Source organism: Vombatus ursinus, unplaced genomic scaffold, assembly GCF_900497805.2.
Source record: "Vombatus ursinus unplaced genomic scaffold, bare-nosed wombat genome assembly UNPS02014807.1, whole genome shotgun sequence".
Classification (NCBI taxonomy): Eukaryota; Metazoa; Chordata; class Mammalia; order Diprotodontia; family Vombatidae; genus Vombatus; species Vombatus ursinus.
Genome location: NW_020954585.1, coordinates 35,510,303 through 35,747,865, shown reverse-complemented (window position 1 = coordinate 35,747,865; position 237,563 = coordinate 35,510,303). Strand labels below are relative to the sequence as shown.

Sequence of the window (237,563 nt, the reverse complement as noted above, 5' to 3'; positions counted from 1 at the left end):
CTGATGGAGCCACATTGATGAGTGATAATGACATGATCCTGGAGAGATGGACTGAATACTTCCATAGTGTTCACAGTAGACTGTCATCAACCAATGCTGAAGCCATTGACCATATACCTCAGGTTGAATTAATCCCTCTCTAGCTGAATTTCCAACTAAAGAATAGGCTTTGAATGCCATTAGGCTTCTCTCATGTGGTGAAGTGTCTAGTGCTGCTTCCATCTCAGCAGAGATTTATAAGGCAGGGGATTCATTGCTCATACAAAAGCTGACTGAAATTTTCCAGGTTATATGGCAAGTGGAGTTTATCCCCTTGGAGTTCAATGATGTCTCTATTGTCCATCTATACAAAGGAAAAGGAAATAGGTTGCCCTGTGACAACTACAGTGAGTGGTCTTAGTCATTGCTGTCAAGGTTCTTGCCATGCTCCTCCTTAATAGGCTGATCCTTCATCTGGAAGATGGTCATCTACCTGAGAGCCAGTGCAGCTTCAGAGGGGGCTGAGGAATAGTTAATATGGTGTTTGCTACCCGACAACTACAGGAGAAATGCCAGGAGTGGAGCAGGAGACTGTACATAACATTCATTTATCTGACCAAGGCGTTTGATACTCTCAGTCATGAAGACTTGTGGAAGATCATGGCAAAATTTGGTTGCCTGGAGAAGTTCATCAGTATTGTATGCAAATTCCATGATGACATGCTTGCATGGGTTCTGGATAATGGATGATTGGCATCAAGATCAGCTAACCACACTGACAGTAAATTATTTTACTTGAAAAGGGTACAAGCCAAGACTAAAGTGGAGGGAGAATTGGTGCATGACTTTTTATTCACAGATGATTGCGCTCAATGCAGTCTCTGAGCTGAGATGCAACAGAGTACAGATCAATTCTCTGCTTCTTGTGCTAATTTTGGCCTGACAATTAATACCAAGAAAATGCGGATTCTCTACCAGGCAGCACCACACCATCCATATGTGGAACCATTGGTTGAAACAAATGGAGAAAATTTGAATACTAAGAATAAGTTCACTTATCTTAGTAGTATCCTTTCCAGGGATATGCACATAGATGATGAAATTGATGCACACATTGCCAGAGCTAGCTCAATGTTTAGGAGTTTCTGAAGGAAAGTGTGGGAGAGAAGTGGTATTAGGCTGCCTACCAAACTGAAGGTCTACAGAGCAGTTGTGCTGACCTTATTGTTGTATACCTGTGAAACCTGGACAGTCTACTAGTGCCTTGCCAGGAAATTGAATCACTTCTGTTTGAATGTCTTAGGAAGATTCTGAAGGTTATCTGGCAAGATAAGTTACTGGACACTGATGTCTTTTCTTGAGCTGAACTGCTAAGCATTCAAATTCCATTGCAGAGAGCATAACTCTGATGGTTTGGCCACATTATTCTAAAGCCAAAAGTACATTTACCTAAAGGACTATTTTATGGAGAACTCACAAGGCAAGAAGCAATACAAGGGCACTCTCAAGGTTTCTCTGAAGAACTTTGGAATCTATTGTAAGACATGAAAGATACTGCTACAAGATTGTCCAACAAGGTGTACCTACATCAATGAAAGCACTGTGCTCTGAGCAAAGTAAATTGTGGTAGCTCAAAAGATGCACACGTTTAGAGACATCTCCCTCTCAAATGGTCATATAGAATATTTGTGTCTGACCTGTGGTGGAGCCTTCTGAGCTCCTATTGATATGATTAGCCACAGCCAGTCATGCAGTATATTGACCATGACATTGTGATGTCATTCTCCTAGTTGCTTCAGAATTTGTTGTTTGTTATTTGAATTGTTAAATTTAACCATCTTGAAGTATGCAGCATAGTCCCAGCATATTAAAAAACCGTTTTTAATTAATTAATTTTTTTATGGAAGTGATCTGTGAATTGTTTCAATTGACACTTTGTTTTTAGTGTTCAGAAATTCTGAGCAGTTTTTTTTTCATTATGGTATTCAGGCTTTTGATTTGCAATGTTCTGGGAGATCTATAACTTAAAGATGTCTCTATGCACCCTGTCTTTCAGATCAATATGTTTTGCTTGTATAGTCGTTATGTTTTCTATGAATGTTACTGCTTTTTGCTTCTCTTCTTCCAGATTACCACTCCTGTGTATTGGAATTTCTAATCAGCTGTTCTCTCTTATTTCTTGAGGAAGATTTGCCACCATGGATTTAAATATTTCCATTCTGCCAATTATTTCTACTATGCAAGGCATAAACTTTGCTTTCATGATTCTTATGGCTCCCAATACCTGAAGACCAGGTATGTTACATTTTACACCTCCTCCAGAGTTTTCTGGTACCATTAAAAGGGTTGAGGGGTATCTAGTCTCTCTGTGATTGATTCAAGCCCCAACCAATGGTGTTACCACAATTTTAGGGATTTCCTGCATCCAGTTTCATTTAACCATTAGTCAGATTATCTTTCACAAAGGGATATTTACTCTAAAAGTATAAGAGCAAATATATAAAAATCCTTCCCTCCTTCCCCACCCAATATGTGAAGGGGACTGAAGTGAGACTACCTCAGTCCCTGGAGAGGGCAGAGGAATCAGGTTCATAGCTTAACTCAGTTCTTATACAATGTGGTTCCACCAAGTTCCAAGTCTAATACCCCACTGGTAGGCTTGAGTCCTGACACCCTGGCTTCTCAAGACTTCCCAGTTGAATTGATAGTAACATGTGGCTTGGTAGTAATGTGAGCTCCATGAGGGCAGAGACTATTTTTTTGCCTCTTCTCATATCCCTGGTACATAGTACAGTGCCTGGCACATGTTAGGAACTTAATAGATGTTTATTGACTAACTGATTGACTGAATCCTGCCTCCAAGATCACCATGGCTCAAGTTCCCACATCAAAGGATTCTGCCATCTGTACCTACCACTGAAAAGAAAAAGACAAAAGAAACAGACCAAAACCCCAAGTCTGAATCTTGGGGCCACAGAGACTAAACAGAAGAGGGAGAGGTAGTTCTTCTCCCTACTCAGCTCAGTTCATGGTGTGAGTGAACGGTTCACCCCGCTGTATGCTGAGTATGGGATGGGGATAGAGCAAAACTGTTCCAGGCTAGTAGTTTTAAAGACAAATATTGTTTAGGTTACACAGCCAATAGAAAGAGACTGCTTCCACCAATATGGTAGCAGAATGCTGAATATCCTTTTGCTGAAACAAATTCTTCCCTCTTAGGTGTTCTAGGCTTGTGCAAGGCCAAGAATTCTTACACTTATTTCTCTCTTGATCCAATCAAGAACATCATATTGTTTTTGGAAATTAACTGCGTTGTCTGCCTCATCAGGTGTTAATTCATTTTCCTTTGTCTAGCAATATTTACTCTGAAATGCTTAGACTATTTTTAAAAATCTATGTTGAATTGAATTTTTATTTATTTTTCTTAAGCATTCCAATTACATTTTCTTTTAGAAATTTTAAAATTTATTTTTAACATTTAAAAAAATTTGAGTTCCAAATTCTCTCTCTCTAGCCCTTCGCCCACCCATTGAGAAAGCAAACAATATATTGATTTTATATGTGGAGTCATACAAAACATATATCCGTATTAACCATGTTACCAAAAAAGCAAGAAAAATAAAGTGAAAAAAGATAGCTTCAATCTGCACTCAGAGTTCATCAGTCGTCTCTCTGGAAGTGGATAGCCTTTTTTCATCATGGATCCTTTGAAATTGTCTTAGATCATTGTAATAATTAGAGTAGCTAAATCTTTCACAGTTGATCATCATTATGATATGGCTATTACTGTGTGCAGTGTTTTGATTCTGCTAACTTCACTTTGCATTGGTTCATATAAGTCTCCCCAGGTTTTCCTGAAAGCATCCTGTTTGTAATTTCTTATAGCACAATAATATTTCATCATAATCATACAGTACAACTTGTTCAGCCAATACCCAATTGATGAACATCTTTTCAATATCCAATTCTTTGCCACCACAAAAAGACATGGTATAAATATTTTTGTACAGTCTTTTTCCTTTTTTAAAAAAATCTCTTTGGGATACAGACCTACTGGTGATGTTTCTGGGTCAAAGGATATGCAATTTTATAGCCCTTTGGACATAGTTCCAAGTTATTCTCCAGAATGGTAAGTTTATGATTCCACCAACAGTGCATTAGAGTATCTATCTTAGCCAATCTGATAGGTGTGAGGGAGTACCTCAGAGTTGTTTTAATTTGCCTTTCTCTCATCAATAGTGATTTAGAGCATCTTTTGTGTGTGATTCTTGATAGTTTTGATCTCTTCTTCTGAAAACTGCCTGTTTATATCCTTTGACCTTTTATCAATTGAAGAATGGCTCTTATTTTTTATAAATTTGTCTCACTTCTTTATATATTTGAGAAATAAGGTCTTGGAGAGACCATCTTCCCTTCTGTTATTAATATCATTCTCACAGGATTATTTGCTTATGTTCTAAGTTTTTAACTGAGTTTTCTTTCTTCTGAGATCTTTAGTTATTCTGGTCTTTTCCCCTGGCTTTCTGATTCTTTACCCTTTAATGGTGGATCATCAAAGGACGGACATCTTCTCATTTTGGGAAATTCACTTTTCATCAGCCTGTTTCTGCCTCAAGAGACGTTTGGCAGGGAGGGGGGGTTTGGGGGAAGGGACAGCATTGGTGTTATCCAGATATCAGTTTCCTTTCCTTCAGGTCTATTGTAGCTCCATTCAAATGTGAGCAACCTGCTGTAGTATCTGCTGTTCCTTAATTCTCAGGCTGAACACTGATGCAGTGCAGTAGGCTGTTGCCCAAGGCAGAGCATTTCTATTTTCTTGTACCTTATTTTAATTAAGGTAGGCTAGGCACTCAGATAATAATATTGGTTGAAACGATGTCTCAAATAAAAGTAGGATTATTGCTCTAGAGCAAGAGTTCTTATGTCTATAGATAGCTTTGATTTCCTCATCTGAAAACAGCCTGTTCATATCTTTTGACCAAATATCAATTGTGGAATGACTCGTATTCTTATAAATTTGACTCAATTCTTTATATATTTAAGAAATGAGACCTTTATCAGAGAAACTTGATGTAAATTTTTTCCCTCAGTATCCTGCTTTCCTTTTAATCTTAGCTGCATTGATTTTGTTTGTGCAAAGCCTTTTTAATTTAATGTAATCAAAATTATTCATTTTATATCCTGTAATGCTCTCTCTCTCGTTTGGTCATATATTCTTCTCTTAACCAAAGATTTGGTGGGTAAACTAATACATATAGAGCAGGAGTTCTTAACCTTTTTTTGTATCATGGACCCCTTTGGCAGCCTGGTGAAGTCTGTGGACCTCTTTTCAGAATAATGATTTTAAAATGTAAAAAGTAAAATACAGAGGATTACAAAAAGTTCAGTTTTATTTTATTTGCAGTTTTTAATTCTCTCTCTCCCTCTTCTTCCATTCCTTTATCCATTAAGAAGGCAAGAAAAATAAAATCTGTTATAGATTTATATAATTATGCAAAAGATATTCCCACAATTTAAAAAAAATCAGTTTTCTTTTATCAATTATGTAAGATTACAAGGGATAGAAAAAAACAGTTCAAGGAACCCTGATAGGACTTGAAGAGTTCTTTCAGGCTATGTACTACAGCCTGCATGTTATACATATGAAGAAATTGAGGCCCAGGAAAGCTAATCAACTTTCCCACTGTTGCACAGACAGTGAACATTAAGTCTAGAATTTAAGCTCCTAGTACCCTGCCTCCAGAACCAGTGGTCTTTCCACTATAGCATGTTATTTCTCTAATCAAGAGCCTGGAGAAGGAAGGCAGGTTTCCTTTGAATATTAGTACACGAGTTTTAATGTCTTATCTTTGTTACATCAATTTGGACTATTTAAAAGCCTTTTCTACCTACTTTATGGTTCTGTTATGTTCTTCATTGTTGTGGTTGTCATGTTAGAGACCTCTAGACAAAAGGAGGATTTTCATAATAGTATTTTCAGACTATAGCAATCCTCACTAATAATTTCTTTCAAATATATTTCTTTCATCATATAACAGTTGTAATTAAATAGCAGTTTACAGATACAATTCACAATTTGCTTCAAGTTTTATTAATTTAAAAAAAATCACCTGTTTGGCCAAGAGTTAACTGTATCACTTTCTTTTTTTTTTTTTTTTTGGGTAGAACCAATAAACCTGAACCCATGCTACATTTTTCTTATATAAAATAGAATTTACCGAAAACTATATTAATTACATTTTTTGGATCTATATATGTGCATATTCATGATATACATTTAACCAAATGAACAGTCTTGTTTGTCTCTTTGATGTAAATGAATCAGCTGAATGAAAGTGTGAGGGCAGAGCACACCTTGGGTAAAATGATTTTCCTTATATTCACCTTATACATGACTTTGAATTTGCCTGTGAAATGATTTCCCATAAAATGCTGCAATATTAATCTGTGGATCCTTTAAATTGGTCTGTTTTTTTTTTTTTTATTGTTGTTGCTGTTGGAGAGCAGATTCTGCCTTTGATTGAAATGGAATCTTCCACTATTTATCAAGTCTTTGTTGAATGAGTCATCCAAGCTGCCTCTTATTGGCTGAGGTGGTTAGTTCCCAAGGGATTGCCTGGCAGAGGCTGCAAGACCCTGCTTCATTCACAGAAATATTGGCTTGCTAGCTAGCCCTTTCATTCATAGAAACAGAATTTCATTCACATTTTGTTGTTTTTATCTGCTTCTAATGAAGAGAACTGTTTGGGAATGACAGGGAATTTTGTTTTCCCTTTGGATAACAGTAGAAATAATCTATCGTGTGTGTGTATTTGCTGTTGCTATGATAGCAAGGGGAAGGAAAAAATGAATTCTGTGCCTATGCTGTAGGAGGTTTGCGACATGATGATGAAAGGTGATTCTGCAGCTCACTAGAAACTTGCTTTTAGGTTGAATAGGACATTTCTATTATTCATCAATCCTGGAATCAGACTTGTTGGCTTCCTTTACTGTGCTACAAATTACTCTAATTAAATACAATTATTTAAAACTGTTTAAATGGCTTATATACTGCAGCTTTTTGCTCACAGTTATTGAGGAGACCCTCAAAATGACTTAATAACATGCTGTGGTGAGTCTCACTTATTTTAAAAGGAAATTGCTCATTTTTAAGACTATTTTTATTTTTTTGCCTGTACTCTGCATGCTCAAAATTAGTAAAGCTAATTCCACGTTAGAAATTACTGGGGAATTTTTTGAATCTGCACTGGACCTTTCTAGTAGAGGGAATTTCCCATTTGTTTTTATCAGATGGGAGAAGGAATGCAAATTTTTATCTCAAACCTGACATCTGACTTTTCAAGAGAAAGGATTTTCCTGTGGATTATATGCATAATGAAAGCAAGAACATTTTTCCTCCTTACTGACTACAGGACATCAAGATACAACTGAAAGAAATTTGATTTTTAAAAATTCTGTTTCCTAGTAATTTTTATGGTCTAAACAACAGAAACATTCAAGTGGTATTGAGCTCCACATAAAGTTCTTTCTTTGGGATGAATTTCTGTGGAGAAAAGGCATATTATTTCTGAAGCTTGTTGCCATGTTTAGGAAATGTTTTTCTTTCGATATATGTACTTAATTTACTGGATAAGGAAAAAGGGACTATTATAGCTTATTGAGAGAGATAAGTGCTGTGCAAAGGTCAGATGCAGACATTTTCTTAAGAAACTGCATTGCCACAAGACACTTGTTATGGCTGCTCTGCTGTTTTGGGGTGTGGTATGGTGGGGAGAAGGAAATTAGTATTTTCTTTTTACCTAGAGGAGCATTTTTCCTTACTTTTATTTTAAAACTGTGATTCTAAATCATCAGGGCTTGAGGAAGGTCTTTTTTCTTAAAAGTACTTTTCATATTCTGAAGTATACTGTTGAATACGTCAAAGACTTATAAAGATGAGTTGAGTGGGATAGTTTTAACTCCCGAGGCAGAATTACAGATTTTTAGGAAGTTAATTCAACAAATTTAATTGTTCTAATATGATATGATCTCTGGGTGGGCATGTTTCACTGAGGTACTGGCTTTACTTCTGTTATCAAAACAATCAGGGTTCAAGGAAGGTGAGAAATAAAAAAAAGGAAGGAAATATCTTTTGAGAAAAATAGGAAAAAGGAAATTGGAGAATTTTGAGAATTGATTGGTTCTGGTGTGCTGTAAGTGGGTGGATATGCTTTTTTTTTTTTTTTTTGCTACAGGAAGTTGTAAGTGATTTGCTGTGTTCACTGAGCCTTTGTTGAAGAGGGTCTCCTCATTTGTGTGAGTCATGCTTTTACTGTGAGAGACTTGGCAGCTAAGCAGGATTGGAATCTCTATCAGAAAACTATTACTTTTGCTAGTCTATGGAACCATAGGCAGTTTTGCTTTTGTTTTATTTTTGAAGGAGTGTGGAACAATTTTCTTCTCCTTTTCTTCCTTCCTTTAAAGACTTTTGCGGGGGGGAAGCATCCCAATTTTATTGTCCTTACTCAATTATTATGTATTGTCTGCTATGAGAGAACAGGTGTTTTCTGGGTTGGCATCAGCTCTGCCAAAACATATACAGGAAACCAGATAGAAGGGCATGCGTCAACATACCAAGTATAACCGCTTCAGGAATGATTCAGTGACATCAGTTGATGAACTTATCCTCAATTTGTCCACGAACACCAGCAAGGTCTCAACAATTGCCACAACCTCAGCAATATCATCCTCATATGTGGTTTCAACCAAGGTTCTCCATAAAGACCAGGAGGATGGACCCACCACGCTTTGTACTCTCAAACATAAAGTATCTCACTTGAAATTCTCCAGCTCCAGCAACCTTTTGGGCATCAAAAGCCTGCCTTCTGCAGTGAAGGACCTTGCTGTTTCCAAGTTGCCAGGCAGCTTGAGTGTTTCTAGCTCAGCATCAGGCGCTTCAGACAACACATGTAACCTTGTCTCTGCCACTCTGTGTTCTCAGCAGAACACAAGCAAGATGAGCACAGGGAAAAAATTTCAGTCAGAGGAGATGCAACTAGGAGGTGAAGTCTGCAATTCAAATAGCATTTTTGTCAATAAGCCTTCTGGAGGGTGGCTGCATTCAAATGAAAAGATCCTGGGACCTGGTGTGACGTTTGAAGTGAAGGTTGGTTTGCTTTCTTTCCATTCTCCCTTTTTATCAATGAAAATGTCCATGCTAGTTTCCAGGATAGATTGGTGAGGCTGCAATAGTCAGTCTTTACCTATTATTTTCCCATATGTGCTGCACAGGTTAGAAGTAAAAAAAAGCAGACTTAGGAAAATTACCATTAATTGTCACATTAAGGAAGGAGAAACATGTACTTTAACTCTTAGCAGTCAGCATGTTTTTGCAGCGGTGTTGGGAGAAATGCAGAGGTGTCTTCTCAAATACACAGACGCACATATGTTGTATATGCATATATTTACATATATAGCTGTTTCATTAAATCCAAGCTTTTAATTTAATGTAGTTTATTTTTATATCTCATTGTCACATAGTTATTCAGTATGTCTGCTAAAATTTCTCATCAAGGAGCAGACCTACCTTTGCATATAAAGAGAACTTATTTGTTATCTAGCAGGTTTTAAAATAAAAAATATCTATAAAGAAATAATTATGGTAATCATTTTGAATGAAATGGAATAAAACATATTGTCACTGTAATCAGTTATGGTTTGCCAAGTCAGTTGGTGCTTTTATTTTTTTCCTCATAAAGAGAATTATTATCTTTGCTTAGTGGAGCAAAATGCTTTAAATGAGAGATTGAGTTTCTCAAATAGCAGGATTTTTCGTAGCGTGTGTGTGTATTTCATTTGAGCACTTATGTTTTGTGTTCAGAACAGCTAAACTTGAATGTGGGATGAATTTTTGCAGCTATTATCTTCAGAAAGCATTTAAAAGCCTGGTTTAAATAGATTGGAAGGAGTGAGGCTTAGGAAAGCTGGCAGAAGAGTCTAGTTTTCATTTTCCAGTGGAATAGCTATAAGAGCACAATCTAATTCTTAACAGTTTAGCCATTCCAGCAAAATTTCCTAAAATGCATTCTAAATAAATCTTGATTAAAAATCCAGGTTGAAAAAAATACTAAAGTGTTGTTATTCCAAGGTACTGATTTTTATTTGAAAGGGAATGAAAATAATTTGTCTCTCTACTATATATGACATTGAGAAACCAGTAGGATATTTGTTCCTAAGTGATGGCTGAATATAGTTTAGAATAGGCTACTTCAAATTTCAGTTTGCATGACTTCTTTATTACAAAACAGGGTCTTTGTTATGATTATTTTTGAGGGCCAAAAATATTGAAGGAATTACTTTTTGAATCAGGTATGGACAAAACAGTTTTCTCTAAAACCCAACTGTTTGGGTATTGCAAATATATTTTTTCTTACTATTTTGAGTTTTATATTAAAATGTATTATTATTATATCTGAAAATGAATCACTCTGTTTTGGTACCAATGGCATTTCATCATAAAACAGGCAGATGATAACTTTTGAAATTAAATATTTTTGATTAAATTTATTTTATATAGAATAATTATATAACTTGAATAATAAAATAGGCATACATTTTGACCTTAGTTTAAAAGTTAATACCAGAGTGGATTATTCTAAGAATACTAATATAATTATAATTTTAAATAAATCACACTATGTTTAAATTATACATTGGAAAAGATTTCTAGATATGCATCGTTGTGGAGTAGTGGAAAATCTCCTAAAGAGTTCAGAATAACTAGGTTCAAGCTGACTCTGATACTTGCTACTTTAGTCAAAGCATTTAGTCTTATATTATTTTCTTCATATGTAAAACACACAAATGGGACTAGATGATCTCCAAAATCCCTTCCAGTTTTAAATCTTATGATCTTATGATTTAATTAACATATGATTAAAAACAGTTGAATTTATGGCATTTCTGGTTCAGTTGTCCTTTACTTTTGAGAACATAGAAAACTATACTTTCAATATTTTTCCCTTTAAAACAATGTTAACTTTTTCTTTTATTCTTGTTTCATACAATGCTGAGCCATACCAATAGTATTAACAGCCAAAGTACTAAAAACAAGATAGCTACAAATAGTAAATCAATAATTAGTGTATAGGGTTTTTTTTTTTTAAAGGCTATCCTTGCTAGGAAGCCAGCTACACTAGATACCTCCACTTTCTTCTCACTTGCTTCTAAATTCTTCATAATCTAGTTTCTGACCTCATCATTAAAGTGAAACTGCTCTCTCCAAAGTCACTAAAGATCTCTTATTTGACAAATCTCCATTTTTCTTAACTTTTCTGCAGCCTTTGACACTGCTGATCTCTCCTTTCTGCAGGATACTCTCTCTTTTCTAGATTTTCATGACACTGCTGTCTCCTAGTTTTCTTCCTACCTGTATGACAGTTTCTCAGTCTGTATTGCTGTATCTTCATCCAGGTAGCATCCAGTAATTATGAGTACCCTAAAGGCTCTGTCTTGGGCTTTCTTTTCTTCTCCTAATACTATCTTACTTAGAAATCTCATCAGCACCCATGAATTCAAATATTTTCTTTCTGCAGGTGATTCCAAAAGCTATTTATCTACCAAAAGTTCTTCTCATGATCTACTTTTTTGCATCTTTGAAGTATGTGCTTTGGACACCTTTTGGACATCTCAAATTTTCCTATACTTATTATGTCAATTTCTTTTTCTTTCTTTTTTTTAGGCAATTGGGGTTAAGTGACTTGCCCAGGGTCACACAGCTAGTAAGTGTTTGGTCCGAGGCCAGATTGTCAATTTCTTTTTCTTGTCTTATTGCTATAGAATGCATTTTTAGCCTATGTTGAATGGTGATGATGAATAGACATCTTTACTTTGCTTTACCCCTGATCTTATTGGAAAGGTGTCTAGTTTATTTCTATTACAGCTATTGTTGTCTTTTAGTTATAGATAGATACTACTTATCAAATTAAGGCAAGATAAGTTTATTTTTATGTTTTCTAGTGTTTTTTTTTCTTAACAAGAATAGTTCCTTCATCTTATAAAGAGCCTTTTTGCATCTTTTAATACAGCCATATTTTTTTGTTCTTGTGATTTATATATTCAGTTATTTTTAATAGTTTTCCTAATGTTGAACCAGTCCTCTACTTTCGGTATAAGTCTGCTTGATCATGGTGTATAATCTGTGTGATATATTGACATAGACTTCTTGTTATTGTTTTATTAAAAATTTTTACATCAACATTCATTAGGGATATGAGACTATAGTTTTCTTTCTTTGTTTTGATTTTCTGGTTTAAGTATCAGAATCATATTTGTCATAAAAGATAGTATTAGAACCTTTTCTTTTCCTAATTTTTCACAATTTTCATCGTGGGGGATTAATCATTCTTTAAATGTTTGATAAAATTTACTTGTAAACGCATCTATCCTGTTTTTTTTTCCCTTCATGAGTTTCTTTATGGCTTATTCAATTTCTTTTCCTAATGTTGGGTTATTTAAGTACTCTACTTTCAATTCTATTAACATGAACATTTTATATTTTTGTAAGTTTGCATCCGTTTCATTTAGATTGTCAGTTTTATTGGCACATAATAAGGGAAGTAGTTTCAAATAATTTCTTTTGTTTCTTCATTGGTTGGAATTCACTCCTTTTATTTTATTCTTCCCCATTACATGTAAAAACAATTTTAAACATTTTTTAAAGTTTTGAGTTCCAAATCTTTTCTCTCCTTCATTTCTCCCCTCCCTGAGACAGTAAGCAATCTTATGTAGGTTATACATGTGCAATCATGTAAAACATTTCCATATTAGTAATTTTGTGCCAAGAAGACTCACTCTTCCTGCCCTTTCCATTCTTCTCTTAAGATAATCAAAATATAACAGAGTCACTCTCAAGCCCTCTGTCTAATAAGACTCCTTTTGTGACCACTGATACTGATAGAGTTCTGAGGAACTATATGTTTCACCTCCCCATATTAAAATGTAAACTGTTCAGTCCCTTATGATTGCTTTTCATGTTTATCTTTTTGTATTTCTCCTGACTCCTGAGTTTGTATTTTAAAGTGCAACTCTGATCTTTTCATCAGGAATGTGTGTAAGTTCTCTATTTTATTAAAGCTACATTTTTCCCCTTGTAGGATTGTCCTATATTTTGCCAGGTAAGTTATTCTTGGTTATAGGCATAGATCATTTGCTTCTTGGAATATCATCTAAGCTCTTCTCTCTTTTGGAATTGTGACTCTCAAATCTTTTGTAATCCTTAATGTATCTTCTACATGCTTGACTTCTTTCTTTCTGGCTATTTATAATATTTTTCTTTGACCTGGAAGCTCTAGATTTTGGCTGTAATATTCCTGGGAATTTTTATTTGGGGGTTTCTTTCAGGAGGTTACCAGTGAATTTTTTCTGTTTTGCTTTTTGCTTCTGAGAAATCTTGGCAGTTTCCTTTTATGATTTGTTGAAATATGATGTCTAGGATGGTTTTTTTTTTTAAGCCATAGCTTTTAGGTAATCCTCAAATTAGGTAATTAAATTAAATTAGGTAATTCTTAAATTGTCTCCCTTTGATCTATTTTCCAGGTCAGTTTATTTTTTGCTCTGAGATACCTTACATTCCTCTCTGCATCTCTATTTTTCAGTCTTTTGTCTTCAACATTTCTTGTTTTATCATGGAGTCATTACCTTCTATTTGGTCAATTTTAGTTTTCAGGGAGTTTTTTTCTTTGGGTAAAGTTTTAGACATCTTTTTCATAATTGTTCATTTTTTACCCAAATCTTTTCCCATAGTTCTTATTTCTTTTCCCATTTTTATCCTCTAAGGCTCTAATTTGATTTTAAAAATTGTTTTTAACTCATTTTTTTAAATAATTTAAATTTGCTTTATATATATGTGTGTGTATATATATATATATATATATTAGGCAATTGGGGTTAAGTGACTTGCCCAGGGTCAGACAGCTAAGTAAGTGTCAAGTGTTTGGTCTGAGGTCGGATTTGAACTCAGGTCCTCCTGACTTCAGGGCCGGTGTTCTATCCACTGCTCCACCTAGCTGCCCTTGCTTTATATTTTTGCTAAATTACTTCATCTCCCAGGAATTCTGGATGGCTTTGTATATAAGGTGTATTTTTTTTTTGAAACTTTTCTAGGTTTGTGTCTTGAGTGTCCCTGATATCATAATAGCTCTTTATGATAGTATTCTTTTTATTTCCTTTTCTTTTCATTCTTTCAACCTACTTCTTGATTTCAGACTTTATGTGCACTAGGTTCTGGACACTTCTGGGGGAAATTTCTGGATTTGACTTTTTTCTCTAAGGTTTTTCTGCTGCTTTTTGGGGAGATACTGATTTTTGTTTTATTCCAAGATCACAGGAACAGCTCGTGCTAAAGACTTGCAAGTGTTCAGTGCACCCAAAGATCCAGGGCAAAGTCTGATCACAGCCCTTCTTGAATAGATTCTACAATTTCCTGACCTGGTTTTAGATTTACACAGCACTTTTGTGTGCTTACCACTGGTTGAAAGTTCCACTAGGCTGCTGTTGGACTCAGGTATTATTAGCTATTGGGAAACTCTGCATGTTCAGAATGACAAAACTACATGTACCTCTTTGGTCTTGGATTCCTGCTCGGATTATTTTTCTGCAGGCTTCAGACTGGGTTGGAGATTGGAATTTTTAGTTCCTGGGGCCAGAACCACATACCTATTGTTTGCTTCTGAACTTAATCCTGTCATTACACAGCCCAGGACCTGTGACTGCCCCTCTTATTAGGACTCTAGCCCTAGGCATAGGTCCCTACCTCAGTTTGTGCTGTACCTGTGACCTTGAACTAAGTGGTGAATGATAAATTTGTCACTTGACACCTTTTCTTTCCTCCTGAACAAGGTCAAGGTCCTTCTGGTGGCATCTGGGACCATTCTTTCCCCGGTGCACAATCACAGTCAGTTATCTTTCAGTTGCTTTTGTGCTGGAATGCTCTGTGCTCGTGTACCCTGGGCTAAACTGTGTCAGTATCCATAGACCTCTCAAGCTCTCTATGCACATCTGCACTAGAAATATGATTCTGTATGGTTTTTTCCCCTTGGATTTCCTGATCATGACTCAGTCTGGCTTGTTTTGTAGATCTTTGTTTGTTGGAGAACCAAATTGTACTTCTTCCTGCTAATCCACAATCTTTGCTCCACCCATTCTCCTTCTTTGTTGAGGTACCTCAGAGTTGCTTTCATGTGCATACACATTCCTCTAATTAATAGCTTGTATTTCTTCTTTTAAAAACTGACTTCATATCCTTTGACCATCTATTGAAGAGTGGTTCTTATTCTTATAAATTTGAATCAGTTTCTCATATATCTTGGATGTGATAACTTTATCAGACAATTATTGCAAGGGTTTTTTCTCCCTAGTTAATTGCTTCCCTTCAAATTTTAATTGAGTTTATTTTATTTGAACAAAACTTTAATTTTATGTAACTGAAATTGTCCATTTGGTCTTCTGTGATTTCTGTCTTTCTCTCTATCCTTAATTTATCGTGAACTCTTTTCTTCTTCATGTATACAAAAGGTATTTTCTCCCTTGCTCCGTTAATTTCTTTATGATGTGATCTTTTATATATCTAAGTCATGTTTCTATTTGGAGCTCATTTTTTTTTTGTATATGGTGGTAAATATTAGACTATATCTGGTTTCTATCAAGGTGTTTTCCAGTTTTCCCAAGCAGGTTTTGTTAAATAGCAAATTCTTATTCCAGTAGTTGGGAGTCTTTGGGTAACACTGATCACCTTGCTGCTATGTTTATTTACTTCTGCCTATTTTATACCTAATTTATTTCACTAACAAAATTTGCTATTTTTAAAGCAATTTAAAATTATGTTGATGATTATTGCTTTGTAGATTTGGTACTGCTAGGTCCTCTTCCTTCCCATTTTCCCACCATTATTTCCTTTGAGAGTCTTAACCTTTTGTTCATTCAAAAGAATTCTGCCATTTGGTTTCACTTAGATTCATATCTAATTGTAGATTTTAAAAGTTTGTCTATTCACAAACTCATTTAAGAAGCTGCCAAAAATAATTATTCATGATTTAATCCACTTACTTGAAATCAGCTCCTTTTAAACTATACATTTGAAAGATTTTTTTATAATTTATCAATTATGCTGATCGTTAGTTTTGAAAATCTAGTGCAACATAAGATGAAACAAAAAAGGGAATTTTTTTCAACTGATAGAAATTCTTGATAAAGTAAATGCTCTTTCCATTTAATTTTTTAAAAGTACAGTGATTTTTTATAAAGCATGGTCACAAAATTAGCTTTATCAACAACGTGATGCAGTATGAAGTACAGTGATTCTGATGTCACTTTGATTTACATTGGATGGTTTATATTGGATGAAGTTTCCGAGGTATGATATTAATTTGCCATCCCTTACCTAAGGCATATGTATGCTTTTTGTTGTGTGCTAAAGAGATAGGTACTCAACTTATGATTTCATTGGTACAGGGACCAGTGAGTAAACTCACACTGTTGATGCTTGTTGAAAGCTTTTCTGCAACATACAGTCTTAGAGAGTTGCCTAGAGCACTAAGAGGTTGTGACTTACCCAGAGTTACACAACACAAGGTTTTCCTAGATTTAGTCACTTCACCAACATTACCTCTTGGTGTAAAGAGAAAGAGCTGGAAAACATAGTCTCGTTTTTCATAAAGAGGGGATGAAAATCCAGCAACTTTGTACTAATGATTAAAATCCCCTTTAAATTCTTTAAAAAAAGATATGTAATGCTTTTATTAAATAATAATAATAATAATAATAATTATAACTGGCATTTATATAAAATTTTATGATTTGCAAACCGCTTTACAAATCTTATCTCATCTTAGCCTCACCACAACCCTGGGAGGTAAGTGCTACTTTTACCCCCATTTTACAGATGAGGAAACTGAGGAAGAAACTGTGTGACATGCCCAGGGTCACACAGCTAGTAAGTATATGAGGCTAGATTTGTGTCTTTCTGACTCAAAGTCCAATGCTCTATCCACTGTGCCATCTTGCTGCTTCTGTGCTAACTAATGAGATGGAAACAGTAATTACACTTAGACTTCTCAGTGTATTACAATTAAACTTTATTAATCAAAGTGTGCAAAAAATACCTTCCTCTAAGAACGAACTGATTTTTAGAGGTTCTGATAAGTTTCTTTCATACTGGATTTTGATAAAGTTCCTTCAATGCCAACTGGAGGCCAAACACTTCTCTCCAAGGTTGTCATCTGCCAAGTTTCCATCAATCAGCACTGTCCTTAAGACATTACAGGCTGCTTCAGTCTCAAATGTGGACTCTAGTCACTGTTATATCAGATAATGGCTATGGCATCCAGTTTTTTTTAACTTCTAGCTGTGAGTGTTCCTAAGTTGTTTGCCACATAATTTGATTGATAGTTAACTACATTAATTAATGATAAAGTTATTTAGTTTTCATTGGTGGTGTGTCTTATCAGAGCATCCACATATGTTTATCAGTTCCTTAATAGTGCACACATTGTTTAATATATCATACCACACAAATGCTTATCTTATTATTGAAAAACAATTTATAGAAAAGCTACTTACTCAAAACAATTCAATCACAAAATGTAGGCTTAAGACAAAATGGAATCAGTTATGCTAAGTTGATAAACTTATTACTGTTATCTTAAGGTGCTAAAACTTGTTCTCACTACATATGCTCTCATTCTATTTTAAAATACCTTATAAATTCTTAACACTATACCCTTTTGGTAGCTACTAAATACAGGGTGTCCCAAAAGCCTCAGTGTAGTTTTAAAACTTAAGACTGCACTAAATCTTTTGGGACACCTTATATAAGGACTTTGAGTGGGAATTTTGCAAAGTAGTCAACAGTGAAGTTATTTTTAAGTTCATCTATGATTCATTGTTTATTATGAAATAAATAACTTTTGATCTTACTATTTATTAAATAGGTGTAAATTATGTAATCCTTTTTTTGAGCATGAAAAATTGAGCTTATAAAAATAGAATATAAAAATATACAATGATGTGGGTACTTTACAACTTATCTAACCTAGAAAGATAGATTGAAAGATTATAATTCAATTTGTTATGAAAAGTATATAGTCAGATTTTTTTTGACCCAGTCATAGAATGTATGAGGAGTGCACTGGATTAGGAATCAGGATACTTGGATTCTAGTTCTAGCTCTGCCATTAACTCACTTCATGACCTCAGGCAAGTCACCTCACCTCTTTGGGCCTCTGTTTTTTCATCTATAAAAGAAATGGGAGAGTTGGGTAAGATAATTTCTATGAGCATTTTCAACTGTACCGAAATTCTTATTCCAAGATAGGTAAAGATATATAGATACTTACATAAGTTGTTTATTTTTCTTGTTCCCTTCCAACTTTCAAATTCTGTGATCAATAAAATAATTGTCATTAATCCTTTTAATATTCACATAAACAAAGAGGTAATTAAGAAAAACAAAATTCATTTATTAGAAACTAATAAAAAAAGCTTCCTTGATTCCCTTCCCTACAAAAATGAATTATTCACTTTGCACAGTTATGCCATCTTTCATTTGTTTGTCAAAGTGGTATCCCTAATACATAGTTACGAACATGTAACTTCCCTCCTCAAGAAGCTCTAGTGGCTTCCTTGTTGCCTATAATGTCAAATACCCACTCCTCTGTTTGGCATTTAACACCTTTCACAGTATGGCTCCAACTTGCCTTTCTAGACTTAAAACACATTTTTTGCCTTCTGCACTCTAGTCAAACTGGCTTATGTGCTGCCACTTACCCTCAATATTCATCACCCATCTTCATGTCTTTAGATAGCCACAGGCAACCCACTATGCCTGAAATGAGCTCTTTCACCTTTGCCTCTTAGTATTTCTAATGTCCTTCAAAGTTCTCTTCATCTGTACCCCTGCAAGAAGCTTTTCCTGATTCCTCCTGGTGTTAGTAATGTCTTCCAAAATTATCTTGTATTTTACTTTTTATATATTTTGTATCTACTTATATGTGTACAGATTGTTTACCCTAACAAAATATGAATTTATTCAGGGTCAGCACTGTTTTGCTTTTATGGATTTGTATGCCCAGTGCTTAGCACAGAACCTGGAACAAAGACATTTAGACACTGCTTGATTCGTTAATATTGACTCATTAATATTGATTCATTAATATCATGAATGATAGTGTCCCAAAGAAGAGAGAAATCTGGGAGAATGTATTGCAGTGAGCAAGCACCTAAGAATGCAACAAACTTGAAAAAATCTCAAGTTCTTAGATTTAGTCTTAAGACTTAAATTTAATTAATTCATTATTCATTTAATTTGACTTAATTTAGTCTTAAGATTAAATCTAAGAACTTAAAATTTTTTTTTCAAGATAGTTGCTTTCTTTAGTGCTAGTTTTAGTGCAACATAGCAGAGAGAACACTGGTTTGGGGATTCAGGAGATGTGGGCTTTCATCTTAGCTCCACCATTAACTAGCTGTGTAACCTTGGGAAAATTACTTCACCCCTCTATATCTGTTTCCTTACTTATAAAGTGAAGAGACAAGGCAAGATGATCAATAAAGTCCCTCTCAGCACTGAAATCCTATGATTCTTGAGAAGTACAGAAATAAGGGAAAATAATGAAATAAACAACAGTCTATTGCTTTTATTATGTTTAGGACTGGCCCCACAGAAAGGAAACGTAGCATTACTTCAGATTCCATTATCTGGTAAGATCCTTGTTGGATTCTGATTCTCGTTTTCATAGTTGTGCTAGGACCAATGTTTTCCTGACATTTTTCCTCTTCCCCATTGGCTCCAGCTCCCCTACCAAAGCTTCCTGGTTTGAGAGCATAAAAAGTCCCAGTTGTGTATAATTGGGGTTTCTCAGACTTGGGGTATAAGAGACAGAGGGACTGTGGCCAGAGAAGCGATGTACCACTGTATCCTTTCTGCATATTCTTGCTTTATTAGGTCAAAGCAAACCTCCTGTTTAAATGTTTAGTGACTTTCCAGTGTCTCATTTCAGTCCCATTATTGACCTTGAACTAAGAGGATGCTGGGCTCACAACAGTAGTGCATGGAAAGTTTGAGGAGGTTCAGAGGTTAGCCACAAAATGATCAAGTGGTTAGAAATAAGTAGGTAAAAGGTTAAGTAGAAGAGATTATTTAGAACAGAAAAGTGGAGGTGTTGGAGGTGAATTATAATTCTTCAGATTTAAACCCGGACCACAACTAGTTCTTCAAGTTGCCTAAGGACAAGGCAAGAAGAAAAGGCCTTTATTGAAAGCATAAGAGATTTAGGTTATATAGTATGTGAAAAATTTTATAATAGTGAAGGCTGATAAACACTGCAACTGGTTGCTGGGGAAAGTCTTTAAAAATAGAATATTATGTCTATTCAAAGAACCTCACAAATTTTCTTATAATCTCTGTGATTACTCCTTGTTGGGCCTCAATTTGAGATGAAAAATGAGCATGATGTCTCAACTGTTTCTATGACCCTTCAGTTCTGCCCAAATAAAACAAAATAACAATAATAACTGATATTTAAACAGTGCTTTAAGATTTTGAAACTATTTTACATGCGTTATCTCATTTGATCCACATAACCACCTTGTGAAGAAGCTACTACAGATGTCATTTTCATTTTACAGATAAGGAAACTGAAGTCATAAAGCTAGAAGTGCCAGTGATGGAATTTAAACACCAATATATTGCATTTTTAAAAAATATTGCATTTTTTAAAAAAACACCTTTTATTGATGCTTTTTATTTATGTCCCTGACATTTCCTAATATCCATCCCTTCCCAACAGCAACCTTTCTTCTAACACAGTACAGTTGGGTCAAATAAACTAAAATTTTGACCATGTCTGACAGTATATACCTCATTTTTAAACTACAGTTTACTACCTCTCTATCAAGAGGAGGGAGGTATGCCTCACTGTCATAGTCATAGTCATAGTCCTGTGGTGTTAAGATAGGTTAATGCATTTCTCTGAGTTTTGATGTATTTTTGTGTTATTTTGTTTTACATTAACGTGTAAATTGTATGCTTTGTTCTCTTGGTTCTGTTTATTTCATTCTGTATTACTTCATACAGTTCTTCCCAAGTTCCCCTGTATTCTTTTTATTTTTTTTATATTTATTAATATTCTTTTCTATCCATATGCCACAATTTGTTCGGCCATTTTTCAAAAGATTGGTATCTACTTTATTTCCAATTTCTTTCTATTACATATGCTGCCATATATACATATATATATATATTTTTTTAACTCATATGGGACATTTTCCTTTATCTTTAACCTTCCTGGGGGTAGATGATTAGGAATGTTATCACTGTAACAGTGGGCATAAAAAGTTTAGTTTCTTTCCTAGCATACTTCCAAATTGTTGTTCAGAATAGTTGGACTGACTTATAACTCAACTCAAGCATGTGCTAATACACATATCTTTATGTAGTCCTACCAACATTATTACCCTCTATTATCTTTTCTAATTAGGTAAGTATCAGAGAAAACTTTATGATTAATTCCATTAATTTATGTTCCTCTCATATGGTCCCCTTTGTGATTTAGAGCAATATTTCATGTGGTTGTTAATTATTTATATTTCACCTTTTGAAAAATGCTCATTTATTGGAGAATGGATCTTAAGCTTGCATATTTGTATCAATGTTCTCTCTATATGTTGAATATCAGACTTTTACCAGAGAGATTTGATGTAATGGTGTTTTCCCCTTCAATTGACAGTTTATTTTTTCATTTATTACATTGATTTTGTTCATATAATCAAATAAAATTGCTTATTTTTGCTTTCATAATCTCTCTTATCCTTTGGTTATGAATTTTCTGCAAACCATAGGTCTAAAAGGTACCCACTTTCATACTCAGTTTTATTTGTTTTTAATGAAGCTTTTCCCATAAAAGGCACTCACACAGTTACACCTGTTCTAACTACATATATGAAATTAATAGAATTTTTTTAAAAAAGGATTTATGATAAATCTATGGCCTCAGAATTTTTTACACAAATATATAAAGTAAAGGTAACTAGCATGATGAACTATATATAGTAGAATATGGCTTTTGAAAGATATACCCTCAAAGGAACAGAATAGGTAAAAAATGTGTATGTGTGTGTGTGTGTGTGTGTGTGTGTGTGTGTGCGTGTGCGCGCACGCACATTGCATGTGTGGGTGAAGATGTATTGTGAGAAAATCCAGTAACTAGATGGAGGGAAAATGATAGAGAACATTTAGATAAAGATTGATGGAGGCAGAAACAGAAGCTATTTATAAAGGCATACATAAGCATCAGTGATTGCACTGCAGTTGTCTTGATTTGTGTTGTTTTTGTTCAATTGTCTGATTCTTTGTTGACCCTATTTGGGTTTTTTCTTGGCAAAGATACTGAAGTAGTTTGCCATTTCCTTCTTCAGCTCATTTTACAGATGAGGAAACTGAGGCAAATAGAGTTAAGTGACTTGCTCAGGGTCACACAGCTAATAAGTGTCTGAGGCTGTATTTGAACTCAGGCCTTCCTAACCCCAGACCCAGCACTCTAGCTACTGCATCGTGTACCTGGCCGGTACTGACTTATAAGTTTTTTTAAATTGTTATTACGGGGGCTAGATAGATATTATAGAAGCTAGACACCTATTTAATTAAGATGGCATGGCCATGTAATTTTTGCTTTTCTGCTATAGTTCTTACCTGGTAAAGTATGTATTCTACTGTATGCAAACTCCAAGCTTATCACTACTGTTTCTCACATTACCTCCCCAAAGGAAAAAGAATAGAGTCAGATTCACTTAACAGTCTATTCTTTCTCAGCTTCACGCTTCCATTCCCCTCTATTTCTAGACTCTACTTTTGGTTTGTTGGAGTGCCTTGGGTCATGCGAAGAAGGTTGTGGCTTTTCAGATAGTCCTGGAATCAGACTGTGGTGTAGTGAGTCTAGTACTGGAATTGAAATCAGGATCTGTGTTCAAATCTAGTCTCTGTTCTAACTACCTTCATGTGGTAAATTAGAGGTTTTAAAAAAATGAATGAGTAATAAATCTATGGTCCCATAATTTTACCTGAAAATATATAAAGTCTGGGTAATGAACAGTTTGCCATGATTAGGCCACATCTGGAGCACTTGTTCAGTTGTGGGTGCCATAATTAAAGGACGTTAGCAAGCTGGAGAGCATTTGTGTTTAAGAGGTTTGGTTAAAAGAACTGGTGGTGTTTAGCCTGGAGAAGACTCAGGGGAGACATGATAACTATTTTCAAGTATCTGAAGAATTGTCATGAGGAAGAGGTGTCATACTTGTTTCATTTGTCCCAGAGGATAGAGCCAGGAGCAATGGGAAGAAGTTGCAAAAGAGGCAAATTTAAGCTTGATGTCAGGAAAAATTTCCTAACAGAGCAATTTAAAAATGGAATGGACTAGCTGAGGAGAGGATGTATCCTCTACTCCCTCCCCATTTGAGGTCTTTAATGGAGGCTAGATACTAGTTGGCAGATATGTTATGGTGGAGACTCCTTTCTCTGAATGAATTGGACTAGATGACAGCTGAAATATGTCACCAACATAAAATTCTGTGGTTTTTGTAATTTTGTAATTCCTTTTCCACGTGACAACCTTAAAGGGCATTCTTGAGAAATAATAGCATAGGGCAGTCAAATTCCTTATACTTACCCAAACTTCCTTAGTTTCACAATTGGTCTTTCAAACCCTGTCTATACACAACTCCTTGGCTGGCTAGGGAGGGACCTGATTCAGCCTGGTTGGTGCCCTATTAATTCAAGTTTGATGATGAGATGAAATAAGGCATTTGTAGGTCATCCAATAGTTTTCTAAATAAGATTTACTTGCCAATAGCATAGAAAAGATATTCAACAAAGATTCTCTAGCAATTAGCTTTGGTAGACACCCCACTCCCTCCACCCCCACTCATCTCTATATGGAAATGCTTCCAGTCAGCAAGGCATAGTGTAATGATTTGCGAACCTTTGGGATATTTGCCAAGTCAGAAGAGTCTTGAACTCCACACGTGTGGGATTTTTTTTATGACCTTTAGTGACCAAGAAGTCATGTTGATGTGACCAGAAGCTACCCTCATCAAGGGAGCCTTGACCCTGGGGTCAATCAAGGCTTTGTTGCCTTCTAGAGAAAAAACACGAAACAACCTGCTCCCCTCCCCAGCCTAACTCATGTTCTGGGGGGAAGGATAGATATTTGTCAACCCTGGTAGATATTTGTCCTTTCATACAGTTCAATGGAAACCTAGAATGCAGGAATGAAATGAATGCTCTGATAAACCCTAAGAAATAACAAAATCTTCTCACCTTGAGAATTATAGCCTCTAAATTAGTTGCTACTTTTGTTTTCACCAGTTATTTAGCTGAGTGAAGCCCACTCAAACCTAGGCTTTCTGATCAATTTATCATGCCACCCCAGTGCTGTTGTCTTTTTATGGTTATCAATCCTAGATTAGAAACACATTGAGAAGGTATTTTTCTTATTCAAAAATGTGGAAAAAGAAATGTAAGTTTATCCTAAATTGTACAAATTTAAACTTGTATACATACTTAACAACTGTGTGAGATTTAAACTTCACCATTGCTCAGAACTGAATCATTCTGGCATATTTCACTTTATCATATTTAATTAAGTATAGTTATTTGGCAGACTCCATGGATCTACTGATAATAAATTTACTGCTAATGTTTTATGTTTCCATGGTGCACTTCTGAAGATATCAGAGTCTTCTGCAAATGTTAATTAAAACTTTCTAAAGTCATCTACCCAAATAGAACCTTTATGAAAAAAAAAAACTCAACGAACAAATCTATAACTCTGCTGACTTACTTAGTATTGATCTCACATTGTGATTAAGAGAGACATTTCAGCTTCTTCTTACACAGTCTTGGGAAAGTCATTTTATTCCTTTGGGCCCAGTTATTTTATGAAATATGGGGTTTGGACTAGGTGATGTCAAGGTTCTTACCTCTAAAATATCATGATGTTCTAATCTGGTGTCATTCTAACTTTGCAAACTTATTTTACTCCTGATCCAATCCAATTCAATGACCATTTATTAAATATCTGCATTAAATATACAAGAGGCAGTATAGCATGGTAGATAGCTGGCCATGAAGGTAGGAAGATATAAGTTGAAGTCATAACTTATATTGGCTATAGGATCCTGGACCAGTCACTTAACCTCTCAGAGGTCTAGGCCTGAGGTGTCAAATTCATGGCCTGTGTGGGTCAAGGATTCATTTCTATTTGAGTTTGACACTGCTGTTCTAGGCAGTTCTCTAAGAGTATAAATTGCTGAGAAGATACTGAACTATATTGGAAGAAAGACTTTCCTCAGCTGAGAATTTCTGCTATCCAACCCCCTTTCTTATATTCAAGGTATTGTGCTAAGGACATAAAAACAAAGTGATGAATAGTTCCTGTCTTCTTCTTCTTCTTCTTCTTCTTCTTCTTTTGTTAAGGCAATTGGGGTTAAGTGACTTGCCTAGGGTCACACAGCTAGTAAGTATCTGAGGCCAGATTTGAATTTGGGTTCTCCTAACTCCAGGGCTGGTGCTCTATACACTATGCCATCTAGCTGCCCCTAGTTCCTGTCTTCAAAGAGCTTCCATAGTCCTGGGGGTGGGTTGGGAGGGGGTGAGGAGACTTAAGCACAAGAACAAATAAGAAATCCATGATGAGAGAGCATAAACTGGCACAGGGATGAGGAAAGGAATCTCATAGAGGTTGCACATAAACTGACCCTTGAAGGAAGCCAAGGACAGAGGCAATGAGGCAATCCATTCTAGGAAGAAGGGTTAGATTTTGCTAAGGCAGGGAGGGAGGAATATAACATAAGGGTAATGTTTCCAAATCCCAGAGATCTGTGTGCGCCAGGCCATTCTTTCTTCCTTCAGAAGAGGCATTATAGAAGTGTGGAAAGGTAAAGTAGAGTCAGATTATAAAGGACTTTAAGTGGCAACCTGAATAGTTTGTATTTCATCCTATAGATGTTAGGGAGCCATTGAACACTTTTGATTAGGGGACTGACAAAGTAAACTTCTATTTTTGGAAGATTATTTTGGCAAATATATGGAGGATAGATTAGAGATGGCAGAGACTTAGTAGCAGGGAAGCAAATTAGGCCATTTCAGTGACTAGGGAAGATGTTCTGAGGGCCTGACCTGGGGTGGTGCCACAGGGGTAGAGAAAGAAATGAATTTGAGAGTTATTGTGGAGGCCGAATTGAGTCAAGAGACAGTTCCTGCCCTGGAGAAACTCGCAGTCCAATGGGGGAGGAAATTTGTATACAACCATGTACAAACCAACTATATACAGAATAAACGGAAATAATTAACAGAGAGAAAGCACTAGAACTGAGGCCTGGGCTTCTTACAGAGGATGCGGTTTTAGCTGGGACTTGAAGGAAGGCAGGTCCACCGCCCCTGGAAAACTCTCCCTCCTCATGGTTTCTTCCAAGTGTCCCCAGCAAGAAGCCTTTCCCAGTGCTTCTTAATCTTAGTGCCTCCAGTTTATCTGGTATATATCTTGTTGGTCATGTGGAAGTGGAGCTTAGGGAAGAGAATAAGACATCACCTACATAGAGGTGATAAATAGAGGCAGTGGATAGAGCACTGGGCCTGAAGTCAGAAAGATTTGAGTTCAAATCCAGCCTCAGATGGATTACCAGCTGTGTAACCCTGGACAAATCCTTTAACTTCTTTCTGCCTCAGTTTCTTCATCTGCGAAATGGAGATAAAAATAGCACCTAACTCCCAGAGTTGTGAGGATCAAATGAGAAAATGAGTGCTTTGCTAACCTTAAAGTGCTGTACAAATGCTTTATTATTGTTGTTGTTAGTGATAATAATAGTATGAATCTGTGAAAGATAACAAGAGCACCAAGAGAAGGTGTATTAAGAGAAGGGCAGCTCTCCCAAATATACCCACTAGCTCTGTGACTTATTCATACTTCTTATGCCTCTTCTTTTCTACTCATCCTTTAGAGCTCATTGAAATGCCACTTCTTCCATGATTCCCCCTTTTAGTAATGGCCTCATCCTTTTGACTTCACATCTAGCTTTGTGTTTTTGACTGTTGTTTTTGTTGATTCTTTTGGGTCTTTGAAATAAATCATAGGTATCATCTGCAAGAGAAATATTTAACTCCTGGTATGCATTTGCTTTTTTAGTGGGGCCAGGAGACCTGCCTGATCCATTTTTCTAATGTTGGTTTATTTCTGTTGTCTGTTTCTTATTCTATCAATTTGGATGTTATATGTTTTTAAAAGAATTCATTGTGCTAGGTGCCGGGAACACAAAAGCAAAACAAAAACCATTTCCTGCTTTTAAGGAGATTACATAGTAATGGAGGTATAGTGGGAGCAGGAATAGGACATGTAAACAAATACATTAATCGTTTCTTTTCCAGTATCAGTTTTGTTGGCATATATTTGTGTGGATTATTCTTTATTAATTTCCTTTATTCTTTTACCATTTATTTTCAATTCCTTTCTCAGTTTGATTTTGTTAATTTGGTTCTCCTCAGTATTCTTGTTAATTTAGCTAATAGTGTATAATTCAGTTGATTTAAAAAAAAACTTTGTTTTATTCATTAATTCAATTGTTTTTAACTGTGTTAATTTCTCTTTTGCTCTTAGTGATTTCTCTTTTATGCTTATTTTTTGTATTAATTTGTTGATTTTCTATTTTTATGCTAAATTCAGCTCATTAATCTTCATTTTTATATTTTGTAAGTATTCAGAGAAATAAATTTGCCTCTAAGAACTGCTTCAATAAATTTTAGTATGTTATGTTATATTTTGTCATATCTTTGATGTAATTTTTGTTGTTTCTATATTATGGTTTTTGGTCCAATCCTTTTAAAAGAAGTTTTTTTAATACCTTTTTAAATCTTTTGATTATATTTCTTTTATTAATTACTATTCTAATTGTATGATGTGCTACAAAAGTAGTATTTAAAATATCATATTTTCTGAATTTATAAATATTTTATGCCCTTGTAGGTAACAACACAATTTCTTCTTAAAATAATCTGTATTTCAAATTTGCCTTCCCCCAAATGAGGGAGATTTTATTGTATTTACAAGTAGTAAATATAAGGTGGAAAGATCACCTGCTTAATCCTGCCATTTAAATATGCATTGAATGTAGGATATCAGACATACTTAAAATTTATCTTATTACTATCAGTGAATCAGTTGTTTTCTCCATATTTCAGTCTATAGGCATGATTCTAGCCTCCAACAAGCATGCTCTGAAAACATTAGGTAAAATAATATTAGAGTGTGAAGCTTACTATTGTACAGTGGTCAATCAGCTGAACAATATGGTTTCATGACATTACAATGACATTTGATTATAATTTAATTGTTTTATTTTGAAACAACATTGGAATAACTTAGTACTGGGTATTCTTGTATTCTCTAAGTCATAGAATTCTAAAAAGAGCTCAAAGATCACTGTTTATTCTTTAATATATCTTTATTAAGGCATCTATCCATAGGTAGGAAAATTGATGTAAATATTTTTATTTTCTGTGAACACTTACAGTGTATAATCAGTGAGACCCAAACTTGGTTCTTTCTTATTGGTGATGATGGCTTACTTTGTAGTACAGACTTAACCATGATCCTTTACCTTATAGTCAAATAGAAGAGATAATCTAGGGGAACATAACTAAAATAGAAATTCAAATGTAAGTACAAAGGAGATGCACAGATTAATTTCCATCAGAGTGGTGGTTTAGGGATGGCACCTTAACCAAGTTATCATATAATGTGGACCTTGAAGTGTGGGGCATTCTAGAAATATTTTCAATGAATAGATAGTGGTGTTTTTTTTTTGTTTGTTTTTTTTGTGGGGTAGAGGGTGGTAGAATAGGAATGGGTCTATATTCAGGCAAAGAACTACAAGGACACTGACATGGGAAAATATGTTAAATAAAGAAAAAAGGATTTACAGAATTGAAAAAAATGCTGGAAAAAGATAATAACTAATAAATTTCTTCTCTTAAGTAAATCAAGTTTTATACTTGTTTACACTATTTATTTTTCTAACTCTCTCTTTGTATTCTAAAGATAACAATTTAGTCTAATACAGGTCAAATTATGACAAATTCTGAAATAGTGGAACCCACATTTGTGAGCAATTAATTATAATTGGCATAGCAACTAGAACAGTTATGAGAATAAATTACATGCTAAATTTGGCTTTATTTATATATGAGTTTATGAAAATCTGAAACTCAGACTGTCTCTGAATGCTAAATTAATTTGTGGATTATTATTTTATGAATGCATTCTTATGCTGGACATTGGAAATCTGTAACACAGGGGAGTAAGTTTATATTTCTTTCACAGCATTTCTTCCCTGCTTGTCTAAACCTGGATATTTTCATCTTTTCCTTTTGTCCTCTCATCTCTCTCTGTCTCTTTGTCTATCTCTCTTTCTGTCTCTGACACATACTCTTGTATCTGGAATTTTAAAGACATAGATTACAATTTAGAATTTAAGATATAAAAGATATAAAAAACTGGTACTTGTACCAGTGAGGATAAAATAGATACATAGCTTAACAAGTGAACAACAAATCATTAACTAAAGATAAAACAAATAATTGTTGTTTTTAACTACACGTTTATTTATTTTGTCTCGAATCCACTAAGGATATAAAACTGGCAAATTTAAGTAGTAAAAGAATATGTATAAAAGAATATAGGAAAGTAGTAAAGGCAGTAGAAAATCTGAATGTATTCAGTTGACCATAGAGCTTCATGGCCAGCTAAATTTATGTCCCCAAAAGACACTTTTGTATCCCCAAAATAACACTTGTCCTTATATTATTCTCATGACCCCCCATACCCTTTATGCTCTTATTTTATGTGATGTTAATTAGGTCTAGACTTGTAATTTTATTGGCATAAGGAAGTGTTGTCAAACTCATGGAAACTGGGCCACTAAAGTGTACACCAGGGTCCCAGCAGGCTGCATATTGACTTATAAAAATATATATTAACATTATTTAAGTTCTATTGCATTTTTATTGATTTTTGTTAGATATTTTCCAATTATATTTTATTCTAGTGTGGGTTGTACTTGGGAGTGTCGTTCATGTCATGCTCATGCTGGCTGTGTGTTTGACATCTCTGGTAAGGAAACCCCGGTGTGAAACTCTCTCTATTGATGCAGATTGGCAACTTACTTTTATTGTGACACAGCAAATACATGTTAGAAGTAGGACTTGAATCGAGGTCTTCCTAATTAAGGACAGTTTACTACCTTTATTGCCACATTAATTGTTTCTCCTTCATACTTAAGTACATTTAAATCATCCTTATATCACTAATGGACCACATTTTATCCAAGTAACTTCCTGCATGAAAGCATACATAAATGCAAATTTTTCTTATTATGCTTGTATTTCCTTTAGTACTTAATTTACTATTTTATACATAAGATACCAGATATGGTGACACACATCTGAGATGTATATATAGATAGAGCTGTTTCAAGTATCCTGTGTTGTTCAATTTAGATATTGCTTTATTTAATTAGCTTGATTTGAATTAAAAGTTGTATCAGGAGGCAAAAGCTCAGACTTTTCTAAAATGAATGAACATTTATAATTATTTTGATTTAGATATCTATCTGCTTGTGGCTGTCATTTTAGGTCAGAAGATGTTGATTTTAATTATATCCAAGTGCAACATGTTAACTAGAGGTTATTAATATGAAAATCACACAATACTTGCATGTGATTTTAAAAGGTCATTTCAATTTAGACATAAATGATGCTGAAGTGCTAGAAGAATACTGGGTTTTAGGTGTTTCTGAATCCCTCTTTGAATTAAAATCTCCATAGTAATTTTAAATCACTCCTTAGAAATTGAAGACAATTAATTTATCTAACAAACATTTGTAAAATGCCTACTTCATACAAGGAACTTTCCTGGGTCCTGATAATCATCTACTCTGAAGAAATAATGAAAATGTTAATCAATTACAGTTTGTCAAATGTTTTGACAAAAGTGATGAGTGTTATGTTGCAAAATGCAGTAATACTTTGAGCAAATGTAGATGTTAAATATTGAGCTAGAGTATAGTAGTCCAAAATAACTATAGTTATAGTTATTTAGATTTAAAGTTGATTGGATCTGATATATAAGTATTTCAGTGATCCCAGTAGACTAAAGACAAAGCAGCAAGAAATTGTTCAAAGGATTTAATGGCAAACTTAAAAAAATTTGTATGCATTGGTACTTTCATTAATGTTGCAATATATTAAAATTATGCATGCCACTGTTAATAGCTCTTAGTGTTACTAATTAAAACCTATATTTCCAGCTGTTGAAAAAAATCAAGGTTCTGACTGAGATAAAATTTAAGAATGGTCTCATTTCTTTCATTATAAAGTCCTATGTAAAAGCATATTTTCTCAGAGTAATTCAATCTATAGTATTTTTTCTTATAAGACCTTAACAATATTCATCTGACAAAAGATAGCATTGAAAAATTTATTAAATTAAGTCAATTAAGACTTTCAGAACATTATAATAGCAATGTCATTCTGGGAAAATTGTAACATAAATTCGGTTCACAGTGGATAATTTGGAGTGATTGATTTTTTTTAAAGTGGATTCAGGTTTTTATACATACAGATTTCTGGTTCACTTGCTAAAAACATTGAGAGGCAACTTGGTTGTGCTTTTTAAAATCATGCTGACAGTACAGCAGACATTAAAACACAACTTTCTCCAATAAAACTCAGACTCTCTATATGACATTCATTTTGTATTTCATAGAACGTCTAGAAGCAGCAGGATACTTTTCAAATGTTCAGTGTCAAAGATCAAACTGATATGTATTGGTCCAAAAGCGTGCATAGAGAACAGAAAACTCAACTGTACCCCTTTTAAATCTCTCCCCACCGCAAACAAACAAAACTGCTGAAAGCTTAGAAAGGTATGTTTGGTTTTATCACACTTGAAACCTCAGGGAAAACATGTAAATTTCTGCAATAATGATGCATTTAACACTTCTGTTTTCTTTATTATTTGATCATATTAGATTGCATTACTATCTGGTAATTGATTTTTGGCTATAACAATTAAAGTCTGACTGTGAAATATTTGAATTATAGAATTTTTAAAAAGTAAACACAGTTTCATTACTTTCAAGTACAGCACCCAAGCTAAGAATTGAACAATTTTTACTTCAATACTTCAAAGATCCATGATTACAACAGTGTTATTCCAGGAGTGGCGGTCTTAAGTAGATGGTTTTCATGAATAGCTATGGGCAAAAACAAAAATAGCTTGGTGATCAACACTCTCTTGATGAGTATTTTTTTGCTTTTTTTTGTGTGTGTGAGGCAATCAGGGTTAAGTGACTTACCCAGGGTCACACAGCTAGTAAGTGTCAAGTGTCTGAGGCTGGATTTGAACTTAGGTCTTCCTGACTCCAAGGCTAGTGCTCTATCCCCTGTGCCACCTAGCTGCCCCTTTGATGAGTATTTTTGCACATAGCTAAGCTGGTTCCTGGAGACCAGACATACAACCTGTCACTAGGACAGAAACCTTTCCAGCTTGGTAAAACCTTCCAGAGCTTGTGTGCTTTTGACATAGCCTTTGACAATTTAGGATCACCTCCACACAAGCATTAGGAATTCTCACTGGACTTCAGCAAAAGAAAAAATTTAAAAGAACTAATTATAAAACAAGTAAAAACAAAAACAAAAAACCCCCAACCCCAAATATAATACTAATTATTGGAACAAATAGGTCCATGCTTAATTTTTTTTTACTTGATCTTGGTTTAGAAAAGCTGCATTTTTTGGAATCGATTTCCACTACTAATGAATAAAACTATGAAAGTTTGGTGAGAAAAACAACTTTTAGTATTTTATTTCAATTCATTGAACAAATGCAGTAAAAATTCTTTGTGAGTATAAAATTTAGAACTGAGAAATTTTAGAATTCTAAGGGAACTTATAAACCCATTAAATACAAACCCTGTCAAATAAAAAAAATTCACGCCTATAATGTACTGTGTATTAGGTTGGTGAAAATATGATCTCTTAACATTCCTAGAGAAACTGAAAAGAAGTTTCATTTTGTTTTTTAAAATATGCTTTCACATGGGTTAAGGATACTGAAAAAATCTCACAGAGGTTAAGTGACTTGCCTAGGGACAAAAAACTAGCTAGAACCAATGCTAGAACCCAAGTCTTTTGCCTTTAGGTTCAGTGTTCTTTTCACTGTCTCTCTCTCTCTCTCTCTCTCTCTCTCTCTCTCTCTCTCTCTCTCTGTCTCTCTCTGTGTCTCTCTGTGTCTCTCTCTGTCTCAGAGAAAATATTTTTAATTATGTAGAAGTTGGAAGCCATATTACAAGTTTTTGAGAAGGGACTGAGAGCAAAGGAAGTAGAAGAAATGAGTATAGATGGATTTTTCTAGGGATTTGATTGAAAAAAGAAGGAGAGACATATGGCCAATAGATTTTAATTTTTTTTTTCAGTTGTGTCTGAATCTTTGTGACCCCATTTGAGGTTTTCTTGGCAAAGATACAGGAGTAATTTGCTATTTCCTTCTCCAGCTTATTTTACAGATGAGGAAATTTAGGCAAACAGGGTCAAGTGATTTGTCTAGTCACACAACTAGTAAGTGTTTGAGGTCATATTTGAACTCAGGAAGATAAGTCTTCCTGACTCCAGGCACAGCACTTTATCCACTGCGCCACCTAGCGGCCTGGTACAGTATTTACCATGGTATAACTTTGGGTTATTGGGTTTTAAATTAGATTTTATGTATAGAACATACTGAAAACTAATTTGGACTTTGTTAGCTCTGAACTCTGATAGAATTTTGACTAAAGATTACCTGTGTGTAATAAATATATATTTTAACAACCAAGTGGAGGATGTTGCCAAGAAAATTAGTGGTAATCTCATAATTTTAAGGGGACATTTAGAGCCTATTTAAGGGACATTTTCAATTATTATTTATTTACAAAAATGAGCTAATTTATTTACTATTTATTAAGGTAAGTACCAGAGGCAATACTGTTAACTATGTGACAACATATTTTAAATTCTGTATATGTATATATATATACATATATATGTATGTATATACACATATAAGTATATATATATACAAAATGTCACTTTCTATTAAATATGGGTAATGAAATCTTTGATTAATTGAGTACTCTAGTTAGCTGGATACTATCATATCTACCAGGTATGGATTACCAATTTTTATATAGGAGAGGGAAGGAAAACCTGTGAATATTTGAACTAAATTCTAATTTCTAAGCCAGTTGGCTTAGAAATCACTATCCTAGTTTGATAATCAATAGGTTATCTGGAGACTGAAAATTTTATTAAATTGATTTGTAATTTATATTTTCAGATTTATTTTCTTTTATTTATTCTATTTTTTAGCTTTGCAGAGAAAGGAAGCCACAGGGAACTGGGATCTTCATTCTAGACTAAAATTCTCACAAGCTAAATTCATTTTCTCTAAGCAGACAAGTCACTTCATATCAGGGAACTGATATAAAGTTTTTTTCTCCACCCACTACAGCAGTGGTACTCAAATGTAATCCAGGGACCCTTAAGGGTTCCTTACACTCTTTTGGGGGTTGGCAAGAATACTATTTTCATGATAATATTAAGATGTTATTTATCTTTTTCACTCCATTCTCATGACTGTACAATGGAATTTTTCATAGGCAACATGACCTATGGATTAAAGATTTAACTTCAGAGATGAAGACTGAGTTAATCTCATTTGCAGAATTCTACTTTTATCTTAAAAATGGATGAATCTACAGACATGGCTAGACTCGCTGTTTTGCTTGTATTTGTTTGGTATCCACATCAACTGATGATTGGAGATCTTTTATGTGAATACTTGGCAGCAAACACAATGGTGCTATAAGATTCAAAGTGTTGAATAACTGTTCTGAATCTCATAGTTTATTCTGGAACAACTGTGTTGACATTTACACTGATAGTACAAAAGCAATTTGCAATTTACATTGGCAGAAATATACAGCAATGTTATTTTTCTTATAAAGATCTTTTAAAATTTATTTTGGAAAATACAGTTATTTTTCCTAAAAATATTTTTATGTTAACATGTAATGGACTTATAGTTTTGGGGATGAATTAATAAATTAAAAATATCACTTTTTATTTCTCATGACAAATATTTAAAGATATAACCCACATAAACAAAAGCTCTTTGGGGTCCTCGATGATTTTTAAGATTCTAAAGGAGTCCTGAGACCAAAATGTTTCCCAACTGCTGTACTAGAGAAAGAGGGGGAGGGTCAGAGTGACCTCTGCTGGGCAAAAATTATATTTGGATTCAGTTTTCTGAATTTGAAAACAATAAAACTGTATTCGAAATAATATATTTAAAATTTTAACCATAGTGATTTTTGAATTAATGAAGTTATTTCAAAATCTCATACAGAATTACAGCTTTCATATAATAGGGAGGCTTCCCACAAGTAAAGTTTTAAAGAAATTATATTTCCCTTCAAGGAGTGCTTTCACCCATAACACAGAGAGGGGTGGACAAGCAGGAGCAGGGTTGGTCACTGGATGTTCTGCTTTAGACTTAAGCCCTCTTTATTTGTAGAGCTTGTAAGGGAATGTGAGAAATTTAAGCAGAAGCATGTAGGTGAATGTTTAATGACCAACTTTCTAGGGGAAAAAATGTACCCACAACATAGTTTTAAGTTTAATCTACATTATTAACATTTTCTTCATCACTTTCTTGTCTAGACAATCAAGAAAACAACAAATTAAGCCCTGATTTGTAGAGCTTGCCAATTTCTGAAGTGTAAATGTTCTCACAAAAAATTTAAAAACTGGCTCTTTTGAGCTGGTTAGAGCTATCTCCAAGGGTGTCTCTGAACTTAAGAAATGTTTTTTCTTGCTGGAGATTTAAAAGTTGAAACTCAAAGTGTAGCATGATCATCCCCTTCCTGGGCTTGCTTTATCCTCAAGGGATTGTCTCTACTAGGTAGGGGTATGCATAGACATGTAAATGAACTTTTTTCTCTACATTGGCCTTTTTTATGAAATTTTATACTTGCCTAGAGATGTAAAATGGGAATCATTATCTGTTCTTCTTGTTGTTGAATAACTTAGCTCTGTGAGAGATGACCATGTATGTCTTGTCTCTATACAGAGATTCAAACCTTTCCCCAAAACTCTGCTGTCTGCTGTCATTAATCACACCAGACAAAGGATTTATCAGCCAATGTGTTTTCTTTTCATGTGGAAGGGGGAAACATTCATAATAACACTAATTATAAGCACTTAGGGAGTAAACCATTTATAAGTAAATAGTTGTCTATCATGGGAAATATGGTTGGCTTCTTCCCCTGAGCTCAACTCTCTCCCAAAAGGAAAATTAGTTATCTGCTAGCTTAAGAGAGAGATGCATTTTGAGCTAATTCTTCTTAAATAGGAAAGTGAGGGAAAAAGCAAAACTCCCTTCAAATACTCTGCAATTTCACCAGCATGCTCTAATCAGTTCTCAGCTGGAAGAATGGGTTGCTCCTTAGTTTCTCAGGGTCACGTAAAAAAGGGCTGGGGAGGTGCATGATGTGGTGATTGTCCATATACCACTTGATCCTGCCTCTGTACTTCCTCTTGTAGCAACAAGATGGATGGTGAACTCTTTACTTTTCTCTTCCAGGAGCCACCAAAACAGTTCCAGAAAGTTAAGGTCAAAGGCGTCAGTGGGGGGGGAGTGGGGGGGGGGGGCAGGAGAGAGACACAGAGACAGAGAAACACAGAGACAGGGAGCTGATATGATATATGAAGGAAAATTACATCTCTAGCAGGCCTCAGTGGAAGAAGATAAGTGTGATTTGGAGGATTTCATTATAACTTTTTTGTGGATGGAATGGGGAGTGAGGAGTTGAGGAGCAAGAGTCAGCCATCTAACTTTAGTCTCCACCTAAATACCTGCAGGTTGCACCATTCATTCAGTTATTTCATAAATTTTAATGAATGTTAATGTTTCTTTCTTAAAAATTTTTATGAGGATTAAATTCAATATAGCCAATTTCTATTAAATATCTACTATGTGTGAGTACATAAGGATACAAAATCAAAAATGAAACAATCTCTGCCTGTCATGTACTTACCCATTACTTGGGGGCTATAGACAGGACAAAATAGGGAAGGTTTTGCTTCCTCCATTATTGGGTGGTGTCCTCTGCCTTGAAGGAAGCTAAGAAATCTAAGGTGCAGAGGCACATTACAGACTTGGGTATGACGTGTGCATGCATGGAGGTGGGAAGATGAGATGCTCATTTTGGGGAACAGCTAGGAGCTACTTTGTCTAGAATAAGGCATACATGAAGGGAATACATCTTATATAACTACATGAAATAAGACTACAAATGTAGGTAGGAGACTGTGCATGTTTATGGAGGAGGAGTGGAATGGGGCTAAATATGGTGCTGAATTTATTCTAGGCATTCCCATTTTACAAACAAGAAAACAAAACAGTCAAGTGACTTTTACGAATCTAGCTGGTTGGTGAAAGAACTAGGATAGAAAACAAGTCCCCTATTCCCAGGCTAATGCTTTATCCTTCTTGACCAAAAAAATGAATGAAGTAGGAGTGTATTGTGTTATTCATTTAATGGAGGATCATATCTGGCATCATATTGTGGGTATTCCTTTTGTGTTTAGGTTGTACTAGAAGGTCATTGACATTCCTTTCAACTCTCAAATTCTATAATTTGAGGATGCTACAAAATAAGCCTTCTTGCCAATTTTATCAAGCAAACATTTTGAATGAGGAAAGTGTAAGAAGCCTTAGTGATAAATTTGATAGTCACACTGCCTCTTTATAGCATATTTATTTTTAGAAACAGATTTTTATTGATATCTTTTTACTGATATTTTTTGTTTCTACCTTACCTAGATTTCCCCCTGTATCTCCCTCCTATCAGAGAGACATCCTTTGTAACAGAGATCTTTTTTAAAAGAGGAAGAAGAGAAAAAAATCAGCAAAATTGATCAATGCATCAAAAAAATTCTGATGTCACATGTAATGCTTCATATTCATTGATGCTAATCTCTGCAAAAAAAACTAGAAGGAAGAATAGTTATATATGTATTCTTTCCATTTATATTGTTAGAGTCATTGTGCATATAGTTTTCCTGGCTATGTTTATTTCTCAATTTATTAAAGTCTTTAAGTAGTTTTGTTTAGCCATTCCCCTATCAAATGGCATCAACTCTGCTTCTGGTACTTTGCTACCACAAAAAATTCTGCAGTAAATATTTTGTTCTATATAGAATCTTTCTTTTTGTCAATGACCTCCTTTGGGTATATACCTAGTAGTGGAATCTCTGGGTCAAAGGGTATATCACTTTAATCACTGTTTACATAAGTCCAAATTGCTTTCCAGAATGGTTATAACAACAATGTAATAGTATGCCTTTTTTCCCACAATACCTCCAACATTGAAAATTCATACCTTTTGTTATCTTGGCCAATTTTCTGGATGTGAAGTAAAACTATAGGATTGTTTTAATTCACAGTCCTCTCGTTACTACTGATTTAGAACTTTCTTTCATATGACTGTCAATAGTTTACAATTCTTTCGAGAACTCTTCCTATCCTTTGACTATTTTTCTATTGACTTTTGGTTTTATATATTTGTTAGTTATCTACATATTCTGGATACCAAATCCTAATCAGAGATTTTTCCTAGTTGATTGCTTACTCTTGTCCTAGATATATGAATTTTATTGTACACATGCTTTCTAATTTCATGTAATCAAAATTATCTATTTTATCTTTTGTATTTGATTCTATCACTTGCTTGGTTAAGAATTTATCCCCTAGGTGTCATCCTAATAGGGAATGGTTAAGCAAAATAAAGTATATGAATATAATGCAATATTTTTGTGTTACAAGTAATGATGAAATGGCCAAATTCAGAGGAACCTCAGAAGACATTCATAAATAGATATGGAATCAAGTGAACAGAGCTAAAGCAATTTATACAATAATAACATTATAAGAGAAAAACAACTTTGAAAGACTTTAGAATTTTAATCAGCGCAATGAGAAGTCAAATTAACAAGCCTTTTAAAAGCAATTACTATTTGCTAAGTACTGTGCTAAATTCTGGGAATACCACTACAAGCAGAAAGAAAGATAGTTCCTGCCCTCAGGGAACTTACAATCTAATGGGAGAGGGGAGAAAAAGAACATAGAAAAGGTAGCTGAAAAGGGAGAGTACAAGTACAGGGGCATGGTAGAAAAAGTCTACATAGTCAAGTGGAGCCCAGAGAGGAATGAATGCATTCCTTAAAATGGAAGTTCTAGGAGGAACCAGACAATGAGAGAAAGGGACTTCAGGGTAGCATGTACTTCCAGTATGAGATGCTGAGATGGAGTGAACTTTCAGGGTGAGGAGGCTGCTGTGGCATAATAGAGAAAGTCTAGATCAGGGGTGGGCCTCAAGGCCACATGTGGCCCTCTAGGTCCTCAAGTGTAGCCCTTTGACTGAATCCAAACTTTACAGAACAAACAAAATATATTCATAGCCAGATAGTAAATATTTAAGGCTTTATGAGCCAAGAGGCAAAATCAAGGATATTATTTAGGTACTTATACAATAAGAGAGAAAACAACTTTACACAATTTTTTATTGATGAAATTCAAATATATTAATAGCAATAATAGTAACTTTTTTTGGTAATACAGGTCTATTACTAATTAGAAGAATGGAATTTGGGGGATTGATGTTTTACTTAATTGGAGTTCAAAATTTTCTCTAACATCAAAATGATGGCAAATGTTTATGTGTTAATGCTGATTTGTTGTGTTTTTTTTTAAACATTTCATCTTTAAAAATGTCTTTTCACATGGATAGGCATTGCCAAATACTGATATCACTCTATAAGAATATGATTTTAATTGTGCACATTCATTGCTTGGAAGGCATCTATACAATTATATTAGATTCTGTTCTTGCTATTTGTCTTTTAGCATGTCTTTACATTGAAGATTAATTACTTCTAACTGGAGGAAGGTTAGCACCTCAATTTAATATGAAAATTTCTTTTCACTTCCATAGAGGTCTGAAAATGTAACAGTAGTTTGGAGCTTGGAAAAGATATCTTCTGCAAATTTGTATGGAAATGGAGATCTCTTTTTTTAAACTTTTGACAGAATGAGGGGAGGGTGTCATATAAAGCAGCTTGACATTACTTGAGATTCAAAGTTAGTTGTCATTTAATTGATTTATGTTTCCTGCATAAGTGATGTTTTGCCTTGTAATTTTAGGTTGAATTATTTGAGAAACATTATCAAGTCTGCAGCAAAAGTTAATTTCTAAAGCCATTCATGTTTGATAATAGTGGTTGAGGGTGCTTTGTCTTCAGAAAAATTGTAATCTTGGCCATGAGCTTAAAACATCATAATAAATTGTTTTTTACTTCTTTTCTTATTTTGACATGATGAACATGCAGTGGTAATTAAAAAACTACTGTAGTCTGGCAATACATGTGGCATTGGAAACTCTGGCATGCTATAACTACGTCACTGTAATGTGGTGCACCAAGCATCAGTGTGAATTTATGAGAGAGCCACATATGGTCTCTTGCACAACTATTCAACTCTGCCTTTGCAATATGAAAGCAGTGATAGCCAATATGTAAATGAATCAGTGTAGCTGTGTTCCAATAAAAATTTATTTGTGGACATAGAAATTTGAATTTCATATAATTTTCTCATGTCACAAAATATTCCGTGTTTGATTTTTTCAACCATTTAAAAATGTAAAAATCATTTTATCTTGTAGGTTGTACAAAAAAAGGCAGCAGACAGATTTGACCCAAAAGCTGTAATTTGCTAACCCCTGATCTATGACTATACTTTGTAGGTTTTTTTAAAGCATAAATCCAGTTTTTTATTATGCATTGACATAAATGTGTTGTACTTTTTCAATATATGCTTTTATGCATCTATTGAGATAATCATGTGGTGTTGGATTTTAAAAAATGTGATTACATTGTTTTTCTAATGTTGCACCATCTTTTCATTCTGATTCAAATTCAACTTGTATATAATTAATGATTTTTTTTTGGATAAATTGCTATAGTATTTTGCCGGTATTTTACTCAAAATGTTTAATTGCTATTTACTAATTATATTATATTTACTAATTATATTGGTTTATGATTCTCTTGTTTTATCATTCCCTGGTTTAGATATTAAAACCATATTTTTCTTATAAAAGATGTTTAGTCTATTGCTTTCTTTCTCAATTTGGTTCACTATTCTTCTTTTCTCCCTATTTTATTAATGTATATTTTAGGGAATATAACTTTTTTCTCTTGAGGATTGCTTTAGTTGTATTTTAGAAATGCTGGTATCTTGTTTTATCAGTATAATTATTTTTCACATAATTGTTAGTTGTTTCTACAATTTATCTTTTCACCCATTCATTATTTAGGATTTCATTATTAAGTCTTTTAAGTTGATGTCTTTTTTTCCTTCCTGAGATATTATTTTTCTTGCCATATAAGAAATACTAAACATACCCATTAAACGTGTTTAGTATTTCTATCCTTTTGCGTTTATTTGCAATTTTTGATGTCTTAATACATGATCAATTTCTGTAAAAGTATAATGTGGTCTTATTTAAATTGGGATTTTTTTGAGTTCCTTTCCTCTTTTAATAAGTCAGTACCTTCTTCCTAAGATTTTGCTTAATCTACTTTGACACAACCTTTTTCTCATAGGCGCTTGTCTTCTTCTCTAATTTTTGCCCTTTTCCTAGTTCTGGAGTTTTACTTAACTTATTCATGTATTCTTCTTTCTTTTATTTAGCTATCTAATTCTTCTCTTTTTCTCTTCTCATTTAATCAGTTAATTCAGACTCCATTCTCTTCTTCCTCCAGCTTCTTTTATTATTGTTCTGTACCATTTTCTAAGGATTTTTGTACCTCATTCTTTACATTAATTCCCTTCCTTTTTGTTTATTTTGAACTTTTGTTCTTTCATTCATGTATATGTTGTATGTATGTATAAGTATATATACATAAATGCACTTATATTTTGTTATATATAATATATACACATACATATAATATACATAATACATGTGTATTATATGTATATCTATACATATATATATACACACACACATTTATTTATTCCCTTTTAAATTTCTCTGTTCCTTGTGGAATGGAATTAAAACATCTAATATACCAAGTTTGAGTCCCCTTTTCTAACCAGTTTATTTTATTGCACTTGTGCATCTTGCTACCTTATTCCTTTTTTTTTTCCTTGTACCTCCCTCTTAGAAGTATCAATTAATGAAGGCAGCAGAGGATAGAAATGTTGCATTTTGGTGGAAATTTCCCTGGGTCTCAAATTATACTCTCTGGTCTATTTCTATCCCCTACCCTTTTCATGATCATTCTCCTTCCCATTTGCCATGCAATATTCTTCCTGGATCCATGTCCTCCACCATTCCTGGTGCCAGTTGTTCTAGGAGCTCTTATTTCCTTTATCCTGAGGGAAAAAATTGTCCATAGATTAATAAAATTCTCTTAGAAGAAGTGGTCCCACTCTGCAACAACTTGCCCCAGATTTGACCCATTCTAAGGTCTCTATTTCTTTTCAAACACATATCTTGTTCCCCAAGGGAGTGCTTTTCAGTGGGATCTCCCATAACCAAATTGGGTTGAGGCTTTCCTTTTTCATTCACATTTTTAAAATTCTTTCATCCTTCATCTCTTCCTCTCTCCTGGAGCCCCCCTTTTTTTGCTGCGAGACTACCGGTGTTACCTACCATTCATTGTTCACCTATAGACTTGCTTAGGGTACATCATGTATTTTCCTTAACAAAAATCTCCTTTGTCTCACTTTCTGACTCCTACCCCATGAATGAGTGAATTAAAGCTTGACATTCTCCAGTGTTAATTCTTAAGGCTGTAACCTTATTGTGCTTGTTTAGCTTTACCAAAAAATATAACTCACAGCACTCCCTTCGTCTGCTATTTTAGTAATCCTGTCAAAAAGGGAAATATAATCTGGTATGACCTGTTCTTCATGAAATCATGCTGGCTCTTTGTAATTTCTCCTTCCCTTTAGAGATGATTGTCAATCATTTCTTTAATAATCTATTGTAAATTTTTTTCTTGAGGAATCAGAGTCAAGGTCTCTGGCTTAGAGTTTCAGTCTGTTCCCTTCTCTTTTTTGAAAATCAAGACAAAATTTGTTCTCCAATCTCATGGTATGTATTCTGCTTTTTATGATCTTTCAAATTTCATTGACCATTAGTTCAGCAATAAAAGTTATTAGTGGTTTTTGGACCCCAAAGATAGACTTCATCTGACCAGTTGACTAGAATTTATCAGCAGCAGCTAGGTGTTCTCTTTCTCTCACATGCTTACATGGGTGTTGACTCCCTGTTAGTTATTTTTGTTCAGTTATTCACAATGTAAAAGTCATTCTTTTGCAGAGAAAACAAACAAAAAAAAAGAGTTGAGAATCTCTGCTTTACACTTTTGTCAGTTATCATCCAATTTACCTGAAGCAAATGTCTTACACCTTCTTTGGCCCTTCTTTTTGTCTCAACATAGCCAAATATGCCTCTTTTGTTGTCTTTAGCTTCCCTTACCAACTTTGACTAACTCAGAGCTTTAGCACTCCTGACACTTTTTATAGGACTGTGCCATGTTCCTATATTTTCTCATATCACCAGGCCTTTATCCTGTTTTAAAAAATCCATTTAAAAATAATTTTAAACATCCTCTACCTCTGAGATCCCCTTCTCTTTTTGGTTAGTTCTTCCTGGAACATCCATTTTGAGAACAGGCCCAAACTATGCCTTACTCTCTAAACTTTGCCATCATGCCTCATCTGCTTTCTCCTCACCCCCCCTCCTTCTTCTACCATTTGTGAGGTTTTTTCTGCAGCTTCCATCGTGTAGAAGGGCCTAGACCAGCCATCTTTCATTCTCCAGACTTTGCCATGATACCCCCATGTGGATACATTTTTTCCTCCCTCACTTTAGCTTTCTTTAATGTGTTGTCTTCCCCCATCAGAAAGTAAACTTTGCCTTATGTTTGTATCCACAGCACTTAGCATAGTACCTGGCACATAATTAGCATTTAATCAATGTTCGTTGATGTGACTTTAAATCAAATTTGGGTGGTGAGTTCTTTGTTCATCCTCATTGGCCTTTTCAGACCAATCTCAGTTTTCCTCCTTACTGGAACTGTTTCCCTTTAAATCTTCAGAATTTATTTTTACATGTTTCCTATTCCTCCTGGCCTGACTTCCCCTAAAACATTTTTTGTCTATGTGCTCCTACCTGTTTATCCTCAGATTTTGAAATCTGCTTTCTCAAAATCTAGAGTGCATGTCAGATGATGCCTGGAATTTTTCTCCTTTCCCACAAACTCTTAAGATGGAGTGGTCTTTTCCCTATAAGCTTCCCATCATTCCTACCCCAGAAACATTTTCTTTGTTAGTGAGCATCAAAACCTGGATAGAATTTCTCATTGTTGGTTACTCCACATTTTAATGGATGGAATTATCACAAAGGCAAATAAAATAAGTTATGGAATAATTGAAGCTGCCCATCAATATTATATAATGCCTCTCTTGTGCTGGGCTTGTAATTTGTTCTCCCAACTTCTTACCTATTTCTTCTTTCTATCCAGGTGGCCTGTGGCATAACTCCAATGAAAAAATCACTTGTGTTTTTCTTCTTGGACCTAAAACCAAATATTCTCTATTATGCTTCCCTTCTCTGGATTTCCTCATATTAGTATACCTTCTTAATATTCCTATCCTTTTTCTTTTGAACAAAGTATGCCTGTCCAGATCCACAGTTCAGTCATGTGTTTCAACTGATAATAAATTTTATTCTTTGATTTCCTTTTATTAATTTTTATTATGAAGGGGGCAAATCAGGGCCATTTCTGTTGGTTAGGAGATTACTGAGTTGGTTGAAACCTGTTCTATGGGATGTGAAAATTTACTTAAGACCTTAGACATTCCTCAAATAAGAAGTCAGAGGAAGTATCCCAATTGTTTCTGACTCTTTGGGTATCTTGGTGACATGTAAATCTTCCCTTTCAATCAGTCCGTTGTGAACCCTCTAAATGTAGTTTAATCTGTAACCTGACTTAGTTTACCTATAAAGTCTGTTTAATTAGGTTTGTTTCCTTAAGGAGTGTATGAGATTATGATTCTGTTTGACTAAATTTGTTCAACTTTTATTAAATAAAAAAGCATGGAATTAGGAATCTACCTATTATAACTTTTATAGTCTAAAAGAATGTATAAGACTGTAATATGTAAAATAATTTTTTTCTTTTTACTTTGACATAATTTTCTCTATGAAAGCTTTTCAGAAACTCCAATCAAAGCTCAGGGTTATTTTTTTCCTAACTCCTGAACCTGTACTTAAGCACGATAAAACCTAGGATTTTAATCTCCTTTGTGGTAGATTTATTTTAGCAGCAGTAACTTGCCACATGAACTAAAAAAAGGATATTTCTCCCATAAAACAACCCACTAATCTCAAAGATACACATTGTCTTCTTCTGTTAAGACTACTAGTTCTTTCTGTTTGTTGCCTACACTTTGGGCTTTTGTGTATAGACATTTGAAGCCCTGAGTTTTTTCTACTTGCCTCATTCTTGGATCCTGTATCCTGTAAGATAGATTTCTCAGCTGTCATTCTTCATCCTTCTTTATGGCTGCTCTCTATAGTATCTAATTTAGGGGATATACATAAGCAGTTTTCTATCTCCCTCATCCTTTAAAGCCTATTTGATTTAGATTTGTAAGACACCTGGCAAATAAATTCTTAACAGTCTTGTTAGACATGGTATATCTCTGGCTAGGAATATATCATTTTAGGTTGTGACCTAGAAATCCAAATTCTATTGATTATATTAGCACAACAAATGTTAGTACAATCAGTCTCTGGGAGTAGGAAGGAAGAAACTGTAGGCATTATCTTTAAGGAAGACACAAGTTTCTCCTATGATGGGGTTGCCTACAGTAGAAGTGCTGCAGGCTGAGTGCTGCCTGAACCAGATTAAAACATAATTGGGAAATATTTGACAAAATAAATAAAAACAAAATAAAACATACATAATATTACATTTTAAAACTAAAACAATATGTATGCACAGGGATTCTTGGTATGGATTAGTGGCCCAAATTATATTTGAATTTGATAGTACTGGCCTATAGAACATAAAAGATTGGGAAAGGATGGCTTTAATTGCTTATATTTACATTTAGTCTAGTCCTCATTACTCTGACGTGAAATAAGACAGTGCCATCATGGTGGATTTAGATTTCAGGTGCCATTTTTCCCTATCAGTAAAGATTCCCATACTAAAACACTTCTCTTCTCATTTCTACCCTGCTACCTGAAAGGGTAATCAGTAAGGTTTGTCCCACTTATATTTCTTGGGTATGGTGTGTCTGAAACTCTGCTGATCATTTAGTTACCCAGATGTTCTGTAATACAGAAAAATGGAAAAATGGTCTTTTATGTTCCAATCTACCCTTAGGTGTCCCCCTCCACTTCCTATCTTGCATCCTTGTGTCACCTTTCTGTGACCATCTTCTTATTGTCAGAAGATCTGCAAATAAAAGAAGGAACACAGTAATAAAAGCAAAGACTTTGGAAGGAATCCTCACCAAAAACAGAAGAACAGGATAGGTACAAGTGAAGCTAAAGGGTAAACACTTCTCAATCAGTTTTTAAAAAGCTGGGATAAGAGATTAGAGGTTGAGGGCAAGTATGTTCACCAGGCTAGCCATTTTCAGTAGATGGACAGTGAAGAGGGTAATGTTTTATGTTATAGGTCAGTATAGGAAATAGGGTTTATGTCTCTCATGAAGATGAAAACACAGATGGCTATGGGTGTGTGGTTTGGACTTCTGAGGTTCACTAGGTCGAGATTCCTTGCTTGGGGATGTGGCTATTTTCTAACCCTCCCTCCTCATCTCTGCCTCCTGACTCTATTCAAGTCCCAGCTAAAATCCTACTTCTACAATAAGTCTTTCTTGATCTCCCTTAATGCTGGTACCTTCACCCTGCTGATTATCTTCAAGTTATCCTATATAAATCCTATTTGTACATAGTTGTTTCCATCTAGTGTCCCTCATTTGAACATGAGCTCTTTGAAAGTTGAGACTGTCTTTTAGTTTTCTTTGTATGCCCAGAACTTAGCACAATGCCTGACATAGAGCAGGTATTTAATACATGTTTATTGACTTACTGAAGCTGAGAGAGATTAGGCAACTTGCTGAGAATCACAACTCTCATAAGTGTCTGAGACAATATTAGTCCTATATCCCTAAATAGGGCCAGGAAGAGTCAGACATGACTGACATTGCTTCAACAACAATCGAAAAATATTTAAAAAATAAATGTTATAAGCTTTATAAGGAAAATATGTCATTAAATCATATTTAAGAAATGTATGTAATCACTTAAATTACTATGATTTTATTCATGCATTTTTCTTCTTTAAAAAATTTCAGTGCTCGCCATTTACATTTTATTTTTTCCTTCTTCAGTATTTGGGATGCTTAGAAGTTTTACGCTCAATGAGGTCTCTTGACTTTAGTACAAGAACTCAGATTACAAGGTAAGACTTCTTAAAAATTGCCTTCTTTGGTTTTTTATTTTAGAACATAATTATTTTTGTGCCTAGAAATTTCCAATACTGCCCATTGCCATCTGATCTATAGCATTATAGGAGACACTGAAGGTATTACTGTAGCATTGCCATTTTCATTTATACATGTATATTTCAGTTAGTGAAAAAGAAGGCAAATTGTTCATTTTCAACTTTTTCCTTTTTTTTCTTTCTCTCCCTTTGTTTTATTCCCCTCATTTTTTTAGGAGGATAACACTCCAGGTAATAAAGTTTAAACATTTTCAGTTTACAAATCAGGGCTGAGTATATGTAAGGAAAAGTAGTGAAAAGACAATAAATACATGATTACAATTTCCTAACACCCCCCACCCCTCCACATATGCATACATACATACATAGATACATATTTTATATATATATATATAATATATATAATATATATATATATATATATATATATCTATATCCTTGTAATGGGTACTCCCTCCATCAGTACAGATCACCAGGCGTCCATGCTTTCTGATACTTTACAGTTCTTATCAATGTCCTTTCTTGGGTTTTCAGAGAGGATTTATCCAGCCTTCCTCTAGGTCTTTTCTAATATCATGTATGGTCAATAAAACACAAAGAACAGTAAATAGAATTTTTGTTGGAAATAGTTAATTTTTCAAGTAACCTAATTCTATAAATAGCAAAAAAATTGTTCATTCAAAATATTGTTTCTCAAATTTTATATGGTAAATTTCCCCAAGAAAGGGTATTGTTTATTCAGCATTTTGCAATCCCGAAAAGTCAAATGATGTCACATATCTGTATGAATAATGACATAGCTGATAAACTAAGAAGAATGAAGCTAGGAAAAGGTCTGTGATATTTCCATTTTGATGGGTAAAGATCTAAATTAATTTTTTTCCTCCTTTGTTTAATTGTGTCTGATGATGTAAGTTATAGGAAAACATGCCTCTCATTGTTTACACTCTATTGGAAGAATCCACTTTTGACATTTGCATTGTCCAAGGGAGAACATTCTGTTGATATCCATGGCTAAAGAATGATAGATATGGATTTAAAGCTTTTAAGAAGAGAATAAGATCGAATATTTAACACTGAATTATCTGTGTAATTTCTAGAGTTTCTAAAAAGATCATATCATTTCAAATGTCTTTACAAAAATCTCTTGATGTATAGCTTTTCATATTGCCCACAGATAGACTTAAAATGGACAGAATTGCTACTATGTTAGAGAACAAAATACGTGAAGAAACTGTGCATAGCTAGTAAGTGATAGAGGTAGGATTTGAATCTAGGTATGTCTGAATTCAAGACTAGCAAAACAAGAAGACAATGCTTTAAAATTTACAAAGCAGTTACTTTCATTTAATGCAAAATCCTTTCAACCTCTCAGCAACTTTGTGAGATAGGTACTTTTCTGGGGTCCTAATTTATGATGTCATTAGTGTAGAGAGCTCTCAGTGAGGGAATTCCTTGTACCAATACAGATAGTCAATGTATAGTCTTAATGAGTTGCCTGGGGGCACTGAGGGGTTGAGCGATTTGTCGAGGGGCACATGACCAGTATGTATTAGAGAAAGGACTTGAACCCAGATTGTCTTTACTACCCTCCATGCCATACTGTTTCTCATGAGATAGTTACTGCAAGCATTATTAGCCCCATTTTTCTGAGGCAAAACTTGAGGCTCAGACAGGTTAAGTGATAGGCTTACAGCCATACTACCAGCTATACCAGATGAGAGATTTGAACCCATGTCTTTCATTACAATGTTTTTTAAAAAAGAGTCGCTAAGATCTCTTTGGTTTTAGTGAGATGCTTGCTTTTAAAAAATGCATGTATGTCTAAAGTTTCTTGTTGCTTTGCATTGATTATGAAGTATATTTCTTATGTTGGCTATATCTAGAAATCATTTATAGGAAATAATTTGGCAAAGAGAATGTTAAAGGCAATTTTTTTTACATACAAAGAACAGGTGGGAGGATGGTAGTGTGTAAGGTCATAAAATATCTCAGATCCTCCCCACCACCACCAGTACTCTATTAGAGCTTGCAGATGTGCCACTCTTCTAAAAGATAGAGAGGATCATGACTAGTCTCTCCCACTCCACCCAGCAATCCACAGAGGAATTCCCAGAGTCCTACAATGATCCTGGAATGGAAAAGCTGGGATTGGTAAAGAATGAAATGCAGAGTGGTGTATAGGGGGCCCCTGGAGTCTTCAGGATAGTTCTTGTACTCTTTGACTGAGTTCTGCTGTACCTAAACCCAGTCTACGTGGAGTCTTCCATGTAGGAAATCAACTTTGTTGCATTCTAGGTGGGTCTAGTGCTATATTCCCGGTTTAACCAAATAGCAGCCATCATGTCTAGCTGTCTGAGCCTAGCTGCGAGAGAAATCTTGGGGCATCCTAGGTGGTCCAGCCTTGTACTCCCAGCTTGAGCAAAACAGAGTCTGAATCTCAATTGTGTTGTAACTCAGTCATAGCATAACAGAGACCAATCTCTAGTAGTTTCAGGCTGAGTTCAGCATGGCCCCAGTAGCCCCAACTGGTTGGTTGGTTGCTGTACTTCATTCTCAAAGAGGACGAAAATGACATCACTATGTTGGAGTCAAGGTACAGTGTGTCTTATATGGTTGATCAGACCAATATGAGCTTGGAATGCTCTACCACAGGTTGGGAACAAATAGTCCATTTGAACACTTGGAGTGGAGATGTCTCTAAATTTGCACATTTCATTTCTTTTGAGTTATTATAGTTCTGTTTCACTCATAGAGCATAGCACCTTCTTTGATTCAGGAATGCCATACTGAGTGGTTCTTTGCTAGCATCTCCCATGTCACACAATTGATTTCAAAGTTCTTTAGACAGACCTTAAGAGTGTCTTTGTATCGCTTCTTATGACTACCATGTGAGTGTCTGCCTTGTGTTTGTTCTCCATAAAATAGTCTTTTAGGCAAACAACATTTCATTTATACAACATGGTTAGCCCATCATAGTCAAGCTCTCTGCGGTACAGTTTAAATGCGTGGCAGTTTAGCTTGAAAAAGGACCTCAGTGTTCAGTACTTTATCTTTCCAGATGGTTTTCAAACTCTTTCTAAGACAATTCAAAGGGATATAATTCCATTTCCTGGCATGGCAGTGGTGTACTGTCCAGGTTTCACAGATGTAAAACAGTGAGGTTAGCAAAAGGGCTCTGTAGACCATCAGTTTGGTAGGCAGTCTAATGCCTCTTCTTTCCCACACTTTCCTTCAGAGCATCCTAAACACTGAGCTAGCTCTGATAATGTGTGCATCAACTTCATCTATGTGTATATTCCTGGGAAGTATACTGGCCAAGGTAAGCGAACTTATCCACAGTATACAAAACTTGTCCATTTGTTGTAACTAATGGTTCCACATATATATAGTGTGGTGCTGGCTGGAGGAGAATCTACATTTTCTTGGTGTAATTTTAGGCCAAAATTAGCACAAGCAGCAGAGAATCAATTCACACTTTGTTGCATCTCAACCTCAGAGGCTGCATTGATTGTACAATCATTTGTGAATAAAAAGTCATGCATCAACTCTCCCTCTACTTTATTCTTGGCTTCCTTTTTCAAGTTAAATAGTTTACCATCAGTGTGGTAGCTCACTTTGATACCATTTTTGTCTTCAGTGAAGGCATCTCATACTAAAAAGCATGGGAGCAAGCACACAGTCCTGCTTTAGTTGGTGACTGGGAAAGCATGAGAACATTATCCATTATCCAGAACTCATGCAAACATGCCATTGTGGAAGTGGCATATGATACTGATGAACTTCTCCAGGCAACCAAATTTTGCCATGATCTTCCACAAGCCTTCATGATTGAAAGTATCAAAGGCCTTGGTCAGATCAATAAATGTTGTGTATAGACCTCTCTTCTGCTCTTGGCATTTCTTCTGCAGTTGTTGGGTAGCAAATACCGTATTGACCATTTCTTAGCCCTTTCTGAAACCACACTGGCTCTCAGGTAGATGACCATCTTCCAAGTGAAGGATCAGATATTAAGGAAGAGTCTGGCAAGAATCTTGCCAGCAATGACTAAGAGAGAGATTCCTCCCTGTGGTTGTCACAGGACAGTCCATTTCCTTTACCTTTATATAGATGGACAATAAAGGCATCCTTGAACTCCTGGGGGACAAACTCCTTTTGCCATATAACCTGAAAAATTTCAGTCAGCTTTTGTATGAGCAATGAAACTTTTGCCATTTAAATCTCTGCTGAGATGGAAGCAGCACCAGGCACTTTGCCACATGAAAGGAGCCTAATGACATTCAAAATCTCTTCTTTAGTTGGAAATTCAGCTAGAGAGGTATTGACTTCAACCTGAGGTATATCGTGAATGGCTTCAGCATTGGTTGATTGATGATGGTCTGTTGATAACATTATGAAAGTATTTAGCCCATCTCTCCAGGATCATGTCCCTGTCACTAATCAATGTGGCTCCATCAGCACTGAGTAGTTGAGATGCACCAAAGGTCTTTGACCTATAAATAGCCTTCAGAGCATCATAAAAGTGCTTTCAGTTGTTACTATCAGTGTAAAACTGAATTTCATCTGCATTCTTACTGAACCAAGAATCTTGCATCTCTCTGAGCTTTGTTTGTACTTTATTTTTGATGGAGTTAAATGCTGCACTCGTAGAGATGAATGAACTATCCTGCTGGTAAACCCTGTGAAATTCTTGTTTGTCATTTAGCAGCTTCTGAATTTTCCCATCATTTTCATCAGACCAATCTTGATGCTTGCAAGTATTCTGACCCAGATGAGTAAATGCAGTTTTATACACCAAGTCTCTGAAAACTGCCCACTCCTTTTCTGCTCTACTGTTGCCAAATGTGTATTGGCTCAGCTTTCCATCTAAGTTAGCAACAAACTGTTCCTGCTTGGAGAAGCACTCTGATTTGTTTACATTGTCTTCTGGTAGTTTTCTTGCATTTGGGTCATTGCTTTTGTTGAATGAGAATATTTAGTTGGGAGAGGATAAGTCTATGATCAGTCCAGCACTCTGTGCCACTCATTGCCTTCATCACTCTCACATCCAGATTGTCTCTTTTTAAAATGACATAGTCTGTGAAATGCTAGTGTTTGTTACTAGGGTGCATTCACAAAATTTTATTGCATTAAGGTAAACAGAAGACAGTTTTGGTGGTGAGAAGGTCATGAGATGCACAGTTCTTCAGTAGTAAGTGATCATTGCTGTTGCTGTTTGTGACTCCATTCCTCCTAAGGTCTCCCTGCCATGTCTGGTAGTCTGTGCCTATTCTTGCATTAAAGTCACCCAGAACTATAAACTTGTCCTCTTTTGGCATATTGATGATGAGGGTCTCCAAGTCTTCATAAAAATTTTTTTCACCTCATCAGGGTTCATCATGGTGGGAGCATACACACTAATGATGGTGGTGTGTCATTTTCCTGCAAATGGTAATCACATTGTCATGATTGTGTCATTCACTCTTTTTGGTAGGCATACTAGCTTTTTAACTAGGTTAGTTTTGATTGCAAAACCTGGGCTAGCTTCATGGCATCGTTCTTCTCTGTGGCCACTTCAGAAAACCGTGTATTCAGCTCTGACTTTGGTAAGTTAGCCTTCATTTGCCAGCCTTGTTTCACTTAGGGCTGCTATGTGGATGTGATATACCTTCTGAGTTCTCTTGCAACAAGAGCTATTCATCTTTCTGGTCTACTGGTTTCATGTGGTCCATAAGTGTGCACACATTCCAAGTACAAATGGTGAGTGGAATCATCTTTGCAGAAGCTTTTGTACATTTTTTTTTTGTTTCAAGTGCAGGGTGGGATCTCAACCTGCTGTGGTAAGCAGGCCAGGGTTGAATAAAGCAATTTCAGTACACCATTTCTAGCCTCTTCTTCACATCAGGAGGTGAGCAGTGTGGTTGCTCAGTTACCCAGGGAATTGCCAAATCTGACTACTGCTTCCAATGAGAAGAAAACCTTATGGCCTGGGCTGCCTTTGTGCAGGATACAGCTACCAGTATATCTGCACCTGCTGCTTCATCACTTGCCTGTCACCATAGGACTTTGGTGTTAAAATGCTAAAATGGTAAGGGTGATTTCTTTTGATTCACTTATAAATTAGGTTTAAGTGAGGCAGAGTTGCTGGAATTTGTTGATCTCACTCTCTCTTCTAGAATCATCAAAATCTAGTGGCAATACAAAGTCAAGATGACTGGTGATAGCTCAGGATGCAGTGGATGACCCTGATATCTCTGATGTCTGATCAAGTTCTAAGCACTCCACAGAACCTGCTTTAGCTGCCTTTATGGCTGTTGGAACAAATTGTTCTCATCTGCCCATTTCACTGGGGGAAGTCTTCACATGCTTGGGGTACACATCCCCCCATCCCCAGCCCCATCTGACTGACAGATTTGAGATCCTTGATTACCCTCAACATGATTTAACCCACCTGCCAAAATGGTTTACTGGAGGGGCAGCTAAGTGGCGCAGTGGATAGAGCACTGGCCCTGAAGTCAGGAGGACCTGAGTTCAAATCTGGCCTCAGACCAAACACTTGATACTTACTAGCTGTGTGACCCTGGGCAAGTCACTTAACCCCAATTGCCTAAAAAAAACCCCAAAACAAACAAACAAACAAACAAAATAGTTTACTGGGCTGTGGCCACTGTGCATGCTACAGTTTCTTGGAGCCACAGGTGAGGGTTGGGTGGATCAGGTGGACATCAAAGGTGGGAAGCAGCCCTGAAAAGGGCTGAGAGCAGTGCTCATACCAGAGGAACTAGTCTTCCCTGAACACACCCTACACACTGTATACTACAACTAAACTATGGGAGAAGGACTCTAGGCAAAATCTATCCCCAGCAATCTCTATATCCTGTAGGAGGAACCCAGTACAGAAGTAGCCCCTGAGCCCAGAAGTAAGAAGAAAGGAACCTAGAAAGACCATATAGGAGGAAGCTGAACTGGAGCCCTATGACAAGGGAAAGCCCCCAGGCAGAGTCCAACCTTTGGAACAGCCCTGATTCCCCTGAAGAAGGGGCCAAGTTTTGACTATAACATTTAGGACAATACATAAAGCCTGTCCGTGCCACTATGAAGTTCAAAAATGGAGCTTGATCCAAGAACAGGACCTCCATCCTAGATACTGAGGCTTCTGAGAGGAGAAAACCAATGAATGAGTAAACACTAAGTACTATACAGAAATACATTGGGCTGAGAGATGTTCAGGGGCTAAATGTGGAGAAAGAGATTGACCCTATTTGAAGCACAAATAAAGCCTCATGAAAATGTATAATCAAAAGGATTATAAGAGTTCCTAGAAGAAATGAAACAAGATCTGCAAAATGGAATAGCTAGGAAAGAAAGAATGACAAAAATTGATGTCTTAGATCATATGGTAGAAAACCGTAGCCAAGAGCTGAATTTCCTGAAAATTAGAAATGAGTCAGATAGAAAAAAAATGACACTTGTAAGACAACAAGAAATATTAACACAAAATTTTTAAAAGAAAAATCAGAAAAAAATGTCCCTGAATGGAGGGAAGGGGCTCCCTTCAGAACCTCCATTTTTTTTTTGTTTTCTCATTCTTGGTCTCAGTCCACTTTGAGACACTCCTTCACTCCTGTGAGATGAGACTCCACTTAGATCCTGCTTCTCACCTCAGAGTTCAAATCCCAGATTCATTCTCCTCTAGGAATCAGGATTAAAGTGAGGTTCTGCTCCTTGCTTGAAGATAAGTCAGAGATCTCTCCTTCTCTGTGACTGGGATCAGAATTCACTGATAACTACTTAGGCCTAGCTTTCCTCCAGAGATGTTTATCAAGTTAGAGCTATCACAATGCCTTCTGGAGGGACATAGATCAGAATCATACTATATAGGCCCTGCTTCTTGCCTATGAGAGAGGTGAACTCAAAATTATCCCCTTCTCCAAGGACTAGGATCACTCACCTACTCACCCCCAAGTTCCTGCCTCTTGCCTTGAAGTGATTACAGACTTCCCACCCTGCAGTGATTGGGATAGGAATAATGACAACCTGACTTTCTTCTGGAGTTCTGGGATTGGATATACAAGCCCCCAAGTCACCACTTCTCAATTGGGTGGTCCTCAGCCATAATTGGAGCCTTTTCTGCTTCCTGGAGGCTAAGTGCAAGGTATCTCCTCTCAAGGGATAAGGGACAGAGTTATGAACCTTGTGCCCAGGGACTGAGGCAAGTAGTAGCTATCTCAGCAACTGTACTGAACAACATAGCATCTCAATACTTATAGGAAAAGCTAAATGAGTTACAGGGAGGAATAGACAATAAAACTCTAATAGTGGAGAAGTCTCAATATAGCCCTTTCAGAACTAGACAAATCTAACCCAAAGATGAACAAAAAATTAAGTACCTCAGTAGAATTTTAGAAAAAAGTTAGATATGATAAGACCTCTGATAACTATTGAATGGTAATAGGAAGTACCCCACATATGTCTAATCGATGTAAGATACTGCTACCAAAAACTGACCATGTATCAATAAATGCCAAAAAGCAATGAGATTAAATATGTCATTTACTGAATACAATGCAATAAAATTAAATCCAAGAAAGAATTATTGAAGAAAGAATGAAAAATATACCAGAGATTAAATTTTATCCTAAAGAATTGATGTATCACAGTGGTCTTAGAATGGACCAGTGTATATTCCTTATAATAGGATGGCTGGTGAGAGAGAAGAACCACCTAACCCTAATTTTCATGTGGTAGTTTTATAGCAAATAAAGCATTGTAAGATTTTTGTATCGAAAGATTGGTGACAGTAAGACAAGTTGCCTTGTAAAGTAAGATTTTCAAAAGAACATTAAAAACATTTAAAATTAATAAAAAGAATTGATGGGTCAAAGAATAAATCTTAAAAATAAGAAGTAGTTTCATTTAAGATAATGACAACAATAAGGCTGCATAATCATATTTTGGGAGGCTGCAACAGCAATCCTTTGGGGAAAATGTATATCTTTAAACAGTCAACAAACATTTATTAAGCATCTACTGTGTGCTAGGCACTGTGCTAAGCACTGAGGATACAAAGAAAGGCAAAGAGAGTTCCTGCCTTCAAGCTCACAATCTAATGGGGCTGAGAAAATTCAAATAACTATGTACAAACTAGCTATGTGCAAGATAAATTGGTAGTAAATAATAGAGAGAGGTCACTAGAAGTAAGGATTGGAAAAGACTTCTGGTTGAAGGTGGTATTTTAGCTGGGACTTGAAGGAAGCCAGAGAAACCAGGAGGCAGAGATGAGGAGTGAGAGCATTCCAGGCATGAGGGGCAGCTAGTAAAAATGTCTGGAGTCAAGAGATAGAATGTTTTATTCTAGGAATAACAAAGAGAGCAGTGTCACTGGATTGAAGAGAACATGGAGGGAGGTGAGTTATAGCTTTCAGAAGACTAGAAAGATAGGGGAGATATTAATTATGAAGAACTTAACAGAGGATTTTGTATTTAATACTAGTGGTGATAGATAGCCACTGGAAGTTATTGTGTATGTGGGTAACATGGTCAGACCTATGCTTTAGAAAGATTGCTTTGGGGGCTCAATGGAAGATGGAATGTAGTGGGGAGAAACTTATGGCAATCAGACTCACCAGCAGGCTCTTACAATAGTCCAGGTGTAAAGTGATGAAGGCCTGTACCAAGGTGGTCATAGTATCAAAGGAGAGAAGGAGTCATAATAAAGAGATGTTGCAAAGGTGAAATCAACTGGTCTTGGCAACAGGTTGGTTATGGGGGATGAGAGAGAATGTGGAGTTGAGGATGACACCTAGGTTTCAACCCTGGGGGCCTGTGTGTATAGTGGTGTCCTTATCAGTAATAGAGAAGTTTAGAAGGAGAGCAGAGTTTTGGAGGAAGGCAATGAATTCAGTTTTGGACATCTTGAGTTTAAGATGTCTATTGGTGATATAGTTTGAGATGTCTAATGACAGTTGGAGATGCAAGACTGGAGGTCATTAGAGAGATTAGGGCTTGATAAGTAGATTTGAGAATCATCAGTATAGATGTAATTCAATCCATAGAGGCTGGTGAAATCAACATGTGAAATAATATAAAGGGAGAAAAGAAAAAGGCCAAGGGCAGAGTCTTGTGGTATATCCATGTATTTAATTAACAAAAGAGAGAAAGAACAGATCAATGAATTTGGCATGTAATGTAAAAAAAAGGAAAAAAGAAAACCAGCAATTAAAAACCCTAAAAATCTCCCACCAAAATAGAAATCCTGAATGTAAAAAAAGAACTCAACAAAACTGAAAGCAAAAACACATTGAAATGACAAATAGGGGTAGCTAGGTGGCCCACTGGATAGAGCACTGGCCCTGGAATCAGGAGGACCTGAGTTCAAATCCAGCCTCAGAGATTTGACACTTACTAGCTGTGTGACCCTGGGCAAGTCACTTAACCCAGATTGCCTTGCAGAAAACAAACAAACAAACAAACAAAAACAACAACAACAAAAGAAATAATAAATAAAACTAGGAGCTAGTTTTTTGAAAACAAAACATAATTAGACCAAAAAAAAGAAAGTGGAAAGCCAATTTACCAGTATCAAAATGAAAAAAAGAAAAATTAAAACAAAAGAAGAAATAAAGAATATTACTAGTAATTATTAGAAATAAAGAACATTATTATTTAATCTTTGGTACATTTTTCATTCTTTCTTCAATTATATGACAATAAAACCAATTTAAATGAAATGCATGAATAATTGCAAGAAGTAAAATATTCAGATTAGCAGAACAAGAAATTCCCATTATGTTGTTTAAAAGGAATATTAAAAGGGAACATAACAAATATTAGAGTGGCTATGGGAAAAAAGACACAGTGATGCACTTTTAGGGGAATTGTAGATTGCTCCAGTCACTGTGGAAAGGAATTTGTAACTATGCCCAAAAAAGTACTAACCTATACATAATCTTTGACCTATTACTAGGCTTATATCCTAGAAAGATCAAAGAGGGAGAACACACACACACACATACACACAATATTTATATCAGCTCTTTCTGTAATGGCAAAGAACTGGAAAACAAAGGTGAATCAATTGGGGAAAGACAGAAAAATTATGGTATGTTAATGTAATAGAATATTATTTTGCTGTAAAAAAAATGAAGAGACAGTTCCAGAGAAGTCCTGGGAAAACTTATATGAGGTTGATGCTGAGATGAATGAGGAGAATTTATACCATAACATCAATGTTGTAATAAATGAGCAAATCAGAAGAATTTAAAACTCACTTAACACAGAGATCATCCCTGATTCCAGAACATCAATGAGGAAGAATGGTGCTTACCTCACAAGAAAGGTGATGGACTAATAAAAAGGATGAGACGTGCATTTTTGAATGTGTTTAATATGGGAATTTGTTTTGATTGACTATGCTTATTTGTTATAAGAATTTTGTGTTTCTTTTCTTTTTTTCCCAGCAGTATATATGTGTGAGGGAGGCAGGAGAGAATCAAGTGCTTTATAATTAAAAAAATATAACTTTAGAATTAAAAAAATGATTCAGTAAATCTTTTTGTAAATCAAACAGTTCATCATCTTCTGCTTACTTAGGTATATGATTTTGGGTTTTGTGAGTCAATTTCACTTAAAGTAAGATATTGTTAAAATTTATGTTTTCCTAGCTATTGTGGGCAGATTTGCAAATTGTACCATATAAGAGTTTAGATTTATGTTGGTATTTTTAATATAATCCCTAGGTACAAATGACCATTTAAAAAATAATATATTTAAATGACATGAAATTTATATTGTATTATATTTAGTTACCTTGGTGGATGTTAAAACGTATAAATTACTGAGCACTATTAACAGATATAGCTAGTTTCTTTTGTAACGTGAATTTTATTTATCTTTTCTTTTTTATATACGACCAACATTTTCTTTCATATCTCTCCCTTCCCCCTGCCAGAGATCTATCTCAGGTAACAGTTTATTTTTAAAGAAAAAAATGAGTAAAACTGATCAATATTTGCACATCTATGGACATCTAACAAAGTGTTGCTCTAAATATTTTAATGTATGTGGGATTTTTTTTTTCTTATAAATAACCCTCCTTGAGGTATAAACCTAGTAGTGGAGTCTCTACATCAAAGGGTATGGACATTTTAGTAACTTTATTCACATAATTTTAAATTGCTTTAAAAATGGTTGTATTGATTCACAGCTCTACCACCAATGTGCTAGTATTTCCTCTTTCCCCCAAACCCCTTCAATATTGACTTTTCCCATCTTTTGTCATGTTTTCCGATCTCCTGGGTATCAGGCAAAACCTCAGGGTTGTTTCAATTTGTATTTCTACTATTATTTGGGCTATGGAATATTCTTTCATGTAGTTGTTAATAGTTTGCGATTCTTCTTTTGACAACTATTTGTTCATGTCCTTTGACGCTTTATTTATTAGACTGTTAAATTTTTGGGACACTCTGTGTATGTGTTTGTTAATTGTTCTTTACATCTCCCATACATCTACTTATCTTTTAATTTTGCTTGTGCAGAAGCTTTTCAATTTTATGTAATCAGTTTTATCTTTTTTATGCAGAGTTCTATCTTTTCATCATCATTTCATCTTTTGTAATTGCCTCTATCCCTTTTTTGGTTAGGGATACATCTCCACTCATAGCTGTGAAAGGCATGTGATCTGCTTTTATTATGACATTATGTTTAATATTAAGTCCTGTACCTATTTAGAATTTATTGTGGGATATGGTTTGAGGTGTTGGTATAAGCCTAATTTCAGTCAGATGACTTTCCAGTCTTCCCGGTAGTTTGTATCAAATAGTCAGTTCCTTTCTAAATAATTTGTTTTCTGCTTTATCAAATACTAGGTTATTAAGTTCCACTGTTTCTGGTTCTCCCTTGTCTCATCTCTTCTAATGATTTACCTCTGTATCTTTTAACTAATACCAAATAGTTTTGGTGGCTGCTGCTTTATGTTATAGTTTAAAGTCTGCAAGTGCTATTCCCCCTTTAATTCTATTTCTTTTCATTATTTCCCATTATATTGCCAAATTTTTATTTCTCCATATTAATTTTATCAAGTTCTACAAAGTATTCCTTTGACAGTTTGATTGGTACAGCATTAACCTATGTAGTTCTGTCATTTTTATTATGTTGGCATGCCCATTCATGAGTACTAACTATTCTCCATCAAGGAAATAATCAATAAACATTTATTAAACATCTACTATGTGCCAGTCACTGTGCTAAGTGTTGGGAATACAAATGCAAATGAAAACGAAGATAGTACCTGCCCTCAAAAAGCTTACAGTCTAATGGAAAAATAAGACAATACACAAAGGGAAGTTGAAAAGTTGGGACAGAGAAAGTACTTGGTGTGGGGACATGAAATCCAAAAGCAGAGTGGCTTCCAGCAAGTTTTTATTTCTTCAAGGAGAACTTTGAAATTGAATCTATGCAAGTATTTTGTGTGCTTTGGTAGATTGTTCCCCAGATACATATATTGCATTTTGTAGTTATTTGGATTTTATAGCCTGTAACTTTGCTAAATTAATTAATTTGCTCAATTAGTATCCTTGCTAATTCCTTATGATTTTCTAAGAAAATCATTATGTTATCAGGAAATAGGGATAGATTTAATCTTTTCTTTACCTGTCTCTATACCTTTAATTTATTTCTCTTGTCTTATAGTGGGGAGAGCAGGAATAATTTCTTTACACCTGTATTTATTAAGAAATGTTCTAGTATGTCTCCATTGTATGTGATACTTTTTTTTTGTTTTAGATAAATGCTTTTCATGATATCAAGAGAAGGTCCCTCCATGCCTATAGTTTATAAGGTTAATTTTCTTTCATAAGTGAATTTTGTACTTTGTCAAAGGATTTTTCTGCATCTATTGAGATAATCTTGCATTTTTGGATGTTTTTGTTTTTAATATGGTTATGTAAGTTATTTTCCTAATGCTGAACCATTCTTGCATCCCTGGTATATATCTAACTTTATCAGAACAAATGATTTCTTGGATGAATTACTATAATCCTTTTGACAGGATTTTATTTAAAATATTTGAATTGATATTCATTGAGGATATTGGTTTATAGTCTTCCTTCTTTCCTTTATCTTTCCGTGATTTAGATATTAGGATTATATTAGTTTCATGAAAGGATTCTGGTAGAGTGATTTATTTCTCAACTTTTGGGATAATTTGTGTAGTATTTCCAATAATTGCTCTCTAAAAGTTTGTGAATCTAGTAGGACCAGGAGTTTCTTTTTCTTTTGGTAGTACCATTACAGCTAGTTCTATTTCTTCCCTCCCACCCCCAAAACTGAATTGTTTAAAATTTCTATTTGACCTTCTGTTAACTTGGGGATTTTATATATTTGAAGATACTTATTTCCTTTGAATTATCAGTTTTGGTGGTATATAACTACTTAGCAGTTTCCAATAATTTTTTTGAAATTTCTTTTGGTTTTATTATGATTTTACCTTGCTCATTTGTTATTTTGTTGATTTAATTTTCTGCTCCATTCTTTTTAATCATGTTGGATTAAGGTTTATCAATTTTGTTAGTCTGGTCAAAAACCAGCTTTTAGGTTAATTGATTGTGTCTGTAATTTTTATTTCTAATTTATTTCTCCTTTACTTTTAAGGTCCTTTTTTCGGTTGCTAATTTTGGGTTTATTTGTTGGTTTTCTAATTTAAAAAATGCATATCAAAATCATTAATCCTCTCCTTTTCTATTTTATTAATATATGTTTTTAGGGATAGGATTTTTCCCCTGAGGACTGCTTTAGCTGCATCTCAGGAATTTTGGTATGTTATTTCATCATTATAATTTTCTTTCATAAAATTATTGTTTCTGTAATTTATTCTTTGATCCACTCATTTTTCAGAATTTCATTAATAAGTCTCCATTTTCTGTGTCTTTTATTTGTGTTGCCTGAACTGACTATTTTTACTGCATTATAATCTATAAAGAATGTTCATTATTTATACTTTTTAGAAAACATTTATTTGTAATATCTCTTTGCTCTAGTACAGAGAGAATTTTTGTAAAAGTTCCTTGTGGTGCTGGTAAATATGCATATTCTTTAGGTGTCTCATTTAGAATGTGCCACAGATCTTTTATCTTTTTTTCCTCCAGCAATTTAAAAAAATTGTATATTTTCTCTTTGGTTAGCCTTCTCTTAGATTTGTCCAAAACTGAAAGAGGGACATTAAAATCTCCTGCCACTATTATTTTATTTTCAATGTCTTCTGGCAAATCAGCTAGTTTTTCCTTTATGAATTTAGATTCTAAGACATTTGGACCATATATGCTTAATATTGACATTGCTTTTTCTTTTTTTTTTTTCTTTGGTCTATGGATCCTTTTAGCATTTTGCTATTTCTTTGTTTATCTCTCGTTAGATTGTGAATTTTTTTTTTTTTGCTTTGCCTGACTTGATTGCAACTCTTGCTTTTTTGGATTCACCTGATACACTATAGATTTTCCCTCCCTAGCCCTTAATTTTCATCCTATGTATGTCTTTTATTTTTAGGTATACTTTCCATAAGCAACAAATTGTAAAGTGTTGTTTTTTATCTGGCCTGTCATTCTAAATTGTGTTGGATTGTTTAATCCATTCATAGTTAAAGATATGAGAGTTAATTTTACATTTTTCTCCATTTGTCTCTAATTTTTAAAAATAAAATGATAATTTTCTTATTAGTTATTTTTGATTAATCTATTTTAAGGCAACCCTATTCTCATTGGTTCCTCACCCTCAAGTCACCACTACCCCTTGGTTATCACCTCTTTTCCTAGTTTTATAATTTTGCTTAATTTATTAATTCATTTTTCTTCCATTTGTCTAATTATCTCATTCTTCTTCTCTTTCCTCTCTTTAAATAGTCAAGTAAAATTCCCCTTTCTCTCTTATCTTTCAACATGTTTAATTTTTAGTTTTAGTTTTCTTGTCTTTAAAAAATCCTTTCCCTCATTCTCTTCATTATTTATCTTACCTTTCTGTCTATTGGATACTTTTATTTTTTGGTTAATGGTCTTTATGTTTATTTATTCCTTTTAAAATTTCTGCATTCCTCTTGGAATTTAAGCTTCTAATGTATCTATTTTGAGTTGTATGTCTGAACAGTTTATATGTTATTGTGTTATAAAGTTTTTCCCTGCCCTCCCCCATCTTTTCTGTTGTGTGTCACTCTTAGAAATATCAATTCCTGTAGAAAATAGAGAACTGGTAGGAATTTTTCTATCCCTTTTTCTTGTGCATTTTGTTGCAACACTTTGCCTTCTCCATGATAATTTTCTTTTGCCATTTGTCATGAAATTTTCTCTCTAGGTCCATTTCCACTCATACTTCTGTATGTTAATTTCTTCCCAGGAGTTGTGATTCCCCTTCTCCATGCTATCCATGGTGGCACAATACTCTTTCAGTAGTTGTCTTTCTAAGCACCAAACTGCTAAAGATCAAATCCATCATAAAGTATCTGTTTTCCATAATAAAACATCTCTCTTTCACCATTGGAGGATTCTTAAGCAGCTACCCTGCTGCCATTGAACTGTGATTTCCTTTTTTTTCCTCTCTGTTTTAGTCTCTTCCTCTACCCTACCATTCTTCTGTAGGTAGTTTTCTTTCTGAGATACTACAGTTTTTCTCTCTCTTCATTGTTCATCATTGATTTTATTTGAGTTCATTGCATGCTCCCCTCTTTCTTCTCTCTTTTCTCTTCCCTTTTATATATCTTTCCATCCTGCAGGTTAGTACCCACCCTGTCCCCCTCTCTGCACAAACATTGATTCACTGGTAGTTGGGGTGTTGTGAGGTTTAGTTCATTGTGTTTCAGGCTTGTTCCTCCACAATCAATTATTTCATTTAAGATCTGTTTTCACCCTTGTCTCCTGTATTTTTAGAAAGAAATCTTTCAGTTGCCCCTCTGTTCTTATTTGTTGTTGTTGTTACCCAATAGATGTCTTTCTCTAGGTTTTCCCCCTTTTGGGGTAATTTAATTTGTTCCCTGTGCCTTCCCTTGGTTGCTCCATTTGTTTACCTTTATTGTATTTCTGCTTTCTGGGGTGTTTGCAAAATCTGCTTGTGTGTGATTTCTTTCCTAGGAATGCTTCAATTTTTTGGTGAAAGTCCATCTTTTTTAGTAAAAGTCCACCTTTTCTGTTGATGATTAGGCCCTGATTTGCAACTTGTGTCACTTTGGGTTACATCTTCAGCTTCTTTGCTCTTCAGAATACATTATTCCATTGCCTCTTGTGATTTTTAGTGGGTACAGAATAGTTTTGTGTTATTAAAAGTTCCTTTCTTTTATATTTAAAGGTATTTCTTCTGATCACTTATAAATTTTATTGTTTATCTTTGGAATTATTCAGTTTAACCACTATGTGTTTTGGAGTTTACAGCTTAGGACTTTTTTTTACCCCTCTGGAGGTGATTTGTGAATTTTTTTGATTGGCATTTTATTTTCTGTGTTCAGATGTTCTGGCCAGTTTTCTTATATTATTTCTTGCATTATGTTGTACAGGTTTTTTGATTTTCTGTGTTTTTTTCTCATAGACCTGTGGACCTTAAATTTCCTCTATATAGCCTCTCTTCTTGATTTTTTGTTCATAAAGAGATATTACTGCTTTCTATTACTCTTTTTCCATATTATCTTTCACTTTTGTATATTTGTGTTCCCAATAAGTTGTTCTCTCTTTTGTTTTTTGGTGGGATTTGCCACCATGTATTCATTTTTTCTTATTCTTCTGATTATTTCTGCTGTAAAAGCCATGCATTTGTTTTTCACTATTCTTATTTTTCCGTTGAGGCATTCAGGATATCTTGCTGTTGTTTCATTCTCTCTTCAGCATCCATAAGATCCTCTGCATCATCTAATCTTGATTTATTTTCCACTGACTTGCAATATTCATTCAGAGATATTTGGATTCATTTAGATTCCTGGAGGCCATATTCCTTTCTGCTATTAATGTCTTCCCCGTTGGTTTACATACTTGTGCTCAAGGTTTTTAACTGAGTTTTCTTGTTCCTGAGATTTTTGATAATTTCAGTATTTTTCCCCTTATGTTTCCTTTTTGGTCACTTCCTGACTCCTTCTTCATTGATGGTAGTTTCCCCAGGGCTTCAAAGCTGTTTTAACCTCTTTCCATGCCAGGCAATTCAGTTTTCACCACCCTCAGTGTCTGCCCCAAGTGATTTCTGGGAGGGCAGAACTGGCTTCAGCTGTATGCCAGTCCTCTTTCCCTCAGTTATTGTGGAGCCTCACACATGTGGTCACTCTGCCTCATTTTCCAGTTTACTGGAGCATAGAGCACTGCCACACTTCCATCACAGGGAGATCAAGCTTCCTCCTTTTCTGTTCCTCTATCTCTGTGGTACAGGGTGTTATGGAAGCAAAGTTGTTTTTTTTTTGTAAGCTGATCATTCAGGTTGTGTTCCCTTGACTGAGTATGGTAGCTTGTGAGGGAGACGTGCTTAGTGAACATGTTAGAGATTAGCTTCTCTGTTGTTAGTTTAAACAGTTGTTACCTTCATAGGGTCTTGGTGTCTTAAACTGTGGAGGCAGCTGAAATACTTTTCTCTTGTTCATAATTCTAATTTTGGAAAGGTTTGAGAGGTCATGAGGTAGAGAAAATGTCTAATTCTTCCTCCTGTGGGTGAAGTGACCCCAAAATAATTGATTTCTTGATCAAACCAGCCTTTAAGTTGAGTAATCACTAAATAATTCATCATATGGATCATAGTAGCACCATCTATCTAGTTCCACAGAGAACAAAAATTTAGTATAGAGTTGGTAGATTCAATTGTAGTCAGTGAACCTTAGGTAACTTGTTTGTTTCCGTTCTTTGATTACCTTTCACATTTATTGCTAAGAACGCATCATCTGATATTTACTTAGCTTCAAATTGAAGTGATGCTTTCCTGGGAATAAGTAGGAAGGGATAAATTCTGTTTCTTTTTTTGGAATTATTCAGATTGAGTTCCTGGACACCCTGGATTTGTTGGTTATCATCTCTCCTCATCAGTCTGTGTGAATATGAATCAATAGTCAGTCGTACTGACTGCATTGCTGCGGTGTTGAAGTTGCAGTGGTATTTGTTCATTGAGCACAGATGGCATGGAGTAGAGAGTGAACAATAATAGTACCTCTATATGGATTTTTGTCTTGCCTTCACACAAAAGATCCCTCTCTAGCCTTTTGAGTACCTCTAAATTTAGTTTCCTTTTAGGTTAAAGTCAGCTTACTGCTAGAAACCAAAGCAATCACTAGATATTTTGAGCGTAATTTATTATAAAAATGAATCAGGACAAAAATAGGACTCAGATCCCAGTCTTGTAGCAAAGAGCAAACTCACAACACAAAATAGGGAGGTTCTTGCAATGTGGATAGTGTTGGAACTTCTTCCAGACACCTAGCCTACCCACTTATTCAACCTCGCTAGTTTCCCCCAACTCCTACGAATATTACTAACTAAAAAAAGTCCCAGTAGCCAGTGAGCCAGTGACTTGGCAGCCTGTGCCCCTCATGATTTATCCCCTGAAATCTTCTCTTAGCTGCATGCGTAGAGACATATCTGGAGCATTCAGCAGGAAACCAATGCCTATGAATCTAACACTTTTCCTGCCCCCTTCCCATAAATCTTGGCAGAACACAGCATCTTCAGTCCTCACTGTCTCTGCTGCACAGTCTTATGAATTCAGGGAGCAAGCGGTTAGAAAAGTCTGCTGGGTCAGGGGCTAATTCTTTGGGGCTTGATATAACTTCTTCTAAATAGGTTCCCCAGGACTAGATTTCAGCTTTCCAAATACCAATAAGTGATCTTCCTCTGGAGGACACCGAGATTTCACATAGTTGTAAAAACACTGCCAGACTTCATTGGTCTAAAACTGATGACCTTGATCTCCAGCTCTAAACCTTTTGGTCCTTCTGAGTGAGTGACTCTTCATACCTCTCTTGCTTTGTGTAGCCTGGCTCAAGCTTCTTTAGTGATAGCAGACTGGCCTCTGATTTGACTTCAGTGGTTCTCATCTGAGTGGTGTCACTGGATTTTCAGTGAATTGTCATCTCTAAGTACTCCAACTGTCTGTAAGTTCTGCCTCTACCTCCCTTGTTGAGGACCCACTTTGAGTATGAGGACCCACTCCCACTAATGAAATAACATGGTCCTTGAAAGCTTAAATGTTCAAGCCTGGCACACATTTCAGTCACTGCCTTTGATCACTGACCTCTGAAACAGCATGAAAGAAACTCCATGAGCAAAGGGTTTTATTTCAGCCTTAGAACAAAACCAGAGCATTCCCCTACCTCCTCCTGAGAGGTGCTTAGGAATTTCATATTGGTGTCTTCTTGCACTGAAATAACCACAAACATTTCATGCTTTGACCTCAGAGCATCTTCAAATTACGCATGTCAAAAGTAGGTCCTCTGAAGTTCTTTAATAATCCCTTCATTTCTCTGTCTCAGTCTCCTGTGACTTCTGTATCATACATGTGACATATTCTAGACAGGTACCTCAATAGAGAGGCACATACACCCTTCTGAAAAGAACTGTAACTGTCCAGAGTATGTCATCTTGGATTGTGAGTGTTTGTCTTATGCATCAAGCCTTTGGCTCTACTAATTCTAGACTGCTGGAAGGGGATCTCACTTCCCAAATAGTCTCCTCCTCCACTGTCTGCCTTGCTTTTTCTATGAAGGATTTTATATCATTCATCATCTCATAATCAGAAAGAGAGTTTAGTGTGATTGAGATTTCTGAAAATGTACTCCCACAAATTCCTAAATACTGTTCCCCTCTCCCCTTTTCATATATCTCTTGGGGAATAAGTTTCAGGAAACTTATACAATAAATTGTTCTCTTTCCCTAGTATTTTACACTCCCATTCCAGGAAAGAGTACACACTATTGTGTAAATGCTTTTAATGTTGCTGTTATAATCCAAAGACATCTCCCCAATGTCTCAGTTGTAGCTATTCCAGGATATATAGTCTTTGATCTTTTATAATCAATGCATATACCCTCATGAAGTGAAGAGGTATAGCAGTTGGGGAACAGAGAAGGGAGAGTTGTGAAAACCCTTACTTATACCTTTTACATTTCTAATAATATGTATAGAGGATGAACAAAAAAGATCTGTCAAATTAATATGTGGTAAAAGTTGGAATCAATTAAAGCATATTTTAACTTTTGTTTTCAAAATGACCTTAGTTTTAATAGTGATTAAATAATGATATGTTTTAGAAATGACTGGATCCCTATTCATATCCAGATTATTTTCAGTTGTACATAACCAGATGTCACACTTAGATCAGCAACAATTCCTTCTGAATAAACATTAACAGAATTATAGTTGGAAAATAAGAGCAGTTGAGAATTTCAGTGAATATGTTTGGGGTCATTTTAGAAATCTAGTCTTTTCTTTCACAGAAAAAACAAAAACAAAAATGCCTATATAAGGAAATTAAAGCATCATCTTTTCAGTAGAATGTTTCTTTTTGTCCACATTCAACATTAGAGGAAACATAATATCAACTGCTAGGATGATGATATCATTGAAAGGTTTTCATTTAGTGATTTTTTGGTGAGGTTAGGGAGCTAGAAGCTGGTAAGTATTATGTGATTTTTTTCTCAATCAGTGTAATTGTACAGCTAGGATTTCCAGGGCTGTATTCTTCACTAGGGCTTTTGTTACAAGATAAATATGCTATTGTTGATTGATGTATCACCACTATGGTATATTGCTTTAAAAAAGGCAGAACAGTCTGTGGTTACTCTGCCTATTTGAACTTTTTAAATGAGTAGTAACTATCATGGATAATTATAAAGTAGAAAATGGCTGAACCTACAAATTACATGGTATACAGATTATGCCAGTCCTTTGCCTCCATGAGAATTAAATTTCAGTTTGTTTTTTTGGGGGGGCAGGGAATGCCACCTGATATTTGGATTGTTTTATTTTCTATGCAAGGGAGGAACAGGCTAGACAAGAAGAGTGACTACTGCTGGTTAGTAGGAATTTTTGCATTAGCACCAAGGAAACAGTGTGTGGGTGTAGAGAGGTTGTCTAATGACAGAAAATGCATTAATAAAGCATCGTCTTTGACTATGTGTAAAAGAGGTCATTTAGATGCAACAGTACTAATCCCCTACATCTCTCTTCATTTTCTCATTTCCTCATTTATTCTCTTTCCAGGCTTAAATGGGCAGTCTAATCTGAGGAGTCAGATTCATCATTCTTGGGCTAGCCAGTCTAGCAACTAGATTAAAATGTAGTTGAAAAATGTTTAATAAAAAAAAAATAAAATATAACATAGATGATGTTAATTTGTGGTTTTCTAAGTCAATGGTAGGCTCCATTTTAAAACATTTCTTAATTGCATTTTAATCTCTTTCTGGCTACACTCAGGAGTTTTGTAGGCTCAAGGGTCTCTGACATTTCTAGTCTACTGTATGCTTGGGAATATTATTAAAATTGCAGAAACTTGCTTTAAAATCTTTATCACTTTCACAGAAGCCTGAAGTGGGAAAATCTCCTCTTCCTTTAGGCTAGTTTTCCTCTCTTAATCTCTGACTACATACTGATAGGCTTAGATAAAAGTCATTATAATGTCTATGTTCTTTAGTAGCAGTTTCAAATAGCATGAGTGCAAAGATTAAGTATTGAAAATGAACAAGGTTTCCCATTGCAGACTGCTGCAGTTGAGGAGGTGAATCTCTTTTCTTCCTCTCTCCCCTCCTCCCTGCCAGTTGGAGAGGGAACAGAAAATGACAGGATTGAACAGGTAAAGGGAACAGGATTTTCTCCCAAAAATACTACAAGGAAAATAGGGGAAGGAAGGGGTGGTGTGGACTGTGGACTCCAGACTTCGTGCTAACTTCATGTCTGATATTTTGGCCTTCTCAGAGCCCTAGAGGAGTTTTGTCCTCTAGATGGTACCAATCTGTCCACATCATACATTGTTTCAGTTTCAGATTTCCTTTCCTTTTCTGTCCTCTGCTCATAATAATCATTCATTCACATTTACTAGAAATACTGATATTCACTCTTTTAAGATTATAGTTCTGGCCTCAGTGTTCCTAACAGGTCTATCTATGTGTGATTGAAACATGCAGCCTGGGGATTTTCTTGGGGTTTGTAAGGCATACTTCTCAACTTTTTGGTGTCTGCCAAAGGAAAGCATAATTTCCTTGAGTAGTTTGCCATCAAAATCTCTACTTTGGTCTGAATGAATATTGGCAGCACATACTTCTCTCACAGCATTTTAGTGGGCATGGAAGCTTGCTCGTTTCTTCTTGGGTATGTCTATGTGTACTTGGTGGAATGATCAATTACCACTAAAATATGACAATATTTTTGTCTTCTTCCAAAGATAAAAACATGAAATCAGATAAGCTCCAAAGGTTTGCTAGTGCTTGTGACTTCTCCAAATGCACAATATAAGCTGGTAGCACTTTTCTTTGAATGCATCAAACCCTTCTCATATTTCTTAGTGAAGATCTAGCTGTGGTATTCTCTTTGACCCATATCCAAAGTTATTGTATAATACTTTCATGGCCATAAATATATTCTGGGTGGCACCAATTACTTTTTGCTTCCATGTATAAGATCAATTACAGTCCATTATGGAACAATATTGTACAACTACAAGTTCTGCCATTGTCTCAATAGTAAGGTGCCTTCTAGAGAATGCAACTGGAATCATTTGCTTTATGTCCTTACTACTTGGCTTGTGTTGTATAACTCAAATCTTTCTTCATCAACCTTTTGCTCTCACTGTTACTCATTTACAGACAAGTGAAGTAAAGAGGGTTAATCTAATAAAATAAGGTTCACATACCATGCTGGCATGGGTTCAGGTAGAAATTTAAAACTGTCACCTGAACACCCACTTGACTGTGGCTCAGCTCCTTGGGTATCATAAGTAGCCTCCATACCTTCCTTAGGTATCACTATAGTTTTGGCATTATGTGGTCTTTGGGGCAGAATATAGGTATTTATATGTCTTACCTGACTAGTAGAATGTGCTGAGCTCATAATTAGCTAGTACTGCTACCCATCCCTGGCATGCAACACTTAACTTGGTCTTGGTAAAAATCTAAGTCAGTGGATTGTTATTATTCCATGCTTAAAATTTAGTTCCACATACATAGTTTTTGCATTTTTCAATGACAGCCCACTTCAAAGCCAAGAACTCCACATTGTATATGATAATGAGTTTACAATGTTGCTAAATCTGAGGTGGTGAATTTTTAATTTGTTTTTGGTGACCATAACTCTCCTAGTACACACTTTTCAGACTATTACCTCTATACAGGACAGGACACCACACTTGTGCATCTGTTAGGCAGTTGATCAAGCTTTTGAAAGCTTGTTGACATTTGTCTATCCAACAATCTCCAAATGTCTTCATAGTGTTAAAAGCATACTGACCTTTCTTGCCCTTCTTTGGTTCTCTTCAATCATTATATCTATGAGTGAGATGATTCAGTATCTTAGCAATGGTAGTATTTTTTTTAAAATTTGCAAAAATGTCCATCAAATTCTAGAGAAGAATTTAAATTAAATATTGAAGGTTCATTGGATGTGTCTAATTAAGGAGCACTTCTATTGTCTCAGGGTTAGTGATCATACCTTGCTGAGACACTATATGAACCATGCTTGAGAGAGGTTCTACAAAACTGTCACTCATCTGTTGATAATTTCAGCCCAACTTACTCTAGCTAATCTAACACTTTCTTCTGTCTCTTCTTATGTTCTTTTAGTGCAGGCCTATACCACATATGGCCCATGGGTGGTATGTTGTGCAGGCCTGTTCTAGTGACTTTTCAAAATGGAATCACTTAGATATACTAACTGTTCCAGGCAATTCAGATTTTGAGTTACTTTTTCAATCAACAATTTAAAAGTGGCATATAGTGATGAGATGTTTTGGGGCATACACTCAAATTGGTAAAATCTAGTTAGGTAGATGAAAGGGATCTTCCTCTGTCATAGAATCTCATAGTATCCACTATATAAACCTAACACTTGGAATGATTGGCTGCATAATTAACAGTTCAGGATGTCTTGAACTCTTGGCATGTATTGGTCCTCTTTAGGCCTCTTTTTAAATTTTTAAAAAAAATTAGATCTCTTATTTAGAGATTACATAATTATATGTTCCTATTCTTATTCTGAGCCACCATCAAATGTGATGCATATAGGTTGATGGAGTCTATGATGATTGACCAATAGTTCTTTCAGATAATTACTGAGGTTGTCCACTTTATATGCAAAAATTTTCCTAGATCATTCTGGAATAGTTAGGAGTGAGGTAGATTCTGTGAGTTACTGCTAAGGTATATCACTATCAGGTGAACCCCCCAAACTCATCTATTCTGCTATTAGTAGTAGCCTTGTTCCTTGGATATCACGTATAGCCTTCACACCTTCTGACATAATACATAGCTTTAGAGTCATGTGTGTTTTAGGAGAGAACATTTATATTCACATGAATTCTCCCTGCTGAGTCTTCTTGCTGAGTTTCTGCTTCAACTAATACATTATTCTAGTATGGGGAAGTCACTAAAGTCAAATTTGCTAGGAAAGCCAATTTGAAGAGCCAGTGCTCTAGAGGTGTTCACTGCCACCATTTGTCTTTATATTCCTATAAACCTTTGTGTAGGCTGCATGGATGGTCAAAGTGAGAACAAATTAGGTCCCAGCTTGTTGTCTCTGGGATTTTGTTTAACTTTGAATAGTCTGGAATTGTTTCTGATCAGTTCTGACATTCTAGGGCTAGTTGGTGCATCTGAACACACCAGAGCCACAGTTTCCACCTTCCTGTTGTCACAAACAACTTCCTTGGGAAACTTCAACTTTACTTTGAGGAAACCCACATTCATAGTCCCATGGCTTGGTCATGAGAGAAAGAAACCTCATGGGAAAATAAAAGAGGGAGGGAATAAATATTTATGTGATGCCTACTATGTGCCAGGCACTGTGCTAAGTGCTTTTTAAAAAATATTATTTCATTTGATCCTCAAAACAACACTGCAAAGAAAGTGCTACTATTATCCTTGCTAAAATTTATAGTTGATGAAACTGAGGCAAACAGAGGGTCCAGGGTCACACAGCTAGTAAGTCCCTGAGACTGAATTTAAACTCATATCTTCTTGCTGTACCCTGGATTTTCCTGTCTCCATCCCTGATTGCTTACTGATATGCTTAGACAAGAATCATTGTAATTGACCAGTACTGTATTTTAAGGGCAGTTTCAAATAGCAAAAGCATACAGAGATACATTGAAAATGAACACGGTTTGCCATTGCTGGCAGCTATGGCTGCAGTCCCATTCTAGGGGACATAGGAAGTAAAACAATTGGGTAGATAGAGGTCAACAGAGTTTCCTCCCGTTCAAAAGGAAAGGGGAAAAGTTAAAGGACTGTGGATTGGACTTTAGGCCTCTCACCAACAATATGCCTGATATTTTGGTCTGGTCTACACTCTGGTCCTCTGGCTGGTGCTGGTTCAACCATATCTCACTCACATCCAGTCAGCACCTTGTCTCCACTGTAGATCTCTTCTTGTGATTATTCTCTGCTTATAATCATCAGAACAGCAGAGGCTGTTAATGATTACTCTATCCCCTACTTGTGTGTCCTTGCAAACAAAGGGTCTTGGCTATCAAGGAATCAACCAAAATGGAATCCAGGAGCAGTGCTCCTTTTCTCCTTCTTTGTCTTTTGACCTCATGGCTTCTCTGCAGAGTCTCATTCAAAGACTTGAAAAACTGGAAGGACCTAAGGCTTTTTTGGTGTGATCTGGGCACACTCTAGTTGATGGTGCCTTCCTCCTCTCCCATCTTTGTGATATCTCTGGGGTAAGGGTTACACATTATTTATTTCACTCCCAAATTTAGAAAAAAAGCTAATGGAAACATTTTTTAAATATATATAACATAAAAATCCATTTAATCATGAGTTGTTGAGTTCGTATGCGTCACATGACAATTTCAACTTATTCTCCCGTGCATGACTTTATCACATTAGACGAAATAATCACTCACAATGCATGTACAGTTTATTCTATACTGCAGCTATTTGGAAGGTAATTTTGCATGTTTAAACAGCATTATTTCACTAAGTGACTTCTTTACTGCATGCAACATTCAAAATTTACCTGTAAGCATCTTGTGGAAAACATTGTTGTGTTGCATGCCCATGTAATAAGTTATTTTGAGAATGGAAACATTTTGTATCAATGTAGTCATAGGCAATACAATATTTACTGACACACATTTCGGTTCTTTATAGAAGCTTTCCCTATCATCAGGGAGCCTCTCGTGGAAGTGAAAAGGAGGGGTAGAACAAACAATGGATGAACCCACTATGTGCCTGAAACATGTATAAACTAAGGCAAGTAAGGTGTGTTTCAAACAGTTCTTTATTTTTTAGATTGTATCCCCAACAATAGAATCAGAAGAATAGTAGAGCTAGAAAGGAATCTGAAATATGACAATTTTACTATCAGTCTTCACATGAAGTCACTCATGAATGACTAAAGCATGAAAGGTAGATGACTGTTGAATTATCTTTTCTTTTGATAGTTCCCTCCCCTTTTCAAGAGAGTATAAAGTAGCTTCTGGAATTTGCAAATCGAATGGGCAGGAATTAGACGCATCCCCTTTGTACTAATGAAGGGTATGTGATAGCTTATGTCAGCATTTAACTCTGTTGCATATAAGAACTAATTTTGTAGTGTTCCACAGTTGGAAATGCACCCAGTAAGGGAATGATACCAGATGTTCTTTCATAATTGGACTTTAACCAAAGACTTGCATTTGCATATTTACATTTTTTAAGTACTTAGGGACATATCTGATCTGTATTGTTGGATGTGAATTCATCAGAGCATATGACTATTAACATTTTTTTTCATTGCTAAAAGCACTAATATTGATTTCACTAAACCTTGTTGGGGAAAAGGGAACTAAAACATATACGAAAATTCTTTTTTTTTGAGGCTGGTAGGAACACAAAATTGAAAATAAATCATTCTGGAGTCTACTTAACCTCCATTTTCTTTTCTTTTCTTTTTTTTGGTGAGGCAATTGGGGTTAAGTGACTTGCCCAGGGTCACACAGCTAGTAAGTGTGTCAAGTATCTGGTCTGAGACCAGATTTGAACTCCATCTTCTTTTCTTCCACACACACTTTTGTGTTATCTTAAGTGGTTTTAGAGCCACAGTTAGAAAGAAACATTAATTTTTCATTTTACAAATATTAGTTATTTCCAAATATATTTGTTTGCAAGGTCATTTCCCTATGATTGTGCATTTCATAGCACTGCCTCTCTGTGTTATATGGAGGTATGGTGCATTCAACCTTTTTTTTTTTTAAATTCTCTTTGGGAACATTGGCTTGATTGTGTGCATTCTTTATCCTGGTGTTTATATTAAAACAAGTTCACTACAGGGTCCCAACTGTTGGGACCATTTCTTTAAACCTGAGTGTGTCATCTTACAAGGGTCAGAATACTGGTATCATGTGCTTTTTATACAAAGAGATAATTTGGTAGGACTCCATCACTGAAGTGTGATGGGGAAGTTAAGTTGTATGAATCCTGTCCTGGGGCAAGAATTTCTGCTTCAGCAGAGTTGATAACAACAGCCTAGCAAGTAACCATGTTGGGGAAAAGTACAACCCTTTCTTTGGGAATTCATGGGTGTGTTGGCATCAAGGGGTCTACCATTTTTTTGGGAGGGAAGGAGAAACTGATGTTTCCTACACCTTCCTAGAATTCTGCTGACAAAGAGTGAGCCAATGTGCAGGAAAAAGGAAGGATGCTCCTTTAACACAGTGACATAGCATGGCTTCAGTGCATTGGAGTCACCAGATGTCCTTTCTTCAATGTGTGTCATTCATTTAAGAAGCAAAGCACTAGCACAGTTCCTGGCATAGAGTGAATGCTTAATAAATGCATGTTGAATGAATGATTGAGTGTCGTGTGTCTTACCAGGAAGGAGAAAGGGTCTCAAGTGTGCTTCCTGGGTTTCATTTTGTTTGTTTGTATTAGCTGGAGGGCCCAGGGACACAGGCATATTGGTCAGTGATAATCACAGTGGGTGACTAATTCTGTTTTTTGAGAACAATTCCCTTTTACTTAAGGTTAGGACTTTTTTTAGTCCCATGTTCCTAAAAGATCTGTATCATATCATCTAGCTCTATTGGTCAGAGTGGACCTTGAGGGGTGGGGCAGGGCAAGAGAAGTGTGATGAACTTTGCCTCCTAGGCTTTTATCTGCGACTCAGTAACTGTAGACCTCACCTTTACTTAAGATTAGACAGGAACAGAACAGAGGAACCAGCTGCTTATTACAGTGTTCTATTTTGGAGTAGTATAGAATGTATGATGGCTTTCGATGAATGCTCAGTGAATTTGGTATTGTTGTCAGTGACCTGGATGTTACAGCTGCAACACAATTATTTTCTTAATACAGCGAAGGGAAATATAACTTTTTTCCATGTAGGAAAAGAGGGCAGATGGAATCAAGTAATTCAGAAGTGGATTATTCAGCCCCTTGGCTTCTTATACAAGGTGCCCCCAAAGTCTTAATGCAACTTTAAAGCTCTAGTGGCTTAAAAATTGCACCAAGACTTTTGGGGCACTCTTGATTACTAAAATTTTAAGGCCTTCTATTGCACTCTTCGCATTGTTATGTTTTTGGGTCAGTGTGGAATTTGGTAGGATGGTAGGTACTGCATCCTTGCAGAATATCATAGTAGTTGCCCTAAAGATTTTATTTACCCACTAAAAGAGTGGAGGTAGTTCCAAATTTACCATCCAAATGCTCAGATAAACTGAACTCACCATCTTTATCTTATATATTATCCCTTTATTTATAACTTTGGTTTTTATATCACCTACATTTACCAATATATTCTTCCATTTTCTCCTTTCCTAGATACTCATTTCATATCAAAAAGTAAAAAAAAGAGAGGAGAAACAATTCAGTAAAACAATTTAACATATTGAAAAAGTCTGACATTATATGCAATGTTCCTCAGCCGTAGTACCTCATTTCTGCCAAGAAGGTGAAGGAAAATGTATTCTGATATCACTTCTTTTGAGGTCAAGTTGGGTCAGAGTGATTTTGTAGCAGTTTTAATTATTTTGTTTTTCTTTCCATTTACATTGTTGTAGTTATTATAAATATTGTTTTCCTCATTTTGCTTATTCCTCATCCTGAAGATCTTTCTGTCAATTTGTATATCTTTATGTGCATCTCCATGTAGATTATTTCTTTTTAAAAATGTATTTATTTTTAGTTTTCAACATTCACTTCCATAAGATTTTGAGTTCCAAATTTCTTCCTCTCCCTTCCCTCTCCGCACCCCAAGATGGAACGCAATCTGATATAGGCTTACATATACAATCATATTAAATATATTTTCACATTAGTCATGTTGTAAAGAAGAATTAGAACCAATGGAAGGAACCATGAGAAAGAAGAAACAAACAAACAAACAAAAAAAGAGTAGTACGTTTGATCTGCATTTAAATTCCATAGTTCTTTTTCTGCATGTGTATAGCATTTTCCATTATGAGTCTTTTGGAGTTGTCTTAGATCCTTGCATTGCTAAGAAGAGGTAAGTCTATCAAAGTCATCTCACAATGTTGCTGTTACTGTGTACAATGTTCTCCTGGTTCTGCTCACTTCACTCAGCATCAGTTCATGAAAGTCTTTCCAGGTTTTTCTGAACTCTGCCTGCTCATAATTTTTTTATGGAACAATAGTATTCCATTACATTCATAGACCACAACTTGTTCAGCCATCATATTCATTATTTCTTACAGCACAATAAGATTTCATTATTTTCATGTACCACATCTTGTTTAGCCATTCTGCAAATGATGGACTTCTACTTGTTTCCACTTTGCAGCTGTAAAAAGTGCTGCATAAATATTTTGGTGTATAATGGCCATTTCTTTTTGTCATTGATATCCTTGAGGTAGATGTCTAATAGTGGAATCTCTGGGTCAAGTGTATGGATGTTTAGTTACTTTTTTTTTTTAGCATAATTCCAAATTGTTTTTCAAAATGACCATACCAATTCATTGCTTCACCAACAGTACGTTATTGTTCTTGTCTTTTCACAACCCCTCTAACATTGACTGTTCCTATATTTTGTCATCCTTGCTAATTTGCTAGGTATGAAACTTCAGAGCTGTTTTCATTTGTATTTCTTTTAATATGAGTGATGTGGAGTATTCTTTCATATGGTTGTTAATAGTTTATAATTCTGAAGAACTCTTTTTTTCATATTTTTGACCATTTATCTATTAGGGAATGATTTTTGGTCATCTATCTATCTATCTATCTTATCTATTAGTTACATATGTACATAAATATGTATATATATATAGCTATCACATATATGCTATCAGAGCAATATCAGAGATATTTGATACAAACAATTTTTGCTACTTGTCTACTTCTCTTATTTTAGCTGCATTAATATTGTTAGTGCAAAAGTTTTTTCAATTGGATATGATTGTAATTATCTGTTTTATCTTTGCTATTTGACTTTATTTCCTCTTTGGGTTAAGAATACATCCCCTTGGCATAACTAGATGCCAGATATGGTTACCATATAAATTTTATTGTATGATCTTTATTATTCAGATCCTATGTCCTTTTTGAGTGTGTTGTGATGTGCTTACAGCGCATCTGTGACATGGACACCTCCAATTCAACATATCCAAAAACCATTTTATTATCTTTCCTTCTATCCTATTTTACCTTCTTCACTATTTCTGTCAGTGGTAATACCATTTATTTAGTCTCCATAATTCTAGATTTTCATGTTGTCAGTGACTCTTAGCTGTTTTGTACTTCTTCAGTACATTTGTCTTACAATGCTATCATGTGGGTTACAATTTATTTCCTTCTTAAACTGTAACCTTTATAAGGACAGCAACTGTATTTTATTTAAACTTTTATATCTCTCTCAGTGTTTAGCACAGTGCTCTGAAAACAGCAGACATTTAATAAAAGTTCATTGAATGAACAAATTTCCTGACTGATCTTCCTGTCTCTAACCTCTTCCCCTCCAATTCATCCTGAAAATATGACACCATTCTCTATGAACTCCTTCTTCTCCCTTCCTCCTCATCTCACATTACCATATGCCTTCTGCTACTATCTCCTCCTTTCCCTCATTTCAAATAATGAGGCAGTCCTTCTTGCCAAGGCAAACCATCTACCCACACAAGTGATTCCATCTTATCCCATCTTCTCCAGCAGATTGCTCCTTGTATCATATTTCCTCTCTCACTTACGTTCAATCTCTCCCTGTCAACTGGCTGCTTCCCTACTGCCTACAAACATGTCCACATCTACCCCATCGTCAAAAAAATCCTCACTTGATCTATTCATCTCTGCTAGCCATCATCTCTCATCTCATATCTCTCCTGTTCTTTCATGGCTAAGCTCCTTGACAAGGCCATTCATATTAGAAGCCTCCATTTTTTCCCCTTTCATTCTCTTCTTAACTCTCTATAGCCTGGCTTCTGACCTCATCAATCAAAAGCTTGATTAAAAAAATTAAAAAAAAAACCAAAAAAGCTCTTTCCAAACTTGATAATGATCTCTTAACTGCCAAATCTAATGGTCTTTTCACAACCCACATCTTTCTTGACCTCCCTGCAATGTTTGATACAATCAATCACCCTCTTCTCTTAGATACTCTTTTCTCTCTAGGTTTTGGTGACACCACTCTCTCTTGGTTCTCCTCCTCCCTAACTGACAACTCCTTCACAGTCTTCTTTGCTAGATCTTTTTCCAGGTCACACCTTATAAAGTGCTAGGCCTGAAGTCAGGAAGATCCGAGTTCAAATCCAGTTTCAGATACTAGCTATGTGACTGTGGGTAAGACCTCTCTGTCTCAATTTTCTCATCTGTAAAATGTTAATAGTAGTAATAGTATTTCCCTCCTTAATTTATTGTGGTGATCAAATGAGATAATAATTGTAAAGTGAATATCAATGCCTGATACAAATTAAGTACTATATAAACATTAGCTATTATTATTTATTATTATTAGTGTCTCACAAGACTGTCCTGGTCCATCTTCTCCCTCTTTTCTATTTTACTTGGTGATATCATCAGCTTCTGTGAACATGTGAACATATTTATGCTGATGATTCTCAGATCTCCCCTTTTTGCTGATCTCAAGTCTTTCATCTCCAAATGCCTATTTGGACATCTTAAATTGGATGTCTGATAGACATTTTAAACTCAGTGTGTCCAGAACTCAACTCATTATCTTTTGCTCCAAACCCTTTTCTTTTTCTAACTTTCCTATTATTGTTGAGGGTACTACCATCTTTTGAGTCACAAAGGCTCATAATCTAGATGTCATCCTTAACTCCTCTCTCTCATCCTGCCCTGCCCCCCCCCCATGCAATTTATTGCCAAGGCCAGTCAATTTTACCTTTGTAGCATCTCTTGCATGTGCTACTTTCTTTCTTCTGACACCACTACATCCCAGGTATAGGTCCTCACTACTTCACAACTGGACTCTTTTCTATAGTTGATCTGCATGCCACAAGTCTCTCACCATTCTTTATTCAGTTTCTGAAGTGATTTTTCCTAAAACACATATTCAACCATGTCAACTCCTACTAAATAAATCCCAGTAGCTCCCTATTAATCCCAGGATCAAATATAAACTCCTTTGTTGGATATTCAAAGCCTTTCACAAATTGTTTCCCTTTCTATATTTCCAGTCTTCTTACACTGTAAACCCCCCCTCCCATTTGCCATTTACTCTGTAATCCAGTTTCTTAGTAGTCCTCTTATATTTACATTGTTGTAGTCGTTGTAGATATTACCACATTTGCCTCTTTGCTGTTCCTCAAAAAAGACAATCCATTGCTGCCTCTGAGCATTTTCACTGGCTGTTTCCCACACTTGGAATTCTCTCTCTCCTCTTCTTTACCTCCTGGCTTCCCTGCTTTCCTTCAGGTCTCAGATAAAATCCTACCTTCCGCAGGAAAATTTTCCTAAACCCGCTTAATGTTAGTGCCTCCCTTCTATTGATTATTTTTAATTGATTATATATGTATATAATAAATTATATAAAATAAAAACATTACAATATACAATATGTTATACATGTATAATATAGAGGCTATATATGTATACATGTATATATATTCACATATATATACATATACATACATACACACATATACTTTGTACCTAGTTGTGTGCATGTTTTCTCCCCTATGAGATGGTAAACTCCTTGAGAACAATCACTGTCTTTTGACTTTCTTTGTATCCCTAGCACTTAGGTTAGTGCTTGGCACATAGAAAGCACATGATGAGCATTTATTGACTGACTGACTAAACTCCCTAGTGTGGTATACTGGAAAGAACACTAGCTAGACTTGGAGTCAGAGAACTTTGATTTGAATCCTAGGTCTGCTGATGGTTGTGTGACGGGTAAGTCAATTAGCCCTTCTGGGCTGTAGTTACTGTATGTATGAAATGAAGGGTTTGGATTAATTGATCTCCAATGTCTCTTCCTGCTCTAAAAAGTGATCCTATGTTCCTTCCAACTTAAGCATAGTAGTTCCTCCTTATATTAAGATATCAAGTTTAAACTCTTTTGGAGGTTTATTTTAAAAAAATTATTTTATTTTTCATTCTACATTTTCTCTCTCCCCTCCTCCACCTATTGAAAAGGCAAGAAAAATAAAACCCATTACACATATGTATAGGCATGAAAAAAGCACAAATTAGTCATGTTAAAAAATCAAGGAAAAGAAAGAAATAGAAGAAAGTATGTTTCATTCTGTTCTCTGAATCCATCAATTCTCTTTCTGGAGGTGGATAGCATGTTTCCTCATGAGTACTTTGGAAATGTGGTTGGTCATTGTGTTGATCAGTTACTAAGTCCTTCCAAGTTGATTAGTTTTATGATATTGCTGAAATTATATAAATTATTCTCCTGTTTCTTCTTACTTTACTTTGCATGAGTTCATATAACTCTTCCCAGGTTTTTCTGAAACTATCCCCTTCATCATTTCTTATAGCACAATAGTATTTTATCACATTCATTTAACATAACTTGTTTAACCATTTCCCAATTAATGGGCACTTTCCCTTCCACTTTCCAATTCTTTGTTACCACAAAAGGAGTTGCTATCAATATTTTTGTACATATAGTCCATTTTCCTTTTTGGTGTTTAATAGCTTTTTGGGCATAGTTCCAAATTGTTTTCCAGAATAGTTGTACTAATTCACAGCTTATCCTCTCTAATATTTATCATTTTCCCTTTTTATCTTCTTAGTCAATCTGATAGGTGTGAGGTGGTACCTCAGAGTTGTTTTTAATTTGCATTTCTCTAATTGGTAATTTAGAACAATTTCTATATGGCTAATTATGATTTGTAAATTTGACTCAGTTTCTTATATATTTTAGAAATGTGACTTCTATCAGAGAAACTTGCTGCAAGCATTTTACCTCCATTTCTTGCTTTTCTTTTAATTTTAGTTGCATTGGTTTTGTTTGTGCAGAAGTTTTTTTCATTTTATCTGATCAGAATTATCCTTTTTATCTTCTGGAGCTTTTTCTTAAAAAAAAACACCAAAAATGAAACACTTAATACATTTCTTCTGCATCTTTAACTCTTTAAGAAAGTTGAAGCTATTTAAATTCTTCAGCTCTCAAATAGCTTTCCAATCCTTCTATCTCAAATATAGATTTTCCCTTAAATCTCCTTATCTTTTTCATCCCTAATTGTACCCTTACTCAAAACTCCACCATCTCCACTGACTTCTATAACTCTGTTCCTAATTAACATTCTACTCCTCATCAGGTTTCTTTAAAACATTTCAATGAGATATCTTTGCATGATTTCCCTTAGGCTATTATTCCTACCCTCCCCTTCGCATTTATGAATGCTTGCTGTAAAATTTAAGTTGGGAGAGAAACTTTTCACATATGTTATAGCATGAACAGAGGGAAGGGAGTGAGAACAATTCTTAGAATCTTATGAGAAAGCTTTTAATTTCCTCTATTTAAACCAAAAAACTTCTACACCCAGTGACAATAATCCTTTATCAAATGAGCTTTGTCATAATGTTCAGGAATGGAAAGAATAACAAGCTATTTCTTCACCAGAGCAGTTTCATATGACTAGCAATGTGTTTTGTAGGTAAATTAAGCACTACAAACCATTTCATTCTTTGATATAGCAAAAACATTGTATAAGTCTAAAATATATAGAAATAACAGAATATTTTGTTCTTTTGTCTTGTAGATTTTTTTCTACCCAGAAACATTTTTACTTGGAATGGAACAAAGAAAAGAGTGGTTTGATTGAGTTTTGTTGCAGGTTTTCCTCAGAATTTACAGCATTTGAATTTGTCTAGGTATCCACAGAGAGTCCACTAAAACCTTAGTTTTGAAAATTCATTGGGACTATCACACAAGACTCTGACTTTGCCACAGAATACATACTCTAGATTTTCATTTTTTCTTCTCAATTTGAATAATTTCCTCCAAAACTTTTCTTCCCTTACAAAATCTTTTCCTTTTTATTTTAGTCTGTTACTTCAGTCTTTATCCTACCACTACCCATACCGCCCAAAGCAATTGAATCCTTCTACTTCCCATTTATGATATTGCACATCTATTAACTTTTCTTTGTAAATTTTGAAACATAAGTCTTTGTATTAAATATGTTTCTTAAAATAGACTCCTGATGTCCATAGAGTATTTATTTTCAGGTTTTTGTGCTAATATTTTGGTAGACCAATAGATACATGATTCCTAGGTTGTAAGTTTTCCATCAACTGGTTTGTGTTGCAAACCCTCCATGTTTTTTTATCCCATATTTCTTTTGTTGATATCCTGTCATAAATCTTCCATAGGAAGTCTACCCAAGGTTATGGGGTGAATTTCCTCTGTTTCTCTTGAGACTGTTGGTATACTTCTTCCTTGCTCCTTGAGTAACCCATAGCTCTGATGCTTTGGAAACTGAGTTCCATGACTCTCAACCATACTGCATTACTGGAAGAGAATTGATCTTAAAAAGATGGATCTTTGTTTCAGGGAGAAGTTTAGGGTCTTTAAAAGCATTGTGGAATTTTCCAAAATGCAAGCCCAATTTTGGACCCAGCTCATTGTCTGTCATAGTGTATGACGAATATATATGTAACAACAGACCATTTTTATGGGTTGTCCACTCAATCTTTATATCATAGTCTGGACAATAGGCATTCTTCATTCACTTGTTTTTTTTCCTGTGTGTGTAGTTCAGGAAAATGCTTTTTATTGAGGATTGCATTTAGGAGGTTCTGCAGTATTCTGGTGGTTAATGAGATTGATATGATGTCATCTTGACTATCCTGATTCTCTATAGGAAATCATTCTTTAATTTGCACTCTTTGCTGGACATTCTTTCATGTCTGTGGTAAATACCTTTGGTTAGCATATGTCTCAATTTTGTATGCCTTGCTGGATGCTGATAACCAGAGAGTCACTGAACAATCAACTTAGCTCTGTTGCTATGTCTTTCAAGAAATAGTTTAATATTCTAACATTTGCATGGGAGATAATCTTTTTGGAGGAGAGTCTTAGAGGTTATATTTTGTACTATGGAATCAAATGTTTTATTTTTTTATAATCAACTCAGTGGGATAATAAGCACATTGGGATCTTATATTATGTATACCATTCATTTAATTATGTGATTGTAAAGATGTGGTCTGCTATAGCATATCATTTGCAAAAGGTTGTCTGCTCTCTTCTTCTACCTTCCTCAAGGAAAACTTCAATGCATTTTTATTCTTATAAAAATTTTGTAGAGATAAAGTAGGCATATGAATTGATAGTTATTGATATTTTGTCAAATAGCTTTTTTTGGGAAGGACACTGAAAGTTCTGTGTCTTTCCCCCCAAACATTTGGTATTCTTTTTCAGAAATCTCGAGACTCTATCCCTAATATCTTCAAAATTGTGTTGCCTTTAGCATAGACCTCCTCTGGTTATACTGGGTCTATTCCAGCTACTCTTTCTGTCTTTGTTGTGTGCATGTGTATGTGCGTGCATGAGTGTGTGTGTGTGTGTGTATGTGTGTAATTTCTACTTCCTCATTTAGCACACAATGAATTTGACCTCAAAAGAAGGAAGGATATGGGGCATAACAATAATAATTAACAATAATATACTATTTTAATAATGCCTTACATTTGTAAAGGGTTTTACAACTTCCAAATTAAAAAATCTTGGCAACAATGTTGTGATGTTACTTCTTGATTGATTTTTAAATTTGAGAATGGATTTAAACAAAATGGTGGGATAATATCCTTTCTCCTTCCCCTACCTACTTTCCTGGTCTTTCATTCTTCTTTTCAATTTACTGAAGATCTTACACGCTACAATAGTTATGTGTTATGTTTGTTCCAGGCTCAGGGAAATCAGAATGTTGGTTCCTTTGGTTGAAAGAAAAGCTGGTATTTACTGTACAAAGTGGTAAATATCATTACTTTTAGTGATTTCTATATTTGTGAAAATGATATTTGGAGTCAAGAAATCTTGAAAATTACAGTTTTACTAATGGTTTTTTGTATGTCTTAGTGTAGTCAAATAATTTTTTGTTGCTTCAGTTTATCTGTGTAGAATGGAGGCTTGAATGTCAATTTGCCTCAAGCTTCCTGTTTAAATGAAACATCTAAAATAGGTAAGATAATGTTTATTTGTCATAATAAATGGATGACACATGAATAATATTTTTGTTCATATTTCTGAAAGATGACTCTTTTTGGATTCACTAAAATTCAAAAAAGTTTCTGCCCTAACCCCCAATATTAAATGAGAGGCCCATAATAAAGTACATAATAAGTTTAGCCTCAGTAGTGTCTCATGAAAAACAGGGAAAGAAAAACATGGACATAGTGTTACGAAATGGGGTTTACATCTACTTTTAAATAGATATGATCAATGAAACATGAGTACCCCCACATACTACCTTTAGTTTAAATTCTAAGCTTCAAAGAAAGATTCTTCTCCAGTTTATACCCACTAGGTATGCCTTTCTGACACATTCTTTTTTTAAAAATTTTTTGTGTGTGTTAGGCAATTGGGGTTAAGTGACTTGCTCAGAGTCACACAGATAGTAAGTGTTATGTGTCTGAGGCTGGATTTGACTCAGGTCATCCTGACTCTAGGGCCGGTGCTCTATCCACTGTGTCACCTAGCTGCCCCCTCTGACATTCTGACCCTAAAGTTCTAGTAAGAGACTTTGGTAAACAATTATGCCTTTTGTTGATATATGTATAAATTTATTAGAATGTCATTGTGAACTATGGGGGGTTTATTGCTTATATAAAATACAATATTCCTCTTACATTGAATATGTTGGATATGAACAAGTTGTATGTCTCTCCTGACTCATTTCTGTTGCTTTTGCAGAACATCTGGTGTCAAGAAAACTTTAAAGCAAATTGTTTGTGAGCATAAGTTTTAATTGGACTTGAACCCTATCATTTTGCAAATAGTATCCTTCTTCTGTACTTCCACCACATCTTTGAAGAAAGCCACACTAGGAAAAACTTTTGAGATTAAGTTACCCAGGAGAGGACTTATGTAATGGGCTAGAACAAATTGTAAAATGATTAATGGCTAGGATGAGAAAGGGGCAAAGATTTGTCTCCCTCCTTCCCAACAAGGCATTTAGTTCTGATAGGGTTTTGGGGAAGTTTCTGTTACTTACTGTAAACCTTTTAAGATTAGGAGTTCATGTTTAATGATTCATAAATTCTTTTTTCTAATATGGAGATAGAGATACTATGAAAGTAAACCTATGGATAAACTTGTACCCTACACTAATATCTTATGTCTGTTTGTTATGTGCATGTTAGTCATCAACATTTTTGTTAATGCTGATGCCCAGAGAATGCCTAGATTCTTACCTGTTTTAACCAGAGCAAAAATATACACAATGCCCATGCATTTTCTTTTCTTTTCTTTTTTTTTCTAGGCAATTGGGGTTAAGTGATTTGCCCAGGGTCACACAGCTAGTAAATGTCAAGTGTTTGGTCTGAGGCTGCATTTGAACTCAGGTCCTCCTGACATCAGGGCCAGTGCTCTATCCACTACATCACCTAGCTGCCCCTGTTGCCCATGCATTTCCATATCAAATCTAGGTCATTTTTCTTTATTATTTCAGACTACAGGCATACACACCTGAAAAGTGGCATCTAAAGAACTGCCTTTGGTGTCGAATGTATGAGAAAGAATGAAGTGGCCACATAAGGAGGTAGAAATTATAGATTTCATATGACTCAATTTATGTTTCTATCAGATACCTGAAAGAAAGCTGAAAAATTCATGAATTACCTGGCTATTTTATCTATTTTATGTCAAATATCTGTTTATATTGAAACACTGAATTTTTCAGCTTTCATTACGTAATTTGGCACTATATAAATATACCCTAAAATCATAATTGTATCTGAGCTAAACAGTACTTTGATATGTGGATTTGACAATAAATAATGCTATTCACATCTTTGAAAAAAAATGAGAATCTCTCTGTCCCAAACTTGATATATTTGCCATTTCTTGTCTTGCATATTGATACCTTATCTTGACCTCTACTAAAGACAGTGATTGAAACTATTCTAGAGGAACCCAGCCCTTCTGACATCTACCCTAGGTCTTTAGGAAGTGGCTCCCACCTTTTAAGAGAATGATTTTTTAAAAAAATTCCAACTTTATATTTCTATCACTAATAGTTCAACAAAATTTCCAAAGTTCACTGGCCAAAGGAATTTATTAAAAGAGGGAAGAGGGACCCTAGGATATTCCTATGTCAGAATCAACTTTGCTTTGTCTAGGTCTGAAAATTGCAGGCTGACTTTTTCCATAGTGAGATGAAACAAAATTTTTTCATCTCTATATGGATCCCTGCTAACAATCAGAGAATAATGTGGGAAAACCAATTTTTAAGTCATGATTCCATGTTATTTAAGGAGAGTAAGAGCCCCTTGTGTTACCTCACAGATGGGAAAATTCTGTTCAGAAGAGAAAAAAAGCAATGGGGAAAGTGAACTGATACTAACACTAGCTTCATAAGGTTATCCTTTCAACCATACCAGCAATCCACACCCACATGGAACTGACTGAAATACCTGGAGGGGTCACAAATAACAGCAGTTGGCATTTCCCTTGGTATAGTAGATTATTAACAAAGCAGTATAAATACTTTTTATCTGGATTCAAACTGACATAAAATTAAATTATGGTCTCAAGAGGTTGTACTTCACACAGTAACTTTCACTGATAACAGCTTGAAGGGGAAATTGTTGGTATTTTTACATTAATAATACAAGGCAGTAGGGGTCATTTCACTGCTGTAACAAATATATGACATTGAGAACATTTTTGTATTCACTGATTTCATCTAATGTATTCAAACACTTTTAAACTCTCTTTCCTTTGGTGCCACAATTATAAACAAGCAATCATATTGAATATAACATGTTATTTGTAACACATTTTTGAATCCCTAGCACTTAATGCAGTACCTGGCACATGGCGGGGTGGGGATGGGAAGGCCTTAATAAATGTGTTTTGATTGTATAAGTACAAGTAGAGCATCAGGCAAAAGAATGACTTTGTCACAAGGATTTCAAGATTGACTTGAAGAAATGAAGCAAGAGGAAATGTTGGAAGCAGAATAAATAACTTAGGACAGAAGGTGGAAATTCTTAACCAAGTATTTTACACCCTGACAATAGAATGATATCAACAAAATGCAATGACTTATTGAGAGAACAAGAAATATTAGGACAAAGTCAGAAGACAGAAAAGTCAGAAGTACATGTGAGTGATATACTGACCTGGAAAATACATCAAGGAGGGGTAACTTAAGAATCAGTATTCACAATCAAACAAAAAGCTTAGATACTCTCTTTTAAGAAATAACAAAAGAAAACTGCCCAGATTTATTAGAACCAAAGAAAAAAATAAAAATAGAAAGGGTTTATTGGTCATTTCCTAGAAGAAAAAACATGCAGGAATATCACAGCTAAAATTCAAAACTTCTAGTTCAAAGGAAAAAAATACTGCAAGCAGACGGAAAAGAGATCTACCACCAAAGATTCACCGTCAGAATAAAAAACCGGAGTATTTCAAGAGGCAAAAGAAACATGTTTATAGCTAGCATTTATATAATGCTCTAAGATTTGCAAAGTCCTTTGCAAATAGTTCATTTTATTTTCACAACAACCACGAGAGGTAGATACTATTATTATTTCCACTTTATAAATGAGGACACTGAAGGAGATAGCAGTTAAATAATTAGTAATAATAATACCTAGCATTTATACAGCTCTTACTATGTGCCAGGCATTGGGCTAATTACTTTGCAATTATCTTATTTGATCCTCACAACCCTGCAAGAGAGATGCTATTATTATCCTCATTTTGCGGGTAAGGAAACTGAGGCAAACAGAAGTTAGGTGACTAGTAAGTGTCTGCAACTGGATTTAAAATTTAAATTTACAATTTGAGTTCAGGTACAGCCCTGTATCCTGACTTTCCTGGGGTTACACAATTAGTAAGTGTATGAGGCCAGAATTAAACTCAGACCTTCTTGATTCCAAGTTCACTACTCATCCATTTTGCCTCTTATACCTTCTTCTAACCAGAAATGATGTATCTTGCAAAACTGAATATAATCCTACAGGGGAAAAGGACCTTTAATAGGATAAGATAATCTCAAGCATTACTGTTGAGAATAGAAGAAGTGAGTAAAATCATTGGAAAATAAACATAAGGGATGAGAGAAATGTAGAAAAGTTAACACATTTAAGCTGTAAAGGGGCTAATTGATACTAGAGTGCTGGCAAGAGAGAAGAGACATGTATCTCTTTAAAATCCTAATTTCTTCAAGAGTCACAGAGGGAGTAAAAGACAAACTTGAGATATAGGAGTAATCTTGTTTTATGGTGTTGGTTTTAAGATAAGAAGTAAAAGGGTGGTGAGTGAGGAGAATATACACTTGGAAAAAAATGAGGAAGACAGGAGAGAAACTGTTTCTCATAATTGAAGTGTATTAGAAGAGTATAAAGCATGGAGAAAGGGATGAGAGGTGGGCATCTCGTGTATCTTATTCTTATTTGAATGAGGAAAAGGTGAGATGAATACACATATACATCCCATTATGATAAGACCTCTCAAGTTAAAATATTTTATGTAGAAATAACATTAAATCTATAGGCATAGGGAGAGGAGAGAAGGTGATTTATTGTGAGAGGGAGGCTAGAGTTGGAGATGGGTTAGTCTCATGCAAAACAAACTTTAACTTTAGGGGTCTTATCATAATGGGGAATTTAACAAGAGAAAAAAGTTCAAGAACCAGTGATAAAGGTATAGATTAGGTCAGAGGAATTGGGAACACACCATTTCAGTTATAGTATACTCATGTTGAATGCATTCCTTCTCTCCCTCTCCCATCATTATATTCTTCATAAAGAGGGATATGGAGAACAAAAAAGAAGAAAAATTACAGGAAGATGGAGAGGAAAACATAATCAATGATCACAACAGTAAACATGAATTGGGATGAACTGACCCATAAAATAAAGGAGAAGAGCCAAATGAATTAGCAAGCGTAATCAGATATGTTGTTCGAAAGAGTCAAACTGAGGAGTTGGAACACGATTATGATTCAGGCAAATTCAAAAGAGCAGGAGTAGCAATTATGTTATTTAAGACGAAGAAAGATAAGCATGGTAAAAAGAGATAAATAGAGAAATCATATTATGATTAGAGCCCCCAAATAATGAAATAATATCAATATTTAATACATATGTGCCAAATAGAATAACATCTAAGTATTTTTAAAAAATTAATAAAATTAAGGAGAGAAATAAGCAAAACTATAACAACTGGAGATATCGGTGTCTCTTAAACCTAGAAAAACTCAACAAAAAGATATACAAAAAAGAATCTGAATAGAATATTAGAAAAGTTAAATATAAATTTTCTGTCAGTTATTGAATGTGAATTGAAAGGAGTATACATATCTCTCAGGTTTTTATGGTATATTAATAAAAATCAACTATATGCTAAACCATAAAGTTATAAGCAATTATAGAAAAGCATAAATGTTAAATAGATTATTACTGATCACAACAGTAAAAATTATAACAAATTAAGATTATTTACAGAAAAGATTCATACCTAATTAAAGACTAACAAGGAATATGTAAGTCAGAGAACAAATGATAAAAACAATAGATAATTTCAATAAAGAAAACAATAACAATGAGACAATCATCAATTTTTTTTGAGAAACAGGCAAAACAATCATTACTGGAAATTGTATATCTTTAAACACTTTCATCAGCAAAAGAGAAAGATTAATTAGTCATACAACTAAAAATATTAAAAAAAATAGACAAAAACCCTAAAGAAATACAAAATGGAAATTCTGAAAATCAGAGAAGATAGAAATAAAATTAAAAAGAAAAATATTGAATTGGTAAAACTAGAGACTTTTAAAGAAAATTAATTAAATGAACAAACTATTAGCTAATTTGATGAAAGAGAGAAAACAAAAATTACAATGCCCAAAAATGAAAAAAGGAGAATTAAAAACCAATGAAGAAAAACAAAAAAAAGAAGAAATAGAAATTATTGTAACATATTTTGCCCAATTATGTTCCAACAATACTAATAAATGGAATGAATGGCTTACAATCAAGAATACTTTATCCCACAAGACTGAGTATAGTTCTAGGGGAAAAATTGAATCTTTAATGGAATAGAGGGCTTCTAAGCATCTCTAAAGAAAAGAGCAGAGCTTAGTAGAAATTCTGAGATATAAACACAGAATCAAGAAAAAACTATAAAGATAAATGTATTTGAATAATTGGAAGGGCATAAATGATGAAGTGTTTGCATTCTAATAGGGGGAAAGATGCAAGTTCCTGTTTATAATCTTAATGACTTCAATGATCACAGAGGGAGACACCCAAAGAGCTTGGGAATAGTTTTGTTATGGTTTGAGGATCCTAATAGAGGAAAGAAAAAGGATGGAAAAAAATACATTAAGCAAGAAATAAATTAATGAAAGAGTTTATTAAGTGCCTATTATACACAGGCACTATGCTAAGAGCTGGGGATACAAGGTCAAAGTTAACAAATACAAATATTTACAAAGTAGTTAAATATAAGTTAGTTTGGTAGAAAGGGAACTAGTAATTAGAGGCATTAGGGAAGACTTCAGGCAGAAGATGGTGCCTGAACTGCATCTTAAAGGAAGACAAGAAAACGAGGAAGTATCAGTCAATGAATCAACAAGTATTTATTAAGGAGTTACTATGTGTTAGGGTCGCACTCTGCTGAGCTCCATGTATACAAAGAAAAAGCAGTAACAGTCTCTGCTCTTAAGAAACTTACATTCCTAATGGAATACTCTGTGTGTGTGTGTGTGTGTGTGTATGTGTGTGTACAATGTATGGGCAAACAAAATAGATGGAAGATCACTTTGAGGGGAAAGCATGAGCAGCTGGGGGACAGTACATTACCTAGCACTTACTACATGTCTATTTTATGCCAGGGGCAGCTAGATGGCACAGTAAATAGAGCAGTGGGTTTGGAATCAGGAAGACTTATTTTCATGAGTTCAAATCTGGCCTCAAACACTTATTAGCTGGGTGGCTCTGGGCAAATTGCTTAACTCTGTTTGCCTCAGATCCTCATCTGTAAAATGAGCTGGAGAAGGAAACAGAACATGCAGTATCATGTGTAAAGAACAGCCAGTAGACTAATATGACTGGACCACAGAATTTATGAAGGTCAGAAATGTGTTAAAGGACTGGAAAGTCAGGAAGGAGCTAGAATTTTAAAGAGCTTTAAATGCCAAATAGAGGAGTTTGTTTTTGATCTTAGACCCAACAGAGAACTACTGGAGTTTATAAAGTAGTATAATAGGCTTATGCTTTAAAATCACTCTGACTCCTCTTCAGAGGAGGGATAGGAGTGGGAAGAAACTTGGGGGAGTTCAGTATTTTATGCAAATATACACACAGTGCAGAATTATTTTTTCCCTATACCTTTGTTATTAAAAAAGGACCACTGGGTATATAGTAGTGTGGTGTCATGTATACATGACTACAGCATATTTTAGTAATAAATGAAATTAGAAATAGTATAGTTATAAAATTTAAAAATATAAAAATCCACTTCTAACTAAATTAAATCCAGACAAATCTAGCAACACAAAGTTAAAATCAACTTTGGTAGATTTCATTGTAGCACATGGTCTATAACTAGAATGTTTGCCCTTTCCCTTACTATATTCCCTGTCCACCCCCTACTCATTGCTGCTCATCTTCTGGATTAAGGATTTAATTTTTTTAATTAAGATTTTATCATGTAGACATATTTCTCATTCCACCTCATCTTCATTCATGCTATATGCTTCTGATTTTCTGGCTAATTGTTGCTAGATGCATCTGGAACACAGTTGGTAGAAGAGTTTGTTATAAAGCTTGTAACAACAGCTGTGGCTGTGCACAGACACCAACAGCATTTATCATGTGCTTAACACATTTTAATGTTTTACCTTGGCTTAGTAATTCCTCACCAAGCTATCTTCAAGGAACAACTTCTAAATTGCTGCAACATCTTTAAGGTCAGGTAAATGGGAAATCTGAGCTCTGTAGCAAATTTCTGTTTCTTCATTCTCAGAGCCTAACTTGAAGTTGGGGGTCACTCCTCTTGCAGTTGAAGTAAATATAGTAGCAGGGGTGGGGAACCTGGGGCCTTGTGGCCACATGTGTCCTTCACAGTGAAGTTTGGATTTAGTCAAAGGGCCATACTTGAGGACCTAGAGGACCACATGTGGCTTCAAGGCCCCAGATTCCCCACCCCTTAGTAGTTAATGGAAAGGGACCTACACATGCTAGGGATTACTACACTTCTCTAGCCCACCATTTTCCCATTGGCTGTTTCCTGATTCTTCTCTAGCCAGGTAGCTTGCCTTCCTTCCCTCCACCTGAAGGACTACAATTAAAAAGCTATTACAATTAGTCCAAGACAAAGGTAATGAGAACCAGAACTAGGGTGGTGGTTATGTGAATAGAGAAAAAGAGATGGATGCAAGAGAGGGAAAGGTAGGGAAAGAAATTGTAAAAATTTGGCAACCAATTAGATATAAAAGGTGTATAAAAGGACTGAAGGAAAGGATGATGGCAAGCTTGTGACTTTAGGTGATTATTGGAAAAATAACGGGGGCCCTTTGACAGTAATAGGGAAGTTTAGAAGTGTGGTGGGTTTGGGGAAAAGATAATGAGTTCTGTTTTGGACATGATAAATTTGAGTTGCCTATGGATGTTCACATCAAAATGTCCAACAGGCCTTTAATGATGTGGAACTGAATCTTAGGCCTGGATAAATAGATCTAGGAATTGTCTGTGTAGAGATGATAACAAAACCCATGGTAAGTGATGAGATAATGGGTAAGACATGGATAAAAATTCAGCAAGAGAGACTGAGAAGGAGCAGTTAGGAAGAGAAGCAAGAAAAAAACAGAGTGAAAAAACTAGAGAAGAGAGAGTATCCTGGAGAAGAGGGGGGTCAGCATTGTCAAATGCTGCAGAGAGGTCAAGAAGGATGCTCTTGGTGAATGGCCCCAATTTTTTCAGTGAAGCATGAGGTTATATCATCAGTTGAGGGGTAAAGGTTGTAGGGAGGTAAGGAGAAATTTGAGAAAAGAAAGTTTTGAACATCTCTATGATGAGTGAGATAGATATTTAATTAGAGAGAAATAGTTGAATTGCTTTGCTGCAGTGAGGACCCAGTTGAAATTAGTTAGCATAAACTTGTAGTGGACCCAAGTCACACTGATTTTGTGATTTCCTCAAGTTATCTTCAGTAGCAAGTGAGTGAGAATTAGGGAGCAGATGATAGGAATAATACAGGTTTGGGGTTTGACATGGTGAGACTGGAAATAGGATAAGGGAACAAGTGGCTTAAGAATAGAGGCTAGAGTAAACTTTCTTCACCAAGGGATTGAGATTGAGAGAAGAGTATAGCATAGTAGAGGTCATGGCCTGGTTTATCACTGGAGGAAATAAATAGAAAAATTAAGATAGCTCTTGCTCTGAAGTAGTTCATATTCTAACTGAGAGTGGTAACACATAAAAGAAAGTTTAGCTGCGGGGAAGATGAAAGTCCTGGAAATCCTGGAGTGTTGCAAGTGGAAACACCCAGAGGTCCCTAGAATACATAAGTAGTTAAGATGACAGTTCTGGGGTTGGAGTGGGGGTGGAACTTCAATGTATAGAGGCAGGGCAGAGTCCTGGTGGTCCTCCATATCATCAGAAGAAATGGAAGTGCTAACTATCATCTACCTCATCCAAATCCTATAATCAGTCAAAGCAACCTGGATGAATGGGAAAGGCAAATTGGGAGGCTGCTCCTAGAGGTGGAAGCTATTCCTGCTGCCTTGCCTTCCTGGATGGTTCTAGGATGGTCTTAGGACAGGAGAGGGGGAAAGGGGATGGTAAGAGAAAAAGGAGAATAATGAAGTAAATAAAGGGAAATTAAAGATAATATTATATTAATTATATACCTACCACACTGAAAACATAAAAGAAATTAATGAATATCTAATAATGGACCAAACAATAAATACATAATGTAAACCAATATCAAATATATAATATAAACCAACATCAGAAAAAGAAACCACACATTTCATTGATGAACTTGCACATCAATAAACACCAACACCAGATGGATTCACAAATTATTTCAAAGAATAGACATTCCAAAAATAAATACTCCCAACACAATATAAATTTTTTCCAGAAATACAGAAAGGTGGCAATATTCTGCCCAATTTTTTTTTTATATTAGAAAGGTATAGTTCTGTTCCCCAGACCATGGAAAGACAAAATTAATAAAGAGCACTATAGACTAATATCATTAAGGGATACTGATAGAAAAAATATTAAATAAATTTTGGCAGATGCAATTAAACAGTACCAAAAACCTACCCATGATCAGATGCGACATATCAGTGATGCAATGTTTGCATTAAATTTATTGTAGGGAATCCAAGGGAATAAACTGTTTATTCATGTAAATTATTCTAGCTTGCTTAAAGTCCTCATCTGATGCCTTACTGTGCTGTTTACAGTGAAGATGTCTCTGAGTTTTCAAAAGCTAATTCTTGTGGACATTAGCCATAGATTCTGGTGAGCCTTCCAACTTGAAAAGTCAGGAGTTTGAGGACCAGTCTAGTTGCATTCATGGTCTGAGGATAGGTGATTAACTCTTTGGACACTGAAGTTTTCCATGACCACCTAGTAACATATCTTCTATGATGGAGGGAGTGCCTATACCAATGAAATTACAAACCCTTGAAGTGTTGAAGTATTCAATCACTGAGATACCATTTATGAAATAATCAATTACAATGTTCTATATTAATCTCTGGTGGCATAATATACTTAGGAATTTACTTCCAAAATGTAGTGTCTCAGGAGGGAATGACTTTTCCCTCAGTGGAGATTTTTTAGGTATTTTGTTCACCAACCTAGAACCTAGAATGATTACTGTTTATTTCCTTCCCAACTCCAACATCACAGTCATAAATTGTGTAAATAAACAATCTTACTATACTTCCTCTAAGCTCTGTAGTTGTAGTAAGTACTTCCTGGTTAATCAAATGAACCATGAAGCTAGAAGATCACTTGGAGTTCCCTCAGAGTTCTTCAAAATCTCCTTGCACTGAGCTGTGGCCTAAGGTCACTTCTATCAAGCAATCATTTATTCAATAAACACCTCCTTTTATTAAGCTCCTTCTATGTGCCAGGTACTATTCTAGGCACTGGGAACACAAATACAAAGAATGAAGCAATCCATACTCATAATGAGCATTCATTCTAATGTGTGAGGTAACAACTTGAGTAAATATATACAGTATAAATATAAATTTAAGAAATATAAATACACATAAAGTATTTAAAGGCAGGGTAGTTTTGAGGGGAGGATGCTGTTAATCAGGATGATCAGAAAAGGCTTCTTGTAATAGATGGTGATTGAGCTGTACCTGAAAGGAAGAGAAACGCAGGTTGAAGTAAGGAGGGAGTATTAAATTTAAATATGGGATGGTCAATACAAAGGTATAGAAATAGGAGATGGAGTGTCTGGTGTGAGATGCAAAAGGAAAGATGATTTGATTGGATCACAGAGTGCAGGGTGGTGGGGGAGGGCAGAGGAATAATGTCCAGTGAAGCTACAAAGATAGGTTATGGCCAAGTGGTATAGCATTAGCACTGCCAGTTTACTATTCATGCTGCATCTCAGGCAGGATTTTCTTTGTGGTGAGTTGCTTTCCAGAAGTTCAGATGTTGCCAGCCTCTAACAGCAATCACCCAGTCTGGAATTTTGGACGGGAGCCCGGGTGTACCTCTCTAGTATTGTGTCTTGGTTTACCTCTGTTGCATGGTTTTTTGGTGTGGTGCCAAAAGCAGCGCTGGTTCTAAGTTTTAAATGCTCCACTTGGCATCGTGTTTAACAACCTTTTGGCAATTCCCGTTATATAAGCTAATGCTTTAAGACACTGCATTTTTTGTTCCCGTGGAAATTACTGGGGCATGAAGATGATAAGCCTACCTAAGCAGGTATTGCATTAAGTATAGGCATATTGATAAAATAGAGAAGGTAATTTTTTTTTATTTTTAACATGTGTTTTTAAAACTTTGGGTTGCAAATTTTCTCCCTTTCTCCCTTCCCACCCACTCTCATTGAAAAGGCAAGCATCTTGATACGGGTTATAGATGTGTAGTCATGCAAAATACTTCCATAGTAGTCACATTGTGAAAAACTAAGTATGAAGGTAAATATTTTTCAAATAATGTTCTCACCCACTTGGAAAAAGAATGGTTAGAAGTTGACTAGGTAAGGGAATATATACTGATAACATAATGGAGAATATGTCTTAGTTTCAAAAAATGATATCTCCCTCCAACCTGAAAACTCAGTATATGATATAATGACACAGATGCATATTATAACAGACATCTGAGATTCATTTACTTAAGGAAATCTAAGAGATAGTTAAACAGAGGCTTTGATCTGCTTTTCAATGAGCCTTTTCAGTTAACTGTTAGTTAATTAGTGGATCTTTTATCTTGAGTCATAATGTCTCTCACAAAGTAACTAGGTAGCCAGTACCTATTTAAGCACAAAAATCTCCATATTTGTAACCGTGCTTGACACACGATTAAGATACAGAGGCTTTTTTTTTTCTTCTTTCTTTTAAGGGAAGCTATCAGCCGTGTTTGTGAAGCAGTACCTGGTGCCAAAGGAGGCTTCAGAAAACAGAAGGTACTGTTCCTTTTTTTTAAAAAAATTTTTCTTCCTCACTGTTGTCCTAAATGAATTATCTCCTCTTCTATCTTTTTAGCTATTTTTTTCCCCACAAAAGAATTATTTTTTCTTTGTTTGACCACATTTTAATTTTTTGTAAAATTATAATTGGTATCTTTTGTTTTTGTATCAACCTTATTTCTAAATATAGCCCTTCCCCCTGCTGTACCCAGCGTGCCATCCTTTCTTAACAAAGCACGAGAAGATAGAAGAAAGGAAAACTAACCAACACATTTATCAGCTCTAATAGTTAAATGCAATGTTTCATATCCAAAGTCTCCTACCTCTGCAAAAAAGAGAGGAAGGTGTATTTTTTAATCTCTTTTTGAGGCCAAGTTTGGTCATTATAATTACCTAGTGTTCCATTTATTTTTGTTGTTGTTCTTTCCACCCACATTATTTCTCATTATATATATTATTTTCCTAGTTCTTATTTCACTTTGCACTTTAAATTCACAGATGCACCAATGTCTTCCTTTACACGGTTCCTTCAACACAGACTATTCACATCTTTGTCAGCTTTACCAATTTATTAGATTTGAGGTGAAACCTAAGAGTTGTTTTGATTTTCATTTTTCTTATTATTAGAGATTTGGAGCAATGCTTTGTGTGATTGTTAAGAGCTTGTAATTCTTTTTTTTAGTATAACAGTTTAAATTTTTTTACAAACAATATTAGTCATCACTATAACTACTTCAGCTTCCTTTACACTTAAATAAATAAATTTCAACACAGAAAGTCTTAATTTTTTAGTTGCTTCCCTTAAGTCTCCAATAGTCTTTCTTTGTACATTTCCGTTTACTTTTCTGTTTACATGTGGTAGTTAAGACTGTACCCCTTAATTTGGTTCTGCTTCCCCCCCATTTAGAATTATTTCAAAAAGTTCCTTCCAGATCTCTTCATGATCCCCATTCTGGTTGATCTTTACCATATTATCATATTCATTAATATACAATTTCTTTAATCCATAATTTACTATTATTAAATATATAAAGGAACACATAATTCCTTTCAGGTTTGTTTGGGTTTTTTTTGGTTCCAAGGAATGTTACCCTACAAATTTCTCTCAACAGCTTAGTTAGCCAAACTAATATTCCTAAGGTATATTCCTAACAATGAAATTATTAGCTAAAAAAACTGGGAAAGGTGGGTTTGGAAAGAAAGATTATGTAAAAAGTTTTTGTACATAAAAAGATTATGTATAAAGTTTTATACCTGTTATTTTGAGATCCTTATAGGACATTCAGTTGGAAATATATTTTATAGGCAATTGGTGACATAAGACTGCAGTTCACGAGAGAGAATAGATAGAGGTGAACATATAGATCTGAAAATCATCTGAATAGATGTGATAATTGAATCCATGGAAGCTGATGAAGTCACCTAGAGATAGAAGAGAAAAGGGCCCAGGATAGAGCTTTGGAGTACACCCCCAATTAGAGAATAGGACGTAGATCTAGCAGAAAAGACAGAAAAATGGCCAGACAGAAGAATCAAGATTTGACTTTGTTTTTGTTAAATAGAAAGAATTATTGGGACAAGACAGATGTAGTTGGTTACATGACATAGGCAATTTCTCTGTAGCTATACCCACATGTTCTCACTTTACATAAATTCACATTTTGCAAATTTGGCTTTATGTAAAGAATTCTGAAATATGCATTTCAAAATTTTTTTTGAAAATTCTTTATGCAAAGCAGGCGTTGTACAATGCAAGCATCATAAATGGTGTGAGTGAGCTAAGAAGCATCTCTAAGTAAGTTCCCACATGTCTACAGACAGTGAGTGATACTGTACTTCCCCCTGTGTTCAATAGTGATCCTTAAATTTTCACCATGGTTGTCAGCAAATTTGCCCTTAAGGGGAAAAGTGAACCATCTCCTAAGTGTAAGCTAATAGACTTTGTTATATAGACTAAGTGAAATGGGTGGGTAGAGGAACATTCACCTTACATAAAAATCACTTTACATAGAGGACCACTTGAGTAAAATGAGAACTGTAGAACTATCTAGAGAGAGAGAAAGAATAAAGAATAAAGTCTAAGAGAATCATAACATAAGAATGATATGTTGAAAAAAAGAGAGAATATTGGGAAAATATAGCAAAAATGACAGATAAAAACCTGGCATATAAAATATGTAAAGAACTGTTTTAACTTTATCAAGACAATTTCCTGTCCCTAATGTATAAATGGTCATGGGATGTGATCATTTTGCAGAAGACCAAATAGAAATTGTTGGTAAACACTTGAAAAAAATGTTCAATCTCACTAATAATCATTAATAATAATAGCTACAAATAATAATATATTATTATATGTTAATCTTATAATATTATATAGTATTATATATTACATGATGATATTATATCACTAATAATAATAGATAAAAATTACATAACTTAGAAGTATTACCTCATACCTACCAAACTTACAAAAAACCCCTGACAATGAAACATTGTTATTGGGGAGGTTGAGAAACAATCAGATATATTAATTTATTGCTAATGGAATTGTAATTCTTTTTTTGAGAGCTGTTTGTTCATATTCTTTGACAATTTGTATTTTTTCCCCATGTATTGTGAATCTGACCCATACCAGAAATATTTGATTCAAATATTTTTCCTCCTACAAATTTCTCTTTTTAATTGTCTTGATTTTGTCCACGTAAAAGGTTTTCAATTTCATATAATCAAAACAAGCTATTTTGTTATTACCTCTAATCATTGACTGGTTAAGAATTTTCCCTCTAGCCATTATTATAATTAATTTTTATTATGTAAACCTTACTATTCAGGTAGTATAATTATTTTCAGCTTATTGTGGTATATGGTGTAAGCTGTTAGTGTACACTAAAATTTTGCCAATCTGCTTTGTAGTTTTCCCAGTAGTTTTTGTCAAGTTATTATGCTTCTCCCGCTGCCCCAGACTTATGCTGTTAGTTTTATTGAACACTTGGTTATTGAATTCAATTGTTTGTGAATCTCCCTTACTTAGAATTTTCCACTAATCCACTTTTCTGTTTTTCAAATAGACTCAAACAATTTTGATGATTACTGCTTTGTAGCAGAATCTGAGATCTGAAAGCACTATTGCTTCTTCAGTCTTGCATTATTCATTATTTCCCTGGAGAGTCTAGTCTATTTGTTCCTCCATATGAATTTTGCTATTATTTTGCTAAGCTTTATAAAATATCCACTTGGTTGCTTGAATTACTGCAGCATTAAATCCACAAACTAACTTAGGTATGATCACAATTTTTATTATATTGATATAGATCAACAATGAATACTGATTATCTCAATAATTCCTTAAGTAATTTTCTTTAGAAAGAATTTTGAAATTATTACCATACATATCTCAAGTGTGTGTTAGTACATTGACTCCCAGATTTTTTTATGCATTTTGTAGAATTTGAATGGGATTTCCCTTTTTAAATTCCCTTATTATGCCAATTTAATTTCCTTTTTAAATTTAATTTCCCCATATTTTTTAAATTGTTATGTAGAAATACTGATGTTTTGTGTGCATATTTTGTATATTGCTACTTTACTGAAGTTATTATTTTTCTTGGTTAATTTATTTCCTGATTATCTGGGTTTTTATAGGTAAACTACCATGCAAGCAGCAAAAAAGAGATAGTTTTATTCCCTGTTTATCTATAAAATTATACTTTGATTTGTTGCTCTTTTCTTATTGGCATAATTAGCATTTTTAGAGTAGAGAGGAAAGGGGACATTCCTGCATTACTCTTATACTTATTGAGAAAGCTTCTAGTGTTCTTCCATTTAAAATAATGGTTTTAGGCTTTTGGATTTTGATATAGTTTTTATCATATTAGAAATGATATAGTTTGTCACAGACCTTTTCCACATTTTTTGATAAAATCACATGGTATGCTGTATTTTGTTTTTAATTGTAGTTAATATTTTTCTTAACATTGAACTATTTTATGCCTCATTAGTGTAAATCCAACATAATCATAATAGACATTTTTTATAAAAAATTAGTCTTTTTGTTCATATTTAATTTAAATAATTTGTGTTATATAAGTATTAAACTTTTTTTAAAAAGTTTGCAAAATTCAGTTGTAAATTAATCTCAACCAGAGTTTCTCTCCCCTCCCCCCAGTAAGTTTTTTCCCCAAAATTGGAGTAAATGATCACATCATGTTAATCCTGGTGTTTTATATTTTTGTAGATAACTCTTTATCTCTTTGATATTCTTAGTCTTGTTGATAAATTATTTTGGTTCTGATAATTTAAAAAAATCTCCTTTGTTGTTATTTCACTTTTTCATTTTTTTACTAGGTAATTTGATCCTTATCTCTATTTTTGAATTAGATTAACTAAACATTTATTTATTTTGTTAGTCTTTTTGAAGAATCATATTTTCATTGATCAATTCTATAATATTTTTGATTTTTAATTCATCATTTTTTACTCTAATTTTTGTTTATGTTTAGTTTGGGTTTGTTTATTAATTGATTTATAATTCTAAAATTTCATATTCAATTATTCTTTTTATTTTTAAAGATGTATTTTCATATATTTATTTATTCTCTAAAGACTGTTATCTCCAATAAGTTTTCCTATGTTTTCTTACCATTACAATTTTTTTTACTTAGTTATTAATTGTTTCATGATTTGTTCATAGAATCCATATAATTTAACTTATTCATTTTTAAGGCTATCATTGTTATCTCTTTTCAGTCCTACATTTTGTTTTGTTACCTTATTTATTACTTATTTTTATTGAGTTATGGACTATAAAGGATTTGTTTAGTATTTTTGCTTTTTTACTTTATTTTTCATTTCTCCATGCCCTGGCATGTAGTCTATTTTTGTAAATATACCTTGTGATGCTTGGAAAGATTTATATTCCTTAATGTTCCCATTCAAAAGGCATCATAAGATGCTCAGCTTTAACTTCGTAAATAGTTTTGTCCAATTTTTAATTTTCTGTTTTGTTTATCTTTCTTTTGGATTTGCCTAGCTCTGAGGGAGGAACATTAGTCTCCTACCATTATGTTACAGTTTACCTTGTTTTGGAATTGCATTAATTAATTTTACTTTATAAATTTACATGTTATGTCACATGGCGTGTCTATGTTTAGTTTTGATATTTACAGGTATTATCTCATTTGATTCTCATAGCAATCTTGTGAATTAGATATATGCTTTTTGCCTGTTCTTATTTCAAGTATAGTCATATAGCAAAGTTTCATCCCATCACAGCTTTCTAAATTTTGTACTCTTCTTTGATTGTTCATGTAAGTTGTTCTCTTACATGTTTTACATTTATTTACACTTTTATTTCAGTTGAACTTGATATGACATTTGCTTGTGATTTCTCTTAACTTTTATGATGAAGTGTAAATCTATGGTTAAACTTTGCCCATGTTAAGAATAGACTTCAGCTTTTATATATTTTTAGATTTAAACATTGTCAACTAGATGCCACCAGGAGGCCCTTTCATTGTGATAGTCATAGACTGGTAAAAAACTAAAATACTGTTGCTTGATTTCACAGCCACCACGGAAAGTCTTATCCAACGTCCTGGGAAAGAGTAACCTTCAGTTTGCAGGGATGAACATAACCTTGAATATATCCACCACTAGCCTAAACCTGATGACACCTGATTCAAAACAGGTATGTGAGTTCTAATTTCTTCCTGATATCCATTATTGAAAGTTCACTAAATTGATAGTTTCTTAAGGTATCATGTGAAGGTACATATTACAATGGTAATACATATATACATACACACAAGCATACACACACATATGTATGTGTGTGTGTGTGTATGTGTATAACAATCTTTCAAATTAATGTAAAAATTTTTGTGATAAAGTAGTATCAATTTAGTTGAAAATGACAGATTAACAGAATGCTCAATGAGTTTTCTTCCAAAGTTTTCATCAGGATTCAAAGCTTATCTTTGCTCATTCTACCCCAACCCAGAAAGTACAAAATATAATACAGTGTTAAGAAAGTGTGTTACATTAATTGTAAAGATATGTCTATACCCTGGTCCTCTGAGAAGGAGCAATCCCATTGGCTGACAGAAGATGGGCACAATCCTGGGTCACCTTCAAAGGGCAGTCAGTTAATGACTTTGGTGGAGTACAGGCTCCAGAGTCCTTTGTGGAGGACACCCTGAAGGGTAGAGGAGAAGGAGATTTCCCTCATTTTCCCCTCACTGGCTGTGTTGTCTACCAGAAACTTGCTCAGAGGGAGATATCCCAGCAAGCCATTTGAGAGAGTTAGAAGTATAATTAAGGGAGTAGAGACATTCACTCCAGATAGACATAAACAAAAAAGCAGTCACTCAGAAGAAAAAGTGGCTTCTGGGATCTCTGGTTGGTCCCTTTTCTGGTAAAGAAGGGAGCTGGCTAAGAACTCAAGAGAGGGCTATTGGCACTGGCAATTATATGCCAGAGAGAGAAATGAACAAAGAAGGAAAGACCTCTACACCATGTACTTCTGGATTTTGAGTTGTCTTGGCACATGTGCTCCTTACAAATGTGCCTTACTGCCACCGAACTCAAAGTTTGTGTCTACTCTTCCCATAAATGGCATGTGTATTTGTGGGGGTATGCACCTCAGATTTATGGGAGTTATGTTTTGTAGCTTTTATTTTAACTATTCCATCTTAGTAAATGCCTTAAGAGCTAAATGTATCAAAGATGGTTGGTTGTTGTTTGTCATTCATTCTTGAAGAAGACCATGACATCATGGAGGTGATGCCATGACATGCAAGTGAATTGGATTTAAGTGATGAAAGGCTGTGAAAAATCACCAGCCTCACTTTCTCCTCCAGAGCCATCTGGGTTCAGTGGCCAGATACACATACAATTGGAGATGGCTTCAAGTGGTTGGTAATGGAAAGTTGGAATGTACACTGATAGGGCTTGTGAACTTGTTAGACATGCAGACCACAGGGTTACCCTTACAACCCAAGGTAGTAACCACCCTAACATTAGTGGAGAAGGGAACTCCCAGGTATCCCATGTGTAGACCAACACTCAGAATGGCTCTGGAGCTCATTGTTGTGCTATATATCATTAAGAAATTGCATTAACAGTTTGTATCTCTTATTCTGAAAATGGAACACTCTTTTCTCATCTTTTGAGGTTGTTAAAATTTTCTAAGAAATGAAATAGATTTCTAGTTTTTTTCTATTAAATATTGGTTCTCAGTAAATTTGAAAATAATATTAAATTTCTTGTTTCTAACAGATTATAGCAAATCATCACATGCAGTCGATTTCCTTTGCGTCTGGAGGTGATCCGGTAAGCATATTTTTTTCTCTTGTTCTGTATAAGAATGGGGGGGAACACAAATTTCCTTCACAAGTTGTATCTAATGTCACTAAATGGAAAATCAAATGTGATATTATCTTTATTGGTTTGATAAGATATTTTGTGGCTACTTTTTTCTTTTTCTTTTTTGGGGAACTCAATTCTCAGTATTCTTAAACCTTATTCAAAGATCTGAGCTGAGGAGTCAAAGGTCTCAGAAGTATTGTCTTTGTCTTAATACCAAATCTGTAGAGATAGAATGACTTTTCTATTTTCATTTATATGCTGAACTTTAATAGAGTAGATATAGACTAGAGAATACATTTGAACCTTTAGGCAGGGCCACCCTTTCATCCTGAGAAGCTGTCCTATTTTTAAATGCTCCCTGTCCTCATGACCCCTCCTGGATTTCATAGAATGCATTAATAACTCATTCCAAAAGAGAAAAAAGAAGAAAAACAAAGCCATATCTCCAGTCCAACTATGTAGTTAAAGGAAAGGAATCATGAATATCCCCCTTCTTTCTCCCATCCTCCAGTTACAAAAATATGGCCTTGCGTTTTCCGTGTTTTCATCTGAATGCACTCTCTCCCCACTCCCTGCTTTCCCTTCACCTTCTATTCCTGTGAAATCTATTATTGGCTGTGGTTGACACTAGTGAAAGAGGCTGTTTGAAGTCTAGGTTCCCAATCTCTCTTAATTTTAAAGTATGATCAAAATAACTCCACTGAGTCTCTAAGCATCCAGAAAAGCCAAGCTGCCTATTCATGTGGAAGCCAATGAGAAATAGTCAATCTCCATCTTTCACTGCATGCAGGCTGACTACTGATCTAATAAACTCATTCTGGGGGGTGGGGGAAAGGGGAGGCATAGCTGGTGACTTTCCTCAGCCTAATCAGCTGCATATAAGTACCAAAAATGAAAAAGTACTTGTTAGCATATCTCCAACTTCTCTATAAGAAGACCAAGAAAGACTTTATCAGATGCTTTGCTAGAATCTAGGTAAACTATATGTACAGCATTCTCCTATTCTCCTAGTTTAGTAACCGTCAACAATAGAAGTGGTATTCATCTGGCATTACTTGTTCTGGTTAAAGCCATATTGGCTCTTTATAGTCTCCATTTTCCTGTCTAGATATACACAAACTATTGTTTTTAGTGATCCATTCCAGAATCTCCCCCAAACTGAAGTCAAGTTAATTGGCCTATTTTTTGCAAATACTGTTCTCTTTCCCTTTTTTGGAAAGTGGGGTCAACTTTTGTCCTTCTCCAATCTTGAGTCTTTAAGTGGTACTTTTGTATTACTCTGATTTTCTATGATCTTCATTGCTTTCCTGATCCATTGTAGACTTCCTGACCTGTGTAGACTCCTTTGATATAATCACCCAGTGCCACAGATGGCCTCCTGCTCAGTCAGGCTTGACCACACAGCATGCTGGGAAATGTAGGCTGATCCTCATCTGACCGCTATTACACATAGAACATTTTTTAAAAGCTTGTTATGTAGCCAGATGCAATGTTGTCTGGGACTGGGCTGCTCTTCATCTGTCTACTTTGAGAGGGAGGGGAACCCTATAGCTGTGGAATCTGCAGTGGCCTCTGTGAAGGTATTTGTAATAAGGGCAGGGTAATGGAATGGAAAGTCCATTGGACTCAAGAAGCCTAGCTTCTAAAGCAGATTCAGCTATTTATCAACTAATGATCTGGGGCACTAGACAAATTCTTTGTACCTCATTTTACTCTGAGGAAATTGAAAGGGTTGGATTAGATTATGTCTAACATCCCTTCCACATCTAGATGTCTATGATTCTGGGAGCAATATGTATAATGATTCCAAATCTTTGTTTTAGTTAACAGCTTCAGATCCCTTCCACATTTGTTGTGGTAACTGGTGATGAAACCAGTTTGTCTAATCAGAGTTTCACTCCTTTCTCATCATAGCCTCCATATTATTGTTATACTGATAAGATCCAGAAGGAAGGGCAAAGGGGCTGAGTAGACTCCCCGATCAGCTTCTCAATAATTGAGAATAGATTGGTGATATAGATGTAGTTTCTTACACAATGTCAAGTTCCATTGCTGGGACTAAAAGTTGCTTTGTAATGGAATTAGATAAGCTAGTCAATTCTGAAAGCAATAGGACTTAGGTCTGTATTTGGCATGTCCCAAAAGGAAGCCTATTTTCCTTAACTGGTGGAGATAGCCAAGGAAGAATAAGGCAGGAACATGAGAAGGGCAACCCACCAACTCTGACATGCTAGTACTAGGAGGAACACCTCAAAAGCAGGACTGGGATGAGGCAGGGGAGGGTAACCAAGGATTTTATCAGATAGCCTTGGGCCTAATGGTCTTTAGGACATCACAGGAAGTGAGAATCCACATGATCTAGTAAGGGGTTTCTTCAAGGACTTTGCAAATACTGAGTTCTCACTGGGACTCTTGAGTCCATGATTCAGGTTAAGTCAAACAGATTCAGGGTCAAGGCAGCTTGATCAGTGTGAACAAGACAATAGTTAAAAAATAGCTAACATTTATATAGTGCTTACTATGTGCCAGGTACTGTGCTAAGTGCTTTACAATTATTAACTCATTTGATTCTCGCTTCAACCCTGAGAGGTAGGTGCTATTATTATCTCCATTTTACAGATGAGGAAACTGAGGCAGAGAGCAGTTAAGTGATTTGCCTAGCTACACATAGTAAGTGTCTGAGGCTGGGTTTGAACTCAGGTCTTCCTGGCTCTAGACTCAGTGCTCTGTCTACTTCACCACCTAGTTGACCCAGATCAGAGAAACCAGGTGTTTTATAGGAAGGGAAAGGGTTCTATTCAGACAAGTCTGATTGGTTTTACATTCCTGATATCCTTGGAAACTGGAAGTATCTAGTTTGGAATGTTCCAGGTATAGAAATTTCAAGTTACAGGAGGTCTCAGAGTATGGGCAGTGCAGAAAGAAGAGGAAACTAGGTAGGAGGAGGTGATATGGCTCAGGAATTGCAGAGACTGTTGGACAAGGATAGACTACAACATTCAAGAAAAATCTCTGATAACAAGGGCTCATACAAGAACTACAATATTTAATTTTCTAATTGATTTTTATGCCTTCTTCACCTCAGTGGGTCTTGGAAACAATTTTCTTGTCCAATGAATATTTTAATTGTTTCAGTGGAAGATAGAATAGATTCCTTCACCTTCCCCCACCCTATGCCCTCAAACTTATGGCAGGCATTTTCTGTAGCATGGCTGGGAGCCTTCCTGAAATTGTGTCCCCTTTACCCATGGAGAGAAATAGGCAAAAACATCAAGAGACAAAGCAAAGTTTCAGGTCTAGGAAACAAGAATGCTTTATTCATAGTCTGAACAGCACTAACATTTGTGAAAGGAGCTTCATAAAAGGGAGATGGGAAACATTTGCCAGCTGTCCACCTAATTGGTTTAATTATTCGAGGAAAAAAATGTTCTTTGCAAGGGAATCCTTCCTTCATTCCTTCTTTCCCTCCTTGCTTTTCTTCTTTCCTTTCCTCTCTCCCTCTTTCCTTCTTTCTCTCCTCCTTTCCTCCCTTTGTTCCTTCCTTCACTTTTCTGTTTCTTTTATTTCTCCTCCTCTCCTTTTCCCTTCCCTTCTTCTTTTTCCCTCTTTCCTTCTTTATTGAAATTGTACCTTTTTTTTTCTTCCAGGATACAACAGATTATGTTGCATATGTAGCTAAGGACCCTGTTAATCATAGAGGTATGTTGCTTGTGATATTTTGTCCTTTTTTTCTCTTTTATATTCAACATTGTTAATATCATATATTTCAATTATTCATTTTTAAATTGAGTTTTTTCCTACAGTAAAGGATTGTTAACAGATAATATTGGTCAATCAACGTTGTCTCATTGTATAGCCTTTAGCATAGCAAAATGGGAATTGAGAAACTTGGATCTTTGAGTTAATTTTTTAAAAAATATCTTTATGTTGTAGGTTTTTTTTGTTTTAAAAATAAACTGTGATGCTTAGGTTACTCATAGGTTACTTTTGCTTACTCATAACAAATGAAAGTAGTTGTTATTAGGAATTCAAGGAATTCAAGTTTTATAACAGAATGGTACAGGTTAGTTGTGTAATAGATAGCATCCAAAATTTGTTTTAAAGTAGCTTCAGTAGACCTAGACTGCAGTTGATCTGTGATTTCATTGATGTGGATATAGATGACAATTTATGCAAGCCTACCCATCCTTGTCTATGTCTTCCGTAAGGTTACCTCAGGAATTTCACTCAGTATGCTGGGGCTTGATCACCAGTTATCCTTTGAATTCATAGTGATCAGCTAGATGCATTCAGCATAATGAAATCCACAAACAGCAACATCTGGAGGACTTCACCATGGATTCTTCAACTTGGATTCTATTTGAACACTTTTAGGGAGTTTATGTCTTCATAGTTTATGCCTCACTTGATATTAATGATCAGAGGGCTTGCAAAGAAGGTTTTTTATCTATTATATCTTTAAATGAATCATATAACTTTAACATATGCATGGGAGAAATTTTGTTGGAGAGCAGTTACATAAAGCAAAAATACATACTTTTACTTTACCAAAAAGATACTTTTTATAATCCAAAAGCAAGAAGTAAAATAGGATCTTGTATTCTTTTTATCTTTTGGTCAATTGTGTTATGATAAAAATGTGATTATTTTTCTGATATAATACTTGCAAAATTGTTCTTGGTTTCTTTTAATAATTACATCAAGGATATCCCTTATTCAAGTGTAAATTATTTTCACAAAATTTCATATAAATGGGAAAGTAAGCATATGGGTTTGTAGTTATTGATATTCTACTGGTTATTTTTTGGGGGGGTAATAATAGAGGCTGAGATTTTTTTCCCATGTCTTTGATATCATATCCTCCTTCAGATACCTTGAAAACCAGTCCTTCAAGATGCTCAGAATTGTGCTGTCTCCAGTGTGGACTATCCCTTTGTAGTCCAGCTGCTTTTCCCACTTTTGATTTCTTCAGCGTCACTTCCAGAAGTGTGAAATTAGAGTTCTAAGAATTTGTTATGGAATTTTTTTTGCAGTTTTTTCATCTTTTGTCTTTTTGTTGTCTTCCTTCTGCTTCCTCTTCTCTTCTTTCTCTATATGATTTCACTTGATCTCATCAGCTCCCATGAATTCAGTGATCATCTCTATGCCAATAATTCTAAGAACCGATTTGTCCAACCCTAACTTCACTTCTAACCTCTAGATTCATATCTCTAAAGTCATTGGACATCTAATATTAGATGTCCCATAAACATTCTAAGCTCATAATATCAAAAAACTAAACTCATTATCCCCTCCCCTAATCCTTTCTCTTTTTCTAACTTCTGTATTACTGCTTTTTTTTTCTTTTGGTGAGGCACTTGGGGTTAAGTGATTTGCCCAGAGTCACACAGCTAGAGTGTTATGTGTCTGAGGCTGGATTTGAACTCAGATCCTCCTGACTCCAGGGTCAGTGCTCTATCCACTATGCCACCTAGCTGCCCCTTCTGTATTACTGTTGAGGGAACTACCAAACTCCTACTCACTCAGTCTTGAAAACTAGCCCATCATTATTTTACCCCTTACTCCCCATATCCAATCTCTTGCCAAGGCCAGTTGATTCTATCTTCATAATATCTCATCTCTTGAATATGCCCCCTTTTCTCCTCTGATACTAGAGAACTTCAGCATTTTTGCCTGGACTATTGCAATAATTTTCTGGTAGTTTTCCCTGACTCATTCTTTCTCTAATCCATTCCATCCTTCACTCGGCTGTCAAATTGATCTTTCTAAGGGACAAGTCTGACCCTATCACCACAGTAGTAGATAAGTCCAGTGGCTTATGGAGAGCATGGAGTAGTCTAACTACCCTAACTTGACTAGGATCAAATATAAAATCATCTGTTTGACATTCAAAGCTCTTTATACCCCCACCCTGTTTCCAATTTCTCATACCTTACACTTCTCCCCTACCCTGACCCATCACATACTCTTTGATTCAGTGACACTGATCTCCATGCTGTGTCCAGCACTAAGCATTTTCACTGGCTATTCCTCCATATCTGAAATTCTCTTCCTCCTTATCTCTACCTCCTGGCCTCCCTAGCTTTTATCAAATCCCAGGTAAAACTCTACCTTCTACAGGAATCCTCTCTGGATCCCCCTTAATTCTAATGCTCTTCTTCTCTTGATTATTTCTAATTTTTCCTGCATCTAGTTTGATTGTATAGAGTTATCTGCACATTGTCTTCCCCTTCTGACTGAGGTCCTTGGGAGCAGGGGCTCCGTTTTATCCTTCTTTGTATCTCTAGCATTTAGCATAGTGCCTGGGACATAGTAGATACTTGTTTAATTGATGGATTACTTTTATCCTTGAATACTATAGGAATGACTTTGCTAATGAGTCTTTCACAAAATGTTCTTTAAACTTGTTTGTTCCTGTACTGTTTCTCATTGCTTTATGAAGCACTGTTGTTCCTAATCTTTCACCAGATTTTTCAAACAAGGGCCAATGTGGCCCTCCAGATTCTCAAGTACAGCCCTTTGACTCAATCCAAACTTCACAGAACAAATCCCCTTAATAAAAAGATTTGTTCTGTAAAACTTGGACTCAGTCAAAAGGCTGCACCCAAGGACCTAGAAGGTCACATTGGGCCTTGAGGCTGCAGGTTCCCCACCCCTGTAAACCATTGTTGCTCTTGACTGCCCTATCTTTCCACTTGGCAAGTAGGTTAAGTAGTGGCTGAATAAGGCAGCTTTTAGCCTATTTCAGTCCCTTGCTATGGCAACTGATTCAAAGCTTTATTAGTCAAAAGTAGTGATAGAAACAAATAACTGTGTATGCTGATCATTTTTGTGCTTGCCTCAAAAGAAACATTTATTGTTTTTATTCTTAAGTGAATCATGGTATGACTTCGAATAGAACCCAATGAGGTAGCTGCTCTCCCATGTATAAAACCTCTAGGTAGCAAGCACGCTGTTGTGAGAAGAATGCTAGACTTTTAGTCCGGAAGAACTGGATTCACATTTTTAACCTCTGTGTACCTTAGGCAGCAGCAAGGGCTTATCTATCCAGTCACAGAGGTATTGAGATCTACAGTCGTTGGGAAACTTATCCCACTAGGTCATTCACAGATCTTTTATTTATTAATATATTTTTAAAGCCCTGCTTACCCTGTTCTCCAAAAGCAGCAGGTAAATTGCATTTGTTTTTTTAGAAAGCATTGGTTTGGAAAGCACTTTTCAGAAACCTATATCATCTCTCAACCAACAGAACCATTTACAATCTTAATTAGACAGATAAGATTTTATTTTTATGTCTATTAACTTCCAAAGAATTAAGTTCCAGTCTGTCATCCATTCCATTAGATTGTGGTTATTATTGAACATCTAGCTTTTAGCCAGTCTTATCATCTCTTCAGAAATCATGGAAAGTCACCTTCCAATATGAAACCTTTTATACATGGTCCAAGACTGTAATTCAGTCAAACTCTCAGCTTTTTCAGGTGATATGGTGAATAGAACACTGGGCGTGGAGTGGGGAAGATCTTAGTTCAAATGTGGTCTCAGATACTTAACTAGCTATGTGAACCTGGGCAAGTAACTTAATCTCTGTCTTCCTCAGTATCCACATCTATAAAATAGGAATAATAATAACACCTACTTTTCAGGGTTGTAGTGATAAAAATAAGATAATATTTGTAAGGTGCTTTGCAAACCTTAAAGCACTGTATAAATGCCAGCTATTATTATTATTCTCTTATTCAGAATAATGGCTAATCATAAGCAAAACTGTAAAATAGATAATACTTGTGTTTGATGCTTTTACATTTTCTATTTCTTTGACCCTCTTCATCATCTTGAGATTTCTTCTCCACAATAAACCTTCTTGGATACTGCCTGGCCTCTTCTATGCCTAGTTTTCTCCCAGCCCTCCTATATGTAGATTACTATGGTAGACACTTGGGAAGATACAAAGTGTGGACAAGATCTGGTTCTGCTAATGTTGGGCAATAATTCATGTTCCTAAATTATCTCTCCCTTCTCAATGTCTTTGCTATTCTATCTTTTTCTCCCACTGCTCAAATGAAATTTTCATTCCATTGAAGTTATACTCCTAATTAACTATCAAAGAAGTTCCCAAATAAATTAAATCTACTAACTTATCAGTAAGAATCGCAAGATGAGCCCAAGGGGATGGAGTGCTGTGTCCTTTCCCTCTCCAATAATGTCCTTCACCTTATTCTTAACCCATGAATGGGGTGACTGAATTTAGTCCTAGGAGCACTAGGCCTCTAAAGAGAAGGATTAAGTTCTCCTTCTTGTACTTATTGGCATTTTACACCTCTGTCCTGGACATCTGAGGAAATTTACTTAAAACTTAGGTTTGGTTCATGTCTAGGGTCTCCCCAAAGAGAGTAGTAGAAAAGCACTCAATGTATAATATGATTTAGGTATAGGACAGCTATTTTATTTCCACCACACAAAATAAATGCTGACTGTAAATAACTCGCAAGCACACATTGGCAGAGACTTAAAACAGAATAAACTAACATAACTACTATGAGTAGTTGTAACTACTATAATACTACTTGTAACATAACTAGTGTTATGAATTAGGGCAGCTAGGTGGCTCAGTGGATAGACTACTGGTTTTGAAGTCAGTAAAACTTGAGTTCAAATTTGGCCTCAGACAGCTGCATAACTCTGGGTAAGTCACTTAACCTATGTTTGCCTTAATCCACAGGAGAAGGAAATGGGAAACCACTCCAGTATCTTTGCCCAGAAAACTCCATGGACAGTATAGGTATGCTATGGTTTATGGGGTCACAAAGAGTCAGACACAACTGAATGACTGAACAATAAAGTGTTATGCACTACCAGAAGGTTGAGACCTTAACATCAGAACCTGAAGGAGTTTGTAGGAATGCTGAATAAATATTTTACATTTGGCCTCTGCTCTGTACTGTCTCCCTCAAAATCCCTATTTTCTATCAAACGAGGCCATGGTTTGGGCTTATCCTCCTGTTGGCTGAAGCTTTACCCTTTAAGAAGTACCACAGTGGATGTAGAGGACTCAGAATCTCCTGACCTCTTGAATCTGTTAGGCTTCCTTCAACTACACAGTCCTCTGGAGTGTTCTCTTCCCATTTGCTGGGGACCCTTCTTGCCTGCTGGGGACAGAGAAACACCATTTATTCCTGCTCCCTACACTTATATACTGGTCTTACCTGCATGTAAAGTTAAGAGAGATATACTATTATATCATTTTTCCCTCACTGGGAAATTGCCTAAACTGCCTGACATCCTGAGAGGACACTACTTGGAGGCTGAACCGCTAGTGATATTAATTAATCCTCCTGAATTCATTCAACAATGATTAATGAATTCCTCATCTCAGAGTCCTGAATCCTTGGTTGTCATTATACAAAACCCATTCTCTATCCTCCACCACTCATTTTCTTATTCTTGTCCCCCTAATCCGTCCCTACCCCTACAATGTCACATCATGAAGCTACCCACACCCTCCGTTGTGCTCTCTGGAATACGTGATCTGTAGATAACACAATTGCTTTCACCTTAAATATTTGCCTTTCCTACTTCTTTTATCTTCTGGTTTTCATTGAGATCTGGCCCCCTCCTGTTGACATATTCTTCCAGGCTGCCCTTTCCACCACTGGTTACTCACTCTCATTCATTTTCCCCATTTTCTAGTCAAGTTAGGGTAATTAGAATGATCTTGCTCTCCATAGCCACTTCCAGGCTCTCTCTCTACCTCCATCACTCAGTAACCCATCTTCCTTTGAAATTCTCTCAGTCTATGCCTACCATAGAATCAAAATTCTGGTAGCTGTTGTGTATTGACCTCTGATTCATTCCTCTGCTTTCCTTAATGAGTTCATTGCCATAGTCTTCCTCTCCTCCCTAACTCCTGCCCTCAAACTAAAGGACTTCAACATATATATCGATAGTCCCTCATACACCTTTACCTCCTAGTTCCTCAACTTGCTCAATTCCCACGACCTGCTTCTCTACCCCCCTCAGGCACATACAGAGATGGTCATACTCCTGATCTTGCTATCACCCACAAATGCTCCACTTTTATGTTTATGAATCTTTAAATTCTCTTACCTGAGTAAAATCAGTTGTCATTCCACCTCTCTCTCTCCACCCTTCAACCCTAAACCCTTCTCTTAATGTTCACCATGATCTCTAATCTCTCTACTCCTTGGTTCTTTCCCAGGCCATCATGACAGAACTGGCTGTAATCTCCTCCTTTCCCACCTTGACCCCAGAGAGAATCCCCTTAACTGTGTGCTGTCCTCTTCTCTAAAATTCCTTGCTTTCTAATTCAACTGCTAATCTTGCCCTGCCAAGCCTCTTTCCTGAATTACTCTCATTATCCACTGCTTTTGTATTTACTCATGTAGTGCTAAACAAAACTGGAGAAAATCATGAAACCCTGCTGACTGGATCCAAGACAAATTTATGTTACATAACCTGAAATGGGACTTCACTGCTGCAAGGCAATCCTTTTATGCCTCCCTAATTGACTCACTGTTTCATTCCTCCTCAGACCTTCCATAGTTCCCATCTTCTAACCCTCTCAGCTGAGAACCTTGTCCCATATTTCACTGAAAAAAAATTGAGGTCATTTGCCAAGAGCTTCCTGTTTTCTCCTCCTCCTCAACTCAAATCTTCCAGATGCCTTTTGCCACAATCTCTGCTTTCATCCCTAACTCACATCATGAAGTGTCCCTTATTGTAAAGGCAAATCCCTCTACATGTACAAGTGATACCATTCCATTTTCTTCAGCAGCGTTATCCCTGTTTTATCTCCACTCTCACTTATTTTCAGTCTCTTCTTATCTACTGGCTATTGTTTGTGCTACCTACAAACATGTCCATGTGTTCTCCATTCTCAAAAACAGCTCACTCGATCCATTCATTCCTATAAACTAGCATCCCATACCTTTCCCTACTCAATATACTCTAATAGTTTGTAACTCCAAGATCAAATATAAAATCATCTGTTTGGTATTCTGAGCCCCTTGTAACCTACCCCCATCCTTCCAATCTTTTTATACGTTAACCTGCCTCCCTCACAACACACTCTTTGATCCAGTTATACCGGCCTCCTTGCTGTTCTTCATACAAGACACTCTCCCTCCCAACTCTGGACGTTTTCTTTGCCTGGAATGTTCTCCCTTTGCCTCCAGGCTTCCCTGGAATCCTTCAAATCTCTGCTAAAATTTTACTTTCTAAAAGAAGCCTTTCCTGATCCCCTTTAATTCTAGTGCCTTTCTTCTGTTGATTAACTCCCATTTATCCTGAATATATCTTGTTTGTATACTGACTCCTTCATTGGATTTTGAACTTCTTGATGTCAACGACTGTGTTTTGCCTTTTTTTTTAGCATCCCCAGAGCCTAGTACAGTGTCTAACATATATTAGATGCTTGATAAATGTTTATTCATCGACTGACAACCCCTAAACACATGCACCTCAGGATTGGTGTTTGGTCATTTATGTTCATAAAAGAAATACACAGCAAAAGTTAGCGAGAGCTCTGGTATCCAGTTTCAATCTCTTCTAAACTAATACATTGTACTAGCTGCCATGTGCTTATATTGGCTGACATTTTTGGAGATAGGATACCAGCCCATCGCAGACCTCTTCACAGAGAAACTCAAAGATACTTTGAAAAGAAGTAAAAGAAGGAAAAGAAGAGGCAGAGGAATGGCTGACCCCTTTATGAAGATCCACCGAGTCATTAGCTTTTCCTATTCGTGGGCTGACAAGCTGCTTCATCATCTCAAACACAAGTGCTTAAGTACATTGTCTGGTACATAGTAGGTGGTTAATAAATGCTTGTGTGTCCCTGGAAGTTTTTAGGGGAACTGGTATATAATCTATGGGATGACCTTCTATTATGTTAAAATGTCAATGGTTGAGAAGAGATAAAAGTATTATCTGTCTTTGAAATGATTGTATTTTTAAAGATGACACTTATTTTAAGTCCCAAGGTTTGATTCCTTTGAGATAGGATTTAGGACCCTGGAGCAGTAAGTTGAGGGAGATGTTCTTGTCGATGGGTTTCTGTCATGTCCTTCAAGTCACATAAATACAACACAACTCCATGGAGATGCAAACTGTGTAATGCTTCTGTCGGTGCTAAAGTCCCATCTCCTCAGCAACCATAGCTTTTGAAAACCCAGAAAAGAAAGTTCTCAATAACATAGTCTTTGGTGTTTTCGAATGGTTCAAAAAGAGAAAAAGAAATGATTTTTTTCAGCGGAAATGACATTAAAGAAGATATATCATCATCTGCTTTGGTATTGCATCCCAATGATTATGAGGTTTTTCTGACTGGTGGCTGAAACTTCCTCTATGTGTTGTCTCCCCCATCAGGATGTGATCTCCTTGAAAACAGGGTCTCTCCTTTTCTCTTTGTATCTTCTGTGTTTAGCGCAATGCTTTGAACATAGTAAGTACTTAACAAATGCTTTTTGTTTTGTCATTCATTCATCATGTGAAGAGAGTTCTGTTCTTTGTGCTTGGGGGCAATACAAAGATTAGACAAAATCATTCTTGCTGTCAAAGAACTTATAATCTTGTAGGGGAGTTTAGTTCACCCACTCATATATTCTCATCTATTCATGTGGCCTTTTGGATCCTTTTCAAGACATCTTTAAATCATTTTTACTCTTCTTTGAACTCTCTTCAAGTTTTTCATATCCTTCTTTAGTTTTAGATACTAGATATCATAACTTTTTATGAGCCTAAATACTCCTGATCCAAAGATCATTCCATGCATGGTTCCCCCATTCTCTATTTTTGTTATATATCCCAATATTGTTTATTTAGCCTGATAGCATTTTTCCTTTGGTGTACTTATCCAATCATTCCTTTTTATCTATCTGTCTATCTATCTATCTATCTATCTATCTATCTATCTATCTATCTATCTATCTATCTATCTATCTATCTATCTGTCTGTCTATCTATCCAATTAGTGTTTATTTAGTAGTTTACTTAATACTAGATCTCCCTTTGTCTCCAGGCTGGAACAGTAGAAGCCAATTACCAGTCCACTTTTACTACTGATTGACATGGAAGCCTCATCTGTTTCTGACCTAGGCCAATTCTTCCTTCCTTAGGCAACCTGGTAGCTTCCTGATCCTGAGGGCTAACCATATTGATGTTGGAGTTAGTTTGGACACTGAGTGGCTTAGCCCACTATTGCTTAGAATTCCCAAGCTGAAGAGATCCTCTAGCTTTAGCCTTCATGGTAACTGGGATTACAGGCATATATCATCATGCTTGGCATTTAATCATTCTTACAAGGATTTAGTTTGCTCTTCATTTTAAAATATTTTCTCCCTGTGTATTCTTTGAAGATTCAAGTTTGTTAGCTCTTGTTCACTTCTCTAAGGTCATTTTAAATTCTGACATCTAAAATTCAGAAATGAATGTGTTCTCTCATCTTTCTCTTGTATCTTGATGTTAGCATCAGTTTTTAAGAGCATGTTTTTGACTTAATGATTTCAGTTATTTTTTAAAATATACATAAATATGCTAGCATTGGCACTGATTGTGATCTGCAAATTACAATTTTCAGAACATACTTCAAACAATCAGTGGTGCATGTGATTAACTGAGCAGGTTAGATTGAAACTGTGTTACTTTTGGACAGAGGCCATTGAAAGATTCACAAAGTAAAGATCCAGAATGATGTGATCTTTAGGATAAAGAATTTATAGAATTTGTTTACAAACTCATGATGTTTTTACTTGATTTTTTTTGTTTGCTTCAAAGGGCTTACAATGTAATGATGACATTCCCAAGTATTTAGTACTATATAGTGGATAGGAGGTAAAGATATCTGACTGACAAAATTACAGCTATCTATTTCTGAATTATTGATTTATCCATTTTTCTTTTTAAAAATATGAACTCTTATTTCACTGGATCCTTTCTAGTTTTCTTTCTGTGCTTCCAAAATGGAAGCTTGTGGCATTGTAACAACTCTAGCCAATTCTTTTTAGCATATCAAAATTAGAACAATTAAGGCAGAATATGGAGTAGAAACATGAGGAAATTAAGAGGAAAACCTCTTTTTTTTCTGAGGATTTCAGGGGGAAGAAATCCTCAGAAAAAAAGAGGAACCTAGAAATTACATGTTTTTATGCTTCTAAGACAAAAAGTGATGGAAGATCTGCAAGAAGTGCCAAAACCCATACATTATCTATGTAATAGCAGTGAATGTGGATGCTGCTTTATAGGGTGCTGGTGTCCAGGGTAGTAGTCACCACCCTTTCCTTCCTATCCCCTTTGTCTCTAACAGCCTCACCCTGTTACAACAATTGGCTTTTCCCCCCCCAAAGCTTAGGAACAATATAATGGACCTTCAGGTCCATGTGATTCCTTCTTCTGACACACACACACACACACACACACACACACACACAGGTATACATATGTTTCCACCATATATACATATACACACATATAATTTGTTATATATTTATTTTTCACATTCATTAAAAAATTGATTTTCAAATTCTCTTCCTCCTTCACCCATCAAGAAAGTAAGAAATATGATACATGAAATTGTACATGTGAGATAATGCAAAACATATTTCCACATTAGCCATGTCGCAACTCCTCCCTCCCCCCCTAAAAAAAAACCAAGAAAAAATAAAGTGAAAAAAATTATGCTTTAATCTGTACTCAGAGTTCATCAGTTCTCTCTCTGGAGACAGACAACATTTTTCAGCATAAGTCCTAAGGAATCGTCTTGGATCACTGTGTTGATTAAAGAGCTCTAAGTCATTCACAGTTGATCATGATTACAATATTGTTGTTACTATGTACAATGTTCTCTTGATTCTGCTCACTTCTCTTTGCATCAGTTCATATAAGGCTTACCGGGTTTTTCTGAAAGTGTCATTTCTTATAGCACAATAGTATTTCATCACAATCATATACCACAGCTTGTTCAGTCATTCCTCAATTGATGGACATTCCCTTAATTTCCAATTTTTTTTTGCTGCCACAAAAAGAACTGCTTACAAATATTTTTGTATATATGATTTCTTTTTCTTTTTTACCTGATCTCTTTGGGATATAGACCTAGTAATGGTATTGCTGGGTCAAAGGATATGCACAAGTCTCATAGTCCTTTAGGCATAGTTCCAAATTATTCTCTAGAATGGTTGGATCAGTTCACAACTCCACCAATGGTGCATTAGTGTCCCAATTTTTCCATATCTACTCCAACATTTATCATTTTCCTTGTCTGTCATGTTAGCCCATCTAATAAGTGTGAAGTGGTACCTCAGATTTGTTTAATTTGCATTTCTCTAGTCAACAGTGATTTGGAACATTTTATAGGACCATAGGTAGCTTTGATTTCTTCTGAAAACTGCCTGCTCATGTCCTTTGACTATTAATTGGGGAATGATTCATTTTTATACTCAGTTCCTTATATATTTGAGAAATGAGGCCTTTATCAGAGAAATTTACTTTAAATTTCCCCCTCCCCCACAGTTTCTTGCTTTCTTTCTAATCTTATTTGTATTGGTTTTACTTATGCAAAACCTTTTTACTTTAATATAATCAAAATTATTCATTTTACTTCCCACGATCCTTTCTATCTCTTGTTTGTTCATAAATTCTTCCCTTAACCATAGATCTGACAGGTAAAACTTTCCATGCTCCCCAAATTTGCTTATGATATCACCCTTTATGTCTAAATCTCATGCCTATTTTGACCTTCTTTTGGAATATGGTGTGAGATGTTCTATACCAATTTTCTGCCAAACTACTTTACAGTTTTCCAAAGAAATTTTTATTAATAGTGAGTTCTTATCTCAAAAGCTTTCAACTATATGGTCATTTACTACTCTGCTTTTTGTAACTAATTATTCCACTGATCCACCCCTCTATTTCTTAGGTAGTACCAGTTTGTTTTCATGATGTTCACTTTGTAATATAGTTTGAAATCTGGTACTGCTGGGCTGCTTTCCTTCACATTTTTTAAAATTTATTCCCTTGATATTCTTGACTTTCCAGATGAATTTTGTTGTTTTATCTAGCTCTATAAAATAGTTTGATTTGTATGGTACTGAATAAGTAATTTAGGAAGAATTTCATTTTTATTATATTGTCTTGGCTGACTGATGAACAGTCAATATTTTTCCAATTGTTTATCTGTATTTATTTGTGTGAAAAATGCTTTGTAATTGTGTTTGTATAGTTTCTGGGTTTGTCTTGGCAGGTTGACTCCCAAATATTTTATGTTGTCAGCAGTTATTTTAAATGAAACTTCTCTTTCTTTCTATCTCTTCCTGATGAATTCTGTTGGCAATATATAAAAATGCTGATGATTTGTTTTATTTCCTACAACTTTGAGACACTTGTTAATTGTTTCAACTAGTTTTCTAGTTGATTCTCTAAGTATACCATTTGATTATCAGCAAAGAGTTATAGTTTTGTTTCCTCATTGCCTATTCTAATTCCTTCAATTGCTTTACTTACCTTATTTCTATAGCTAGCATTTCTAGTATAACACTGCATAATCATTATGATAATGGAAATCCTTGTTTCATCCCAGATCTTGGAAAGACTTCTAGCTTATCCCTATTACAGATAATGCTTGCTGATGGTTTTGGATAAATAATATTTATCATTTTATAGTAAGCTCCATTTATTCTTATGCTTTCTAGTGCTTTTTAATAGGAAAGAGTGTCATATTTTGTCAATAGATTTTTCTACATCTATTGATAAAATCATATTTTTTTTTTTTTTGTTATTGATATGGTCAATTACATTTACAGTTTTCCAAATACTGAACCAACTTTGCACTCCTGGTATAAATACTACCTGGTCATAGTGTATGATTTTTGTGATATATTGCTATAATCTCCTTGCTAGTATTTTATTTAAAATTTTTGCATCAATATTCATTAGGGAAATTGGCTTATAGTTTTCTTTCTCTGTTTTTGCTCTTCCTTGTTTAGGTATCAGAACTATATTTATGTCATAAAAGGAATTTGATTGGACTCCTTCTTTGCCTATTTTTCCAAATAGTTTATATAGTAATTTAGAGTTACATTAAATAAAATGCGGTATGATCACAATTGCTCAGAGCCCAGGTTAGTAAAACTCTTAACATTTAGGCAGAGATTTGACTCTCTGCCTTAAGTTAAATTCATCTAACTAGCTCTGACTTCTTTATGGTTGAAGAAAAATTTGTGTCTCCAGAAGTGTTTAGGTAAGAAAAAACAGAACAGAGAATGTTATAGTGTCTATTATCACTAAGAGAAGTAATACACCTTTCTTTGGAAAAAGGGTAGATCTTTGCTTCTAACTTCCCTCATTCCTTGAAGAAGTGGGTAAAACTGGTGGCTTCAATAAGATTTTTTTGTTTTCAGTCCAACTTCTTTTCCCCCTTCTCCTGCTGCCCCTGTGCTATTTGTTCTTTCTAGCTCAGCTCATTAACTTCTTCCTGGGGCCACCAAGGCTTACCTCATTGCAGCTGCCCATTGCTTAGCTATTGAAATACATACCACTCCCTTTCAGTCTACCAGACACTTGAATTCCTGCTGATTTTTTGTCCAAAATCAACAAGGCATGACCAATCTCCTCAATCAACTCCAAAACATTTCCTGTGTGACTTCATTTCACTTTATCCAATGGCTTTCTAGGTTTTTTTGTACTTAATTTAAAGCCTTTCATTCATTGATTGATTCAATGGAGATAGTTAGGTGTTGTTCACATCTCTGATTGATTGAATGACTGTTCTTACCTTACAAAAGTATGAAGGCTAGCCTCTTGCCACTTACATCAAGTGGAATGGAGTGTCATCTACATCTCTGCCTCCTGCATCTAATTTCTTAGTCTTCTTTTTCAAATTTCCCACCAAAACAACAAAAACAAAAAACCAAAATAAAATTTTTGCCATGGTTTCAAAATGTTAGAAATTGTACACTTCTAACCTAGGTATGAGCCATCAGTATCTTTTATCTACTCAGAATCACTGAATTTTAGAGTTTTTGAGGATCTCAACATCCATCTATTTCAACCCCCAAACCAAACAATCCCCACTTCAGCATATCTGAAAGGTATATATAGTCTCTGCTTGAAGCCCTCCTAAGAGAGCAAACCCACAACTTTTTAGGGAGTCATTCAACTTTTGGATAACTCTAATTAGGAAGTTTTTTTTAAATGACATCAAGCCTAAATTTACTTCTTTGTCTCTTCCATCTGTTGCTTGCTCCTTGTTCTACCTTATGGGACCAAACAGAAAGTCTTCCTTCACATGACAGCCTTTCAAATACTAGAATACATCCATAATATTTTCCCTGAGTCTTCCCTTCTCCAGATTAAATACATTTATTTCCTTCAATTTATCCTTATATGCCCTATACCTAAACTTTAATGTCCTTTACCATTCTAGTTGACTTTCTCTGGATACTCCAGTTTATCAATGTCCTTCTTAAGCTATGGTGCCCAGAACTGAACTCAATATTCCAGATGAGGTTTGATGAGGGTAGAGTACAGTGAGACTATCATCTCACTATTCTTAGAAACTATGCCCCTCTTAATGCAGCTCACTTGGTTGCTGCATTATCCTGCTCTTTCATATTGAACTTATAGTCTCCCAGATCTTTTTTTTTAGAACAGCTTCTATCTAACCCTATTTCCCTCATCTTAAACTTTTGAAGTTGATTTTTTTGGTACCCAAGTGTAAGACTTTACAATTTAGGTTTACCCTTGTGATTGCTGCGTATATGCATGTTTTTATTTATTTATTTAAACAATAAATTTATTTATTTTTAATTTTCAACATTCACTTTTTAAAAATTTTGAGCTCCAAATTTTCTCCCCATCTCTCCCCTCTCCCTACCCCAAGACAACATGTAAATTGACATGGGCTCAACATATACATTCATATTAAACCTATTTTCATATTAGTCATGTTATAAAGGAGAATTAGAACAAATGAGAGAAACCATGAGAAAGAAGAAAAAAAAAGAGAGTAAATAGTATGCTTCGATCTGCATTCAGAATCCATAGTTCTTTTTCTGGATGTTGACAGCATTTTCCATCATGAGTCTTTTGGAGTTGTCTCAGATCCTTGCATTGCTAAGAAGAGACAATGGGAGACTGTCACCTTTCCCTTCACATTTAGTCCTTTTAATGATATCTATTATTGAATATCTCTGCCCTTTAGTGAGGAGGCAACAGTTTTCTTTATCTTTTTATTCTTTTTGATATATTTAAAGCATGATTTCTATTTTCTTTTTTGCCTTTTGCAAGTTTTATTGCATTGTCTCCTTTACTTGTCATAATCATAAGCATCCCCATCATCAGAAAAACAGAATTTATGTAGATAAGGTTGATGGGGAGACTTTCTAATGTTCTTTCTTTTTTTAAATCTACTTAATTTTATTTATTTTTTTAAAATTCAATTTGATTTTCAATTCCAAATTGTCTTCTTCCCCTTTTATCTTCCCTACTCATTAAAAATAAAGCCCACTATAAATATATAAATACATGTAAAACATATTTCCAGGTTAACTATGTTCCAAAAAAATCAAGAGAAAAGAAAGAAATAGAAGAAAATATGTTTCAATTTGTACTTTGAGTGCATGAATACAGTTTCTGGAGGTAGATAGCATGTTTCCTCATGAGTCTTTTGGAATTGTAGTTAGTCACATAAGAGTTACCAAGACTTTCAAAGTTGATTATCTTTACAGTATTGTGATTACTGTATAAACTGTTCTCTTGGTTCTGCTCACTTCACTTTGCATCAGTTCATACAAATCTTCCCAGATTTTTCTGAAGCCCTCTCCTTTGCCATTTTTTACAGCACTACAATATTCTATCACATTCATATACCATGACTTGTTCACCCACTTCCCAATTTATGAGCATCCTCTCAGTTTCCAATTCTTTACTACCACAAAAGAGCTGTTACACATTTTTTTTTATATTGGCCTTTTTCCTTTTTCTTTGACCTCTTTGGGGTATAAACCTAATAGTGGTATTCCTGTATCAAAGGATATTTAGGACTCCACATGTTTAATAGCTTTTTTGTGCATAGTTCCAAATTGCTTTCCAGAATTGTTGGACTAGTTCACAGCTCTACTTATAGTTCCCTAATGTATCTATTTTCCCACATCACCTTCACTGTCATTTCTTTTTTTGCCATCTTGGCCAATCTTATAGGTATGAGGTGGTACCCCAGAGTTGTTTTAATGTGCATCTCTCTGTGATTTTTTCTGATGTTCTTTAACTGTTCTATCTGTTTTACATAAATTAGTTGTGACCTCTTTGAGATATTTCCAATTGTGTCAGTCATTATATCATCTAAGCTCTTTGTATGTGTTTATATTTTTGTTGTTTTTTTTTTTTGTTTTTTAGTGGCTTTTGAAGAGCTTACCTCTTTATAGATTTTGCTGGCAAAATCTTATAACCCACAATCTGACTTCCCTATCAATGACAATTGAAAGAGGGTGCATTTCCTAGCCTTGTTCCTGTGGTGATCACCCCCTCCATCTTTGAACCTCATCCTATTGTCTTATAGACATGTGGCGTTTACCTCTTTGGTCCCCCACCTCCACAGTTCCTGTGGTGCCATTCCCTTCCTGCTATGGAGTAAAATGGATGGAACAGTGGGCATGGAATCAGGAAGCCCTGAGTTGAAGCAGTGGGACCCTAAACAAGTAATTTAACCTCTATCTGCTTTAGTTTTCTCAACTGTAAAATGGGAATAATAATAGTACTTACCTTCCAGGATTATTGAGTGGATCAAATGAGATAATATTTGTATAGTGCTTAGCACAGTGCCTGACACATAGTTGACAATAAATATTTATTTCTTTCCTTTCTCTCTTGGAGCTACTGCTCCCATCCCATTTCCCCTGGGGGTGAGGGCCATTACTTTCTATTGGACAACAATTGTATTTAAGGTGGGACTGTCCTCTGTACCACTGCCACCCACTATGCCCCCTCAATTGAATTTCTTATTGATGCAATTTCAGTTAGTAATTCTTCTGATCTAGTGATAAGAATATTACCAATGGATACAAGTATCTTTGCTAAATTACCTATAGAGTGAAAGTTCCCCAAATTCTACTGTTATTTCCACTGCTTGGCTCATACAAAACTTTCTTTGAGATCCTCTCTCAGTGTAGAATTATATTACTTAAATTCTGCCATAGCCAATATACAGAGAGGAGCTGAAAGTCCTAGTCATCAGACCTTAAGCCTTGACTCCTATTTCCCTTCACGCAGACATACAATCACAGAATTTAGAACTGAAAGAAACCTTAGAGAATATCTCTAACCTCTTAACTTTACAGATTACATTAATATTCCTAAAGCTCTACCTGTGCAATTCATGTAGCCTCCTGCCCTAGTAGTCATTAGTATAAAGCATCTAGTACATGATTTGAGTTTACCAAAGATTGCTGCTTGATGCATGTCAAATGATAAATATTAGAATAACAAAAAATACCAGCAGATATTCCTGAGTCTTCTCTAGTATCATCTGTTGTTGCTGTACCTGAAAATATGACCTGAATATCAAAGGAATGAAAGCAATAATGTGACTCAAATATTATCTTTGAGTTAATTTCCCTGGTAAACTCCTTCCCTCCTTCCTATGTACAGTATTAATTTTGATTTCAAAGGGAACATTAGCCATAGAGAGGGAGTTATGTCCTGGGAGAATAAAACCTAATAATATGAACTGCTGGATACCTTATGAGACTCTAACTCATGCACAGTATGGTGCACAGTGAACCATAGGTATTTAATTATCATTAGATGACAAGTACCTAGGTGATGGCTTTTATTATGGAAATAGTTTATCTCAAATTGTACCTTTCCAAGAAGGCAAAGAATCAGCCTGTGTAGGAGAAGCTAATGATTTCTTTGTATTTTTCCTCCTCTTTTCAGTTTTCTTTTTTAACAAGGTTACCTTTCATGTCTCTGTTTCTATGCCTAGTATAGTTCTGTCGGTTGCCAAGGGAACGATTACTAGAGCTGTACCTTCTGCATTACAAGTCTCTTGCAAGGTGACAGAGGGGAAGGAAAGAAAGACATTGTTCAGTATAAATACATGGAGAACCATTTGAAAAATAAACAGGTTGTTATGAGATAAAAATATGTTCCACCTTCTATTGTAAGGGGGTCTCCTTAAGCATAATACCAAAAGGCACTTCATATTTGTCTCCTATGGAGAGTAGCTTTCTGGAAACTAGGACCCTTCCTATTGGAGTCCCTACAGCAATATTTCGGCAAGGATCTTTTCTCCTTCCTCTAACCTTAACTAAATACTCTCTTTTTTGAAAGGCTCATTGTATTTCACAGCCATTTGCATTCACAGCCTTTGTATGAAGCACAGAGTGTCCTCACTTGACAAATTGGAAAATACAATGATATAGTAGAGTGGTTTAAACTCACCCGAAGTCACTTAGCAAATCAAAGAACAAGCTATGGCCTGGGCTCAGATGGTCAGATACTACAAACTACACTATAATTATTGAAACATTACCTTTCTATTTTAATATCCAATTCCTAAATAAATCAACCTGAAGCTCAAATATCTTACTCTTAGAGCAGTAGTTACTGATTTATGTGCTCACATAGCTAATACTCTTAAAAGGCAAGACTAGAGCCCAAGGTCTTCATGACTCCAAGGATGACTCTCTATCCACTTTGTCATGCTGCCTTTTATCTCATGGTTATGGTAAAATGGTCGTCTCCTGATATAGCATTTAATGTGAAGAAGAGAAAAGTTACTAAGAATTTTTTCTTAAAGGGATATTAACTAAATCTCTTTGGAAATAAGAATTTATATGTTTTCAAATGTGAAGTAATTGAAAAAAATGACAATTAGAATTTGGGAATTTCTGAATTTACTTCCAAACTTAGACTTCACAGTGTTTAAAATGATCTTATTTATAGAAATTCATTTTTATAACCTTTGTTACGAGTAGTTATTTGTGACTGTTGGTTTTTCCTACACTGACTTTTTCTGGATAGAACCTTACAGAATAAATTTTGAGAGTCTAGAGCATGCGGGATTAGAGCTGAAAGGCTCTGAATTAAATTTTTCTGATAATAGTCACTAAATCTATTACTGTTGTTCCTTTAATTTAATTTAAAAGTTTACAAATTAAATTTTTCTGATAATAGTCACTAAATCTATTACTGGTGTTCCTTTAATTTAATTTAAAAGTTTACAAATTTAATAAAAATTTACTTTTAATAAATTTATTAGTTTATTTAAAAGTTTAATAAGGATTTAATAGTTAATAAATTTAATAATTATTTTAATGAATTTAATAAAATAATTTTAATAAAAATTTAAAAGTTAATGTTCTAATGGTAATATTTCTTTATTGCTTTTAGGGCAAAATGTTTTATAAGAACATTATATATTGCTTGTATATTCTACTTTTGATTACAATTTATATGACTTATTCAGGATTCCTGCTTCTTCTCTTCCCTCCTACTGACTAGTCTTTGACCCGTTTTGATGATCCTTAGCTTTTCCATGAGAGGGGAGAAAATAGAATTGCCAACAGTTCAATATCAGACCAGGATGGCTACTATCTTTTCACAACATTATTTTGTACTCTTACCTAGGGAGGTAGGACAGACTGCTGGACCTGGAGTCAGGAAGACTTGAGTTCAGATCCAGCCTCAGTCACTTACTAGCTGTGTGACCCTAGACAAGTCACTTAATCTTTATCTGCCTCAGTTTCCTCAACTCTAAATTAGGAATCATAATAGTATCTATCTCTCAGGGCTGTTGAGAGGATAACCTAAGATAATGTTTGTAAAATCCTTAGGGCACTGCCTGGCACACAGTAGGCACTTAATAAATCCTTGTTCCCTTCCCTCCCTCTTACTGATGAGTTGTTTTAATATTGGTTGCACAGAAAACTCACAGATGTTTTTTTGCCTCTGGGTATTGGGGAGCTCTAGGGAAATTAGTTACCCATTCGGGAGCTTTTTGGTGATGTCACACAAAGCTGGAAGAGCTTGACACACAAGAAGTCTCAGTGATCCGGAGGCAGTTGTGTATTTGGTTGTCGATATTTTGATTTTGATAACCCTGAAAACTGGAAATGGAAGTGAAACCTATGAGTCAATGTATTGTAAATAACTACTGTGAAAAAAATAAATAAACAAACACATAAAAACAGTAAGTTTTGTGGAACCTCAAGAGTTTATGTTTCTATATGCACAAATCAACTATATCATTTTTTCACTTAATTTGGAACCACTTTAAAGCTAAATTAGGCAAAGCTAAGTACTCTCATCCCTCTGCCAAGGACCTCAAAGGCAAAGCTTTATTTATTTGCTTTTGTTGTTGTGATACAGTCTAAAATGCAAGAAGTTGGTTAAGTGACGGGTGGTGGTTACTTCTCAAGAATTTCATAGTATTAATACCTTGGCTCTAGGGATTTTTATGAAGCTGTCGTATGACAGAATGAATATGGTGAAATAGTTTGAAAATATTATAAAAAGTAAATGGTTCTTGAAACCATCTCACCTTGGAATAGCTTTTGCTTTTATGAAGCTTTATTTATGTATGGTAAAGTATAAACAAAACCTTCTGCATGGACAGCTTTATTTTCCTTGCTTCCATTAGCCTGCCATATACTGGAATGCTCTGACGGCCTGGCTCGAGATGTTATCAGCACTATAGGTCAAGCTTTTGAGCTTCGATTCAAGCAGTATTTACAATGTCCTTCAAAGATACCTGCTCTTCATGACTGGTAAGTAAAAACACAAGATTCTTTGTTACTAATGTTCTTAAAAATGCATGCAAGGGAAGAGCAATTTTCTAGTACTGTGTTTTGAATTAAAGTTGCTAAATTTCTGGTTAACAGAATCATCTGGAATAAAATGTGATAATGGCATAGGGAGATAAACATATGGAGCTCAACATCTGAATACTTTCAACATTTGGAAAACCATTTTCCTGGAAACTACAATAATAGTAACCAAGGTTACATTAAAAACTATTTCATTGTACTGTTTTTCTTCCTCAAATGGACCCTACAACTATGAAATATCTCCATGAATCATTTCCCACCAGGTTCATGTCACTTCTCATTGCATCTGTCTTATCAGCATCAGTGAAAAGCAACTTCTAAAAAAAAATCCCTTTTGTAAGAGGCCTGGTGCTAGCTACTCTGTGAAATTACTGATCTGACAGTTTGTACCTTCTGGAAGCCTATCACCCAAAACAATGCTGTCATTTATAATTTAATCCTCCTTCACTTTACATAAGTCTCATTTGAGCTGAAGATTATCTAATGGCTTAAATTAATTGTCCACAGTTTCCATATATCTTAAGAAGATAAGATGAAACAAGAAATGTCATATTGGGCCAGTTTGTGCTAAGGTTCACCTGGTTTAATGCCCTGCCTGTGACAGAGACATCATTGCCTAATGGTTAGGGTTTGAAGTGAGGAAGGCCTGAATTTAATCCCAGCTCGGACACAGTTGTGGAATTCTGGGCATGTCTCTTCATTTCTCATTACCTCATTTTCCTCATCTGTAAAGTAAAAGGTTTGAACTCGATGGCCTTTGAGATCCCTTTCAACTATATTGCTATGACTTTAGGAAGTTGTGAATGTGTTATAGTGGAGCATGGCTGCAATCCACAATGCAAAACTCAAAAGGTTAAAGATGGCCTGCCTCCCAATATTTCTACCTTCCCTTAAGAACCTGTTATATATATATCATCTTTCTAAGCCTTCTTGAACCAATTTAAGGACATTTTTAACCTATACTATCTCTTTGTTCCATTAGTTTATAGTCTGCTATCGAAAATATAACTTCTTTTTACTTATCTGAAGTCCCCCTAGTGATAACTAGTTCTAATGTTTTATTCTTGTAATTGATAAAGAAATTAGAGTATTATTATTGGTATGTAGATATCTTACATGGCCTTTAGTGATAGTATAGAGCATTCATATTCCTTTTTAGCTTTCATCTTTCTTGAATAGTCCTATTTTTGTTTTTCATTCATCAAAAGTAATATCAAGACATACACTTGCATGAAGGGGCACATAAGTGGTACTCTTATCCTTAGATTTCCAGAATGAATATTTTCTACCATACAGAGTGTCTGATTTCAGTGATTATTTCATTGCAATATTTTCTTAATAGATTTTACTTTTTTATGAAAAAAATTCAACTGCAAATTGGAATGGAAACAAATTTTAAATTTCCTGAATTGAAGAAGTAGCATGATATAATGAAAAGACACAGGACTGAGAACCAGGAGAGCTGGCTTCTAGTTTTGGCCTTATCATTAATTGGTTGTGGGATTTTAGGTCCCTGCAAAATTAAGAGTTTGAACTAGAAAACATCCCAGGTCTCTGACAGCTCTCAAATTCCATGGCTCCCTAAGACACCAACAGGCTCATGAAAGGTAAGTGCTAGTTTTTAGCCACTTTGTGTGAAATGCATGGAAAGAACTGAGAGTTTGGTAAAGCAGCAAGAAGACAAGGAGGAGAACTATTTCCTGGTTCTTTCATCAGTTGTTTCACATTTTGAATTTGGTTTCCTAGATTAATGAATCCTTAAATGTAGATTCTTAGAGTAACTTGGACAAACCAAGCCTTTACTGTTTAGGGTATTATTATTTTATGGTATTTGGATGGGCCAGAAGATGTCATTGATTTTTAGGTAATCTGTTCTTGATAAGGATAGAGAATTCCAGTTCCCAAAGCTTGGAGGACCATATTCTACAAGTCACCACAGAAAATATCACTAACTGGTTTGCTACCAGGCACAAGTGGAAATGCGGAAAGCTAAAGGCATGGCCTACCATACCATCATCTTCCCCTTAGATGGTTTGTGGTCAATCAGAACAGAGGCACCTTGAATCTCAAAATGGTTAAAAGCCATTCAGTGTTAGCTGTTGTGGGACAGCATCATGAATATTTAGAAAATAAAAAGAAAATAGCTTTAAGTTGCTAAAATTTCATTGAGGTGGCCTTGGCATTGTGGCATTTCATAGTAATTTCCTTGTTTTACAAATGTAGGCTTTAAAAATATTAATATCCTAGTTATCTCATCCTTTTTAACCTGTCTTTCATATAGTCTTTTCTTTTCTCTTTCTCAATTTCTCAGCTGTTCTCTTTGATCACATTTGAACTGTCATACACATAACTTTTTCTCATGAACTTCATGTCATTTACCTATTCTCTCTTGCACCTCTCTTCTTCTCTTTCATATTTCATATACATTCCTTTGCTTAACCAGTCACCATCTCTCTTTTTGGACTTACAATGTTTATAGGAATACTCAAATATTTAGATTTTGTCTATAGGCATGCATACAACCTCATATTCCTACTCATACACTCAAACACCACAGCAAACTTTGTTTTATGGAGGAGGTAACTGGGAAAAATGACTTTCATTGGGCATGTGAAAAGATGAAGCTTATCATTTGAGACTGAGACACACAAAGAGGAGAGGAGGTATGCAGAGAAGTAGATCCACCTAGAGAGGAAACCTGAACATTTCTGAGGCATCTCCAAAGAATACATCCCCAGGAAAATAGAAACTAGGTGGCCTCAAGAGATAAAAGGATCATGTAGAGAAAGGTGGTAGGAGTTAGAGGCAGTGGTAGAGCTGTGAGGAGTTCCTGGGCTAGATCAAGAGCCTTAGGAACCAGATTTAGGAAAAGTAGAATAGATTTTCTTTTCAAGTTCTTTACTGGTAGATATTTTTTTTAACTTTAGTTTTTCTTTTATAAGAGATAACTCTCTGGGAGGGGGACATATTGAGAAATGAAGATGGTATGAAAACAAAAGCTATGACTAAAAAAAATAAAATGGGGTGTGGAAAAAAGTGATATTCTCTGTGCTAAACCATTTGATCAGATTTTTTCACACAGCTTAAATACCAGTTACTCAACAAAGGCTTTTCTGATTCCCACAACTACTCCCTTCCTCCTCAACCACATTGCATTTAATTACTTTTTATTTGTTTTATATTTATTCTGCATTTACTTATACGTTTATATGTTCTCTCTCCCAATGGAATGTAAGATCAGTGAAAGTAAAGACTATTTCATTTTTTTGGTCTCTTTATCTCCAGTGCTTAGCACAGTGCCTTACACATAGTAAGCACTCAATAAATGCTTATTTTTGATGATCGATTGATTAGCTGATATACATCGTGAGGAGTTAGGATACCAAAGGGTTGAGAAAAGAAAAGACATACACATATTGTCTCTTTAAACAGATTTTTTTCCCTTATCTTCTACAATGGCAAGGGCAGATACAAAGCGGAGGTATGCTTTCAGCTTAATCCAGGATTATTCATTTCAGGAGTGACCTAAGAAAGATAGAGAATATGGATGAGTGTGTAGGGTGGTGTACAACCCACTGGAGTACTGGAGTACTGTTACCAGTATAGAAAAAGAAGAAAACCTGAAAGCTGAATTTTTCTGAGCACAACTCATTTGAATAGTTGGCAGATACTTCAGAAGGAAAGTAGTCAGCAATATAAGATGAGATGGCTGTAGATTATGTGGGTGATAAAACTATATTATTAGTGGCATGAATAATATTCATTAGACTAGTTGATTGCTTTGCAAGCATATATTCCTTACTGAAGCCAATGTCAAACCTATCCTCACAGCAGGCAAAGTCTGGATGAACCATGGACGGAGGAAGAGGGAGAAAGAGCAGAACATCCATATTATAATAGCATTCCCAACAAAGTGCCCCATACAGGGGAGTTTCTTGATGTTAGAGCAAAGACCAGAATTTGCTCTACTGACACAAGCAAGGTATGTCAGAGGATTTCTTTCTTTTTTTTTTGTGAAGGGTCAGTAGACTGAAGGATGTATTTCATATGAGACACTTTGACTTAAACTGTATTCTCTTAGCAGCTCATATCACTAGCTTCTTTTATTGGCTAATTTGGTGTTAGATAAGTATAAAAATATTTTGGTTCCAGACAGTCTGAAATCTGGAGGCTTGAATAAAAAAGTGAAAATTAGTAGCATGTTCAACACAAATTGCATTAGTACTTGGATTATTTTATGTTGCCCTTCTCATACCAAATTTCCAAAAATTTCACTTGGGGTTGTGGGTTCTCTGTTCAGTGATAGAATACAAGTTCAAATGACAAATAGATTCTTGTATTTTCCTTTGTTTAGTGCCCCACTTGGTTAATATATAGATTTGTTATTTGAAAATCTCAGTTCCAATCCCATTTCCCGCCTCAACTTATTACATGCTTTTTAAAAGGCCAGTGCATGAAATGGGGGTGGGGAAGAAAGCAGAATATTTTAGCCTAAGAAGGTTTCTTCCTTGCTATGCTCCACTGTGACTTCCTCAGCTTAGAACTGATCATAGTCACTAACATATCACCACAACTATGGCATTGATGCAGAGAAGAAAAGAAAGAATAGAAGGTAGATAAAAGTATTAGGATGCTTTGGGGCCATTAAGAATGGTATAACATATGTAGTTTTCAGGAAAGATAAAATCCTGGGATTGCACAGCCATCTTGATCTCATTCCTAAACTTCCCCAGTAAGCACTTAGCATTTTAATGTTTTGATATCACTTTTTATAACAAGAAAATGTATTGTATCCCTTAAATCAGAAACGTGTTAAGCAAAATTATAATGCTGAATTACAAGGGACATTTCAGTAAGACCATGTCTTTATGTATACAAAACTAACAGTGGTGGGATTAATGTGTTGAGTAATGCAGCTGCATAAGGAACAGCACATTTTATTGTCACACTTGGTAAAGGATCATGAGAGTTAATGAAGACTAGGGGTGGGGTACAGTTTTCACAAAGTTACAAAGTACTCCTTACGCCTACACAAACATTCTTCAAAGAACCTGAAATCTTTATGCCACCTTGGAGCCATGAAGTGGAAATTGGGTATAAATATAGCATGCAATCTGTCACAACATCAAGGCCACTGCTACTATTATTACGGCTTTTAACAATAGTGAAATTTGAAGAGGATGACACTATTTCTTGATGTGTGTGCATGTATATAAATGTATGTCTGTCTATAGACTGCAGGAAAAGAGCAAACTTACTACCAGGGACGGCACATAGGAGGCAAATTCAGTGACGATTGGCATCATGCACCTATTCATCAAGGTAAGTGGCTTTCTTCCAGGTAGCCAACATTTAATAATAGCTAACATAGTGCTTACTATGTGCTAAGCACTTTATGATTATTATCTCATTTCATTTTCACAACAACACTGGGAGGTAGGTGATATTATTATCTCCATTTTGCAGATTAAGAAACTGAAGCAAACAGATTTTTTTTTAAGTGACTTGCCTAGGGCTATAGAGCTAGAAAGTGTCAGAGGCCAGATTTGAGCTCAGGTCTTCCTGACTCCAGGCTGGGTGCTGTACCTGCTAGCTACTTTGAGTTAAAGGGCACAAAAATCTTTTTACCAAATCAGAGTAATTATGATTGCCCAATCTTTGGCTATTACTATGACTTTTGTGAGATTTTGTGAAAGTCAAGGAATTCTCCATAGGCACCTCATTTGCTATTGGTCAGGTCTAGTCAACAAGTGTTTATTAGGTGCCTACTATATGCTAAGCACTGGGAATACAAAGACATGCAAAAAACCAGTCCCTACTCTCAAGGAGTTCATGGTATAATAGAGGAGATAACATGTAAACAACTATTGGCGATGTCATCTTCATGTTAATTTTGTTGACTATGATAATCTCAATCTTAGAATTAGAAAAAAAATCCCACTTGTCCATGTTGTTCACTGAGTTAGATAGACTGAAGACACCCTCGAATAAGAGTTGAAATCAGGACTTGTGATTCATTAGGATGGACCATGCAATGTGTTGCTGAGAGCACTATCTAAGGAGAACATATAGTTGAGTAAGTTAGATGTCTGTCCTGTCCAAGTTTTTGTTTTCTAATAAGGGAACCCTTAAAAGATGAGCTTGTGTGTTGGTAAATGTGTATGTGTAGAAAAATGGGAAATTACCATATTCATCAACGTTGTTTTGGACTATTTAAAACAACTAGACAGTATAAGGTTGGAATATTGCTATGGTTTAGGAAATTATGAGTTAGTGGGCTTGGAAAAATATGGAAAGACTTGAACTTTTGAAGAAAAAGATTATCCACCCTCAGAGAAACATAGGACAAATAAGTCTTACATAGATGTGTATGAATGTATATGTCTATATATGAATATAATTATGGATATCTAAGTATATGTATGTGTAAGTAAGTGTATGTGTATATGGGCATATATATGTATGTATTTGTGTGTATATTTATATATATATGTATGTATATAGATGTATATGGGTATGCATGTCTGTGCTTAATTATAGCCTGGGGGGGCAGAAAAGGAGAAAAAAAGAACAAAGTGAAAAGTGCACAGCAGAGAACAAAAGAAAACTTACAAGGAAACAAAGAAAAGATTGATATCTCTCAACACAATGTATAGTATTTATTATATAGGCTTTCTTTTTTTTGTATTTTTTTTCCCTTTTTAAGCAATTGGAGTTAAGTGACTTGCCCAAGGTCACACAGCTATTACGTGTCAAGTGTTTGGTCTGAGGCTGGATTTGAACTCAGGTCCTCCTGACTTCAGGGCTGGTGCTCTATCCACTGTGCCACCTAGCTGCCCCTATATAGGCTTTCTTGAAATGGAAATTTATTCCTGTATATTTTGAATCCTCTCTTATGTTATGCTGTGCACATGGCAATGCTTTTTCTTATTATTTTGTATCATTTTAGTTTTAGTATTTAAATTTGTTTCTTTTTTCTTTTCTTATTTTGTATTTATATTTAAAATAAAATTTAAAAAATGTGTGTGTGTTACTAGCTCAGCTGGGTTAACTTCTTGTAGGACAGGGTGCCTTAGCAGCTGGGTCAATACTAGGCCAATCTACTGCTGGACTGGGTCAAGCAGGTCGCTCCTCACCAGACTCAATTATTGTTGCTGTCAGCTCTGGTGGTGTCCGAACTAACTCCAGTTGCCAAAGGGACCTCTGATGGTGACTTTTCAAAGCTCACAAGGTCATATTCTGGTCCATTGCATCTCTGGATTCTTGTTCACCTAAGATCAAAAAAGAAGAAACATAGAAGAAACAGGCACAGTACTCTCAGGGATACATGGCAGCCTTTCTTTCTTACCTTCCTTTACCTGGAGGCTCACAGCAGTTCTTCCTCACCCAAAGGCTGCAATGGAAGAGAGAAGTATGGGCTTTTTGGTTCTTTTGTGTGTGAAATCAGTTCTGGCTCAGAGCATTCCTCTGGATCATCTTAGATTCACGGACGAGAATAAGCAAGAAAAATTGGCCAGTAGCCAGTAGAAAGAGGCAAGATTACCCTATCGAGGCTACATATGGGAGTATTCACCCTAAAATTTTATCATCTTTATATCATAAGAGTTAAGGGGGAAAACAAATTTAATCATGTGTGTATTAGCTTAAACTAAAGGCTTCTGACTTTATTATAGTCATTAGCACCACTTAGTGGATGATATTATACTCAATTTCCCCAAATATAATAGAACTTCACATTTCTTTCATTTTGAAAAAGCAGGGAAGCTCAATCAGTAGTTTTATGTACTGATCCTGAAATCAAGGCATAGTGTCATTTTTAGGACAAGATGACTATTCTTCACAGTAGAAGTGTTATCAGAACTCTAATCCATCAGATTATTAATGATTGGTCTTTGCAGTGGACCACTGGCATGTTTTATAGAACTGACATATTATATATATAAAACATATCTATCTATCTATCTATCTATCTATCTATCTATCTATCTATCTGTCTGTCTGTCTGTCTATCTATCTATAAAATGTAAGAGCTAATGCTTGAATTTGGGTTAATGTCCTCAAATAGAAAATGTCTATTAGGAAATTTGTTAATTAGCATCATGTTTACACATTATCATGAATCAAATTTAATCTTTGTTATACTGATCTACTTAGTTTATTACAGCTATTAATACCTGTCGGCAACAGATTTTACAAGAGGGTGAAATGTAGCCAATCTTCAGTTAAAATTTTTTACATAAAATTCTCAAGGAAGTTGCAAGCCTTTCTTTTAAAATAATAAATTTTATTTCAGTTTTTAAATCTGTAAAATGTAGTAATAATGTTTGTTCTGCCTATCTGTCTTGAGGAAAAAACACCTCATAAATCAGAAGAAGCTTTATTTAGGAATTTGTAGCGACAGGGGAATTCAAAAGGAAGAAGTCCCCTGAATTGAGCATATAGTAGACTTTTTGTACCCTGAGGGAAAACAGTGTTGTTTTTTGAAACTATATAATGGGCCTTCCTAGTAAAATAAGCAAACTTGTTTCTCTCTATGGACAATCTTGCAAGGAAAACAGGGTGTCCCTGACCTTGGGGTGGAGGAGAAACAGAGCCTGTTAGTTATTTGTAGCTATTCTTGGGAGCACAAGTGTGGGTAGGGGAAGGGCCCAAATTCTGATAATTAGATACAACTTTTTCCTTCCCTGAAATGAAGTTACTCATACCTATCGAAGGACATAGAGGCCTCTTTTGCTAGTGTCAGTGCTACTAATGTAGCCATTTACCCTGTTTAGACTCTGTCTTGACCACAGGAGGGCGGGATTCAGTCCCTGACCCTGGGGAATTTAAGAAGTCTGTTATCCAAGGCACGGCACCCACAGGCCGTAATCATAATCTTGGTCAGTACTCATAGGTCTAAGGGGAAAGTGAACTCCCTGTTGCTGAGGCACGCCCTTTCATTTGGATCCTGAATTACAGCCCCATGCTCATCAGGATAGCCGTGTGGCTCCCTGACCGAGTGATTCGGAACAACGATTCATGAGTTCATAGGAGGAGGTGGTGTAGGAGACCCTACTACTGGAGCACGGCATGTGATTCAGTGGCCTAACTCTTCCTCTCTATGAGAAAGACAGATGGTAGCCGCCACATTGCCTGTTCTTCTTTGTCCTCAGAGGAGCAATAATCAGAGCATTTAGTCATGGCTCTGGTCAATGGAGTGAAGGGAGGTAGGTACCAATAGCCCAGACTTGACCCGTTGCCCATCCAGTCGGTTTGTTTGGATTGTGCCGAGAAAAGATGACTCCAAGAATGATTGCAGAAGGCTTTATCAGCGGCATATTGACATTTACCAGTCCTGGCAGTCAGTGAGTAGGCAGCAATGATCACAGGGACAGCAGACACAGCGAGAGCAAAACCTAATTAAGTACGGGAGAGAGGAAGAAGGACAGAGCTTGAGGGAGCCCTGTGCAGGGGTTTAAGTGATCCTTAAAAGATGAGGAGGGAGGTTTCTAGACATCAGCCAAGAGTGGAAGATGATAAAGCAGTCCAACGGCTGTCAGTAATTGCTTTGCTGGCTGGGGTTTTTAGTGTGGATTAGATAGGGTTTTTTTTTTTTTTTCTGGGGCCATTTGGATGGCAGTGGGAGTGTTCCTCTCTGCCTAGAAACAAGGATGTATATGTGGCATTTCTCCTTGACTGAAGTAAGGATGGGGTTTTTCCTCCTGAACATCTGAACCATTAGTATAGGCCTTCTTCCAGATGCAGGGTGGGAATGTTTCAGCTTTGGTGCTACCTCGGCAGTGCCATCTCTTTGCCAGGCATTGTAGAGTCTCAGAGCATGTAGTTGGGGAGGCCATAGTATAGGGGCTTTTAGCGAGGCAGCTCGTAAATATACACAGCAAATTAAAACCGTTTCATAAGCCAAAGTTACAAGTTAGGTTCCAAATAGTGAGGTAAGGTTTAGGAGTCAAAGGATCATATGGAGAAATGTGCTTTCACTACAAAGCCCCTTCTCTCTGTGCCTTCACACTCTCCTTTACTAACTTTATTCAATTAAGTCCATGTCCAATAACTACATAAATGCATTATTGACACTCAGGATTCTTGGAGTGAGAATGAAGAGAAGCAACTGGATTTGTAATCAGTCTTAGGCTGGCAGAGAATTCTGGCCTCATGAATGAAGACAGATAGGACAAGGAGAAGGAGTAAACCAACAGTGACTGTCGAGATTACCACTTGGATAAGATTTCAAACCCAGAGGGAGATGAAGAAATCAGGGAATCTAGAAAAGAGGTTCCAGTTCACATCTTCAGCTGCCCATACCTTGTGGAAAGGGAAGAAGGTACCAGACAGTGGTGCCATAGTAAGGTTGGTGTCTTATAAGTCCAGATTGACAGGATGCAGTAGTTGAGGCAGGAAGTGTGGACTTAGCACATTCCCTCCTCCAAGAAGGAGGGAGAGGACCTCAACTTGGTACATTATTGGCAGAGAATCCCTGCTGTGATTGAGTGTCTGGAAAGAGCTGGAAATAATGTAGGGGTTACAGGTCAGAGTGTTACTTCCCAAGTTCCTTTATTTATTTATTTTTTAGGCAATTGGGGTTAAGAGACTTGCCCAGAGTCACACAGCTTGTAAGTGTTTTGTGTCTCAGGCTGAATTTGAACTTAGATCTTCCTGACTCCAGGACAGGTGCTCTATTCACTGTGCCACCTAGCTGCCCCACTCAGGTTCTTTTTCTGTGGTACCAGGGGCACTATGTTATAGTCCAAGAGGCAGAGGCGTCTAGTTCCATTGGTGGGTGAGCTCTTTAACATTGTGGGTTGTGGGTAGTGGGGTGCCATCTCTGGGGTAGGTGATTCTTGGTTGTAATCTTATCTCCTTTGCCCTCTGGAATATCATACTCCATGCCCTCTGGTCCCTCAATGCAGAAGCTGGTAAATCTTGTGTTATCCTGATTGTGTTTCCACAATACTTGAATTGTTTCTTTCTGGCTGCCTGCAGCATTTTCTCCTTGACCTGGGAATTCTGGAATTTGGCTATAATACGCCTAGGAGTTTTCCTTTGGGTATCTCTTTCAGGAGGTGATCAGTGGATTCTTTCAACTTCTATTTTGCCCTCTGGTTCTAAAATATTAGGGCAGTTTTCCTTGAGAATTTCTTGACAGATGATGTCTAGGCTCTTTTTTTGATCATGGCTTTCAGATAGTCCAATAATTTTTAAATTCTCTCTCCTGGATCTATTTTCCAGGTCGGTTGTTTTTCCAATGAGATATTTTACATTGTCTTCTATTTTTTCATTCTTTTGGATTAGTGTTACAGTGCCTTGATTTCTCATATAGTCACTAGCTTCCAATTGCTCTCTTCTAATTTTTAAGGAAGTATTTTCTTCAGTAGTCTTTTGGACTTCCTTTTCCATTTGGCCAATTTTGCTTTTTAGGGCATTCTTCTCCTCATTGGCTTTTTGGACCTCTTTTGCCATTTGAGTTAGGCTATTTTTTAAGGTGTTATTTTCTTCAGTATTTTTTTGAGTCTCCTTTAGCATCACTCTCAGTTTTTCCTCTACTTCTCTTACTTGCTTCTCAAAATCCTTTTTGAGCTCTTCCATGGCCTAGGACCAATTCATATTTTTCTTGGAGGCTTTGGATGTAGGACCTTTGGCTTTGTTGTCTTCTTCTGGTTGTGTGTTTTGATCTTCTTTGTCATCAAAGTAAGATAATATAGTCTGACTCTTTTTACGCTGCTTGCTCATGATCCTGGCCAATTACTTGAGTTATAAACTCTTTGTTAAGGTAGGGGTCTGTTTCCAGTGTGGAGAATGTACTGGCCCAAGCTTCAGGGGTTTTGTGCACCTGTTTTCAGAGATACTTCTAGGGACCTGTAAATTTTCAGTTCTTCCAAGGTGCTATGATTAAGGGCGAGGTGTTTACTCCTTTCCTGTCCTATGCTTGGCTCTATGAGTGACCACAAGTACTCTTTTCTGTCTTGGAACTGTGAGGAGGATTTCCTCTCCACAGCCACTACAAGCTCCACCAGGCCAGCGCTCCTCCTCACCCCAGGACCACCACCCAGAACTGTGACCCAGATCCAAGCACAGGCAAAGCAAGAGAATCCTGCACCAGAAGAGAGATCCCTGCAATCCTTCTGTGATCAGTCACTCGATTCCCCCTCAGTCTGTGACCCGGAAGTTCAGGAGGCAGCTGCTGCCCTGGTCCAAGCTCAGGGAATGGGCCTGGGACCCCATGCTTCTCTCTCACTGCAGAAACAGACTTTTCCCACTAACCTTCTAAATTGTGTTTGGCGTTCATGGTTTGAGAAGTGTGGAAACAACCACAGCTGCCTGCAATTCAGTCCTCTGAGGCCTGCTCCAGTTTCGCTGTGGCCTGCGCTCACATGCTGAACTGCGTTCCTCTCCCAGCCCGGGGTGATATACCTTTCCAATCAACCATCCAGGTTGTCTTGGGCTGGAAATTTGTTTCACTCTATCTTTTTGTGGGTTCTGCTGCTTTAGAATTTGTTTACAGACATTTTTTATAGGTATTTGGAGGGGTTTGGGGGAGAGCTCAAGCAAGTCATTGCTTTTACTCTGCTATCTTGGCTCTGCCCAAGGTGCCTGGACTGAACTTTTGATACCTGTTGGTTAATATATAACACATCAGTAGTGCCTTATCATAATTCAGCACAGACTCATCTGCCAATTGAAGATCTGTTTGATACAAAATGACTAAAGACCCAACTGGCATTTGCACAGGGCATGGCATGAGAATATCATAGAGTGTTAGATTATTCTATCTGCCCACTATAATTTTTTTTTACATACCTACGATTTTTAGGGAGGCCAAGTTCCCTTAAAATAATAAATTATTCCCTTTTTCTCATTTAGATTTGCACTACCTCACAGTGTTGTGGTGATTAAAGTACTTGGTAAACTTTAGAATGCCATATAAATGGAAACTATTACTATCTTTTATAATTCAACTATATACAGGACCCTAGTTAATGAATTTCTATTAACCTGTTTTAGAGCCATTAGTTCAGATTCTAGTTAGGCTCAAAAAGCTGAATGCTATTGTCTATCAGAGGGAACAACAATTAGAAAATTTGTTGTGCTTTTATTAAAACATCTTTTATCAGACTAATGACTTTTTGGTCTATTTTAGATCTGCTTCAATCAGAGATAATAATCCCACAAAATTTTTAATAAGCTACTTTCTGATATGAAACAAATAGCTTTTACTAAGAGCAGATAATAATTTGGTCTGAATAGCATTCTGTTTGTTTGGAAGAGCATTCCTATTCCCCCATGCCTAGTTTGTACAACATATGATTGTACAAAATCATGCTTATCATCATGATCTTCATATAAGTGGATGGTAGCAACAATAAAATGTTGTAGGAGGATACGGAAGAAGGGAAAGATAGTAATGATAAGAAGTGAATATTTGAATTGGCTCTCCACTTAAATCCCACTACAATGCAACATCATGATGTGGAAGTGACCCTGGGTCCCCAAAGTACAAACTCTGCAAAGATCCTAACAAACTAGAAAGTCTTCAAGTACGAGTCTGGTAGTAGATTCTAAATCATACACTCAAGGAATGTCCTTCAGTTCTTGAACGACATTCAAGGACTCAGATTAGATAAATTTGGAGAAGTTCATCTTTAGGTTGGCCGAAGGGTAATGGTTTTTTTGGCCACAACTCTCTAAAGCTGTCAATTAAGTCTTAGATTTTCTGTCTGCATGGCTGGAGTAGATAATACCCACATGGACCCTTAGGGTTGAAGTATTTAAATTGAAATAAATATTAAAAAACAAAATTGCCAAAGCCATTCACAGCATGTATGTATATACACACACTACATACATACATACATATATATATTCTTTAATATAATTTTTTTATAATTCTTTTTTTTTTTTTGGTCTGCATTTGTGATTTCAGGATTTATGAGTGTTGGGCAACTTGTGTGAAGTTCCCTCTAATGGTGCAGATAGGCAAATCATTTGTAAGTTATTCTTACAAAGTTGTCCAGGGCACTGAACGGTTAAATGACATATCTGCTCATGGTCAGCTAGGACGTGTCAGAAGCAGGACTTGAATGCATGTCTTCTTAACTCTAAGGGTTACTTCCCCCACCCCTTACATTTCAAAAAATATGAAATTCAAATGAATTTTATTCAGGGATAACCTATATTTGGACCAATGTGATATTTCAAGAAAGAATAACACAAATAGTAAGACAACCAATAAATTTGCTAATTGTTCTTTCATTATGTGAATATTTCTCACCTTTGCTTTTGACATATGCATTTTCACAACTACATCTATATCATATTAATTTATTAATGTTCTTCAAAGCATTTTTTCTGTAAAGATAACTTTTTAAAATCAAAATAGTTTTTTTAAATTTATGGAATAAAATAAGTATTTCTGTAACATAGTATAATAAAAAAATATTGCACATGAAACTGCAAATCTGTTATGTACAACTTGCTATTCCTTTTAAATATATAATGAAGTTATCATATAAATATTTTTCTTCTCCCTCCCCTACCCTACAGATTGTTACCATTAGTATATGGTAATATAGTAATATTAGTATATTATGTATGTATGTGTGTGTGTGTGTGTGTGTGTGTGTGTGTGTGTGTAAAACCGTTCTATATATACTTCTATATATCAGTTCTTTCTCTGGATGCAGATAGTGTCTTCCTCATCTGTCCTTTGTAGCTAATTTGGGTATTTGGAATAGTCAAAATGATTTATTTGTTCAAAGTTGTTCTTAAAACAACATTATCATTATTATATACAATGTTCTCTTGGTTTTGCTCATGTGTTCCTTATTTCATACAAGTCTTTCCATGTTTTTCTAAGATTATTGAGCTCATAATTTCCTATAGCATAGTAGTATTACATCACAATCATATACCACAACTTGTTCAGCCATTCTCCAATTGATGGGCATCCCTGTGATTTCCAGTTCTTTGCCACTATAAAAAGAACTACCATAAATATTTTAGAACATAGAGATTCTTTTCCTTTTTTCCCTAATCATCTTTGGAAATAGACCTAGTAGTGCTATTGCTGGATCAAAGGGTACAGATAGTTTAATAACTCTTTCAGCATAATTCCAGATTGCTCTCCAAAATGGTTGGATAAGTTCACAATTCCACCAACAGTGAATTAGTGTCCCAGTTTTTCACATCACATCCCCTCCAACATTTGTAACTTTCCCCTTCAATCATTTTAGCCAATATGATAGGTGTAATATGATATCTTAAGGTTTTAATTTGCATTTCTCTAATCAATAATGATTTGAATATTTTATGTGAATATAAATTGTTTTATTTCTTTATCTAAAAACTGCCCTATTCATATCCTTTGACCATTTATCAATTAGGGAATGACTTGCCTTCTTATAGATTTGATAAAGTTCTTTATATATTTGAGATATGAGACTTTTATCTGAGAAACTGTCTATAAAATTTATTCCAAATTTTCTACTTTCCTTCTGATCTTGGCTACATTTGTTTTATTTGTGTAAAAGTACAAAAATACAAAAAATACAAAGCAACAATTTTTAACATCAGTGGTGCAATTTTCTTGGCATAATATTTAAATTCATTGGAAACATAACTTGTACAATTGAAGCACATAAAGTATTGAATAGCTATGTATTATGAATCTATTATATGAGTCTGGGATACAACAGAATGATTCCTTTTTTTTCCTAGAATGCACCATTATATACTTAAAACATGCATACAGATGACTGGACAAGCATGCTAAATTAGACTTCACTTTGTTAAAAAAAATTTGAATGTCTTTATGACATAACTTTCAGATAGGTAATTAATGGTATAAAATCAGTATTGGGTAGATTGTCAGTTTTATATGTGATATTTAGCATCTTGCTACCTTTGGTGCTATATCAATAAAATGCATGCAATGTCAAGCTGTCTATCCTACAGGGTTGTTGGTAGAATAAATGAGATAAATTATGTGCTTTGAGTTTTTCAGTGAAAAAGTACTTCAAACATACATATTTATTATGAATTTGAAGAACCCCTCCTTTGTAAAGAAATACTTTAATGGAAGGAAGGGTAAGAGAAACCTCTCTATAAAAATATCCATCTTACGCTGGTTAGGCAGGAGAGAAGGTGCTTCTCAGAAATTCTCAGAGAGCCAAAGGGATTTTTGTCATTCCCCTGTGTTCCTTAGTGAGACACAAGAGAAAGCGCCTCAGTTGGAATCCATGTAACATTCCTATTGCTGTGGCCTTCAGAATCCCAAAGGGAAGAATAAGAATCTATATAGACCATCCATGTACAATTAATATTTCTCCAATTATTTACATCTGATTTTATTTGTATAAAATATTTTTATAATTTTGTTCATATAGTTCCTGGGTTTGTTTTGATAGGTATACCCCCAACTATTTTATACTGTCTAAAGTTATTTTAAATGAGCTATCTTTAACTATCTCTTCTTATAGGGTTTTCTTTGTGATATATAGGAATGCTGATAATTTTTGTGGATTTACTTTGTATCCTGCTTCTTTGCTATAATTATTGTTTCAGCTAAGTTTTTGGTTGAGTCTTTGGGATCTTTCAAGTGTATCATTGTATTGCCTGCAAAAAGAGATAGTTTTATTACCTCATTCCCTATTCTGATTCCTTCTGTTTCTTTTTCTTCTCATTGCTATTGCTAGGATTTCAAATATAATATTGAATAATATTGGTGACAGTGGGCATCCTAGTTTCACCCTTGACGTTACAGGGAAGACTTCTAGCTTATCCCCATTATAAATAATGTTAGCTGATGGTTTTAGGTAAATATTTTTGATCAATTTAAGGCAAAATCCATTTATACCTATACTTTCAAGTGTTTTTAATAGAAATGAATGTTGTACTTTATCAAAAAATTTTTCTGCATCTATTGGTGTAATCATATGAGTTTTTTAGTTTTATTATTGATATATTCACTTATGTTACTAGTTTTCCTTATGTTAAATCATCCCTTCATTCCTCATATAAATTCTGCTTGATCAGAATGTATAATCTTTGTAATATATTGTAATCTTTTTGCTAGTATTTTATTTAGGATTTTTGCATTTATATTCATTAATGAAATTTGTCTATAATTTTCTTTCTCTGTTTTTACTCTTCCTGGTTTAGGTATCAGTATCATATTTGTTTCATGAAAGGAGTTTGGTAGGATACCTTCTTTGCCTATTACTCCAAGTAATTTATTTAATATTAGAATTGGTTGATCTTTAAATGTTTGATAAAATTCACTTGTAAATCCTTCTGGTCCTGGTGCATTTTTTCTTAGAAAACTGATTTATGGCCTGTTCAATTTCTTTTTCTAAAATAGGTGTATTTAGATATTCTATTTCCTCTTCTGCTAATCTAGGCAATTTATATTTTTGTAATGTTCTATTTCACTTAAATCATTAAATTTACTAATAAAAAATTGGGCAAAATAACTGCTTCAATTTCATTAGTGACCTTTTTCATTTTTAATGCTAGTGATGTGGTTTCCTTTTCTGTGGTTTTTTGTTTTTTGTTTTGCTTTTTGGTGAGGCAATCGGGGTTAAGTGACTTGCCCAGGGTCACACAGCTAGTAAGTGTTAAGTGTCTGAGGCCAGATTTGAATTCAGGCCCTGCTGACTCCAAGGCCAGAACTCTGTTCACTGTGCTACCTAGCTGCCCCTACCTTTTCTGTTTTTTAAATCAAATTAATCAATGGTTTAGCTATTTTATTGTTTTTTTTTTCATAACACCAACTCCAGAAAAGAACTGATAAATAGAATTATGTATAGGATGGTTTTGTGTATGCACACACACACACACACACACACACACATATTTGTGCCTAATGGTAGCCATCTCTAGGGTGGGTGAGAGCAAAGAGAAAAAAGGAAAAAAAGAGAGTTACATGATAATTTTATTATATATTTAAAAGAAATAGCAAGTTGTACATAATAGATTTGTGGTTTCATGTACAATCATCTTTTTTTCTATTCTACTGTGTTATGGAAAAGCTTGTTTTATTTCTTAAGCTCAGAATAAAATAAATAAAATTTTAAAAAGAGAATCTGTATAGCCATTTCTCTCATTGTGAGGTCCAAGAAACTTATATAATTTTAAAATTAATTTTCTGTGCAACCCAAGCTAAATTCCTTCATCTCCATAATTCTAATAATGACAAAAGAGATATTCTCTTGCTTTTTTACAGGTTCTTTGGACAGCTATAATATGCCAGAAGGAAAATCCCAAGTAACTCCTCTAGGAGAGGCACCAATCTATGTGAATACTCAACGTGTAAATATTCAAGTTTTGCGGGCCCTTCAGGTTGATGGTGAAAGTGTATTCAATGAAACGGTAGACACTATCAAAGACAACAGCCCGAGAAAAGACTTATTTGACATGAGTAAGTTCCTATTAAAATTTTTTTTCGGCAATGCTTTAGTGTAGGCTGTCATGTCAAATTTATACATCTCATTTCATTCTTTGCTAATAGAGTTTTGATATATGGTAATAATCTTTGTTATTTTCTAGGTTATGAGTGGAGTAGCTTTGAAGTTATCATCAAACTGGCTATCTTCTGCTGTGGATGAGAAATAATCATTCTCTGTAGTTAACAGGGAAGGAAAGGTTTAATTTCTTGAAGCTAACTTTTTTAGAAATCTTCATATTCATTACTATACAAACTACAGATTATTCTGAGGCCCAGTGGTATTGGTTCATTTACCTGAGAGAAAAAAAAAAAAAGAAAATCAGAGCTGATGAAGCAACAATGCTTACCTAGCAGAAGATAATTAGAGCCTAGTACATAATGTATACTTAATAAATCTTTGCTTAATTGAATAGAGTTGAACTTGCCTAGAATAGGAATGAGCACTGGATTTTTAATCAGAGGATTTGTGTTTAAATTACAGGTTTGTTACTTTTTATCTTTGTGACTTTAGGCAACTTACTTAACTTTTCTCAGGCACCTTATGAGTAGAATGAGACAGTTGTATTAGATGATCACTAAGGAAGGCCTCTTATAGCATAAGTCTTGTGGTTAAGTTCCTATGAAACTGACATTAAAATCACACCTTCTTAGTCTGTTTTCTAAAAACAGATTGGATTCTCATGGGAATTACTTCATTCTCAACCTTAAAATACTGCTTAGTACCCTTACATGTAGATGTATTATTTTAAAGCTGGAGAGAACCTTAGAAATCATAAGGATCAAAAGATTTAGAGCCCGAATGAACTTTTGAGTTCTTTGTATCTTGTTTAAGTTCCTCATTTTATATGAAAAAAATAAACAAAATATGAAGCCCAATGCAGTTAAAAGATTGGTCTAATGTTGTAGAGTTAGTAGCAGAGTCTTAGTCCAATGTTCTTACTACTGTACAGTATTATCATTGTAGGTTTTGTAATAATTTCCAATTATAATTGGATGAGGGGCACTTAGGTGGCCCAGTGGAAAGAGCACTGAGCTTGGAATTAGAAAGACTCACCTTCATGAGTTCAAATATGCCCTCAGACATTTACTAGCTGTGTGGCCCTGGGCAAGTCACTTGACCTTGTTTGCCTTAGTACCTTATCTTTAAAATGGGTTGGAGAAGGAATTGGCAAACCACCCCAGTATCTTTGCCAAGAAAACCCCAAATGAGGTCACAAAGAGTTAAATATAACTGAAATGACTCAACAACAACAATTAGGTGAATGCATTTAGGATCTGCTGACATACAGTAGTAGAGGAAGTTTCATCATTGAGAATTCTTATACTAATAAAATCATTAAAAGGAAATTTCTTAAGAAAAATAAACTAATAGTGATTGACATAAGAACTGACATAACTAACTCCATTTTGTTCTGTATTTGCCATTTTTGTTATGTATCATTCCTGAATGAATAAGCTTGTAAGAGTTGATTTCCTTCACTGTTTTTTCCCTCCCCTAATTGTTACAAGAAGACTTACTCAGTACAAAGAAGGACTTCAACAGCCCAAGGATGTAGGCTCCCCTTCTTTTCTTGTCTCATAAGGGCTATATGATCTTCTTTGACTTAGTGTAACTAACTATACTAACAAGGACACATATATTTTTTCTCTATCTCCTATAAGAAGTGAAATACATTTTCCTTAACAAGCATACTTTTTTTTCCTTTGTATAATCAGTTTCACTATAAGAAGCAGCCATTTACCCCATCTCATGTAACATATAAATGTTGTTAGTTGAACTGTGATGGACACACATGTTCAACTGCTGATATCTCACTCTCAATGAATAAACTTCAACTTTCATCTCTCTGTGAATGGTGCTGGTGTATTAGCAATGGCTAATCAAATAGACCAAGAGAAAATTCACACAACAAAATTATAAGTCAAATTCCATCCCATACTACTAATTATCAGTTAAATGTTTCTTTTTTCCTAAGTGAATAAGTTTTGGAAATTCAAAATAATGTCTGAGATCAGAGACTGTAAAGAATTAGCCTTGACTAAGGCTTGAAGGAGGGAATAAAAATTTCTCTTAATAATAACTGGTTCTTCCCTTCTCTTAATAATACCTGTTTGATCTTAACTGTGTTCCTCACCTAGAGATAGAGAGGAGGAAAACACAATAAAGTAGGAGAGCACAACAAAGGATTTAGCATCTGCCCCTCTCGTGTTCACTCACAAATTTTTTGACATTCAACTGGGTATAAAAAAAAGGCTACTGTTGCTGAGTAAACAGTGTAAATCTAAAGTAACGCAGGTAAGAGTAGCTTGAAAACATTTTATCTTTTCTTCACTCTAAAATCCACAAACTTTTTTCTTTTAACAAAGGTTTATTAAAAAGTATCAAGACTGACTAATTTCAGTACTATCTCTTTTCTTTTCCTTTGCCAATCTTCTGGTGAATTTGATAATGAATAATGAAGTGCCACAAAGGCAGGAAGTCAGAAGAGAACAAGTTCTTCTTCCTTTATTCATACACACTCTCAATATCAATAAACTGGATAATATTAGTTTTGGAATTGGCCTAAGTAATCTTACATTTGTATCACACTGTACATATTTTCATGATTTTATAATCAAGAATTGTCCATTATCATATCTATTTGTCATCATCTTCGTGCTGTGCTATGAGGGTATTACCCTCTTTTTTCTACCACTTGGTCTAGTAACTAATAAAATCAATATTACTATAATTTCTGGGAGGGGCTTATCAGCACATTACCCTTTGGCTCTACTTGCTAACGCTGTGACTTCACACTTCACTGTTTGCCATTGCCCTGTATATGTTGTGTAAAGTAAGCACCTTCATTTTAGGAACTATCTTTTTTGTGTTTGTACCCCAACCCATAGCATAGCACCTGGCAGATACTTAATCAAAGCTTATCTTTCCTTCATTCACTCTTATCAACACCACCATCTATAATCATCATCACAGTCATCATTGCCATTGTCATTATCATAGTCATCATCAACTTCATCCCTTCCCTGGAGGGATTCAAGGGGGACCTGGGGCAGCACTCTGATAAATGTAGAGTGATCCAATACACAGGCAACTTTTAGAATTTACTTGAAAGGCAATTTTGGTGAAAAGAGATTGACATGAATATGAGGGAAGGACTTATACCACATATGGAACTGAACTCAAAGTCAGGGAACACAACATGTTTTCCTGAGTGGATTTAATAGGAGAACAGATCTTTTAAAATGAATATTTTGTTTATAAGAAAGTTGATAGCTGTATAATAAGAATGACTACTGAGCCTATGTAATGTATGAAAAATGAAGCTGTTCTAGCCAATTAAATAGGCAAAAAGAGTCATCTGGCCCTCTGTACAATATATGGCATCTCAGCTTGGACAAGTGGTCAGTTGGCTAATATTTCTTTCTATAAAATGTTATTTCTTAAAAAAGCATAACAAAAATTGGCTGTGATCATAGGATCATTGATTTAGATCTGAAAGGAATCTTAGAGTCCATCAAGCCCAACCTTCTCCTTTTGCAGATGAGGTAACTAAGGTCTAAAAGTGAAGTGACTCATCTAGGGTTACAGAGGTAGTAAACATCACAGCAGGACTTGAACCCATATCTTACTGACTTTAAGTTCATCATCTCAATGTTATAATTGGGCTTTATTATTTTTTTTGCATTAATAATTAAATACACCTCCAGTTTAAAAAAAGTAGCCATTTTACTATAACTCTTATTTTTAGTTGATCAGATAGATGAGATTTTGTCATGTATTTTCCTTTTAATTGATTTATTGCTTGTATTTACTGTTGTTACCAGGACCTTTTGAAGATGCCCTCAGGAACCAAACCATGGAACCTTTGTTGAATAAAGCTATGTCAGTGGAAAACACAAGTCCAATTTTATCCAGAGCAGCTGACTGGAGAATGATGGAAGAGTTGAAGGCAGAGCCTTGGTATCAAGGAGAAATGAGCAGGAAAGAAGCAGAGCAGCTACTAAAAAAAGATGGAGATTTCCTTGTCAGAAAAAGCACTACCAATCCAGGATCCTATGTCCTGACAGGGATACATAATGGCCAAGTCAAGCACCTTCTTTTAGTTGACCCAGAAGGAAATGTAAGTATCTAGCGAACGGCCAAAGTGGCACCAGTTCCTTGTGCATTTTTTTTTTAGTACATCAGAATAAATGTATAATCTAATGAAGATGGTTTAAGCCAATTCACACTTTGCTGATAAGGATATTTACCTAGCAATAGATTTCCATGAATTATTATGCCTGGAAACTGTGACTTCCTTGGTATATCACAATGTGTTACAGAGCTCTTAAAATATTCCTTGGCCCTTATGACAAACCTGTGAAACAGAAAATTGAAGCATAACCATTTCTATTTGTCCTCTGCCTTGGGCTTCTTTAGCAGCCAGCATTAATATTGACTTTGATCTCTCATTATATAATGTGAAGATGATCTTAGGTTCTTGAAAACTATGTGAATGGAGTGCAAACTCTGGTTGAGCAACTAACAAGTTGAAGTGGCTTTGAGTATATGTTAAGTGACAGACTGAATGTCTGTTAATGAGAACTAGCCTAGTTGAATCTGGAGAAACTCATCAACAAAAGGTTAATGATAATCATTTTGGGCTGTGTTTTTTTTTTGTCATAAAGATTATCTACTCTGGCAAGGACAGGTTGCAACTTGAATGGACCAGGAAGCATCCACATCAGTGAATCCACAGATCTTTTGAAGTGCTAAAAAATATAACAACAACAACAATAATAACTTTACTTTAATATCTACTTGGTATATGAGGTAGAACTGGAAAATATATTGCCCTATTAAAGGCACCAAAACAAAGAAAAATAAAGAATTGGATCTGGAAAGAAAACATGTATCAGAAATTCTAAATTCCTTTAATCAACAATTGAAGGTAAAAATAAAAATGTTTTGGTGAGATGAGGAGTTAAAGTGGCACAAAGAACAATTCAATATTAATCAAAAACTTTACTCTTCTTGGAACTTCTATTCTCCATCATCATTTATTGGACATTTCAAACTGTATGTCCCAGAGATATGTCCAACTCAGTTTGCTCAAAGCAGAACTCAATATATTTTCCCTATAAATGTTCTCCATTTCCAGACTTCAGTGTTTCTTTCAAAGGCACTACCACCCTTCTAGTGTCTCAGATTCCTAATCGTTTCATTATCTTGCACTTTTCATTCTCCCTGATCTTCATGCATCTAATCAGTTGCCAAATCTTGTTTCTGCTTCCGCAACTTCTTTTGCATATGATGCTCTCTACTCATGCAGTTACATCTTTTGTTCAGGCCCACATCATCTCTCATCTGGATTATTACAACAGCCTTTCAATTGGTCTCCCTGCTTCAAGTCTCTCTCCATTCCATTCTACTGATGTCAAAGAAATTTTCCTTGAGTACAGATCTGAAGATGTCAATGCCCTACTCAATCAACTTCCATAACTTCCTATCGCCTCTAGGATAAAATATAAACTCTTCTGTTTAGCTTTTAATGCTCTTAATCATCTAGCCCCAATCTTATCTTCCCAACCTTACTAGATAATACTATCCCTTTCACACTTTATGCTTTAGCCACACTGGACTTTTCTCTAATTTTCACATATGACATTCCATATCCCATCTCCATGCCTTTGAACTGGTGTCTCATATGCCAGTAATACACTCAATCATTTTCACCTCATAGAGTCCCTCCCTTTCTTTAATATGCAATCCAAGTACAACCTTCTGCACGAAGCCTTTCCTAATCCCCCAGCTGCTAGTTCTCTCCCTCCCAAACTACTTTGTATATATTTGCATTTTCACTTTATATTTAATGTATTAGTCTGCCTCTTAGATTCAGAATCTCAGAGTTGGAAGAGGCCACCTGGTCTAACCTGTGCCTGAACAAGAATTCACTCTACCATACACCAAAAAAAAAAAAAAAATCCATCCAGGCTTCACTTGAAGACCTAAAATGAGGAAGAATCTAGTGCCTTTCAAAGTAGTCCGTTGTACTTTTGTGGAATTTCTCCCAATTATAAGGAAGTTAAGTTTTACATTAAGTGAAATCTATCTGTAATTTCCACATTATTACAAATTCTGTCCTCTTAGAACAAGAAGAACAAATCTAGTTCCTCTTTTAGCCCTTCAAATGCTTGAAGATTACTATTGAGTTTCTTCTTTAGACCACACATCTCCAGTTGTCTCAAACCTATCTTTATATGGCACAATTTTGACCCTTCTTAGTCCTGATTGCCCCCTCCTCTAGATTTTTTTAGACTTTACTAAAATGAGCTTAGATCTGTGCACAATATCAATGTCATCTGACCAGGGAAGAGGCCACTACAATGGACCTCTCAGTATTTTGGACACTATGTGTTTTTAAAAGTAGCCTAAGGTCACAATAGCTCTTTTTGGTTGCTGTTATGCAATGCTGGTTTATATTAAGGTTGAAGTCTACTAAAACCCCTAGCTTTCAGAGGAACTTATGTCTAGCCACATTTCTCCCATGTTGTACTTGCAGTATTAATTTTTAATGAACATGAAGGACTTTACATTTATCCTGATTAAATGTCACCTTGTTAGATTAGACCCACTGTTCTAATCTAATTTTTTTTTTGGTTCCTGATTCTTTTAGCTGTTCTTCTTAGCTTTCAGTTATCTATACATTTGATGAACATGCTGTCTATATCTTCATCCAAGTCCTTTACAACATTTTAAATAGAACAAGGTCAAAGATAGATCACTAGAGTACTGGACTAGAGACCTTCATCCAAATTGACACTGAGCAATTAGTAACATTCAACAAGTTGCAAATCTACCTTATTGTGCTATCATCTGTACCTTGTCACTCCATCTTTCCCACAAAGATAGTATGAAAGAATTTGTCAAATGCTTTGCTGAAATCTAGGTAAACTATACTATATTTACAGTATCACTCTGACTAGTAGCTGTTTTATTTTATTTTTTGGTTTTTAAAATAATTTTTAAGATTAAATTTTGATCTTGAGTTCCAAATTCTTTTTCCTTCCTCTAGCCCTTACCCTACCCATAGAGAAAGAAATGATACCGTTATCCATGTAAAGTCATTCAGAGCATATTTCCATATTAACCTTATTGCAATAGAAAAAAAGAAAAATAAACTGAAAAAATATGCTTAAATCTGCACTCAGCATTCATCAGTTCTCTCTCTCTCTGGATGTGGACCACATTTTTCATCATGAATCCTTTGGAATTGTTGTGAGTTATTGTACTGATCAGAGTAGCTAAATCTTTCACAGTTGGTAATCATTACATTATTGCTGTTACTGTGTACAATGTTGTCCTGGTTCTGCTCACTTCACTTTTTATCAGTTCATATAAGTTGTCTTCCCAGATTTTCCTGAAACCATCCTCTTCATAATTTCTTACAGCATGATGGTTTTCTGTCACAATCATATATCCCAATTGTTGGGCACCTCCTCAATGTCTAATTCTTTGCCACCTCAAAAAGAGCTGCCATAAATATTTTTGTACATGTAGGTCCTTTTCCTTTTTCTTTGTTCTCTTTGGGATACAGACCTAGTATTGGTATTTCTATGCAGTTTTATGACTTTTTGGGCACAGTTCCAAATTGTTCTCCAGAATGTTTAGACTATTTGGTGGACATTTATAGTGCATTAGTGTATCTATTTTTCCACATCCACTCCAGCATTTGATATTTGCATTTTCTGTCATGTTAGACAATCTGATAGGTATGAGGTGGTATCTAAGAATTGTTTTAATGTGCATTTCTCTAATTATTAGTAATTTAGAGCATGTTTTCATGGAACTATTAGTAGTTTTGATTTCTTCTGAAAACTGCCTGTTCATATCTTTTGATTATTTACCAATTGGATAATAGCTTTTATTTTTATACATTTATTTCCATTACATATATTTGAGAAATGAGATCTTTATCAGAAAAAAATTGCTTAAATTTTTTATCACAGTTTCCTGCTTTGTAATTTTGGTTACATTGGTTTTGTTTGTGCAAAATCTTTTTAATTTTATATAATCAAAAGTATCCATTTTACCTCCTATGATCCTCCTTAGCTCTTGTTTGGCCTTAAACTCTTCCCTTATCCATAGATCTGACAGATAATTTTTCCCATGTTTCCTTAATTTGCTTTTGATAATACTCTTTATGCCTAAATCATGTATCCATTTTGACCTTATCTTGGTATATAATGTGAGATAGTGGTTTGTGTCTAATTTCTGCCAAATTTGTTATTCAGTTTTCCCAGAAGTTTTGTCAAATAGTGAGTTTTTGTTCCAAAAACTTGGATCTTTGGGTTTATCAAATATTAGATTACTATGGTCATTTACTTTTGTTTATTATGCACCTAATTTTTCCTACTGATCAACCACTGTATTTCCCCTCCTTCTTAATCGTACTTTTTTCTAATTACATGTAAAGATATTTTTCAACATACACTTTTATAAGATTGTGAGTTCCAAATTTTTCTCCCTCCCATCTTCCCCTCCCTAAGACAACAAGCAATTTGATATAGGTTATACATGTACTATCATGTTAAACATATTTCCACATTAGTCATGTTGTGAAAGAAGAATAGGAGCAAAAGGGAAAAACCAGAAGAAAGAAAAAACCAACAAAAAAATTGAAAATAGTGAACTTCAATATGCATTCAGACTCCATAGTTCTTTCTCTGAATATGGATAGCATTTTTCATCATGAGTCTTTTGGAATTGTCTTCAACCACTCTATTTATTATCTATTAACAAATTGTTTTGATGATTATCACTTTATAGCATAGTTTGAAATCTGGTATTGCTAGGTCAACTTTCCTTCACTTTTTTCCACATTGATTTCCTTGATATTCATGACCTTTTGTTCTTCCAGATGAATTTTGTTATTATTTTTGTAGAACTATAAATATAATAAGATAAGTCTTTGGTAGTTTGATTGATTTGGCACTGAATAAGTATATTAATTTAGATAGAATAATAATTTTTATTTTATTGATTTGGCCTATCCATGAGCAATTAATATTTCTCCATTTGTTTAGATCTGCCTTTATTTGTATGAGAAGTGTTTTCTAATTGTTTTCAGATAGTTTCTGTGTATGTCTTAGCAGGTAGACCCCCAAGTATTTTGTACTGTCTGCAATTATTTTTAATGAATTTTCTCTATCTCTTTTTGCTAGATTAAAAAATAATATAGAGAAAAGCTGATGATTTGTGTGGGCTTATTTTATTTTTTATTTTGCTTATTTATTTGTAATACAGTTTATTAACAACTTTGCCAAAGATGATATGATGATATTATCATATCATTTGAAAAAAGTAATAGTTTTGTTCCCTTATTGTCTATTTTCATTGCTTCAATTTCTTTTCTTGCCTTATTGCTATACCTAGCATTTCTAGTACAATATTGAATAATAATTATGATAATGGACATCCTTGCTTCATTCCAGGTCTTATTGGCAAGGTTTCTAGTTTATCCCCATTACAGATAACGTTTACTCTTGGTTTTAGATAGATATTACTTACCATTTTAAGGAAAGCTCCATTTATTCCTATGCTTTCTAGTGCTTTTAATGGGAATAGGTATTGTATTTTGTCAAGAGCTTTTTCTGCATCTATTCATATAATTATATGATTTTTGTTGGTTTTGTTATTGATATAGTCAATTACGCTTATAATTTTCCTAATATTGAACCAGCCTTGCATTCCTGGTATAAATTCCATCTGATCATAAGGTATGATCTTTGTGATATATTACTGTAATAGTAAATTGAGGTTCTCCACTATTATGGATTTACTATCTATTTTCTCCTATAACTCACTTATTTGGTGCATATATATTTAGTGTTGATAATACTTCATTGTCGATGGAACCTTTTAGCAAAATGTCATTTCCCTGCTTATTTCTTTTAATTAGATCTATTTTTCTTTTATTTTGTCTGAGATCATGGCTGCTACCTCTGCTTTTTTTTTGCATCAGCTGAAACATAATAGATTCTACTCTAACCCTTTAATTTTCTTCTGTTTTTCTTCTTCTATTGTGTTTCTTGTAAACAACATATTGTTGGATTCTGATTTCTAATCCATTGTGCCATATGCTTCCATTTTTATGGGTAAGTTCATGCTATTCACATTTAGTTATGATTACTAACCATGTATTTCCCTCCATCCCCCACCCTCTCTCTCACCCTGTCCTCCTCAAAAGTCTATTTTGCTTCTGACCATTACCTCTCTTAATCCTTCTTTCTCTCTTAACACTCCCCCTTTTTAATCCCCCTTTCCCTTTTACTTCTCTGTTGAGTAAGATGGATTTCCATACCCAACTGAGCATATATGTGTATCTATGTATGTACATATTTACATAAACACAGACAGATACACACACATTCTTTCCTTTTTGAACCACTGCACAAGAGAGTGAGGTTAAAGTACTACACATTTCCTACCCCTATTTTCCCCTACATTGTAAAAACTTCCTGGCAAGTTCTTCATTTTTATGAGAGATAGTTTCCCCCTTCTTCTTCCTTCCACATTCTCCCAGAGCATCCCTCTTTCTCACTCTCCCATTCTCTTTTTTTTTTTTGAGATCATCTCAACATAATAGACTCAATCTCAAGCCTGCTGCTATGTAGATTCTTTCTAACTACCCCAATAATGCTAAAGTTTTTAGAAATCACATGTTTTATCTTCCAATTTGGGAATGCAAACAGTTCAACCTTAATAAGTTTTTCATGATTTCTCACTAATTTTTAGCTTTTTATGCCCCTCTTAAGTCTTGTGTTTGTCAAATTTTATATTCAGCTTTGGTCTTTTCATCAAGAATACCTGGAACTCCTCTATTTCATTAAGTGGCTATTTTTCCCCTCAGAAAGGTTATACTCAGATTTGTTGGATTTCTTTTTTGTAATCCCAGGAATTATCTTCTGGAATATTATATTACAAGCCCTCTACTCCTTTATTGTGGTTGCTGCTCAGTCTTGCATGATTCTTACTGATATTTGAATTGTTTCTTTCTGGCTGCTTTCAGTATTTTCTTTTTGACCTGGGAGTTCTGGTATTTGGCTATATATTCCTTGGAGTTTTTAATTTTAGAATATCTTTCAGGAGGCTGTTGTGAATTCTTTCAATTTCTACTTTGTCCTCTGGTTCTATGATATCTGAGCCATTTTCCTTTATAATTTTTTTTTTTATATTTGATGTCTGGGTTCTTTTTTAGATCACGGCTTTCTGGTAGTCCACTAATTCTTATATTATCTCTCCTTAATATATTTTCTAGGTCAGTTGTTTTTCCACTGAGATATTTCACATTGTCTTCTATTTTTTTAATTTTTGACTTTGTTTTACTGTTTCTCAGTGCTTCATGGAGTCATTAGTTTTCCCTTGACTGATTCTAATTTTTAAGGAATTATTTTCTTCAGTGATGCTTTGTCTCTTTTCCCATTTGTCCAATTTTGCTTTTTAATGATTTATTTCCTTCAGTATTTTTTGTCTTTTTTTAAACCACGCTATTAATTCTCTTTTTATAATTTTCATGCCTTACTTTAATTACTCCAATTTTTCTTCTACCATTCTCATTTGATTAAAATTTTTTTTTGCCATTTTAAAAATATCTTTCTTTAGCTGTTATAGGGATTCTTGTTGTGCTCATGTCCAATTTCAGAATTTATATTTTGAACTTCCCTATCACTATAGAAGATATTTATAGTCAGGTTCTTTTTGTGTTATTTGTTCATTTTTCTAGCTTTTTTCTTGATTTTGACCTTTATGTTAGAGTTGAACTCTACATATCTGTGGTGTGGGAGGGGGGCTCATTACCCCAAACTTCAGGCTTTTTGCCCTTCTAGTTTCATTGGTAGTGTCAGTGCTTCCAAGTTGATGTGATCTGGGGAGAGGTGTGGTCAATACTTTCCTGGTCTACTGTTTGGTCTTACCTAGGTAGATCCCCTGCTACCTTGTGATTGACTGTAACTACTCCTTTTCATCCTAGAAATCTGGAATTGAGTAGTGATCAATGGTGTTGCCAAATGGTACATGGTCCTGCTCCCAGTATTAGTACATCAGTCCCCTGTGATCTCTTTCTGCCCAGGTATCCAATCTCCTTACCATCTCTGGATGGTGAGAACTCCTGGTACTGCTTCTACTGTTGCTGCTGTAGTCCTATATTCAAGGTTTATAGCTGAATCTCCTATATTGTCCTGGGCTAGAAAAATGCCTCACTTTGATCTTTTGTTATTATGCTGTTTTATAATTCAATTTGATGAGTTATTTTAAATTTGTGTAGAAGGGAATATTGAGAGAATTCAGCTTGAATGCTCCCTTTACTCTGCCATCTTGGCTCTGCCTCCCAGTCTAGTAACTGTTAAAAAAAAGTCATGATGTTATTCTATCCTGACTAATTTTTGATGAAGCCACTGGCTCTTTATAACCATTTCTTCCTCTTCCATATGTTCACTAACCATTCTTTTAGTAATGCATTTTAGAATTTTGCCAAGAAGAGAAATCTATATTGCTGTCTTGTAGTTTGCAGACTCTATTCTTCCCTTTTTTGAAAATTGATAAATTTACCTTTCCTTAATTCTGTGACATCCATAGTCTTCACAATTTTTAAGTTCACTGAAGGTGGTTCAGCAATCTCTTTCTATACCCCAAAATTTAGTTTATCTGGCTTGATGGCTTAAACTCACTGGGGGCAGCTAGATGCTATCATTATTTTCAGATTTATCCTGTCTTTCAACTCTCTAGTACTAATTTTTACTTTGTTCTTTCTAGTCTAAAGATTTTTTTTCCTTAATTGAGAAAATGGAATCAAAATGAGAGATAAGTAGTTCTACTTACTCTCATTCATTCATTATTATTATTATTCCCCCAGGATGAATGAAGAGTATGTTTGGGAGAATTAACAATATTTTTCTGACTCTTAGGAGGAGAAGAATTTGGAGCTTTTTAAATGATGGTAAGAACACAGCTTAGTGAACTGGGGAAAGAAAGCAATTTCAGATATTCCTTCCCTCCTTTTTATGCCATACCTTTTTAAAACTTGATATGATCCAGAAGTTTGGATGACTGGGTTGAGATAACCACAATTCTACTTTATTTTTCAATGTGGCTGAGAATATAAATAAATAAAGACAGTGGCTGTTGTATAGAGAAACAAGTATGAAAATTTTTGACTAAAATAAGAAAAACTTTTAGAGCTTTGTATAATATCAACTAATTTAAAATCAAAATGAAAAGCATATTTTTAAGTTTCCTACCTTCTCTGTATCTATTCTTAGAATTTATGGAACTTCTTGTGCTGATAGGAGACCTAGTTACATGCTTTTAAGCCAGTAACTAAATACTTCTGACTACTCTTAGATGATCTCCAAAGTCCTGGGTTGTTGTCTATAACCCTTGATCTAAATCCTATAATATGTTTTACGTTGTGATATTTCTTGACAGAAGTTATCTACTACTCTGCTTCTTTCAATCTCACTTTATACTGATTGGTGTGTGTGTGTGTGTGTGTGTGTATGTATAAACATATACATATATACCTATACATATATGTATATATATATTGTTCTTGTTGTATAATGTAATATTGTATAATGTATACACATTATTCAGTTGTTTCAGTCATGTCTGACTCTTTGTTGTGACTCCATTTGGGGTTTTCTTGGCAAATATACTGGGATGTTTGTCTGAGGGCAGGTTTGAACTCATGAAAGTGAGTCTTCCTGATTCCAGGTCTGGCACTCTATTCACTGTGCCATGTAGTCCATATATATATATATATATATATATATATATATATATATTTAAACATGTATGCATATATTTATTTCTTTAAAGATATGGTTATCTTCCCCAGGAGATGAAGTCATATCTTGATTATTTGTTATGGTGTTAATGAGTTCAGGATCATAATTTTGATCCTGACTAGTTAGCTTCACATAGAGAAAAGTTTTGTTCCTCAGTCATATATAATAACTTTAATATTGACTAGCCTTCTCCCAAATGTATGTGAGAAAAGCAGTGTGTTATAAAGGAAATAGCTTTAGGCCACAGGCCAAAAGAGGTAGGCTCAAAGTTGTATATACTGCTTATCCCTGAATTGGTTACTTAATTTCTCTGAGCTTCAGTTTTATCACCTATATGATGGGAATAATAATACCTGCCTTATCTCATGATTGTGATGATTAAATGAATTAATGCATGTGAAAATGCTTTGTAAATTCTAAGGTGTTTTCCACAATCAAACTTAAAATCTTTCCCACAACTCTTACTCTTTTCAGGGGGCAGAGCCAAGATGGCAGAGTGAAAGCAGTGATTTGCTTAAGCTCTCCCCCAAAGCCCTACAAATACCTGTAAAAAATGGCTCTAAACAAATTTTAGAGCAGCAGAATCCATAAAAAGACAGAGTGAAACAAATTTCCAGCTCAAGATAACCTGGATATTTGATTGGAAAGGTCTATTGTGCCGGGCTGGGAGAGGAACACAGTTCAGCATGGGTGCATAGGCAAAGACCAGGAGCAAACCTGGAGCAGGTCTCAGAGGACTGAATCACGGGCAGCTGTGGCAATTTGAGATTTCTCAATCCACAAACGCCAAAGACAACTTAGAAGGTCAGTAGGAAAGGTCTCTGACTGCGATGAGAGAGAAGCTCTGTCCTAGCCCCAGTCCTCAAGCAGCCCTGGGGAGGTGGCTGCTTCCTGAGCTTGGCCCACAGAGGGAGGGGGAATTGAATGGCTGTTCATAGGGGAATTGCAGGGATCTCTTTGCTGGTGCTGAGGTAGGATTCTCTTGCTTTGCCCATGCTTGTATCTAGGTTACAATTCTGTGTGGTGGTCCTGGAGTGAGGAGGAGCACTGGCTTGGTGGAGTTTGTAGTGATGGTGGAGAAGGAATCCTCCACTCAATTCCAAGGCAGAAAAAAATTCTTGTGGTCACTCACAGACCAGAATACAGGCCAGGAAATAAAAAAACACCAAACCCTTGATCGTACCACCTTGGAAGAATTGAAGATTTACAGAAGTAAATCCTAGAAGTATCTCTGAAAATAGCTGTGCAAAACTGCTAAAGCTTGGGATAGTACATTCTCCACACTGGAAGCAGACCCCTACCTTAACATAGAGTTTATAACTCAAGTAACTGGCTGGGAAGATAAGCAAACTGCTCAAAAAATGTCAGACTATAGAATCTTTCTTTGGTGACAAAGAAACACAAAACACACAACCAGAAGGCAACAAAATCAAAGGTCCTACATCCAAAGCCTCCAAGAAAAATGTGTATCAGTCCCAGGCCATGGAAGAGCTCAAAAAGGATTTTGAGAAGCAAGTAAGAGAAGTAGAGGAAACACTGGGAAGAGAAATGAGAGATGCAAGAAAATAATGAAAAACGTCAACAGCTTGCTAAAGGAGACCCAAAAAATATTGAAGAAAATAGCACCTTAAAAATAGCCTAACCCAAATGGCAAAAGATGTCGAAAAAGTCAATGAGGAGAAGAATGCCTTAAAAAAAAGCAGAATTGGCCAGATGGAAAAGGAAGTCCAAAAGCTCACTGAAGGAAATACTTCCTTAAAAATTAGAATGGAGCAAATGGAAACTAATGACGTTATGAGAAATCAAGATATTGTAAAACAAAACCAAAAGAATGAAAAAAATAGAAGACAATGTGAAGTATCTCATTGGAAAAACAAGTGACCTGGAAAATAAATCCAGGAGATATAATTTAAAAATTATTGGACTATCTGAAAGCCATGATGAAAAAAAGAGCCTAGACATCATCTTTCAAGAAATTCTCAAGGAAAACTGCCCTGATATTCTGGAACTGGAGAGTAAAATAGAAATTGAAAGAATCCACCAATCACCTCCTGAAAGAGATCCCCAAAGGAAAACTCCTAGGAATATTGTGGCTAAATTCCAGAGTTCGAAGGTCAAGGAGAAAATATTACAAGCAGCCAGAAAGAAACAATTCAAGTATTATGGAAACACAATCAGGATAACCCAAGATTTAGCAACTTCTACATTAAGGGGCTGCAGGGCATGGAATATAATATTCTAGAGGGCAAAGGAGCTAGTATTACAACCAAGAATCACCTACCCAGCAAAACTGAGTTTAATCCTTCAGGAGAAAAAATGGACATTTAGTGAAATAGGGAACTTTCAAGCATTTTTGATGAAAAGAGCAGAGCTGAATAGAAAATTTGACTTTTAAAAACAAGATTCAACAGAAGCATGATGAACTGTTTACATTCTTGCATGGAAAGATTCTTGCATATTTGTAACTCATGAGAACTTTGTCAGTATTAGGGTAATTGGAGGGGAAAAATATATGTACACACACACACATAGATAGATAGATAGATAGATAGATAGATAGATAGATAGATAGATAGATAGATAGATGGCACAGGGCTAGTTGAAGATGAAGGGGTCATATCTGTAGAATAAAATTAAGGGGTGAGAGAGGATTATACTGAGAGAGGATTATACTGGGAGAAGGAGAAAGGGAGAGGTAGTATGGAGTAAATTATCTCACATAAAACAGACAAGAAAAGGCTTTTACAACGGAGGGGAAGTGGGGGAAGGTGAGAGAAAAAGTGACCCTTATTCTCATTGCATTTGGCTTAAGGAGGGAATAACATATACACTTAATTGGGTATGGAAATCTATCTTACCCTACAGGAAAATAGAGGGGAAGGGCATAAGAGAGTGGGGGGATGATAAAGGGGAGGGCAGATTGGGGGAGTGTGTAATCAGAAGCAAACACTTCTGAGGAGGGACAGGGTTAAAGAGAGAATAGAATAAATGAGGGGTGGGATTGGGTGAAGGGAAGTATAGTTTTCCACAACATCACGGCTATGGAAGTGTTTTGCATGACTACACATGAGTAACCTGTATCGAGTTGCTTGCCTTCCCAATGAGGGTGGGTGTGGAGGGAGAAAGAGAAAAAATTTTGAACCCAAAGTTTTAAAACTAAATGTTAAAAACTGTTTTCACATGCAACTGGGAAATAAGATATATAGGCAATGGAATATAGAAATCTTTCCTGCCCTACAGGAAAATAGAAGGTGGGGAGAGATAAAAGGCAGGGCAGATTAGGGGAAGGGGTATTCAGAATTCATGCCATCTTGGGGTGGCGGGAGGGATGAGATAGGGAGAAAATTTGGAACTCAAAATCTTATGGAAATGAATATTAAAAACTAAAAATAAATAAATTATAAATAGAAAAAAAAATCTTACCCTTTTTTTGATATCCCTATTTATTTTCATGTTCCCACTATTCACCCAGTCACCATTTGTGAAACATTTTTTGACTTGTCCTTTTCCTAACCACCCACATTTCATCATTTATAAAATGTTGTCAATTCTACTCTGGAATACTTTTTCATATGTCACCTTCATTTGATTCTCACTGCCACCACTCAAAAGCAAGCCCTTGTTACCACCACCTGAATTAGGGCATAACCTTCTAACTGGTCTTTCTGTCTTCATTTTTTTAATCACAGTCCATACTTCACATTGTATTGTGTTCCCCCAGTCCACTTGATGAAATTATAGGATGTAAGTGGAACAAGTAGCAGACAAAATTTGTTTTTAAGCTATTAAAGAAGGCGTAAAGAAAATTGTCCTTTTCATTGCTCTTTTAGGAGGTATGAAGAAGTGACTCACAATTTTGATGAGATTATAAGGTGGCCAACCCTTAGCTGACCCAAGTAACAACCACGTCCCTGGTTTTCATTAAAAATTCTGGCACTTCTACAAACACCACACTCCAAAGAGTCAGAGCATCATTTATGGAATAAGAATCCAACTTTTGAGGACTTGCTTACACTTACTTCAGAGTGCAGAAAGTCTCTTTTCAACTTCCAGGGATGATTCTTTCTCAATTGATATAACTCCTCCTGTTTTGACTGACTCTTTTAAGACTACCTCAATAGCAGGATGGCTTTTAAAAAGTCACCAGGGCTGTGGCTGATTCTTCAGCCCACCAATGGCGAGACACTCTCCAATTCTATCAAATTGATGGAGTAATTTCTTTTCACCTCTTAAAGGAGCAGCAATATATAAATACTTCTTTATATTTCCTCTACAAACTGAAGATGGGTCACTGAGTTTTGTACCCTTCACAATCTATAAAAATGTCACTCAGAATAGGAACCACTTAAAGTTTCATATTCTTTGCCAGGAACAAAATGAACCACTCTTAACCTGAAAGGGGCAAATGCTTGACAAATTCAAGTATAACATACATATAATGTTAAAGCAGGAGCCAACATAGCAGAGCACAAGCAACAACTCAGCTGAACTTTCCCAACATTCCCCTACAAATACCTTTAAAATATCTCCTTAAACAAAAATTTTGGAGCAGCAAAGTCAATAAAAGTTCAGAGTGACACATTTTTTCCCATGTAAGACAATTTAAAAGGTCAGCAGGACAGTCTGTGACAATGGGTTGGGGGCTAGCTTGGAGGACACAGGGAGGCAGGCAGCACCAGCAGCATGGTGGGCCTTGGAGGTGGCTGTGACAGCAAATGCAACAGTTTTGGGAGCTCTCATCCCCGAAATAGTAAGGGAGTCTGTTCAGAAAGAGATTATTGATTACCTACAGTGGGTGCAAGTGGAGCTGATTGGCAACTCTATTGCCCATATGCAATTCTGGATTATAATTCCAGGGCAGAGAAGAGTGTTTGTGGTTGGCTACAAAGGAGCAGGGGCCCTGGTCACAGTTCCAGGGCAGAGAGAAGTGGTAATACTTGCAGGTGCAGGGGAGTACGGCCCTGCTTACGAATAGAGCAAAGACCAGGAGAACAGTGACCACACCTCTTCTTGGATCACACCACCTAGGAATGACCAAAAAACTTTCAACCCCCCAGAACTAGCTCTGAAAACAGCAACACAAAAAAGCCTGAAGTTGGGGACATTGCCTCCCTACCACCAGGTGAGCAGAGTCCATCCTTAACATAAAATTAAAATTTCATCTGGAAAATGAGCAAACAACAACAAAAGAACTTGATCATAAAAAGCTACTGTGATGGCAGGGGAGACCATGACATAAACTAAGAAGTAGAAAACAGTATGAAAACAGCTACAACCAAAGCCTCAAAGAAAATCGCTAATTGGATCCAAGCTCAACAAGAATTCATGGAACAGTTAAAGAAAGAGATGAGTGGAAGAGGAAAAATTGAGAAAAGAAGTGAAAGTGATACTACAAAAATTATAAGAACAGGGTTAACAACTTAGGAAAAGAAGCACAAAAATACTGAAGAAAATAACACCTTAAGAAACAGAATTAGCCAAATAATAAAGAAACACAAAAATTCACTGAAGAAAAGACTCCTTTAAAAAGTAGAACTGGCCAAATGGAAAAAGAGATACAAAACCTCAATGAAGAAAATAATTCTTTAAAAATTATAATTGGCCAAATAGAAGCTAACAACTCCTTGAGTCATCAAGAAATGATAAAATAAAGTCAAAAGAATGAAAAAAAAATAGAAGAAAATGTAAAATACCTCACTGGAAAAATAACTGACCTATAAAATAGATTGAGGAGAGATAATTTAAGATATACTAGACTACCTGAAAGCTATCCTCAAAAAAAGAGCCTAGACATCATATTTCCAGAAATTATTAAGGAAAACTGCTTCAATTTCTTAGATCCAGAGATCTGGTAGAATTTGAAGAACCCACTGATCATCTACTGAAAGACATACCCAAATGAAAATTCCCAGGAATATAGCCAAATTCCAGAGCTCCAAGGTAAAGGAGAAAATACTGCAAGTAGCTAGAAACAATTCAAATTTTGTAGAGCCTTAATGAGGATCATACAAGATTTAGCAGCTTACATGTTAAAGAAGTAGAGGGCTTGGAATATGATATTCCAGAAGGTGAAGAAATGATTAAAAGCAAGAATAACCTACTAAGCAAAACAGAATATAATCATTCTGGGGAAAAAGGAATATTTAATGAAATAGAGGATTCCCAGGCATTCCTAATGAAAATATCAGAGCTGAAATAGAAAATTTGACATTCAGATACAAGACTCAAGAGAAGCATAAAAAGGTAAACATGAAAGTAATCGTGAGAGACTCAATAAAGTTAAACTATTTATATGCTTATATGGGAAGATAATACACATAACTCCTGAGAACTTTATTATTTTTAAGGCAATTAGAAGAAGTCTATATAGACAGAGAGCATTAGTATGAGTTGGTTATGTTGGAATGATCTCTCCCCACCCCACCCCCAAAAAGCAAAGGGGTGAGAAAGAGGGATGCCCTGGGAAAAGGGGGATGGGAGAGGGAGAGGGACAAGGAACATTTTCTCAAATATAAAAGACATACAAGGAATAGTTTTTATTGTGGAGAGGAAAATTAGAGGTGATTGAAAGGCAATGCTTGAACCTCACTCTAATCAGAATTGGTTCAAAGACAGAAGAATATATATACATACACACACATGCTCAATTGTGTATAGAAATCTTTCTTATTCAATAGAGAAATAGGAGGGGAAGGGGTAAGAAGTATGGGCTCATGTGTGATAAAAGGGAGGGTGGATTTAAGAAGGCAGTGGTCAAAAGGAAAATATACTTCTGAGGAGGGGCAGAATAAAAAAAAGAAAACAATGAACAGAAGAAAATAAGATGTAGGGAAACTTGTGAATGTGATTGGGATGAACTCACATGGAAGCAGATAGCAGAATGGATTAGAAACAGAATCAAAAGCCATGTTTTTTACAAGAGACATACTCGAAACAGAGACATACATAGGGTTAAAATAAAGGATTGGAGCAGAATCTATTATACTTAAGCAGAATTAAAAAAAGGCAGGGATAGCGATCATGATTTTAGACAAAAATAGATCTAATTAAATGAGATAATCAAAGAAACTATATTGTGCTAAAAGATACCCTAGACAATGAAGTAATATAAAAAATTTACAGCAGGTTTCTGTGATACAGGTTTTGTCTCTCAAATATATAGGAAACTGAGTCAAATTCATAAAAATAAGAGCCATTCCGTTATTGATAAATGGTCAAAGAATATGAATGGCAGTTTTCAAAAGAAGAAAACAAAGCTATCTGTAGTCACATGAAAAAATACTGTAAATCACTATTGATTAGAGAAATGCTAATTTTAAAAACTCTATGTTATCACCTTACACCTATCAGAAATGACAAATGCTGGAGGAGATAAGAGAAAATAGGTACACTAATAAACTATTGGTGGAGTTGTGAACTGTTTCAAACATTCTGTTGAACAATTTGGAAGTATGCCCAAAGGGCTATAAAACTGTGCATACCCTTTGACCCAACAATAGCACTACTAAGTCTGTACTTCAAAGGGATCAAGGACAAAAGAAAAATAATCTATATGTACAAAAATATTTATAGCAGCACTGTTTACAGTGACAAAGAATAGGAAATTGAGGGGATGCCTATCAATTGGGGAATGACTGAACAAGTCGTGGCATGTGATTTTGATGAGTGTGCTACAAGAAATGAAGACGGGGGTGGTTTCAGAAAAAAATGGCAAGACTTATATGAACTGATGCAAACTGAAGTGAGATGAACTGGGAGATCATTGTATACAGTAACAACATTGTTGTAATGATGATCAGCTGTAAAAGAGTTGGCTACTCTGATCAATACAGTGATCCAAGATAATTCCAAAGGACATGATAAAAAAGTGCTATCCACCTCCAGAGAGAGAACTGATTAGCTCTGAGTACAAGTTAAAATATAATTTTCTTGCTTATTTTTTTTTGGTGACATTGCTAATATAGAAATATCTTTTGCATGAGTTTACATGTATAATTGATTTCATTTTGCTTGTCTTCACAGTGGGTAGGGGAGGAGTAGGAGGGAAGGAGAGAATTTGGAACTCAAAACTTCAAAAGAAAAGATTGTTAAAAATAAATAAATAATATTTTTGGGGGGAGGTGGAAACAGAACCAACTACTTTAACACCATATTATTTGTTATCTCATTTTTATGTTCTACAACCTCATTAAGTAGAATGGTGGATTCAGTGGATCTGGGGGATCCCCCTTTGCTGCACTCTGCTAGAGATGCAAGCAAGTTCTGCTTTTTCACATCAAGTAGACAGTTTCTCTTCCTCTTTATATTCCTTCAAATACTTGAAGACAGCTTTCATGTCTCAAGTCTTCTCTTTTCCAGGCCAAGTTCCTTGATCTAATTCTCATATAACATTACACAAGGGCTTTCACTGTGCTATTTACCCTATTCTGGACCCTTTTTAACTGGCAAATATCCTTCCTAAAATGAGATTCCCAGAACTAAATACAATAATTTAAATATTGCCTGGTGAGGATGGCATACAGGGAAAGTGTCATGCCCTTGTTCTGGATACGACACCTTTCTTAATGTTGCATAAGATTGACTTTGCTTTTTTCCTGCTACATTGTTGATTCCTCCCCCAAACCAACTGATTATGGGTCTACACATCTTTTAAGATCTAGTTAAAATATCACCTCTATTAAGTAGTCAAATCTAATTCTGCTCCTGTAAAAACACACATCCTACTACCAATGTGTTAGTAGAGGCAGAGCTAAAATTCATGTGAATAGAGAAGCAATTATCGATATAGCTTTTCCTGGAAATAAATGTAGTTATTGAGCTGGACTTCTTCAACTAGGAAGGTAAGTTCAGGGAGGAAAACCTACCACAGGATGAATAGTTCTAACTATGAGGGTGAGCGGGCATTTGGGTATAAAGCTGTGAGGCATGCTACCCTGAGGAAGTTTTCAAAATTTTTTTTTTCTTCTCCAAGATAGACTCCTTAACATCTTGCTTTTTGTACCATGGTAGGAAAAGAAGCTGTCTTATCACCCCAGTTAGCATGATCTCGGTGTAGTAGGGGACCCTATTTCCCACTCTGATACAAAATGAATTGTCAAGGAAGCTACTCTGGAGAAGTAAAACATGAACAAATACAAAAACAAAAACAAAACTTTTCTCACACAAGGTGTCTTACACCCAAATGCCAAATTACCTATTCAGCTTATAGCCATGGCTGTCCATACTGTGGTAGGTTGTGCCTCAATGAAGACAGAACGTGATAATTGAAAGGAGATTGAACTGGGCTTCAGTTTTCTGATCTGTAAGACATTATAGTGTAATAGAAAGAATACTGGATTTCCTATTAAAGGATGAGTCCTTTACTACCTTTACTATAATACCTTTAATTCCAGTTATTGCCCATGTGACCCTGGACAAGTCACTTAGTGACTGAGGCCCATGTCTTTTTGGGCCTCAATTCTCTTATCTGTAGCATAAAAGGATTAAGCTACATGACTTCTGAGGTACTTTCTAGCTCTAAATCTTTATTTATAATGGTGATTTTTAGTTTGTGGTTTGGGAATCCTGCAAGTTCCAAAAAGCTTTTTAGGGGGTCTATGGGATCAAAACTATTTTCATATTAATACTGAGACATTTTAATTTCTAATACAGTAAAAATTGATGGTTATAACCTACATAAACAAAAAGTCTTTGTGGAGTCCTCAGTAATTTTAAGGGTGTAAATGAGGCCTGACACACACAAAAAATTTGAGAACCACTGATTTATGATAATCCCTTAGGTTTCTTTCCACAATCAATGTTGATTCTCTGATAATATCTTTTTTTTTTCTTGAGCAAAGAAGCCTGTTGTTATTCTGTTGTCCACCAGAGGACAGTGAAAGAACAGTAATCCTCAAGATTAGCTGCATTGCAGAAGTAATTACTGAATTAAAGGTTTGCAGAAGCAGCAACCAACGGCGAGCAGCAAAATTTCTTTGCCTCTGTGGCTTCAGAATAATTTTATTTTATTTTTTGCCAAACATATATAACAAATTATTTCATGTAAGATAGATATCAAGATATAGGTCCTTTGGAGAATGGGGACAAGGTAGAAATGGGAAAAGGACTGTGCTGCAACACTGAAGGAATATTTCTTACTATTACTTTTTCTGTTTGCCTATTGGTACCAGTATAACCTGTTCCTATGCTGTGGTCTCTCATCTTCAAATTTTTATTTATTTCTGGCCTGAAAGAGGCCTTTTTCTTTTCAGAGAAAAATAGAGTAAATTTGCACATTTCATGGTTCACACCTATTATCTCATTTGTTTCTCACAAAAACCCTGCCAGTTAGATGCTATTACTATTCTCATTTTATAGGTAAGGAAATAGAGGATGATAAAGTTTAAGCGAGTTGCCCATTTTTTTTTTGGAGGCAATTGGGTTTAAGTGACTTGCTCAGGGTCACACAACTGGTAAGTGTCCTAGGTCAAATTTGAACTCAGGTCCTCCCAACTCCAGGGCAGTGTGCTATTCACTAGGCCACCTAACTGCCCCCAAATTTAGGTGTTCTTGACTTCCAATCTACCTTTCTAGCTGCTACATTATATTGCTTCCATTGTGTGCATGCTCTGTGTGTGTATGTGTGCGTGTATATAATTACTGTGAATAAAATTTTGTGTGCTTTACAATATGATCATACATTATATCTCTAAGTAATGTTGATGCAAAAATACAAAATAAAATATTGGTAAAGAAACTACAGCAGCATATTAAAAAAGATTATTCATTATGACCAAGTTAAATTCATACCAAGAACTGAGGGATGATTTAATATAAGAAAAACAATAAACAGAACAGGCCACATTATTAAGAGAAACAATAAAAATTACACGATTGTGTCAATAGATACAATAATAGATAATAGAAAGAGATGTTGAAAAAATACAGTGCCCATTAATATTAAAAAAGATCTCTAGTTAATCTTTATTAAATAATGTTCTTAATTTTAGATAGTTGCTGCTTGTCATATTAAGGAAAGACCAATTTCTTCCTCTGCTTTTTGGTATTTTTTTTTTAACAAATAGGCATATTTTGTTGTAAATTTTTCCTGCATCTTTTGGTATAATCATATGATCTGTATTGTTCTTGCTATAAGTGTGTTTTGTTATATTTATAGTTTTCCTAGTTTGATCCAATTTTATATTCTTGGAGTAAATCCAACCTAGATATAGTGTATAACTTTTTTGATGAGTTGCTATAACCTATTTGATAATATATTATTTAAAATTTTGTGTTAAAATTTATTAGGATTATTGATCTAGAGTTTTCTAATCTGTGACTTTATTTTTCTGTGATTGGGATATTTAAATTCTCTCTTGTTCTTTCAATCTGGGAATTTTGTACTTTTGTAAATATTTACTTATTTCATTTAAATTACTTGTTTTACTGGTATAGAATTGGACAAAATAGTTTCTAATAATTACCTTTATTTCCTCATTGTTTGTTGCAAATTTCCCTGTTTCATTTTGATAGTGCTAATTTGATTTTCCTCTTTCTTTTTATTTTTTTTCTTTTTTTTTAAAATTTTTTTGTCCAAGCTAAATATTTTTTTTTATTTTTAGTTTTCAACGTTTACTTCCACGAGATTTTGAGTTCCAAATTTTCACCCCATCTCGCCCCTCCCCCCACCCCAAGATGGCATGCATTCTGAATACCCCTTCCCCTAGTCTGCTTTCCCTGCTATCTCTCCCCCCTTCCCCTTCTATTTTCCTGTAGGGCAAGATAGATTTCTGTACCCCATTTCCTGTATTTCTTATTTCCCAGTTGCATGTGAAAACATTTTTTTTAAACATGAGTTTTTTAAACTTTGGATTCCAAATTTTCTCCCTTCCTCCCTCCCCACCCACCCTCATTGAAAAGGAAAGCAGCTCAATATAGGCTATACATGTACAGTTATGCAAAACACTTCCATAGTAGACATACTGTTAAAAACTAACTGAATTTCCCTTAATCCTATCCCACCCCCCCCCTTGACCCTGTCCCTCCTCAGAAGTATTTGCTTCTGATTACCCCCTTTCCCAATCTGCCCTCCTCTCTATCATCCCCCTACTCTCTTGTCCCCTTCCCCTCCTATTTTCCTGTAGGGTAAGACAGATTTCCATACCCAATTGAGTGTGTATATTATACCCTCCTTAAGTCAAATCCTGTGAGAATAAGATTCACTCATTTCCTCTCACCTTCCCCCAGTTCCCCTCCACTGTAAGAGCCTCTTCTTTTCTGTTTTTTTTTTTGTGAGATAGTTTACCCCATTCTACCTCTCCCTTTCTCCTTTTCCTAGTATAATCCTCTCTCACCCCTTGATTTTATTCTCCAGGTATGACCCCTTCATCTTCAACTCACCCTGTGCCCTCTATCTATTTATCTATCTATCTATCCATCTATCTATCTATCTATCTATCTATCTATCTATCTATCTATACATATAATTTTTTCCCTCCAAGTACCCTAATACTGACAAAGGTCTCACGAGTTACAAATATCATCTTTCCATGCAGGAATATAAACAATTCAACCTTAATAAGTCTCTTATGATTTCTCTTTCCTGTTTACCTCTTCGTTTTCCATTTGAGTCTTATATTGGGAAGTCAAATTTTCTATTCAGCTCTGGTCTTTTCATCAAGAATGCTTGAAAGTCCTCTATTTCACTGAATGACCATTTTTTCCCCTGAAGAATTATACTCAGTTTTGCTGGTTAAGTGATTCTTGGTTGTAATCCTATCTCCTTTGCCCTCCAGAATATTATATTCCATGTCCTGCGGTCCTTTAATGTAGAAGCAGCTAAATCTTGTGTTATCCTGATTGTGTTTCCACAATACTTGAATTGTTTCTTTCTGGCTGCTTGTAATATTTTCTCCTTGACCTTTGAACTCTGGAATTTGGCTACAATATTCCTAGGAGTTTTCCTTTGGGGATCTCTTTCAGGAGGAGACGGTGGATTCTTTCAATTTCTATTTTGCCCTCTGGTTCTAAAATATCAGGGCAGTTTTCCTTGATCATTTCTTGAAAGATGATGTCTAGGCTCTTTTTTTGATCATGACTTTCAGATAGTCCAATAATTTTTAAATTCTCTCTCCTGGATCTATTTTCCAGATCAGTTGTTTTTCCAATGAGATATTTCACATTATTTTCTCATTTTTCATTCTTTTGGATTTGTTTTACAGTGTCTTGATTTCTCATAAAGTCACTAGCTTCCAATTTCTCTATTCTAATTTTTAAGGAAGTGTTTTCTTCAGTAAACTTTTGGACTTCCTTTTCCATTTGTCCAATTTTACTCTTTAGGGCATTCTTTTCTTCATTGGCTTTTTGGACCTCTTTTGCCATTTGGGTTAGGTTATTTTTTAAGGTGTTATTTTCTTCAGTATTTTTTGGGTCTCCTTTAGCAAGCTGTTAACTTGCTTTTCATGATTTTCTTGCATCACTCTCATTTCTCTTCCCAGTTTTTCCTCTATTTCTCTTACTTGCCTCTCAAAATCCCTTTTGAGCTCTTCCAAGGCCTGGGACTGATTCTTATTTTTCTTGAAAGTTTTGGATGTAGGAGCTTTGACTTTGTTTTCTTCTTCTGGTTGTATGTTTTGATCTTCTTTGTCAGCAAAGTAAGATAATATAGTCTGACTCTTTTTGCGCTGCTTGCTCATGATCCCACCCAATTACTTGAGTTTTAAACTCTTTGTTAAGTTAAGACCCTGTTTCCCATGTGGAGAATGTACTGTCCCAAGCTTTGGGGGTTTGTACAGCTGTTTTCAGAGATACTTCTAGGGGCCTGCAAATTTTCAGTTCTCCCAAAGTTCTATGATAAGCGGCGAAGTGTTTCCTCTCCACCACCATAACAAGCTCCACCAGGCCAGCGCTCCTCCTTGCCCCAGGACCGCCACTCAGAACTGTGACCCAGATCCAAGCACGGGCAAAGCAAGAGATTCCTGCCTCAGCCCTGGCAAAGAGATCCTTGTAATCCCCCTCTGTTAAGCCACTCAATTCCCCCTCAGTCTGTGGGCCGGAAGGTCAGAAGGCAGCTGCTGCCCTTGGGGCAGCTGAGATCTAGCTTCTTCTCTTACCGCAGTAACAGACTTTTCCCACTGACCTTCTAAGTTGTCTTTGGCATTCGTGGGTTGAGAAGTCTGGAAACTGCCACAGCTGCCTGTGATTCAGTCCTGGAGTCACTGGAGGTTTGCTCCAGTGTCGCTGTGGCCTGAGCACTCATGCTGCACTGTGCTCCTCTCCCAGCCTGGTGCAATATACCTTTCTGATCAGCCATCCAGGTTGTCTTGGGCTGGAAATTTGTTTTACTCTGTTTTTTTGTGGGTTCTGCTGCTTTAGAATTTGTTTAGAGCTGTTTTTTGTAGGTATTTGGAGGGGTTTGGGGGAGAGCTCTGGTAAGTCACTGCTTTCCCTCTGCCATCTTGGCTCCAGCACCCTCCTCTTTTTGTTTTAAAGAAACTATTTGCTTTTGATTAGTTACTTCATCTTTCAAAAAGTATCTATGGCTTTTTTTTTTTTTACTAATTCATTAATTGTTTTTTATTAATTTCTTCTCTGATGTTCAGAATTTATATTTCGGTGCTTAATTAGTTTTTAAAAATTTGTTGGTTTTTAGGTTTTTTTTTAGTTGCATGCTTAATTAATCGATATATTCTTTATTTTGTTGATGAAAGTGTTTAGTGATATAAATTTTCCTTTAAATACTTCTTTGGCTGTATCCCAAAATTTGGGGTGTGTTGCCTCATTGTCATACTGTTTGATGAAATTATCTGGTGTTTCTGTGACTTGCTCTGCGATGCACAGATTTCTTAGGATTAAATTATTTGGTCTTCAATTAATTTGTAATACTTTTTAATGGACCTTTATTGATTATAATTTTTTTGTTGTGGTCAGTAAAGGATGTATTTAATATTTCTGCTTTTCTATATGTATTTATTAATGAAGTTTTATGCCATAATACATGGTCAGTTTTTGTAAATGTGTAATACACTGCTTAGAAATATAGATAGATAGGAATGCACACATTTATATGTATACACACACATTCCTTTCCATTCCCATTCAGTACTTGCCAGAGATAAATTATAACACATTTTTCTAAAATTCTGTTTAGATAATTAAATTCTTTTTTGTTGATCTTTCTATTAGATTTGACAATGTTCAAAAAAAGGCACACTGAAGTCCCCAGCTATTATAGTTTTGCTGCCTCTTTCTCCTGTAACTCATTTAACTTTTCCTTTAAGTATTTAAATGCTATACCATCCAATGCACATTATTTTAAGTATTGACATTAATTCATTATATATACTGCCTTTAAGCACACTGTGGTATGCTTAATCCTGTGGTATTGTTATTTATTTTTTCAAATATGTCTATTTTTGCATTTGCCTTGTCTGAGATCCTAATTGCTACCCCTGAGTTTTTGAGTTAAGTTGAAGAATTTTTTTTTGCTCTAGCCCATTATTTTAATTCTGTATCGATCTTTATGTTTTAAACATGTTTCTTATAAGCAATATGCTGTTGGATTCTGCTTTCTAATATACCCTACTGTATCTTAAGTAGTTCTCTCCACATACTAAAATTTGGCAGCATTCAAAAAATCTTTGCCCCTGGGTTACTCTTCTGAAGTGTTGTAGAACAGTGGCATAAAATTCAAACAGAAACAGGCCACTAAACTGTACATAAAGATTTCTCTGGGCCAAATATTGACTTAGAAAATCCCATATATATTATATGTATATTTTTATTAATATATGAACAAATTAAAATAAGAAAGTACATTTTACTTTGATATAGGCTGCATTCGGCAGTATTGTGGACATATATACATATGTAAAGCTACTAAAGGATGTGTGTACATGCAAATGTGGCAAAGATATAAACATGCATAGACCCTCTACTGAAAGCATCTCTCAGCTAGAAATTCCTAATTATCAATAAAATCATAAAACTGCCTAGTGCAGATCTTCTCTGCTACTCAGAGCCTCTCTGCTCTCTTGTGATTTTATCAATGGAAATGATATTAAAGAAAAATGATTATTAATGTGCTTTGGTTGAACCCTAAGGATCATAGGACCTTTCTTTCTGACTTGCAGCTGAAACTTTTCAAAAATCTCTCCCTCATTAGAATGTGAGCTCCTTGAGAGCTGAAATGGTCTTGCTTTTCTGCTTGTAACCCCACTACTTACCATAGTTCTTTGTCCACAGTAAGTACTTAATAAATTCATTAATCCACTGCAGTCAAATGTAGGAATTCTACTAAAATGAAACCCTGTGTCCCACTCTGAGAAAAACCTCAAACCTCAGGGGGCAAATAAAGGACAATATCAACTTGTGCAAAATGTTTATATTCTGCAACAGAGGTGACAAACATATGGAGTGGGTGTATGTATATATATGTGCATATATACACATATAAAAATACATACACGTATATATATATTGGATATAACAAAATGAAGCAAGTTCGGCCTCTGACACATACTGACTGAGTGACCTTGGTCAAATCACTTAATCTCTCAATGCTCTAGGCAAATCCCTAGATTGAGTGCCTATTCCTTTCCTTGTGGCTGCAGCACCATATTCAATAGCCAGAGACACTATAGATACTGTTATGGTATTTTTAAGAAGCAGTACAATTGAGGCAATGACAATTACCTGCCATTCTGTTGAAACTGGGCTATCAAGTCTGAAGAGACACTGAATGATGTACAGAGAGAAAGAGAATGAAGATAAATTATTTTCTGAAATAGCTGTTTTTAACTTTTTTTTCCTGTGAAGAAATATTTATGAAGAGAATTATTATTATTTTTGGTGAAGCAATTGGGGTTAAGTGACTTGCCCACAGTCACACAGCTAGTAAGTGTTATGTGTCTGAGGCCAGATTTGAACTCAGGTCCTCCTGACTCCAGGGCTGGTGCTCTATCTGCTGCACTACCTAGCTATCCCAATGAAGAGAATTATTGAAAGACTTTGGTTGCCATTAAATGAGATAATATTTATAAAATGCCTAGCACACTGCCTGACACATACTAGGTGCTTAATAAATGCTTATTCCTTTCCCTCATTTCTGATCCTGAGAAAGCTTAATGGCGGGACTGTATTCCAGAATTGAGGAAATCAGTAGTTTTATATGCTGGTTAGAGGTGACTCTAATCCTGATTGCTAATTTTTTTTATCGGCTAAAACATTGTAAATAATTACAAATGTAATCTTTTGTGTTTGTTACACTAGCAAGAAATAATATAGCCAATGACCTTGATGTTTATTTAAGCCTATATTAGAAGGTTTCACATATGCACACACACAGAGAAGGGCCTGGGGGAGCAAATGCTTATAGGTTTATTAAATATGAAATATTTTATAAATTCATAAAGCCTCTTTGCAAACAAAAATTGCAAATTCTCAGAACTGCTATATGGGACACGAAGGAGATCATGATCACCTTCGAATGGAGAGGTAAGAACAGAGAGAAGAGGCTGGACTAGATTTGTGTGGTACAGTGAAAAGAATGCTACATTTGCAGTCAGAGGACCTGATTTTTTTTTACCTACCTCTACAAATTCATATCGGTGTGATAATTGGTTAAGTATTTAACTTCTTTGGACCTCAGTTTCTTCATCTGTAAAAGGAACTGGACTAGATAACACCTGTTATCTAGTACTGCTCCAAATCTATGTAAGATGCTTTCAGCACTAAATTCTATGATTCTAAAATAGATTACCAAACACATCTTTGAGAGGGTCGGGATGAACATTCAGGCCTACTGACTTTGAAGCTCAAAATACTATGTTTATTCTCCTTACTGAGCTAATATGTAACCTTTAATCTCATATGTAGGTTCGAACAAAGGACCAAGTTTTTGACAGCATAAGTCACCTCATCAACCATCATCTTGAGAATAATTTGCCTATAATATCAGCTGGGAGTGAACTCTGCCTTCAGCAGCCTGTGCAAAGGAAACAGTGACCCTTCAGCAACTTAAAATCTCCGTCTTCTGTGAGCTCTGTTCACTGGTCATTGCATACATGAGACGGTTTAAATCCAAAGTGCATTCTTGGTTGCTTTGTCTCTCATCTTGAGAAGACCAGGCAAATCAGAAATTGGGAATGCATGGGGCTTAATAAAACTGAAAACTTTCTTAAAATATGATTTTAATAACATTGTTCCAGTCCCTTCATGTGCATTTTTGAGGTGTACATCTCATACATCCTGTGCAAATACAATCTCTGCATATATTTATAAAGCCTGTGAAAAATAAGACTAATATTGTTTGATGTATATTTTTTAACTAAAAAAAGGTTCATTGTGATTGTATAGGTGAAAATGTAATTGGACTGTTTTGTTACATTGGAAAACAATAAGGAGAATGTTGCTTTTAATTTAGTGAATAAGAATAACTTAAAAAGAAGATGTCAGGTTGACTGATAAAGATGGAACTTAAATAGGTCAGGTCAAACTGCTATCTGGAAATTTTTGTTTGGATCTGTGTTTGAAGTATTATAAAAAGCATTTTCTCCTTATAATATAGAATTTTAATTCCCCCAAGATGCTTGTACCTTGCTCTGACAATGACATGGTATGATCTCTGTGTAAGCATTTGTTTTCTTCAACAATAGGTACCATATACTGCAATTTAATAAATGGAAATCTCCTTTATAGTTATAAATGTAACTCATTGACTGAAATGAAGTTTCTGGTTACCAGTATTCCTAACCATAATGTACCAGGTGGTTAGAACTCAAAGGCCAAAGGCCCAAAGGACCTAATGTCATTTGCTTGTATGGGACAAAGTGAGCCTGGTTGGTGTCAAAGTCTTCACTTAGTTTTTCCTCCCTCTCTCTCCTCTTCACCCTTCTTATGACAAACTGGTAGTGTTGGTGACATGGACTGAAATCCTATTAGTTTCTAAATGAGGCAAAGCTTTAATACTGCTTTCATTATTGATTAGCACATTTTCCTGTGTTTTTTTTTCCTCCCTTATGTTTAGCAGAGGGAAGAAGAGGGAGCAAAGTGGTATTTTTTGGCAGGCAAAGGTATGTGTACTAGAGAATGTGTGAGCTAACTATTAAATGCCAGTTCTTATTTTTTAATAATAGTATTTTATTTTCTCCCAATTACATGTCTAGACGATTTTTAACATTCATTTGTACAAGATTTTGAGTTCCAAATTTTTCTCCTTCTCCTCTTCCCTCCCCTCCCTTCTTCCTAAAATGGTAGGCAATTTTATGTAGGTTACACATGTGCTATAATGTAAAACATATTTCCATATTAGTTACAATTGTGAAAGAAGAAACAGATCAAAAGGAAAAAAACACAAAAAAGAATAAAGTAAGTGAAAAAAGTATGCCTCGCTCGACATTCAGAATCCATTAGTTCTTTATCTAGATGTAGATAGCATTTTCCTTCATGAGTCCTTTGTACTTGTTTTGGAATGTTGTATTGCTGAGAAGAGCTGAGTCATTCATAATTGATCATCATATAATGGTGCTGATGCTGTGTACAATGTTTTCCTGGTTCTGTTCATTTCACTTTGTATCAGTTCATACAAGTCTTTCCAGGTTTTCTGAAAACTGCCTGTTCATCATTTCTTACTGCACAACAGTATTCCATTATATTCATATTAACACAGCTTGTTCAGCCATTCTGCAACTGATGAGCATCCCCTCAATTTCCAATTATTTGCCACCACAGAAAGAGCTGCTATAAATATTTTTGCACATGTAGGTCCTTTTCCCTTTTTTTATGAGCTCTTTAGGATACAGACCTAGTAGTGGTATTGCTGAATCAAAGGGTATGCACAGTTTTGTTGCCCTTTGGGCATGATTCCAAATTGTTCTCCAGAATGATTAGGTCAGTTCACAAGTCCACCAACAGTGCATTAGTTTCCCAATTTTCCCACATCCCCAACATTTATCATTTTCCCTTTTTGTCATATTAACCAATCTGACAGGTGTGAGGTGGTACCTCAGAGTTGTTTTAATTTGCATTTCTCTAATCAAAAGTGATTTAGAGCATTTCTTTATATGCCTATGGATAGCTTTGATTTCATCTGAAAAATGCCTCTTCATATCCTTTGACCATTTATCAATTGAGGAATGACTTGCATTCTTATAAATTTGACTCCATTCTCTATATATTTGAGAAATAAGACCTTTATCAGAGACACTTCCTATAAAGATTGTTTCCCAGCTTTCTGCTTTCATTCTGATTTTGATTACATTGGTTTTGTTTGTGTAAAAGTCTTTTAATTTAATATAATCCAAGTTATCTGTTTTACATTTCATAATTCTCTCTCTCTCTCTCTCTCTCTCTTATTTGGTCATGAATTTGTAACCCACTTAACTTTTCCTTTAAGAATTTAGATGCTATACCACTTGATGCATGTATGTTTAGTATTGATATTACTTCATTATCTATGGTACCTTGCAAAGGTACCGTTGCAAGATGCAGTTTCCTTCCTGATCTCTTTTAATTAGGTCTATTTTTGCTTTTGCTTTGTCTGAGATCAGAATTGCTACCCCTGCTTTTTTTTTTCTTCGACTGAAGCATAATAGATTCTTCTCCAGCCTCTTACCTTTACTCTGTGTGTGTCTCTCTCTGATTCAGGTATGTTTCTTGTAAGCAACATATTGTGAGTTTCTGGTATTTGATCCACTCTGCTATCCACTTTATTTTATGGGAGAGTTCATTCCATTCTCATTCACAGCTATGATTACTGCGTATTTCCCTCCATCTTATTTTTCCTTTCTCTCCTTTCACCCTTTCCCTCCTCAACAGTATTTTGGTTCTGTCTACTGCTTTCCCCAGTCTGCCATCTTTTCTGTCAATCCCTTCCTCCCCTGCCCCCAACCCTTTACTTAATCTCCTCTCCTCCTACTTTCCTGTCAAGTAAAACAGATTTCTATGTTCAACTGATTGTGTATATTATTCCCTCTTTGAGACAATACTGATGAGCATAAGGTGCAAGCAGTGCTCCTTGCCCCCTTCCCATCTTTCCCTCCACTTTAATAGATTTTTTGCACTTTTTCATGTGAAATAATTAATCCCATTCTACCTCCCTCTTCCTTCTATACCTAGTGTACTCCTCTTTCTCATTCCTTAATTTTTTTATGTCATTCCCTTAAATTCACCTTATTCCTGTACCCTCTGTCTCTATATATTCCTTCTAGCTCTACTATTAGTGGTACAATTTTTAAGAATTACAAGTATTTTCTCCCTATATAGGGATGCAAACAGTTCAGCTACATTGAATCCCTCATGTTTTCTTTTCCCTTTTTCCATTTTTCCCTTGTTAGGCTTCTCTTGGGCCTTGATATTAGAGAGCAAATTTTTTGTTCAATTCTGATCTTCTTATGAAAGCTTGAAATGCTTTCATTTCATTGAAGAACCATTTTTTCCCTTGGTGTATTAGGCTTAATTTCTCTGGGTAAGTGATTCCTGGTTATAATCCTAGCTCCTTTGCCTTCTGAAACATCTTATATGACCTCTGATCCTTTAATGTTGCGGCTTCTAAGTCCTGTGTAATCCTGATTGTGGCTCCCCAATATTTGAATTGTTTCTTTCTGGCCTCTTGCAGTATTTTTTCCTTGACCTAATAGTTCTGTAATTTGTAATGTTCCTTGGAGTTTTTATTTGGGATCTCTTTCCTGAGGTGATTGTTGGATTCTTTCAATGCTTATTTTGCCCTCTGGTTCCAGGACATCAGTGCAGTTTTTCTTGATAATTTCTTGAAAGATGCTGTCCAGATCTTCCTTTTGATTATGACTTTCAAGTAGTCCAATGATTCTGATATTGTCTCTCCTGGAACTATTCCCAGGTCAGTTGTTTTTCCTATTTTACATTTTCTTCCATTTTTTTCATTCTTTTGAATTTATTTTATTGATTCTTGATCAATGAGTCTCAGAGTCATTAGCTTTCACTTTCCTAGTTCTAACTTTTAAGAAGTTGTTTTCCTTAGTTAGCTTTTTTACTTCCTTTTCCATTTGGCCAACTGTGCTTTTTAGGGAGTTGTTAAAAATAAGATGGAGGGAAATACACAGTAATCATAGCTGTGAATGAGAATGGAATGAACTCTCCCATAAAACAAAAGTGGATAGCAGAGTGGATCAAAACAGATTTTTCTATCTCTTTTTCCATTTGGTCAATTCTACTTTTTAAGCAGTTATTTTCTTTGTCCAAGTTGTTGACTCTTTTTTTTTTAATAGTAATTCTCTTGCATCATTCTCATTTCTTTTCCCAAATTTTCTTCTACCTCTCATATGATTTTTAAGCTCCTTTTTGAGCTCTTCCATGAGTTCTCTCTGGGCATGAGATTGCTTCCCATTTTTCTTTGGGGTTTTGCCTTTGAGTTTGTGTCTTGATCTTCCCTGTCACCATAATAACTTTTCTATGGTCAGATTATTATTTTTTTTGTTTGTTTTTTGCTCATCTTTTTTGTCCTTTTCCCTTTCTTTTAAATTTGAGCTCTGCTCCCAGGTTGGAAGGGGCACTGTCTCAGGCTTCTTGTGCCTGGGGCTGTAGGCCCTGGCTATGTACTTGGCACTGCACTGATGTTGCCCGGAGGCCCACTGGGGACCCTCGTGTCTGGCACTGTACTATAGGGTAGTGTGGGGGTGGGTGGCTGGCACTGCTGGAAGCCATAGGGGTCTGGCAATTTACTTGGTACTGAGCAGGGGTTCTAGTCTTGGTGTCTGGCATGTACTGAGGCCAGTGGATATTTCTGCATTTCCTCAGAGCAACACTGAAGCATGTGGAGGTGTGGCCACTGGAGGCTGCCTGTTCTCTTGGCTATGCTGAGGCTTGTGGAGGGTCCTGGTGTTGGTGTTTGTCTGTTCCATCACACTGGAGCTTAGGATCTCCCACTGGTTTGCTGAGGTGGGGCTTGCTGTGATGTTTCTTTTCCTGGGCTGTACTCCCCTTTTACCCTAGTAAGACAGACCTTTCTTGGTGATCTTCCAAGTTTCTTGGGGTAAAAGACTGTTTCACTCTGTCATTTTGCTGGTTCTGCTGTTCCAGGATTTGCTTTGGGGCATTATTTTATGGTTGTTTGCAGGTTAATATGAAAGAGTTACAGTGATTTACTGCTTACTCCATCATTTTGACTTCCAGAAGGAGATTTTTTTTTTGGAGGCAATTGGGGTTAAGTGACTTGCCTAGGATCACACAGCCAGTGTGTCTGAGGTTGGATTTGAACTCAAGTCCTCCTGACTGTAGGGCCAGTGCCCTATCCACTGTGCCATTTAGCTGCCCCTCATCAGTTCTAAGAGTAACTCAGTCTGCAAGTTTAGGGATTTTAGTGAATTAGGTTTTATAAGCCCCAGTGTGATGGAACAGACAAACACCAACACCAGGACCCCCCACAAGCCTCAGCATAGCCAAGGGAACAGACTACCCAAGTCTAGTCCCCTTTCAAACAGTGGCTCAATCAGAACCATGAAGAAAGAGTACAAAAATGTGGAGTAGGACCAGGATCCCATAACAGTAATCTCAAATCAAATAGAAATGTGGGTTGCATATTGACTTAGAAAATCACAGAGTAACATTATCTATGTTGTATTGTATTTTATTTATTTTGTTAAACATTTAAAATTATATTTTAATGTAGTTTGGGTAATACTTGGGAATTTTTCAGGAGAGTTTGGTACCTCTGCTGTAGACCTTTTGGCATGACACAGAACCTTGAAGATATACCTAATATTCTTTTCCCTAGGGTACTCTGGGACTTAAGGGGATTTACTATGAGACTACTAGTCATAGCACATAGAGAATACTGAATTATTTTTGTGGGCATATATTAAAATTTTTTATTGATGATAAACTTTTTTCCCTTTTTTTCAGTTCATTGAGAGATTAAAAAATGTCAACCTTTTTTTGAAACTTTTATTATTTTATTATATCATTATTTCTGTTTGCTGCTTTCCTAACAACCCTACGAAACAGATAGTAATGTATTATCTCAGCGTTCTCAAATAAGAACACCGAGGCTCAGAGATCACACTGCTACTAAATGTCCAGAATGAAGATTTGAATTGAAGTGTCCTGACTCCAAGCAAAAAAAAGTTAACCTTTAAAGGCAGATGTATAAAGCAGAGTGTCAGCTAAATTTCTCTGCCTATATATTAATAAGAGTAATAGGAATGATTTCCTAAAATCCCAAACCATCATTCATGTCATTTGGCAGGAGAGAGATGACAAAGTAGGGAATACCAAGCAGAGTAAGTGACTTTATGTGCTTTGAGACTGCTGTAGTAGCTATGAAGGCCTGACAAGAATACAGAAACATTGATCAATTGTCAGAGAGACACTTTGGTGATATCTCTAATTATGTTAACCTCCTGGCCATTGTGTTGTAACCCTCTATGTAGATTTACAGATTGGATTTACTTAGAACCATCACAATGATCAGTTTGACAGAGTGCCTAGCTTTCTTTCATAGTAATACATTATTAAAAGAAAGTAAGACATATTGGAACATATCAGAAATATCAATATCCCATATGCGAGAAATGCTTTGGTGCAGATGACACTGCCCTAAACCAGACAAGGCTTGTGTGTGCATGAAATGGACTGAGTACAATACTACATCATAACAAAATTATAACTAGATTTACTAGTCATAGTCAAGGGCTTTGTACTGCTTTTTGTCCATGATATCCTTGGCTTCAAATGATAAAACAATGGAGGCTGACATATCAACAGGTAACGATGAGAAGAATTGGCTTCATCCTTGAACCTAGGAAAAAAAGAATTGAGATTTAAAAATTATTTAAATATGAAAGAGTTGAAGAAACGGAAGGTTTTTTTTTTAAATTTACACTTAACACATCTCCAGAAGTTCTACCTAATGATGGGACAGATGACAAAAATAATGTAATGTTTTGAACAATTTTGAAGAGGATATTTAGAATGGAATTTTGAAAAGTTCTTTTGTATTTGATGGCATGAATCTAATTAATAGAACAACTTTACCATACTCACAGAATAATTTTAAGTGTCATGAATTAATTTATTTTCCCATAGTATTTGACAGAATGGGAAAAGGAGCCATTTCATGACTCACACACAACAGAATATGCTTTAGTTGTTGCTGCATTAAAGATCAAAGGAGAAATGTAATTATCTAGAAATACTTCTAAGGACAGTTTCAGGTGCCACTTTGGCCAAAACTTCTTGAGAAGACCTGCAGAAAGACATTAGTCAATGAACCTTTATTGAGCACCTACTTAAGCCAGATGGTGAATGACCTCATTTTTTTTCAAGAGAATATGAGACAAGGTTCTCAGTTGAGAAGGGGAACCATGAGATGTTTGAAAAAGGATGAAAGATGTTGGAAAAACCACTATGGTGAGTGGGATAATGGGTCAATTAGGGAGCTATAAAGAGGATTGCCTTGTTGAAGTGAAGGCCCAGTTGAGAGAATGTAACATAAATTTATAGAAGACCCAGTCAACATGAATTTTTCTAGTTTTGTTTGGCAGCATGTGAGTGGCAGCAAGGAAGTGGAAAGTGGGAATAATCCAGGGCTGAGGTTTGGGAGAGCAAGATCATCAATAGGATAAGGAATTCAGAACACAGAGTAAGAAGAACACAGAGTAAAGTTGAACTGGTTCACTAAGGGGTCAAGAAGGGGATGGGAGGAGAGTGTAGTCAGTGGAAGTATTGACAACTGAGGTGGGGTAGAGGAGTAGGAAATGGGAAATAAGTAAGTTGAGGATCTTGAAAGCAAAGGTGTTTGATGGAGTATCATTGTATATTTTGAAATCTTCTAGTCTTAGAGCAGGAGTTAGGAGGAAGGAAAGACTATGAGCCAGGCACTGAACTCATGGAGGAAAGAAGGATCATATCCTGGAGGTTGATAAACAATAGCTACCAGAGTTTTGATTGGGTGGTAGATGTGGATTGAATAAACCTCAAAAGAAGAAAGGATACTGAGTGATAGTGGTAGAGGAGCATGGAAATGGCTATGATACATTATACTTTTGTCTGATACTTTAAACCAACATATAAAAATATAAGTAAAAAAAATTAAAGTGAAATAAGGAGTCAAAGCAACACAGGAACAAAATAAATTATTCAGCATTAATTTAAAATTATACTATAGAAGCTTTAGAAGTTGTCAAATTCTGAAAATAAATGACCAAAGAGCCACAGAGGTTATACACCAACTGTTAATTATGCAAACAAAACAAAATAAAACCAAAAAACTCACAGAGATTGTAGGCAAAAAGCCTTCTTTATTCCATTGGAGAACTGAAATTTAGTATAATTTGTCTGTCTTAGCTCTTTTTTTGAGGAAAGTGACAGGGATGGGCATTTTAAAGCAAGCATTTAATTTTATGTGCATATGGTTAGAGAGGGTATGGATTAGACAAAGAAGATGAGGGTTGTAGGGCATGCTTGATTGAATTCTCCAGGTCAGCATTCTGACTGTATCTTGACCCTCTGGGAGGCTTAGGACAAGGGAATGATCTGGCCCTTGGACACATTCTTTCCTAAAAGAAACCTAGTGGGGAATTGTCTCTCTGGAAGCAATATTGGTCAATTTCATAAGGAAGTCATGGGCCATGCTGAAATTTTCTAGAACATTTTGGAGTGGCACATAGAAGAGGCCTGACACTAATGTGTTTCCTCAGGGTCCCGTAGGTTTTTAAAATTGAAGGAGATTCAATATAGGGACCAGAGGATACCATATCTCTATGCCAGGGCCAGCCTAAATAGTGCACCCATGGAAGTAGAAACAAAGACCACACCAACCACAGAAGAGGAGGCTGATTCTATGCCACCATAGCTTACAGCAAGTCAACTCTTGCATTATGATAGCATATTTCATGCTATGACCTGTTTGCTGTAATCATGCTACTACATAATACTACTATGATGGCATGATGAAAGAAATTCTAGTTTTGATAAATAATATATTACATGTACATCTATTGACACACACATATACACACATATATAAATATGTATGTATGTGAATCTTTTTTTTTCTAATAGAATGGATTTGTAGTGAAGAGTTTAAATTCTAACTGCTGCTTATTAAGTCAGGTAATCTCTCTGGACCTGTTTTCTCATCTATAAAAAAAGAGAGACTTGACTTGATCACTTCTGAAGTTTCTTCCAACTCTAAATCTGTATTATATGATGCAAACAAGTACTTATTTCTCATTATGGTTTTGATTTATGTTGTTTTAGGAGACATCTCAAAATATGTAAAATAAATAATTGAATCTCAAATTGGAAAGAGATATCAGAGACTATCTAGTTTAACCTGCACCTGAGTAAAAAAATCCCTGCTACAATATTCCTGACAAATTTTCACCCAGCCTGTTTGAATACCTCATTAAGAGGATAGTCATTACTTCCTAAGGTGGTCAATTTCACTTTTGGATAGCTCCAATTGTGGGAAAGTTTTTCCTTACGCTGAACCAAAATTTGCCCCTCTGAAATTTCTATCCTTTGCTCCTAGTTTTACTCACAGAGGTAAAACAGAATATGTACTTCTAATCCTCTTTCCACATGAGAGCATTTTAGAATTTTGAAAATAGCTGTCTCCCTTAAGTCTTCTCTGTTTTTCTTTAAGCATTCCCAGTTTTTTCAACAAATCTTCACATGGCATTATATTGAGCACTTTACCTTCCTGGTCACCATTGTTGAGATGCTTTCCAGCTCATCAATGTCTTTTAAAAATTTTATTAAATACAGTTCTTCAGATATGTTTTGACCAGTATAAAATACCAGGGTGGAGTGTGTGTGTATCCCTTCCTCATTCTGGACACTATGCCTCTTAGCACTTTTGGCTATCATATCACACTGTTGACTCTCATTAAGTTTATAGTCTTTTAAAACCCCCAAATATTTTTTACAGGATGAGTTGTCTAGCCACATCTTCATCTTGTACATGTGGAATTTTAATAAATTTAATAAGATGATTGATGTGATGGTGCACTTTTATAGTCGCTGCTAGTTGAGCATGGTAATTCTGAGCTAAAGTGGGTTAGGTCAATTGGGTGTCTGCACTAAGTTTAGCCTTAATGAATGCTAAAACCTGGTACTAGGAGTAGGGAAAGCTGCCACTTGCCTAAGGAGGAGAGACCTGGGCCAAGTCAGAATGGAACTGGTCAAAGCTCCCATGAGTAGGACCAGCCATGAGCAAGATGGGCTTCCTAATCTTTTTTTAAAATATTAAAAGATGAAATATAATAGGGATAAAAATAAAACCTTACACTTTGCTTTAAAACATTGAGAGCCTTTTATCTTATAAAATTTTATCTTGTAAAATTTGTCCCAATGTTTTAACCTGTTAACACATTTTTGGATTTTTGACTCTTACTTGTTTTTGATGGAGAGCATTTAGCTTACTTAAACATCGAATATATCTGTCCTAAAAGTCCTCAAGGTCTTCATGCACTTTTTAAAAATATGCTTCACACTGATTTTGCTATAGAAACGCAGCATTTCAAGAATGACATTTTAAATAGACCAGTATCATGCTTCCCCTCCCTTTCCTCCAGGAGCGGTGTTAACAGCTAACTCAACATATTTGAGCCAACATTTGCTTGTTGAACTGTACCCATTAGGATAAGAGATGAGACATAGTTCAATTTGGATTGAGAGTCCCTACCCAATTTCAGAAGGGTTTGAAATATGAAACAAACAGTTTTGTTTCTAATTGAGTCCATGAAAGGACATTTTTGAGGTGCTAGAAAATTTGGTAAAAATGAAGTAACTAAAGCAGCAGAAATATAAAGTGGATAAAAAGGATGCTAAAAGAGGCTCTGACAGATGGCGACTGCCAAACCTCATCCACTTCCTGTGTCTTACAGATATTTCTTTTTTATACTTTACGGTTATACTTTCCTAAGCCCTAATATCATGTACAGCAGACTCATTGCTATGAATTGAAAATTGGAATATTAATAAGCTTTCATAACTTCATGCTATTATTACAAGCAGATAAAATTCCATCTGTCAATCACAATTTAGTTGTAATGGTATTTATGTGCACTTTAAAATTAGTAAGTAAGAATTGCCCAGTTTTAAAACTGTATTTTTTTTTAGCTGCCAGGAAATTTGCAGCTTTATACCAGAATTTGTGAATTTTAATTATATATACACTCATATTAGCAAAAGATAGAGGTAGCTATTTAACTATATGCTTTATATATACACTCATGTATAAATAAATATATGTATCTATGCATATACATTATATATATAAAATTAGTCTACACACAATATTTGGAATTTTGCTTCTTCAATGTCATAGCATCATTTTTAGTTATGTTGCTATATGTTAGGAACAACTATAAAAGGAAAGCTCTAGATTCCAGTACCTTCAAAAGTGTAAATAAAATAGACCTGCTGTTACTGGGCATCTAAAAATTGGAAATGGAGGGTGGAAAGTAGTTTGTAGAGAGTAGAAGGACTAGAGTAGAGAATAACATTAGGATCACAGGGTTACAGATTTACTGTTAGAAGGGACATAAAAGTTCATCGAGTCCAAGATCCTCATTTTACAGCTGAGGAAACTAAGAAATTAAATGACTTACCCAAGGTCATGCAGCTAGTAAGTGACAGAACTGGCACTGAAAATCATATCCATTGACCTGAAAGAGTTCAAGACTCTTTCCACAGTATCATTTGGAAGATAAGGAGCAGAAGATAGGGAGCTTATGTCAAGGAAGAGAGAGAAATGGTGAGGTTGGAGGGGAGGCCAGGATTAAGAGAAGAGGGAGGAAAACAAGGAATAGGAAAGAGAAGGAGCAGTTTAAGAGATAGAAAGAGTGAGAAGGGGGTGAGAAAGGGAAAAAGAAAGGGATAGAGGGAAGGCAAATGAAAGAAGAAGGCATGGGGTGGGGGAAGGGAAATGGAGGGGAGAAGACAATTATAAAAATAATTCTTGCACAAAAGGCAAGTTCATTTATTTAAAAAAAAATTTTCAATCACCTTCTCTTTCCCCTCTCGTAATTGAGGAAGAAAGAAAAACAAAATTCCCATTACAAATGTATAGTCAAACAAAACAGATTTCTATTTTGGCCATGTTAAAAAAAAAGTCATATTGCATTCTGAGTCCTTTGCCTCTCTTTCAGGAGATGGGTACTATGTTTCATCATTAGTCCTCTGGGATCATGATTGACCATCACATTTTTTAGCATTCTTAAATCCTTCAAATTGTTTATTTTTATAAACTGCTCTTCTTTTTCTGCTAATTACTCTCTGAATCAGTTAACATGTCTTCCCAGTTTTTTTCTGCATCATCATAATTTTTTAAAACACAAAAAAATTCCATCCCATTTATATACCATATTTTGTTCGTCCATTCCACAATTGATGGGTCTCCCTACTCCCACCAATTTCCAATTCTTTGCCACTGCAAAATGATCTCTGGATATTTTTGAGCATCTTTAGAGTTTGTTTTAGATAGAACTAATCCCTCTCTTAATCTACCCTTCCTCTTATTCCCTCTTTCTCTTCTCTACTTTCCCTTTTGTTTTGCTATTGAATAAAGTATACTTGTATACTCAACTAAGTGTGTTTTCTTCCCTTCTTTCACCACTTGAGCTGAGAGTGAGATTCATGTCACAGCCAGTTCTTACTTCCTCCTTGTCTGAATAGACTTTTACTTACACATTGATTATGTGAGATAATTTTCCCTAATCCTCCTCTCTCTTTCTCCACTCCTAATTTTATTCCTCTTCTTCTCCCTTTCCATTCTTATTTTAAGATAATCAAAACAGAATGGAGATACTCCCAGGCCCCTAAATTATACTCCCTCTATGACCCCTCATGATTATAGAGTTCCAAGGAGATATATACATCATGTTCCCATATTAGAATGTAAACAGTTTATCTTTGTTTAGGGATGATTGCTTATTCATGTTCACCTTTTCATAGTTTTCTTGATTATTGTGTACGTAATTCAGTTTTTACTCAGCTCTGATTTTTTCATCAAGAATGCTTAAAAGTCCTCATTTCATTAAAGATTAATTTCTTCCCCTATAGGATTATACTCAGTTTTTCTGGGTAAATTAATGCTGGTTATAAGCCTACATCCTTTGCTTTCTGGAATATGGTATTCCAAGATTTCTTTTCCTCTATAGTTGTGGTTGCTAAATTGTGTGTGATCCCAAGTGGCTCTCTGATACTTGACTTCTTTCTTTCTGGCTGCTTTCAGTATTTTTAATTTGATCTGGAAGTTCTGGATTTTGGCTATGATGTTCCTAAAAGTTTTCATTTTAGGTTTTCTTTCATGAGGTGACTAATTCCCCCTCCCTTTTCTTTTTTGCCCTCTGGTTCTAAGAGATTTGAACAGTTTTCTTTTATTATTTCTTGAGACATGATGTCTAGGCTCTGTTTTTTGGCCATGGCTTTCAGATACTCTTAACAATTCTTTAGTTATTTCCCCTTAATCTGTTTTCCAGGTCAGTTGTACTTTGCTATGAGATAGATAGTTTACATTTTCTTCTATTTGTTTCAGAGTTTTTCTTAATATTTATTATTGTCTCATGGAGTCATTAGCTTCTATTTGGTCCACTCTAATTTTCAAGGAGTTTATTGCATGGGTAATATTTTGTGTCTCTTGTGCCAGGGTATCAACTCCCTTTTCAATGATTTCTTTCATAGCTCTCAGCTTCCCTTCCCCCAACCCCCATTTTTCCTCTAGCACTCACATTTCATTGGTCAAAACATATTCAACTCTTTAAAAAAATAACCAATTTCTTGCTCATCTCTTCCAGAAATTCTAATTGAATTTGTTCCCAAACTGGTTTTTTGTCCTTGTCCTCATAATGGCTTTTTATGGTAGGATTCTTCCCGCCTCTAATTCTTTCAGCCTACTTCCTGACTTTGGACTTCATGTTAGAGCTAGACTCTGCACAATTCTGGAGGAAATATCTCCACTGGTCCTGCTGCTACTTTGGGGTGGAGGGGTTTTGAGGGTTATGTTATTCCAAGATCTCATTGACAGCCCAGGCTGGAGACCTACAAACTATCAGTACTCTCCAAATGCTCTAATCTAGGGGAGAATGTGATTGCTGCTGTACTAGACTAAGCTCTGCCAGTTCCAGATCTGGGTTTGGCACTAAGCAACTGACCCATGGGCTTGCCTCCTTTGGAGTTTCACTGGAGGCTATTATTAGCCAGCTAGAAAGTTCTGCTGTTTCAGAATGAAAAAAAAAAAAAAGCTCTGAGACCTCTCTCCACCTCTGGAGTTTGAAGCACACAGTTATTTCTTGTTTCTGAATTTGCTCCTTGTCAGGCACACAACCTATGTGTACCTGGAATACTACCCCAAAATTCAGGTTCTGTCCTATTATTTATTGTGGATCTGTGACCAGGAACTGATTGAGTGGTGTGATAGAGTTACCAATTAGCACTTGTTCCTGCACCTTATCCAAGTGTAGGCATTTCAGTGCTGGATATGGGCCTTCTTCTTACCTTGTGTGCAAGCCTCTCTCTGTGGTGCAGTAGTCTTCATAGAATTCTTCTGGCTAGACTCTGTTTTCAGTGTCTACAGCATCTTTCTCTCTATGTAGACCTGGGCTGAAAAAGTAACTCACTGTGATTGTTTTTTTTCTTGGATTTCCTGATCAGTATTTGGTCTGGTACATTTTCTACATCTATTTGGAAGAGTTGTGAGAGTGGGAAGAATGTTTTTTCTTCTTGTTACTCCACCATCTTGGTTCTACCGTCCAGGGCAAATTCACCTGAAGGGTGGTGCCTGGGTGTCAGCTTTTATGGAGTACAGTATGACACTTGGTAAAGTCAAATTGAAAGATGGTTGGTAAAATCCACACTGTACCACTGTTGGGGTTGTGGGTGTGAAAGCAGGATGATGGAAAAAGATATCAAGATGCTGTGACCCTGTGAATGGTGTCTCAGGAACTATTGTGATCCATAGCAAGGTAAGTAGCAGACCATAAAGTAAGGTATAAGGGTGCTATTTGCAAATGGAAGAAGGATCTCTACCTTCTCCCTGGATAAAACATGCCAACATCCTGGTGCAAAGCCTTGTTCATCCCATGATAGTTATGGTTCTAGGTAAAGACAGGAAAGAGCAAGGATATAAAGAGAATGGAAGATGGAACAAGAAAAGGGAAAAGGAGAAAGAATATAGAGTTGTGGTATATGGTATTACATTATATATTTCTCAGTTGGATTGAAATTTGGTTAAGAAAAAGAAAGTCCTAACTAAAAAGCTGGTTTTAATTGAGGGCTGATCTGTATTTGTGCATTGGAAGCAAAATAAATAAAAGTATTTTAGGTATAACACATATATCTCCATATGTAGTTAGTAGTGCAGACTAATGAATGATATTGCACATAATGAAAATGTAATTGAAAGGTGTAAGGCAAGTAAGGAAGGGTGACTTGAGGTCTATACTTATAGAGATTATACCATGGATAATCAGATCTAGGAAAATGAAAATAAACAAAAGATATTTTGTGTTTTATTTTCTAAATGAGGTTGACTTCATCAGAAGAAAGCAGTTGAAAGGCAAAACTAAAGTGGTAGAAATTTAATATTCAAATATTGCATTTGGAATTGAAGAGCAAATTACAGGGTTTCTGTACTAACATGTAATGACATGTGGCACTAAGCAAACATTTGTAACTTCCATTTTATCGCAATGACTGGAATCACAGAAAACCTCAAACATAACCACAAGGTATTAAGTACAAAGGAGGGGGAATTTATCACCTCCACCCCACCCCAACATGTACACATCTCAGTTCATATAGTTGCACATAATTAGATTTTAATGTGAAAAAAGATGGGTCTGTACTCTATGACCCCCAGGATAAAATGGAAGCCTTGGCTATCAAAGTATGTGAAAGTATGTACATATGTTTATGTCTTTTGGGGGTAAGTACTTAAATTCTTACTTTTCTAACACTCTCTAATCATCTTAGTCAAATTTTTTTTATCTTAAAGTACATACTTTCACTCACTGCCAGATTTCTTACTTTACTCCTTTCTTTGTAGCATTCCTAACTTTTTTTTTTCAGGTAGCCCAATTCCTTGGTTCTGTGGTAACAACATGGCTACTTGTGTATAAGGCACTGTAATTTGAAATTCATAAGTTTTTCAAGTTTAGAAATATTAGATTTCTATTTGCATTTTTTTTCCTCCTTGACATGCTCCAGATGGAACATATGTACTTAGAAATTTTAGAGTCCTTTGCTCCTGTAGGGCAATTAAGTGACTCAGAAATATCTAGGAATACAATTAATGTTTTTGCTCTTCATAGACTGGTAAAAAATAACAAGGTTACTGGACAAATAATTTGTTGCCTTATGGAAATGACTATCCCTGACAGCTATTTGTTGTGAGTAGAATGTTCTTGTAAACTTGAATTTGTTCAGCAAATGTCTTAGTAAATTAATGCTTCTTGGTTTTAGAAATAAATATGATATTAACATTTAGCATTTTAAATATACATTTGAAAGGAAAATTTGAGGTAAATTTAACATGAAGATATTTGTTAAAGCATTTTAGATAGCAAATTGTTTATATTGATACATGAATGCTAGGTGGAAATAGTTTACTGTTTTTCCTCTAAATATTATGAATAAAATAATTATTGTGGAATTCTTTAATTCTTTAGCTTTTGCCACTTTTCATTTTTCTACTTTGATCTTGAAGCAGAATTGGCTTTTTAGAAAATCCATGAGCACTGGGAAGTACAAAGCTGACTGGTGGATTCCCAAATTCCCAAAGAATGATAGACTTGGTGGTTATTTAACCATTATTTGATGATCTGAGGTTACAGAAAAGTAAAAAAAAAAAAGATTCATTGATGAAACAAATTCCTACTTCAGCAGTTTCACTTAATACTTGATCATAATGTCATTGGTCTAATTCTTAACAACTCTCATTATACATTACAACTTTTATGTCATAATTGTAGAGTGTAATTTATAGTATACTATTTTAAACATATCATTTATATAACACAATTGTTGAAATTGACAATTTTTTAGATAATACTTCATTTCTAATCATAATTGACTATTGGGAAATATATCTTTAGTAGAATAGTGGTATTTCTGATTATATACAGCCCTTTAGGTATTTACTTTTAACCATGTTTCATGTTTTCAAGTTCTGGGTGTTTGAATTTTACAACTGTCAATAGAGACCTAAAGTATGGTATTGGTAATTCAATGATAGGCTTTCTATAAAATGTTAAGCCCTGTTAAATTTCTTTGAAAGTCTATTCAATGTACATAACAATAATGGCTCAAAAACATTGAAATTAAAAAAAAAGTTTCCTCAAATGTTTAAATATTTAAGTGAATTTAACTGTATGACCATTGGCAATAAAGTAACTAGTGAAACCTTTCTTTCAGAAGGCTACTTTTGCATTTCCTCTGAAAGCAGAATAGCCTGGGTCTGATGGATTCATTTGTCTATTTTCTTACAGTGTGAGTTTTGACTTTCTTCTTGTGTTAGGAAGCAATGTATCTTTGTCTCTAACAGATGGAGTATGCATTAGTTAACTAACTCCACCTTTGAGTATGATCTAGTTCCTTATTTCATTTCTGCCAGTGACTGCATAGTGAAGTCACTTAGGTTTACATAATGCTATGCAAATCAGAACAAGAACAAAATATTTGATTGGTGCCATTTGCATGGAAACTCTAACCACAGAGAAACTGATGTTTCTAGTTTCTTTATGTGACACAATCTTACAAATCAGCTAGGGTACATCCAACATTTAAATGATTCAGTCCAATTCACCTATACTCATGCAGCCATAATTATACTCTACCTCATTCTCTAATTTTTCTTGCCCAAAATAAGTAGCTAAACTTTGATATACTTTACAAAGGCATTTAGGACATGATTCCAGAGGATTGATAATAAATTATACTACCTATCTCTGGAAAGGAAGACGATGAACTAAAAGTACAGAAAGAGACATACATTCTCAGACTGACTCAATTAATGTGTGAGTTTATTTTGATTGACTAGCTTTAAGAGCAGTTTAAAAAATTAGATGGGGATTCGGAGGAAGGGGTAGCTAGTGATAGTGAAGCTAGAAAAAAAGAAAAGGAGATTGTTATTGAAACACTTAAAATGTATAAGAGAACAGAAGGATTTTCAGAGAGGGACAGAAAAGTAGTACAGTTTCAACACTAACATCTTGAATTTATTACATACATTAAAAGATACAAACTGTGTGCAATACGGAAAGAAAAGCTGCTGTGTTCGCTGACTGTTATGACCTATTGTTTGATTGCTATATTGCATCTCTTTCAATAAACAAATATCTAAAAATGAATAACAGAGTATTAGGAGAAATAATTATAGTATGTACTACAATGCAGTGGAAAGAGAGCTAGATGTGGTCAGAGGACCAGAGTTTAAATCTCAGCTTTGTCATTTACTACCTATGTGACCATTAGCAGGTCATTTGTCTAGGCCTTAGTTTCCTCATCTATAAAATGAGGGGATTGAACTCAATGACCTCTAAGGCTCCTTCCAACTCAAAATAAGTTATCCCATGAACTGTTAAAAATTATCATTAAAGTTACTAGTTGGACTAGATGCCTTTTGATGTCCCTTCTAATTTTCAGAATTTGTGATTCTGTGACAGAGCTAAAAGGAATAACAGATCATGAACTTTATCTCCCAAGTTGTGTAGATAAGAAACCTGAGGCCCAGAGAACTGAAGTGATTTGCTCAAAGTTAGTTATAATCCTACAAACTGTAAGGTCAAAATTAGGAAAAAGAAAGCCTTCTCTCTCTGACTCTGCCGCTCTGTTCCACTGGTTAGTTCCTGCTGTCACCTCCTTTTTGAGGAATTCAGAGCAGTCATCTTTTATTCTTGAGACTTTACCACTCTGCCTCCTCCTTCCCTAGCCCCATTCCCCCTGCTTTTCAGCTCCCTTTTGTGTATTGTTTTTGCTGGTATTTGTATCCCTAGTGCTTAGCATAGTGCCTATCACACAGCTCATGTGATGAGAACTCAGATCTCCAGAGTTTGTCTCTCAGAGCTAACTCATTGCTGCCCCCTCTGCTGAAGAAACAAGAAAAGGATCCAAGCTACCTAATAAAGGCTTTCTCAACAATTAGCCTATGTTCCTTTTCAGCGTAAAGACTAATGACAGTTTTCAAGGGTTGAGAAGTGGAGTTGCTGATTAATATAGGCCTATTTCATAGAGTCAAGGGATCTTCACAAGTTTGTTTATTTTTAAAATAACAATTGGGCACTACTGAAAAAAGGTATCAAAGACTAGTCCCTGATTTTTCACTCATTTGCCATAGAATCTGATATTAGGAACATTTACAGTTTTCAGAATTTCTGAGTGCCTAAAACAAATGCACATTACATTGAAAGTTGGGAGCACTGAGACAACTAGCTATAAGTAAAGATAGTTTGCTCATTTGTAAAACTAGAAAGCTCTTTTCTGAGCATCGTGATGGTAGGTTGCCTAAAATGTCAGGAGGAGGGATCCCAAATACTTACAAATCTGCTGAAGAATCTCAGTTTGCACAAGATAGATCCCTGGTTTGAATTATTTCAAATAGAGACATACACCATCTCATTAGCCAACTGAAAATAGATCAGTGAACCTTTTCACTCCTATTATATGTATTCTTGATTCTTTTCTGCTGGATACTCAATACTGAAAATATACATCATGGCATGTTTAATTTCAGTAAATTCTTTATTTAGTAGGAACATTTTGTGATTGAAAAAAAAACCTATCCTATATTTTATGGTTTAGAAAATGTATGCGAAAATGTCTCTGGTGCCACCTTTATGAACAGGCCTTTATTTTCTAAGTGAAAATTTAAAAATCAATACACTTAGGAAATATTTTGCTAATAAATAGCTTATACACTGTGAATATATGGAAAATTTTTTTACACATAGTTAATTTTGAAGAGTTAATAGAATAAGCAATAGTTACCAACTTTAAAAAAAAAGTCAAGTTTGCTGGGTAGAAAATGTGACATAATGGATATGAAACACTGGCTTTGAGTCAAGGAAGATGAGTTTAACTTATGACACATAAGACCCTGACTTGGCTGCATAACTACAAGCCTCTCACTTAGAATCTCAATCCTCCCTCCCAGGCATGTCTCTAAGACAGGTGAGTTGCTGCTCTTACATGAAGAGTATTTCTACACTGGAACCACAAATTACATATGCCAACCATGTCTTCTTTTTTTCCCCCCAAAAAACCTGTGAAACTCACATTAACTCTAACCTTAGAATATTATGACCTACTGAATATATATTCAGTATTTTATTTTTCTTTTTACATGGAAAATCACTGAGAAATAATGGAAGCATTTAAAAAAGAATTCCTTTATAAGGCAAACAGACTTATATGGCTCAATATGTCAAAAATAACAATAACCTCTTGGTCAAATACACACCTTTAATGCATGTAGAAACTGCCAAGTCACATTTTTTAACCTGACATTAGATTACTTTAAATAACAGTCACTATTTGTGGCTTATTATACTTTGCTTTTAGAAAGTTATGAAATTTTGATCATAGCCTCACATTAGATTGTGTCTGCCTCAGCAATAATGGGTGGCTGAGATATCATATTGTCTTGGTGGTTTTCAGATATGGAATTGTCTGCCCTCATATTCTTAGCAACTAGCTCCATTCTGTTCTGAGGTGGTCTGGCAAAGGGGCATAGGAGGTATACAGACTTGTTTATACCTGTCTCTATCCTGATTTCAAAACTCTTATATTGGGGTTTGGATGTGTTCCTAGGCAGCCCTTGTGAATTCTGGATTTGCCTGGATCCCTGGGCTGCCCTAGAGATGACATTATGCCCTAAAATAATCCCAGAACCATATTATGTTCTTCATGTACCTTCCAACAAGTGGGTCAGGCTGGGGTCCTATCAAAGACAATATAATGAGATCCATTCCAGGATATAAACACATCACCACTAGGTTTAGGCTTGACCAAACTATATCATGGGGATAAACTAACATTTACATAGCAATATAAGGTTGCAAAGCACTTTACAAATATCATCTCATTTGATCCTCACAACAACCTTGGGAGGTAGGGGCTATTATTATCCCCATTTTACAGATGAAGAAACTGAGTTAGACAGAGGCTGTGCTTTCCAAGGGTCACACAGCTAGTAAGAATCTGAGGCTAGATTTGAGCAGTTGATCCTGACGCTAGGTCCAGAGCTCTATGCCCTGTGATTCCTAGCCTCTATATGGGGTCTGAGACCAGGCAAACAGCTGCTTTCTTTGGTGAATTTTTTTTTTTTGGCTAGGCATTGGGGTTAAGTGACTTGCCCAGGGTCACACAGCTAGTAAGTGTTATGTGTCTGAGGTTGCATTTGAACTCAGGTCCTCCTGAATCCAGGGCCGGTGCTCTATCCACTGCGCCATTTAGCTGCCCCTCTTTGGTGAATTCTAATCTCTGGCAGTTTATAAGCTGATACTTGCCAACTAAGTTCACAATTATTTCTTCCTATATAGTCATACATACTATTTAAAACAGCAATATTCTTGTATGGCCTGCTTTGTAACAAACATTATGTACTACAATATCATATGTATCATAATGTAAACTTTTGTAGTGTAATTGCTATTTAACATATTAATGTACAAATATGAACAGTTATACTTTCTGGAGTAAGTTTAGTATGATGTTATCAGAACAATAGCTGGAGGCAAACCAAGAAATGCACTGTATGTTATGTGATACACTGAGGTTGTCCCCAGATAATAATGAACAGTGCAGTGTGGCATATAGAGTATGGTTTCCACTGTTGTCTGCTGTGCTTATTAAAGTTGGAAGAACCTTGAGAGTGATGCTAACACTGACATTGCCGGCATTTGGCTAGATTGTCAAAAGTGTATAATCAACTCCTTAACATACATACACCCACAGCTTATAGGCTTTGGGTTTGATAAAGCAAATCTTCCTGAGTCATAACTTTCAAAGAAACAAAATTGAAGAGATTCATGCAATAAATAGAAACTTAGTCAAAGCGCTGGATAGTGTTTCCCTCTTTGATTGAAGTCTGCAGAAATTGGAAAGGGTTTCTCTTTGTTCTTTTCTCAAAGCAGGTGCTTCACTGGCAAAAAATCCCATTGTATAGAGATTCAGTCTTTTCGATGATGCTTGAGGAGGCATTGATTTGTGGGAAGTCTTCCCTTGGCTTTGGTATATTGTTACCGTTGTTACTGCTGCACGATTTACTTCGACTTTGATCCAGAGCTGGCTGGCTGGGCAAAGAGCGAGTCACTTTGTTTCTCACCAGGCAGTTACAAACAAGGCGAAAGAAAGCTCGCCGCATTTCTTTGCTGGCCAGGGTGTAGATAATAGGATTCATGGCAGAGTTGAGAACAGCTAAGGCAATGAACCATGGGGCCTTATAGAGAATAGCACACTCTTTAACTTTGCAGGCAACATCAATAAGAAAGAGGATAAACAGTGGAGACCAACAGGCAATAAAAATGCTGACTACAATCACCACTGTCCTAAGCAGTGCCATGGACCTTTCTGAGTTGTTGTGATTGGTGACCTTACGGCTACTGGACTTCACCAAGATGTAAATGCGTGCATAAAGAATCACAATTGTCACAAGAATGGTTATGAAGATACTGATGCAAAATACAATATACTTCTTGGAATAGAGGGGCAGAATTGTAGAGCAGTCAGGGAGGTTGCCAAGGCAGTTCCACCCCAGGATGGGTAAGGCACCCAGGGAAAAGGAAATAAGCCAGCACATCCCAATGAGGAGAAATACCCGATACTTCTTATTGGCGTCATAAGGCCTCATTTTAATCATAGTCAGGTGTCTTTCAATAGCTATGGCTAATAAACTGCAAGTGGAAGCACTGAGTGCAATAAACATACTGCCTTCCCGCAGAAACCAGACTGTTAACGACAGGCTCAGGGTTTTCTTTCCAGACATCAGAATGTTCACTTTGTAAGCTATGCCAGCCAACAAGTCACAAAGAGCAAGGTTACCGATGAAAAAGTACATGCGGTTGTGAAATTTGTTGTTTTTCCAAATGGCAATCAAAACCATCAAGTTCTCCAGGACAATGAAACTGCAGATGACTAGGAAAATAGCATCTGTCAGCTCATTGCCTTCATTGTCCTTTAATCTCTCTTTCAGTTTTCCTACATAGTTGTAATGAAGTGACACAGTCCCATTTTCGTGGAAGGAATTATTGAGTGGAGGAGGGGCATTTGCCATTGCTTTGATTCAAGTACTTTTTTTAAAGATGATATAAACTGCAGGGAGCTTATGTAACATTCCCCAAGATGTGCACTTTTTTCAAGGCAAATCAATAGTAGCTCTAGCTTCAGTAAGTGTTGCAGCTCAAATTTCAGCAGTGCCAGTAAAACCAGAACCCTATAAAAAGGGGAAAAACCACAGATAGAATTTAAAAAAACATACCACTAAAGAACCACAAGTTGTATATATGTATACTCAAGTTTAGAAAAATGGGAATTTACTGGTCATTTAAAGGTTGCTAAAAACATATACCAATCTGGAAGAATTATATAACTTTGGGGTTGAAAACTCTTCATGAGAGAAGGCAAGATAAAGGCTTAGGTAGTACTTCTCTCATCTGAAATTGCTCCCCACATGGACTAATGATTCTTAGAGTAAAGCACAGCAGGAAAAAAAGAGATTGAGGCAAAATCTACAAAGAAACTAACAGAAATTTAAAAGGGACTTTGAATTTAATATTTCAAAAGTTTTAACCCCACTTAGGGACACTAAGAGAACAAAAAAGGAACACATAAGGCTATAGCTTATGAATCAGAAAAGAAATTCAGAATTAGACTGGAGGGGAAGAGAAATAATGGGCACAAAGCAATGGAACACACCTTTAAAAGAGTGTAGTAAAAGAAGTAATTAAAAATAAGAAAGAGGTTGGAAGAGTAGAGAACATTTTAGGCTAGTTACTTAGCTTAATGAGGAAAGGGGAAGAAATATATAAACCAAATAAACAGAACAATTTAGGTAAATTCAAAGAGTTTCAGATAGGGTAAATGGAAGCAAGGGGAGAAGACAGTGTTAAAGATGAGTATCCAAGTAGTATAAGCAAAATTAATTGCGAGGACAAAATACAAAATAAATAAATGGACAATGCAAGTAATAGTAATAACTTTAGATGTGAATGGTTGAAACAACACATTGAAAAGTGTAACAGAATGACTCAGAAAAGAAGGCCCAACAATTTTTTTTTGTATACAGAAAATATGTGTAAAAACAAATACACACATGTAGAATGAAAATGAGAGGCTGGAACAAAATTTACTATGCCTAAGAATAATACAAAAGAGCAGAAGTTACAATCATGCTATCAGACACAACAAAATTAAAATCCCCATTATAAGATGAGACAAACAGGGAAATTATACCATAGTTCTAGGAACCATAAACAATGAATCAATATGAACACTAAACATATGTATTAACTGACAATAAATTTATAAAAAAAAGAGGTAACTGAATGGAAAAAAGGTATAAAAATAATTTTAGGAATTTTAAATTGTCTTTTCTCAGAGCTGGACAAATATAACAGAAAGATAAACAAAAAGGAAAACATTGAGCTAAATAAACTGTTGGAGAATTTAAACTTGGAAGACTATTAAACAATATACTATGTTTTTCAGTATGGCATGGCAACTTATAAATGTAAAAAATCAAAAATACTTTGTAGAGCACAATGAAATAATGTAATAATTAATATTAGAAACATATGAAAAAACACATATCTAAATGAAAGCTGAATAATGAGTGGGTCAAAGAACAAAATAGAGAAACAATAACTATTTGAGAGAGAATGATAGTGATGAGACTACCTTCTAAAATTTCTGGGATGCAGCTAAAGCAGTCTTTACAGATAAAATCATATTTTTGAGAACAGTCATTAAAAATATAGAAAAAGGGAGAATTAATGAACTGAAATTTTAAAAATAAACAAATAAATTCGAATGAAGAACAAACTTTTTAATTATCAGAGAAATAAAAACTAAACTAGAATTAGTCAGCAAAATTTAAAACTGGTTCTTTGAAAAGACTAAAAAAAACTTATGGTTAAATTGATTAAAATAGTTAAGCTAATTAAAAGAAGAGGAAGAAATTTAAGTCATACAAAAAAAGAATACAGTGAAATAACATCAGACAGAGAAAAAATAAAATGAATTATCACAATCTACTTTATAAAATTGTGTCAACAAAATAAAAAATATTTTTAAATGTAAGAATACCTACAAAAATATAAAATAACCAGATTAATAGAGCATGAAATACTGATTTTAAACAATACAATTACAGAAAATAAATGAACTAATAATAAAAGAACTATCACTTTTGATCCAGGTGGATTTACAAGTGAAATCATATGTATACATATTTGTGTCTAAAGGTTGCCATCTCTAGGATGGGGCGGGAAGGAGGGAAGAAAAAGAAGAAAAAAAAGAGGTTTACTTGACAAATTTATTATATATTTAAAAGGAATAGCAAGTTGTACATAATAGATTTGCAGTTTCATGTACAATCATCTTTTTTTTATTCTACTATGTTATGGAAATGCTTGCTTTATTTAATTAATTAAAATAAAATAAATAAAAATTAAAAAAATAAAAAAGAATAATTAGTACCTATATTATACAAACTATCCTCACAAAACAAGAAACACTTACTAAGCACCCATTATCAAATAAATATAATCTTCATATCCAAATTAGTCCATGTCATTGATGAATCTCAATTTTAAAAAGTGGTGCAATGAATAGAGTATGAGTACTTGCCATCATGAAGACTTTTCTGAGCTTGAATTCTGCCTCAAATGTTATTAGCTGTATCACTCTGGGCAAGTCACTTAATCTTTTTCATTCTAAATTTTCTAATCTGTAAAATGGGGGTAATAATATCACCTATCTCACAGAGTTGTTGTAAAGATCAAATGAGATACCAAATCTTAAACACTATATAAGTGCTAGCAATAGCAATAATAATTTTAAAACCCTGGCAAAAAAGACAATAGCAATATTTTTAAAAAATTATCCACTATGTTAAAGTTAAATTTATACCAGACATGTAAAGACAGCTTAATCACAGATAGAATTAGGAAAAAGTTAATCATATAAAAAGGATCTAAAGCCACACAATTATATTAATAGAAACAGAAAAGACCTTTGACAAAGTAGAATTCACATGCATGCTAAAAATTTCATAAAGCATAGATACAGAATAATATGTTAATATGATAAAATTATGTATCTAAAAAGAAAAGCTACCTTTGTTGTCATTTGACATGGTCCTAGGAATGTTAGCAACAGGTATAACACAAAAGAAAGAAATTAAAGGAATAAATATAGGTAAAGACAAAGAGAAAAAAATTTACCCCTATTTTCCAATGGCATCATTCCAATGATGGTTTACATTACTAAAAAAACAAAATCAAAATCTAGTGAATCATCAAAAAGACTAATTCAGAAATTTAATAGCTTCAGTAAAGTGATAAGTAACAAAATAAACCTGAAAAAATCAATAGCAAAATTTATCTACCAATAACAAAACCCACAAGGAAATATAGAATGGGAATTAACATTGAAAATAAGTACAAAATACATAAAATATGTGAATCAATCTACCAAGTCATAACTCAAGATTAGAATAGATATGATTAACATTTTTTTAAAGAAGTAAAGAATGGCTTAAATAACTAAAAAGATATTCATTGCTAATTGCTGTACCACATCAATATAATAAAAATTATAATTCTTATAGATTTAATGGTATATTATTTAAACTAGCAATAAGATACTTTATAAAGCTAGACAAAATAATTCATTTTGAAGCAAAAAAGGACTAGAATTTCAGGAGAAATAATGAAAAATGTTAGAATGAAAGGGGAACAATACCTTCCCTCTTGTACATGTCAAAGTATATGATAAAACAGTAATCATCCAATCTTCTTGGAGTTGGTTTAAAAACAGAAAAGTAGACCCATGGAATGGTCTAGATTGAGATAGATTAGAAATAATTGAACTCAACAACCAAATTGTCTATTAGACATATTGAAATGGATGTATGGTAGACATTTTAAACTTAACATATCCAAAACTGAATTGATAATCCTCATACTTTTTGAGATAATTGCAGCCTTTGATACTGTTGATCTCCTTGATTCTCTTTTATCTCTAGGTTTTTGGAACAATTCTCTCTCCTGGTTCCCTTCCTACCTATCTGATGCACCTCATTCTCCTTGGCTGGATCTTTCTCTAAGTCACACCCACTAATCATGGTTGTCCCACAGGGTTCTGCCCTGGGTCCTCTTTTCTTCTACCTCTATGCTATTTGACTTACTGATCTCCTCAGTTCTCATGGATTCAATTATCATCATCTCTATGATGATGATTCTTAAATCTATTTATCCAGACTTAATCTTTACTGACCTCCAGTATCATATCTTCAACTGCTTATTAGACATCTGATACTCAACATGTCTAAAACTGAACTCATAATCTTTCAATTCAAAACCTCCTCTGTTTCCAAACTTCACTATTATTTTTGAGGGTACCACTATCTTCCCAGCCCCCTGGCTCACAACCTAGGTGTCATCTTCAACTCTTTATTTTCTCTTACTTCCCACATCCAGTCTGTTGCCAAGGCCTGTCAATTTTACTGTTGCAAATACAAATACCACTCTAGTGCAGTCCCTCATCTCATGTCTGGACTATTGCAATAGCCCATTGGCAGCTCTACCTACCATAAGTCTCTTCCCACTCCAGTTCATCCTCTGCTCAGCTGTCAAAGTGATTTTCATGAAACACAGGTCTTACCATGCCACCTTCCTACTCAATAAACACTCATGGTTTCCTGTTGCTTTCAGGATCAAATACAGAATCCTCTGTTTAGTGTTCAACCAACCCCATCATCCCTACTTTTCCAATTTTCTTATGCTTTATAACACCTCTGCCCCTCCAATATATTTTTTTGATCCAGTCACACCAGCTTTCTGTTTTTTTTATTTTTATTTTTACTTTTTTTTTAGGCAATTGGGATTAAGTGACTTGCCCAGGGTCACACAGCTAGTAAGTGTCAAGTGTTTGGTCTGAGGCTGGATTTGAACTCAGGTTCTCCTGACTTTAGGGCTGGTGCTCTATCCACTGTGCCACCTAGCTGCTCCCAGCTTTCTGTTTCTTGAATAAGACTATCTCTTTACTGTGCATTTTCCCTGACTGTCCCCCAACCATAGAATCCCCACCCTCTTCATCTCTGCCTCCTGGCTTCTTTCAAGTCCCAGCTAAAATACAGTTTTCCTCAGGAAGCTTTTCCCAATCTTTAATTCTAGTCCCTTCCTTTTGGTGATTATTTCCCATTTATCCGGTATGTGGTTTGTTTGTACAGAGTTGTTTGTAGATTGTCTCCCTCATTAAAGTATGAGACTTTATGTAAGCTTTCTCATGAAAGCTGAGACTGACTATCTTTTGCCTTTCTTTTATGCCCAGTGCCTGACACAAAGTAGGAGTTTAACAAATGTTTACTGACTGAGTTGACTGACAAAAAGTATTCAATAAGCTGAGGTAGAGAGAAAGATAAAAGTATTTGAATAAGAACCCCCTAATTGACAAGAATTGGTAGAATGAATGGAAAGAGGCTTGATAGAAATGATTTAGACAAACAATATACATTATATTCCATAATCTAAAAATGTGTATGTGACCTGGATATTAAGAATCACACCATAAAAACTAGAAGATAACTTGATTAGGTATCTTTCACAGTTATGGCTTGAAAAGAGAATTCTATTTATGTCACTCACATTTTCTACTGTATCCTCTTCCCCTACATTGTCAAAAAAATCTTGTTATTAAAAATAACTTTAAAAACTACTTTTAATTACTTAAAATAGTTGCAAAAAATCTACCCAAACTAACCAATGTGTCAAAAAAAACCCCAAACCTAACATTATATTTAACATTTTACACTGGTGGCCTCCCTACCCTTGAAAAGGGGAAACGTGTCTTCTCAAATGTCTTCTTTGGATCCAAAAATGATCATAAAAATTTCACAGCATTCAGTTTCATTTTGGAGAGCTTGTAATTCTTTCTATGCACAATGTTGTAATCATTATGTATGATATTTTCTTGGTTTTGTTTGATTTGTATCAGTTCTTATAATGCTTTCTACTGCTCTTTGTTTTCATCTTATTCATAAATTCTCAAGGTACAATACTATTCCATTATATTCATGTAATGTTGGTTTAACCAATCCCCAGTTGAAAGGCATCTTTTTTTTTTCCAGTTCTTTGATACCATAGAAATAGCTATTGTAAATATTTTGGTGGATATGTTTCCTTTTTTTTTTTGGACATTGACCTCTTTCTGGTATATGGTGAATGTGGGGGCAGTAAGAAATTTTGAGGGGAGAAAAGAGACACTGGTAGCAAGAACAATAAATAACACAAACATTCATCCCAGCCCCAAATCAATGTCAGACTTACTATGAGGGCTGTACCTGAGAAAATTGGAATACAACCTGAATGAGGTTTTTACACACTGATTTATTCTTTCTAGCCACCCGCCTGCTGCTGCACCGGACCACCAGATTTTTGGAGACCTTTCCTTGGAGGGACTTAGCCTTCTTGACCCTGAAGCTCCTGCCCTAAGGCTTAGGCCGTCTTGATTTTCTGGATGAAAGTCTTCCTTTGGCACTATGAGGATGTGAATCTCAGATGAAACTGATGCACCTTGAAAGCAGTGCTCTTTTTGATGTTGACTGTCTGAATCTCAAGACGTACTGTGGTGATAGTTCCTTGGAGGCTTGATTGGATTCACACTCAGTGCCACCCTAAGGGTCTAACCCCCAAGTGGAGGGGACTGAGGCACACTGAGAAGGTACCTCTCATTTAGCGCAATCTCTCGGCTCCTAATTTCTGAGTTATCCGAAGCATAGACTTTCTGGTACCTTTTCTGAAGTACATGGAAACTTGAGCCATTCATTTAAACTGGCTTTCTTTTGGTTTCTCCCATGCCATATTCTATCTCCTGTGCCAGTGCCTTTGAAATGGCTCTGGCTATGCCTCAAATGTGCTTCTTCCTCACCTCCACCCCACAAAATACCCTTCTTCAAAACATAGCGCCAAGACCTTACCTACTACATGAAACTTTTCCTGAACTTCCCAACTGTTAGTGTTCTTCCTCTTAAACTACTTTGTACTTTTTCATTTTTACTATGTATTTATTTTGTGAGTATATGTGAATATACAGAATAAAACATAAAGAAAATATTTATATACATACACAGACACATATTGTTTTCTTGTCTCCTATAATAGGATATAAATTTCTTGAAGGAAGGAATTATTTCATTCATTGAATTTGTATCCCTAGTGCCTAATAGAGTACCTGATATAGAAATTCAGTAACAATTTGTTGATTGATAGCTGCAAAACCACTGAGTCAAGGGGTACAGATATTTTAGCAACACTCTCTTTTCATATTCCAAATTGCTTTCCAGAATGGTTGGATTAGTTTGCAGCTCTGCCAAAAATACATTAATGTGTCTTTCCACAACTCTCATCTTTGTCAATGTGAAGTGAAACCTCAGGGCTGTTGATTTGGATTTTTCTTATTACCAGTAATTTGGCACATTCTTTCATATGGCTGTTGATATTTTGCAATTTTTGAGAACTATTCATATTCTTTGACCCCATATATATTGGATTATGGTTTTTGGTTACTTCTAACTCTTGCTTGGTTAATAATTCATTTAGGAGAATAATTGTTCAGTGAACAAGGAATTGTTAAATAAACAAGGAATGGATAAAAGATTATTTCAGTTACATGAAATTGAAATGCTTTTCTGTTAATCGAGTGAAGCCATCTAGATTAAGAAGTGGGGAGTAGGAAGTGGGGAGATTGAAAAAAATTTCATCCTTTGTCTCTGATATGTATCTACTATCCATATACATATTGGAAATGAACACAAATATATAATACCAAAAAACCTTTCCACAATGGTCAGTAAGTGGTCAAGTAAGAATTAGTGGTCAAAGTAAATTAACAAACACTTCTCAAAAAAGAATTGAAAAATACTAACAACTATATGTAAGATTGCTACAAATTATAATAGTAAGGAAAGTACAAATCAAAACAACTCTTCTGAGGTTTCACCTCAAACCTCCAAAAAAAAAGTGACAAAAGATGGAAATAGTGAAAGTTATAGAAGTTTTAGGAAGACAGGCCACAAATAAATTATTGGTTGCATTGTGATTCAATCCAACCATTCTGGAAAGAAATTTTAAATTACTCAAATACGAAAATGTTTTTCACCCTTGGACCCAGAAATTCCACTGCTAGGAATATAGGTGGTCAATGACAAAAATAAAGGCCCTATATACGTCAAAATTTTATAGCATTATAAAAAATGGAAACAAAGTAACTACTTATTGACTGGTGAATGACTAAGCCAATTATAGTTCATGAATTTAATGGAATATTATTATACCTTAAGAAATGATTAATAACAAGCATACAGCGAGACTTCAAAAATACTAATATGAAATGATACAGAGCAAAGCAAGTAGAACAAAGAAAACATTATACACTATGACTACAGCAATGTAAATGGAAGGAATAACAAAAATCAAAATTAAACAATATCTGTTTATAATAACTATTCTTGATCCCTGAATAAGAAAAGTCAGAACATGCTTCTCTCTCTCCTTTGCAGAAGTGGGGGAATATGGAGGTAGAACACAGTTTATAAAGTTAGTTTTGACTGATGTGTTGGTTTTGTTAAACTGTTATTTCCCCACATCTTTTAATTCTTGGTTGTAATGGGGTAGCTTTCTGGGTGTGGGTAGCAAAGAGTAACATATTTGGAACAAAGATATTGCATAAACAAAAGATATCAATAAAATTGTTTTATATGCACACATCAAGCTTATAGGTAGTTGAAGGATGCCATTAACCATAATTTAATATTGCCATCTAGAGTTGCTCTGGATTGGGAAATTGACAGTATGAATGCCAAGCCCATTTAATCATATGATGGCATGCAAACTTAAATAAAGCCTTTCATCTGGGGATCTCAAAGCTTACAAAAGCTACCTAATTAGTCCTCAGAATACCCCCGAGGTAGCTGGCAAGAATTATCATCTCCATTTCACAAAGAAAGAAATTAAAGATTTTCTCATATCAAAGAAATGGTTAAGATGGGAACTAAATCCATGTATGTTGTATTCTTAGTGTTCCACTTCAAAGAATTAATAGTAACAATGCATCATTGCCATAGATCCCTAACCTTTTAAGGTGACATAATGCAGGAAATCATGTCACCTACTATGCAGAAAAATTCAATGAACATTTATCAAGCATCAACTATGCTGTAGGTGCTGAGGTACAAAGATGAAAAATGCTATAATGTTCTCCAGAGGTGCTTCACATCTAATATATTATTTTGTCTAATGCCATTCCTGAAGATAGAATATTGTAGATGAATGGATGGGTGGGCTGTACATTGGAGTTAATATGGCATTTCTTGTGTTTTGATCTGACTAAATTACTTAATCAGAAAAAAGCATCCAGAGACTCAACTCCTTTATACTGCCTGCTTTCTTGATTGCTAGTCTGAACCATTTCGGGTCCTCCATAGTTGACACTAGTAATGTTGGTTAAGAATTAGCCCTAAAACTGTGTGGAGAAAAAAAAGTAAAAATTAAAATGAAACATATTATATTATCATTTTGTATTATGCCATATGTTAATATACCATATGCTATATATATAATATACCATATTATATTACCATTTAAGATTAAAGAAGGAAAAAAGCAAATTTACCTTAGAATACAAGATCACATCATTTAGAGTTGGAAGGTAATTTACTTAAGCTACTCAATTTACATATCATGCCTAGAAACAGGAATGTTATTTTCCAAGGTTACATAGATGCCAAGGTCTTAAGTAAAATTACTCAAATTTCAGTTTAAGCACTTTAAAAAACGGCCGTAATGAACCATAAATATAACTATAAAGCAAAAAAAGAGGTCATTTAATCTGAAAAAAGTACCTTCAAATTTATTTTTAAAATATGAGAAGTAAGCCCACTAGTAAGGTAGGCTATAAACAAATACAGGGACTTATTACAATTCTGGTTCTACAATAGATTTGTTTTATGACCCTGAGTAAGGCACTTCCTACCCTAATATCCTTTTGCTTCCTCTATTGAATGGATAAAATAATGCATTTTTTTTCATAGAATTCATGTGCAGAATAATAAATATAGTACTATTGCCATAGCATATCCATCAAAAGGGAAATATTTTTAAGTGGACTCATTTTAAAATTTTAAATTAATGTCATTTATGTATTTAGAAATTGAATTAAAACAAAAGGAAGCTACCCTGAAACACCCCACTGCATATTAGGATGAATGAAGTGTAACTATCAGCTCTAATTGAGCTCTTGCCTGTACAAACTGAGGCCTTGAATTTGAATCATAGTCACAAGGATGACTCCTCTATCCTTGCTGGGCCCTGCATTTTTTAAATATGCCAGACTTGGGGGTTTCATCCACTGAGACTGCCACCATCATTGAGAGGTATTGGACATTTCAATGACTGCCAATTTTATAACGACTTTACTGATTTCCCTTTGAAGGAAGTAGGAGTCTTATATTTTGATTCAGGCTGAGGACATTAGAAGCAAAGGAAAAACCCAACAGGTTTTAACTGTCTATAAAACCCTACTAGGGTTTCTAAAGCTATGCCAAGGTCGTTTTTAGATATATAGTGGAGGCTTTGTTCTAGGTCACTTGTAAATTTGTGAAAATATTCTGGTCTTTTGGGGGTTTATATGCTCATCAGTCACAATGTAGGGTTACAGGATTTCTGAATTCCAGAAGTTTCATTGCTTTTTAACTGAACATCTTCTCCTGCAAGTTCAGCGAACTTCAGTTGTGGAACTTCAGGAGACCTATTGTGACACTCTGAAATGGTGTGAAGGAATAAATAAGAAGGAATTAATAATCATATCATAATGATCATAAATTCATTAAAGCCAGGACTCATGTCTTATCTAAGCTTTGAATATCACCCAGCTCCCAGTAGAGTGTTCTGAGTATAGTAGGGACTTAATGATTGTCATATTGTAAGGAATCTATCTAGGTTTCTTCCTTCATCTATAATCTCTAAGATCCTTTTCCATTTTTGAAGTTCTCTGAATATATAAGTAAGGTGGAGGAAACACTGAGTAGTGTATAGATGGCCAAGATAGGCAGTGAACTTGCCTGAATCATTATTTTGTTTTCCAAGGCTCTTTTCCCTAAGGCCACTGTTTTAACTGGATTATGCCCAAGGGATCTAAACTTCTGTCCCTTTCATTTCATCTGCATACCTAGCCATCGCAGCATCTTTCCCCCTGCTTTCCCTACCCAACAGTGAAACATATAGATCAAAAACAGTTATGACTGATGATAAGTCTTCGTTGAATCTGGTAGTGGTTTTAATTAAAATGGAATGTGCGTGTAGACTTTAGTAATAATGTGCACATTATTTAACATGAATTTAACATCTGCCATCTCTGACAAAAAGAGGGAGAAAGGGACTTTACCATCAGCTTGTTGTTATTTGTCCTTCATTCTTGAAGAGGACTGATGACATCAGGAGGGTGATATCGTGACTTGCAAGTGAATTGGATTTAAGTGCGGCAGAGCTGTGTGTGCAAAGTCACCAGAGTCATTAGAGACCATAGGTCAAGACATAGGTCAGGACAACTGGCCATGGCCTGGATGCAGTGGGACACTTTAACCTTTTTAAGCTAAGATCCTTCCCAGGTCTCAGTTTGTCTACTATCTGCTGTTCTCTGTTAGAGAAGGTATAGCACCAGTCTCATACTCTGTCTGAGATAAAGGTTGCTGTGGCAACAGTAGAGCCTAGTTCCTCTCAAATACCAACCCCCAGGCTACTTCTCATCTCTAACCTGCTTCTCTAGCCTCCAATCTGCCTCCTTCCTTTTGTTTGTCCAACTCTTAATCAAATCGCACACGCAGAATGTTGGCTGTGTGAATGATTATCATTCCTCCTCACTAGATTTTTTGCCTCATTTTTTTGGTACAATAGAAGAAGGAACTTCCTGAGGACAGTGACAACCTTGCTGTTTCCAGAGGCTCATGCAGAACTGATTGTTATTCTGGGGTTTGTGGTTCAGAGGAACAAGCATTCCTTCTCAGTCCTGAAAGCAATTTGGACCATCATGATCTCTGAGTCAGAAGATGGACTACCAATGAATTTTAAAAAAGATATAAGCATTTTGTGAGGGAATGAACTGAAGGAAGGGAACTGGGACTATCTAAGCAAAATGACGGTCTTCAGCCCTATCTGGAATTCAATAAGCCAAGGTCTAAAAAAATGGAGAGAGATGAGATAGAAAGAGGGAGAGAAAGGGAGGACTCAGGTATGGTAGAGAAAGGAAAGATCCAGGTCCTTCTAGGCATCTTAGAACAAAGAACTTGAACAGAAGTTTCCAGTCAATGGCCTATTCTTTCCCCAAATTCCCCTCAAGGTGTGTGTGTGTGTATGTGTGTGTGTGTATGTATGTGTGCGTATGTATGTTTAAATATTTATGCATATATTACACACACACACACACACACACACACACACACACACGATTGTATGCTCCTTGAAGGCAGGGACAATCTTTGGTCACTTTGGTCCCAGTACAGTGCCTGATATATAGTAGGTGCATAATACATGTTTATCAAATTGAATATTTTTGTATATATGTTTACAAGCTCATATATACATGTACGTATCCATATAGGTATATCTGTATTTAGCTGTGTATATATTCCATAAGAATAATAAACGCTGGAGGTGACTGAGTCTCATGATCAAACCATTTTTCTCAGCAGGAGGAGCTGAAAGCTTTCAACCCAGCTTCTCATTTAAAAGTCTACCCTTTCAGGCTAGCTAGGTGGTGCAGTGGATACAGCACCATCCCTGGAATCAGGAGGACCTGAGTTCAGATATGACCCCATTGCCTAGCCAAAAAACAAAAGTCTACCCTTTCATTAACTGTTCATCAATCCAGGTTGATTTCTCCTGTTGGGATGTTCCACTTCAAAAAATATTTAAGGCATTCAGTATCTCCATTAGGTATCTTTGGTTACTAAGAGAAACCACTGACAATCAATTTATTTTCAGCCAGTCTAATTAATAAATTGATTATTAATTACCCAGAAACTCTATTTCTTGGGTTTTTCATTTGTCTCAACCACAACCACATAGCATAGAGGGGAAGGTCTTCTGAATTTGTGACTCAGGTCTAAGAGACTTGTAGTAGGAGATGCGGTAAAACTGTAAAATTAGACAAGGTCAGACGTGTGGACAAAGGTCTGCAAGGACCAAAGTCTTGGCAACACATTTGTTTAGTATTACAGAAGTCCATAAACAACTTACTTGTAAGCAGTTGACAATAAAAATCGAAAACCTTCATGACTGGTTTGGTTGTGGAAAAAGTGGTGACACTCAGGAAAACACAGCTTTAAGTACCCCTGGGAAAATTTCTTGTGGAGGGTCCATTGAAGGAAAGGAGGAAACCTCCACTGGTCACACTGACTCAACAGAAACAGCCTACAGCAAACCTATGAGGATATGAAAGTATGGCCAAAGCCATTTTACTTGGAAATACAAAGCATCAGGGGAACAAAAGGTTATGACAACACATTGCAAGAAAACCAGTTAGAGTGGGCAGGTGGGAGATGTAGTTACAGATAAAGAATTAGACTCAAATTTACATCCTGTCTCAAATTATTACTAGTTCTATGACCGTGGTCAAGTCACTTAAATTCTCTCAGCCTCAGTTTCCTCATCTGTAAAATGAGGATATTAATAAGATTGACCTATGATGATTCATCAAGATGATATATGTAAAGCACTTTGTAAACCTCAGAGCAATATATAAATGCAAGCTATTTAATTGGCTGGGGGATGCTGGTCTGAGGCCTTTAATTGAAAAGTCAGTGTGGTTAAACTTGTCAAGTATGTGGTTCTAAACAAGCAACAAGTTTGAAAGACTTAAGAGCTCAAAGGAAAGCAATGTTGATTAATGCTATAGCACCACTCCAGAGGACTGATGATGAAGTGTGCTTCCCACCTTTTGACAGAAATGTCATAGATTAAAGGTTTAGAATGAAACATACATTTTCAGACCAATATGTTTTGCTTCACCAAATTTATTTGTTACAAAGGCAGTTTTTGGGAGGAGAGAGACAGAGGGAAGGAGATGGGGCAGAGAATCAAGAAAGAGGTAAAAAGTGAAAGTATCACCAAAAAAATAGAAAAGAAAGAAGAGAATATCAATGAAATATTTCTTTTAAAGTGCACAGAATGGAATAAAAGAAAGTTCACAGAGAGACAGAAAACATAGCTTTGGAACAGAGATGTTGAATTTATTTTATACTTTAAAAATCAAGCTGTTTATAAGAGATATGCAGTTTCATATATAATCTTTTTTCACTGTTCTCCTTTGTACATAGATATGTTCATGTTTTTTGAAGTCTGTCACATTCAGAAAACAAAAAAAATTAAATTGAAATCCTGAGAAAAGAAAAGCCAGGCAGAGAATAGTTTTACCCAGCATCAATTCCAGATGTCCATCTTCCATTTTGTATTGATGATTCATTTTCTCTATATGGGGCAACTTAAAATAATAAACAAACCCAAAAAGGAGGGAAAGATAAATATTTCTATTTAAAATTTAGCCAGTTCCTTAGAAAAATGGTAAGGTTTATGAAATGATGGGAAAATATCCTTTGGCTGACATATGGTGTTATAGCTCATACAATGACAAGTATCTGAAAAATCGAGGGCCTCATTCTTTATCTGAAGTTAAACAGCTCATCCAGACTGTTAGAAGATCAACAACTGTTTCCAAGTAATATTTCCTAGAAAACTAGAATAAACTATTTTTGTTTCATTTAATTAACATAATTTTGAAAAGAAATAAAAAGTTGGTATTGGCATGTAACTATTAAAAATGGCTAAACCGTGGTTTCTGGTTTCTTTCTTGGAACATACAACTTTGCTTTTATTAACAAGATTAACAAGATTGTTCCCTACTTTCTCAAAAGAAATATAACATGCATAAATGTCAAATTCCTTAAAAACTTTGATCTTTGAAATAGCATTTCAATGTGCTAAACTTTGGTCTTGACATCACAATTATAATTCAATGAAAATGAGCATATGGTATTTTCTTCTCTTCTTCAATGCCCCATTATGTATTCTATCTCATCAAGTCTTCTGTTCCTAAATAGGAACTACAGAGAATTCTGTGGTGGCTCTACTTAAGTGGCTAAGTAAGATTTGAATATTGATGTCAATTATATTTAATAATGATAAAAGCTTATATTTGCATAACGAGTTAGAGCTACAAAGGGGCACATCATTACTTAAAATACATATCGCTATTTTACAGATGAGGAAACTGAGACTTGGGGAATACCTTGTCTAAGATTATACATCTAGTCAGTGGTTGGGCTAGATGATCCCTAAGGATTCTCTGATTCAAGTTTATAAATGTGCAGACCCTTTCTATGAATCCTTAACCTGAAAGAGTGGTAGGAGCTTTAGCTCTTCTGAAGAAATATGCTCCTTTTTGTGACATTCTTCTAACTAAAGATATTAAGATGATTTACTCTACTTTGGCTATTACTAAGAAATTTCATGATGAGTAATGGAATGGTGTCCTCAAGGCTCAAGTTTGGAATTCACTCACTGATAAATGGAGTGATCTTGCTTGCTTCTCATGGCTGTGTCAGTATAAAACAAAATTTTTGATTGAAAAATGAAAAATCAATGGATTGGTTGGTCTATATGCTATTAGATAATCAGTTTAACTGTAATGGTAGGCAAAGTTCTTTAACTTCTCTGAGTCTTATTTTCTTCATTTATAAAAGAGAAGTGATAACACCTCTAGTAACCACTTCATATTCTGTTGAAAGAACGTGGAGAAAAATTCAAAATTGTGCTGATTGGATTCACTAGAAATTTATATTACATAACCTCAACTGGACCTTCATTTCAGAATGATTCACTATCCTATTTATCACAGTAGCTTTTCTAAATCTTTTCCTCCTTCCTGAAACCTCCTATGGCATGCTCTCATTCCCACCTTCTGAACTTTAATATAACTTTTTGTTGTTGCAAAACAAGAGAAAGAAGATGTCCTACAAAAGATTTTGCATGACATAAATAAGATATCTAAGCCTGGGACAGATAAAGTAGAGGAATAAAACTATAAACCAATATTTCTGATGCATATTGCTATATATATATTGAATAACATATTAGCAAAAGCCAATATTTTAATAATATCATTCAGCTTGATCAGGTTTGATTTATACCATGAATTCATGGTTGATTCAATATGTGAACTATAAACATGATAGACCCTATTGATAACAAGGATAAAAAAAATTACACGCTTATGTCAGTAGATGCACAAAGAGTGTTTGATAAAAATAAGAGCTACACCTCAATAGGTAAATGGGCAAAGGAGACAGTTTTAAAAGTACAAAAGTAAAATACCAACACCCATATTAAAAATTCTATAATTATTAATAAAAAGATAACCACAAATTAAAAGAATTCAGGACATCACCTCATATCCATCATATGGACAAAGAAGACAAAATGGAAAATGATAATAATAATTACTTTAATAAGTTCTTTAATAATTAATAATAATTATTTAATAATAATAATAATTTGTACTTTTTTGTAGGAAAGAGCTGTAAACAAAGTGGATGCTCAACAATTTGGGAATGTTTGAACAACTTTTGTAATTTGAATATAAAAGAATGTTATTGAACTGTAAGATATGACAAAAGTCATGAATTAAAAAAAACTGGGAAGACTTGAATAAACTGATGCAGAGTGAAGTGAACAGAAACAGGAAGAGAATTTATACAATGGTTGTAATGATTGAAAGGAAAACCATTTAGAAAGAATTAAGGACTTTAATCAAGTAAATCATGACCTATGGCTCAAAAAGACAGATGATAAAACGAGTACAACAGGGGTCTTGTGCATGCCTAAACCATCTCATGAGGAGGTACCCACAGAACCTATTTTTGGTATACATGAGGAATGGCAAAGACGTGGACATTCTGGGTTGATTTTACTACATGATTGGTAGCAGTCTCTTTCCATTGGTTGCTACTTTCTGAGTCTTAAAATCTGTTTGATTGAGGCACAGTCATTCTTTCAAGTGGTCAAGGACTCCACTCACAGGAAGTATTTCACTGATACCATGAGATAAGGGGGAGGGCCTGAGGGCCTCTGTCAAGGTAACCCTGAGAAACGGGCTGAAGTTTCATTTGCTTCGTTCGTCATTTTTGTTCTAGTTGAAGGGATTGAAGACCCCATTTAGGGAGCTCAAGCCATGTGAGAGAAATTATTATTAAAAAACCAAATATTGGGAAGATGTAGACTTTTTTACTTTCCTCATTTGGAGATTTAGGTCAAAGCTTAGTTCTCTGAAGGGCAGGTTGAATGATGAGATAAAATGTTAGACTTATTGCCCCACTCAACTAGAGAACCTTAAAAGAATTTAAGATGAATTCCAGCCCACTGTGCTCTATTCAGGCTCTAGTGAGGATAAATTCTTTGCCTAGATTGCCCATGGTTGGGGGTGGTCTGGAAGTAAATGACATAATCAAAGTCACATTCCCATAGTCCCTCATTAGAATAGATCCACCTCTCATCATAATATTCATGCTCTCCTTACTTGTTAACCAATCAGAGTTGATTGCCACCCTCAGGAACACCTATTCTTCGAAGGCCATATAAGCATTGAGTGGGTTTCATGAGGGGTCTTTGGTATTCAAGAGTGCCACTGACTCCTTTTCTTAAGTATATGCTAGCATGATTAATTAAATGATTAATTACCCAGAAACTATGTCTCTTGAACCTTTTATACTTCACACATGGGAGTCTTGGGGCCCAGGATTCAGGCCAGATATTGCAACCAGAAACAAAGATTCCCTCTCAGGAACTCTATTTTCTGCATCACCTAAGCCCATTTCTCAAGGCCACCCAGACTAAAAGAAGGCCCTAAAAACTTCCTCCCTACTGAGAGTGAAGGAGTCCTCCACCACTAGACATGCTGGAAACAGAGAGAGACTGTGCCTCAGTCAGGTACCTTTAAAGACAAAGGCAACTACAGCCAATGGAAAGAGTTTGCTCCCAACCACATCAACCAGAAGGTCCATGCCTGTGACAGTTCTACTGTATCCCAGTAGCAGTTTCCAAGCATATCTCAAGTGGATGCCCCTAGCTTAGGTGGTCTAGGCATATACTAAGCCTTCATTATACATGCTTCTTCCATTTTGGTACAGAGTTGATGGACTGTAGGTACAGAATGTAGCATGTTTTCAGACACTGTCAATGTGTGAATTTGTTTTCCTTGTGTTCTCTATGGCTTGAGAGGGAAAAACAGAGGGCCAAGACAGGCTTGACCCCTGTTTTGTTGTGGGCTGTGTTTTGCTTCCCCTTTCATACTTACATAATCTGGTTGCTTAAAGGTACAGTGAATATTTGTATATGGAAAAACTCATAAAAATCAATATGTGATAAATTTTGAGGAGAGATCCAGAGGACCAGATAGACAATTCCCCTGAAGATAAATGCCCTGAGATGACATGTTTGACTGAGATAACATGGCAAAAAAGATTTATGGTCTAACAGCTCATTTGGATGCGATTATTTTTTAGGTTTGTAAAAGTTATAAGTGACAATATTGGAAATCATATATCTGTTTAAGTACTATGGGAGGATTATATAAGGACTGTTGGGTTCATGTCTGAAAGAAAGGAGGATGTCTGACATTTTACCTCATAAGTAAATAAATGAGTCATTACCCACCATGAGGCTTTGATGTGAAGTTTTTCATAACCTAGCCCCCTCCTACCTTTCCAGTAGTCTCATACCTTACTCCCCAACACATGCTCTTTGATTGTGACAATGGTCTCCTGGTTGTTTCATAAACAAGACACATCTCTGGTCATTATCTTGGTTGTCTCCCATGCCTGGAATATTCTTCCTCCTCTGCTTAAACTATTGACCTCTCTGGCTTCCTTTAAGTCTCAATTAAAATCTCACGTTTTACAGGAAGCCTTCCCCAACCCCTCTTAATTCCAGTGCCTTCCCTATTTTAATTATTTCTTATTTATCCTGTATATAGTTTGCTTTGTATAAATTTGTTTGCATTTTTGTCTCCCCAATTAGATTGTAAGCTTTTTCAGGGAAAGACTGTCTTTTGCCTCTTTTTGCATCCCCAGCTCATAACATAGTGTCTGGTACATAGTAGGTGCTTAATAAATGATTATCAATTGATGGTGTATATACACACACATATATATGTACATATTTATTTACATATGTGTATATAAATACATTTATTTAAATATAAATAATAATATTTAGTATTTAATAATATTTAATGTAACATAATAATATTTAATATAATATTTAAATATAATAATATTTATTTTTATATAATGTAATATAATATATAATTTATATGTAATTTATATATAAATATATAATTTAATATAATATATGATATAATATAATTTAAATATAATTCAAATATAATCATAGTATTTATTTATATACACATATGTGTGTATATATGCACACACATTTTCCTTCATTTGAATTTCCTTCATTTGTATATATATATAAAATATACACACATATATGCTATATATATCCCAGATAGAAGCCATAACCTGTTGTTATAAGCTGTAACTTGTTGCTATGCATAGAGCTCCCTAATTTACTGTTCTGTAGAGTCAGGTATAGACTTAGAAGAGGGGGTCCTTGGTTACTTTCTATTGTTTTCTATGGTTTGAGAGGGAGAAACATAATAACTGCTTTGTTGTGAGAAAAGAACTGGAGTTGATTGGACAAAGTAGAGCATCCTTCTATTTGCAGATCTGAGGAGTTTAGTAGCTCTCCAGTCAGTCAGTCAGTCAGCAAACATTTATCAAGTACCTATTATGCTCTAGTTACCGTGTTAAGTGCTGGGGGTAAAAAAAGGGGGAAAAAAGAAAGAAAAAGATAGTCTCTGCTCTCATGAAACTTTTAGTCTCATGGGGGAGACAACATGCAAACAAATATGTATAATGAATCAATAAAAATTTATAGGATACAAAAGGAGATAAAGACAATGTCTGCCCTCAAGGAGCTTATAATCTAATGGGAGAGGCAACATGAAAAACAAATACATACAGAGCAAGCTATATACAGGATAAATAGGAAATAACAGTAGGAAGGCACTAGAATTAAGAGGGGCTCAGAATGGCTTCCTATAAGAGGTGAGATTTTAGTTGAGACTTAAAAAAATCCAGGGCAGTCAGTTGGCTGGATTGAGGAGGAAGTACATTCATTCCAGGCATGAGGGACAGCCAATGAAAATGCTGGAGTTGTCTTATTCACGGAACAGCAAGAAAGCCAGCATTAATGCAATGCAGAGTATATGGGGTAAGTGAGGTGTAAGAAGACTGAAAAGGTAGGAGGGGGCCAAGTTATGAAGGGCTTTGAATGCCACACAAGAGATTTTATATTTGATCCTGGAGGTGAAGGGGGACCACTGGAATTTATTGAATAGGGAGGTGACATGGTCATAACTACACTTTAAAAAGTTTAATTTAATAGCAAAATAGAGCATGGAAGGAAATGGTGAGAGACCAAAGGCAGGGAGAATAACACATTGTGGCGTATATATAGATATGAGGTACTGATAACCTGTACCAGGCTAGTAGCAGCAGCAAAAGAGAAAAGGAGTATATATGAGAGTTGTTGCAGAGGTAAAATCAATAGCTATTGGTAACAGATTAGGAATAAGGAAAGAGTAAGCCCTGGTGGCAAGGTGATAACTTCAACAACGCAAATTAAAACAACCTTGATATATCATTTTACACCTGTTAGATAGAATGATAGAAGGGGAAATGGTAGAAGAGGAAAGCAACAAATGTTGGAGAGGATGTGGCAAAATTAGAACACTAATTCACTCTTGGTGGGACTGTGAATTGATCTAACCATTTTGGAGAATGATCTGGAATTATATCCAAAAAGCTATTAAACTTCCCATACCCTTTGACCCAGCAATATCATTACTAGGTCTGTTTCCCAAGATGATTAAGGAAAAAGAAGAAGAACCTATATGTTCTAAAATGTTTATAGCTGCTATCTTTGTAGTGATAAAGAACTGAAAACTGTGGGGATGCCCATCACTTGGGAAAAGGCTGAACAAGTTGTGATATATAATCATGATGGAATACTACTATGCTATAAGAAATGATGAACTCAATGGTTTTAGAGAAAAACATGGAAAGACTTGCATGAAATAATGAAATGAAATGAACAGAACTAAGAGAACATTGTATATAGTAATAGCAATATTGTTTTAAGAATAACTTTGAGTGACCAAGTCATTTTGACCATTATAAATACCCAAATTAACTACAGAGGACATATGAAGGAAGACTCTGTCTGCATCCAGGGACAGAACTGATAGAATGGTTTTACAAATATATGTATGCATGTATATGTACATACATACATACATACATACATATATACATATGTATTTGTGTCTAATGGTAACCATCTTTAGAGCAGGGTGGGGGGAGGGAAAAAAAAGGAAAAAAAGAAAGTTACATGATAATTTTATTACATATTTAAAAGGAATAGCAAGTTGTACATAATAGATTTGCAGTTTCATTTACAATCAATTTTTTTCTATTCTACTGTGTTATGCAAATGCTTGTTTTATTTCTTAAGCCTAGAATAAAACAAATAACGATTTAAAAATAGTAATAATGAAGGTGATTGTTGGGAAATTTTTTTGGGAAAGATAACTAGTTCAGTTTTGGTCCTGTTGAATTTAAATTGTCAGTAGGGGGTCCAGTTATAGATATCCAATAGGCTGTTGGAGATGTGAGTTTAGTGGTTAGGAAAGAGGTTAAGACTGGATAAATAAATCTGAGAATCATCAGCATGGAGATTGGGATCAGCTCCTTGAGAGCTGATAGGTAGATAGATAAGATCACCAACTGAAATAGCAGAGGGAGAAGAGAAGAGGGACCTAGAAGATAAGAGGATCTGTGGGACACCTACAGTTAACAGGCATGACCTGGAGGAGGATCCAGCAAAGGAGACTGAGAAAGAGAAATCTGATAGGTAGGAGGACAAGCAGGAGGGAGAAAGTGGTGTCCCCAAAAGATAGAAAGAAGACAGTATCAAGGAGGAGTGGGTGATCAACAGTGCCAAAGGTTGCAGAGAGGTCAAGAAGAATGAGGATTGAGAAAAGGCCATTGGATTTGCAACTAGGAGATTACTGGTAACTTTGGAGGGAACAGTTTTGTGGAATGATGAGGTTGGAAGCCAGATTTTAGAGGGCTAAAAAGAGAATGAGTGAAGAGGAAATGAAGGTATAGATGACCTTCTCAGAATGTTTAGCCACAGGAGATATACGAAACAATAGCTAGCAGGGGTGGATAAATCAAGTGAGGTTATTTATGAGGATGGAGGAGATCTGGTATATTTGTAAGCAATAGGGAGGCTGCCAGTAGATACAGAGAGGTTGAAGGTATGTGTGAGAGTGTGGATGATTGAGGAGATAGTCTTCTGGAGAAGACAGGAAGGAATGGGATCACTTGTACATTAGAGGAGTTGGCTTTGGCAAAGAGAAGGACCATTTTGTCACATGAGAGCAGTAAATGAGGAAATAGTGGCAGAGGACATCTGGTTGATAAGAGATGAGGGAGAGTGGAGAAGAGGGAGCTCTTGGTGAATGACCTCAGTTTTTTTTTTTTTCAGTGAAACATGAGGCAAGATTCTTAGTTGAGAAAGTGGGAAAATGGAGTCATAGGAGGTTTGAGGAAGGATGGAAAGGTCTAGAAAAGATAAAATGGTGGATGGGAAAGTGAATTGATTAGGGAAGTATAAAAGAATTGCCTTGTTAAAATAAGGTCAAGTAGAACTATTTAACATAAATTTGTAGTGGATCTTCAACTTGGCTTTGCGATTTTTTTTCCCAGGTGCATTCAGCTTTATGTGAGGAGGTGTGAACCAAGAGATCGTAGTTGTAAACCAAGAGTGAAGCTCAGCAGGGCAAGATCAGTGACAGGAAAATAAAGAAAGCAACTCAAGAGAAGAGGACAATGTAGAGCTGAATTAATTCACTAAGGGATCAAGATGGAGAAGGAAGGAGAGTATAGCAACTGCAGAGGTTATGATTTGAATAACCCCTACAGTGGAGTTGAAAGAACTGAGGGATTGAGTTATCAGATCCTACTGTGAGGATGAAGAACAGAGTTTGGGGTTGAAAGAGTGAAAGAAAGGTAGAATGACAACAGATTGTGATCATATCAGGGAATTTCAGAGTTAATGATGGAAGTGGCACGTTTGTGGGTAACGGCAAGATCAAAGATCTTAATAATATCTGATATCACTGAAAGAGCAGAGCACTTTTCCCCTCAACATCCAGTTAAGGGAGGCTGTGAATATAAAGGGCTAATTACTGCTTCCTGAGCTCAAGAGTAGAAAAGAGGTGACTTTCCCTAGAAGGAGAATAGTGAGGACTAGAAGGAGAACAGCCGGCAGAGTCATGGTATTCTCTGGCGCACAGCGTTCCCAAGCAAAGAATAAGGGGCATCAAAGACTATAGTCTAGAGTTGTGAGTTGCTACTGACACATGAGTTTCTCCATGCATGTGTCTCCTCGATATGTTTCTATAACTTTGTCCCCAATCTCTCCCAAAAACACTGTGTATACTGGTGAGACAATATTATCTAGGTTTATGGGTGGAATGCTATGTTTTTATGATTTTTCCATTTGCTTTCTATTGAGTGTCTCATTTGAATTAATCTTGATTTGGGCTTCTATTGAGTAAAAGTTATGATTTTTTGTGCTTTTGTCTTATTTTGAAAGTGATTAAGAATTAATGATGTCTGATTTCTCATAAATGGGAAGCATGCCAGTAGGGGTTCAGGAGCTTCAGAGGTGAGTAGTAGAATTATGCCCCTTACCCCTATTAAGGTCACTCCTAGTACCCTTAGAGAGGATTGTTTTAGTTGCATGTTGTACCTTGCTCTGGAAATTCCACACCTATCAAGATGAGTTCAAGTTTGGGTGAATGAGTAGCCCTCAGATCATGAGTACAGGCCCATGCCACATCAAGGCTACACTTGACTATATTTAACTGTTAAGAGGGTATGTTTTGATTTTCAGGATGATAGTAGCAGGGAGTGAGGAACAATAGTGATGGAAAAAAGAAAGAAGAGAGAAAAATAAAGAAAAGAGTATAAATAAAATATTAAAATTCACAGAAACAACACTAGGAGGTTCAGAAGAAGACATAAATATATAAGGCATTTTTGCTACCATTATGTTACATTTAATGTGTGCTTTAAAACCATGCAATAACATTTCAGAATTTTATATATAGCCCTCTTTTTCCATTCACACTGAAATGTTCGCTTTTGTTCATACTTGTTAAATCCATAATAGAAAAAGAAAAAAAAGAGGTATGTTAATGTATGTAAAACATTCTGCAAACCTTAAAGCACTATATAAATACTAGCCATAATGATTGTTATTGGCCTTACCCTATACCTCTCCTTCCCAATTAACTTTGGTGTCATAAGAGCTTTAATCTCTATGTATCTTTTTTAGAAATAGGGGAAATAATAGCTTACGTTTCCATAGTGCATTACAGTTTTAAAGTGCCAGTCATTACAGTGTGATTCAGTAGACAGAGATCTAGCCTTGGAACAGGAAAGACTTGGATTCAAGGGATGCTGCCTCTGACACATATCAGCTATGTGACCATAGGCAAATCATAACCTCTCAGTGGCCCCAAATAACTTCCCAAGACTAAAAATTGCAGGCTGGTTGCTGGAATATATCAGTAGAGGGAGTTTCCACAACAGGAAGTATATAAATCAATGAAATCGCAAGCTCAGTCTATCCTCCAATTAAAAAAAAATGTATATGACCTCATTTTAGACTCACAGCAAACATCTAAGAGAAGTAGTAGAAACATTATTTTCTTTTTTACCAATGAAGAAATTGAGGCTCAGAGGTGTAAAGGAACTTGCCTAAAGTCAAATAGAAAGTGGTGACCCAAGGATTTGAACCTAGTTGCTTTGATTCTAGGTTATGAGTTTTCCCCCTTGTACTATGCTGAAAAAAATTATGTACAGGGTGGTGATGGTCAACAACATAGAAAAATGTGTTGCTTTTAAATGCATAGAAGCCTAATCATATTATACCATGACTTTACCCTACCTGACTTTTTATTTGGACAACATCTCAGAGACTCCAAAATCAGATGAAATAGCCCTCAAAACAATATTCTTTGCCTCATAGATGACAGTGATTTCAGAACCGATGAGATCAAATGCAAGAAAAAATTCAGATGTCATGACAGGTAATGGAAATTATATATTTCCCACTAATGCAAAAAGCAGACTGATTACCTAATAGCTGAACTATTCCAGCCTAATCTTTGCAATAGATTCCAAAATTCTCATTTTAACTGGAGGATTAAAAGGTGATGGTCCCAGTCACCAAAGATAAAGGATCCAATTCCTGATTTTGAGGTAACTCTGATATCTCCAGTCATCTTGGAAGGCATTGTCCATCTTTTCAAAGATTCTCAAACAAAATTCATTTTCATTAAACAAAGGATACTACTAATGATAAATGCATCCAACTTTAAGGTTGGGTGACAAATGTTACTAAACAAAGTAAAAGGGTGGTACACCTTCTAAAAGGTTGAGAATCACTGCACTGAGTTGCAAAAAAATAAAAATAAAATCCAGACCATATCTCTGTACTTGAGTTTCCTATTGCATTAAGATGTGCTTATTATGTTATGGAAATAAAGTATTCAGTTCATGAAATTTTTAGGCATGTGTTTTTAGCAAACTGTGTGAAGACAAAATAATGTGTACATACAATAAAACCATCTCAAAGAAACATTTTATCTATTCCTTAGATTGCAAATGAGTTGATCTAAATTTTGTATTTTGCTTTTAAAAAAGAAAAAAATTTACATTAAAAGCCAAGAACAAGGGGGAAAATCATAATTTATAGTTCTTCCATGTCACAAATTCAGATGTTAATGCCAGTGTAGGTTTCTGTGTCAAGGATAGGAATGTCATTAAGTCCAAAACCAAACCAAACCATGCTAACCTAAATTGGAAATGCATGCCTAAAGGACATACTATTTATTCCTAGAAATTAAATCTTTCATCCACATCTGCAAGATGTTTAATCTTTGACTATGGATAAAATAATCACAAAAAGTAATGTGACTTCTTTTTTAAAAAATAATTTTAACAGTCTATTTGCACCTCCCACTGCAAGAATCTTAGAAGAATTCAGATTATCTGTGGTAACCCACTTCTAAACTTAGACTACTACAGCAGTACTTATGGGAATTTTACCCAACACTGGAAAAGCCCCATTTCTTTTCTTTTCTTTTTTAAAAAAAATAATATTGAAAAAAGTTACCTTCAAATTCAATTTTGACCCCTTCCCATCTCTAAGTTAAAAAAAAAACACAAGTAATTAGCCATGAAAAGCAGATCAATGGCCCCTAAAGAACCACTGAAATCCAAATTGATAACGAAAAAAAGAAATCTAAATGCACAATTGCCTTCCTCACATATTTTCTCTTGGGATCTTATTAACTTACAGTAAGTCCCCAACCATCTCTCTTGACCCAGCAGATGCAGTTCCTCTTATTAAGAATAAAAAGGTTAAAAGAGATTTTGAGGCAAATTTCATTAAAAGGATGACTTCACTAGGAAAGTAACAGCATAATACTAAGTGCTTCAAAGGGATCTGGCAACTTTTAAAAATGTCAAAATCAAATGTCTCTTAGACCAGGCTCTCGGTCTAACAGAGCATGCCCTCTCGCTTTCATTCAGGGTAAGCTATATATCAACATTTAAAACTAATCAATGATTTTTTAAAAAATGAATGTTAACCCATGACTAAGAAACTCGGTATATGCAGGCTGACCAATGGGGTGCTGTGGAGGAGCCCAGGGAAATTAAACGACTACAGGAAAGTTCATGCTTCCTTGTGACTTTAGGGTTCATTTCTTGAATTGGGATTCAGAGACCAAAGAAAAGTTAATAATAACCAAGTGAGCGGTTGTACTTTATGCTTTCGCTAGCAATCACCCCACCACCTCACACATTACTGTTCTCTGTCTCTCTCAGACTCACCTCTGCTTTGGGAAACACTTTAACTGCAGGCATCCTGGGAGGAAGAGTTCCACTCTCTTTTTCTGGGTCAGAAGATTCTGGGGAGTGGGTAGGTAGAGAACAGTCCCGGGAAGTTCTGAAATGATTACGATAGCGGAACACCGGCGGGCGCGAGGTTAAACCCTTTGCTTTTGTCTCTGCTTTTGTAAGTCCTGTCCAGTGGGTGAACCAGTCTCAAATCCAGTAGGTTTGCTCTGGAAGGCTGGGAGCCGAGCTTTACCAGGGGAGGAGTCACGAAAGCTCTTTCAAGCACCTCCCTGGCTGCACAGCACGCTCTCCTCCTCCTCCTCCTTTTCTCCCGGGGCATAGACTCTTCACGTCTCCTTTCCATTTTTCTTACTGTTTTATTTACCTCCCTCATTAAACTCCCTCCCACTTCCATCTCCCACTCTTTTCATCTTTCAATCCAAACTCCTTTCTTCTCTCCTCTCCTTTACCCCAGATTCGCTTATTCTTTCACTTCTTTCTTCCAATACTCTCTCAGTCTCTGTCTCTCTTTGTCTCTCTGTCTGTCTCTCTCTTTCTCTCTCTCCTCTCTTCTTTCACCCTCCTCCCCCACTTCTGCTTTCCTCACTTCCCTCTTGTCTCTTTTTTCTTCTCTTTTTTAGATTCCTCAATCCATTCCTATTTGCTGAACCTTCTTCCATGCCTCCTTCCCTATCACCTTTTGTACTGTTGCCAATAGTTTGCTCACTTCTCCCCAGCTCCTCCTTCCAAACTCTTTCTCCCTTCTTGCCTCAAGGGAGGCAAGTTTAGTTTGGGTTGCCTGCTTTTCCTTTGTAACCTGGTTCTAGTGGCTGCCACAAGTTATAGTTTCAAAAGGGTGCCAGAAGAGTGCCTGGTCAGGGCATATGTGCAGGCTATTAACAGTGGGGGTGGGAGGAGGAAGTGGAGAGCAGCTTTTTGGATTGATCAAATCAGAGATCACTTTTAATTATTATTATTTTTACATTGGCTAGTTCTGTCTGGATGGGGATTGCTCCCATGTATAAAAACCCTTAGGGGAAAAATAACAAAGATGTGCTGCCTCTGCTTTTCTGCAGTGCTCTGGAGCACTTTTACTCAAAATTAAAATGCACTGTTAGTGGGAGTCTTTTCAATTTTTTTTTTTCTGTATAGGAGGTCCTATACTTTGTTCCTGTGACAAAACAGTCCTTTCTCCCTGTAAGTTGATAGACCCTCTTCCTTTGCCGATCCATGGAAAATCCAAATCACAGTGACTCCTTTATCACAATATCTAGACTTTCTCTGGTAACAAAATAGGCTCCAGTTGTTTTTAAAAATTCATATAACAAATATTTATTAATTGCTAGATATGTGCTGGGCACTTAGAAGGCTACTTTATCTTCTTAAGAGTTAAATCTCTCCCCATTTTAATTCAGTCTTCATTCAGCTGCTAAGGGAATTTTCTTATAGTATAGGTCAAAGAATTGTAGAGGTTCCCTACTGCCTCCAGGATCAAACATAAATTCCTCTCTTTGACAGTGAAAGTTTTTTCATAACCTAATCCTTTTCTACTGTAATTTATATAGACTTAGACTCCTTAATTCAACTCCCATCCACATTGGCAAGTCAGGGCCACAGAGGGGACTAAGGGAGTTAGGTATCTTTCTAATGATTTCAGCTCAAGCCCCCATTCTGGTATCCCTTTCCCCACATCAATTAACCAACTAACATTAGTTACCTTTTAAAAAGGGATATTGACTGAAAAGATATAGCAAGAATCAAAATGCAGAAACATCTCCCAACCTAAGGCTCATTCTCCCTCCTGTCATCTCAATCCCTGTGGAGACTAGGCTCAAGTTTAAGGTAGTTGCTTCAGACATTATTCCCACTGAGTTCACTTCCTCATGCAATAGAGCCAATGGACAAGATGCTTCTTTACATAAAGGTATCTCACGTGCTGAGTCAATCCACTGCTGGGATGACTCAAGCAGGTCACTCCTCGGGGATGGCTCATTTATGGCCTCAGCCACTGAACCTCTGCTAGTTCTTCTGACCTTTTGAAATCTCCCAAGGTCCTTTATCAAAAAGGAAAGAAAATAGAAATGGGAGGCAGGATAATACCATACACAGGATTGTCTAAGTGGCCTTGCACTCACTGGACTCCCAATTGCCTATCTGGAACTCAGATCAGCAGAAAAAGAAAGTTCCTTTTCTTTCTTAAAAAAAAACAAACAACACATATTGCTGCTTTTTGTGGTTGTGACCCCATTTGGAGTTTTCTTGGCAAAGATATTGGAGTGGTTTGCTGTTTTCTTCTCCAGCTCATTTTACAGATGAGGAAACTGAGGCAAACTGGGTGAAGTGACCTACCCAGGGTCACACAGCTAGTAAGTCTGAATCTGGACTTAAACTTATTTCTTCCTGACCAAGTTTAATTCAGGTCTTCCTGACTCCAGGCTTGGTGCTCTATCCACTGCACCATCTATCTGCCTTTTAAAAAAACATATCCTCAAAAATTTTCCTGTCATCCCTCTCTTTTCTCATCCCCTATTCCCATGTAAAGCCCCTCATATAACAAATGATATTTTTTAAAGACAAAAAGAGAAAAGCAAAACAGAACTAATCAATATATTGAAAAAATATTTATAAGTATGTACAAAGTACCACACTTGTGGCTGTCCCACATTTGTAAAGTAGTGGAGTATCCCCAGAACTTAGTAGAGTGCCTCATAAATAGCAAGTACTTAATAAATGCTTGTTGACTTATTGATTGATTCTTCTTCATTTTCTTTTCTTCCTTTAAGATGCAGCATAGGCACCATCTTCTTCCTGAAGTCTTCCCTGATGCACCCAACTACACGTTTCTTCTCTCCTAAACCACTTTATATTAACTGGCTTTGCACATATTTGTAAAACCTTTGTACTTGTACCCCCAGCTACGAACATAATGCATAGTGCCTGCGCATATTAGGCACTGAATACTCATTGATTAATTGATTTCTTGCCTAATGTATTTCTTTTTTTCCATCCTTTTCTCCCCTCTCTTAAGACCATCAAAATATAACAAAACCACCTGTGGGCTTTCTGTGTGTCTTCCTCTATGACACTGGAAGTCATTAGGATTAAGAACAGGAACTCTTATCTTTTCTCCCTATTAGGTTGTAAGCACTTCATCATTTAGCACCTTTAAATTATTCAAATGTATTTATCTTTGGTAGAGCCAAGATGGCAGAGGGAAAGCAGTGACTTGTTTGACCTCTCCCCCCAAACCCTTCCAAATACCTATAAAAAATGGCTCTAAACAAATTCTAAAGCAGCAGAACCCACAAAAAGACAGAGTGAAACATATTTCCAGCCACAGACAGCCTAGATGGTTGATTGGAAAGGTATATCTTTCTGGGCAGGGAGAGGAGTGCAGTTTGGCATGAGTGCGCAGGCTGCAGCGACCCTGGAGCAGGCCTCAGAGGACTGAATCGTGGGCAGCTGTGGCGGTTTCCAGACTTCTCAACCTACGAACACCAAAGATAACTTAGAAGGTCAGTGGGAAAAGTCTGTGACTGTAGCGAGAGAAGGAGCTAGATCTCAGCTGCCCCCGGGGCCACAGCTGTTTCTTGAGCTTCTGGCCCACAGACTGAGGGGGAATTGAGTGGCTGATCAGGGGGGCATTATGGGGATCTCTTTGCCAGTGCTGAGGCAGGAATATCTTGCTTTGCCCGAACTTGGATCTAGGTCATTGTTCTGAGGGGCAGTCCTGGGGCAAGGAGGAACACTGGTGTGGTGGAGCTTGTTGTGGTGGTGGAGCTTGTTGTGGTGGTGGAGAGAAAACACCTCACCCCTTATCATCACACCTTGGAAGAACTGAAAATTTCCAGGTCCCTGTAAGTATCTCTGAAAACAGCTATACAAACCCCCAAAGCTTGGGACAGTACATTTTCCACATTGGAAACAGACTTTTACCTTAACAAAGAGTTTAAAACTCAAGTAATTGGTTGGGATCATGAGCAAGCAGTGCAAAAAGAGTCAGACTATATTATCTTACTTTGGTGAGAAAGATCAAAACATACAACCAGAAGAAGACAACAAAGCCAAAGCTCCTAAATCCAAATCCTCCAAGAAGAATATGAATCAGTCCCAGGCCTTGGAAGAGTTCAAAAGGGATTTTGAGAAGCAAGGAAGAGAAGTAGAGGAAAAACAGAGTTTTGCAAGAAAATCATGAAAAACAAGTCAACAGCTTGCTAAAGGAAACCCAAAAAAATGCTGAAGAAAATAACACCTTAAAAAATAGCCTAACCCAAATGGCAAAAGAGGTCCAAAAAGCCAATGAGGAGAAGAATGCCCTAAAAAGCAAAATTGGCCAAATGGAAAAGGAAGTCCAAAAGATTACTGAAGAAAATACTTCCTTAAAAATTAGAATAGAGCAATTAGAAGCTAGTGACTTTATGAGAAATCAAGACACTGTAAAACAAATCCAAAAGAATGAAAAAATGAGAAAACAATGTGAAATATCTCATCGGAAAAACAACTGACCTGGAAAATAGATCCAGGAGAGAGAATTTAAAAATTATTGGACTATCTGAAAGCCATGATCAAAAAAAGAGCCTAGACATCATCTTCCAAGAAATGATCGAGGAAAACTGCCCTGATATTTTAGAACCAGAGGGCAAAATAGAAATTGAAAGAACCCACCGATCACCTCCTGAAAGAGATCCCCAAAGGAAAACTCCTAGGAATATTGTAGCCAAATTCCAGAGTTTGAAGGTCAAGGAGAAAATATTACAAACAGCCAGGAAGAAACAATTCAAGTATTGTGGAAACACAATCAGGATAACACAAGATTTAGCTGCTTCTACATTAAGGGACCATAGGGCATGGAATATAATAATCTGGAGGGCAAAAGAGATAGGATTACAACCAAGAATCACCTACCCAGCAAAACTGAGTATAATCCTTCAGGGGAAAAATGGTTATTCAGTGAAATAGAGGACTTTCAAGCATTCTTGATGAAAAGACCAGAGCTGAATAGAAATTTTGATTTTCAAATACAAGACTCAAGTGGAACATGAAGAGGTAAACAGGAAAGAGAAAATCATAAGAGGCTTATTATGGTTGAACTGTTTACATTCCTGCATGGAAAGATGATATTTGTAACTCATGAGACCTTTGTCAGTATTGGGGTAGTTGGGGAGGGGAAATTATATGTACATATATATAGATATAGATAGATAGATAGGTAGATAGATAGATAGATAGATAGATAGATAGATAGATAGATGGATAGATAGATAGATAGATAGATGGATAGATAGAAGGCACAGGGTGAGTTGAAAATGAAGGGGTCATATCTGGAGAATAAAATTAAGGGGTGAGGGAGGATTATACCAGGAGAAGGCGAAAGGGAGAGGTAGAATGGGGTAAATTATCTCACACAAAAAAAAAACAGAAAAGAAAAGGCTCTTACAGTGGAGGGGAAACGGGGGAAGGTGAGAGGCAATGAGTGAATCTTATTCTCATAGAATCTGACTTAAGGAGGGAATAACATACACACTCAATTGGGTGTGGAAATCTGTCTTACCCTACAGGAAAATGGGGGGGGGGAAGGGGACAAGGGAATAGGGGGATGATAGAGAGGAGG

The 237,563-nt window shown here is 35.5% G+C and overlaps 2 protein-coding genes across 2 annotated transcripts; one reads left to right on the top strand and one right to left on the bottom strand.

Moving 5' to 3' along the window:
• The first annotated feature begins 8,483 nt into the window (after nucleotides 1-8,483).
• SHC3 (SHC adaptor protein 3) lies at nucleotides 8,484-182,332 on the top strand. Its single transcript, XM_027874951.1, has 12 exons — nucleotides 8,484-9,124; nucleotides 47,640-47,710; nucleotides 99,084-99,147; nucleotides 104,720-104,839; nucleotides 106,429-106,482; nucleotides 110,166-110,217; nucleotides 131,174-131,300; nucleotides 135,192-135,342; nucleotides 136,595-136,682; nucleotides 149,578-149,772; nucleotides 153,625-153,920; nucleotides 181,480-182,332. The coding sequence occupies exons 1-12, from the start codon at nucleotides 8,579-8,581 to the stop codon at nucleotides 181,606-181,608; spliced, it is 1,893 nt and encodes a 630-aa protein (XP_027730752.1). The 5' UTR covers nucleotides 8,484-8,578; the 3' UTR covers nucleotides 181,609-182,332.
• Nucleotides 182,333-202,970: 20,638 nt separating this feature from the next.
• On the bottom strand, nucleotides 202,971-232,336 carry S1PR3 (sphingosine-1-phosphate receptor 3). Its single transcript, XM_027874906.1, has 2 exons — nucleotides 231,947-232,336; nucleotides 202,971-205,012 (listed from the first exon to the last, which is right to left on the bottom strand). The coding sequence occupies exon 2, from the start codon at nucleotides 204,851-204,853 to the stop codon at nucleotides 203,720-203,722; it is 1,134 nt and encodes a 377-aa protein (XP_027730707.1). The 5' UTR covers nucleotides 204,854-205,012; nucleotides 231,947-232,336; the 3' UTR covers nucleotides 202,971-203,719.
• Nucleotides 232,337-237,563: the final 5,227 nt, after the last annotated feature.

Coding starts and splice junctions, on each gene's coding strand:
- S1PR3 (XM_027874906.1), bottom strand. CDS start 204,853: ATGGCAAATGCCCCTCCTCCACTCAATAATTCCTTCCACGAAAATGGG.
- SHC3 (XM_027874951.1), top strand. CDS start 8,579: ATGCGTCAACATACCAAGTATAACCGCTTCAGGAATGATTCAGTGACA. Junction 110,218..131,173: donor GGACCCTGTTAATCATAGAG/GTATGTTGCTTG, acceptor TGCTTCCATTAG/CCTGCCATATACTGGAATGC. Junction 135,343..136,594: donor GCTCTACTGACACAAGCAAG/GTATGTCAGAGG, acceptor GTCTGTCTATAG/ACTGCAGGAAAAGAGCAAAC.